At 42.8% G+C, this 288358-nt stretch overlaps 1 protein-coding gene across 3 annotated transcripts; it reads right to left on the reverse strand.

Annotated features, from left to right (window-relative positions):
- Nucleotides 1-23294: 23294 nt before the first annotated feature.
- Nucleotides 23295-180896, reverse strand: SH3BP4 (SH3 domain binding protein 4). Of its 3 annotated transcripts, none has more exons than XM_038748913.1 (6): nucleotides 180763-180896; nucleotides 125365-125452; nucleotides 59438-59670; nucleotides 49029-51388; nucleotides 28149-28337; nucleotides 23295-24291 (listed from the first exon to the last, which is right to left on the reverse strand). In XM_038748913.1, exons 3-6 carry the CDS (start codon nucleotides 59553-59555, stop codon nucleotides 24067-24069), a joined length of 2892 nt encoding a protein of 963 aa, XP_038604841.1. In that variant the 5' UTR covers nucleotides 59556-59670; nucleotides 125365-125452; nucleotides 180763-180896; the 3' UTR covers nucleotides 23295-24066. The 3 variants fall into 3 exon arrangements, with proteins under 3 accessions (XP_038604841.1, XP_038604839.1, XP_038604842.1); XM_038748911.1 differs by having other exon boundaries at nucleotides 59438-59673; XM_038748914.1 differs by lacking the exons at nucleotides 125365-125452; nucleotides 180763-180896 and adding an exon at nucleotides 98832-98855.
- Between the last annotated feature and the right edge of the window lie 107462 nt (nucleotides 180897-288358).

Here is a 288358-nt window from a genome sequence, read left to right on the forward strand (position 1 = left end):
TTAATATTTCCACAATGCTCCACTTCTAACTTGCCTTCAGAACCACTATTCAACTCTTGTTAATTCACTGGTGAAAATCCTTAAACAAATTAGTTCTGGATTTTTTGAAAGCCAAAAGGGCATGGAAATTCCATTCCCAATCCAAATTTGTATGAGTAATAATGTTTTTTTTCCACAATTGGTAAACCTGATTTCTCATTTAGAGCAGGAATGAATCACTTCATTTTTGTTTGGCTATTCAGTCACAGAGACAATGGAACTGTATTTGGGTTAGCGGTGCCTGCTGAAGCCATTTGCCCCATATTATGGTGAGCTTTGTATCGTCTAAGTATGAAGTGTAACTGGCTACAAGCAAAATGAATCAGTCATTCATATCAGACCAAACAATATTCCATTTATTCTCTGACAAAGTTTTCATTTGGCCTCTTTTGAGATCCCTGTTATACAAAACTAATCTCAGAGTGAGATGACCCCGTTAAATAGCCTATTCATCCCTCATTACATCAGGGTGAGAAAATCTTTGCTTGTTGACTATAGATGTGGGTCATTATTATTACATGTTGTCTGTAATAACATTCTTGGGTGGGACAATTTTATTTTGAATTAGAGAGTGGGATTGAACGAAACAACCTGCACACCACTCCTCTAATGACAACGTACTTACTGAAGTTTGAATCTCTTCTACCTTGCCACTGACTCCTCATTCACATACTCACTCTGTCCCAGAACTCTCTTCCCTTCATGCTGACAGACTTCCTCTTTCCTCACCTTCAGAGTTCTACTAAAATCAGTCTTCCAGCAGTCCTTCCAGGACTAAGCCCTCATTTAATCTATTCACCTTTTCTCTTGAGTCGCCTTTGCACTTGGATCAGTCCCCTTTATAAAGTGGATAGTTATCCCAATCCAACAGCACTTATGTACATATCCTTATACTGTTCCATTCCCCCATCAGTAATTGATTTCAAAGTCTGTCTCCACCTCTAGAATGTGAGCTCCTTTTAGGCCAGGAATGTGTCTACCAACTATCCTATATTGTTCTCTTCCAAGTGCCTAGACAGTGCTCAGTGGACAGTAAGCACTCAATAAATACCACTGATTGATTGATTGATAATACAAAGTAGTTTTGTAGCGTGAGACTAGATGCAGTGCAATCACTCTCCCAGCATCTGTATAGGCAGTGGGTGTTTCAAGAAATCCTAAACTAAAACCTCTTTGATTGCTTGGGAGGATATTATTTTGGAGTAAATGCACTAGTGATGAACGAATCAGCTGGGTTAGCCCAGACCAAAGTCTAGTTCTGGAAAGGATTTCTTTGCAGACCTGAATCTGTGTCAGACAAATGCAATTTTAACTGCAGTTACCAAAAATTTGCTAGTTAATAATAACAATAATAATAAGAATCGTGGTATTTTTAAGTGCTTTACTATGTGCCAAACACTTTTCTAAGCATTGGGGTAGACATAATAAAAATAATAATTTTTAAAATGATGGTATTTCTTAAGGGCTTACTGTGTGCCAGGCACTGTAATAAGCACTGGGGTGGATTCAAGAAAATTGGGTTGGGCACAGTCTCTGTCCCATGTGCGGCTCACAGTCTCAAATCCCCATTTTACAGATGAGGTAACTGAGGCCCAGTGAAGTGACTTGTTCATGGTCACACAGCAGTCAAGTGACAGAGCCAGGATTAGAGCCCATGACCTTTTGACTCCCAGGCCCGTGTTCTAGACATCAGGTCTCACATAGGGCTCAAATTCTAAGTAAGAGGAGCACAGGTATTGAAACCCCATTTTGCAGAAGAGGGAACTGAGCCACAGAGAAGTGACTAGCCTAAGGTCACCCATAAGACAAGTATTGGAGTCAGAATTAGAACCCAGGTCCTCTGACTACCAAGCCTGTACTTTTTCCACGAGGCCATGCTGCTTCCCTGAAACAAGACTAATGTTTCTGGAACCATGTCTATAAGTCTTGCTTCAGTGTCCACACTGAGAACCTTGCATTGAACATGGCTGCCTGAATGACAGGTGGTGTTTTAGGATTATGTTCATAATTGTAATTTATTTAATGTCTTTCTCCTCCTCTGGACTGTAAGCTCCTTGAGGGCAGGGCACATAACTGCCAACTCTGTTATATTGTACTGTCCCAGGTGCACAGAGTAAACAATCAATAAATATGATTGATTGATTTTTTTCAATCTTGTTGCCATCCTGAGAGCCTCATGGGAGTGCACTGTGTGCAGGCAGTGGAAGCCTGGATGAGAGGAGTTGGACAGAGCCCCTGTAAGACCAAACAACAGTGGTTGATGGGGCAGATGCCAATGCCAAGCAAGAGAAATTCAAGTACGTGCTCACATGACTAAAAATCGATGTTCATATGGCCCAAAGAAAATGGCTTCCTGAGAGCCACCCCCAACTCCATCCAAAAATATTATGACATTATTTGCTGCTTTCCAATCAACTTCTGATGTCCTGAAAATGCAGTCAAAAATGTTTGCACCATGAAAGAACACAGAGATATGAGATATATTGGGGAAATAAGCTGTATTTGTATCCTAAGAAGACTCAACCAATGGTGAAGGGTCTAGGAGAAATAGGACTCAGGAGCCATAAAAAAAATTTGGGTTCTACGCTCTTAGATCAAATCCTTCCCATTGTGGAAGAAACTAAAGTTCAAGGGAGAGAGTTAGAAGGATGCTTTTTCACAGATTCAGGAACCACTGAGGGATTGCCCATTGCCTAATGGAAAGGGCAAGGGTTTGGAATCTAAGAACTTGAATTCTAACCCTGACTCTGACACTTGCCTGCTGTGTGATCTTGGGTAAGTCGCGAAACTTCTCTATGCCTTCTTCATCTGTAAAATGGGGAACAAATACCTGTTCTTCCTCTGTCTTAGACTACGAGTCCTTTGTAGGACAGGGACTTGGTCTGATCTGTATATATTGTATCTACCCCAGCACTTAGTACAGTGCTTGGCACATAGAAAGCACTTAACAAATACAACAATTATTACTATTATTATTTAATGAAGCCAGCCTCACAAATCATCCCTGTCCACAATCCAGTAACAATCAATACTTGCTGGACAGCCTTGGCTAAATCACAAAATCTCAATGCTTCAATTCCCTGAAGATCAAATCAAGACTATGTAGGTCTTGGATTAAGTTTTCCCATATGACATTTATACTACACACATACACCCTCCCGCCCAATCTCCCAGTTACTCGAGAGCTACATGATCTTTAACGTGAAATAAAATAATTCATTACCTATCTTAATATTCCTTTATGCAGTATAATCTTCTGTGCTTTCCCAGAACCAAAAGGCTACCTACTAGGTTGTCAAATCATATATTGTTTGTTGTGAGGTTTGTGTACCAATATGTTATGGTTGATTGTACTTGACAGACAGCAGAGCTTCTGTATTAAAATTGGGCAAATATGAGGTACAAAAATGATCTTGTGTATGCTTTTGGTAATGTGCCGCTAGTGACTTACTTCTCAGAAAAAAATGATGAGAGAGAGTGAGGAATTAACCCCTTGAGAGCATTGGTGATGGGACATGGCAGAAACAAAATACAGTACTGTGGAAATTAGTGCAAAAATCCAGCAGGGGGCTTCTATGGGGGTGTTATGTCTGGGCTGTGTGTCAATTGGCCCATTCCTTAATCTGGCCATTCTCCCTCTATTCATAAAATTGGGAAAATGATTAATTTAAATTGTATACCTGTGGTAGCTTAGGGACTTTGTACAGCTAATGTATATCATCTAAACTGTCACTTATCGCTATGTTTTCAAGGTGCTTTGAGATCTGTAGCATCATTAGAAAAATATCTGATGAAAACCAATTGCTTCGACCTCACCATTCCTCAATTTGAAATGACTGTCCCTAAAATAACCTTCCACAAGCCAGGAGTATTTTCAGCTTCTTTGTCTTCCCTTTACTGGGGCATTCCTCAGAATATTTTTGACAATTTTCACAAAAGAAAGTATCTTGGTAATCAGCAGACCTGTCAGCTGCTTATGTAAGCCCCCAGGAAAGACTCTATGGGTTTATGGGTTTTTTCACCCAGCATCTCAAGAAACTTTTGTTTAGATAATTTGAATCTCTGAAGCTCCCTCCTATCTCAGGATTAAGCAACCCTGGAAATCCAGTCTGAATTTAGAATGATTCTATTCTGACCAGTAAAACTTAATAGCCCTAGCATAAATGTCAATTAATTAATCGATGATACTGAGTGCTTATTCTGCTCTGCATATGGTAAATGCTCAATAAATACATTCATGACAATAATGATGATGCAGAACACTGAACTAAGTGCTTGGTAGAGTACAATGTAACAAAGTTGGTAGACACAGTCCCTGCCCACAAGGAGCTTACAGTCTCAGCATGGCCTAGTGGAAAGAGAATGGGCCTGGGAGTCAGAAGACCTGAATTCTAATCCCAGTTCTGCCACATGTCTGCTGTGTGATCTTAAGCAAGTCACTTAACCTCTGTACCTCAGATACCACATCTGTAAATTGGAGATTAAATCCTATTCCCTCCTACTTAGACTGTGAGCCCCATGTGGAACAGGGACTATGTCCAATCTGATTAACTTGTATTTCCCCCCAGCACTTGGTCCATAGTAAGTGTTTAACAAATACCATTATTGTTACTGGGGAAGGAGATGTGATTTCAGGAGGAGTATGAAGATGGGGAGAGTGATGGTCTGCTGATGTGAAGGGGGAAGGGCTCCAGACAGATGGTAGGGTGTGAGCATAAGGTTGATGGTAAGAGAGATGAGAATGAAGCACAATGAGTAGATTGTGTTAGAGGAGAGAATTAATGACTTTGGTAGAAATGGAAGTTAAAAAAAGCAGACTCTCCAATGTAAAATTCGTCTTGACTTTCTAAAGAGGCAATACACCAAGATTTAATGCTAAGTGCATTTTAACTAATGTCCTGCAGAGCTTAAGATTCAATGCTGCCAAAAGCCTTAGCCTGTTGTAAATAAAACATATCAAGAGGCTATCCTAGTGGTTATTGACTTTATTATAGAAATTTAGTGCACATTTAGAAAACCTCTTTCCAAAAACAAAGAAAAACTAATCCAACTGTGCCATTTGCCCTAAAAAGGAACTTTGCAGTCTATATTGTTTATCAAAAACAAATCCAGCCTAAAATTTTAAATCCTATTTTCTAGCTGATTTTAATGTAATATCAACACTAAAACATTCATTCAATCCTATTTATTGAGCACTTACTGTGTGCAGAACACTGTGAAGTAATCAAGTAAGAGTCAAACTATTCAAGCAAATACTAAAAACAGTAAGAGCATAGGGGAGTCCATATCAAAATAGTAGTGTTTGTATTCATTGAGTAATTTTTTCCTGAAGAAACCAGTAACTTGCTAATGGCTTCAGGCACCCTATGCAGGGTCACATCCATGGGGATACTCAGGCAATACTGATAGACAGCAGCAGTGTTGTAAAATAGAGGGTATGTGTGCATTTTCTGCCCCAGTTTACAGAGGACAAAGTAGTTTTGCCTTTGAGCTATGCTGTCTTTCTCAAAGAGAAATCAAACTCTTGAGTAAACCTTTAAATAAACTGTCCTCACTATCAGAATTGACTGACCAAAAAAAAAAAGAACCACCATATTCAATCTTCCTTCAGCCACATAGTACAAACCCAACAGTGAATCTACAGGATTTGACCAACAAAATTAATGAATCAAGCAATAGATTTTACTGACTGCCTTCTGTGCACAGAACACTGAACTAAGCATTTGAAACAGTACATTAGAATTAATAGACATGATTCCTGCCCTCAGGAAGCTTACAATTTAGTTGAGGAGAGCCCCTAAAATAAATTTCATACGGGAGGGAGTATTAGAGTCTTAAGATATGGACATAAGTCTTTCAGGGGAGAGGTTGGGAATACGTAAATGATTAGGTGGCATGGAAGTGATTAAATGGTAGGTGGTTTATGGAAACTGGAGAGATAAGAACTCAATCAACTAAGGCTCCTGGAGGTGATATGATTTTAGAAGGCTTTGAAGATGAGAAGAGCAGTGACTTGTTGGATGTGAAAGGGAAGGGGATTTCCATGCAGACAAGAGTGCGTGAGCACGAAGTTGAGAGGGAGAGATGAGAATGAAGCACAATGAATAGGTTAGCTTTTGAGGAATGAAGTGTACTGAGCTGGGGTATAGTGGGTGAAGAGAGTATAGATTGCTTATGGGATGCCTTAAAGTCACTGGCCAATTTCTGCTTCATGGGGAGAGGAATGAGCAACCATTAGAGGTTTTTGATCATGTGCGAGACATGTGTAGATGGCATTCTACAAAAATGATCCTAGCCACAGAGTGAAGGAATGAGCATGGTCAAATTAGTAGTACACGAGCCTGGGAGTCAGAAGGACCTGGGTTCTAATACCAGCCCCTCCACTTGTCTGCTGTGTGACCTTGGGAAAGTTACTTCACCTCTGTGCCTCAGTTACCTCATCTGTAAAATGGAGATGAAGACTGTGAGGCACACTGGGGACATGGACTATGCCCAACCAGATTATGTTGTATCTACCTCAGTGCCTAAAACAGAGCTTGGCACATAGTAACCACTTAACAAATACTATTTTAAAAAAAGAAATGGAGACTGGGCGACCTGTGAGGAAGCCGAAAATGATTACTGGAGAGATAGTTATGATATTGTGCACTTCCTACTGGTAAATGTTGTTGGACCCTGGACTATATGACTAAAGCCAGAGGTAGGATCACCCTTAAGGAAGAGCACTGAAACAGTGGTAGGAGCTGAACTTAGGGTATTGAGCAGCAATGTGCATCAGAGGAGAATTTGGGGAACTGATCCCTGCAGCACCAGAATTGTATGAAATAACATGTATGGGCATTTTAGGGCACCACCAGGCTTCCTGATGATAATTGAGTAGGCAGACACAAAGAGCTGTCTAAGCACATGTTTGACTATACCTTAAGACACTGGAGAAAGGGACAAATTTTCTTTAGATCAAAGTAAGGTCTACACAGGGGAAGGGCTTCCACAAGGTGGCCTATTCATTCACTCACTCACACACATACACACACACAAATACAGGTGGCCTATTCATTCACTTGCTCACAAACACACACACACACACACACACACACAAATACATAATAACAACTCTGGTATTTGTTAATCAGCTACCATGCACCAAACATTGCACTGTGTTAGAAATAATACAGTTGTATCAGACACAGTCCCTGTCCCACCTGGGGCTCACAGTCTAAGGGAGAGAGAGAACAGGTATTTAAACCCCATTTCACTGATGAGGTAACAGGCATGGAGAAGTTAAGTGACTTGCCCAAGGTCAAACTGCAGACAAATGGTAGAGCCGGAATCAGAACCCAAGTCCTTCTGACTCCCAGGCTTGTGCTCTACCCATTAAGCCATGCTGCTTCTCTGTACATAGCAGAATTCCACACTTCACATTATCAGCCTGCAAACTGTAAATCAAGCTAAACTGAAAAGCTTTCCTTGCCAGCCAACAGGACAGTTTATCAGGACTCACTAAATCATTAACTTTCATTGCTGCTGTTGCATTGTGAATAATCATTTGGGTCAATAGGGGTTAGAAGCAAAACAACTTTTATTAAGGGTGGGTGATCAATACAAATAGAATGTCTTCACAAGTACATGACTAATGTCAAGAAACACTCTGTGCTCTGCAAGAAAAGCTGAGTTCTTAGCCATGAAACTAGTGTGTTTGGCAGATATCACATCAAAACCCTCATGAGGGAAAAGTGCTTACTAGTTCTGAGCAAAATACTGAACTTCTTAGTCTAAGGTATAGTTACATCCAAGCAATTACTGTCAGCTTCTTGTATGAGAACCTAACACTACAAGGAATGCCATTAATTGGCTCAATCTACTGTCCATCACCATTCATTCATTCATATTTATTGAGCACTTACTGTGTCAAAGCACTGTACTAAGCATTTGGAAAGTACAATTCGGCAACATGTAGAGTTCTAGACTGTGAGCCCACTGTTGGGTAGGGACTGTCTCTATATGTTGCCAACTTGTACTTCCCAAGCGCTTAGTACAGTGCTCTGCACACAGTAAGCGCTCAATAAATATGATCGATGATGATGTAGAGACAGTCCCTACCCGACAATGGGCTCACAGTCTAGAAGGGGGAGACAGACAGCAAAACAGAACAAGTAGACAGGTGTCAATACCATCCAAATAAATATAATTATAGATATATATACATCATTAATAAAATAAATTGAGTAATAAATATGTACAAATATACACAAGTGCTGTGGGGAGGGGAAGTGGGTAGAGCAGAAGGAGGGAGTAGGGGCGATGGGGAGGGGAGGAAGAACAGAGAAAAAGGGGGGCTCAGTCTGGGAAGGCCTCCTGGAGGAGGTGAGCTCTCAGTAGGGCTTTGAAGGTAGGAAGAGAGCTAGTTTGGTGGATGTGTGGAGGGCGAGCATTCCAGGCCAGAGGTAGGACATGAGTCAGGGGTTGACGGCGGGACAGGTGAGAGCGAGTTACAGTGAGGAGGTTAGTGGCAGAGGAGCGGAGTGTGTGGACTGGGCTGTAGAAGGAGAGAAGAGAGATGAGGTAGGAGGGGCCAAGGTGATGGAGAGCTTTGAAATCAATAGTGAGGAGTTCTTGCTTCATGCAAAGGTTGAGAGGCAACCACTGGAGATTTTTAAGGAGCAGAGTGACATGCCCAGAGCGTTTCTGCAGAAACACCCGTCTCAGGGTTGCACCTGGAAAGATTCTAGTACTCAACCAGTCTCAACTATTATTATTATTATGGCATTTGTTAAGCACTTACTATGTGCCAAGCACTGTTCTAAGCACTGGGGGGATACAAGATGATCAGGTTGTCCCATGTGGGGCTCACAGTCTTCATCCCCATTTTACAGATAAAGTAACTGAGGCACAGAAAAGTTAAGTGACTTGCCCAGAGTCACAGAGCAGACAAGTGGCGGAGGCAGAATTAGAACCCATGACCTCTGACTCCCAAGCCCGCACTCTTTCCACTAAGCCACGCTGCTTTCAGTGCATAAGTGTTTTAGGGCTGTGAGTGAGATGAGTACTAATGTGCTTGAGGGGTGCAGACCTAACTACGTAGGCAATGCAGAAGAGTGGGTGAATAGGAAGGAGAAACGAGGGGCTAGTCAGGGAAAGCTTCTTGGAGAAGATATCATTTTAGTAGGGCTTTGGCTTGATGGAGAGAGTGGTGATCTGTGAGCTGTCAAGAGGGAGGGAGCTCCAGGCAGGAAGAAGAGTGAGAGAGTCATGAGCTGAATTGTAGTAGGAGAGGAGCAAAAATAGATGTGGAGGAGATCTGACTATCTTAAAGCTGATGGGAAGGAGCTCCTGGCTTATGAAGAGAATGATGGGCAACCATTGGAGGGTTTTGAGAAATAGGGAGATATGTGTAGAATGAAATTTTAGAATAATGAGAGGTGATGATGATGATGATGGCATTTCTTAAGTGCTTACTATGTGCAAAACACTGTTCTAAGCGCCGGGGAGGTAACAAGGTGATTAGGTTGTCCCACCGGGGGGCTCACAGTCTTAATCCCCATTTTACAGATGAAATAACTGAGGCACAGAGAAGTTAAGTGACTTGCCCAAAGTCACACAGCTGACAATTGCTGGAGCCAGGATTTGAACCCATGACCTCTGACTCCAAAGCCCGTGCTCTTTCCACTGAGCCACGCTGCTTCTCACAGTAAATGCTCAATAAATACGATGTGCTTTCTGCTTCTGGCCAGACAAGATCAGTCCCAAAGATAATAGGCCTTATGAGGTATGTGTACTAAGGGGGGTGGTCATTTTGAGTCCTTTTGGAGATGAGGGTCTCATCTGATTGTATTTCTTTTAGTGCCCCAATCATCCCCACACTGGTTCAGATTACATGATCTGATTTCTTTTTAATAATGGCATTTTATTAAGCGCTTACTATGTGCAAAGCACTGCACTAAGCACTGGGGAGGTTAGAAGGTGATCAGGTTGTCCCACGGGGGGCTCACAGTCTTAATCCCCATTTTACAGATGAGGTAACTGAGGTGCCATCAAGATAGCCATTCTCCATCAGTGTGCACATTGGACACTAGAGTTAACTGTTGCAATGGACAATGAGGGAGAGGAGGTGTAATACACCAATTGTTCTGGTACCACTTCCCAATAGAAGCCTGTCAATGCCCAGAGCATCAGGGCATACCTTCTGTCACTAACAACGGAGCTTTGGCCCCATTTAGGATAGGCCTTTCCTTTAACTGTTTGATATTTCAGGTTTCCACTCAGGGGCCATTGGAAAACTTGTGAAATGTTTCAGGAGTCTCAGAAGACAAGCAATCCAGTAGGGGGTAGAAATGATTGCTTCAAGATTCTCTAGACTCAAGACCATGATGAATGACATTCTTTATTCTAAAGGACAGGGCTGACCTCTGTAAATGCAGAGGAAATGCAGCTGCTGCTGTAAAAGTATGCATTATGATTTCCACCTCTTTTCTCTGCGGTTGGAAAACATGTAAGAATGATACTTTTAGGAGGTTTAAAATAAGGGGAAGTCTATAACTGCCAACAGAAAGACATGATTTTCTGACAAAGTAGAGTCATCATTCTGGACTGTGGTAGGTACCCCCTCCCTTCCCCTTCTCCACTCCTCCCTCACTTTTCCCCCCACCCCTCCTACAACTGTCACCTCTCTTCCTCTTCCCACTTCTCCCTCTCCTTCATGCTCTCCACATTCCCACATGTTTTCTCTCCCTTCTTCTTTCCCTTCCCTTTCCACAACTGCTCCCTCTCCCCTCCCTCTTCCCACTAAAGAACTCCTTATATTTCCACCCAAACCCTGTCCTCCGCCTGACTTTCCCATCACTTAGACGGCACTACCATCCTTCTTGTCTCACAAAGCATTATCCTCGCCTCATCTCTGTGATTCAACCCACATATTCAATCCATTACTAAATCCTGTTGTTCCCACCTTCACCACATCACTAAAATCTGCCTTTTCCTCTCCATCCCAACTGCTACCATGTTAATACAATCACTCATCCTACGCCGCCTAGATTACGGCATCAGCCTGCTGGCTGATCTCCCAACCTACTGCTTCTCCCCACTCCAGTCCCTACTTCACTTTGCTGCCCAGATCATTTTTCTACAAAAACGTTCAGGACATGTTGCCCCACTCCTCAAAAAACTCCAGTGGTTGCCCATCCACCTCTGCATCAAACAAAAACTCCTCACCATTGGCTTTAAAACACTCCACCACCTTGCCCCCTCCTACTTTACCTTGCTACTCTCTTTCTATAACCAAGCCTGCACACTTTGTTCTTCTAATGCTAACCTTCTCACTGTGCCTTGATCTCTCCTATCTCACCACCGAACCCTAGCCGACATCCTCCCTCTGGCCTGGACACCCTCCCACTTCAAATTCGAGAGACAATTACTCTCCTCCTCTTCAAAGTCTTATTGAAGTCACAGCTCCTCCAAGACATCTTCCCAGACTAAGCCCTCCTTTTCCTCAGCTTCCCCTCCCCATCACCCCTGACTTGCTCCCTTTGCTCTGTTCCCTCTCCCCAACCCGCAGTACTTGTGTATATATGTATATATTTATTTATATTAATTCCTGTTTACATGTTTTGTTGTGTATATAGCTATAATTTTATTTATTTATATTGATGCTATTGATGCTTGTTTACTTGTTTTAATGCCTGCCTTCCCCCCCTCTAGACTGTAAGCCAGTTGTGGGCACAGACTGTCTCTCTTTATTGCTGAATTGTACTTTCCAAGTGCTTAGTTGAGTGCTCTGCACACTAAGTGCTCAATAAATTGATTGAATGAATGAATTTCCCTTACTGAATGAATGAGACCCAAACCATGATCTCAGCTGGAGGTGGAAGTGGAGTATGGGCCACTTTGAGATCTAAATATGCCCCTGTATTGTAAGGAAAATCCCATCTGATGGCTATTCAGTGAGGATTTTAGGGAAAAAAAGATGATATCGATCAATTCCTGCCAAACTCTCCCAAATTGACAAATTGTTTATAGGTAAAATGATTCCAGAAAAGCTATCCACCAGGAGACATTCAAAGAAAGAAGAGAAATTGCTACTGCTGATGGTGTTAGTGATGTTGGAGGAGAATCTATTGAAGAGTGACAAACATTCTAGCCCTGGCTTGGTCTCTGATTTTCTATGACCCTCTGTCTAGGTTGACTTCCCCTTTTTCTCATGTCCAGTTACACAAACTCAAGCTTATTCTTGTGAGGGAAGAGAAGGTGTGGAGGAGAGAGATAGCAGCAGAAGTTGGGGAAGGTTCATTAGAATTACATATTTATATATATATATATATATATATATATATATTTCATGTGTTTGACTAGAAAAAAACCATACATTTCACTGAGCTCTCTGGGCAGACAAAAGAAGGAATCTGCAAGAAAATTCCTAAATGTAAAATAGTGAATAGTTCATCCAAGTCTTGGATTAACTGTATCTAGAACAAGGGGGCAGAGAGCCAGGGGTTAACAATAGATTTGGGAATTAAATCCTGTGATTTCTCGCAAGAGAGGCCCAGGGCCATGGAACTCCCTCTTGCCACCGGGATGTTCTTGACCGAGGGCTTCTTTGAGGCAACAACACTGAGCAGGATGGCCTAGAGGGAAGTACACCAGTCTGGGAATTAGGGGACTTGGGTTCTAGCCTTTACCATAGTAGTGACTTGCTGAGTGACCTCAGGCAAGTCACCAAACATCTCTGTGCTTTAGTTTCCTCAACTGTAAAATGGGGGTAATTTCTGCCCTTTCTAAACTCACAAGAATGTTGTGAGGATAACATGAGAAACAGGGAGTGAAATTTATTTGGAAAAATAGAACCACTCTACACTTCAGTGCATTATTCTCCCATTCTATTGCAAGCTATTTGAGGTCAGGGATCATGTCTTTTATATCAGTTGTATGTTTCTAAGTGCCTAGTATAGTGCTCTTCACACAGTTGATACTCATAACATTATAATGATGACAATTATTAAGTGTTTTTTAAGTGCCAAGTACTATGGTAGATACAAGATAATTAGATCAGCCACAGTTTCCATCCCTCATGCAGCTCAGTCTAAAAGGTATTTTATCCCTATTTCATGGATGAAAAAATTGAGGCACAAAGAAGTAAAATGACTTTCCCAAGGTCATACAGCAGGCCCATAGGAGAGCCAGGTCTGGAACCTTGCCCCTTGAATCCCAGTCAGTGCTCTTTACACTCAACCATGCTGTTGATGATGATAATAATGATGATGACATGTAAGACAATCCCTGCATCCCATGGCACATTAAGTAACTGTGGATTAACAAGCCAGTATAGAACAGATAAGAGGCTTTAGAAGCCTCATGGCAGAATCACTGAATTACAGGCATTACATTCTCCTTTCAACATTTCATTAACAAAATAGTACTGCAGAATAGCTATTGAATAATGGATATTGTGGATTATTTTATTATTTAACTGTCTGTACCATAAAGAAGAATCCAGCAAATTCGATGCAGGAGTATTTACACTTCTCAGGGAAAGACAAACCTGTAAACATAAAAGCCTGGTGGCAGCCAGTGGTAACAGAAAGCAGCATTTGTTGCTAGGCAACCTGCTCCGGTTCATTTATTTCTCAGCTGCGGGCAGAACAAGTCCCACTGTCTTAGTTAGTAACAGATGGCTTCCCAAAACAATTGCCAGGACTTAGAACTACTGTTCTGCAAGAGGTGATTGGAAATGGGGCAAATCCCCAAAACATTATATGTCATAGCCTTGTGGGTAGGGAACATATCTACAAACTCTGTTATACTGTACTTTCCCAAGTGTTTAATAAGTGCTCTGCACATAGCAAACAATTAATGTGATTGATTAACTGGTATCGAGACTCAATCATTAGGAAATAGGTGGTAATTGCTATATTTTAGGCTCACATTAATCAAAGATTTGAAAGCCAGTTTCCTGTTGGACTTGAACAAATGTTTCATTTTTCTAGTTCACCATCCCCATCCAAGACTGAACTCCTTATCTTCCCTCCCAAACCCTGCCCTCTCCCTGACTTTCCCATCACTGTTGATGGCACTACCAACCTTCCCGTCTCACAAGCCCGCAACCTTGGTGTCATCCTCGACTCTGCTCTCTCGTTCACCCCTCACATCCAATCCGTCACCAAAACCTGCTGGTCTCACCTCCGCAACATTGCCAAGATCTGTCCTTTCCTCTCCATCCAAACCGCTACCCTGCTCGCTCAATCTCTCATCCTATCCCAACTGGATTACTGCATCAACCTCCTCTCCAATCTCCCATCCTCCTGTCTCTCCCCATTTCAATCTATACTTCATGCCGCTGCCCGGATCATCTTTGTGCCGAAATGCTCTGGGCATGTTACTCCCCTCCTCAAAAATCTCCAGTGGCTACCAAACAACCTATGCATCAGGCAAAAACTCCTCACCCTCGGCTTCAAGGCTCTCCATCACCTTGCCCCCTCCTACCTCACCTCCCTTCTCTCCTTCTATAGCCCAGCCCACACCCTCCGCTCCTCTGCTGCTAATCTCCTCACTGTGCCTCATTCTCACCTGTCCCGACATCGACCCCCGGCCCACGTCCTCCCCCTGGCCTGGAATCCCCTCCCTCTGCACATCTGGCAAGCTACCTCTCTTCCTCCCTTCAAAGCCCTACTGAGAACTCACCTCCTCCAAGAGGCCTTCCCAGACTGAACCCCCTCCTTCTTCTCCCTCTCCTCTCTCTCCCCATCCCCCCCACCTTACCTCCTTCCCCTCCCCACAGCACCTGTATATATGTATATATGTTTGTACGTATTTATTACTCTATTTAATTTTATTTGTACATATTTATTCTATTTATTTTATTTTGTTAATATGTTTTGTTTTGTTGCCTGTCTCCCCCTTCTAGACTGTGAGCCTGCTGTTGGGTAGGGACTGTCTCTATATGTTGCCAACTTGTACTTCCTAAGTGCTTAGTACAGTGCTCTGCACACAGTAAGCACTCAATAAATACGATTGAATGAATGAATCCCCTCTACCCAGATATTTAAATCTCCTTCCCTATCAATCATTTGCATTAATTGAACATTTACTATGTGCAGAGCACTGATCTAAGAACTTGGGAGCATACAACACAGTTGGTATGTTCACTTATGTACTTATCTGTAATTCATTTATATATCAATGAATATATCAATGAATATATCAGCCTCCCCCTTTAGACTGCGAGCTCATTGTGAGCAGGGAACATGTCTATAAACTCTTTTATATTGTTACATTGTACTCTCCCAAGCTCTTAGTACAGTGCTCTGCATACAGTAAGCGCTCAGAAAATATGATTGATTGATTGAACAACTCCTGGAATAACCTCTTCACCTGCCATTCAAAGATAAACAAAGGGACACAAAATGGCTAATGGATGCCATGTGAACATTTAGATTCCCCTATTTCCATCTACACTTGGACCACTTTTCCATCAATTGCATTCATTGAGAGCATGCCTTGTGCAGTGATTTACCAAACTCGCTAGATTGTAAGCTCCTTGTGGGCAGGGATAGCATCTACCATATCTATTATACTCATTCCAGTGTTTAGAATAATTTCTCTGCACACAGTTAGCACTCAATAGTGCTTATTGATTACACCTGACCAAATCCTTTAAAACCAAAGAACTTTCTATTCACTCCAGTTTAAATATCCTGATGGATGCAAATGTGAATATGAACCAAGAAGGTCCCATCAACAACAATCTTCCCTTTCCTACATCACTATTCATTAATAATAATAATAACTGTGGTGTTTGTTAAGTGCTTACTATGTACCTAGCCCTGTTCCAAGTGCTGGGATAGATACAAAGTCATCAGGTTAGATATAATCCCTCTCAGTCTTGATCCCCATTTTACAGCTGAGGTAACGGGCAGAGAAGTGAAGTGACTTACCCAAGGTCATACAGCAGACATGTTGCAGAGTCAGAATTAGAACCCATGACTACTGACTCCCAGGCCTCTCTTCTTACCACTAGGCCATGCTGCTTCTCTTGGACTGTTCATTCATTCATCTGATACTATACTCCATCAAACACATCCTTTATTCACAGGGATGCTAAAGTAAATACAGGATAAAATGGTCATTGTACTGTTTTATATGACAAATACATTAAAGTTTCTCCTATTTCTTGGGACGTCCTTTGAGTTTTGCTGAATTCTTTTTGTTCAGATGGTGTTCAACTAGTTATGCTCCCTCATCGCAAGTGGTTCAACAGATACTACCCAAAGGATTTTTCATGTGATGTCAGCAACCAAATTGTTTCCACTTAGAGGCATTGATGTGTCAAGGGTAGAAAAAAGGGAATACAGCTGGTTATATTAAATAACAAATGCTGAATGCAAAAACCACACCCAAATGTATTCCTGGGTAGGTAGGCAGCAGCTGCATCAACTATTCAAACGCCTGTCTACAAAATTAATATTTGAAGAGAGATAGCTGTCAATAAGCGAGCATCCAAAAAGAGAATCTGCAACCCAAGGGTTGGTTGATAAAATTCTCTTTTACAGGATCAAAAACCCCAAACACATTATTCATCTCACTACTTGGATTTTTATATTACATAATCATTGCATTCAGAAGCTTTGGCTTCTGAATTGGCCTCACTTAGCTGTGTGACACCAATCTAAGAATGACCACCTTATAATCAGAACTATCCAAGGGAAATACAGAATGAGAAACTCCAGTTAAAATCCAGCTGATGGCTATTTGAAGGTTCCAGTAATCATGGCCATATCACATTTCCAAACATAGCAGTGACCTGAGTTGGGATTTAATTGTTGTTACAAATTGGAAAGAATATCAACAACAGATACAAAGACTTCTCCCATTCTAGACTGTAAGTTCATTATGGGCAGAGAATATGTCTGTTATATTGTTGTACTGTATTTCCCAAGCACTCAGTATAATGCTCTGCACACAGTAAGCGATCAATAAATAAGATTGACTGACTGAGGTTTACAGAGTGATATATCAAGCCACTGAGGTTAAAGCTGAAAAAAGCAAAGCTTAATTGCCTGATTACTGGTTGTCACTCTCCATGTGCTTGGTTTTATGGGCACTCTAAGATTTTTCTTGGGAGCTGTGGATGGAAAAGATTTTAGGCTAAAATAATTCAAATTAACTCGCTAAGCTTCTTTTTCACCCCAGATTTATTTTAAGGGGAGAGAAATCTGCTTAAGTACCATATGGAACTCTTCTTCTGGTGGGTTCCAGAGGAGCAACGATCAGGAACAAGAGTTCTGAACATCACAGCAAACAAACCGAGGTTTTTTGCTCCCAAAATTCCTTCTGATGAAAACTCCATTCCCCCCAGAGATGGGTGGAGTCTTCCACCCTTGGCATAGATGCTCCAAAAGCTTCTAGTGAGTGAAACTAGCCCCTTTGCACCTCGAGTTTTGTAGTTCTTCTGGGACTTTCCTTCCCTGTGATTGTCTAGTCACTTTTTTAACCAAGCCTGTTTGAAAGGTGTTAAAAGACACCCAGTTCATCTGGGACCTCACTGTTTAGCAGTCTTACAGAGAAGTTGAAGAAGTTAAGCTAAACTCTGCCAATCTACTCACTGTACCTCAATCTCATCTATCTTGCCACTGCCCCCCTCACCTGTGTCCTGGAATGCCCTCCCTTATTACATCCAACAGAGGATTACTCTCTCCACCTTCAAAGTCTTAATAAAAGCACATCTCCTCCAAGAGACCTTCTCCGACTAAGCCCTCATTTTTTTTCTCCCAATCTCTTCTGCATCAATCACCCTTCACCTGTATTTTCACCTTTTATTCAACTCCTTCCTCCACCCCCAGCCCCACAGCACTTACGTACATATTTATAATTCATTCAAATTAATGTCCCTTCTAGACTGCAATCTTGCTGTGGGTAGGGAATGTATCTACCAATTCTGCTATATTGTAGTCTCCCAAGTGCTTAGTACAGTGCTTTGTGCACAGTAAACTCTCAATAAATACAATTTTTTGCTTGACTGATGAAGAATTGGTATAAGTGTTTTGCAAAATAGCTCAGTGGAAAGCTACAATCATTTTCTGAAACGCTTTCAACCCACCCAATTATCTCCCCACAAATTCTCTGGTTGTACACTCAGTTCTACCAGCACCCAAGTTTTCACTATGTATCTTGAATAGAATGTAACAGCAGGATTAGGGAACCTCCTTCTGATACATGCTTCTATCTGAAGGCAGGACAACATGATGTCAGAAGAAATGATTGTGAGCATGTGTGAGGCATTAGACATGGAGAGTGCTATGGAGTGATTTTTCTGTATTTGGAGTTCTGTAAGCACATAACCCCCACAATATAGAACTGGGTGTCCCTAGTAACCCCCTTTAACCACCAGAAAACTGAACAAATACAGACCACTCCAATTTCCTATTTTAGGTTAAACTGTTTATGTGGATTTCTTTTTGTACTCATTGTTTCTAAATCCTCTGCTGTACTTGAAATCTCACTGAAAGAGATCTCAACAAAACGGCTTCCTGGGCTCCTTTCCTTTCTGGTTGTCCCTCCTAGATAGAAGTAGCTTGGGCTTCTCAAGGTTACTAGGCAACACTTCACCCTCCCTTCCCCCCATTCAATTTAGTTGGCTCAAGTGACAATAAAAGAGCTTCCTTACAGAGCCTGTAGATATAGCCTCCCACCCAGCTCCCCTGAGACAATGGATAAATATATAATGAAGCCATTAGTTTCTGCCAGCAATGGTAAAGTATTTCCAAAACATCACAGCTTATTCCAGGATGGGTTCTCTCCATTGAGTGCTATCCATATTGAGCATGCACAGCTCAAGGGAGTGGAGGTTACTCGGTGGGGGAATTAATAAGGTTACCAGAAGTCCCACATAAGGTGGTATGGTCAAGCCTTTAGGGATTCTTTCTTTGAAAAACACTCTCATCTGCAGTAGGATAATGGCAGCGGTACGGCAAAGCTGGTGGCCAGCAGAAAAGAGAAAAAAAGTCTCCTTCCTAATCAGTGAAAACTGCTGTTATCTGCATTGCCTTCCCCATGGCTAAACCATCTCTTCGAAGATGGGGATTGGAGGTTGTAGGAAGCTGCAAATGCATTATTTAGCTAACCTGGAAACTCCTATTCCATCCTGAAAGAGCCAGGTTTTGATTGGAAATTGGTCACAGAAGACACTAGAACAGGCCGCTGAAGGAGAACCTTGGATCTCTATCCCTGGAGATCTTTAAGGAATGTCTAGACACCATCTGGCCTGGATGATCTTGACATTCCCCTTCTGTGAGGGAGGGGAACAGATAAGATTATCTTTTGCAGTCTCTCCAGTTCTAGTATTCTATATTCGTTGTCTCTGGTTACCATTCATCTTTGATTCTCAAATGCATTTTCACACCAAGGGAAACCTTTTCAGGCTTGAGAGAACATATGATACCAGTTGAGATATGTATTCCATTCTGAATTTCACTCCCGTCTGAATTTCACTCCCGTCTTGCGGGAGGTAATACATTTCAGGATTCTCAGTATTTCCATATTTAAAATGAAGTGGTAATATATATGGTATTTGTTATGCGTTTACTATGTGCCAAGCATTGTTCTAAGCACTGGGATAGATACAAGGTTACCAGGTTGTCTCATGTGGGGCTCAGTCTTCGACCTCATTTTACAGATGAGGTAACTGAGGCACAGAGAAGTAAAATGATTGCCCAAAGTCACACAGCTGACAAGCAGCGGGGATGGGATTCGAACCCACGACCTCTAACTCCCAAGCCCGTGTGCTTTCCACTAAGCCATGCTGCTTCTGTAGTTATAGCTAACTAACATCTGTAAGAGTACCTAGGGACTCTCACCAGGAAGGAGCTACACAAGATATTAAATTGAACATTCTTGTCACTTTATTTAGGTGAATCCCACCCTGTTTTATTCATGATTCTCCTCATACCAATGCCTCTCCTGAGCACTCATTTGAAATCACAAGGGAGGAACGAATCCTTTACCAAACCAAAAATGAACACCCTTTAGCAAAACAACTAGCATGATATCTATATCTATATATCAGGAGAATTAATAAAATTGCAAATAAAATTGTAAATCATGTATATATATATATATATATATATATATGTGTGTGTGTGTGTGTGTGTGTGTGTGTGTGTGTGTGTGTGTGTGTGTGTGTGTGTGTGTGTGTGTGTTAGTGGTATTTGTTAAGTACTTTTTATTCGCCAGACACTGTACTAAGCACTGGGGTAAATATCAGTTAATCAAGTTGGACAAAGTCTATGTCCCACATGGGGCTCACAGTCAATCCCCATTTTACAAATGAGGGAACTGAGGTATAGAAATTAAGTGACTTGCCCAAGGTCAGGCAGCCAACAAGTGGCAGAGTTGGGATTAGAACCCATGTCCTTCTGACTCCCAGGCCCATGCTGTCTACACTAGGCCACATTGCTTAATTTTAAAATTCACTTTATTTCCTCCAAATGATGCAACCCCACGCAGGGTTATGCGGGCCCCCTATGACTTACCCATGAAACTAAGGGTCTTCATTGTTCCAAACTAACCTGATGTGTTAACTTTCCAAAAAGTAGATCAACTCAAGAACTTCCTGGAGTGTTCAAACAACTTTAATAAGAATGATTCCCCTCACCCTCCCCCCGACCTCAATGGCATTAAAAAAATTTTAATATTAAGTACAATAATAGTCCATAACTGTACATACTACATTACTGTACAGTTCTGACTGTGTTTCTCTAGCTGGGCTTGACACAGTTCTGGGGAGGAAAGTAGAGAAGGAAGAGAAGAAAGGGGAAGGGTATTCATTGGAGAAAGAACATACTAGATATTGAGATTGGAAAACAGCTCAATGCTCAGAGAGGAGAAAGGAACTATATCCCCTAGTAATCACCCATTTCCCACCCTCAAAACCTCCAAGTGGCATCTTAATGTCATTATGACAAAAATTGAAAAATAAGATTGCAAAGAGAAATCTGGCTTTCTAGTATAAAGTATGCCTTCAGTTTTAAAGCCAAGTATATAGTACCTGAGGTAGTTAAGAAAAGGGAACAACAACAACAAAAAAATCAAACACACAAAAATTGATCTTAGTCACCTCAAAGGCAGGGATTATGTTTATGTTCGGTATTTTTTGGAAAAATGAACTCCAATTATTCCCAACGTTCTGATGCCAAAGCTCACATTATCAGTCTAATCTGTGGCAACCAATTTCTCAGTAGAATCCATTATTTAGAACACAAACTATGAAACTGTCATATGAGGCTATATGGCCTATATCTTAAAAGGAACATGACTCTACACTGGAAAGAAGACTTCCCTTACCAAATGCTTCACAGTGGTATCTGGAGGCATTATTTTGGGGGGCAAATCATTTCCCACAAGACTATGGATGTCTTTTGTGTACAGAAAGTTTCAACAGAATTATTCTTTTTCTATTTAGGTTCAATGTAGAAAGAACACACTCTTTGCAGTTTGAAATCCTGAAAAGAAATTCACTGCAACTTTCTTAGAATTTCAATTGTGCTACAACTTAAGTTGCATAGGAAATGACTTTAAGCTCCTGAGGAAAAAACATATCCATATTTAAGGTGCAACTGCTTTTTCTTTGAGGGGGAGGTGAGGGATGAAGTCTGAATTAGAGGAGAATCCTCTTTTCTAGTGGTATGTTCTGCTTGATATATGGAGAGAATGACTTTCACAGACTTAGACATTCAGTTCTCTGCAGGTGGAACCACCACTTTCATTCAGTCACATTTATTAAGCGCTTACTGTGTGCAGAGCACTGTAATAATAATAATAATAATTTTGGTATTTGTTAAGCTCTTACTATGTGCAAAGCACTGTTCAAAGTGCTTGGGAGGATGCAAGATGACCAGGTTGTCCCATGTGGGGCTCACAATCTTAATCCTCATTTTACAGATAATGTAACTAAGGCGCAGAGAAGTTGACTTGTCCAAAGTCACACATATGACAAGTAGCAGAGCTGGGATTTGAACCCATGACCTCTGACTCCCAAGCCCGTGTTCTTTCCACAGAGCCACGAAATAAGCACTTGAGAAAATACAATACCACTTGCATCAGGTGTAGTCTGATTTCTCCCGCTATCTAATCATTTAGGATAAACCTGATGTTCAACCTGACCACAGGTCTTCAAGGAGACCAGCAAGCTAAGAAGAGAACTCAAATGAGTCGTTTGGTTGCCCAAAGGGTAAATATCATCTCGGGCCATCTAAACCATCTGTGCCCATATGTCCTTGATGGTAATTTGACTCAAGATCAGCAGGGTCAATTCTTCACCACTCAAATCATTCCATGTATCGTTCCATGAGCAATAGGGATTTGGCCAACTTCACTCCAGTGGGTTTATGGATGCTTACAAACTTCAGAGTGGAAACCTGTCCCCAGATTCTCATTTCAGGGGCAAATTGTGCAGTTTTCTGATCTCTGGGTCTTGGTTTGTCCTGAATCAGCCAGATAACAGGATGAGACAGCTTTCATCCTAAAGGCCAACCTCCCTCTACAACCCAAACGACAAACATTACAGCTCACATCTTCAAGTTACTCTTTAAATGCAATGTTGCACCAAGTTTCCATTTGATGCAGATCATTTTAATTGTGTTAAAATGCGACATTTCACTCAAAATACTCAGCTTTCTATTGTGCAAGGATAAGTTCCACATGAAGTATTTCAAGGAGACATGGCAGGTGAGGGGAGTGGAATAAAAAGGTGAAATTCCAAATGAAAAAAAGACATGAAACAAATGATGAGAACTCCACAGATGTTATGATTTCAGCTGAATGCACTGCACTGACTGAAGTATTTACATTTTTGATTAGAGGTGAGCAGCCAGTAAAGCTTTAATTTATTTAAAAACTACCTTAAAAGTACTTAGAACATAGTCTCTTCCGCATCTCACCTATGGAGAATTTAACAGACAAACATTGTCAGCCAGGTCCATTTTTCACTGCCTGAATCATACCCCATGCATTGATTAGTAACAAAAGGAATCTGGCGAATTTTACTCCGATAGGTCTATGGGTGCTTACAAAGTCCAGGGAGACAGAGAAGCAGTTCCCTGATTTTACCACTCATGGGTAAAATTGTGCTTTTTACTGAGCAAGTCACCTGCCTGGCCTGGAAAGACATTTTTGACTACTTCATCCTCTGGAGATCCATAAATGCTACTGAGAAATGGTACTTATATTTCTTTCATTACTGGCCTCACACATATAAGACAGAGCTTCCAAGTGGAGAAGATACCCCACTGAGGGACATTATTCTTTATTATTTCATGGGACACCCACAAGAAAACTTACCACATTTGGATTATGCCTGGATGCCAACCAGCCATAACGCAGCCAAATAACTCATACAGGTGCAGTCAAAGGACTCATTTTAAAAACCCATTAAAAGAAGAAAATTTTAACGTAACAAACCAGAAAGGGCATGAGACACGAAAGGTATCTCGCAAAGAATCAGTTGCTTTCTTCAGACCTTCTGTCCAATAATGCTCTGACTTAGGAAAAAATGATCACACCAGAGCTTACTGCTTCCTGCCATATCACACTGTGTTTCGCTATAGACACATATTTATATGACTGAAGGCAGTGAGGGAATGTTTTAGAGAATAATGAAAGAGGGATCTACACAACATAAAAATATCTTTTCTGCCACACACAAGTGGCTTTTTTCCTTTACGGTCCGTAAAAAACTAGATATTACCTCTCTTTTTTTTCCAAACTCCTACAAAATGCAGTTTTTATTTTTATACTTTACAAATAAAAAGCGGCTTGATTGGCAACAACTGTACAGTAGAAAACCTGTTCAGGATTTTCCCTAGATCAAGGGGGAGAAAGGATGTGGGAAGCAGAGAGGAATTGTGGCGTTCTGAGTCCTTGACCCCCAAATACCAGTTTGAGGAGACGAGTGAGTGTGAAAAGCCTCTAACCCCGTCTCCCGCCACAACTCCATCCTGGTCTAAGAATCGGTTCCACAGAGGGAGTAGTGAAATGTATTCTCGGTCAGATGGCAAAGTCTTCATGCACCACAGGACTAAAGGCAGCAGCCCTTAGTATATCCAGGGAGTTTACTAGAATGAGGGTTCCAGTGAGATGCTTCCAGCGCTTTGTGATAGGGTTTTTCATCTTGTCCAGCCCTAAGTGAAGCTCTTGGATGACATCCCGGTAGCTGTCCCCAATCTGACTGCTCCATGTCAGTAAAAAGTCATATGCCGGCTTCCACATTGCCTGGAACACCATATAAAGAGGGAAAAAAAGGAAGATATTAAGGAAAACAGTTCAGTGATTTATTGAGTTGGATTTGGCTGAGTTCTGTTACAATGCGACCAGTGTATACAGGAGGCAAAACGTGTTCACCCTCTAGACTGTAAGCTCACTGTGGGCAGAGAATGTGTCTGTCTATTACTATATTGTACTACTAACAATAATAGTATTTGTAAAGCACTTACTACATGCCAGGTACTCTCCCAAGCACGTAGTACAGTGCTCTGCACAGAGTAAGTGCTCAATAAATACGCTTGACTGATTGATTCCCCCTTCTAGACTGTGAGCTCACTGTTGGGTAGGGACCGTCTCTATATATTGCCGACTTGTACTTCCCAAGCGCTTAGTACAGTGCTCTGCACATAGTAAGTGCTCAATAAATACGATTGATTGATTGATTGATTGATTGATTGATAGGGATGAAGCGAATGCTAAATCTTATCTCCAGGATTGCCTACAGTGGAAAATCACAGAGTCTCGCAGGCCCTGGCATACTTAGGAGCCAACAAGGCTGAGAGCAGATCTTTTCCTGTCTGTACCAACTGTCTTCTAATGTCATCTTTGAGTATGGAATGCTTTTCAGTAGAATAAGGCATACTTCTGCCAACAAGATATCAGTGTAAATTGAAATAATAATACTAATAATAATTGTGGTCCTTGTATGAGTGCTTGATATATTATGGCACAGTGACAAGCACTGGGGTAGATACTAAATAATGAGAGCAGGCACAGTCCCTGTCCCACAGGATGCTCACAGTCTAAGGAAGGAAGAGGGAGAACAGTTATTAAGCCCCATTTTGCAGATGAGGAAATTGAGGCACAAATAAATTGACTGGCTTGTCCAAGATTACAGAGCAGGCAAAGTGGTGGAGGCAACTGAACAGTAGTCATTAGTTCTACATTTAAAGATGCTCTCATCATAGGAAGTCAGTTGGAGTGGTTTGGTGTGGTTCTTGCTAACCTTCACTTATTTCTGTAGCAGATCACCAGGCTCAGGAAACAGTGCTAAAATTTAAATTCAACCAAACAGCTTGGCCAGTGCAAAGTTTAAGATAACAAAGATACAAAAGTCCTCATTAATTTAAAAAGGCACTCAGCACATTAGTTTCTGGGTGGTGCAGAAATGAAAGTCAAATTCCAATGTCAAAGGATCAGGGAAAGGATCAATTTATGACTTGGGTAAACTGCATTTATGTTATCCTTTAGAGAGGACATGGCTTCAATTTCTATCTCTGAAACCGTCATGTGAAACTCTTGAATTTAGATGAGGAGAAAATGCTTCAGCACTGATTTCTGCATCCTTTATCTGAGGAAATAAAGTGGGCCACCCAGCAGGCTGAGGCTGCAGTCTATATACTTCCGCACATTCAACTCCCTTCTCAGGCCGCCGGTTCCTTCCCACCCTCCTTCCCTCACCCGCAACGATCTGGCCTCCTAATTCATTAATAAAATTAAATCCATCAGGTCTGAGCTCCCCAAAATCACTCCCCCCCATTCCGCAACCCGCTGGCTCTCAACGCTCTCTGCTACTCTCCCATCCTTCCCAGCAGTATCCTCAGAGGAGCTCTCCTCCCTCCTCTCAAGTGCTACTCTGGCCACCCGTGCTTCTGACCCCATTCCCTCTCATCTCATGAAATCTCTCACTCCATCCCTTCTCCCCTCCTTAACTTCCATCTTCAACCGCTCACTCTCCACTGGTTCCTTCCCCTCTGCCTTCAAACATGCCCATGTCTCTCCCACTCTAAAAAAACCCTCTCTTGACCACACCTCACCTTCTAGTTATCGCCCTATCTCCCTCCTACCTTTCCTTTCCTAACTCCTTGAACGAGTCGTCTACACGCACTGCCTCAAATTCCTCAATGCTAACTCTCTCCTCGACCCCCTCCAATCTGGCTTCTGTCCCCTACATTCCACGGAAACTGCCCTCTCAAAGGTCACCAATGACCTTCTGCTTGCCAAATCCAACGGCTCATACTCTATCCTAATCCTCCTCGACCTCTCAGCTGCCTTTGAGACTGTGGACCACCCCCTTCTCCTCAACACGCTATCCAACCTTGGCTTCACAGACTCCGTCCTCTCTTGGTTCTCCTCTTATCTCTCCGGTCATTCATTCTCAGTCTGTATTGCAGGCTCCTCCTCCCCCTCCCATCCCCTTACTGTAGGGGTTCCTCAAGGTTCAGTTCTTGGTCCCCTTCTGTTCTCGATCTACACTCACTCCCTTGGTGACCTCATTAGCTCCCACGGCTTCAACTATCATCTTTGCGCTGATGACACCCAAATCTACATCTCTGCCCCGGCTCTCTCTCCCTCCCTCCAGGCTCGCATCTCCTTCTGCCTTCAGGACATCTCCATCTGGATGTCTGCCCGCCACCTAAAACTCAACATGTCCAAGACTGAACCCCTTGTCTTCCCTCCCAAACCTTGCCCTCTCCCAGACTTTCCATCGCCGTTGACGGCACTGCCATCCTTCCCATCTCACAAGCCCACAACCTTGGTGTCATCCTCGACTCCGCTCTCTCGTTCACCCCTCACATCCAAGCCGTCACCAAAACCTGCCGGACTCACCTCCGCAACATTGCCAAGATCCGCCCTTTCCTCTCCATCCAAACCGCTACCCTGCTCATTCAAGCTCTCATCCTATCCCATCTGGATTACTCTATCAGCCTCCTCTCCGATCTCCCACCCTCCTGTCTCTCCCCTCTTCAATCCACACTTCACGCCGCTGTCCAGATTGTCTTTGTCCAGAAACGCTCTGGGCACGTTACTCCCCTCCTCAAAAATCTCCAGTGACTACCAATCAACCTACGCATAAGGCAGAAACTCCTCACCCTCGGCTTCAAGGCTCTCCATCACCTTGTCCCCTCCTACCTCACCTCCCTTCTCTCCTTCTACTGCCCAGCCCGCACCCTCCATTCCTCTGCCACTAATCTCCTCACCGTGCCTCATTCTCGCCTGTCCCATCATCAACCCCCGGCCAACCTCATCCCCCTGGCCTGGAATGCCCTCCCTCTGCCCATCCGCCAAGCTAGCGCTCTTCCTCCCTTCAAGGCCCTACTGAGAGCTCACCTCCTCCAGGAGGCCTTCCCAGACTGAGCCCCCTCCTTCCTCTCCCTCTCCTCCCCCTTCCCATCCCCCTGCCTTACCTCCTTCCCCTCCCCACAGCACCTGTATATATGTATATGTTTGTACATATTTATTACTCTATTTTATTTGTACATATTTATTCTATTTATTTCATTTTGTTAATATGTTTTGTTTTGTTCTCTGTCTCCCCCTTCTAGACTGTGAGCCCACTGTTGGGTAGGGACCGTCTCTATATATTGCCAGCTTGTACTTCCCAAACGCTTAGTACAGTGCTCTGCACACAGTAAGCGCTCAATAAATACGATTGAATGAATGAATGAATGAATACATCAGCAGGAAGCAGCATGGCCTAGTGGTTAAAGCATGGGTCTGGGAGTCAGAGGCTGTGGGTTCTAATCCTGATTTTGCCCCTTGTCTGCTGCATGACCTTAGGCAAGTCCCACCACTTCTCTGTGCCTCAGTTACTTCATCTGTTAAATGGGGATTAAGACTCTGAGCCCCATGTGTCCAACCCGATTTGCTTGTATCCAGGCCAGTGCTTAGTGCAGTGCCTGGCACATAGTAAGCACTTAAATACCACAATTACATTGTTATTAATATTATTTGGTAGAAGGATTGTGTCCAACCTGATTAGCTTGTGTCTACCCCAGCACTTAGAACAGTGCTTGACACATAGTAAATACTTAACATCATTTATTTATTTATTTATTTATTTATTTATTTTAGTCCGATCTCACCTCACTATCCACCATGCCGGTCTTGTCCCGGTGGGGAGACTCATAGGCATCCATCTGTTGTTTGGAGACCTTGGCTAGTTTCTCAGCCAGCTCCCTCCAACGCTGGGCTACCTCCACTGCCGTGGTCAGTAGGACAAAGTCTTGAATGAGTCTAACCACTAGTCCCTGGCAGTCCATTTTCAACAGGGCCTGAGAAAGAGAAAGGGAGAGCTCGTTGAGAAACCCGACTGACAAATGAATGAGCACCTCAGGAAAGGAACCCCTAGAAGCTCCACAGACGACTCATCTACCACAGCCCAGCCTGAACATTTCTCTCCAGCACCAGTTTGCTCACTGTGCTCCAATTTCTCACCGCCGACTACTTTCCCACATCTTCCCTCTAGCTCAGAACAACTTCCTGCTCCATATATGCCAGACCACAACTATCCCCACCTTCAAAACCTAATTTAGGTCACATCTCCTCCAAGAGGCCTTGCCCAATTAAGCCCTCTTTCCTCTGGCTCCTTCTCACTTCAATGTCATCTATGCACTTGGATCTGTGACCTTTGGGCATTTGATATTCACCCCATACTCAGCCGCACAGCTCTAATGTACATATCTATAAATCATAAACTATGTATTCATATTAGTGTCTGTCTTCCCCTCTAGACTGTAGGATCACTGTGGGCAGGGAACATGTCTACCAACTCCGTTGTACTGTACTTTCCCAAGTGCTTAGTTCAGTGCTCTGCACATGGTAAGCACTCAGTAAATGATGATGACTACTGGGCTTCATCAACACAGGGCAACTCAAACACTCCTTTGAAAAGGACAGAGGGATTCTGGAGAGTTCTAAGAATCCCTCATGCTCAAAGCGACCCATAGTATGATGCGATACTAACAAAATTACCAAAATTAGTACAGTGTTTTTCTTTTTCCAAGAGGCTTTCCCTTTTATTTTGTTCCTTACCACAGTTCAGCAAAACCAATCCACTTAACATGATCTATGTTACTATAACCTAAATATTAAATTGCAGCCAGTTATTCAGTTTTCCTCATGCAGATTTAGGCAGAACCCCTAACTTTGTCCAGGAAATTATTTAACTCAATCTGGAATTTTACATCTCTGCCATTGCCAGAGTTCCCCAGGGATGCAGGAGAGGAAGGTATTTCTTGACAAGGCGAGCCAGCCTGAATGAGCAGTGCACACTTAGTTGTTTATTTCATTCATTCACTCAATTCTATTTATTGAGCACTAACTGTATGCAGAGTGCCCTACTAAGTGATTGGGAGAGTACAATATAACAATTTAAAAGACATTCCCTGCCCACAGTGAGCTTACAGTCCAGAGGGGGAGACCGACATTAATAAATTACAGACATATTTCCTCTTCTCTGTAGCTATTAGCTCTCTCTTATAAACTGGGCAAGCACATCACCTGTAACGAACTTGGGTTGGGAGAATACAGGAAAGATGTTAGCACCAAACTCTTGTCTGACAGTTCCCTCTAAAGGAATCCTGTCTCTCTTTTTTGATGGTATTTGTTAAGCATTTACTATGTGTCAGGCACTGTATTAAGCACTGGGATAGATAAAAGTTTATCAGGTTGGACACAGTCACTGTCCCACAAAGGGTGCACAGCCTTAATCACAGTTTTACAGATGAGGTAACTGAAGCCCAGAGAAGTGAAGTGACTTGCCCAATGTCACACAGCAGACAATGGTGGAGCTAGGATTAGAACCCAGGTCTTCTGACTACCAGGCTAGTGCTCTATCCACTAGGCCAGGCTGCTTCTCAGTGAATGAGAGATTTGATTTGGTTTCTTAGCTCTTTATTTACCCATACATCATCACTGGACAGAGTATTCCTTGGGAAATAAATTCATTAGGAACATATGGATGTTCCTTTTGGTCCCTCATCTCCTCTTAAACACTCTCCTGTTCACGACTTTCCACTGCTGTCAACACCACCACCCATAAATTCACAATCACAGTGACATCTTCGACTCTTTTTTTCCATTTGCCTACTCGTTCAGTTTAAGTCCTCCGGGTTTTTACTGTCATGAAACTTCATTAATCTACCCCTTCCCTCTTACAACCATAACAGTCATTATTTCCTGACCAGATTATGGTAAGAGTCTCCTTACCTCTAGATTCTCCTCTCTTCTGCCTATTTCAAATTTGGCTGGATGCATCACCTCCATAAACATCAGAGTACATCATCTTCCAATACCTCCAAGAGCTTCCTGCTGCTAACCACTGGCTTCTAGGGGGCCACTGATGGCCTACCTCTTACTTATCTGCTCTCTTCTTTGGCTTGCTTCTCCCAAGCAAACTTTCTAACCTCCCTTTACTCTCTAATTTCTCATGTCTGCTCAGCTGCTTACATCGCATGGCCTAATGGGAAGAATACAGGCCTGGGAGTCAGAAGACCTGGATTCTAAACCCAGCTCTACTACTTGTCTGTTGTGTGACCTTGGGCAAGTCACTTCATTTCTCTTTGCATCACGTTCTGCAACCATAAAGTGGAGGTTAAATACCTGTTCTCCCTCCCACTCAGACTGCCCTCCCACTCAGACTGTGAGCCCCATGCAGGACAGGTACTGTGTCTGGACTTGATTATCTTAGCTCTACCTCTGTGCTTAATATAGTGTTTGGCACATAGTAAATATTAAACAAATACCACAATAATTATCTTTCCCTCCGTCTGAGATCTCCATCCTATACAATTTCTGCAAAACACATCCCTCCTTATCTATTCCAGCAGGCTTTCTAGGAGTAAACCCTTACCTCCAGTATCTTTGTATCAAATAGAGACTTACATAGCCTGTATTGAACTTGGTTCAAGTCAAGGCAGAGCTATTAAACATAAGGTAACCTCATTTGTCACATCAAAAGCTCTGAATTATCCATTCATCTGAGCTTTGTTGGCATTATATCCAACTTTCCCAGAGCCTGCCACTAAACTCTTGGACTGCACCCTGGTTTTCTCCTTATTCATACTGGCCACCTGAGAACAATACCAACAAGACTGTGAGCCCACTGCTGGGTAGGGACCGTCTCTATATGTTGCCAACTTGTACTTCCCAAGCGCTTAGTACAGTGCTCTGCACACAGTAAGCGCTCAATAAATACGATTGAATGAACAGTAGAAGCAATTTGTATTCCTTATATTTTCTTAACCATTACACAGAAAAAGCAATGTTTTCTGCCCAAAGATGACCTAGAAACTGATCTAAACAGACATATGTGAACAGAAAGTAGAATATTAGTAGAGGCATTTACTTAATGTCCATTTAGTGTGATGCACTGTACTAGTCATTTGGAAAGTACAGCATAATAAGTGACACATTCCCTGCTCACAAGGAGCCTAAATTTATTTAATGTATTTCAATGTCTAGACTTCTAGACTGTGAGCTCACTGTGGACAAGGAGCATGTCTACCAACTCTGTTGTACTGTACTCTCCCAAGAGTTCAATACAGTGCCCTGCATACAATAAGCACTTAAAAAATACCACTGATGATAATGTGGCTGACAAACATAACTAGAGGGGTCAAAAATAAATGAGTTAAGCTGATATAGATCTACATGAGAGCCAAGGCAGGGTATGAATAAGCTCGTAAATGCTCGAGGTGGCTAAATACATGATACAGCTCAGGGTCTTTAGAAATTAATTAGGGAAAGCTTGTTGGATGTGGGACCATGGGAGGGAGAGGATGTGTGATCCTAGGAAATACAGCATACTTTGCAAAAACAGAAATGTGTACATCTAGTCCAGATCCAGAAAGAACCACAGAGAGTCATAATAATAATGATAGTGATGGTATTTGTTAAGTACTTACTATGCGTCAGGCACTGCACTAAGCGCTGGGGTGGATACAAGCAAATCGGATTGGGCACTGTCCCTGTCTCATGTGGGGCTCACAGTCTCAATCAATCAATCGTATTTATTGAGCGCTTAGTGTGTGCAGAGCACTGTACTAAGCACTTGGGAAATACAAGTTGGCAACATATAGAGACAGTCCCTACCCAACAGTGGGCTCACAGTCTAGAAGGGGGAGAATCCCCAATCCCCATTTTGCAGATGAAGTAACTGAGGCCCAGAGAAGTGAAGTGACTTACCCAAGATCTCACAGGAAACAATTGGCAGAGCTGGAATTGGAACCCAAGACCCTCTGACCCCCACGGCCATGCTCTATCCATATTGTCTTTGGTGTTCCAAAGTAAGGCTCCAGACTGAAATTTTAACAGCATGGCTTAGTGGATAAAGCACGGGCCTGGGAGTCAGAATGTAATGGGTTCTAATCCTGGCTCCTCCACTTGTCTGCTGTGTGGCCTTGGGAAAGTCACTTCATTTCTCTCTGCCTCAGTTCCCTCATCTGTAAAATGGGGATTGAGAATGTGAGCCCCATGTGGGACAAGGATTGTGTCCAACCAGATTTGCTTGTATCTACCCCAGCACTTAGTATGGTGCTTGGCACATAGTAAGTGCTTAACAAATACTACAATTATTATGATTATTATTAGGGTTCAAAAGCCCAATTAACATCATGTATGTCTACCAACTGTTATAGTGTACTCTCCCAAGAGCTAAGTACAGCGCTCTGTACACAGTAAGTGGTCAATAAATATGATTGACACGGCAAGTGCTCAATAGTTACAAATAATTGATTGATTGACTATACATGAAGATCACCTTCTGCTGGGCTGCATTCTTTGATACCTGCAGTACCTGGCTATCTATTTTGATTCCTCTGCTTGACAGCCTCTGCACTAGAAAGTTACACTCCATTTCTAACTACTACTCACCATGATCTGTCTCCACTGCAATCTCTCAGCTGCCACAAAAATGCCCCAGTGGACCAGGTTTTGTTTTGTCATGAGAATGTTTCTTCTGCCCTCCAGACATCAGAGACATTTCCTCCCACTAGACCTTTGGGTTCAAACCACACATGGCCCACCAGTAAGGTGGGGTGCAATCTGAGGCTGGCTCTCACCTACCGAGGACTCCCCCTTCTAGACTGTGAGCCTGCTGTTGGATAGGGACCATCTTTATATGATGCCAACTTGTACTTCCCAAGCACTTAGTACAGTGCTCTGCACACAGTAAGTACTCAATAAATACGATTGAATGAATGAATGGATGAACACACAAAGACAGGCAATGCAGTAATGAAAGCAACTGCTGAAATCAGAATTCTATATCAATCTTCTGTGGATGAGTTACACAGTCTACAACCCTATCACACTTATGAGAAATTTCCTTATTCAGATCCCCACTTCCCCTTTTTTCCCTAGTAAGCACTGTTCTGGAAGCAGTCCCAAGCCACAATTTAAATCTTTTTCACTCTGCCTCTATCTCTTAGCCAGCAGAGTGAAGCATACATGGAATCCAATTATATTGTGAAATTGTGTTTACTCCTGACACTAATGTTTACAATGTACTCATGTTCCTGGCTCTCCGGTAATAAGGAACTGCACTAATAAGAAAGCAACAAAGTCTAATACACGCAGTAAACAGGAAGAAAACATGTACATTTATTAAGCAAAGAAGGTAGACAAATTGCACTGTAATCTTTAATCCTTTAAGAAACTAGATAGGCTCTACTGATTTAAACTGGTGTGGGGTCCTAATATTTTTTTAGGTTCAGGTATCATCAACAAAATTAGCTATTCGATTATGTGACAGAGCAACCTAAGAAAAGTTGGACAGATCAGATTAGCTGTAGTGAAATGGCAGAGCTAGTAAACATTCAGCAAAACACTCAACTAAGCTTTAATTTCAGATATTTGATTTATAATAATAATTATAATACTAATGTGGCATTTATTAAGCACTTACTATGTGAAAAGTGCTGTGCTACTTTCTGGGGTAGATACCAGATAATCAGGGTAGACACAATCACTGTCCCACATGGGGCTTAAAGTCTGAGGAGGGAGATTAGGAATTTACTCTGTTTTACAGGTGAGAAAACTGATATCTAGAGGGGCAAATGACTTGTCCAAGGTCACACATTATTGGCAGCAGAACCTGAGTCTCCAGATTCCCAGTCCCATGCTTTTTCAGCAAATCATGCTATGGCTCAAAAGGATGCTATGTTAATAGGGATTGATCCTCGCAGACAATGCTACTGTTTTTGCAAGGACGTCAAGTACATGGCTCCTTCAAGCACCTAGGTTGTTCTAATTGGAGTGAGAATACTGGGCCTGCAGGACCATCAGTTTGACCCAGTGATGGCCCTGCTCTTCCTCTTCACCACACCCAGAACCTCTGGCATCAACACACTTTTTTATTTTAATGGTATTTGTTAAACATTTGCTATGCACCAGGCACTGGGCTAGATACAAGCTAGTCAATTTGGACCCATTCTATGTCCCACAAGGGACCACAGCCTTGATCCCCATTTCACAGATGAGGTAACTGAGGCACAGCAATGGTAAGTGACTTGCCCAAATTATGGAGTAGACAACGGGCAGAGGCAGGATTAGAACCCATGTCCTTTTGACTCCCAGGCCCATGGATCAGCCTGTTGATGTCTGTGGTCCTGCTGGCTTGGGTGGGGTTGGGGGAGCTCTTTGATTCTTGGGTCTTCTGCCTTTTTCTGTTTTCTAAATCCCTCTTCTCTTCTCCAGATGAGATAACTAGAGCTACCTGGAGCTCTGGAGGGTGTGGAGAGGGTACATGAGTATGGAAAGAGAAAACTAGCAGGGACAACCCTCTTCTGCTGATATCACACAGAAAGAGGCCTTTGGGTTAAGCAAATGCCAGTCAAATGACTACCAACCACTAAACTATGGATTAAGCTATTAAATATTAATTTCAAGTGAAGACTCACGACAATGAGCATACAATTTTTTTTAAATGGCATTTGTTAAGCACTTACTATGTAGCAGACACTGCATTAAACGTTGGGGTAGGTACAAGCTAATCAAGTTGGCCACAGTCCATCTCCCATATTGGGCTCACAGTTTTAATCTCCATTTTACAGATGAGGAAACTGAGGCACAGAGAAGTTAGTAGCTTGCCTAAGGTCACACAGCAGATAGAGTGCCAGAGTGAGATTATAACCCAGGTCCTTCTGATTCTTGGGTCCATGCACTTTCCACTAGGCCATGCTGCTTCTCTAAGAAGAGAAGCATTAAGAAGAATGTCATTAAAACAAGAGAAGACAAAGACCATGTCAAATGGAGAATATTCTCCATAGGGGAAGGCAGAATTTGTAGAAAGGACTAAACCCTTTATTTGAAAGGCCCGGGGGCAGCAGAGACCAGTAAGGTGAGGGGGGGGGGGGGGGGGGAGAGGCCACCTGGCCTAAGGTGGAGGGGACAGGACTTGTATATATTTGTACATATTTATTACTCTATTTGTACATATTTATTATTCTACTCATTTTATTCATGATGTGTATATAGCTATAATTCTATTTATTCTGATGGTATTAAGAGAAGCAGCATGGCTCAGTGGAAAGAGCCCAGGCTTGGGAGTCAGAGGTTATGCGTTCAAATCCAGGCTCCACCACATCATCTGTGTGACTTTGGGCAAGTCACTTCACTTCTTTGGGCCTCAGTGACCTCATGTGTCAAATGGGGATGAAGACTGTGAGCCCCATGTGGGATAACCTGATCACCCTGTCTCCTCCCCAGTGCTTAGAACGGTGCTTTGCACATAGGAAGCACTTAACAGATGCTATCATTATCATCATTATTATTATTATTGACACCTGCCTACCTGTTTTGTTGTCTGTCTCCCCTTTCTAGACTGTGAGCCTGTTGTTGGGTAGGGACAGTCTCTATTTGTTGCCGATTTGTACTTCCCAAGCGCTTAGCACAGTGCTCTACACACTCAATAAATATGACTGACTGAATGAATGAAAGAGAACCAGACAACAGTTCAGTAAAATGCAGGAATTAAATGATCACATTGATTGTACAGAGTGGCGATTCTGTTCCCATGGAAGGGCGGGGAAGAACAGCAACAGCAACTTAGCTCTTCCTATTCTCATGTGGACTCTAGCTAAAGAGATCAAAATAATAATAATTATAACAATAATTATAGTATTTGTTAAGCACTTACTATGTGCCAGGCACTGTTCTAAGCAATGCGGTAGATACAAGGTAATTGGGTTGGACACGGTCCCTGTCCCACCCAGGGCTTACAGGGGTTTGCCCAAGGTCACACAGCAGGCAAGTGGTGGAGCCAGGATTAAAACCCATGACTTCTGACTCCTGGGCTTGTGCTCGATCAACCACGCCCGTGCTCTATCCACTATGACATACTGCTTCCATAATAATAATGATTGTGGTATTTGTTAAGTGCTTACTATAATTCCAGGCACTATGCTAACACTGGGGTGGATTCAAGTAAATCAGATTGGACACAGTCCCTGTCCCACACTGGGCTCACAGTCTTAATCCCCATTTTTTTATAGATGAGATAAATGAGGAACAAAGAAGATAAGTGACTTGCCCAAGGCCACAAAACAGACCAGTGGTGGAGCTGGAATTAGAACCCATGACCTTCTGATTCCCAGGCCCATGCTCTATCTACCAGAGAAACAGCGTGGCTTAGTGGAAAGAGCATGGGCTTGGAAGTCAAGAGGTCGTGGGTTCTAATCCCTGCTCTGGCATTTATCAGCTGTGTGACTTTGGGGAAGTCACTTGACTTCTCTGAGCCTCAGGTACCTTATCTGTAAAATGGGGATTAAGACTGTGAACCCCATGTGGGACAACCTGATTAGTGTATTGTCAGCTGTATGACTTTGGGCAAGTCACTTAACTGCTCTGTGCCTAAGTTACCTCATTTGTAATAGGGGGGTTAAGACTGTGAGCCCCATGTGAGACAACCTGATTCCCTTGTATTTCCCCCAGTGCTTAAAACAGTGCTTGGCACATAGTAATCACTTAACAAATAAATCATTATTATTATCCCAGTGCTTAAAACAGTGTTTGGCACATAGTAAGTGCTTAACAAATACCATTATTATTATTATTATTATTATTATTATTATTATTATTATTATTACTCACTGCTGCTTCTATAACAATAAATCCTTAGGAGATAAAGCAGTCAGTCAATCAGCATTTTTTAAGCACCTACTGGGTGCAGAGAACTATTCTAAGACTCAGGAGAAAATAAATGAGTCAGGAGACATGATCACTGCCTTCAAGGAGCTTAAAGGGAAACATTCAACTCCCTGAGCTGCAGTTGTCAGTCAGATTACCCCTGGACAAATCGAGAAGACAATCTCAATGAAAAGAACCCCCAAATCCTAGGACATCTCAATCAAATGTATTTCACCTGATATTTGTGATAGTAAGCTCTCGCTGCAAATGTCCCTTTATTTGAGAACAAGGCTGCAAATGTTTATGCCTTAGGAAAAATGTGGATTCGGCATGTTTCTCAAACTACCCTTGATTTTGCTCCATAGGAATTGGACCATTTATCATTTTTATCTTTCTAATGATTAAAATTTCATTTCCCATCAGAAAGTCACTGAAAAGAAGTTTTGGAGAACAGAAAATCTTTCAAGGTTTAGAAGCCATAACAGATATTCAAGCAAGGTACTCTTTGACTCTACACATAGCTAAACAGTATTACCCTTGGTATTTTCTAAAAACCAACCTCTTACTTGGACTGTGAGCTCTATGTGAGGCAAGGACTCTGTATAAAATCATTATCTTGTATCTAGTCAAACAATCAATCAATGAATCAATCATATTTACTGAGCAGTCACTTTGTACAGAGGACTGTACTAAGCGCTTGGGAGAGAACAATATAACAAGTGCCTAGTGCAGTGCTCTGCACAGAGTAAGCGCTCAATAAATACTATTGAATGAACAATGTAACAGACACATTTCCCACCCACAGCGAGCTTACAGTCTAGAAGGGGAGAGTTTAGAACAAAGCCTGGCACAAACTTAGCAATTAACAAGTACCATAATTGTTATTGGTATTTATTGAGCCCTTAATGTGTGCAGAGAACCATACTAAGCACTTGGGAGAGTACCATACAACAGAGCGGGTAGTCACAATCCCTGCCCACAAGAAGCACTGAAGAGTTATTGAAGTATAAAACACCACATTTCAGTTTCAGGATCCTAGTCAATCAATCAATCAATGGTATTTATTTAGAGCTTACTATGTGCAGAGCACTCTTCTAAGCACTTGGGAGAGTTCAACAGAATTAGCAGACACATTCCCTGCTAGCATAGTCCGGCTCTATGCTTACATAAAGGAATGGTGGATGGCAGTATGGAAAGATAATGTGGGTGGATGAAACTGGTTTCCCAGATAAGGAGCAGAGTTCTTAGCAAGGCAAGTTGACTGCAATCACAGATCACTTTGTAGGTCCAAGCATTTGTCATAGCCCAACTCACTACTGTACTATCCAACTCACAGACCTCCCTGCCTCCATTCTCTTTCCTCTCCAGTCCATGCTTGACTCTGTTCCCTGGATCATTTTTCTAAAACATTGTTTTGCACACATCTCCCCCCTCCTCAAAAATCTGCAGTGTTTGCCCATTCCTCTCTGCACCAATCAATCATTTTTTGAGAACTTATGGTGTGCAGAGTACTATACTAAGAAACTCCTCACTGCCAACTTGTACTTCCCAAGCACTTAGTACAGTGCTCTGCACACAGTAAGCGCTCAATAAATACAATTGAATGAATGAATCAGCTCTCTTCCCCCTACTGTTCCTCATTCTTCTCCCACTATACCACCCCAACTCACGTGCTTCTCTCCACTCAAGTCAACCTACTCTCTATAACTTTTTCTCTTCTCTTTTGATGCCACACTCTGACTCATGACCTCTTTTTCTCCTAGAACTCCCTTACTTTGCACATTTGGCAGACCACTGCTCTCTGCCTCTTCACATGTCTCCAGGAGACCTTCCCTCATTCACCTCCCACCTCCCCACTCCTTTCCCTGACTCTACTGCTCCTTCGGCACTGCTGCATCCCCTAAATCCTTAGGAACTAATTCCACCCCTGCTCTCCTCGTAGCACTTATATAGAGATACTTAACTCTGTTGCTTCCTCCTTCCTGAAACTCCTTGACAAGACTTAAGAACATGGAATCTTTCTGTTGTAACTATAACTGGTTATTGAACGCATACAGTAAGCACTCAATAAATATGATTGAACAATTGAATGAATGTGAATGGAGACCAAAGGGTTAATGATCCAAACTGTCACCCCTTTTTTATTCTCCAAAACCACGAAATTCTGAGGCTTTAAAATCCCCTTTTCCTTCAGAGTTACTCACAGCCACTTTGCAGTTGACATCAACTATAGAAAAGCAAACTTACTTCTGGAGCCAAGACAATAAAACCAAGTGGAGAGATAAAGCTGGGGACAGTGATGGTAGGGAAAGACAGTGGAGTGGAGATGAATGCATACATGAGCAGACAGGAACAGAGGAGAAGCAGGAAAAAAAAATAGGAGAGGAAAGGTAATGGAGACAGAGGCCTAGCCAGAAAGTAAAACTGCATCGCCACATTATGAATCGAGTCTGGGGCAGGAATGGAGGAACTGAGTACCGAATTCCTTCAGATACCAAACACCCAAATAGACCCCAACTGGAAATCACTCTTTGCTGTAAAAAAAAAGTTAGACCCATGAATTGTTACTGGTCTGTTCTCCCATCTCAAAAATTCACTGCTCAGCTCCTGCAAAGAGCCCTTCACATTAACTTCTTGTTTACCTAACCCAGGTCAGGGCTGAGTGGGACAACAGAGTTGATAGGGGGATGGGACAGCATGGCCTAGTAGGTAGAGCAAAGGCCTGAGTGACAGAAGGACCTGGGTTCTAATCCCACTCCACCACTTGTCTGCTGGGTGAACTTGGGCAAGTTACTTCACTTCTCTGTGTCTCAGTTACCTCATCTGTAAAATCAAAATTAGTATTGTTAGTCCCATGTGGGATACGAACCGTATCCAAATTGATTAGCTTGTACCTATCCCAGTGCTTAGTACAGTGACTGGCTCATAGTAAGCACTTAAATACCAAAAAAATAAAATGAGTTAAACCACAGGAAGCATTATCATTCTCATTTAACATACTGGACATGCAGGGATTACCCTCATGACATTAATGCTGACATGGTGGTAGGAATTAGCGTTAATGTGATGACTGGAAATTACGCGAGAAGTCTCAGGGTCTAAGGAGAGGATTGTGGGATCACCTAAGTCAGTGTGCATATAAACAAGCAAAAACGGGGTCTTTGAACACGAGGTGCTTGCTGCCTATAGCATCTGATAAGAGGCCCCTTCGCATAGCAGGCCCACTAATAAAATTTGCAATGGACTCTGCCAAGGGAACAAGTGTAACTGTGCTAGCCCATGAAAGGAAGATCTACCAGCACCTGTAGCTTAGTGAGGCCTCCCTAGGTCACAAAGCACATAGTAAATACTACTGATCGACTGATTCAAGTGTGGCATATACAGAGGTAATGCAGATGTGATAACTCACTGATGTGTTATTGTAAGCTCGCTGTGGGCAACGAATGTGTCTATCAACTCTATTACTCTGATATACCATCAAGCACCTCAGTACAGGGCTCTGCCCATGGTAATAATAATGATGATGGCATTTCTTAAGTGCAAAACACTGTTCTAAGCACTGGGGAGGTAACAAAGTGATCAGGTTGTCCCACCGGGGGGCTCACAGTCTTAATCCCCATTTTACAGATGAAATAACTGAGGCACAGAGAAGTTAAGTGACTTGCCCAAAGTCACACTTAGTACAGTGCTCTGCACACAGTAAGCGCTCAATAAATACAATTGAATGAATGAATGAATGAATCAGCTCTCTTCCCCCTACTGTTCCTCATTCTTCTCCCACTATACCACCCCAACTCACGTGCTTCTCTCCACTCAAGTCAACCTACTCTCTATAACTTTTTCTCTTCTCTTTTGATGCCACACTCTGACTCATGACCTCTTTTTCTCCTAGAACTCCCTTACTTTGCACATTTGGCCTCATATATTCATTCATTCATTCAATCGTATTTATTGAGTGCTTACTGTGTGCAGAGCACTGTACTAAGCGCTTGGGAAGTACAAGCTGGCAACATAGAGACGGTCCCTACCCAACAACGAGCTCACAGTCTAGAGGGGGAACCTTGTGGTACACAATCTAAACGTCAGTGGAGGACAGGTATTAAACCCCCACTTTATAAACGAGAAACGGTGGCACAGAAAGGTTAAGTGACTTGCCCAAGATCACACAATAGGCAAGTGGCAGAGCCAGGATAAGAACCCAGGTCTCCTAACTACCAGTCCTTGTGCTCTATCCACTAGGCCATACTACTTCTCTAAAGCTCCCTGGAGAAATCCAGGGTGACAATCCTCAACTGCAAAGAAAACTCTTCCACTGGGTGATTTCAAAGTGTAGCACTGGTGCCGTGCTACAATTATGTGATCTCAGAAGCAATTGTAATCCTGCACAGGTATTTTCCAGTTATTCCACACCTTTCTTAACACAGAGAGCAACAGACAGACCTCAATAACCTGGTACATAAATCTGAAGTTCCCTTTCTAGCGGTGCTGGAAAACAGGTCATTTCAGCATGGCTATCTCTTGCAGGCCCATTCTTTCTCCGGCTTAAACATTACCCTGGCAAAACTATTCCCAGTTTAATTAACCTCAGCAACTTTGCCATCTCCTCAGTTACAGACCTTCCGGACATCTGCAAAAATGAGCTTTTGATAGCTGAATTGTGTTTCCAAATAGCACCAAAGAGTCACACAAATAAATGTTTTTTGAGGTTCTTCAAAATGGCATTTGGGAAGGCAGAATTCTGGTTCCACATCTCCCTCAATGGAAGCAGCAAGCAAAGGGAAAACCAGAGGTTGTTTGGGAGATGCCACTCAGAGAAAGGAAAGCGGTTAAATTTCTTCATTTCATTATGGGCAGGGAACATGTCTGCTAGTCTGTAGTTTTGTACTCTTCCAAGTGCTTAGTACAGTGATTTGCACATAGTAAGTGCTCAATAAATACTATTGATTGAATCGATTATTCTCTCCAGGCTACCTGCCGATTGAGTGGGACATGCTTTTAGGGAGTGTCTTCCTTAGCACTTCTGTTTAGAAGATGGATAGCACCTACATCCTGACCCCACAGAACATGTCTATAATTCTAATTATTTATATTAATGCCTGTTTTACTTGTTCTGATGTGTATATATATCCCTAATTCTATTTATATTGATAGAATTGATATTGTGCTATTGATGCCTGTTTATTGTTTTGATGTCTGTCTCTCCCCATTCTAGATTTTGAGCCTGTTGTGGGCAGGGATTGTCTCTCTCTGTTGCTGAATTTTACTGTCCAAGTGATTAGTACAATGCTCTGCACACACTAAGTGCTCAATAAACACAACTGAATGAATGAATGAACCTACAACGGGTGACTCCAGCTTCTTCAGTCAGTCAATTATATTTATTGACCACTTAATGTGTACAAAGCACTGTACTTAGTTCTTGGGAGAGTACAATATAATAAACATATATTCGCTGCCCAAATCAAGCTTACAGTCTAAATAAGGAGACTACTTAAGAACTTACTGACAAGGCTCTTCTAGATAGTCATGATGGTATATGTGACGTACATACTATGTGCCGGACACCATGCCTATCCCCGGAAAAGTAGATATATAAGATCATCTGAACTTACTGACAAGGCTCTTCTAGATAGTCATGATGGTATATGTGACGTACATACTATGTGCCGGACACCATGCCTATCCCCGGAAAAGTAGATATATAAGATCATCTGATCGGAGAGAATCTTGCATGGGGTTTATAGAGATCATTTTTCTCTACATCTATTTTAGCACTCTTTTATGTTTCTTCCTATTTCTTGAATATGCATAGAGGAAGTGAAACACTTACTCCAATAGAGAGAACTGGTCTTTTCTTTCCATTTTTATAGACGAGGAAAATAAGACCCAGAGAGGTTAAGTGACTAGCCTAAGGTCACACAGCTGGTGATTGGCAGAGCTGGGACTAGGATCCAGGTCTCCTGCTGCCCAGTCCTGGACTCCTTGCACTTGGCCACGCTGCCTCCTGAAAGGGTCACATGGATCTGATCCTTGACCTGCCAAGATTCCTCTTAGCTTAAACTCCACCTGGGTTTAGGGATATTTTCCAAATGCTCCGAACTCACCTGTTCATTCATTCATTCATTCAATCATATTTATTGAGCACTTACTGTGTGCAGAGCACTGTACTAAGTGCTTGGGAAGTACAAGTTGGCAACATATAGAGATGGTCCCTACCAAACAGCGGGCTCACAGTCTAGAAGGGGGAGACAGACAACAAAACAAAACATATTAACAAAATAAAATAAATAGAATAAATATTTTCAAATAAAATCGAATAATAAATATGTACAAACATATATACATATATACAGGTGCTGTGGGGAGGGGAGGAGGTAAGGCGGGGGGATGGGGAGGGGGAGGGAGAGGAGGAGGAGAGGAAGGAGGGGGCTCAGTCTGGGAAGGCCTCCTGGAGGAGGTGAGCTCTCAGTAGAGCTTTGAAGGGAGGAAGAGAGCTAGCTTGGCAGATGTGCGGAGGGTAGTCATTCCAGGCCAGGGGGAGGACGTGGGCCGGGGGTTGACGGCAGTCCCGCCTGTCCAGGAGAGAACGAGGCACAGTGAGGAGATTAGCGGCAGAGGAGTGGAGGGTGCGGGCTGGGCTGTAGAAGGAGAGAAGGGAGGTGAGGTAGGAGGGGGCGAGGTGATGGAGAGCCTTGAAGCTGAGGGTGAGGAGTTTTTGCCTGATGAATAGGTTGATTGGTAGCCACTGAACATCTCTGAGGAGTGCTTGTTTGTGTTCACTTACTCACTCTCCCCCTAGCCACCGCCCCCCCCCCCCCCCACCTACTTCAGTTGGATATCTCTTTAATACTTCTTTCTGCTTCATCTCAACACATGCTCCACTTGAATCCACTGAAAGATCCGAATGCAGAACACCTACTAACTTGTAAGTACCCAGGAGTCCTTCTTTTAGAGATTCGGGGAAAACACTCTGCATTTCATCCCAACAGTTGAGACAGTTATAAAATTGGGCACCATTTATGCAGGCTCTAGAAAACTCTCTGGGGTACCATGGGGTAGATGTGCCAACATTGTGGATCACCCCCTTCTCCTCAAAACGCTATCCAACCTTGGCTTCACAGACTCCGTCCTCTCCTGGTTCTCCTCTTATCTCTCTGGCCGTTCATACTCAGTCTCCTTTGTGGGCTCCTCCTCCTCCTCCCATCCCCTTACTGTAGGGGTTCCTCAAGGGTCAGTTCTTGGTCCCCTTCTGTTCTCTATCTACACTCACTCCCTCGGTGAACTCATTCACTCCCATGGCTTCAACTATCATCTCTACGTTGATGACACCCTAATCTACATATCTGCCCCTGCTCTCTCTCCCTCCCGCCAGGCTCGTATCTCCTCCTGCCTTCAGGACATCTCCATCTGGATGTCTGCCCACCATCTAAAACTCAATATGTCCAAGACTGAACTCCTTATCTTCCCTCCCAAACCCTGCACCTCCCTGACTTTCCCTTCACTGTAGATGGCACTACCATCCTTCCCATCTCACAAGCCTGCAACCTTGGTGTCATCCTCAACTCCACTCTCGTTCACCCCAAACATCCAATCCGTCACCAAAACCTGCCTGTCTCATCTCCACAAAATTGCCAAGATCCGCCCTTTCCTCTCCATCCAAACCGCTACCTTGCTGATTCAATCTCTCATCCTATCCCAACTAGATTACTGCATCAGCCTCCTCTTTGATCTCCCATCCTCCTGTCTCTCCCCACTTCACTCTGCTGCCCAGATTAACTTTGTGCAGAAACGCTCTGGACATGTTACTCCCCTCCTCAAAAGTCTCCAGTGGCTACCAGTCAACCTATGAATCAAGCAAAAACTTCTCACTCTTGGCTTCAAGGCTCTCCATCACCTCGCCCCCTCCTACCTCACCTCCCTTCTCTCCTTCTACAGCTCAGCCCGTACCCTCCGCTCCTCTGCCACTAACCTCCTCACTGTGCCTCATTCTCGACTGTCCCGCCATCGACTCCCAGCCCACATCCTCCACCTGACCTGGAATGCCCTCCCTCCACACATCCACAAAGCTAGCTCTCTTTCTCCCTTCAAAGCCCTAGTGAGAGCTCACCTCCTCCAGGAGGCCTTCCCAGACTGAGCCCCCTTTTTTCCTCTCCTCCTCCCCATCCCCCCGACCCTACCTCCTTCCCCTCCCCACAGCACTTGTATATATTTGTACAGATTTATTACTCAATTTTACTTGTACATATTTACTATCCTATTTATTTTGTTAATGATGTGAATATAGCTTTAATTCTGTGTTCTGATGATTCTGACACCTGTCTACATGTTTTGTTTTATTGTCTGTCTCCCCCTTCTAGATTGTGAGCCCGTTGTTGGGTAGGGACCATCTCTTTATGTTGCCATCTTGTACTTCCCAAGCACTTAGTACAGTGGTCTGCACATAGTAAGCACTCAAATATGATTGAATGAATGAAAGAAGGCCTGACATTTGGAGAATCACTCCCCAACCACCCAGACCTTAGTGGTTTTCAGTTTAAAATGGTGAAATGGAAGACACCTGTCTAATCCCAGTGACTGAAAAAGTCTTCCTAAAATGCTTTTATTCACTGATGAACAACTGCTTTTAATCCTAATCAGTGGCATTTGTTGAGCACTTACTGTGTGCAGAGCACTCGGGAGAGTACAACAGAATTGGTAGACATGGGCCCTGCCCATAGCTCGCCACATGTTCATTCCTCCATTTTGGCAGATCACATACATATGGTACTGGTTGCCTGAGTCAGTCACAAAACAGGGAAGTCGGCTATACCACATTCTCAATTGTCACTATCACCTCCACATATCTTGATACAAGAGGACCTCAGCTCTATGACTGGCTCAAGAATGAAGCATGTCTGGGCCCCTGAGGCTCCAGGAACTCTTTTTCCGGATTGCAGAGCCCACATCCGTGATCTGGGCACCTCCCAGTCTCTCTGGGCTTCTGTGCACTTTGTGGGCCCAAGAGGCACTGGGAGAAAGCTTTCCTGCTGACCTCACACATACCTCCTGCTGCCCAGAAGGGAACTGCCACCTGCGAGAGGGTGGTAGTGAATGAGACTACATGCAACCTACCCTGACTGTGAAATTGAGTGTAGCAGGGAAAATGGAAAGAGCGAAATATGTTTTCTGCATGAAGAAAACTTTTGACATTCTTTGAAACAAACAGAAAGTTTCTATATTGTACTTAGGTGCTACATTTTAATACCTGTCATATACCTTAAGCAGATAGGTTCTTTAGATTGGGCCTGAAAATACCTTTTTTTAAAAATGGTATTTGTTAAGTGCTTATTATGTGTCAAGAACTATTCTAAGTGCTAGGGTAGATACAAGTTATTCAGGTCTGACACAGACCCTGTCCCACATAGGGCTCACAGTCCAGGAGAGAGAACAAGGATTGAATCTCCATTTTACAGTCGAGGAAACTGTGGCACAGTGAAGTTAAGTGACTTGCCCGAAGGTCACACAGCAGGCAAGTAGCGGATCTGGGATCAGAACTCAGGTCCTCTGACTCCCAGGCCCATGCTCTATCCTCAGGGCCACGCTACTTCCTTAAATGAAGTGATACCTCTTTTTATTTCCATTCCCAGTTGATTCAACAGTAAATTTTTGTCATATTGCCTTCATTTACCTAAGAGGAGAAGCCATGTGATTTCATTCATCCTGGTTGGCTAACCCTATAAAAAAAATAGTCCCTTGAGAAAATGAATGAAGGCTGCAGCTATTCTCTAAAGCTTGACTATTAGTTGACCACTCACCGGGCTGCTTAATGTTGACATCAACTAAACTTAATCTAGTTCCATCTAGCTGGGTAAATGTTTCACTTCCTCTCTGCATACTCAAAGAAAGGGAAAAAGACAAAAAAAGTGCTAAAAGATATTAACAAAAGGAAGAAAAAGAAATCTTATTTTAAATAATAGGTCTATTATGAAAATGTCCAAGAGACACATGGTGGGGGGAGGGAGGAGTCCTCCCATTGTAAAGAGTAAGAAACAGAGATTGAGAGGTCGAATGATTTGCACATAGCCAGAAAGACTCGGACTTGGAACTCTGGTGTAGCAGCTTTGTTCCCAGCGTGCATTTCCAAGGACCTAGATTCTAATCCCGGCTCTGTCAGTTGTCTGCTGTGTGACTTTTGCTTCTCTGTGCCTCAGTTCCCTATATGGTTCCCCCTACTCTGTCCTCAGGAGCTCCTAACATTGTCCTGAATTTACTCCACTGCAGCAGGGCAAATAAACTGCCAGGGGCCCGCCTGTTCCTCCACTTCCAGAGTGCAAACCCCATTACCCGAATGCCCTGCAGCTGCCATTCCCATTCATTCATTCAATTGTATTTATTGAGTGCTTACTGTGTGCAGAGCACTGTACTAGGCACTTGGGAAGTACAAGTCGGCAACATATGGAGACGGTCCCTACCCAACAACGGGCTCGCAGTCTAGAAGGGGGAGACAGACAACAAAACAAAACAAGTAGACAGGTGTCAAAACCATCAGAATCCCATGAACACTGTGTCATGCCTCTGCCCAGATTGTCTTTGTCCAGAAACGCTCTGGGAATGTTACTCCCCTCCTCAAAAATCTCCAGTGGCTACCAATCAACCTACGCATCAGGAAAAAACTCCTCACCCTGGGCTTCAAGGCTGTCCATCACCTCGCCCCATCCTACCTCACCTCCCTTCTCTCCTTCTACAGCCCAGCCCGCACCCTCCGCTCCTCTGCTGCTAAATTCCTCACCGTGCCTCGTTCTCGCCTGTCCTGCCATCAACCCCCAGCCCACGTCCTCCCCCTGGCCTGGAATGCCCTCCCTCCCCACATACGCCAAGCTAGCTCTCTTCTTCCCTTCAAAGCCCTACTGAGAGCTCACATCCTCCAGGAGGCCTTCCCAGACTGAGCCTCCTCCTTCCTCTCCTCCTCCTCCTCCCTCCATCACCCCCGCCTTACCTCCTTCCCCTCCCCACAGCACCTGTATATATTTATATATGTTTATACATATTTATTACTCCATTTATTTATTTTATTTGTACATATTTATTCTATTGATTTTATTTTGTTAATATGTTTTCTTTTGTTGTCTCTCTCCCGCTTCTGGACTGTGAGCCCACTGTTGGGTAGGGACCATCTCTATACTTTCCCAACTTGTACTTTCCAAGCACTTAGTGCAGTGCTCTGCACACAGTAAGCGCTCAATAAATACGATTGAATGAATGAATGAATGAATATGGAATATAGACTGTGCCCTACCTGATCACCTTGTCTATAACCCAGTGCTTCGAACAGTCTGGTACATAGTAAGGGCTTAACCACACAAAAAATTGCCATTTGCTTAGTTTGAAGGCATCAAAATCAAGACATAACCTGCTTATGGAAACCCAGAGGGTTAACAAACACTAACCAAAGGGTCATTGACCAAGTTCTGATGGAGCAATGATGCCTCTTAATCTGAAGTTTATATTATCAGTCACCTGCAATCCAACTCTCAAATTTATCTTCAAAGTTGTCAACTTAAACTTCATCAACACCAATCCAGTGATGTCCACAATACATTTTTCCTTCCCTCTTTCATCACAGCAGTACCCAGTACCTACTCTAGAAGCTGATGAACAAGCAAACACGATTATTTTGATGAGTGCACCTTAACCTCTATCGCAGGACCACGCTATCCCACTGAAAACCCCACACAGTGTAGGCATTTAGGCATCGTGGGTTAGGTCTACTTTCAAGTCCACTGTGAGAGAGATGGATCTGCCACCCCAATCGATCTGAACAACCTCCCCCACCCCCCCCGATTTGACCAAATATTTACCATCATCAGTTCCTTCTGAAAGGACTTTCTGTCTTTATTTTCGGTGTTGTTACAATCCTCCTTGAGCTTTTCCAGGACACAGGCCACCCGTTCTGGTTCACTGTCCAACTCTGCCCGGCAGAAAAAGGTGAGGGGCAGGTTGGCATAGCCCAGAGCATCTGCAAACACCCGCCAGCTGCTGATGTTCTCCATGAGCAAGGTCCGAACTGACGCATAGATGTAGGTCAGAAACTTGCACGGCCTCAGAATCTGCTCCAACAACCCACTGGTGGTGAGATCCGGTCCAGAAAAATAGTTTGGCCGGATTTTGCCCACCACTAGTACGTTTTTGGTGTGGATAAGACCTATTTTACCTTGGTAATAGCCAATGTACCACTCCTTGGTCCAGAGCTGGCCTTTCAACTTGATCTTCTCCTCACTCAGCAGGGCGACGATGTCTCCCTTCTTGTATTCCAGAAGGTAGTGGTTTTTGTTTTGCCTGACCACCGTTTTCAGAAGCTTGCCAAACTTCAGACTAGCTACCGGGCGCTCCTGGAAGGTAGGGTACTTGGTGGTGGCAGCCAAGGGGGAGAGGATGATCTTTCCGACCTCATTCTTTTTGAGAAACCTCCTCTGCCCCGAAGGTTTGACGGCACTCTTCGGCGGGGGCAGTGGGGTCTGGACACAGAATTGGGTCAGGATGGCCTCGCTGTCGTCTTTGACCTGGACCCTCAGGGTGAAGTCCGAGAGCTCGTTGGGATCATGGGACATGATGGGAAAGATCAGGCGGCTCACCCTGCCCAGCTTCATCTGAAATCCTCGGACAATTTTGGCTTGCTCGCTGGCTCTGACCTCGTAATTCGTCATGTTGGAGAACATGCAGATTTTAAGATCCTGTGGCCTGGACAGGACGAACTGGTGCTTGCCCCATAGCTGCAAGGCCACGGGGGCTGGGCTGTGGACCTGCCGGGTGACCTCACTGACCATCAAAGTCTTTGGAGCACACTCGTGTCCAAAAATAGTCACAACCGTTTTAAAAGAAGGATGGATATGCTTGGGGCCGTACACCCCCACGGTGATTTTCTTATGAATGTAGTCCCAAACAGTGGCGGGATACAGAATGTTTTGCCCTTGGGCGACAATGGCAACGTACATACAAGGCTCAAGATTTTCTAGCTGAACCTGTACCGTGTCACCGTAGCTGTACGGCAGGGGAATCGGCGTATAAGGACCTTCCTTGGTGTCACTGCGTAGGCAGTGCAGCCCCACTGTGCTTTTACTAACGAGGTCATTTCTGATCTCAGCAGACACTTTCATCTCCAAAGTGATGAAAGACTTCACTTCCATATTGCTCAATTTGACCTCCAGGACTGGCCCGATGGTACTGGACTTATCGCTGTTGAGTTCCAGAGGAGGGTCTAACAGGGCCTTCATGGAAATCTGCTGGGTTTCTCCTGGAGCTACGTGTCCCTGGGGCACATGGATGCTGATGTGCGTATCTGGAAGCTGAACCGCCCCTCCGGAACTATCTAGCTTGCACACGATGTTGGCCTCCACCGGTTGGGTCTGGCCCCAGCCAGGGTTCTGGCCAAGCAGGTCTAAATCGTGGCAAGACCGGGCTAGCTTCCTGTGGTTCAACCAGGCGGTTCGAAAGTCTTCCCGGCTCTGGAACTGCTCCGGGGTGGGCGATTTCAACCCGCTGAAGAAGCCCGATGACGTTGGTGTCTCTGACCTGGCTTGAAGGACAGACAGCTCGGACAGACTGTACGAGCGCTTGCTTCGGAAGAAGGGATTGTCCCACTTGACGGGCTGCTCGGGATCGCCTCGGTGGGTAGATGGCAGTTCATCAAAAATGTTCCTGGTGCTGTTGGTGGTGGCGGAACTGGAGCCGGTAAAAGAAGGAGCCGCCGGGTCAAAAAGGAGCAAATCGACTGTGGCTTTGGGGGCTAACTCATCCAGGCTGGGCTTACTTGGTAAGTTACCATTCAGAAACGGGTTTGTTTGAAATCCAGTCCAGAAAGGGTTATTATGCGCTTTCCCCGAAACTTTCTTATCATCATCCATCCAGTCGCCAAGTAAATCCAGCTCCTTCACTCCCTCATCCGGGCTGTCCAGCAGATTGTCGATCATTCCACTGTCACTGAGCGTAGAGTTTCGGTAGTTTACAGGCTGCACGTAGGAGGAAGGAATATAACCCATTTCTGTGGTATTGTGTGCGTACCACCATTCGCCTCCTGACGTGTCCAAGACATACAAGTGGTCCCCCTTGGAGAACTTTAAGGTGGTAAAGTTAGTTGGGCAGTAGTCTTTGATTGCTATTACTTCTTTCGCATTCCCAAAAGGTGTGGGATTGTCTACAAGGAAGGCACTTGGAGAAGGCACTGAAAATGACACAGAGAGATATTTTATGAGCGATTAGTATGCATTAATTTATCACTTCATCCTGAGAACAAGGGAGAAATGGCCTGGAAGACAGTCCTGCAGAACGGGGTTCATGTACAGAAGAACTTCCTGATTTTGTTAAGGAGTTGGAGGGTAACAGTTGGTTTCCTAATAAAAGGATTCAAACCAAGAAGGTTTGCTGTAGGCTCCTGACCCTTCTTGGCCCACTCCCAGCCCAGGGGAGGAGAGGAGTGGCTATTGATTGTACTTACTGGATTTGTACAAATGCACTGATCCTCATGGACCAACAGAACTTTGCCCTGGCCTTGCTCAATGGTTTAGTGTTCACACAGCTTTCTGCATGACATTTCCAACAAGTGTCTTGCTTTTCCTGGTGCCACCAGTTATCATAAATGGAGCGTTGATTTTTCAAAGTGAGAACTTTAGCAGGAAATCAGTGAGTAGTCATCATTCATGAACCAACTGTTAATTTTCCAAGCTAGCTTGGATAATTAATGTGCTTGACTAATTTTCTAACCTTCATTTTTACCAACACTGAAATTCCAGCCTCCTCCGTTCCCATCTGGCTCTTTGACTCCTGTACTAACATTGACTGGTTTGGATTTTTTCTTGTTTGACTTAACCTGAGTACTTTTGGATGGAAGCAGGATGACTGAGTAGAAAGACCACAAGGGTGGGAGTCAGAAAATCTAATAAAACAAATATTTATGATATTTGTTATGCACTTACTATGTGCCCAGCACTGTTTTAAGCTCTGGGGTAGATACAAGGTAGTCAAGTTGTCCCACATGGGGCTCACAGTCTTAACCCCCATTTTCCAGATGAGGTAACTGAGGCCCAGAGAAATTACTTACCCAAGGTCACACAGCAGACAAGTGGCAGAGCGGGATTAGAACCCATGACCTTCTGACTCCCAGGCCCATGCTCTATCCACTATGCCATGCTACCTGTTGTCCTTACCCAGTTAGACTGAAGACCCCATGGGGCACAGACTCTGAGTTCCATCTGTGATCCTCTCCTCTTGACCGTAAATGCCTTCTGGGTAGGGAACGTGCCTATTGACTCTATTGGATTGTCCTCTCAAGCACTTAGTACAGTGCTCTGCATACAGTACGCCCTCAATAAATATGACTAACTGATTCTCTCCCAGGCACCCTGCACAGTTCTAGGCACACAATAAGCATTTAATAAATGCCATTAATTTGTTTATCTTGCACCTACCACAGTGCTTAGTACAGTGCTTGGCACATAATAAGCATTTAGTGGAAAGAGCCCAGGCCTGGGAGTCAGAGGTCATGGATTCTAATCCTGGCTCTACCACCTGTCAGCTGTGTGACTTTGGGCAAGTCACTTCATTTCTCTGTGCCTCAGTTCCCTCATCTGTAAAATGGGAATGAAGCCTGTGAGCCCCACATGGGACTACTTAATTATCTTGTATCTATCCCAGTGCTTATCTGTTTGGCACAAAGTAAGTGCAAAGAGCACGGGCTTTGGAGTCAGAGGTCATGGGTTCAGATACCAGTTCCGCCACTTGCCATTTGGGTGACTTTGGGCAAGTCATTTCACTTCTCTGCACCTCAGTTACCTCATCTGTAATATGGGGATTAAGACTGTGAGCCCCCCCGTGGGACAACCTGATAACCTTGTAACCCCCAGTGCTTAGAACAGTGCTTTGCACATAGTAAGCACTTAATAAATGCTATAATTATTAGTAAATACAAGAATTATTAGGTGTAAATGATCTGAGAAATGACCTATTCCAGGAAGTTCCCATATTCAAAAGGAAAAATTGACACCGACCAAATTATTTACCCATTTGCTTACTTCTCATGGAGACTTTCACTCTGCCTCTCTGAGCCCCTGACCCCTCCTCTGGCCCAAGAAACAAGAGTTTCTACTATCAATCAATGACTTTTATTGAGTGCTTACTGTGGGCAGAGCCCTGAACTAAATGCTGGGTGAGTACAGTACAGCAAAGTTGGTAGACTAATTCCTACCCACTTGAGGAACTTACTATTCACCCATTGTGACTGCTTGCTCCAGAGCTATTACTTTAGCTGTTAAATACGCACACACTAGTTCATCATTTCAGCACTTCAGAAATAGCATCAGATTTTAGGCCATGCAGCCTGTTCTCTGTCTGCTCAGTCATTACATCAACTGTCACAGCCAAAAAATGCACTCATCTAAAAACACAGACATTCGATCAGACACTTGTGCTGTTTCAACCTGAACCAAATAGTTATTTTCCTTGAATGAGAAAGTATATTCTGACCTCATAAAAATGGAGCTTTTAATTATATTAAGGATTGATTTTTCTCTCTCTGAAAATGAGTTGTAGCTGGTAAGTTTGTACCATCCCTCCTGCTGGCTTATTCTAACATTGAGGAAAAGCCATTGGTAAAGCCTGGGTTCTTGTATCAAACTTGCATGAGATAAATGCAAGTAGAAAAGGTAAGCATGTCCTCTTGACTGTGACAAATGTTAGAGAGCAAAGCTAAGACAAGGTCCCCTATCTCTTTACTCAAGAGAATCATTGGATGGTGTTTCTTTGAAACTAAACTTGCACTCTTTTCTACAGAAAAAATAAAGCTCTTTTACAATATAATGTAGAGAGATTTGCTGTCACGTTTACATTTCCACCTCTGCTTGGAAGAAATGAACACATTCTTTCAGACCTTTGGCCTGGAGGCCACTGCTCAATTTTGTTATAAGATCTTCATATTGTGGCATGGAAAAGAGATCACTTCTGGGCAGCAGCATGGCCCACTGGAAAAACCATGGGCCTAGGAGTCAGAGGATCTGGGTTCTAATTCATGTTCTGCCACAAGCTTGCTGTGTGACCATGGGCAAGTCACTTCACTTCTCTGTGCCTCCTTTCCCTCATCTTGTAAAAAGGGGATTCAATACCTGTTCTCCCTCCTACTTAGATTGGGAATCCCATGTGGAACCTGATTATATGGTACCTGCCCCAGTGCTTAGTACAGTGTTTGGCACATAGAAGGTATTTAACAAATACCAAAGTTAAACTAATTATTACTGCTACCTCTGGAGGATCGCTGTTGTCTTGATGCTGGATAGACTACTGACTAAGGTACTCCCAGAGTTGAGAAACTCTGGTGGTGATGATGTTAGATCATTATTTCACAAAAATCTGGTTAAAAATATTTCCCTAGTAAAAAACAACCTCATGAGGGTCAGGGACTGGGTCCAGTCTGCTTATACTGTATCTACTCCAGTGCTCAAAATGGCACTTAGCACATAGAAAGCACTTAACACTTACCATGATTACTAAGCACAATGTAACTGCAAAGTGGAGCGGAACAAAGATGGGCAGAGTCCAGTCAAGAGGCAGAAAACGAACATTCAAACATGAGTGACAGTTTCAGCCACTCACCTTTGGGGTGACCAAGGCCTGACCCTCAGTTGAAAGAGCAGGAGGGAAACTGGCATGCTGCCTTTACAACCTCAAGACCAGTGAGGTAAACCTGCTAGATACTGGCTTTGAAGAGGTGGGGTGGCCCATTCATCTGCCCAAGTTTCTGCACTGGGCAGCACATGTTCCTTAGGATCCGTAATTTAAAATAGTGCTTACCAGTGTTAAACTGGATTTTTTAAAATGGTATTTGTTAAGAGCTTACTATGTGCCAGGCACTGTAATAATAATAATGATAATAATTTTTATGGTATTTGTTCAGCGCTTACTATGTGCCAGGCACTGTTAAAGTGCTGGGATAGATACAGGGTAATCAGGTTGTCCCATGTGGGGCTCACACTTGAATCCCCATTTCACAGATGAGGTACCTGAGGCACAGAGAAGTTAAGTGACTTGCCGAAGGTCACACAGCAGACAAGTGGAGGAGCTGGGATTAGAACCCATGTCCTTTGACTCCCAAGCCTGTGCTCTTTCCACTAAGTCTCGCTGCTTCTCTACTAAGTGCTTGAGGGTACATACAAGCCAATCAGGTTGAACACAATCCAGGCCCCACATGGGGCTCACAGTACCAATACCCATTTTACAGATGAGGTAACTGAGCCTCAGAGAAGTTAAGGGATTTGCCCAAGGTCACACAGCAGACAAATAGCAGAGCCGGGATTAGAACCCAAGTCCTTCTGAATCCCAGGCCCATGCTCTATCCACTAGACCATGCTGCTTCTCTGTTTTACGTGCATTTTACTCCTAGGCTGTGAGCATTTTTAGGTCAAGTGCTAAAATTTTTCTTTCACTGTTCTGCCCAATATAGAAATTGAAATGCGGGAATTTGATAATTACTGGGCCCACAGAGTCAATCACTAGCATTTACTAAATACCTACTGTGGAACACTGTCTTAAGAACCTAGGAAAGTACCAAGAGGTATATACATGAGAATAAAATTTTAGCACCACAAAATTTTACTTCCAGTGAAATTATGAATCATCATCATCAATTGTATTTATTGAGCGCTTACTATGTGCAAAGCACTGTACTAAGCGCTTGGGAAGTACAAATTGGCAACATATAGAGACAGTCCCTACCCAACAGTGGGCTCACAGTCAAAAAAGGGGGAGACAGAGAACAAAACCAAACATACTAACAAAATAAAATAAATAGAATAGATATGTACAAATAAAATAAATAAATAAATAAATAAATAAATAGAGTAATAAATATGTACAAACATATATACACATATACAGGTGCTGTGGGGAAGGGAAGGAGGTAAGATGGGGGGGATGGAGAGGGGGATGAGGTGGAGAGGAAGGAAGGGGCTCAGTCTGGGAAGGCCTCCTGGAGGAGGTGAGCTCTCAGCAGGGCCTTGAAGGGAGGAAGAGAGCTAGCTTGGCGGATGGGCAGAGGGAGGGCATTCCAGGCCCGGGGGATGACGTGGGCCGGGGGTCGATGGCGGGACAGGCGAGAGCAAGGTACGGTGAGGAGATTAGCGGTGGAGGAGCGGAGGGTGCGGGCTGGGCTGTAGAAGGAGAGAAGGGAGGTGAGGTAGGAGGGGGCGAGGTGATGGAGAGCCTTGAAGCCCAGGGTGAGGAGTTTCTGCCTGATGCGCAGATTGATTGGTAGCCACTGGAGATTTTTGAGGAGGGGAGTAATATGCCCAGAGCGTTTCTGGACAAAGATAATCCGGGCAGCAGCATGAAGTATGGATTGAAGTGGAGAGAGACACGAGGATGGGAGATCAGAGAGAAGGCTGATGCAGTAGTGAATGTCAAACAATCTAACCTGTACATGTCAGATTACATTTCAAATTATTTGTGCAAGGAGAATTTTACCCCTATTAGGGGTTCTAGGAAAAATAACCAATCAATCAAAGGTATTTATTAAGCACTACGTGCAAAACACTTTACTAAACGCTTGGGAGAGTACAATTCAATAGCATTAGTGGACACTTTGCCTGTGTATAATGAGCAATTCTTTATTTTGGCTCCTCAGTTTAAGAAAGTGCTCCCCATGGGGGGTGAAAAATGGACACAGTTAAACCAAAATATGCCATTTACCCTTGTTAAATGAAGTCCTCACCATCGGTTTTAGGGTCTCTCCCCCTCCTACCTATTCTTGCTCTCTCCCACTACAACTCAGCTACACAATTCACTATTATAACTACCTACCAGAGGCCTTTCCCAACGAGGCCCTTATTTCCTCTTCTTCCATTTCATTCTGCCTTGCCCTTGCACTCTTTATTCACCCTTCCCTCAGCCCCACTGCACTTATGTACATATCAGTGATTTGTGTATTTATATTAAAGTCTATCTCCCCCTCAAGGTTGTAAGCTCACTGTGGACAGAGAATGTGTCTACAAACTGTTCTACAGTGCTCTCTCTAGCAGTTATTACAGTGCTCTGCACACAGAAAGCACTCAGTGAAAATGATTACCTATTTACTGTGCCTCACCCTCATCTCCCTCACCATCAATTCCTTGTTCACACCCTCCTCCTTCATAGCCAGCAGGCCGCTACTCTTCCCACCTGCAATTTTAGTAAGGTACTAACCTCTCTTCTCCCCACCTTTTTCTCTCTCCCTCCTGTAATTCCTAGGAACCATACTCCCTAGGATTTGATACTCATCCCGTCCCCATAACAATTTTTTATATATCCTTATATTCTCCTGCTTCCCCTACCTGCAATTTATCTTTATGTCTGTCACTCCCAGTAGACTGTAAATTTAGTGTGGGCAGGGATCATTTTCACTACTGAATTGTATTCTACCAAGCTCTCAGCATAGTGCACTGCACAATAAGTGCTCAGTAAATATCACTGATAAAGTGAAATCAGTTTCTATCTTGTCCCCTAAATTTATCAAGCAATCAAATAAACCTACCTCGGGTCTGTAACAGGAGTTTCTCTAGAATCCACCAACTTTCTGTCCACCCAACTCCTTGCTGGTTTCCGTTCCTGGCCTGATTCCCACTGCCTTCTCATGACTATGGGAAGGGACTGTGTCTGTCATATGGGGACAGTATACTCCCCCATGTGCTCAGTACAGTGCTCCACACACATTAAGCACTTGATAAATATGATTGACAGGGAGCTGTAATGCTTATTCACCTGGTTTTCTCTGCCTGAAAATGAGTTAATTACTTTTGCCTTGAATCAACTGTAACCTTGGGATTATTTCCTTAGCATAGTGGACATCACTTCATCTACTCCACATTCAGAAAAACATCAAGAAACATGAAGGCACAGTGATGGCAAGGATAAAAACAGCTTGCTAGTGCATATAGCTGAAGTAATATTCAGAACACACAAATTAGTAATCAGTTAATAAACTCACACAGTGCCTTGAAAGGTTGATCAGTACTATCACACATTTATGAGAAGCAGATGAAAACCAAAAGGTAAAGAGACGTGTCAAGCATGCTCGAGTCAAGATGTTCTAGCACCCCTACCGTACTGTAAACTGGAACAATTTTTTCCGTTGGTCTCACCATACACTGCTTTCTTTCTCCTCTCTCATCTTTACATGCAACATAAAAAATTTCTATATCTCTTCAAATGATTTTGCATTTCATTTTAAGTATCATGCAGCAGCTATAATGTTGCTGTTATTCACATATTTACAATATTCACATAAAGCCACAAAGGGGCAGGCATTTTAAACTTTCAAGCAAAAGCTTCTTTGTTAACAAGAACCAATGCTACAATAGGTTACTAGAAAATGCCTTTATTGGAGTTTCAGAGAAATCATTCAGTGGAAGGACTCATTGTTAATTAAACCCCAACAAATAATGTAGAAGCCCAAAATTACAAGCTGAAGATGCAGGTGGATTTCAAAGTCCTCTTTGTTTTGATTGATTGATCAGTGGTATTTATTGAACACTTACTACATGAAGAGCACTGTAGTAAGCACTTGGGAGAGTGCAATACAACAGAATTAGCATATATTTTCCCTGCCCCCAATGAGCTTACAGTCTAAAGGGGAAGACAGACATTAACATGAATAAATCATTTACAAAATAATTTATTCATTAAATCATATTTATGGAGCACTTACTGTGTGCAGAAAACTGTACTAAGTGCTAGGAAAGTACAATTCGGCAACAGAGACAATCCCTACCCAACAATGAGCTAAAGATATGCACACATGTGCCGTGGGTTTAGGGGTGGGCCGAATATCAATATCCAAAGGTCACAGATCCAAGGACATAGACAATGCAGAAGGGAGAGTGAGTTGGGGAAGAGAGGGCTTAATTGGAGAAGGCCTCTTGGAAGAGATGTGAGCTTAATAATGCTTTGAAGATGGAGCGAGCGTAGTGGTTTTGGTGTATATGGAGGAGAAGGTAGTTTCTGGCCAGAGGGAGGGCGTGGGAAAGGGTTCGGTGGCAAGATAGATGAGATTGAGGCAGCTGGAGCTAGAGGAGTGAATTGTGCAGGCTGGGCTGTAGTAGGAGATTAGTGAGGTGAGGTAGGATGGGGCAAGCTGATTGAGTGGTTTAAAGCCGATGGTAAGGAGATTAAGGTAATGGGTAAGGAGAGCTCCTGTTTAAACTCCCACCACTCAGGGAGATCCACAAATTCCAACTGCATAGAACAGGCTCACCTTTGACATCGTTAAAGCTGGTCTCCGAAAACCCATCACTGAGGTCAATCAGGGTTCCCTCGGACTTGCATCTTGGGAGACCATTCAAGTTGGCAGCACGGATCCGCTGAGCTGCCATCTTGTTCTTGTGGAAGAGGCTCTAGTGTTTCATGGCTCTTCTCTGGCTGTTTCCGATCACCTGCCTCCAGAAATCTTAGCTTCCTCAGAGCTGCAGTTTCATCGACTTGAGCGATCTGCTAGAAAGGGCACAGTGTTTTGCACATAGTAAGCGCTTAATAAATGCCATAAAAAAGAGGAAAATGGTATTTTAGGATGTGTTCTTCCAGCATGTCAATTACACCAGATGTCACTTTTCTGCTCCACTTCTCCATTCTCTGTACAGTTCTCATTTCCTACTCAAACCGAGGCACAGGTCTTGTCAGTGGAGTAGCTTTTTAATGTGATTTTCACGTTACGGTATCAAGAGTTTCATGAGAAGCAGTGTGGCTTAATGGAAAGAGCCCGGGATTGATAATCAGAGGTCATGGGTTCTAATCCCGGCTCCGCCACTTGTCAGCTGGGTGATTTTGGGCAAGCCACTTCACTTCTCTGTGCTTCAGTTACCTCATCTGTAAAATGGGGATTAAGACTGTGAGCCCCACGTAGGACAACCTGATTACCTTGTATCTAAGCACTTAGAACAGTGCTTGGCACATAGCGCTTAACAAATACCATCATAGAGAAGCAGCTTGGCTCATTGGAAAGAGCACAGGCTTGGTAGTCAGAGGTCATGGGTTTTAATCCCGGCTCTGCCACATGTCTGCTGTGTGACCTTGGGCAAGTCACTTAACTTCTCTGAGCCTCAGTTACCTCATCTGTAAAATGTAGATTAAGACTGTGAGCTCCACATGGGACAACCTGATCACCTTGTATCCCCCCCCCCCCCAGTGCTTAGAATAGTGCTTTGCACATAGTAAGCGCTTAACAAACGCCATTATTATTATTGTGTTGGTTGGCCTACTTGTTAGCTAATGATTGGCCTGAATTATTTGGTAAGAAAATACAAATGATTTTGCAGTTCAAGGAGAAAAAGTTTGAACTCTGAACACCTCATTCCAGAAAATATTATTTTATAAATGATAACCCTTAGGAGGAGCAGCATGGCCTAGTGGAAAGAGTATGGGGCTGGGAGTTCGGAAACCTGGGTTCCAATCCTGGCCCTGCCACCTACATGCTGTGTGACTTTGGGCAAATCAGATGACTTTTCTGGGCTTCAGTTTCCTCATCTGTGAAATGGGGATTAAATTCCCATTCTTCCTCACTCAAGATAGTAAGCCCCATGTGGGATAGGGACTGTGTCTGATCTGACTGCGTTGCATTTGCTCCTGTTTAATATGGTGCTTGGCACATAGTAGGCACTTAAATTCTACAAGTGCTATTTGCCTTGATTTCTGTTTCCTCTAGATTGTAAAATTGTTGAAGGCAGGGACCATTAATTCCACTGTACTCTCCCCAGAGTTTACAATAGTTCTCAGCTACTTAATAAATCAATGGCATTTGGGCGCTTACTGTGTACAGAGCACTGTACTAAGTGCTTGGGAAAGTACAATACATCAGCATTGGTAGACACAATCCCAAATCATAATGAACATTCAGTCTACATAGAGGGAGGGATTAATATAAACTATAGATAGGGAAAATAATAAGAGTTTAAGGAAATTTACAACAAATATTTACAGTAAATGCAATTGATCGATGCTTCTCATGCAGCCCTTTGATGAAGCCATTATACTGCACAACTTTTGAAGCCCCCTCTTCTCCTCACATCATGTAGTATAACTGCCTGCAGGATACGGTTATTGCCAAGGTAAAGATTCACTCAAAATACGTAAGCTCATGGGCAAGGAATGTGTCTGTTTATTGTTATATTGTACTCTCCCAAGTGCTTATTTCAGTGCTCCGCACACAGTAATCGCTCGATAAACATTATGGCGTTGTGGATAGGTCACAGGCTTGGGGGTCAGAAGGTCATGGGTTCTACTCCCTGCCCCACCACCTGTCTGCTGTGTGACCTTAGACAAGTCACTTCACTTCTCAGTTACCTCATCTGTAAAATGGGGAATAAGACTGTGAGCCCTATGTGGGATAGGGCCTGTGCCCAGCCCTATTTGCTCGTATCCACCCCAGCGCTTAGTACAGTGCCTGGCACTTAGTGCTTAAATACCATAGTTATTATTACTATTATTTCCATACTCAAATTCAAAACACAAACAGCTATCGCCTATTACAATACACCTAGAAATGGCATGCCAGAATTTCTTGTGTCAATTCATTAATTTTTATTGAGCACGTATGTACACAGCACTATAGCATATCCTCGTTCAAAAGGGAAGTGATACACACACACACCCTTTGAGGCAGCCATCTGGTAAATATCTGTTTAACTGATTGGTCCACATTCTTACTGACAAGAAGCACCTAGGCCAAAATGATCCCGTTACAACTGAGATGGAAACTGACACTTATCGAACATTGGTTATGCCAAGTCCTCATATTTCCCAAGAAATATACCATCTTTTACAGAAGCTACCTTGTTTTTTCAGATTCCAGGAGATCTGAATCTTGTTATTTCAGGACTGGGATACTGACTTTTCCAGTCTCTTGGAAGGAGCCCTTTACCAAAGCCCAGAGAGGAGGTCTGGAGAGTATTTTAAGGGATCTTATTTCATGCTGCACTAGGTTCCATAAACTCAAATTATGTTCCGTTAATGGGAATGGATGATAACCAGGTATGAAAAGTTCCCATTGCCCTGAGGAGTAGTACAATCTAGCAAGGAAGCAAGTCTAACTTTTGTTCTTCCCCCTGTGCCCTCCCCTCTCCTCCACTCCGTGGTTACTCTGTTGTCCTTGTGATCTGTGAGCCCGTTGCTGGGTAGGGACCATCTTTATATGTTGCCAACTTGTACTTCCCAAGCGCTTAGTACAGTGCTCCACACACAGTAAGCATTCAATAAATACCATTGAATGAATGAATGAATCTGTGTCCTCTCTGTGACCTGATAGGCTCCCTTGAGAATTTTAGCATTTGCCTAATTAAGGACACCCCAAACAACACTCTTGTTAACTAGTCTGATTAGGTGATTAGGCTCTCAGTCTTAATTGTTAGGAAGAAATCAGGAAAGTCCTCCTTGTCCTCTCCCTCCTGGAGACAGGAAATTCCAGGGCAAATTCCGGGAACTAGTTGGGACAGGTGGGGGAGACCTCATTGGATTTTGCTTCCTCATCAGATGATACTCAGATACACAAAGCAGCAGCTCCAAGCTTCTCCATTTCCCAATGGGGATTTGCAGTCTAAAGGAGTTTGCCTCACTGGGCAAAGAGGGCAAAAAATGGAAAAAAAACAAAATGTGGATGTGGTCATTCTATCTTTCCCCTTTCTGAAGTTAGGGTAAACAACTCTCCTCAAAACAAATCAATTTTGACTAACATGACCCAGTAAACAAGATATTTCTTGTCCTTTTTTTCCCTTCAAAAATCTGGGGTCCTTTCCTCATTTGATATCCAATTGAACCTTCTCAATCACCTGAAATATTACTCCGGTAAACTGAGCCTGAAACAACACGGTTGGCATTTATATTGCCATGAGAATGACTGATGGAAACTAAAAATCCACACCACTTTTATATTCTTTTCAAAAAATATCTGCACAGTTTATTAATGTCAAATTTCATAGATTAGGCAAGGTCTAACATTTACATCAGATCACTGGAAACCGGAACACTGGTTGTTTCGCTGGGCCTTTCCTGATGCCCTGGCCTTTATCCAGACAAGGAAAGCAGTGTGGCCTAATGGATAGAGCACAGGTTTAGGAGACAGGAAGACCTGGGCTCTAATCCTGGCTCTGCCACTTGTTTGCTGTGTGACCTTGGGCAAGTCACTTCACTTCTCCATGCCTCAGTTGTCTTACCTGTAAAATGAGGGTTAAGACTGTGAGCCCTGGGTGGGACAGGGACTGTGTCCAACATAATTACCTTGTATCTGCCCCAGTGTTTAGAACAGTGCCTGGCATATAATAAGCACTTAATAAGTACCACAAAAGAAAGGCTGAACAACATGAACACCATGAACAGAAGAAATGACTGGCAACGGAATTCCGAAGATTAAGCCCCTAATGGATGCCTGGTGACCAACTGCTGTGAGATGTTTATCAAGATTCTGAGACAGCTTCATGCCTGCATGGCTGGTCAGGTCAGATCTGTGTGGGCCTGTGAGGTGACAGAGTGGGACAGTCTAATGCCATTTATTTTATAAGGTTCAGCCCCTGGGCACTGGCACTAGAAAATCCTTCTGATCCTCCAGAAATCTCATTTAAGAGCCCCCATGGAAGACAAAAGTTCAAAATGTGACAGCCCCACAAAGACATACAGATGATTGTCAAATGCTTAACATAGCACAATGGACTAATGGTAAGACTATAAAACCAAAGCAGTGCATAAACTCTCAGAGAAGCAGCTATCAATACAATCAAAGTCTTTCATCAGGGCAATACATGTTCTCACAGAATTTTGTTAACTGGGTTGCACATTGTCCAGTGATGCATAGGTAGGCAAAGGAGAAAATTGAGGGTCAGTATATACTCTGGGAAATTGGCAGTGAGATAGCAGCCTGGTGATCTAAAGAGCTACAGTGCTGTCCTTCCTTCCTTGGTATTATGAGATTTGTCCTTCTTCCTGTTCCTGCCAAGCCAAATGGCACCCAGGATGTTTTGAGTAGCTTGATCAATGTCAATTAAAGGCTATATTCAGTATTCATTGGCAAGGCAGGTTTTTTTTTATGAACACAGTCTATGTCCTTTGTGGGACTCATAACCAGTCAGTCGATCACATTTATTGAACGCTTACTGTGTGCAGAGCACCGTACTAAGCTCTTGGGATGATACAATAAAAAAAGAGAGACATTCCCTACACACAGGCTTACAGTCTAGAAGGGAAGACAGACATTAATATAAATAAATTACAAGTATGTACATAAGTGCTGTGGGGCTGGAAGAGGGGATGAATAAAAGCAATAAGTCTGGACAATGCAGAAGGAAGTGGGAGAAGAGGAAAGAAGGGCTTAGTCAGGAAGGTCTCTTGGAGGAGTTGTGCCTTAAATAAGGCATAGTAAGATACGTTAGCATTAGAGAAGTGAAGTGTGAGGGCTGATTGTAGGAGGAGAGTATGTAGGAAAAGAGTAGCAAGGTGAGGTAAGAGGGGGTAAGGCAATTTAGTGCTTTAAAGCTGATGATAAGTAGTTTTTGTTTGATGTGGAGGTGGATGTTTCTTGAGGAGTGGGGAAACATGGCCTGAAAGTTTCTGTAGAAAAATGATCTTGGCAGCAGAGTGAAATATGGACTGGAGTGGGGAGGGACAGGAGGCAGGGAGGGCAGCCAGGAGACTGATACAGTAATCAAAGTGGGATAGGATTAGTGATTGAATTAACATGGAAATTACAGATGAGGTAAATGAGGCACAGAGAAGATTAGTGATTTGCCCAAGGTCACACAGCAGACAAGTGGTGGAGCCAGGATTTTTTTTTATGGTACTTGTTAAGTGCTTACTATGTGCCAGGTACTGTACTAAGTGCTGGTGTAAATAGAAGATAATCAGGATGGACACAGTCCCTGCTCCACATGGGGCTCACAGTCTTAATCCCCAGTTGACAATGAGGTAACAAGCACAGAAAGTGAATTTACCCAATTCACAGCAGACAAGTGGTGGAGCCTGGATTAGAACCCAGGTCATCTGATTTTCCAGCCCCTGCTCCTTCCATTAAGGCATGTTGCTTCTCAGATTGACAAGATAATTCTGAAAACAATCAATGATATTTATGGAGTGTGTTCTGTGTGCAGAGCAGGTACTAAGCTCTTTGGGAGAGTACAGTGCAGTTGGTACACTGTAGGCTGGTTTTGGGAAGGGAATGTGTCTGTTAATTCCATTGTATTGTACTCCCTCAGATGCTTAGTACAGTGCTCTTATGATATTAAGAGCTTAATGAATACCATGGACTGATTGTTAGATATGAAAATTGCTCTAGCACAGAGCTTTGAATGCAGCAGGGGAGACAGACAATAAAATAAATTATATAGAGGAAAGAACACAGCATCGGCATAAGGACAGGAATATAATGGCTTTGGGGTTGGGAAAGGGATTAGTCTTAGAGCAATGGAGGGTAAGGACCCAACTGAATAGGTGACACAGCAGGTAAGGCAAATAGGTTGGCAACAAATCAAATATAGTGCCCCTGAAGCTATGCTCATCTCAACACAGCTTTGCTGGGTGAAGTGTGAAGGAAGAAAGGACCTTGGGAGAGCCAAGCAGCTTCTTTGAAGTAGCTGGAGAGGGGCGAGTGAGGACAGGAAGGCCAGAAGAAATACTTTAAAGACGTGGCTGGCACACCAGCCAGATGCACAGCAATTCTGAAAAGACCAGCTCTTTTTGAGGATCCTGAGACAAGTAAAAGTGACAAGAACAACTGCAAACACAAACATACAACAAAAAACAATCTCTTTGTGTGTGGTGTAGTGTGGTGAAGAGTCTGATTCCCCACTGGCCTTTTCAGACACACTCCACACACACAAACACATACTGATGATGGAGTTTTCTTTCAAGAATGACAGATGTGCCTCAATCTGAAGGAAGGGATTATAGTGAGAGTTATTTGCCCAGCGCCAAACTCTCTCCACTCCAGCAGTTAATGATAATGGTGGCATTTGTTAAGTGCTTACTGTGCACTAAGCACTGGGGTAGGTACAAGAGAATCAGGTGAGACAGAGTCTCTATCCCACATGGGGCTCACAGTTTAAGTAGGAGGGAGAACAGGCACTGAATTTCCACTTTACAGATAAAGAAATGGAGTCCCCTAAAAGTTGTGACTTGTCCAAGCTTACACAGCAGGCAATTGGAGGAGCAAGGACTAGAAACCAGGTCTTCTGACTCCCAGGCCCTTGCTCTTATTTCTGAAGGACCGTGGCAATTTAGCCTCATTCACATGATAGCAACATGCACTAAAATACATTTTACAATCAGTTCTACATGCTTGGCAAAGGATCAACTTCAAGTTTGAGGGCTGTGAACCAGATTTAAAGTATGTACTTACTATTAAAGGGGAATGCCATTTAGAGAAGCAGCATGGACGAGGGACAGAGCATGGACCTGGAAATAAGTAGAACCTGGGTTTTAAATCTAGCTCTGCCACATCAGCTGTGTGACCATGGGCATTGTGCCTCAGTTACCTCATCTGTGAAATGGGGAGGGGACTAAAAACGTGAGCCCCATGTGGGACAGGGACTGTGTCCAACCTGATTAGCTTGTATCTACCCCAGAGCCTAGTACAGTGACTGGCACATAAGCACAAATTTAAAAAAGTGTTCTATGAACAAGACCACAACAAATTTGGACCACATTTCCAAGACTGAACTCCTTGTCTTCCCTCCCAAACCCTGCCCTCTCCCTGACTTTCCCATCTCTGTTGACGGCACTACCATCCTTCCCATCTCACAAGCCCGCAACCTTGGTGTCATCCTCGACTCCGCTCTCTCATTCACCCCTCACATCCAAGCCGTCACCAAAACCTGCCGGTCTCAGCTCCGCAACATTGCCAAGATCCGCCCTTTCCTCTCCATCCATACCGCTACCCTGCTCGTTCAAGCTCTCATCCTATCCCGTCTGGACTACTGCATCAGCCTTCTCTCTGATCTCCCATCCTCGTGTCTCTCCCCACTACAATCCATACGTCATGCTGCTGCCCGGATTGTCTTTGTCCAGAAACGCTTTGGACATGTTACTCCCCTCCTCAAAAATCTCCAATGGCTACCAATCAATCTGCGCATCAGGCAGAAACTCCTCACCCTAGGCTTCAAGGCTCTCCATCACCTCGCCCCCTCCTACCTCACCTCCCTTCTCTCCTTCTACAGCCCACCCCGCACCCACCGCTCCTCTGCCGCTAGTCTCCTCACCGTACCTCGTTCTTGCCTGTCCCACCATCGACCCCCGGCCCACGTCATCCCCCGGGCCTGGAATGCCCCCCCTTGGCCCATCCACCAAGCTAGCTCTCTTCCTCCCTTCAAGGCCCTACTGAGAGCTCACCTCCTCCAGGAGGCCTTCCCAGACTGAGCCCCTTCCTTCCTCTCCCCCTCGTCCCCCTGTCCATCCCCCCCATCTTACCTCCTTCCCTTCACCACAGCACCTGTATATATGTATATATGTTTGTACATATTTATTACTCTATTTTACTTGTACGTATCTATTCTATTTATTTTATTTTGTTAGTATGTTTGGTTTTGTTCTCTGTCTCCCCCTTTTAGACTGTGAGCCCACTGTTGGGTAGGGACTGTCTCTATATGTTGCCAACTTGTACTTCCCAAGCGCTTAGTACAGTGCTCTGCACACAGTAAGTGCTCAATAAATATGATTGATTGATTGATTGATTGACTGACCAACAATGCAAGCAAATATCTAATACATGATGGTATTTGTTGAGCACTTACAATATGCCAGGCACTGTAGTAAGGGCTGGAGTGGATACAGGCAAATCGAGTTGGACACAGTCCCCGTCCCACGTGGGGCTCACTGTCTCAATCCCCATTTTACAAATGAGGTAACTGAGGCACAGAGAATTGAAGTGACTTGCCCAAGGCCACACAGCAGACAAGTGGCAGAGTCGGAAATAGAACCCAATGACCTCCTGACTCCCAGGCCTGTGCTTCACCCACTACCCCACACTGCTTCTCTAGTGCACTGGAAATATAAACATAAAGACCCTCTTAACTCTAGGAAAGTCAGTTTTTCCATACAGCAAAGACTAAACTATCATTTCTCAAATTCTCTGCTCAGTAAACATATGAGTCAAGACACTAGGAGCGTTTTTTTTTTTTCTTAGAGTTGCAAATAAATGCAAACACATGGACTGGATATGCTACCCAGAACTCCCATTATCTGTACTGATATTACTGGAATCCTATATCCTGTGTGGCTTCCCAGAAGAAGAGGCTTCTTGTGAGTCAATAAAACATATTAAGTGTCTACTATGGGTAAAGCACTATTCAGTGGGCTTCGAGAGTTCAAGATAAGCAAAGGCATGGTATCTCTGACCTCAGGGGAACTGACCCTCTGCAAGAGAGTCTGGGGTGTTCCAATAAAAGCCTCCCCTGAATAAGCCCTCATTTCCTCTTCTCCCACTCCCTTCTGTGTCCCCCATGCACTTGGATTTGTTCACCCCTCCCTCAGATGCACTGCATTTTTGTACCTATCAGTAATTTATTTATATAAATGTCTGTCTCCCCCTCTAGACTGTAAATTTGTTGTGATTAGGGAACACATATACTAACTCTGTTATATTGTAATAATAATAATAATGATGATGATGATGGCATTTCTTAAGCGCTTACTATTTGCAAAGCACTGTTCTAAGCGCTTGAGAGGTTACAAGGTGATCAGGTTGTCCCACAGGGGGCTCACAGTCAATCTCCATTTTACAGATGAGGTAACTGAGGCACAGAGAAGTGAAGTGACTTGCCCAGTCACACAGCTGACAATTGGCGGAGCTGGGATTTGATCCCATGACCTCTGACTCCAAAGCCCAGGATCTTTTCCACTGAGCCACGTTGCTTCTCTACCAAGTGCTTAGTACAGTGCTCTGCACACAGTAAGCACTCAATAAATACGATTACTCAAACTTCAGTACTATTAATCCCTGAAAAAGAGGCTGAGTACTGCACATCAAAAACCAATCCAGTTACTGTTATGTTATTGACAATTCCAATCATTCACCCAACCAATTGCAGATTTAAGAACATAGTGCCGGTTTGTTTCAGATCTTCCTCCTCCAGTAAAGACTTTCTCATCAGGATAGTTTCTGCACCACTTAAGTGGAAAGAGGCTGCTTGGAACAGAGCTGAGGTGGCAGCAATTTATCAGCTCGTTTCTTGTCGTAGCTCTTCCGTATGATGGGCAAGTCACTTAACTTCTCCCTGTCTTATTTTCCTCATCTGTGAACTGGGGATTAAGCACCAGTTCTACCTTAGGCTGTGAGCCCCACATAGGAGCCCACAGGACACAGGGACTGTGTCCTACTTAATTATCCTCCATCTACCCCAGTGCTTAGTACAGTGTCTTTCACATAGTAAGCACTTAAATACCACAGTTGTTATTATTATCAAGAATTAGGTCCAGGGGTTTGGTGACCTGTGTCAACTTGAATTTATTTTGTTAGAGTTGTTTACAGATTGATTTTGTTGGATGGAAAAGCAGTTGATAGACTTTACTGCTACTTTTTCTAGAAATGGAAGAGACAGGTCATGTCTCTCCGTGCTCTGCACAAAGTAGGTGCTCAATAAATACAATTGATTGACTTGCAAAGGAGCCAAGAAAACAGCTGTTGGATCTCATGTTCTCCTAATCTGTTATACTGTACTCTCCCAAGTAGTTAGTGCAGTGATCTGCACCTAGAAAGCACTCAGTAAATTCTGTGGACTACTTGATGTCCTGCTTGCTAATTCTATGAAGCTCACTGAGGAATACTATACAGTAGCGCTTCCACGTCTCTCTCCTATCTAAGTTCTGCCCACCAATCCTTCCATTTGACCACTACCCAGTCCACAATAGACATATTCACAGTCAGTGAAAGATTATGTGGGGAAAAAAACACACTCAATGGTATTTGAGCACTTACTGTGTGCAAAGCGTTGTACTAAGAGCTTGGGAGAATATAACACAACCCAGTTTGTTGACACCTTTCCTACCCACAACAAACTTCCAGTCTAGGGAGGGAGACAGACATTAAGCTGATTTCAGTTCTAACCTCAATTTTGACCACCTGTGTCCACCACAAGAACAACCTATCCTCCTTCAATCTACCTTTATGAACCCAAGCTATCATTCTGGGAGGGTACCTCAGAGAACTCAAGCATATGACGAACATTATGATTTGGGCAGCTGTCTTCAAATAACTCTTCTCGGATAGCCTAATGTATCTATCAACTAACTCATTTTTAACCTAAATTCTGCTTATTTACATTTCTCTAACAGATCACCTCTAAATGGACATTCTCAGAATTTGTCAAGAGTAATTTCAGAGCCTTGTTCTGGCTGGAAAACAATTACCCCCTTTGATCCTCCAACCCCCAGGTTATTTCTGGATTAGAACAATAAAATCATTTTTGTATTTTATTACTAAGAAGTTACTTTGAACTAAGGGCTAGAACAGAAATAAGGTTATGAGATTTGATCCGATCCACATCCCACAGGGACTTGTAATTTTGCCCACCATTTTGCAGATAGGAAAATGGAGGCCCAGAGAAATTGGGGGACTTGTCTGCTGTGTGACTTTGGGCACATCACTTCACTAGGCCTCAGTTACTTCATCTGTAAAATGGGGATTTGACTGAGTCCCAAGTGGGACAGGGACTGTGTCCAACCCAATTTGCTTGTATCCACCACAGCATTTAGTACTTAAATACCACAATTATTATTACTATTATTAGCAGGCCAGTGGAAGAGCTGAGACCTGAACCCAGATCTCCCAACTCCCAGCCCTGTGCTCCTTTCACAAAGCCAAGCTTAAAACTCTCAGGACTCTCCTTCCTCACAACCCAGAGTAGTAACCCATTGTTCCACAAATTTGGAGGCTGGATCTATGGTGGTAGATGAGCTTTGTGATGCTGTGGTGTTTATCACTGTCCTTGTGTTCTTCTGTTGATTTCTTTATGTATTTTGATGCTTCCCCATGTGTGCACCATCAGCGTCCCATCCACTCCCCGTTCTACTAGATTGGGCATCCCCAGGGAGAGGGCATCAGGGACTGTGTCATGTTTTACCTTTATTGTATTTTTCCCTAGGCCACTGTAGACGATCAACGAATACTTTGAATGAAACGAATACACTCCAGCAGCCCCATGACTTCAAGAGAGCACTTGCCTCCAGAGAGTTTCCTGAGGCTCAATAAACACCACTTAGGTTCTGTGGCAATACGGTGGTGTTCCAGGGCTTGACAGGCAAGCCATGTCATCTCAAAGCCAGAGACACTATGGGGCCCATTCCTTCCGCAAGCATAAATGGCCACAGAACAGTTGGCTTTCACTAAGGATGGCTTGTGGGTGCTGTGAAGACACAAAACATTGGCTTCTTCACAGACATCTCCAAGCAAAATTTCTTATCTCCAGAACAGCTGAATCAGAGCAATTTAAAAAATAAACAATTCTCACAAATCTATTTGTGTGGTTTGCCCCAAATTCAACATGTCACATGAAAAGAGGCATGACCCATCAATTTGTTTATCTGCATCATCTAGGAGAAAAAATACAAATGTGCCTGACTTCAGGGAAAACAGTTCAGACAATCTTTTAATAAAACTTCAAACTAAAATTTGGTTTCAAGGAAAGAGTTCCCTCCTCATTTCCTAGCCTGACCTTCACTTATTATCGCCCACCTGGTCGTGTTTCCCTTACCACAGAACTGTGAAAAGACCTCTGAAGCTGAAGAGGAACTTGTTTCAAAAGGCAGTTCTCACTCATTACTCGGAGGAGACTTTCAAATCATATCTAAGTATTTTGACAGCAGATATTTAGTTGGGTTTCTTGTGGGAGATTCCAAAGACAAGTCATTTTGGTGTGATTGCCAAAGTACCCAGAAAAACATTTATCTCTATCTGGCAAAGCAAGTTTATGGTGTGGCCTAGTGGAAATACCAAACATTTAGGAGTCAAAGGGATCAGGTTATAATCCCGGCACTGTCACTTGCCTCTGAGACCTTGAGTAAGTCCATCAGTCAATCAGTGGTATTTACTGATTGTTTACTATGTGCAGAGCACTGTGCTAAGTGCTTGGAAGAGCACAATACAGCAGAATTAGCATACATATTCCTTGCTCAATATGAGCTTACAGTCTAGAGGACTTACTTGATTTATCTGTGCCTCAGCTTCCTCATCTGTAAAATGAGGACTAAATAATTGTTATCCCTCCTATTTAGATTGTTCCATGGTGGCAAGGGTGAAGTCCAACCTGCTTATCTTGTATCTATCCCCTGTGTTTAGTACTATTTTTGGCTCATAGTAAGCCCTTATTTATTTATTATTTATTTATTGCATGCCTACTGTGTGCTGAGTACTGTATTAATCACTTGGGAGAGTACTATATAGCAGAGTTGCTAGACACATTCCCTGCCCACAAGAAGATTACAGTCCAGTGAGATACTTACAGTTGTGGAAGCACAATGATCTAGGCCCTGCATTTGTCCCCTTCTCTCACAGACCTTACCCTCTGAGATGTTTCAGCCCTAGGCCTGCTTGACCACTCTGGGTGTGCTTGATGATTTGACTGACTCAAGGCAACCTTGGTTACTTGATTTACTTAAGTCAATCTTGGTTATTTGATTGATTCAAATAACCTGGGCATTTGATTAACTCAAATCAAGTGGCCAAGCTCGATTTGAGCCAAGCACAATACAATGTATCTTAGACAAGATGAAACTACTCTCTTGAACTAATCAAGACCCCTGGCCCTGCTTATTGGTAGTATCAGATCACCTAGAACCAAGCAGGCCTGGGGCTGGATGGATGTCACCATGACACTTACTGCTTTCTACCTTAACATATTTTTCCTGTATTGTATTCTTCCGATCATTATGAATGCTGTACCAACTGTATATAAAGAAATTCTGTTTTGCTTGAAGTTGAGCTGGCCTTGACTAGCAGAGGAAACTCCATCCATCAACCACCACTCCCTACTAGTGCTAGAAGAAGCGCTAGTAGTAAACTTGTCTCTGACATACCCATTTTAGCCACAGCACAGTCTGTGAACTTTTTCTTCCATACAGTCAAGTCAACCAAGTTAAAAAGGCGATGGGGATGGATGGGGGTACGGTGTCACCTGAATGGAAGTCAAATCAATCTCTCCTCTTTGGGATTCTCAGGGAAAGCAGCCCACACTGGATTCCCCCAGAATGGTTGAATACCCCATAACTAGCTTGCCATGTGCAGAGGCAACCACGGTTATAGTCTGCTTGCCTGACATGTGACCCAAGTTCTTCTCCCCAGTGGCCACCTACATTCTAACAGAATTTTCCCATACACAATTACTTGTATTCTATCAACACCCCCAAGCAGTTCCTTGTGGGTAGGGATCATGTCTTTCTACTCTTTTGTATTGAATGCTCCCAAACACATGATGATGATGATGATGATAATAATAATAATGATGATGATGATGATGCTGAAAGTACTTGTTAAGCACTTACTACGTGCCAAGCACTACTCTAAGCTCTGAGGAAGATACAAGTTAATCAGGTTAGATAGTACACAGTCCCTACCCAACATGGGGCTCCACTCTTAATCCCCATTTTACAGATGAGGTAACTGAGGCTCAAAGAAGTTAAGTGACTTACCCAAGGTCACACAACAGACATGTAGCAGAATGAGGATTAGAACCCAGGTCCTTCTGACTCCTAGGTCCATGCTCTATCCACTAAGCCATGCTGCTTCTCTAGTACAGTGCTCTGCACACAGTAGGCACTCAAATACCATTGATATCTCCTTTCAAGCCTCTCAGGCTGAAAATTAGGACAAAGTGTTGAGTCCTTGCTAGGGCCAATGGTTAGATGAAGACAAATGGAAAGATCATATTCAAGGGAATATAAATAGGAACACATGATCTGGGACTGAAGGCCATCCAAGACTAGAAGCCATCCAAAAGTTTAGTATTAATTTATGCTTTTGTGGTTGCAGAAGCAGGATGTTTTGATTGAATTAAAATGGCACATGTACACTATTAGACTGGCACCAGACAGGATTGAAAAAAGAACAACAAACCACCACAACAATGGCTCATCAATCAGATAAAGTTTGCATTTGGCAAAATTTAAAGTCTGGAAGGGCTATCACTGCATCATACAACCATCATTCCTTGGAACAAAATGTTCAGTGAGTATGTGAGCCACAGAAGAAAAAAAAGCACTGGGTAGGTCATTGTAAGATTCAAAGTTAAATAGACAGGCAGGATGAGAGGTTTAAAGCCTCCAAGAATTTTTGTTTATTATTATTTTCTGTAAAGTTGAATGCCTTTTAGTTCTGCTAGGTGAAAAGAGGTGTTTGGGTGTTTGCATCATCAGTTCAATGCCACTGGTTACTAAAACCTCGCAATGTGGATTGCAGGCCAACCGACATGATCTTTTAGAGAAAGGACACATTATATGTTAAAGCATTTAATGCATGCTTTTTTTCAGATTTCAGATATTCTCTACAGGAAAATAGGCCTGTGTTCTGTCAAGACAGTGCTCAACATTCATTGAGAAATAGAAAGTTAGTCTCATGTGATAGCATGAAATACATCAAAAACAGATATCCCATCAGATTCAAAATGTCAAAACAACAGCAGCATGAAAATTCAAAGGGGCAGAGGTCACTCATCTTCCTCTTGACCTCTTCAAGATGCCACATTCCACTGTCTACAGGTGTGAGGCTGAGTAATCCGCTAAAAGGCACAACATACTCAAAATATTTCAAGAAGCAGCTATGGAATAGCAAGGATTTAAGGTTCACTACAGAGCATTCTAAGGAAAGGAATTTTCATTCTGTTTCTCCTGGGAATGCTAGATTTGATTGCACTTTTCATCAGAAGTTGCATAAACTCCACAGAGTGGAATTTGAAGAGTGGTTTCTGACTTGAGGGATTGACATTAAGGCTTTGGAAATAAGAATTAATAATAATAAATGGGGTATTTGTGAAGTACTTACTATGTTCGGGGCACTGTATAAAGCACTGAGGCAGATACAAAATAATGAGGACAGACTGTGTCAGTCCTACATGGGGTTCACAGTTATAAGTGGGAGCAAGAAACAGAGACACAGAGATGTTAAGTGACTTGCCCAGGGTCACACACTCAACACTTTGTCCCCATTTTCAGCCTGGGAAGCTAGAAAGGAGAAATGTCATATTCAATCAATAATTCCATCAATAACTAAGTGGTAGAGCTGGGATTAGAACCCAGATCCTCTGTTCTTTTCACTGGCCACACTGCTTTTCTGGAGAGCACAATGTATGCAATCAGCCAGTTCTGTGAAAAATACTTAGGTTAGGCCCAGATCCTAGGTAAGATGATGTGTGATTTCTTCCTTGCTGTTATGAAAATTCTACCTGGGCTTTGGGGCCAAGACCATAATGGTTATGACAACATCAAGTTGACTCCCCCCACCCCCACCCGTCCCCTCCAAGAAGGACTCAAATAAAGTCCCTCAATCAAACCTCCCTCCAAGGAGGAGTTGGTCAAAGTTGCTTGGAATCCAAGGGTGTGTTTCCCCATAGCTCCAAGATATGAAGCCTTTGCATGACCCTTCACGCCGTCCAATTTTTCAAGACACACAGTCACTAGCTGTTCTCATATATGCCACAAAAACCAGTGGACCAAGAAGCCTACTTCATTCCCTGATTGAGAACAATGAAAGTCACTAGCCAGAATACAATTTTATGGTGTTTAAGCTCTTATTATGTGCCAGGCAATGTAATAAGTGCTAGGGTAGACACAAGCATATCAGGTTGAACACAGTCCATATCCCACACGGGGCTCACAATCTTAATCCTCAATTTACAGATGCGGTAACTGAAGCATAGAGAAGTTATGTGACTTGCCCAAGGTCACACAGCAGACAAGTGGTGGAATTAGGATTTGAACCCAAGCCCTGCTGACTCAAGGGCCTGTGCTTTATCCCCTAGGCCAAGATGCTACTCATAGCCCCATTCCTCTCTGACTTTCTCCCATCATTCGTGAGTCAGCCCTGGCTGGATATGGAAGAGTCTAAAAATGCCACCCTCTTCACCCTTCCAGTGGTCATAATTGATGTACAATGGTATCCACTCACTGAACAGCAATCTTTAGAGAGAAGTCTAATAATCGGGGATGAAGTTAGTTTAATGGTTATAGGCAAGACAGTCTTTAATTAAAGAAGAATTTTCACAACAGGGAATAGCCCGATTTCATGAGCTTTTCACAGGACCCAGGCAATATGAGCCTGACAAAATTGGTGGTTTTATTATTATTAATAATAACAATAACAATAATAATAATAATAATTGTGGTATTTGTTAAGCACTTACTATGTGCCAAGCACTGTTCTAAGCACTAGGGTATACACAAGGTAATCAGGTCAGACACAGCCCCTGTCCTACATGGGGCTCACAGTCTTAATCCTCATTTTACAGATGAGGTAACTGAGGCACAGAGAAGTGAAGTGGCTTGCCTAAGGCCACACAATAGACAAGTGGCAGAGTAATAATAATGATGGCATTTGTTAAGCGCTTACTATGTGCAGAGCACTGTTCTAAGTGCTGAGAACCCAAGTCCTTCTGTCTCCCCTACCCATTCTCTATCCACTAGGCCACCCAGTTTATTATTTTATCTATTGCTGTGAAGGGGTTTCCTGAATCTTATTTTTTACAAGTAATTTTCATGCCTGAGGGGGATGCTAATTTATATTTTGAAACACAAGTCAACTAAGCAGATGATTTGGTGTTACTGTGAAATAGAACTCTGCATAGTTAGTGTTGACTGTGTGAGAACATTTCACCAGGGGGTGTCAATACTCACGTCTTTTTTTTCCCATTTCTTGGGCTTGCTGAATTCACACACTATCTGCAGGCAACTGCATTTACGCAGAAAAGTCAAAATAGAACAATGGGTGACACCTCTTAAAGCCTAGGGGAACGGATTACTTTTTTGAGAGTTAAGAAAATTGGATTTAAACCCCAGATCTGTCCCCGACTAAGTGACTGGGGAAAGTTACTTTACCCCTATGTATTTCACTCCTTTTAAAGTGAGGAGCATATTATCTGATATTAAAACACCTGCTATAACATGCACAAAGGGTTTAAGGTTCTTGGAACACGAAGCGTTATTATTTTTGATCATCACCTCTTTACCACCTCTCAAGGCTGAACAGTAAGACAAAAGAAAGGAGCATTAACTGGCTCCAAAACATTACCTCAATTTCACTTTTCCTGCTTCTTCTGACTCACATATGAAGGTATGAGAAGCAGCATTGTCTAGTGGAAAGAGCACAGACCTGACTCCCAGGAACTGGTTTCTAATCCTGGCTTTGCCAATTGCTTGCTGTGTGACCTTGGGCAAGTCACTTCTCTATGCCTCAATTTCCTCAACTGTAAAATAGGGATTAAATAACCCGTTCTCTCACTTAGACTGTTAGCCCCATGTGGGACTACTGTGTCCCTCCTGACCAACTTGTACTTACCCCAGCCCTCAGAACAGTGCTTGACACCCAACAAGCGCTTAACAAATATAGTAATAATAGTAGTAGTAATAATATTTCCACTCTGATTTCACAAGCTTTGTGAATCAATAAGACCCTATGAGAGGTGAAAAAAGTTTTTTCATTGGTCACTTCTGGGACTCGTTATAGCACCACAAGTGTCACTGGAAACAATAACATCATGTACTTACTGAGCCAAAAATCACAAAAGAGAAGATCAAGTGAAACTTATGAGGACAAAGGACTGGGCCTTCCTCAAATAGGGAAGACTACTGGAATGATGCAATCTCCATTAACTCCTTTATCTGACTCCTAAGATTTCCTACAATGCGCTGATTGTGTTCTTCCAGAGCCCTGTGATAAGCAAAGTTCCCGTTTCAACCGGATCTGGTTCTGGGCTAAAGCGCACACCCATTTCTTCCAACACCTTGTCAATGTTCTATCCAGATAGGCTCGAGTAATATGGAAGGACATTCCCTAATTCAGTCCTCGGGTTCTAACCAAAACACAGAGTGAAAACATATTAGAGAGACAAATTGTACTGGAAAGTCACTTGATACGTACAATATACATAACCATTTTTACAGTTTGGTAAGCATCTTATTGCCATTTTCAGGAGCCAGGGAGATAGCAGTGTAATCTAATTGAAAGAGGATGGGCCTGGGAGTAATTGGACCTGCTGTGTTACCTTGAGCAAGACACATAACTTTTCTCTGTCTCAGTTTCCCCCTTCCCCACAGCACTTGTATATATTTGTACAGATTTATTACTCTATTTATTTTACTTGTACATTTTACTATTCTATTTAGTTTGTTAATCATGTGCATAGAGCTTTAATTCTATTTGTTCTGATTATTTTGACACCTGTCTACATGTTTTGTTTTGTTGTCTTGTCTCCCCCTTCTAGACTGTGAGCCCGTTGTTGGGTAAGGACTCTATATGTCTCTATATGTTGCCGACTTGTACTTCTCAAGCACTTACTACAGTGCTCTGCACACAATAAGCGCTCAATAAATACAATTGAACGAATGAATACCTATTCTCCCTCCCACTTAGACTGTGAGCCTTATGTGTCCAAACCAATTATCTGTATTTACATCAGCGTTTAGTATAGTGGTTGGCACATAGTAAGTCCTCAACAAATGCCACAGTTATTAATTAATATTATTTGATAATAATGATAATGGTACTTGTTTAGCATTTACTATGTGTCACACACTGTTCTAAGAACTGGGGTGGATGCAAATTTATCAGGTTGGGCACAGTCCCTGTCCCACATGGGGCTCAGACTCTTAATCCCCATTTGAAAGATGAGGTAATTGAGGCCCAGGGAAGTGAAGTGACTTGCCCACAGCAGACAAGAGGAGGAGCCAGGATTACAACCCAGGTCCTTTTGACTACCAGGCCCTTACTCTGTCCACTAAGTCACGCTGCTTCAGTGGGCTATTGGGTCTGACCCAGTCTGGCCCAGTTTGTTATTTTGTGTTTCCCCCTTTACAATCAGGATAATCATTTTGCACCTGATTAAGTTTGTGCTCAACATTCCTGTTTACACTCCTACTTTCACAAATCTTTCTTATGGTATTTGTTAACCACGATATATCAGGCACTGTACTAAGTGCTGGGTAGATACATGATCATTGGTTTGGGTACGAATAATTGGCAGAGTGGCCTCTGTCTTGAGTGATGGGGAGCAGTTTCGTCAATGCCCCCCCAGCTGCCACAATTCACATGGCATATTCAGAAAGGGTTACAAACACTGACCTTGTTGAATGCAGCCAGCTCACCAACACAGACACTGATGTCACTGCCTCACACCCTTCTGCGTCACCCTTGCACTTGGATTTGTTCCCTCTATTCAACCCTCCTTCAGCCTCACAGCATTTATGTCCATATCCGTAATTTACTTATTAATCTTGAAGTCTCTCTCTCCCTCGCTAGACTGCAAGCTTGGTATGGACAGGGAGGGTGCCTACCGACTCTCCCAAGCACTTAGTACAGTGTTCTGCATACAGTAAGCACTCAGCAAATGCTACTGATTGACATGTATGGAGAGCAGACACAGTCCTAGACCCAGAAAGTTACTCTGTGGTGAGCTGAAATGGGGAAATTGTAAATGGGCTAGATCAAGAATATGCTTCGGAGCCCTGTGAAACCAAACTGCCAGCCATGTGGCACAGGCAGCAGGGAGACAGAGCTGGTCTCTGTGCCGTGGCTTCTGGAAAGTCACTAAGGAGAAACTAAAATGATTCCCAGCTCTTTGATGTGGCACATGTGACAGGCCAACAAGGGATGACTTTTACACACGCATAGATGAGGAATGGGTTGTTGGTCATGCATCTGAATCACCAGACATGATCACACAAACTAAGAAAGCCCTGGCATCAGTAATTCCATCTTTAACTGGAAAGTGATAATACATAAAGTACCTGACCAAAGTTTACATTTTTAAGCATGACTTTGATTAATGCTAATCTCTTCAGGGAGCAGTGTGACCTAGCAGAAAGAGCACAGACCTCGGTGTCGGGGACCTGGGCTTTAATCCCGGTTCTGCTACTTTCCTATTGTGTAACACTGGGCAAGTCACTTAACTGTTCTGTGGCTCAGTTTCTTCATCTGTAAAATGGGGATACAATACCTGTTCTCCCTCCCACTAAGACTGCAACTCATTGTGGGCAGGGAACGGTGTCTGTTACTGTTGTTTTGTGCTCTCCCAAGTGCTCTGCACACAGTAAGTGCTCAATAAATAAGACTGAATGAATTCAGGAAATGAACACTGGTATTAAGACTTTTAACCTGGTTTGATGGTCTTTCTATTCTCCCACAAGCTCCTCAGCAGGAAGGAAGAAAAAAAGAGTGCATAAACTGCTGAGTTCATAGTACTTTATCCCTTAAAGCTCAAGACCAACAGTGAGGCAGGCTTTGAGTTTGAGTAAGCTGTAGCTTTTGAAGGCTGTTTTACAGCCCAACCTAATTGAGTTTGGAAATGTTCAGTCCATGCACAACCCATAAGACAAAGTGAATTAGATTTGTTTGCAAAATGTCAGCTTTTAAGTGATTTTAAATTGGTTCAGCAACCACTTGGAGCAGCTCAGCTGGCTCATTAGCAAGTCAACTGCAATAGGGGAAATTAGTTTAGTTGCTCCTTCCCCAGGAGGCACTTCAAGGCACACTGAGTTCTGTAGCTTCTACAGTGGGAAAGATAGAAATTGCCCACTACCATAGCTCTCAGAGTCCAAGGGGGTCCTTTCTGCATTTCAGGAGGGGGCAAACATGTGCTGAGGTTCCCATGGGGACACAGGGGGAAAACAGTTTGAGTAGTAGCAGAGTACTGAGCAACCCAGTGGGCAATGCACAAATCACTGCACTGTACCAAACACTGAGGAATTATACAATTGAGATACACAAACACATAGAAATATGCAGATGCACACAAATGGAAGTGGTATACAGCTACACACAAATAGAAGTGGTGTATAAATAGGCACATGCAGTGTGCAGATGTGGTGTGAAAATACACATACATGGCATACAGATACCCCCCCATGCACACAGTGTGCAAACACATACATACACACATGTGATGTGCAAGTACACAAATGCACATGGCATACAGATTCACAAACGTGGCTTTCAGATACACATACACACACAGGTGGCATGCAGATAAACACAAACATACAGGTGGCATGAGGATACACACACACACTCAGGCCACATGCAGATACACATACACACACAACATGGGTGTACCTTGATGGGGAGCCCATTCTTTGTTGGAGGGCAAGGTTAGGCAGTCCCCATAACTTCTGGTTTAGACTTAGGGCCAGGGCCAGAGGCAGAGCTGCAGCCAGGAGCCCGATTCCCTTCCAACTGCCAGTAAACCTCCTTACTGAGTGTGGATGCCTGATATGTGAGGAGGAAGGGTTTGGGGAAAAAAGAGAAGTGCTGCACAAATTCAATGTATTATTATTATTCTAGTCTGGTCCTCAAAACCAAGCCAAGAAACCCTATCCTATAGTGCTGCTCCATAAACAGAGAAAGCTGAGGTTATGACTTTAAACAGGGAAGAAAAGCAGGTTATTATCCAAGGTTGTGCACAAGCCTTTCTTCTGTAAGCTCATTTTGGGCATGGAACGTGTTCGCCAATTCTATTGCATTGTACTCTCCCAAGTGCTTAGTACAGTGTTCTCCCTATATTCATTCAATCATATTTATTGAGCACTTACTGTGTGCAGAGCACTGTACTAAGAGCTTGGAAATATAAATAGGCAACATTTAGAGACAATCCCTACCCAACAACGAGCTCACAGTCTAGAGTAAGTGCTCAATAAATATCAATGATTGATTGATTGATCATATTTTTTTCTGTTGAAGGCTCCAAAATTTTCTAGTGCAAATGACGCATAGACTCGACCAGTAACTCACAGCCTTACTTCACTGGGTCAAGATGAAAATCTTGTCCATCCAGAAAGTCCAATTTTCTAACGTTCTATTCCCCAGCAGCCCTTTGAACTACCTCAGATGCTTCTCAATATCAAACCAGAGGACAGTCTCATGATAGTTTTTGCTTTTCTCAAAACAGCATTTTTCTGAGTAGTAAAATAATGATGAGACCAAGGACAGCAAAGGCAAAAAAATAAAGCTTGATTCTACTTGGAATTCAAATTGACATGAAGCGGTCTCATTTCAGCAGTTTCGGAGGGCAGCCACCTCAATCACATATATGTTGCCGACTTGTACTTCCTAAGCACTAAGTACAGTGCTCTGCACACAGTAAGCTCTTAATAAATATGACTGAATGAATGAATGAATGAATGAATGGGCTGAAAACTTTTGGTGTGACGTATTTGCCCTGCAGGTGGAGGAGAAATGGGAGAGGTATCTTGTGATCTTCCAGGACTTGACTCTTTGATGAAAGAAAATTCACAAATATTCATCCCAAACCATAGACAATTTAGAAAAACAACACTTTTCCAGCTCTGAAAATACTAAAAACATAAGCTCAGAGAGGTCAAGCAATTTTCCTAAGACTAACTCTGTGAATCAGGGCAAAACAGTGTGCTTAGTACATTGTTCTGCACATACTAAGTGCCCCCAAAATATCATGGATTGATTGCTTAATGATGATGGTATTTGTTAAGCACTATGTGCCAGACACTGTACTAAGCGCTGGGGTGGATACCAGCAGATTGAGTTGGACACAGTCCTTGTCCCATGTAGGGCTCATGGTCTCAATCCCTATTTTAAAGATGAGGTAACAGACACTGAGAAGTGAAATGACTTGCCCAAGGTCACACTGCAGATAAGTGGTGGAGTTGGAGTTAGAGCCCATGACCTTCTGATTCCCAGGCCTGTGCTCTATCCACTACTCCATGATTGCTTGAGAAGGGTCTTGATACTTAATGGGGGAAGGGCATAGGACAAGAGCAGAAAGAGTTGGATGTAATGAGAAATTTGGGAACAAATCATTTGTCTGTGTTGTGGAGATCTAGAAAAAGAAAAACCAGCAAGCAAGAGGGAGCTACATATCATTATCTTCATGGGGCAGAGATGTTCCAAACATGAAGGGCCTGGCTTGGCTCTGTCCCCTGTTTCCCGGCCTTGCGTTAGAGATAGGAATTCAATTGGTTTTCATTATGATATTCATTGAGGCTCTGTAGGTGCTAAGCTCTGGCCTAAGCAAGGGGATAGATACAAGGTAATCATATGATCACAAGAAAGGGCATAGACCGAAAGCCAACGTCATCACAGTGGGTTCAGGGTCTTTAAAATATGTCAGCTGTCAGACCAAGCCACTCTCTATCACTGCCTAACCAGGCCTAATGGCTGGCCTAAATAATGATGTTAACTGTGGTGCTTATTATGTGCCAAGCACTGGAGTAGATATAAGATAAAACAGGTTGGACACAAGTCCCTGTCCCACATAGGGTTCAAAGTCTAAGTAGGAGGGAGAACAGGGATTGAATTTCCATTTTACAGTTGAGGAAACAGAAGCTCAGGGAAGGTCACATAGCAGGCTAGGGGCGGAGCTGGAATTAGAACTCAGGTCTGCTGACGTCCCTGTTGGTGCTCTTTCCACTACACCACGCGGCTTCTCCAGATCTAAGGATTAGCATCTTCTGACAAGGAAGGAGACTGGGTGTAACAGACCACATGTCTCAGGCTTTGAAACCTCTGAGTGTTTTTCTAACTTAGCATTTGGAAAGTACCATCGAAGTATTTTACGTGTGTCCCCATTTCTGAAGAGAGAGAGAGAGAGAGAGAGTGTGTGTGTGTGTGTGTGTGTGTGTGTGTGTGTGTGTGTGTGTGTGTTTGTTTGTTTCTGACTCATCACCTCCCAGATCAAACTCTTGTATGCTGCTGGACTGCACTGGCCCCTTGTTTCGGAGGACAGTGACTAGAAGATTTACGGTAGTTGATCTCCGAATCCCCTCTACTTTGACACTACAAGCTGAAGAAATCACCCCACCTGAAACCTCACAGCCTTGGTTTTACATGAACTTGACCGGTTGAACTAAAACAGAGGTTCCAGGGATGTTAGTGACCGTCTGACCTAATCCTGGAATTCACCCATGAAGTGTTGCTATGGAGATGGCCTTGGAACACAAATGTGTGGCCAGACTTCAAAAGGGAACAATGCCCTTCTCCCCTAGCCAAACTTTTGTTGGAACGTGCAAAATTGCAGACCTAAAACATCTCTCCTCAGGTTTTCATTGACTAATTTTTTTCAAAGATTTACATTAACATTAAAAAAGAAATCACAGATGTCATTCCTTAATTCACAAATATAGGCTGTATTTTTGCTGAAACACATCACCTGACCACTTTAATGTGTTCTTCCAAGCAGTTCAGTGCTCTGCATACAGTAAGCACTGAATAAATACCACTAACTGATTTTTGATTGTGCTACAAAGGTTTCTTTTAGTCTTGACTGTATGTCATCCCTCACCCATATCATTTTTAAGGGAAAGTGACTTCTGTCTGGCTTTCATTCAGAATATTTAAAAGGGGGCTAGGGTTTTAATTGGACATTAAACCTGGGGCATTTGGTGCTAGATTGCCATCTCCTCAACTAGATTGCAAATTTCCCCCTCTAAACTGTAAGCTCCTTGAGAGTAGGGATCAAGTCTACTAATTACTATATTATACTCTCTAAACTCTAGTGCTTAGCATGGTGCTCTGCATATAGTAATTACTCAATAAATACTACTGATTGGAGGCACTGTTTATGAATATGGATAATTCCAAAACCATTACAAGGAAACTCACATATTACTATGGTCGTTCAGTCAATCATATTTATTGAGCACTTATGGTGTGTAGAGCACTGTACTAATCACTTGGGAGAGTACAATATAACAATAAACAGAAACATTCCCTGCCCACAACAAGCTGACAGTCTAGAGGTGAGCATGTTACAAGAAAAATCACCAAAGATTGTCATGGTAGAAAAAGTGAGGAAAGGGATTTGGAGGACTGTCTCCCAGCTCCAGCAGGATAACCAATTCGCTTATAATAATAATGGTAGTGTTTAAGTACTATGTGCCAATCACTGTTCTAAGCACTGGGGTAGATGTAAATTAAGCAGGTTGGACAAGGTCTTTGTCCCACATAGGGCTCACACATTCTTAATCCCCATTTTAGACACAAGATAACTGAGGCCCAGAGACTTGTGACTTGTCCAAGGCCACATAGTGGAAATGTGGCATAGCCGGGATTAGAACCCATGTCTTTCTGACTTCCAGGCCTGTATTCTATCCACTAAATCATGCTGCTTCTCAGGACAGAAGAGCAGAAATACCAGTTCCCACCCTGGCTCTTCTCTCTTCCAACTGTCTAGATGGCTCAAAGGCTACCTTCCTTCCTTCCCAGCAACCTCTTCCCCACTGCTCTTGCCCCTCTCTGGGACAGTCCACTCAGTCAATCAGTATGGCTGACAAGGCAGATGTGAGACTGGCATTGCTGTCTAGACAGCCTGTTCCCCTCTGGGCTGTCAGGCCGGGAAAACAATTTCGGTTTTGAGCACTGAGGCCTAGTGGAAAGAGAGTCAGAGGGCCTGGGGTCTAACCCCAGCTCTGCCACTTGCCTGCCATGTGACTTTGGGCAAGTGACTTAACTTTTCCGTGCCTCAGTTTCCTGTATCTATAAAAGAGAGATTCAATATCTATTCTCCTTCCTCCTCAGATTGTGAGCCCCATGATGGGCAGGAACTCTCTGACCTGATTATCTTGTTTCTATCCCTATAAATACAGGGCTCAACACACAGTAAGTGCTGAACAAACACCACCATCGTTATTATCATTCTTAAATATTCTTCCCAGCCTGGTCCATTGGCCACATTTTTCTTCCAAAACTCAGAAGCAAGCTGGTTTGTCAGCAACAGTGTCTGAGGTCACACTTCACTGTTTCTTCAAGGCCTCTCTTCCGGTCCCCCTACCTTCAACTGTCCACTTTCAGTACACCATATGACAGCTGATTGGGCAACCCGTCCTATACTCATGAAAGGTGGTATATGATGACTGTTGCTGAAATAATGGCAGACTCACTTTTTTCCAGGCCCTCAAAGTGTATGATCACCCTCATATGCATATCTAAAATTATGTATATTAATGTCTGTCTCCCCTTCTAGACTGTAAGCTCATTGCAGGCAGGGGCCGAGTATACCAACCCTGTTGAATTGTGCTCTCCCAAACACTATGGTGCTGTGTAATAATAATAATATTAATGATGATGATGGTATTTGTTGAGCGCTTACTTTGTGCCAAGCACTGTTCTAAGTGCTGGGGAAGATACAAGGTTAACAGGTTGGCCCAGGTGGGGCTCACAGTCTTAATCCCTATTTTACAGATGAGGTATAAATGGCTTGCCTAAAGTCACACAGCTGACAATTAGCGGAGCCAGGATTAGAACCCATGACCTCTGCCTCCCAACTCTGTGCTCTTTCCACTAAGCCACGCTACTTCTCTGTACACAGTAAGCATTCAATAAATATTACTGGTGATGATGAGCCTGACCTCAATCTGAAGTAAAGCTTTGTGCACAGTGAACGTTCAATAAATATGAGTGATTGAATAAATGAATACAGAGGTGTTGGTGATGCAGCAAACAGCCTAAAATCCGAACATAGTACCAGGAATTTGATCAAGACTCTCAACCTCACAGTTTGAGCAGAAATACAGGTAGTCTGCAATCCCTTTGTAGCCTGATGCCATACTCTGGCAGTGCCCTGAAAGCACCCTGGTTATTTTGATTTAATTGCCACTCCTTTGGACAATGTACTTACTATACCTAGACATCAGAACTGCCCAACTGCATTTTGTTCTGCGTGGCCAGCCAACATCTTCTGAAACTTCCAGAATTTTCTTGATGTTAGACCGATCATAATTTTCTGCAGGCCACTCTGCACTGGCCCTTCTCCTAAATGATCAGCTTTTGGTAATGCACTCTATTTTATCAGTTGCAGATGCAGCCGTGGACTTCACGACCAGCTAGCCACAAAACTTCCCCAGGCAGGGAGAGATGGGAAACACTTGAGATTGAGTCCAAAGTTTTCAGCACCGAGAAATTTGACCCAAGAAAGTTCAAAACATTGTGTGCTTTTTAATTTCCCTCACTGTAAAATCCCCAAGGTCAGGGACTATGTGTCTTTTGCTTCTGGCATACTTTTCCAGGTGCTTAGTCTAGTGCTTGGAACACAGTAGGTACTTAATATATAGCCCTGATGGACTAATAATATTTTGCATTTTTAGGGAAAAATATTATAGCCATACTCATGACTAGGTTGAAGGAAAAAATTGACTTAATGTGATAAAAACCCTGAAAAAATTTTCCTGTCTCCTACACTTACCAATTATTTCTACTGAAGTTTTCATGTGTCTGTTTCTTAATTGTGGTGTATGCCCTGGCTTATTTATGGTGCTGCAACTTCAGCCTATTAAAATGTTTTTACCTTTATCATCACTTAACCAGTCTAACCACATTTATTTTACTGGAAAAAAACAAAACCAAACCAAAAAGGCATCCTGCCAGAGATATATACTCTACTAACAAAAATACCAAAAAACTTCCTCTGGATCCAACTGCTTCCTCTTGTTATCACCTCAATTGCCTGTTTCCATTCTATGGGAACTTCTCATACCAGTTGCACACACCTGCTGCCTCTACTTCCTCTACTCTAACTCCTTTTCTGATCCACATAAATCTGCTTTCCAACCACTTTACTCCACCACATTCTTTAAGGTTACTGTTCACCAATAACCCTCCTCATAGCCAAGTCCTATGGGCGCCAATCTTTCCTAACCCTACTATATCCTCCTGAAAACACCATCTCACCTTGGTTTTACTAACATTTCTTTCTTGGTTCTTCTCCTATATCTCTGGCCACTGTATCAGCATGGCCTATTGGATAGAGCACGGGCCTGGGAATCAGAAGGACCTAGGTTCTCATCCTGGCTCTGCCACTTGCCTGCTGTGTGACCTTGGGCAAGTCACTTCACTTGTCTGTGTCTCAGTTACCTCATCTGTAAACTGGGGACTAAGACTGTGAGCCCCATTTGGGACAGGGACTGTACAGCCTGATTACCTTTTATCTACCCCAGAGCCTAGAATGGTGCCTGTCACACAGTAATAACAAATAACTATAACAACAAATACCATTAAAAATTATATCTCATCTGCTGTTTTTTCCTCCGCCACTCATACACCACGGACTTCGAACAAGCCTGTTCTAAGTACCCTGTGCTTCTCACTTTGAGCTCACTTGGTTTAATGGTTTTCATGGCTTCAGCCACTGCCTCTAATTTGGTGACTCCTGCATCATTCTCCTTTTTCATTTATAGTAGTTAAGTGCTTATTAGAAGCTAACCGGGTTGGACAGAGTCCCTGTCCAATCTGGGGCTCAAAGTCTGAATCCTCATTTAACAGATGAGGTAACTGAGGCAAGAGAATTTAACTGATTTGCCCAAGGTCACACAGCAGACAAGTGTTCCCAACATCTCTCCAACTCTGAAATCTTGTATCTACTCTTGCCTCCAGGGCATCTCCCCATGGATGTTCTACTGATAGGAACTCAAATGGCCAAAGTGAACTTGTCATCTCCTGTAAAGCCATTCCTCCTCTTAACTTAGTACAGTGCCTGGAACATAGCAAGTGCTTAACAAACACCATAAAAAAATAAAATAAAAGCCAACTTTGCCTTCATAGGCGGTAACTCCATTCTCCTTATCCAGGAAGACTGTAATCTTGATGTCATCCATGACCTCTCACTATCTTTCAATTTTCATATTTAGTCTGTTCTCCTAAATTCTGCTGTTTTTTCCTCCATACATTTTTTCAAGTCCACCACATCCTCTCCACTCAAATGGATGCCACCCAGATAAAGGCTCCTATCATAAACAATGGTATTTCTTGAGTGCTTACTGTGTGAAGAGCACTATACTAATCAATGGTGTTTACTGAGTGCTTACTAGGTATAGAGTATTGTACTAAGTACTTGAAATCAGTCATATTTATTGAGTGCTTACTGTTTGTAGAACACTAAGTGCTTGGGAGAGTGATACAACAGAATTAGTAGACACATTCTCTTCCCATAATGAGCAGCCTAGAGGAGGAGACAGACATTAATATAAATAATTTAGGATTTAATTTAAAGATATGCACATAGTGTTGTCAGTTTGGCAGTGGGGCAGATCCAAGTGCATAGACAACAAAGAAGGGAGAGGGAGTTGGGGGGAAAAGGGGGCTTAATGGGGGAAGTATCTTGGAGGAGAAGTGACCTTAACGATGCTTTAAAGGTGGAGAAACTGGTGGTCTGGCGTATATGGAAGGGGAGGGAGTTTCAGGCTAGGGGGAAGATGTGGGAAATGGGTCAGCGGTGAGACTGATAAGATCGGGGCACATTGAGAAAGCTGCTGCTAGAGGAGTGGAGACTGTGGGCTCGCTTGTAGTAGATCAGTGAGGTGAGAAAGAATGGGGTGAGCTGACTGGATGCTTTAAAGCTGATGGTAAGGAGTTTGTTTGATGCAGAAAAGTGCAATGGAATTAATAGACATGTTCCCTATCCATAAGGAGCTAAAAGTCTAGATCCCAACTAGACTTCTCTCCTCACTGGTACCTCTCCATCAGTCTCTCTTACACCTAGTGCCTACTACACTCTGTGGCCCAGATCCCCTTTTAAAAAGTCCTCTAGCACATCTTGCCACTCTGATACCTCCAACCCCTGCTTGTTTTTCTCCACTAAGAATTAACTCCGGATCACTGCCTTAAAGGAACATCAACAGCTCTTTCTTTCTTAGGAATTCTGTAAAATGGGGATTAAGACTGGGACATGGACCGTGACCAAACTGATTAGCTTGTATCTACTCCAGTGTTTAGTACAGTGCCAGACACATAGTAAGCACTTAAATACCATAAAACAAGACAAAACCCAAAAAAACCCTTGTTTCATACATTTTGATCTCTCCATTTTTCCTCAACTAATTTTTCACTAGGCTTTACTTGACTCCCTTTGTTTCCGATTCCATTCACCTTCCTGAAACTCTTTTCCAAATCAGAACCTTTTATTAATAATGGAAATAATAAAAGTGGTATTTGTTAAGTGCTTATTATGTGCTAGGCACTGTTTTAAGTGCCGGGGTGGATATGAGATAATTGGGTTGGAAACAGTCCCCATCCCACATGAGGCTCACAGTCTTAATCCTCATTTTAAAGATGAGGAAATTGAGGCACACTGAAGTTAAGTGACTTACCCAAGGCCACACAACAAAGAAGTAGCACAGTTCAGCCTCTCTCTTCAAAGCTCTCTGTACACCCACTTTCTAGGAGATACTTTCTGATTAATCTCTACTTTCAATCATGACATTTATTGAGTACTTACTGTGTGCTAAGCACTGTACCAAGCTCTTGGGAGAGTACAGTATAACAGAGTTGGTAGACACATTCCCTGCCCATAAGGAGTTTACGGCCAGAGGGGATGTCATGGCTAGATAAGTAGCATGGCTCAGTGGAAAGAGCCTGGCCTTGGGAGTCAGAGGTCATGAGTTGTAATCCCAGCTCTGCCACTTGTCAGCTCTGTGACTTTGGGCCAGTCACTTAACTTCTCTGTGCCTCAGTTCCCTCATCTGTGAAATAGGAATGAAGACTGTGAGCCCCATGTGGGACAACCTTCATTACCTTGTATTCCCCCCAATGCTTAGAACTGTGCTTGGCACATAGTTAGCACTTAACAAATACCAACATTATTAATATCAATTCAAAAACTGCACTTAGAACACATTCATGCATTTCTCCTAAACACTGAGCCTGTGAGCCCCATGTAGGGAAGGGCCTGTGTTCAACCTAATTATCCTTTGTTGACCTGAGTGTTTACTACAGTGCATGGCACATAGTAAACACTTAAAAAGCATAGTCATAATAAATGTTTTCCAGATTCTGAGATATTGTATCTACCCCAACACTTAGTACAGTGCATTGCACATGGTACATGCTTAATGTATAGCATAATTATTATTAATAGGCAGTCAGTAAATACTCAATTTATTTACATTAAGAACCATATTTGCTAGCTTGAATTAATAGGCAGTCAGTAAATACTCTTGACTGATTTACAATAAGATTTGCCTGCTTGAATTATTGTTATTAGTAATAGTAGTAGTAGTCTGGAATTACTATGTATAAAGCACTGTTCTAAGCACTGGGGTAGATACTGAGGTACCACTGGGTAGAGAAGCAGTGTGGCTTAATGGAAAGAGCCCGGGCTTGGGAGTCAGAGGATGTGGGTTCTAATCCTGGCTCTGACAGTTGTCTGCTATGTGGCCTTGGGCAAGCCACTTAACTTCTCTGTGCCTCAGTTATCTCATCTGTAAAATGTGGATTAAGACTGTGAGCCCCAAGTGGGACAACCTGATTACCTTGTATTTACACCAGCGCTTAGAACAGTGCTTGGCACATAATAAGCACTTAACAAATACCATACTTATTAATTAGTATTATACTAGTTCTTCAGGTTGGAAACAGTACCTGTCCCACATGAGGCTTACAGTTTAAGTAGGAGGAAGAACAGGTATTGAGGAAACAAACACAGACAAGTAACTTGCCCAAGGTCACACAACAGACAAGTGGCAGAGCTGGGACTAGAACCCAGGTCCTCTGACTCCCAGGCCCATGCTCTTTCCACTAGGCCACACTGCTTCCCTTGAATGTCATTTCACACCAATTCTGGTTGTCGGTTCTACTAAGGAAAAGTAGGTCAGATTTCTCAGAGCAGAATTTATAAGGCAACAGCATCCTGAAGCCAGCATGCCACTGGAAATCAAGTACTGCTTACATCAGGTTAAGAAGACACCCACTCACATTGTGTGATATGAGAAGAAAAAAAACTGATGCAAACTCTTTTAAAAGTGTGACTGCATTATTAATGCACACCCAGTGTAATTGCTTGTGTGAATGCCTTTCCCAGAACAAACTTTCAAGACTCACGCTCAGCACAAAAGAAATAGATGATTATTATTTTCTTTACGTTTCTGATCTCAGTACTGAGAATTGTAAAAACAAACTACAGCGTCTGAATCTTCAGGATCTTCCTTCCCTTGCTCATGACATGATATCAGCTTACTGCCCTGACTAAATGAATAATGAACTTGAGAATCAGGAGGAAAAGCTCATTGTGGGTAGGGAACATGTCTACCAACCCTGCTATATTACACGCCTCCCAAGTACTTGGTAGGTACACTGCTCTGCATACAGTAAGCACTCAATAAATACAATTGATTGATTGATTGATAGATGGGTATGGAGAATGGACACAGTTACTGCAGACCTGTGGAAGGGCTGGGATAAGAACCCAGGTCCTCTGACTCCCTTGGCCATTCTGTTCTGCATGCATCTCTCCACCCTTCAAAACCATCCAATCGCTGAGCACCCATCTCCTTATAAAGCAAAAATTCCTCATCATCTGCTCTAAGGCACTCATTAATGTTCCCCCCTTCTAAATGTCCTCCCTCCTCTCCCTCTACAACCCAGCCCAAGAGTTTTGCTCCTCGAACACCAATTTTATCATTGTGTCTCATTCTCTGTCTCTCTTTCTCTTCTGCACTTTCCATGTGCCAAGCATTGTTCTAAGGGCTGGGGTAGTTACAAGGTAATCAAGTCAGATGAAGTCCATGACTCACATAGGGCTCACAGTCTCAATCCTCAGTTTATAGATGAGGAAACTGAAGTAAAGAAAATTTAAGTGACTTGCACAAAGTCACACAGCAGAGATGTAGCAGAAGATGGATCAGATTCAGGTCCTTCTGACAACTAGACCCATGTGCTCTATCCAGTAAGCCTCTCTCCCCTTTCATATCTGACACTTCCCCCATCAAAGCACTTCTAAAAATCGTATCTTTCTTAAGAAGGCTTCCCTAACTTCTCATCTCTCTATCCTATTTTCCCTCCCAACTACATCACTTATGTATTTGAGCCCTAATAACTTAGGGCTTTAGGGTACCCACAATACTACCTCTTCCCAACAACACTTCTGTATACATCTTTGGGAAGCAGGATGGAGTTGTGAATAGAGCCTGGTCCTGGGAGTCAGAAGGTCATGGGTTCTAATACCGGCCCCTCCACTTTTCTGCTGTGTGATCTCAGGCAAGGCACCTAACTTCTCTGTGCCTCATTTACCTCATCGGTATTGAGACTGGGAGCCCCATGTGGGTCAGGGACTGTATCCAACCTGATTTGTTTGTATCCACCCCAGCACTTAGTAGAGTGCCTGGCACATAGTAAGCCTTAACAAATACTATTATTATTATCCTTATTCGTAGTGGCATCCCCCCTTGCAATTTATTTTAATGCTGTCTTCCCCCCCAAGATTGTAAACTCCTTGAGGACAGAACCATGTCTAATTTACTATTCCAAGTGCTTAGCACATTTCCTCCCCACACAGTAAACACTCAACAGATACCTTAGGTCAGTGAAGGATGAACAATTTAATTATTTCTTTTCTATTCCCAATTCACCAAGTTTTTCATATACCTTTTGTCTGAGAAGTGATATAACAAAAAAAGCCACAAAACAAAAAACTCATCACTCCACATCCTGCTGAAATTACATCCAGCTAGCATTATGCCATCACCACCATTATCAGCATTTTACTAGGTACCAAGTGCTAGTAACATTTGATAAATTAGAAGATATGGGCCCTGCCTGGGAGGCCTTTTACAATGCAATTGGGGAGGAAGGCAAATAGAAATTGTTTGCAAAGAACAATGGAAACATCTAGACAATGGTAACAACTAGGTAATCCAAAACAATGGTGCTTCCACAAAACTGGAAAAAATTGGTGGCTGATATAGTGATTGCTGTAGTTGAAGCACCCTGCTGATTTTTGTTTTGGTTTCATGTGTTCCTTCTTTTCTGTTGCTTAGTGTTTTATTGCTTCATCATTCCTTATTTGTCAGCCTCCCCACACATATTTTTAGACTTGAGGCCCCTGTGTATTTTTCCCATTTGTTAATACAATGCTCTGCACAAGGTAATCAATAAATACTACTGCCGCTGCTACTACTACTTCTAACTTCTAAATACAGATCAAACTTGTCCAGTTTTAGTTTTGCTCCAGAGTCATGGGGTCAAGATCCCAGCCGAGGCCTTCAAGCACTTAGTATGGTGCCAAGCGCTTAGTACAGTGCTCTGCACACAGTAAGTGCTCAATAAATACGATTGAATGAATGAATGAAGTCCATATTCCACAAGGATAACTGGGAGCGGCCTCCAGTTTCCGTTATTTGGATTGTCGTCCCCTCATCTCCTTTGCTGAACACACCTGATTCAGGAGCCCCCATTCTGTTCCTCAGAATTCTGTGGCATGGTATAATGGGAAGCAGCATGGCGTAGTGAATAGAACACAGGCCTGGGAGTTGGAAGGTAATGGGTTCTCATCTGGTGTAGTGGATAGAACATGGGCCTGGCACTTGTCTGCTGTGTGGCCTTGGGCAAGTCACTTAACTTCTTCGTGAGCCCACTGTTGGGTAGGGACTATCTCTATATGTTGCCAACTTGTACTTCCCAAGAGCTTAGTACAGTGCTCTGCACAAAGTAAGCGCTCAATAAATACAATTGATTGACTGATTCAGTTACATCATCTGTAAAATGGGGATTAAGACTGTGAGTCCTATGTGGGACAGGGACTCTGTCTTCCCCGATTTACTTGTATCCACCATAGCTCTTAGTACAGTTCCTGGCACATAGTAAACACTTATCAAATACCACAATTATTATTATTCACTGCTATTTGGATTCTTAGCTGTTCACCTCTAGTCTGTAAGCTTTTTTTATGGTATTTGTTAAGTGCTTACTATGTGCCAGGCATTGAACTAAGCACTGGGGTAGATACAAAGATAATCAGGTTGGACACAGTCCATGTCCCACATGGGGCTCACAGTCTTAATTCCCATTTTACAGATGGGGTAACATCTGTAACATAAGGTAACAGGCATGGAGAAGTTAAGTGATTTGCCCAAGGTCACACAGAAGACAAGTGGCAGAGCCAGGACTAGAACCCAGGTCCTTCTGACTCCCAGGCCTGTGTTCTATCCACTAGGCCACACTGCTTCCTTTGTGGGCAGGGAACAATTCTATCAACCCTGTTTTATTGATCCCTCTCAAGTGCTTAGCACAGTGCACTGCTACAGTAAGTGCTCAAATACCACCAATTTATCACCTGCTTCACCTGCTTTTCCCCTAGTCTAGGGGGAAAGAGCTTGGGCCTAGATGTCAAAGGACCTGGGTTCTAGTTCTGGCTCCACCATCTGTCTGTTGTGTGACCTTGGAAAGTCACAACTTCTATGTGCCTCAGTTCCCTTATCTGCAAAATGGGTATTCAATACCAGTTCTCCCCATAGACTGTGAGACCCTTGTGGGACCTGTATCTACACTAGCACCTAGTACAATTTTTGGCACATAGTAAGGGCTTAAATATGAAAGTAATAATAATAATAATAACTATTATTATTATTATTATTAAAGGGTCTTTTTCAAGGTGGAGAATTAGCAAAAAATTAGCAAAAAAGTGTCATGGTTTACCTGATTTAGCATTTATTACTTAAAAGCAAAACCAACAAACTTCCTTCTTCAAATGCCTACTGGACTTGAATCGCGTCATACTTCTTCTTACCTTCTTCAGCAGTCTCAAATTCAGGTGGTTTGTGACCTGCTTTGAAACAGTCCAGCCGAGTCCTTAGTTAAATACACAAATGTACTTTTCCCCTGACATTTCAAATGAATTCATGCACTGTTGACCTAGACATAAAAGCTCTTAAAAAAAAAATCCTTAAACTTCTCCCACCCAGCTCCACAACTTGCCTGCTTGTGTGAACTTCAGCAAGCCTCTTAGAGTCACTTTACAGATGAGGAAACTGAGGTACAGAGCAGTTGTACTACCTTTGATTTTTTTCAAACTGCCATTCATGGAATAATATAGGGAGTCTTATCTCTCCCCCCTGCCATGATCCAGAAATTCAGGATGGGAGTACTGTGATTATCACCAAAGACCTAACTCAGGTCCCTGTGGGAAAGGGTTATTGTCCACACGAGGAAACAGGAGACACTGCAGAAGCCAGGCCCAGATGGACAGACAACCAACCAGAAATCATCTCCTCAATCTAGTTTCCTTATACCTGCCACTTCTCCCTCTTTCTACCAGATGTAGTTTTAAAGAAATACGATTGTTTGTGTAATGGGTCATTTCTTCACCCTCTGGAAGGTCTGGAATCCCAATTTCATTCATTCAATCATATTTATCAAGCACTTGTTATGTGCAAAGCACTGTACTAAGAGTTTGGAAGAGTACAATATAACAGACACATTCCTGCTCACAACAAGCTCACAGTCTAGAGGGGGAGACAGATAATATTGATTAATTAATTAATTAATTACAGGTGTATATATATGTGCTTGGGGAGGGGAAGGAGGAGGAATGAAGGAACAAGTAAGAGCAGTGCAGAAGGGAGCAGGAGAAGAGAGGAGGGCTAAGTCAGGGATGGCTACTTGGAGGAGATGTGCATCAAAAGGGTTTTGAAGAATGGGGGAGCAATTATCTGTCTGATATGAGGAGGAAGGAATTTAGAAGGCTTATCTCCTGGACTCTGTTGGCACCAATCAGTGGCATTTATTGAGTATTTACTATGTGCACAGCTCAGTACTAAGCACTTTGGAGAGTACAAGAGGTCCAAACTCTTTGGAAGAGGATGCTGTTGCTTGTTAACTTCTGAATTGTTGCCAAAGTGAACTCAAACTCAACAACAGTAGGAATAAAGAATTAATAATCACATATTCTTTGAGGACCCTCTTGGTGCGGTGCACTGTGCTAGGACCTTGGGAAAACCAGTAAGAAAGTGACCTGTCCCATGCCCATGAGGAGCTTACACCCGAACAGAGGAGACCAACATCTGGGCAAGTTAAAGTTGGCCCCAAATATGTAGGCACAGCTGGAATAATCACGGGGAGACTGAAACACAGACACAAGGAGCAGCTGGGTGGCTGTGGCAGTTGGGAGCAAAGGGAACACACTACTGGAAAAGCAGCTTGGCCTAGTGGATGGACCACAGTACTAGGAGCACAGGACACCCCTCACATCCAAGCCGTCACCAAAACCTGCCGGTCTCAGCTCCGCAACATTGCCAAGATCCGCCCTTTCCTCTCCATCCAAACCGCTACCCTGCTCGTTCAAGCTCTCATCTTATCCCGTCTGGACTACTGCACCAGCCTTCTCTCTGATCTCCCTTCCTCGTGTCTCTCCCCACTTCAATCCATAATTCATGCTGCTGCCCGGATTGTCTTTGTCCAGAAATGCTCTGGGCATGTTACTCCCCTCCTCAAAAATCTCCAGTGGCTATCAATCAATCTGCGCATCAGGCAGAAATTCCTCACCCTCGGCTTCAAGGCTCTCCATCACCTCACCCCCTCCTACCTCACCTCCCTTCTCTCCTTCTACAGTCCACCCCGCACCCTCCGCTCCTCTGCTGCTAATCTCCTCACCGTGCCTCATTCTCGCCTGTCCCGCCATCGACCCCCAGCCCACGTCATCCCCCAGGCCTGGAATGCCTTTCCTCGGCCCATCCACCAAGCTAGCTCTCTTCCTCCCTTCAAGGCCCTACTGAGAGCTCACCTCCTCCAGGAGGCCTTCCCAGACTGAGCCCCTTCCTTCCTCTCCCCCTCGTCCCCCTCTCCATCCCCCTCATCTTACCTCCTTCCCTTCCCCACAGCACCTGTATATATGTTTGTACATATTTATTACTCTATTTTACTTGTACATATCTATTCTATTTATTTTACTTTGTTAGTATGTTTGGTTTTGTTCTCTGTCTCCCCCTTTTAGACTGTGAGCCCACTGTTGGGTAGGGACTGTCTCTATATGTTGCCAACTTGTACTTCCCAAGCACTTAGTACAGTGCTCTGCACACAGTAAGCGCTCAATAAATACGACTGATTGATTGATTGATTGAGTCAGAAGGACCTGGGTTCTAATCGCAGCTCTGCCACATGACTTTGGACAAGTCACTTAATTTACTTGGGCTTCAACTGCCTCATCTATAAAATGGGGATGAAGAGTGTAACCCCAATGTGGGACAGAGACTGTGTCCAACATGATTAACTTGTATGTACTCTAGTGTTTAGAACGGTGCTTGGCACATAGTAAGCACTTAAAAGATAACAAAATAATAATAATTATTTATTTTACAGAGCTGGTGCCTGGGAGTCAGAAGGACCTGGGTTCTAATTTCAACTGCTACTTGATGGCTGAGTGACTTTGGGCAAGTCACTTTATTTCTATGGGCCTCAGTCACCTCTTCCGTAAAATGGGAATTAAGACTGTTAGCCCCATGTTGGACTGTGTCCAACCTGATTAGCTTGTTTTTACACCAGCGCTTAGTACACTGCCTGGCAGATAGCATAAGTGCTTAACAAATACCATGTAAAAAATAAAATAAAGACTATCAGGGTTGCAAGGCAAGCCTATCAGGGAACCTCTGCCAATGGGATTTCTCTTCCCTTCCGGTGCAATTGGGGCTGTTTTATGGCCATCAGAGGCCAGGGTGGAAGAGCAGAAAGAGTGTACTGAAGGAAGGGTTGTACGCACTGCAGTGAGAAAGAGCTCCAGCCTAGGTGTGTGTCAGGAGACCTGGGTTTTAATTCTGGCTTTGTCTCTTGCCTGGTGTGTGATCTTGGGCCAGTCACAGAACTTCTTTGTGCCTCAGTTTCCTCATCTGTAAAGACAGGATAAAATTACCAGTTCTCCTTCCCTCAGACTGTGAGCATCATATGGTACAAAAGATGAGTCCCTTATGATTGTACTGTCTACCCCGACATTTAGCCTAGTGCTTAGCATAGTAAGCACTTAATAAATACCACAGTTATTATTACTGTGACCAGAATCATGGGGCGGAGGGGGGGGGGGAGAGGGGACCTGCCCCATCTATTTGGCCTCTCAGGGAAGGCCAGTAACATACTGTTGAAATGAGCCCAAAAGGAACTCTTCCTCTCTGTCACTCCCCTACTCCTTGCTGTGGAAGGCTCTTTGGCAAACACCTTCCTCTGAGCTAGTTCCTCTGAAGAACTCGGCAAGAAAGTCAAATCTAGTGGAAAAAGCATGGGCCTCAGAATCAGAGGAACTGAATTTTAAACCTGGCTCTTTCTTTTGGCTGTCTGTGACTTTGGGGAAGTCACAACTTCTAAGTTTCCTCATCTGTAAAATGTAGATTCAATACCTGTTTTCCATCCCCCTTAGACTGTGGATTCCCTATGGGGCAGAGTCTGTGCCTGATCTGATTACTTATAAGTACCCTGGTGTTTAGTACAGTGCTTGGCACAGAGTAAGCACTTCACAAACACCTCAATTATTAGTAATGGGAGAATTGAACCAAGTGCATGATGCTCAGAATAAAACTCTTTTAGAATTAAACTCCAGAGAACCTTGATTACCAGGGTCTCGTTCCTTTGAAGAACCTGACTGGAAAGGCAAGTCCACGGGGATACATTTGCCCTCAAGCACTGCAGCCTTCTGACAACATAAGGATCAACAGAAGGGACAAAAACAACTCACACACACACACATAAAAACCCAAAAACCCTCCACATAGGCTGATTCTCTTCAGTTTAGCGAAAAAAGATGCTGATTCTCTGCAGTTTGGTGAAAAAAAGGCAGTGATGGGGAGGTGGCAGAGCTGAGACAAATCCAAGTTTCAAACTATTGCTCTGGTTTAACTACCCGATTCGGGTAAAATTGCCACACCTTCTAATCTATTTGTAGACTAGCATGTGGAAGGATAATTTTCCTCATTGGTCTAACACATATTTGATGCTGACACACCAAACTGAACTCATTTATTAAGGAAAAATATGACAAAATGAAAGGGGTAAAAGGGATTGCACATTTCAGAAAGGGGGTGTGGCCATGTTGAGAATGCCAATGTGATGAGGGGTGGGGACTGGGGGGCAGTATGCCCAATTTGAGCAGGGCAATGCAGAACAAATGATTTGTGATGTCTGGACTTACTTTACAGGCCATGTTCCCCATCATGATTTTCCATCATATTCCCAAACCAGATTGAGGGAAATAGGAAAGATAGTCTGAGATTGCCTTAAACGGGGGTTAAATATTTCCTGCTGAAGGAGGCCAGACATTATGTTGAACTATATCTCCCATGGTGCTTTGCATACTATAAGCATACCACTGGATATCATGTGAGCCCATTGTGGGCAGGGATTGTCTCTATATGTTGCTGAATTGTACTCCCAAGCACTTAGTACAGTGCTCTGCACACATTAAGTGCTCAATAAATACAACTGAATGAATGAAATGAATGAGAACCAGCATGGCTAAGTGGAAAGATCACATGTCAAAAGCCTTGAATTCTTTACCAGTTGCCTCCTGTGTGACCTCGGGCAAGTTATCATGCACTGGAGGTTGTACCCCCTAATAATTTTGATGCTCAACCTATCCCCACTGCTCTCCCATACATAGCCTCATACTCTGTTGCATCTCCTTACCTGTAATTTATTTTAATGCCCGTCTCCCCTTCTAGACTGTAAGCTACTTGTGTGCAGAAATCTTGTCTACAAAACTCTATAGTACTGTACTCTCCCTAGCACTTAATACAGTGTTCTGCCCACAGGAAACACTCAAAATATACCATGGATTGTTTGAATTTTTTAGTCTCAGTTTCCTCATCTGTAAAAAAAAAAAAAAGGGGGAGGGGGATTAAATGAATCTGAATACCTATTCTCCCTTCCTCAGACTGCAAATCTAATGTGAGACAGGAACTGAGTCTGATTTTACAGCCAATCCCATTTAGTATGCAATAGGTAGGCATTAGAGGAGCAAAGTGTGTAGGATGAGTTATAGTAGAAGAATAGCGAGGTGAATTAGGAGGTTTAGCCAATGGTAAGACTGACATTGTTACCCCTCTGATTCTGCCTAAACTCCTTTCAGTGAGTGACTTCACCTCCAGGGATTGTTTTCCCTGATCCACTAATTACCTAAAGGATGAGTGAGCCGACTTTTGCCTCTCCAAGTTTCATAATAATGAATTCTGAGCTGTCACATGGCCTAGAACAACATAAATATTACTGTAAAATGGATGAACACATTCAGTCTGAAGATCTGGTTTAGTGATTCGAGGTGGCTCTATTTATTACACTGCAAAAAGAGGAGTGTGTTTAAGCTGGCTCTCGAGCTATATAATATAAAACACAAGGAAAAAAAAAACCAGTTGGGTGAGACAAAGCCATCAGGAGAAAGGTCTGGAGGGAATGTATCAAGTGAAAAATAATTTGTCCACAGGGAATGATAAATAAGCATTTTTCTCTAGTTGTAATGGATAGTCGGTGGGTTGGATGTTTTTCTTCTGAAGAGGGCAATCAGTTGTCTCTCTGCCACTTTTTATGCTCAGTATAGTGTCTGGCACAGTAAGAGCTTAACAAATACCACAATTATTATTATTTTGTTCAGATATCTGGAGCATATTAAACCCTAGGAAGAATACATTTTTGAAACTGGCTAAGCAATTGTGATTTGGCATGATGGGAAGGAGAGAATAGTGAGGAGAGGGAGGGAGTCCAATAATGGAAAGAAAAGGAAAAACATACAGGAAGAGGGTGAGATTATGATCTGGAGAAATTCATCTCTTTTCACTGACAAGAAAAACGAGACGAACTGTGATTAGAACAAATGAATTCTGGGAAATTCTGAAGAATTTTTTGAATACACTCTGGGCTGGTCAGTAAAATCTCTCAGTCCAATAGGGAACATTTTAGCAACAAGACCCCAAGCCACCCTACATGCTCATTAAATTAACAGCAGGAGAGCCTTGCTTTGGGAAACCTGGAACAGTTGAGCCAGAAGCCATTATTACTCTTTCTTTACTAAATGAAATAAACTGGAAATCATTCAAGTCTCAATTAAATCTGAGTTAAGTTCTCCCAACAGCAAAAATCAATGGCATGGGGCATACAATTGCTAGCTTTTACTGGGAGCAAGTGTCATATACACATGAGGCAGTACATACTGGTGTTTATACTTAGCAGCAGCAGTATTTATTTAGCACTTACTATGTGGCATTTAATAATAATAGTGGCATTTGTTAAGCACTATGTGCCAAGCACTGTTCTAAACACTGGGGGAGATATAAGGTAATCAGGTGTCCCACGTGGGGCTAACAGTCTTAATCCCCATTTTACAGATGAGAGAACTGAGGCCCAGAGAAGTTAAGTGACTTGTCCAACGTCACAACACAGCTGATAAGTGGCAGAGCCGGGATTAGAACTCACCACTCCAACTCCCAAGCCTGTGCTCTTTCCACTAAGCCACGCTGATTCTCTGCAGAACACTATACTAAGCACTTGGGAGAGAACAATACAACAGAGTTGGCAGATGCATTCCCTGTCAATGGTAGCTCAAGAAATCATGAGGTTTTGGAGGGTACTGTCACACACCTCATGCCCAAGCTTCTAACCTTAATACAAGAGGTTCTGTCTCCCCTTTCTAGACTATAAGCTCCTTGAAGACTGTAAGGGAAGGGATTGTGTCTATGAATTCCACTGTATTGTACTCTCATATGTACTTAGTACAGGGACGCTGCACACACTAACTGCTCAGTGCGTCCACTGATAAATGAAATATATAAGAACATAAGGTCACCCAAGAGCCCAGTGCATATCACTGGATTGTACTCTCCCAAGCACTTAGTACAGTGCTTTGCACATAATAAGTGCTCAATAAATCAAATGAATGAATGAATGATTTGGGTAAGACTAGAGTGACCCTTACTGATCCTGGGTACTGAGATGCATGTGACACCATGTGTGATAAATTGGGCCCCCATGTAATATCATCATGCACAACATTTTGTGGAAGTTCACTCGAGTCCATCTGAGAGAAGCAGTGAGGCCTAGTGAATGGAGCATGGGCCTGAGAGTCAAATGGACCAGGGTTCTATTCCGGGCTCCCTGTGTTACCCTGGACAAGTCACATAACTTCTCTGTGCCTTTGTTACCTAATCTGTAAAATGGGGATTAAGACTGTGAGCCCCACATGGGACATGGTACATTTAAAAACAAAACAAAAAAAGAGTCCATCCAATTGAGAGTGCTTCTCCTTGGTAACTCCTGACCTATCCACTTGCTTCAGAGATTGTGAGTTGCTTTCTTAGGTCCCTGCTAACCCAGGCTCCACTTCTGAGCCACAGAACTCAATGTTGGGAGACAAAGTAGAGGTGGCCAGGAGCTTAAAATAAAATATCCATAGCGGAGTGGCCCTCTGAAAACGGTGGTCCCCGAGAGTGGAACCAAAGGATATTTGGAGGCATGTATGATGGCTTACCACCTGAATCACCATCCTCAAGGTTAGGGTTGTACCATCTGACATTTCTAATGCCCTGTATGGCCACTCACTGGTCTATAAAGTTATCAGTCAAGTGAAGTGTCTGATAATAATACCTGTGGTGTGTGCCAAGCATTGTATTAAGCACTGGGGGTAGATACAAGGCAGTTAAATATTACATGGGTCTCAAGTAGGAGGGGGAAAAAAATTATGGTATTTGTTAAGTGCTTACCTTGTGCCAAGCACTATACGAAGCACTGAGGTGGATACAAGAAAATCAGATTGGACATAGTCCCTGTCCCATGTGAGGCTCACAGTCTCAATCCCCATTTTACAGACTGCATTCATTCATTCAATCATATTTATTGAGCGCTTACTGTGTGCAGAGCACTGTATTAAGTGCTTGGGAAGTACAAGTCAGCAACATATAGAGACAGCCCCTACTCAACAACAGTCTCACAGTCTAGAAGGGGGAGACAGACAACAAAACAAAACATGTAGACAGGTGTCAAAATCATCAGAATAGAATTAAAGCTATATGCATATCATTAACAAAATAAATAGAATAGTAAATATGTACAAGTAAAATAAATAGAGTAATAAATCTGTACAAATATATATACAAGTGCTGTGGGGAGGGGAAGGAGGTAGGGCAGGGGGGAAGGAGGTACCGTGGTGGGGAAGGAGGTACGGCAGGGGGGATGGGGAGGAGGAGAGGAAAAAGATGAGGTAACTGAGGCATAGAGAAGTGAAGTGATTTCCCCAAGGTCATATAGTAGACAAGTTGCAGAGTCTTAGAAGCCATGATCTTATGGCTCCCAGGCCCGTGCTCTATCCATTACACCATGCTGTTTCCCAGGAAAGGTACTGGATCCCCATCTGGCAGATGAGGGAACTGATTTTCAGAAGTCAAGTGATTTGACAAATGTGACACAGCAGACAAGTAGTGGAGGCAGGATTAGAACTCAGGTACTCTGACTTCTAGACCTGTTCTCCTTTCAATAGGCCACACTGCTTCTCCATTTTTGACTTGTAAACTTCCCAGCATACCAAGTAATTCAAAAATGAGGAAAGTGCATGCAACCCTCAATCACACACACTCTGTCCTGGAAGATTCCATTTCCCAGGGGGCCTTGTCCTCCCACTGTCAAACGACACAAAGATGATGTCAGGAACAGCCCAATAGTCCATCCAGTCCAGGGTTCTGCTTCAGAAGATGTCAACAGGTTGCTTGGAAAAACTGTGTTATAGACGATTCATTGACATCTGTCCTTTGGACGTACCTCTAAATATAGTGTGGCCTAGTTGAAAGAGCACAGGCCTGGGATTCAGAGGTCTCCTGTATGACACTGGGCAAGTCACTTCACTTCTCAGTGCCTCAGTTATCTGTAAAATGGGGATTAAGACTGCAGGCCCCATGTGGGACCGGGACTGTGTCCAACTTGATTACCTTCTATCTACCCCAGCACTCAGTACAGTGTTTGGCACATGGTAAGCACTTAAAAAACACCACAATTATTACTATTATCATTATTAACTCTTGGAAACTTCACATGTCTTTTAACACCTCTAACTTTTCATTCTGGAAAGGAAAATGTTGATAGGGAACTTGATTTTAGTTCACAAAGTCATGAAGGGGGAGAATAGAGCCAAGACAATTCTTATTCTCCAAATTTCATACCACCAGGACAAGAAGAGTGATTCAAAGGGCTAATCAAACCTCAAATCCCAATGGTTCAATTCCAATTTATACAGAGTCCTGCTATACACCTGCCCCTTTCTACAGCAAATATCTTAAAGGTGGGAGACAGACTCTTTACTTAAATACTGCCTGGGTCCATACCCCTGCCCCTTTCTACAGCAAACATCTAAGAGCAGGAGGTAGACTCGACTCAAATACTGCCTGGGTCCCACCATGCTTATTTCTATAAATTAGATAGTAACTATGCTTCAGAGCAATCTAGGCCACTCCTTTAAAGATGGTGATTCAGTTGACTTCGCCAGGAATCTCTTGGTCCTTGGAAACTTTCAAATGAGTTCTGAAGGTTTGGTAAAAGGGATGCACATTTAAATTGAGCATGAACTAAATCAGTTAAGACAGCAAGCTAGAATTCTGACCACTGACCTATTAGTTATGCAAGGTTAAATATTTGGTTGACATAGTTCAACACTACCTCCGTCACAGCACTCCGAAACTATGCAAGACCCACAGAAATTCCCCTTCAGGGCTAACACAAGCTCCATAGTAGTTGAGCAGCAATAAAACCCTCTGTCTGTATGGCACTGAAGAGGTTGTTCTCAAAAAACACTAAATATATTAAAATATCTTTCTCTCCCTAATTGTTAGACAAGGGAGTGCCACAGGACGAGTGAGAAACTACATACTCCTGAGGGTTATTTCCCTGGACCACTTCTGTGAAGAAAATCCATGGGATCTAGCTTTTATCCTCAAAAGACTGTAGACAAATCCACTTGATGAAGAAAATATTTTCAGAGAGAGGTTAGCATTATTCAATTGAGTAAATGAGCAAATCTAAAAGATATGCCAAGGCTTCAATTAGAAAAAAGTGTTTAATGATGGAAACCAACTGGATTATAATCTTCCAAGTCAGTGCTAGAGCTGCCCCTTTCAGGTGGTAGTTAAAGAATATTCCAAGGACCTTTCTGCACCTCTCAGTGAGTCAATTCTCTGATCAATCCATCAGTGGTATTTCTTGAGCATTTACTATGTGAAGAGCACTGTCCTAAGCACTTGGGAGAGTACAAATGAATTAGTAGACCCTTTCTATGACCATAATGATCTCTGTGGAGTTTTCCCACTGACCTCAGTAAGCTTTGAAAATCAGGTCAGATGCAGTCCCTGATTCAGTTCAATAGTGGGGAAAAAACAGGCATTTATATGTTCACTGTAGGTGGTCGTACAGAGGTTAAAGTGACTTATCCAAATACATATAGCATATCAGTGGCAGAGCTGGTACTAGAAGCCAGGTCTTCTGACTTCCAGTCCTATGCTCTTTCCACTGGACCACATTGCCTTCTTGTGTGTTTTCAGAGGGAGCTTCTTTCAACAAGACAAGCCTGTTTGGCTGGGCTGCCACATTATTAAAGAAGTTTATGTGCATGTGTGAGGCATACGCATAAGTTTTCCTTAATGCAAGATTTCACAAAATGCAAGAAGTGAGGAATTTAGCAAGCTAGGCAATAGTAAAGTATCATTTCAGCAGGAAATTCACCTCAAACTCCTTACTGCCCCTATACCTACATACATATACTCATGGGATTGATACAGGTCTTTTGATAACCACAGTGCTTTTTTTTTATTTTCATTCATTCAATCGTATTTATTATTGTGTGCAGAGCACTGTACTAAGCACTTCGGAAAGTACAATACAACACTAAACAGTGATAATCCCTGCCCACAAGGAGCTCAGGTCTAGAGGGGGGAGACAGACATCAATACAGATAAATACAATTTGAGATAAGTGCTGAGGGGCTGGAGTCCGGGACAAGCCAAGAGAGCAAGTCAGGGTGATGCAGAAGGGAGAGGGAGATGAGGAAAAGTGGGGCTTAGCCTGGGAAGGCCTCTTGGAGGAGATGTGTCTTCAGTAGGGTTTGAAGGATATGCTGTACAATGGAAAAAACAACAACAAAACAATTTCTTGGAACAAACCATTTCCAACACCTCAAGTTTACTGATGTGCTTGCAGTTCATTCCCCAAACTTCCATTTTGCTTCCCTACGCAACAGAGACAAGATCAGATGCTACACAAAGAAGTCCCTCTAATGCAGCAGAAACCCGTGAGGATATGGCTACAAGTCAATGCTTTGAACATTTTTTTTTCATTTTTTAATTCTTTTGACTTACAAATGATGTACATGCAACTCCTGAGCCAGTTCCCTTTTTTGCTTCCTTCCCTCCCCGCTTGCTGCAGAAACCTGGCCATCTTAATAATGGTCAACCATATGTTTACTAAAAACATGGATGCTATTACTCAAAAATAATGAAAAACAATGTGATTAAATACTACTACTACTAATAATGATAATTGTGGTATTTGTTTAGGTGCTTATTAAGTGCCAAGCACTGTGATTAGCACAGGGGTAGATACAAGATAGGTCAGGCACAGTCCCTGTCCCACATGGAGCTCACAGACTAAGAAAAAAAAAATTGAATCCCAATTTTACAGATGAGGAAACAAGAGGCACAGAGAAGCTAAGTGACTTTCCCAAGATCTCCCTGCAGGCAAGTGGTAGAGCTGAGGTTAGAACCCAGGTCCCTTCTCTAGCCATGCTTAATCACCCAAGTGCAATATTGAATATCAAGGGACAAGGCAGAAACACAGAGATTGCGGTCCTTCGCGGGATGTTAACAGGTTGGCACCGGAGCCGGAATAATTCTCCAGCCCGGTACTATTGTACAACCAGCGGAACTGGTTGAAGCCAGGCACCTAATGGTCTTGTCTGGGAATGGGCCAAACCCTGAGGGGATGTATGGTTTACTTAGCAGTCCAAACAGAAGATTGCATTGATACGCCATCCCTTTTCAACAAGCAGGTGTTTCACCCAGGATGACAGTTTGAGAAACATTAAGAACTGCCTTCCCTCCTGGACACCCGGGGCACCAGCCCCCAGCATGATGTGTTTGCTCTGGGCCAAGATTAAAAAACTCTAGTGACCCTTCTCAGTCCCTCTCCTCTGTAACTGAGTGAAGTATCCGGTAATTGCAGCCTCGCCTCCCTGCGCGTTCTTGGCCTTCTCCTCCAGAGTGGCTGAGCAAGTTTCCTTTCCCCTCCAACATCTAGGGTCCCTGCCCCTCTGATCCTGGCATGCTCTGTGCACCATGAGAAGAATCATGGCATAGTGGGAGTCAGAAAGACCTGGATTCTATTCCCAGCTCTGCCACTTTTCAGCTGTGTGATCTTGGGCAAGTCACTTCACTTCTCTGTGCCTCAGTTACTTCATCTGTAAAATAATAATAACAATAATGGCATTTATTAAGCGCTTACTATGTGCAAAACACTGTTCTAAGCGCTGGGGAGGTTACAAGGTGATCAGGTTGTCCCACATGGGGCTCACAGTCTTCATCCCCATTTTACAGATGAGGGAACTGAGGCACAGAGAAGTGAAGTGACTTGCCCGAAGTCACACAGCTGACAAGTGGCGGAGCCGGGATTTGAACCCATGACGTCTGACTCCAAAGCCTGGGCTCTTTTCCACTGAGCCACGCTGCTTCTCTGGGGATTGAGACTGTGAGCCCCACATGGGATAGGAAGTTGTGACCAACCTGATTTCCTTGTACAAACCCTGGCACGTAGTATAGTTCCTGGCACATAGGAAGCACTTAAATACCATTATTACTATTATTATTACCAAACCCCTGGGAACTGCCTCCCCTTCAATCCATAGGAGAAAACCCCTCCCATCCCATTTTCCACCATCCTGGTGGGAAAGAGAACAGCACCTGCAGCATGAGGTCTCTCATCTCAGGAAAGCTAGTGGTTGTGACTATGCTGTAGACTCAATCATTAGGAGCCCAAAATTCTGCTCCTCTAGCCCCAGCTCACCATTGACTTTTGGTTTTATTTTGTGTAGTATAGTCGTGCTTATCTAATTCCCACCTGTGTACTTCCTCCCAGTGCTTAGTACAGGGAGTACTCTACCCATAGTAGGCATTTAATGAATACTATTATTATTGCTATAGTAATACCTTTGGCTTCCTGAGCTTTGAGAGGAGAATCTTAAGGGACTTGCCTTCTGTTCTCTGCAGAGATAACACAAGCCAGCTAAGTAATAGGATGGTTGGGATCTCTTAGCCCCACCTAAAGATGGGGAAAGCAAACACAGGCTGGTTGAATTTATGCCCTTTTCAGAGGAAAAAGTGTAGGGAAAGTCCCTATAAAAACTGACCAAGCATTAGCACTCAATCAGCCCATCAATCAATGGTATTTACTGAGCGCTGTGTACAGAGTGCTGTACTTAGCTCTTAAAAGATTATAATACAGTTAGTAGTCACAATCCCCACCTTCAACCCTGAAAACCAGAAAAAGCAATCTTCTATCCGTCAATAGTATTCACTGAGTGCCCAACACACAGAGCTCTGCTTGGGAGAGCAAAATAGGACTTGTAGGGAGAGAAAGACATCAAAATAAATTACAGGCAGGAGGAAGCAGGAGAGTATGGCTAGAAAATCCCCCAAAGCTATAAGTACCTTGAATATGTGAAAAAGCTCCCATGGGATCTAGCCTAAGAATTTCCCCTCCACACACTCTCCACACAAGACCTCCATTCAGTCCTTTCAGGGTGCACAGCACTCTACCAAGACAGGCAAACATTCATGGATGGAGATCTGCTATTATCAACTTTCTTTGAATGTGGACAGTTAGTTCTGGGCTGCGAAGACACCTGAAATATACAAGGCACGATGGAAACATAAACCACAGCTTGTTTCTCGTAACATTTGCTACTAATGTGAAATAAAATGTGTATGTGGAAGACTTAGAATGTAATTAAAATACTGAATGGCCAAATATAACCAACTAGCTAGATACAATCAACAACTTTTAAACAGAATGCAGAAGCGAATCCTGCTTTTCATTCTTTGTCTGAAGAGAGCCTTACTTCGGCACGTGAATGAGTAACGATTCTCTAACAGTAAAGTAACAATAAAAGCCTAGGATTCCAGTCTCAATTTATTCTTTCAAGACATAAATTAGCAACCTTAGTGTGAATCATCTTCTCTTCACCTTTAACTCGTCTCCTGATGCAGGTCTGTGCCAGGATTGAGAATGGAATTCAACCCATCTAACAGGTTTGGAGGAGGAAATTCAACAGAATAGGCTTGCAAGCTAGTCATGTGGCCCTGTTAATTACCTAGACAATTTGTTTTCATTACAGGCCATAACTGACACTGGAAGTAGTGCTTAAAAGAAGGGTTACTGTGGCACAAAGTTTAGGGGCAGGGCTAAATAATTCTTAAAGATCGTCTTCTAGCAAAAGCAGCGTGGCTGATTATCCAATTACTGTTTAATGCTTGGAGAGGCTTACCCTCACAAATTTAATCCACTTACTAATACACTGTGGACACCCAGGAGGTATAATCTTAGTGGGCGGGAGAGGACACTTTTTTGCAATTGAATTGGTCAAGCATATTTTTTCTTTCGCACCTCATGAACTTTATATTCCCTTTTTAAAAATGGTACTTCTTAAATGCTCCACATGCCAAGCACTGTATTAAATTCTGGGACAGATACAAGATTATCTGTTCAGACGTAGTCTCTGTGCTCGATTGGGCTCATAGTCTTCGAGGGAGGGAGAACAGGCACTGAATTCCCATTTTTACAACTTAGGAAAAAAGCCCAGAAAATCAATTTAACTTGCCCAAGGTCACACAACAAACAAATGGTGGAGGTGGGATTAGCTCCTCAGATTCCCAGACAAGTGGCGGATCTGGGATTAGAACCCAGATCCTCTGAATCCCAGGAGCAAATTATTTTCCCTAGGCCATGCCACTTAACCTCAAAGCTGCCCTCTTAGTAGGGTAGGAGCTGGGCATACTAATCCATTTTACAAATGAGAAAATTGAGGAAGGTCTTGTTTGAAAACACTTAGAATATCATCTAGAACATTCCAACTCCCTGGCCAGTGCTCTGTCCCTAGCTGCAACAAAGTTATTAATAGTCCAGGAATAAAAATGGGCTTTTCTGGGAGGAGAGAAGGGCAATAAGCTTCTCCAAGTAACTACAGGGAGATTTTTTAGAGCTAACCCACTTTTTCCAAAGCATAAAATACACAAGCACAACAGACAATTACTCTTCCCCTAATTCAAAGCCTTAATGAAGGCACATCTCTTCCAAGAGGCCTTCCCCAACTAAGCCCTCCATTCCACTTCTCCCACTCCCTTCTGCATCACTTTAACTTGCTCCCTCGATTTATTCCCCCCTCCCAGCCCCTCAGCACTTAGGCACATATCTGTAATTTTATTTATATTAATAAATCTGTCTGTCTCTCCTTCTAGACTGTAAGCTCACTGTGGGCAGGGAATGGCTGTTACATTGTATTCTCTCAAGTGCTTAGTTCAGTGCTCTGCACACAGTAAGTGCTCAATAAATACAATTGACAGACTCACACTTTAGCTTGGAGCACCCCAAGCAAATGACTCCTTCAAATCATGCTGGAGTCTTTATCCTCTATACTATCATCATCAATAGTATTTCTTGAGTTCTTATTGTGTGCAGAGCACTGGACTGAGTGCTTGGGAGAGTACAACAGAATTGGCAGACATGTTCCCTGCCCAAATCGAGTTTACAGTCTAGTGGGGGAGACAGACATTAATACAGAGTAAAAATTTATAATATATTATTTAAAGATATGTACACAATTGTTACAGGGTTGAAGGAAGGGTGAATATCAAATGCCCAAAGGTCATGGAGCCAAGTGCAAGGATGTTGCAGAAGGGAGAGGGAGCCAGGGAAAAGAGGGCTTAATTGGGAAGTCTTCATACCTCTTCCTCACTTCCAGTCAATCAAAAGTCAGAACACTATTCTAAGAGCTTGGGTGGCTGCAACAGAGCTGTGACACAAGAAGCAACATAGCCTAGTGGAAAGAGAATGGGATTGGGACTCAAAAGGACCTGGGTTCTTATCCAGGATCCACCACTTGCTTGCTGTGTGACCTCGGGTAAATCTCTTAACTTTGCTGTGCCACAGTTTGCTCACCTGCAAAATAATCATGGTTGTTGTTAAGGGCTTACATGTGCCCAGCACTGTACTAAGCAATGGGGTAGATGTAAGATAATCAGATCCCACATGGGGCTTACATTCTAAGTAGGTGGTAGAAGAGCTATTGAATCTGCATTTTGCAGATGAGGGAACTGAGGAACAAAGAATTTAAATGACTTGGCCAAGATGACCCAGCAGGTAAATGGCAGAGTGAGGACTAGAACCCAGGTCCCCTGACTTCCAGGCCTAGCTAGGCTCTTTCCACTAGACCATGCTCCTTCTCACACAGCAATAACATACCCATTTTACCTTCCCCTTAGACTGTGAGCTCAATGTGAGACAGGGACTGTGTCTGACCTGTTCTTCTTGTATCTACACCAGTGCTTAGTACAGGGCTTAGCATGTAGTAAGTACTTAAATACCACTATTAAAGGAGCTTGCAATCTAGTGGGGAAAATAGACACTGCAATAAATTATAGATAGGAGGAAGTAAAAAACTATACAGATTATGTACATTAGTGCTACAGGTGAGAGCGCAAGTCTCTTTAAAAAAAATGCTTTTTCTTAAGCATTTACTGTGTACCAAACACTGTTCTATGTGGTGGGATACATAAAAGATAATCAAATTGGACACAATCCCTTTCCCACATAGGGCTCACAGCCTAAAACTGGAGGGAGGAATATTTAATTCCCATTTTACAAATGGGGTGACTGAGTCACAGAGAAATTAAGTGACTTGTGCAAAGTCACACAGCAAAGTATGGGGCTGGAATTAGAATCCAGATCCTCTGACTCCCAGACCCGAATTCAAGCCACTAGACTACGTTGCTTCTCGGTTTCTAAGTGTTTAGGGAAGTACCATCCACAACAATTAATATTAATTTTCAAGAAGCATCCAAGAAATCAAGGTGAGAGAAGCACCTTATTTCTATGATAGCATTATTGAATTTTCACACCACAGTTTCTTATAGAGCTCTCTCATTTCCCGATGACCCTCTGGTTTTGCGAGTCAGGTGCTCTGAGCAATGAATATGTTCTGTGGATTGGGCAAACCGGATCTCACTGCACGTTTGGTGTATAAGAACACACAAACCTGCTATGTTTGCACAGAAATTATCCCTCAAATAGTTACAGTTCAGTACTGCTAGTGAAATCAGGTGAAAATAAGGTCAAATCAACATATGCAAAGCTTTGGGTTTGGCAGCTACAATCTTGGGGACAATTTCCTCTTTCAATATGTTCCTGTTAGCATTTAACTCTTTAAAATCATAACTTATTATTGTACTCTCCCAAGCACTTATTACAGTGCTCAGCACATAGCGCTGAATACCACTAATTGATATATATTTACATTGCTATTTGGTCATGGATATTAATAAAACAATTTTAACTGCATTTTTAGCACCTTTAAATCTTTATGTCTATTGTGTTGGTACATTTTCTGAACCTTAGGAACCTATATTTCAGTTAGCTTTCTTCTGCTCGGCTCTTTTCAAGGAGCCAATTAAGAATGCTACAGGGTTTTCCCCATTCATCTTTATGGGAATAACTCTGTTTAGCACACTTAGCTGTGCAAACTAAATATATACATATGTGTGTCTGTGTGTGTCTATACAAAGGCAGAGGAAGAGTGCAATCCTTTGTATTCATAAAAATGTTGGTAAAGTTCACTTGCAGATTTGTAAATATTTGAAAATGCCAACGTGGGCCTTGCAGTTCTGATCATACCAAACGCATACACAAAGACTGCTCTTTATAGTGCTGTCATGTTTGCCATTTGCAGCACCTGAAAATATCTTCCCTTGTCTCCTGATACACTTGGCGTGCCTGTTCAAACACAGCCGTTCCTTTCTAAATTTCAGTGGGGCCCTCTCGATTATCTACAGCAGTTATCTCCCAGCTTTTGGATGGAACACGGTTTGCAGTTAAGTTTAGTTTAGGGCACCTTTAAAGGGTTTCCTCTAGACCCCTTGTTTTCAGTTGCCCAACTTCATCTCACCATGGGGCAGCTGGTTGGATGGTCAACCAACGTAGTCTATCATCAGTGTAACGAAGCTGATATTGGAGATCGCTTTCTGTGGAAAAAGGGATGTTCTCCAAGAGGCTGATAAGGTGTGGCCCTCTGGGTGTGTGGCCTTCTATGTGGGTGGTTCTGGGCCGTTACTTCATTTATATATGATTCATAGATGATACCAAAGAAATGCCACCTGAGAGTGATCTTAGAGGGAATTTTGGAGATTCCCAGAAATTGTGAAATTGCAGGGGGGCGGAGGGGGGCACTTTAACTTTTACTACAACCCAATAATAATTGTAATATTTATCAAGCACTTACTATGTTCCAGACACTGTACTAAGCACTATGGTGGATACAAGCAAATTGGTTTGGACACAGTTCCTGTCCCACACGGAACAGATTTTGCAGATGAGGGAACTGAGGTACAGAGAAGTAAAGCAACTCGCCCAAGGTCACACAGCAGACAAGTAACAGAGCCGAGTTCCTTCTGACTCCCATACCCATGCTCTATCCACTAGGCCACCAATGCTAACACTCTTTAGGATATGAATGATATTTAGCAAGAGTTTCACTCTTCAAAGAATTTGATTCTACAAAATGGCTGTACAATACTGAAATAGACTGAATACTATTACTATTAATACTATTACAATACTGAAATAGCATCTTACAGTTCAAAATGGCATTTTCTCGGGTGACCATCACAAAGGAGAAAGCATAGGAGTCATATGTTTCCTTTGACTCTTTGTGAGAAACATTACGCTTTCCATGTAAATGGTCTTCTAAAGAACAAGATTTTAAGGCTGTCCAGCTAAAACATTCTCCACTTCTAACAAAACAATCATGTAAAACCTTGTATCCACCCCAACACTTAGCACAGTGCCTGGCACATAGTAAGCACTTAAATACCACAGTCATCATCACTATCAAATTAGTTCTGAACCAGAGCTGCTAACTTCCACATCAAGAAATTTGATTATTAGAGATGAGTGGGCCTCTTCAGTGCTCTTAGCATTCCTCCACCTAAGGAAAAGGAAATTAAACTCCCACACTCATTTACCAAATTATAGGCATGAACATCAACTCACCACTGACTGCCATTTCCAAGAAAAAGGTCCCACGCAATCCCAGCTTTCCAGATGGTCCTGAACGTATGGAGTAGGAAGAACCTGTACCAGACTGACTTGTACGCTCCTGAATCAGAATGGGAGTAGCATTGCAGCTCCTTGGAAAACAGTTTTGAATTTCCCCACTTTCTTGTGATTGAATCATCATATTCCCCTAATACAGTTGCAGCAAGATTCCAGTTTTTAAAACGTACATTTTAAATTACCACCTGAGACATGTAAAGTGAGAGACATAAAGCACATTTTCCACTGAGCTGATAATTCATCATGACTTGCACCTGAAATGGAGTCCTTCCCAGCACTAAACAATTTTTCTGCACATATGCTACCTAGTATTTTCAGCAATTTACAGCCAAAAAATTCTTGACTGTGCATCTTCAGACCTACAGAATGTTTTATGCAACGGCTCATTAATGCAAGAGTGAAGCCTCACAAGCATGAAAACTCTAGAATCTAGTTGGGAAAACAGCACCTACTTAAAGCCAAACAAATGCAAGAACTGAGATTTGACTGACTTTAAATTCGGGATTGAACCTGTTCTCCCTCCTACTCAGACTGTGAGTCCTCTGTAGGACAAGGACCTGACTGTATTGTCTCTAATCCTTCATCAGTGGTATTTATTGAGTAGTTACTGCGTGCAAAGCACTATACTAAGTGCTTGGGAAAGGACAATAAAATTGGCAGGCAGAATGCAGCCCACAATGAGGTTTAAAGTCAAGAGGATCTGTTTACAGCCCTTATTACAGTACTTGGCACATAGTAAGAACAACCATCAACCATCAAGACCTAGGCATCAAGCAAAAACTCCTCACTCCTGGTTTCAGGGCTCTCCTCTCCATTCACTCATTCATTCATTCATTCAACCATATTTATTGAGCACTTACTGTGTGCAGAGCACTGTACTAAGCGCTTGGGAAGTACAAGTTGGCAACACATAGAGACAGTCCGTACCCAACAGTGGGCTCACAGTCTAGAAGGGGAAGACAGAGAACAAAACAAAACATGCTAACAAAATAAGATGAATAGAATAAATATGTACAAATAAAGTGAATAAATAAATGGAGTAATAAATACGTACAAACATATATACATACATACAGGTGCTGTGGGGAGGGGAAGGAGGTAAGGCGGCAGGGATGGAGAGGGGTAGGAGGAGGAGAGGAAGGAGAGGGCTCAGTCTGGGAAGGCCTCCTGGAGGAGGTGAGCTCTCAGTAGGGCCTTGAAGGGAGGAAGAGGTAGCTTGGCGGATGGGCAGAGGGAGGGCATTCCAGGCCAGGGGGAGGACGTGGGCCGGGGGCCGACAGCGGGACAGGTGAGAACGAGGTATGGTGAGGAGATTAGCGGCAGAGGAGTGGAGGGTGCGGGCTGGGCAGTAGAAGGAGAGAAGGGAGGTGAGGTAGGAGGGGGCGAAGTGATGGAGAGCCTTGAAGCCGAGGGTGAGGAGTTTCTGCCTGATGCATAGGTTGATTGGTAGCCACTGGAGATTTTTGAGGAGGGGAGTAACATGCCCAGAGCATTTCTGGACAAAGACAATCAGGGCAGCAGCGTGAAGTACGGATTGAAATGGGGAGAGACGGGAGGATGGGAGATCAGAGAGGAGGCTGATACAGTAATCCAGACGGAATAGGATGAGAGCTTGAACAAGCAGGATAGTGGTTTCAATGGAGAGGAAAGGGAGGATCTTGGCAATGTTGCGGAGCTGAGACCGGCAGGTTTTGGTGACGGCTTGGATGTGAGAGGTGAACGAGAGAGCGGAGTCGAGGATGACACCAAGGTTGCGAGCTTGTGAGACGGGAAGGATGGCGGTGCCATCAACAGTGATGGGAAAGTCAGGGAGAGGGCAGAGTTTGGGAGGGAAGACAAGGATTTCAGTCTTGGACATGCTGAGTTTTAGGTTGCAGGCAGACATCCAGATAGAGATGTCCTGAAGGTAGGAGGAGATGTGAGACTGGAGGGAGGGAGAGAGAGCAGGGGCAGAGATGTAGATTTGGGTGTCATCAGCATAGAGATGATAGTTGAAGCCGGGGGAGCGAATGAGGTCACCAAGGGAGTATCCTCACCATCACCTCGCCCCCTCCTACCTCACGTCCCTTCTCTCCTTCTACAGCCCAGCTCGCACCCTCCAATCCTCTGCTGCTAACCTCCTCGCTGTACCTCATTCTTGCCTGTCCCGCCGCTGACCCCTGGCCCGCATCCTTCCCCTGACCTGGAATGCCCTCCCTCCATACACCCACCAAGCTAGCTCTCTTCCTCCCTTCAAAGCCCTACTGAGAGTTCAACTCCTCCAGGAGGCCTTCCCAGACTGAGTCCCCTTTTTCCTCTCCTTCTCCCCATCTCCCCTACTCTACTCCTTCTCCTCCCCACAGCACCTGTAAATATGTTTGTACAGATGTATTACTCTATTTATTTTACTTGTAAACCTTTACTATTCTATTTATTTTGTTAATGATGTGCATCTAGCTTTCTTTCTATTTTGATGACTTGACACCTGTCCACATGTTTTGTTTTGCTGGCTGTCTCCCCCTTCTAGACTGTGAGCCCATTGTTGGGTAGGGACCATCTCTATACGTTGCTAACCTGTACTTCCCAAGACAGTACAGTGCTCTGCACACAGTAAGCACTCAATAAATACGACTGAATGAATGAACCAGAATTTTTATTATTATAGTTGTTAGTAAAGCTTCATTCCATTGTGGAACTGGAGCTACCTATGGACTTTTGTTCTTATAATGTAAAATTCTAAGACATTTTTTTCCTAGTCATTTAAATACTACAGTGAGGCTGCAAAATTTGGACCTAAAACATTATGGCTGTTCATTTACAAGCAGGCTAGTGAAACCTTTGGTTTCATCAACTGTAGACTGAAAGCTCATTGTGTGTGGGCAGGGAATGTGTCTGCTTACTGTTACATTGTACTAGCCCAAGCACTTAGTAAAGTGCTCTGCACACAGTAAGTGCTCAATACATATGATGGAATTGAATTGAATCACAGCAGTTCAACAGAAATGTGTATCAAAACCACTACAAGGAGGCTTCAATGTGGCTACCAAGCCTACTTGTGACCTCCACAAACAAACAAAAAAACACTGAATTGGCTGTTACATTATCCTTCCTGAAAGGTATTTTGTTCTGCTAAGTGAAAATAATGCATTGATAGAGAAGGTAAATGGAATGATGGCTTTGAGATAACTAGTGGAAGAAGATTTTCTGTTTGGATTTCAATGAAAAACTCTTTAAAGTTGTTAAAAACTCTTTAAAGTTGCTTTGCTAATAAAAACAACAATACTTTGAAATTCTGAAGCACCTTTCCTTTCTTCCTGAGAGCTTCATGACATCCCTGCTCTGAAAACAGTGAAATAGAAGGAAAGTTAAGTGACTGAAATACCAGGTTTCAGCAAGGAGATGTTATGTTTTGCTAAATGAGGAACTAGAGCTGGACTTCAGGTTTCAGGTGTCTATGCGAACTCATTGAGCTTCATTTCTGTGGTTTATGACTTCACCCAAATGAAATCACTACTCTCTAATAAGGCAGGTGCCTATTCATTCTATACTTAATATATATGCATTTAGAAGAACATTAAGCATGATTTTCTGTTAAATTTTGAACTGCTCCAGGGTTCACCTCAACCACAAAATTAGATCCAACAAGGCCAAGCAAGCATTGTTAAAACTTTAACACACAAATTAATCTGGCTGTTGAAGAGAGTTGGTTGTTCACAGCCAGTCCCCACCAAAGCAATAGGGAAGTGTGCTTTAAAAACAACAACAACAACAACAACAAGCATTCTGAGAAAGAAATCTTCCTTACTGGGAAAGGGTTGTAAAATGTAATTTCAAATTTCGAATGGCATCTATATTTCTAGTCACAGTGAATGTGATTAAGAAACAGCATGGCCTAATAGGTGGAGGATGGGCCCACCATTTGCCTGCTGTGTGACCTTGGGCAACTCACTTAACTTCTCTGTGCCTCAGTTACCTCATCTGTAAAATGGGGACTGAAGCTGTGAGTCCCATGTAGGACATGGACTGTTTCCAACCTGATCAACTTGTATCTACACCCCAGCGCTTAGTACAGTTCCTGACACACAACAAGCACTTAGATACCATAAAGAAATTGGTGGTAATAATAATAATAATGGTATTTGTTAAGCACTTATGTGCCAGGCACTGTTCTGAGCTGGGGAAGATACAAGCAAATCAAGTTGAACAGTCTCTGTCCCACGTGGGGCTCACAGTCTCAATCCCCATTTTACAGATGAGGTAACTGAGGCACAGAAAAGTGAAATGACTTGCCTAATCTCACAGAGCAGATAAGTGGCAAAAACAGGATTAGTACCCATGACCTGCTGACTTCCAGGTCCATGCTAAAGAATTTCAGCCAATCATTCATTCATTCATTCATATTTATTGAGCGCTTACTGTGTGCAGAGCACTGCACAAGACACTTGGAAACTACAATATAGCAATAAAGAGAAGCAATCCCTGCCCATATTGGGTTTACAGTCTAGAGGCAGGGAGATTATGGTAATTGGTTAGCACTTACTATGTGTCAAGTGCTGTTCTAAGCTCTGGAGTAGATACAAGGTAATCAGGTTGCTCTGTGTGGTGCTCACAGTCTTAATTTCCATTTTACAGATGAGGTAACTAAGGCACAGAGAAGCTAAGTGGCTTGCCCAAGGTCACACAGTGGGCAAGTGGCAGAGCCGGGAATAGAACCAGGTCCCATGTCTCCCAAACCTGTGGCTCTTGCCACTAAGCCACGCTGCTTCTATTATGGTATTTAAGCGCTTACTATGTGCTAATCACCGTTCTAAGCGCTGGGGTAGATACAAGGGAATTAGGTTATCCCATGGGGCTCGCAGCCTTACTGCCCATTTTACAGATGAGGTAACCGAAGCCCAGAGAAGTGAAGTGACTTGCCCAAGATCACACAGCCCACAAGTGCAGAGCCAGCATTAGAACGCAAGTCCTCTGACTCCCAAGCCCATATGCTCTTGCCAATAGGCCATGCTGCTTCTCCGGGTCGATCCATCATATTTATTGAGCACTTACTGAGCACAAAACACTGTACCAAGTGCTTAGGAGAGTACAGTATAACAATTAACAGAGTTGGTAGACACATTCCCTGTCCACAATGAGCTTATGGTCTAGTTCACACTTTGTCTCCATCTGGATATCGAGCTCTGGAGTAGCCACAACTAGATATGGTCTTTCCTCAGAAAAAATGATCACAAGAGACTGCACTTTCCATATGTGCATGCGTGTACAAAATAAAAAAAAAAAACATACCAAAAGAAATCCATGAGCCTTCAACCTCCAACCCACCACCACATCCATCTAAAATATCCCATTAGAGTTTACAGGCTCCTTAGTGGATCCTCAAGACTGTAAGCTTGTTGAGGGCAGGGAATTTGTCTACCAACTCTGTTGTACTGTCCTCTCTAAAGCACTTAGTACAGTGTTCTCTACAGAGTAAGCACATAGTAATAATAATAATAGCAGTATTTATTAAGTGCTTCTATGTGCCAAACAGTGTACTAAGCGCTGGGCTAGTTACAAGATAATAAAGCCCCACCTGGGGCTTGCAGTCTAAGTGAAGCAGCATGGCTCAATGGAAAGAGCCCGGGCTTTGGAGTCAGAGGTCATGGGTTCAAATCCCAGCTCCGCCAACTGTCAGCTGTGTGACTTTGGGCAAGTCACTTAACTTCTCTGGGCCTCAGTTACCTCATCTGTAAAATGGGGATTAAGACTGTGAGCCCCCCGTGGGACAACCTGATCACCTCGTAACTTCCCCAGCGCTTAGAACAGTGCTTTGCACATAGTAAGCGCTTAACAAATACCATCATCATCATCATCATCATCAAGTGGGAGGGAGAAGAGGTACTGAATCCCCATTTTGCAGATTAGGGAAATTGAGGCACAGATAAATTGAGTTGCCCAAGGTCACACAGCAGGTAAATGGCAGAATTGTATTTAGAAGCCCAGTCCTCTGACTCCCAGGCCTATGCTCTTTCCACTAGGCCAAGCTGTTTCCCTAAATGCTCAATAAATAATAATAATAATAATACTTTTGGTATTTGTTAAGTGCTTACTATGTGCAAAGCACTGTTCTAAGCACTGGGGAGGATACAAAGTGATCAGGTTGTCCCATGTGGGGCTCACAATCTTAACCCCATTTTACAGATGAGGTAACTGAGGCACAGAGAAGTTTAGTGACTTGCCCAAAGTCACACAGCTGACAAGCGGCGGAGTTGGGATTTGTACCCATGACCTCTGACTCCCAAGCCCATGTTCTTTCCCTGAGTGATTACCAGACATGGAAGTCCACAGTCAGTGGAAAGCTCTGCTCACAGGGAGAGAGGACAACATACCACCACTGACCAAATGTATCCTTGGTTCTGAACTCCCTATTATATTCCGGCTCTCATCTTTCAGAGGAGGTTGCCCTGGGCAGAGAATACTGCCCTGGATATTCTATTCATTCATTAAATCATATTTATTGAGCACTTACTGAGTGCAGAGCATCGTACTAAGTGCTTGGAAAGTTTAAATACAGCAGTAGAGAGACAATTCCTGCCCACACCGAGCTTACATAAGCCATAACTAGCAAGGTGACTGACAAACTTGATGAGATCAAGTTTTAGGTCCACATACTGTGGATTCAGACCTGCTCAGTCCCTGTTTACAATGCTTGGGCACACAAACACAAGGAAGCCATTAGAAAGATCTAAAGCTGAAAGACCAAAATGGTTGATTTGTTTCAGTTTGTTTGTTAACACAGAATGTGTGGCCAGACCTGTCAACACTGAAAAATCCCAGACCCTGAAGGAAGGAGAGAAAAACAGGCAAGTTGAAAGCCTAGAACTAAATACTCTTTGAAGAACCAGCAATGACAACTACGTACAAATTGACATTAAGTGTTAAAATGTGTCTGTCTGAAAACCTGTCTTTCTTAAGGGCTCCTGTGATGGCCAATTTTGGATTGTGGGGTTTTTTTTGATGGAATATGTTAAGTGCTTACTATATTATATGTCTTCTTTACTAGTGATGTTTTGCTGGACATTCAGGATCCCCTCCTCAAATTCAGAATCAAAGGAGGGGAAGGGGGAAGACCACCAGCGCACAAAAAGGCAGGAGGATATAAAACATTTCAAAGAGTACACTCGTTTCATTTTCTGCCCTGAGCTACAAAATTAAATTGGTGTTAGAAAACTGTCTGAACATTACATCTGAGAATACCTTAGGCTGTGGGTATGCATAAGCCAAATCCTGGCACACTCTGAGTTGAATGCCAAAGCAACCCAGTCCTAACCAAGAGCTAAGAGTATGCTCCAAGGCACAGCACAAACTCCCTGTCCCACAGCAACCCTTACTTTCCACAGGAAAAGACAGACAAATGCAGTCATCTGTAACAACCCTCAAAATTATTCCTCCCTATAAATTGAGACACAATCCTCTGGCCAAAATCAGGTTGGCATATCTCTCTCCCTGGCTAAAAGACTGGTCATGATGTAAATGGCAACCAGAGAAAGGAGAAACCAGAATTATAAAATGGGGAGCTGAGAGTTTAGAGGTGGATTTTTGTTTAAAGTGCATAAGGGGTATAGGGTGCAAGGGAGCTGTTTGGAACCAGGAAGCAGTGGGGAGAGAGTACGATGGCATGCAAGTTTGCTATTCTAGGGAATTTTGGAGGACACAGACTTTGAAAAGTCAAAAAAGCAGGTATCAAAATAAAATTAAGTTAAAGGTTTAACTTGCCCAACAGGAGGGATTTTGCCTTTAAAAAAAATCAGAGATGAAAATGTATTTTCTAAAGGATCTGTTCCTAAGGACTAGATATTCCGTCCACCCCACAGCACTTACATACATAGCTGTAGTTTATTTACATTAATGCCTGTCTCCCCCTTCTACACTACAAGCTCACTGAGGGCAGAGAACTTGTCTACCAACTCTGTTGCACTGTATACTCTTAAGTGCTTAGTACAGTGCTTTGCATATAGTAAGAGCTTCACAAATACCATCATTATTATTACAGTGTTCTGCACACAAGTAAGCTCTCAAATTCCACTGACTACAAATCAGTAAACACATGTAGTCACCCTAACTAGTACCCCTACATGACAATGTTAGCAAATGAAAGGTACAGAATGCAAATGGCATATTGGCCATATGCTCAGTCAGGAGGAACTTTTTTTGGTTGCTGCTTTTGAGTTGGGGCTGGGGTAAGAACTCCTGGTCCTGGCTGTCTGTTAGCCTTCAAACAGCCCTATCTGACATGGCTGTACAGTAGGAGCCTGGTGGTGGGTGTTATTCCTTGGAGAAGTTGAGGTGGGTGGGGAAAAAAGCAGCTCCTGGAAAAAAGGGTTAAAAGCAGAAGCTGCCATCTTGGGAAAAACAAGGTGCCTTGCTTTGCCAACCCTCAAGTCGTCCTTTTAAACCAGTACCTGCTCAGTCGATTTCTTTAGGCATAAACCAGCAAGTGTTATTAAACTGTCTTAAGTGAAGAGCTGCGGGGAAAGTCATTATTTTCCTCTGCCTGACTAAAAGTTTACTGTGCATTGAAGTTTCTTTGAGGCACTTCTTGGCACCTTGAAAAGAAAGAAATAAAAGCTTACTTGGGTCAAAATAAAAGTAAGCCAATGATCTATTCCACCTCTTTCAGAATGACACTGTTCCCTCCTACCCCTGAAATCAGGAAGGTTAGACAGAAAAAAGTGAAATCCTACACTTAAGTCTTTGTGAATGCCACAAAAACATCATACGCCAAATGTATTCCTAACAATCCTCTGCATCTGAATCCCCTCCCAAAACGTACACACAGAATAGAGCCGACCCCCCTGCCCTCAGGCTTCTTTGAACATCACCTCCCTGCCCTCTTTCATTTTCTGTATCAACTTTTCTGTTTTGGAAACTTCTGAACTTCTGAACTTGCTGCCTTGCATGAATGACTTCTTTGTCTCAGTCAACCAGACTTAGTTGTGACCAACTGCTGTAACAACAAGCAGAAGTTGCCCATCTTGTGCCCTATTGTGAGGGGAAGCAGACCAACAGGGAAGAGGTGACATAATAATGGTAATAATGATATTTGTTATGCGCTTACTGTGCGTCAAGCACTGTTCTAAGTTCTGGGGTAGATACAAGCTAATCGGGTTGGACACAGTCCCTGTCCCATGTCCCAAGCCCATGTTCTTTCCACTGAGTGATTAAACCATTAAAATGGTTTTAATCCCCATTTTACAGATGAGGGAACTGAGGCCCAGAGAAGTTAAGTGACTTGTCCAAGAACCCAGGTCCTTGTGACTTCCAGGCCCTTGCTCTATCCACTAGTGCATACTGCTTCCCCTGCAGTACACCTTCAGTGTACCTAAAAAGGTGGGGGTTATTTATCTGAGACTGTCCAGATCACCTTTTATTTGCTCCAAGGTTAACTCAAACTGTTTGGGTACATAGTGGAGAAGGCTAGGTGATGCGAACAGAGGCTGTTAACAAGTGGCAGACTTGATAGACTTTAGTACTTAGAAGACTCCAGGGACACCAACACTGCTGTATTGTACTCTCCCAAGTGCTTAGTATAGAAGCAGTGAGGCATAATGGATAGAGCAGGGGCCTGGGAGTTAGAAGGTCATGGGTTCTAATCCGGCCTCTGTCACTCGTCTGCTGTGTGAATTTTGGCAAGTCACTTCTCTGTGCCTCAATTAGCTCATCTGTAAAATGGGGATTGAGACTGTGAGCACCATGTAAAACACAGACTGTGCCCAACTCGATTTCCTTATATCCACCCCAGTGCTTAGTACAATGCCTGGCACATAGTAAATGCTTAACAAATATCATAATTACTGTCATTATTAATAATAAAAACCACTTATTATTTATAATAAACACCAATTTAACCCCCCTCCAGCATACCTACTGCCTTGCAAATTCCAATCTCCTACCTGTAAAAGACGGTTGATCTCTATGACGCATCAGAAGATAATTTTCTGGCCTCTGCCCATAATTTCAACCAGGAAGCAGAAACTGGTTCTAAAAACAAAACAAAAACAATGTGGCTATAGTCCCAAAACATCTTTTAAATCATAATGGATGAATCTCATAAGAGATGATTTAACATAAAAGAAGGCGAAAAGTGGACTCAGCTTCGTACAAATGTCAGAATTTCTCTTACTTGGTTACGATAACTTGGTGCTTTCAAAATTCAAAAGAAAAGTGATTCAAATAAGTGTAGTAAAAGTTACTGACTACATTTAAAAAATAATGAAATTTAAACTTACATCCACAGCAAACTAAGGCAACTGGAAAAGAGCATTGTGGGAGGTTAAGAGTAGATTTTTCCTTCCATGCTACTACATTTAAATATCTAGAAACTGTGTTTTTATACTACTAGATCTGATACAGGGAAGCATGTGGCCTAGGGGAAAAGGCACAACCTGGGAGTCAGGGAACCTAGGTTCTAATCCCAGTTCCACCACAAGCCCGCTCTGTGATCTGCTCTGCTCTGTGACTAAGCTCCACTTCTCCTCATGTCCCATTACTTTCTGCATCAGCCTGACTGGCTCCCTTTGCTCTTCCCCCACTCCCAGAGTATGTGGCCTGGGATGGAAAAGGAGAGAAGGGAGGTGAGGTAAGAAGGACCACGGTGTTGGAGAGCTTTGAAGCCAACAGTGAGGATACAAGCAAACCGAGTTGGACACAGTCCCTGCCCCATGTGGGGCTCACAGTCTCAATACCTATTTTACGTATGAGGTAGCTGAGGCACAGAGAAGTCAAGTGACTTACTCAAGGTCACACAGCAGACAAGTGATGGATCAGGGATTAGAACCCATGATCTTCTGATTCCCAGGTCCATGTTCTATTCACCACGCCTCTTAGAATTGGAACAGCTCCAGTAACAACTGCTCTCCAAGGCAATGAAAGTAGTATTTGCAGCCTACAATCTGTTTTCCATATCTGTATATTAATCATTGTGCAGCAGGCCAATAAGGATCAATGCATGAGTGTGAAGGTAAAGATTTCCCCCTTGTTGCAGTGGCCCATTTGTTACACCCAGTGCCAGGAGCTGTTTCTATTACTTCCTCTTGATGTTAAAAATTTTCCTGTCCAGCCCTTTCTTCCAGGCAAACCTGTCCTCTGTTGCTGTCTCCAATCTGCCTCTGCCATGTCCTATCATTAAGGTTTTGCTTCACTGGGAAAGTGTTTCAGTTTGCAATGCTGTTTAACCTCATTTCAGTTGGCTTTCGAGTAGCTGCTTGATTTTACCCGTTCTGCACACATGCCTTAATCATGCAATCCATCAGTAGCATTTGTTGAGCACCAACTCAATGTAGAGCACTTTACTAAGCCTTTGGGAGTACAGAAACATATAGGCTCGTCCCTCAAGAAGTTTACAACCTAATAGGGGAGACAGATTAAATAAATTACATATAGGAGGAAGAGCATATAAGATATGGACAACAATCATATTTACTGAGCTTTTACTGTACACAGAGCACTATACTAAGCACTTTGATGAGTACAATATTCCAGAATTGGTAGACACAACCCCTGACCACAATGAGCTCACAAAAAGTGCTAAGCAATTCTCCAAGTGCTTACTACAGTGCTCTGCATACAATAAGCCCATTGCTGGGTAGGGACCGTCTCTGTATGCTGCTGACTTGTGCTTCCCAAGCGCTTAGTACAGTGCTCTGCACACAGTAAGCACTCAATAAATATGATTGAATGAATGAATAAAATTGAATGAATGAAGTTCCAAGGGATGAAATCAATTAATGGTGTTCACTGAGTGCTTGCAGTGTGCAGAGCACTGTACTAAGCACTTCGGAGAGAACAATAAATGAATTGTAAACATTTCCGGAGGGGGAGTGGTTGAGAGGATTCAAGTGCTTAGATGGCATGTTCTGGAGGCAAAAAGATCAGAAAACAGGCTGATGCAGCAGTCAGTCAGGATGATCAATACCTGTACCACTGTGGTGGTCGTTTGGGAAGGGAGCAAGGGGTAGGCATTGGAAATGTTGTGGAGAAAGAACTGATAAGGTCCACATCTAATTCCCACTTCTCAGTTCAGTGCTCTGAACACAGCAAATGCTAAGTAAATACCGTTGCTATTATTACTATTTGGTGAAAGACTGAATATGAAGGTTAGAAGAGACAGAGGAGTCAAGGATAATGCCACAGATGCAGGTTTCAAAGATGTCTAAGTTATCAACTGTGATGGAGAACTAAGATGGAAGAGAGGACTTTGGAGATAAGATGAAGGGTTCAATTTTGGATCTATTGAGTTTGAGGGGCTGGCGGAGGACTGATGTCAATCAATCATTTATCAAGCACTTACTGTGTGCTGAGCACTATACTAAGTGCTTGGGAGAGTACAGTATAACAATAAACAGACACATTCCCTGCCCACAGTGATCTTACAGTCTAGAGGGGGATATAGATATTAGCATAAATACCTAAATTACAGGTACATAACTGCTGTGACCAACATTTTTTTTTGAACTACAATCTGCATCCTACACACTAACTAGAATGCATTTGAGTACAGTGAGCTAGATGAGAAGTAGTTTTGGTGTACTGAACACTTTTAAAAAAAATCTACCAGGAAACATTAAGCTTAGTACTTTGGGGAGGCAAAAATAGCAAGCAATAATAATAATTCTGGTATTTGTTAAGTGCTCACTGTTTGTCAGGCACTGTACTAAACGCTGGGGGGGATACAAGCAAATCGGGTTGGACACAGTCATTGTTCCACATGGGGCTTGCAGTCTCAATCCCCATTTTACAGATGAGGAAACTGAGGCAAAGAGAAGTGAAATGACTTGCCCAAGGCCACACAGCAGAAAGCGGCAGAGCCGGGATTAGAACGCACAATCTTCTGACTTCCAGGCCCATACTAAATCCACTATGCCAAAGCAAGTCTTGAAGAAGGTTGGATGCTCCAATCTCCCTGTCTCAGTCTGGTCTGAATCTTGTGACCTGCCAACCCCACACTGCTGATGCTGTCCTACAGCACTTTACATACAGACCGGTGATTGATTTATTTATATTCATGCCCGTCTCCCCCTCTGGACTGCAAGCTCACTGTGGACACGGAATGTCTGCTTATTGTTGTATTATATTCTTCCAAGTGCTTAGTATGCTGCTCTGCACACAGTAAGGATCAATAAATTAGATTCAATGAACTGAATGAATAACTGTTTTAAGTAGAACTGGCTGCCTCAAGCTCCCAGCGAAGACTGGGGTTGTCTGTCTCACATATGTTAATGAAAACACATAAAGACAACAATCAAAGAATGGGCTTCACACCACCCCACCCAACCCCTGACTAGAATAATCCAGCTATCGTGTTCACAACTACATTTAAATTATCCTTTTTCTCTTGGGGTACTTCCCCCCACAATAATTATGGTACTTGTTAAGCTCTTAGTATGTGACAAGTAATGTTCTAAACTCTGGAGCAGAGTTTATAATAATAATAATAATAATAATAATAATAATGGCATTCAGTAAGCACTTACTATGTGCAAAGCACTATTCTAAGCACTGGGGAGGTTACAAGGTGATCAGGTTGTTGTTTCTAGATGCAAGCTAGTTAGGTTGGAAAGTCCCTGTACCTACTGATGAGGTAACTGAGGCCCAGAGAAGTGAAGAGACTGCCCAAGGTCACACAGCAGACCTGTGGCAGAGCTGGGATTAGAACTCAGGTCCTTTTGACTCCCAGGCCCATGCTCTATCCACTAAGCCACGTGGCTTCTCTAAATTGAAGCGATTTTCCCAAGACAAAGAGCAGAGCTGGGATTAGAATCCATGAGAAGGAGCCCTTCCAAAACGTTTGCCCAAATATCCCCAGTGGCCGCTAAAGTTCATTAAATTCATTCATTCAATCATATTTATTATTTACTGTGTACAAAACACACACAAAAAAACAAGGGTGCGGAATTCCAGTTGTGAACCACTTGCAAAAGAGCTGTTCCTTAGATGTTATGAGGTGTTAGTCAGACTATCCTGGGTGGATTAAGTACTCAGATCCTTCTCTCCACCTTCTCTCCAGATGCTCCCCATTTGGATTGGGTGTGGGGCTCTCACCAGGGCTAATCCAAGCCCCTTGGTCAGGTCCTCTCCAGCCTGACCCACTCTATGGAAAGGACAGTGACCAACATCTGTGGGGCTTAAAGGGTGTGGGGAATAGGTACATTGGTCTGGCAGCTTGGGGAAAAAATCTCATTTAATGATTTAAACACCGCTTCATCCTTCTCTAGTCTGATTAAACAGCATTAAACATTTATGTATATGTCTTTGCATATATAAATAATGCATTTGACATTTTCACACAATTATCACAGTGTCTGCCTCACTTTTGAATATATTACCGATATGGAGACAGAGGCCAGAATTATTCCTCAATTGTGGCAGAAGAGACACCCCTCAAGGAAGCCCCCTCCTGCCTGGTTATGCCATCCCAACCCCCACCCGTCATATCTGCTTATTTCACTTCATTTTTTCCACACATTTTTGCTAACATTTGTGTTGATCATTTCCACCTATATCAATATCCTTCTTCCCACTTGATGTTTGTGATCTGAACTGTAAGCCTCAGATGATCCATTATCTTTTTTTTCTACTGCATGGTTCCAATCAATTGAACAATAGTACTTATTGAGCACCAACTATGTGTAGAGGACTGCACTAAGAGTTTAGGAGAGTTACCAACTGCCTAGTATAGTGCTCAGCTTACAGTAGGGGCTCAATAAATACCAATGACGATGTCCAATTACTCATTCAATGGTATTTACTGAGGGCTAGCTATAAGCAAAGTGACAATGATAATAGTAATATCTGTCAAGTGCTTAACGTGTCAAGCTCTGTTCTAAACTCTGGGATAGATACACAAGTTAATCAGGCTAGACACAGTCCCTGTCCCACACAGGGCTCAGTCTTAATCCCCATTTTACAGATGAGGTAACTGAAGCACAGGGAAGTGGAAATGACTTACCCAAGGTCACACAGCAGACAAGTGGTGGAGCTAGGATTAGATCCCGGGTCCTTTTCAATCATTCAATCGTATTTATTGATTGCTTACTGTGTGCAGAGCACTGTATTAAGCGTTTGGGAAGTTGGCAACATACAGAGACAGTCCCTACCCAACAATGGGCTCACAGTCTAGAAGGGGGAGACAGACAACAAAACAAAACATGTAGACAGGTGTCAAGTCATCAGAACAAATAGAATTAAAGCTAAATGCATATCTTTAACAAAATAAATAGAATAATAAATATGTACAAGTAAAATAGAGTGATAAATCTGTACAAACATATATACAGGTGCTGTGGGGAGGGGAAGGAGGTAGGGTGGGGGGGATGGGGAGGAGGAGAGGAAAAAGGGGGCTCAGTCTGGGAAGGCCTCCTGAAGGAGGTGAGCTCTCAGTAGGGCTTTGAAGGGAGGAAGAGAGCTAGCTTGGCGGATGTGTGGAGGGAGGGCATTCCAGGCCAGGGGGAGGACATGGGCCGGGGGTCAACGAGGAGACAGGCGAGAACGAGGTACAGTGAGGAGGTTAGCGGCAGAGGAGCGGAGGGTGTGGGCTGGGCTGTAGAAGGAGGGTCCTTCTGACACCCAGGCCCTCGCTCTATCCAGTAAGCCATGCTGCTTCGATACTGTACTGTAAAATAATGTACTAGGCATTCCATAGAGGAAGTACACACAATCCCTGCACAGGAGGAGCTTTACAGACTAGAGGGGGAAATGCTAATGATGGAAGCAAGAGGGAAGAAAACCAGATAGGGGAAAAAGGCAAGGATGAGAGAGAGGGAGGACAGCCGCATCTGGGAAGAGGTTATGTGGAGAGGCTGGGGGGTGGGTGGGGGGTGCTGATCCATCATATTTTCTGAGCACTATACTAACTTCTTAGGAAAGTCCAGTGTAACAGAGTTGGAAGACATACTCCCTGTCCACAAGGAGTTTACAGTCTAGAGGAGGAGAATGCTGAAAGACGCTGTGAGCTACAACACAGCCCTGTCAAACCCCTCTGTCTCACCGTGCCTAAGAGAACAGACATAGAAAAGGAAACTTGGGTGGTACGGGAGGTTCTTGCTTAATTCACAATCCCACCCGTGATGATGTCTTTAAAGATTCCACCTTTGTTTTGACAAAACAAACAATGAGGCCCCTTTCAGCAAATAGTTCTTCCATAGAATCCTACATAACAGAACCCTCTAGGGATTATCAAAGATTCAGTCAAGTGATTAGCTTATTTTAAAAGCTTGTTTAAAAGCTTCACAGTGGTTTTATGCTACTAAATTCCATTATTCAAGGTACTGCTGATTAATTTACCTTCCAGGTGGTTAGATTTTATTTCAGGTACTTTAAGCATGCAATTAGGGAATTTGTTTTTTCTAAACACTCTGTATTTGAGTGGAAAGGCAGTTTTCATTTGGGACTTTGGTTGTTTTTAGGCTGAAGCTAAAAAAAAAACAAAACAAAAAAAACAAAACCCAAAATCACTCAGGCTAATAAGTATTATTACTTATGTTGACAAGGAATTTCTGAGTATTCCTCAGGCCAGAGATTAACTATTTTCACCCCTAATTCTTGCACAGAAAATGAAAAGTATGGCTCCAGAGTGAAAAATGCTAAACTGCTCTTATCTTTTCTGGAGAACAATCCACTCTTTCACTAGCTGACCTCATAGCTCAAGAGTGGGAGTGGAGGGGCCTAGTGGAAAGAGCAGGGGCCTGGGAGTCAGGGAACCTGGGTTCTAATCGCACTCTGCTGTGAGACCTCTGACAAGTCGCTTAGTCTCTCTGTGCCTCAGTTTCCTTATCTGTAAAATGGGGGTTCAATACCTATTCTCCATCCTTCTCATACTGTGAGCCGAATGTGGAACAAGGACTGTGCCAGACCTGATTATCATGTATCTACCCCAGTGCTTACTGGAGTGCTTGGTACATAGTAAGTGCTTCACAGATATCTCAGGCAAAGGATGATCCCACCTTCTGAATCCCCACAGAATACTCCAAAACTTAGCCTCCACTTCTAAATCACTCTTGGACAGGGGAAATGCTTGTTGGAAAATGTTGCCAACTTGTACTTCTCAAGCACTTAGTACAATGCTCTGCACACAGTGAATGCTCAATAAATACGATGAAATCAATGAATAGGAGCACTTGATCTTTCCCTGGGCTGAGAAAAGGGTGGGGGGGGGGGGGGGGGGGGGGGGGGGGGGACAAGGGAAAGGGAAGGAGATGAGGGTAGAGACAGTTGTTTCGGTAATATTTTTAAATCCTTACGAGGTATCAAACCCTCTAAGCTTGAGTAGATACAAAATAAGCCATTCAGATACTGTGTCCCACACAGGCTCACAGTCTAAGCGGTAAGGAGAGTGGGTCTCATCCACATTTTAGATGAGGAAACTGAGGCACAGAGAGATTAAGTGATCTTCCCAAGATCACACCTATGGCCAAGGGCAGAGAAGGGGTTAGAACCCAGGTCTTCTGACTCTCAGAAACATGCCTCAGGAGCAAACTGACCTCTCCTTAATGAGGGGCCTACAGCCATCTGGATGCCTTGATGCCATCTGGATGTCAACTGCTACACCAATCTGGATGCCACCTCAAAGACCGATATGTTGGAATGCGTGAGCCATTTTCATCTCTGGTGCCACAAATTCCAGAGGGAAAAGGATACATAAAACTAAGGGGAAGTGCATTCTGGAATGGAGTACACTAGTCAGCAGGGTAACAAAGTAGGGGGGCTACAGTAGAAGAAAAAAAAAATAATGGTATTTGTTAAGTGCTCACTATTTGCCAGGCACTGTACTAAGTGCTAGGGTGGATACAAGCAAATTGGGTTAGACACAGTCCCTGTCCCACGTGGAGCTCTCAATCACACAGCCCACCAATGTTTTAAGAACACAGTATAAGCAATGCCGTCCTAAGCCAAACCATGGTCCAGCCTGTCTCCTGCACAGTTAACAGCCTTCTTGGAGGAACATCAACCAACCACATTTATTGAGTGGGAAGGAGATGAGGGTAGAGACAGTTGTTTTGGTAATATTTTTAAATCCTTACAAGGTATCAAACCCTGCTCTAAACTTGAGTAGATACAAAATAATCCATTCAGATACTGTGTCCCCCACAGGCTCACAGTCTAAGCGGTAAGGAGATTGGGTCTCTCATCCACATTTTAGATGAGGAAACTGAGGCACAGAGAGATTAAGTGATCTCCCCAAGGTCACACCTATGGCCAAGGGCAGAGAAGGGGTTAGAACCCAGGTGTATAGAGCACTGTGCTGGGCACTTGGGATATTTGGTAGACATATTCCCTGCCCACAAGGATCTTGCAGTCTAGGGTGATGCTCACCCTTCTTGACTTCCATCTTCATGAGTACAGTTAACATATAATATTCCCAAATTTTCCCTCTCAAGTTCAAAATACAAAGAAAACAGTCAGTGCCTCAAGAAAACAAACTAGTCTGATGAACACTGATCATACACAGAAAAATAAACTTATTGTGAATTTGCACATAACTACAAATGCAAACTACCAATTACACATGGCATATTGGTGAAAGATATTTGGCTACAATTCATGACATTCACCCCCTCCCTCATTTCAGTAGTCTTAATTATATGTACTGGCACTAATCACCCCCCCCCAAAAATGTTCATGCATATTTATTTCAGCCTTTAAATTTAACCAACCATAAATTATGCATGAAAGGTTAAAAGAACTGTATAAGCAGTTTACACTGTTCGAAGCTGGTTTTCATGATTGCTATAAAAGTGCAAGAATGATTAGATTGTCATAAATCATAAATAGAAAGCCTATTCTCTTCCTTCACCTCTCATCTAAGGTTTACACATCCTGGTGGTTATGGAAATATTTGACCACAGACAACTGATTTTTCTAGTAAACATCCATTAGTCATCAAGAATCATGCAAACACGTTAACGCAGCATTTATAACTAAACAACTTGGCTTTTTTGTTGTTAAAGCTCACACTACATCCCTGCCATAGTAAAATGAGCATATATAGCATATATAGTCCTTTTTAAAAATTCCATATTAAAAGACTAGTTTATGCTGTCATGTAGGCTGCAAAATTAGATTTGTCTTGGCTCTGAACAAGCATGAGAAAAACTCTGGTTGAGTATGTGTTAATTGGTTTAATCTCAAATGCAGGTGTAAATGCACAACACCTCTGATCAACAGGGAGGAGTTCTCAAGATCTTGCACCTCAATTTCCAAGTGCTGCTGTTGTTGCTTATATTATTGCTAAACTATCTCATGAAACTCTACTACATCTACGACACATTGGCCATAAAGCAAATTCACTGCTGGCATTACCTTTAAATGAAATGTTTCGCTTGAAGGAAAGCTTTCAGTTCACTTTGGAAAATCCAAGCAAAGCTGTTTTTCTTGATAATCACCAAAAGTGTGTGCATTTAAAACAAGTCATTTTCCCTAAGGTGCTCAAACCCACAGTAAGATCACTGCCCTCAAAGTAGCACCAGGAATTTTCACAACAGATCATATCTGCTTAAAGATCTTGACTTCATCTAAAATTTAAGAAAAAAATCCCTACATGAATCAGGAGCACTTCGTTCCAATTTTGGTGCAGAAAAATTGAAGAGCTCTCTACCTTTGGGTTGGCTCAGAGCATACAGTCCAAGCTGAGCTGATTTCTTCCCCTCTCCTTCACCACTCCATATCACACAAGATCACCGACACACCTTTTTTTGGTCTGATGATTATTTTCTACGAGCCCAAATTACCATCCGCATGCCCTGTAAACCCTAACGCTATAGAATTCCTGGGCTGTTTATAATTATACATGTAGCCACCCAGTTCGGGATTGCATACAGCTTCTCTGCCTAGCCTTCTTAGCACAAAGGACTAGTTGAATAAACTATATAAATGGCAGCAGTGTTCCAGGTCATTGGATTGCTTAGAACACTCAAAGACATTTAAGCAATGCCGCTATCTAGTCCAGATGTCTTCGCTCTTCAGACTGGATCCATCTCTCTTTAAAAGTTGACTTTTACTCAGAGAGAATCTTAGTGTGGACCTACATAGCTAAGATGATTGGTCCTTTGCTTCAGCCAAACAGGATGCTATTTCACAGTGGGCAGCTCCCAAATAACAACCATCAATTGTTCCTGCTTTCAATTGAAACTAAAAGTAGAAACTGAAAAACAAGGAACTCAGGAACATTGTTGGGGAGTCTTGAAAAGTGAAGAAAAACTGGCAGGATATTGAATTTGCAAACCAGATTTCAATAACAGTTGGGCGTGGACTATAGCAACTGCATTTATGGGCCTACCTTAAGTCCCTGGGTCACTCAGAAAACCTGGAAAGAAGGGTGCATTCTACTTGTGCCTTCCTCCCAAGCCCCATCCCTCTTCAAAATCCACACTGTGTTTTCTGGACAGGTCCGGAGAGGCTACTTTTATAGAAGAAACTGGACAAAGAGCTGATCTATGGTAATCAATAAAACGAGCTCCACTAAAAACAATAACAATTCCAAAGAACCAAATGATTGAGACACAGAGCCTTCTAAAGCTACTTCAGTCAACTGTTGAGTATGACATTGTATTAAGCAAAAAAACCATTCAAAATACATAGTCCCCTCTTTCAAGGAGTTTACAATCTCACATGTGAGATAGACAAGTTACTTACAGATAAGTTGGGGTAAAAGAAGCAATGCTACAGCTCCATATAGTGGGAATAGGGGAGGATATACAGATTAATGAATGCAATAAATAAGTGCATGTTAATGTAAATCAAGAATATGCTGTATAAACACAAGTTTATTGATCCAGAACTTGTATTTCTGGTTGTTGGATTCAGAATGGTTTAAATTCATTAAATGAACAATAAAGTAAATATATACAGAGCATTCTCTTATGCCAATAGTTTCAATGAACACTTGTGAGTGGTGAATTACTGTTGCAACAGGGATAATGATGATTATGATAATTACCATTATGGTGATATTTGTTAAGTGTTTAATATGTACCAAGCACCATATTAAGTGCCTGGGTTGATACAAGGTAATCAGGTCCCACCTGGGGCTCACATTCTAAGCAGGAGGGAGAATGGGTATTGAATTCAAATTTTGCAGATGAGGTGAATGAAGCACAGAGAAGTCAAGTGCATTGCCTAAGGTCACATAGCAGACAAGTGGTGGAGCCAAGATTAGAACTCATGACTTTGACTCCCAGGTCAGTGCTCTATCAGGTCAGTCAATCTGCTCTATTCACTACAACATGCTGCTTCTCTATTGTATTATGGTTATTTTAATTCTGTTTATTATAATTGCAAATACTTCTATGCTTGTCTCCCCAGTTACAGTGTAAGTCCTTCGTGGATACAGAACATGTTTCACGCTTTTGTTGTATATTCCCAAGCTCTTACTACAGTGCATTACAGTAGGTGGATGCTCAGGAAGAATGCCGTTGTTGTTGCAGCTGCAATACTAAATAATCTGAAATACTGAAGAAGATTTGACGTGGATCATTTAGGGGTGGGGAAAGAAACTGAAGCCTGAAAAAGTATAAAATAAGATGCAAATAATTTTTTTTAAAAAAATCTGAAATCATTGTATTATTCAGCTGGGTTGGGTTTTCATTTCCTTTATGGTTTCCCCCATGGTTTCCCCCAGGTCCTTCCAAGCCTGTTTGCACTTAATACCATGAAGACTATACAATCCATGGCAGACACTGATAGTAATAGTGTACTAATAGTAATAGCATTTATTAAGTGCTTACTGTATGCAGAGCACTTTTAGTGGTGATGGGAGGAAAAAATACACGGTGGGAATTAAACACAATCCCTGTCCCTCATGGGGCTCTATTTTATTCCTAGAAGTCTCCAGTAACAAAGCTTTCCCAAGTGGTCAGGGGGACCTGAAAAAATGAGCAGGGAAGGAATTAAGAGGGGTAGAGAGGCAAGAGAAACGAAGATGAGAGGGAACTGCAGAGACAGGTGCACATGCATGCACAAACACACACACACACACACACACACACACACACACATTATATATATCCTCCCCCCTAGACAGGTGGGAAGAAGCAGGTTGGTTTCCTTCAAAGTAGGAGGCCACTACCACTGCCCTGTCTCCAGGGAAATGTTGGCTGGGTGAGGACAATGTCTAGAAGCCTGTTGTTAAAGGCTCGTGGCTACTGCAGGTCTAGAGACATGCTGGATTTGGCTGGGCTGCAATTGTAAATGACCTAACAGAGGAAACCCACTGAACTCTAACTATGATATGGCACCTTTTTCTTATTATAGTGTTTAATATTATTGTATTTGTTAAGCACTTAATATGTGTTAAGTACTGTTCAAAGAACTGCAGTCGATTCAAGTCTATCAGGCTAGACCCAGTCCCTGTCTCACATGCGATTCACAGTTTAAGTAGGAGGGAAAAATCAATCAATCAATCATATTTATTGAGCGCTTACTGTGTGCAGAGCACACAGAGCACTGTACTAAGCGCTTGGGAAGTACAAGTTGGCAGCATATAGAGACAGTCCCTACCCAACAGTGGGCTCACACTCTAGAAGGGGGAGACAGAGATCAAGACCAAACATACTAACAAAGTAAAATAAATAGAATAGATATGTACAAGTAAAATAAATAGAGTAATAAATATGTACAAACATATATACATATATACAGGTGATGTGGGGAAGGGAAGGAGGTAGGATGGTGGGGATGGAGAGGGGGCGAGGGGGACAGGAAGGTGGGGCTCAGTCTGGGAAGGCCTCCTGGAAATATATCCCCATTTTACAGATGGGGAAACTGAGGTACAGAGCACTTAAGTGACTTGTCCTAGGTCATATAGGAGGCAACTGGCATTTAATACATTATCAATATTATCCCAACTAGAGTGAGGAAAAAGTCCTAAGCAGCAAAAAGAACAGCTGTGATTATGTGCTTCATACTGTTGACCTAGTAATGTCAAGCGGCTCTAGGATGCTCTCTCAGGAACAACTGTTTGTTTACTACATTTGAAAATGGCAAACGATCTTGAAAATCCCTAAAGCTACAGGAAGATGAAGCCCAACTCTTGCTGAGTCAGCTCATCTTAGAGGCAAGAACCTTATCCAGATCTCGCCAACAATTCCACTGTGGTGTATTCTCAATTTCAGCAGAAACACCTGTCACAGTTTAGACATCTGTCCCAACAATGATGTCCCGGTGCTCCCAGGACTGCTCCTGAAACACTTTTGACTAAAGTTCACAAAGAGAATAATTTCATTCACTTAACTGGGATTTCCTCAACTTTATCAATCAAGAGCATTTATTGATATACAATCAAAGAAGAAGTAATTATAGTATTTATTAAACATTTACTGTGTGCACAGCACTGTACTAAGCCCTGGGAGAGACAAAACAAGTGGGCATTAGACATGGTTCCTGTCCCTTGGGATGTTCACAATCTAAGAGAGTATAAAATCTCATACTAGGCACTTAAGACAGTGCAGTTCATTTAGTAGACACAATCTCTGTTCACAAGGGGCTTACAATCTAAGAAAGAGATGGATGCCAAATAAATCACTGACTTCCATCCCTTCCACTCCACTGAAACTGCCCTCTCAAAGGTCACCAGTGACCTCCTTCTGACCAAATCCAATGGCTCCTACTCTATCCTAATCCTCCTCAACCTCTCATCTGCCTTTGACACTGTCGACCATCCCCTTCTCCTCAACACATTATCCAACCTTGGCTTCACGGACTCTGTCCTTTCCTGGTTCTCCTCATCTCTTCGGGTGTTCATTCATTCTCAGTCTCCTTCGCGGGCTCCTCCCCCTCACCCATCCCCTAACTGTAGGGGTTCCTCAAGGATCAGTTCTTGGTCCCCTTCTGTTCTCCATCTATACTCACTCCCTTGGTGAACGCATTCATTCCCATGGCTTTAACTATCATCTCTATGCAGATGACACCCAAATCTACATCTCCTCTCCTGTTCTCCCTCCCTTCAGGCTCGTATCTCCTCTTGCCTTCAGGACATCTCCACCTGGATGTCCACCCACCACCTAAAACTCAACATGTCCAAGACTGAGCTCCTTATCTTCCCTCCCAAACCCTGTCCTCTCCCAGACTTTCCCATCACTGTGGACGGCACTACCATCCTTCCCATCTCACAAGCCCGCAACCTTGGTGTCATCCTTAATCTGTCACCAAAACCTGCCAGTCTCACCTTCACAACATCGCCAAGATCTGCCCTTTCCTTGCCATCCAAACCGCTACCTTGTTGGTCTAATCTCTCATCCTATCCCTACTGGATTACTGCGTCAGCCTCCTTTCTGATCTCCCATCCTCCTGTCTCTTCCCACTTCAGTCTATACTTCACTCTGCTGTCCGGATTATCATTCTACAGAAACACTCTGGGCATGTCACTGCCCTCCTCAAAAATCTCTAGTGGTTGTCTATCAGCCTTCTCATGAAACAAAAACTCCTCACTATAGACTTCAAAGCTCTCCATCACCTTGCCCCCTCATTCCTCACCTCCCTTCTCTCCTTCTACAGCTCAGCCCGCAACCTCTGCTCCTCTGCTGCTAACCTCCTCACTGTGCCTCTTTCTCGCCTGTCCCACTGTTGACCCCTGGCCCATGTCCTACCTCTGGTCTGGAATGCCCTCCCTCCTTACATCTGCCAAACTAGCTCTCTTTCCCTGTTCAAAGCCATACTGGGACCTCACCTCCTCCAAGAGGCCTTCCCAGACTTAGCCCCCCCTTTTCCTTTGCTCCTCCTCCCCTCATCGCCTCTACTCCTTCCCTCTGCTCTACCCCCTTCCCTAAGCACTTATGTATATTTGTACATATTTATTACCCTATTTACTTTATTAATGTGCATATATCTATAATTCTATTTATCTATTTTAATGCTATTGATGCCTGTCTATTTGTTTTGTTGTCTATCTCCCCCTTCTAGACTGTGAGCCCGTTGCTGGGTAGGGATTGTCTCAGTGACAATCTATGTGTTGCCAAATTGTACTTTCCAAATGCTTCATACAGTGCTCTGCACACAGTAAGCGCTCAATAAATACGATTGAATGAGTGAATGAAAAATCACCAATAGGAGGAGGTGTAGAATGTGTAGATCTGTACATAAATGCTATGCAGTTGGTGGGGAGGGCTGGATACCCAAGTGCTTAGGTGACACAGAGTGCTGAAGTGGCATTCCCAGGGAGGAGATATTGGAAGGGGAGATGAAATATTAACCATGGAAGACCTCCTGGACAAGATGGGCTTTCATGAAGACTTTGAATATGGGGTGAGCACTGGTCTGTGGGATGTGCAGAGGGCACGAGTGTTCTAGGAAGGAAAGAAGACATAAAGAAAGAGGCCAACAGCTGGAGTGATGAGACTAAGGCTCAGAGAATAGGCTGCCTTGAGAGGAACAAAGAGTGCAAGGGGGGAGAAAAATGTGGATAAGTGGTATGAAAGGGCTGGCTGAGAACATTTATAGCCCATGGTCGGGAGTTTTTACTTCAGGATGAGAGCCAATAGATAGCTAGTTGAGGGCTTCAAGGAGAGGGAGAGATGTCGGCAGATGTTTAAGAAAAGCGTTCAGGACTGCAGAGTGAAGTACGGATTGGAGAGGGGAAAGACAGGAAGCAGCAAGATCAGAGAGAAGGCTGACGCAGTGTCCAAGCCAGGATATAACAAGACCTTGGAAAAGCATGGAGTGGTAGGAGTGGATTCTGGAAATGTTGTGGAGAGAGCAAAAGCAGCATTGCCTAGTAGATTGAACACAGCCTCAGGAATCACAGGACCTGGGTTCTAATCCTGGCCTCACCACTTGTCTGCTGTGTGGCCTTGGGCAAGTCACTTAACTCCTCTGTGCCTCAGTCACCTCACCTGTAAAATGAGGATTAAAACTGTGAGCCCTATGTGGGATACAGGAACTGTGTCCAACCTGATTAACTTATATCTACCCCAGCACTTAGTACAGTGCCAGGCACATAATAAGCATTTAACATATACCTACCCCTCCATCCCCTCTCCCCTCCAAAAATGGAAGAACTGGCAGGATTTGTTGAAAGACTGAATATGGAGATGAGGGAAAAGTCAAGGAAAACTACCCAAAATTATGGGCTTGATAGATGGGAAGAAAAATGGGGTTATCTACTGCAATGGGCAAGTTAGGTAGGGGAGATTCAGAAGGGATGGTGAAGAGTTCAGTTTGGGGCATATTGTCCTTGAGAAGGTTGGCTGTTAAGGGACTTCAAACATTGAGGTGATTGCAGTGCAATACTGTTTGTCCACCCTCTACTACAGTCACATGGATGATCATGCTTAGTAGAGTATTCAGCACACAATAAGAGCAAAATAAATTCCATGGATAGAGTAATCAATCAGCAAAATCCTGGGAAGACTGGGTAAGGAAAGATGAGCCAGACACAGAAAATTCCAAATGAGTGGAGAGAAGGGAAAAGGCAGGAAATAAGTCTCCACGAGGCTAAGTCACAGCCTGCAAGTCAAATTAGGTCCCCACCATGCTCCCTTGACTATACTGGAAGCTTTGTGGGTGGGGGGAATATATCTACCACTTCTGTAATATTGTATTCTCCCAAGCACTTAGGAACATGTTCTGCATACAGTAAGCACTCAAATACCACTGACTGATTTAGTTCTACCCAGTGTTGGATGGCAAGATGGCAGCAAGGTAACTTCCCTCACTATACCTTGACAGAAGGCTTATTTGGGCATGTGTTAACTTTGCCCTGATTTTTCTCATTCATGCTTCCTACTTGGCCAAGGATTACAGAGTTAACTGTACACTTCCTGTGGCAGGGAACGTGTCTATCAGCTTTGTTACACAGCACACATTAAGCACTTAGTAAATCATGGCCTAGTGGACAGAGCATAGGCCTAGAAGTCAGAAGGACCTGGGTTCTAATTCCAACTCTACCACTTGTCTGCTGCCTGACCTTAGTCAAGTCACTTCACTTCTCTAAGTCTCAGTTACCTCATCTGTCACATGGGAATTAAGACTATGAGCCCCATATAGGAACTGAGTCCAACCAACCCAATTTTCTTGTATCCATCCCAGCACATAGTAATTGTGGCGTTAAGTGCTTACTAGGTGCCAGGCACTGCACTAAACACTGGGGTAGATACAAGGTAATGAGGTTGGACACAGTCCCTGTTCCACATAGTACCCACAATATTATTCCCCCTTTTACAGATGAGGTAATTGAGAAACAAAGAAGTGAAGTGACTTTCAGAAATTCACAAAACAGACAAATGGCGAAGTCGGCATTAGAACCCAGAACCTTCTGATTCCCAGGCCTGTGCTCTATTCACCAGGCCACAGTGCTTTTCCTGGCACATAGTAACTACTTAAGTACCACACCCTCACAGGCCTGGGAGTCAGAAGACCTGGGTTCTAATCCCGCCTCTGCCACTTCATTCAATTATATTTATTGAGAACTTACTGTGTGCAGAGCACTCCACTAAGCGCTTGGGAAGTACAAGTTGGCAACATATAGAGATGGTCCCTACCCAACAACAGGCTCACAGTCTAGAAGGGGGTGACAGACAACAAAACAAAACATGTGGACAGGTGTCAAGTCATCAGAATAAATAGAAGTAAAGCTAGATGGACATCATTAACAAAATAAATAGAATAGTAAATATGTACAAGTAAAATAGAGTAATAAATCTGTACAAACATATATACAGGTGCTGTGGGGAGGGGAAGGAGGTAGGGTGGGGGGGGATGGAGAGGAGGAGAGGAAAAAGGGGGCTCAGTCTGGGAAGGTCTCCTGGAGGAGGTGGGCTCTCAGCAGGGCTTTGAAGGAAGGAAGTGAGCTAGCTTGGCGGATGTGCAGAGGGAGGGCATTCCAGGCCAGGGGGAGGACATGGGCTGGGGGTCGACGGTGGAACAGGCAAGAATGAGGTACAGTGAGGAGAACGAGGTACAGTGAGTACACTTGCCTGCTGGGTGACCTTGGGCAAGTCACTTGACTTCCCTGTGCCTCAGATCTCATCTGTAAAGTGGGGGTTAAGAGTATGACCCCAATGTAGGCAAGAGATTATGTCCAACCAGATTAACTTGTATTTATTCCAGCACTTAGAACAGTGCTTGGCACATAGTAAGTGCTTAACAAGTAACACAACAATTATTATTAATCCGCTCTTTCCACACAGACTCTCTTCCACACTCTTCCACACACGGAGAGGGCAAGACGAAAGTAAATTCTGCAACAACATTCTTGTCCGGTGTTGACATGACAGCAGGGCTAATTACAGCTCTGCCCAAGGACTCGAGCTCACTGTTGGGTAGGGACCATCTCTATATGTTGCCAACTTGTACTTCCCAAGCGCTTAGTACAGTACTCTGCACACAGTAAGTGCTCAATAAATACGATTGATTGATTGACTTCTTAGGTAACCATGTGGGCAGCCAATTAAACTCTATCCTGGTTTCCTACCTATTTGGGGAGACAGGAATAACAGTAATCACGAGAAAGGTGGATGAAATCATGAAGCCCACCAAACACAAAATAGGCCGATTCCAAAGATGAGCAGCTCTGCCCCTATTCTTTTGTTTTTGTTTTGTAAATGATAATCCGCTAAGAACTTATTATGTGCCAGGCACTGCATTAAGCACTGGGGTAGATACAAGTTAATTGGGGTGGACACAGTTCATGTCCTACATGGGGCTCATGGTCTTTAGTGGCTCCAGTGGCTACCAATCAATCTGCGCATCAGGCAGAAACTCCTCACCCTCGGCTTCAAGGCTCTTCATCACCTCGCCCCCTCCTACCTCACCTCCCTTCTCTCTGTCTACAGCCCACCCCGCACCCTCCGCTCCTCTGCCGCTAATCTCCTCACCATGCCTCGTTCTCGCCTGTCACGCCATCGACCCCTGGCCCACGTCATCCCCCGGGCCTGGAATGCCCTCCCTCTGCCCATCCGCCAAGCTAGCTCTCTTCCTCCCTTCAAGGCCCTGCTGAGAGCTCACCTCCTCCAGGAGGCCTTCCCAGTCTGAGCCCCTTCCTTCCTCTCCCCTTCGTCCCCCTCTCCTTCCCCCCCATCTTACCTCCTTCCCTTCCCCACAGCACCTGTATATATGTTTGTACACATTTATTACTCTATTTATCTTACATGTACATATCTATTCTATTTATTTTATTTTGTTAGTATGTTTGGTTTTGTTCTCCGTCTCCCCCTTCTAGACTGTAAGCCCACTGTTGGGTAGGGACTGTCTCTATGTGTTGCCGACTTGTACTTCCCAAGCGCTTAGTACAGTGCTCTGCACACAGTAAGCGCTCAATAAATATGATTGATTGACTGATTGATTGATTTATCCCCCTTTTAGACTGTGAGCCCACTGTTGGGTAGGGACTGTCTCTATATGTTGCCAACTTGGACTTCCCAAGCACTTAGTACAGTGCTCTGCAAACAGTAAGTGCTCAATAAATACGATTGATTGATTGATTGATTTATCCCCATTTTTCAGATGAAGTACCTGAGGCACAGAGAAGTTAAGTGACTTGCCCATGGTCACACGGCAGACAAGTAAAAGAGATAGGATTAGAACCCAGGTCCTTCTAATTTCCAGGCCCATGCTCTATCCACTAGACCACACTGCTACTCATTCCCTTACTCCGCTTACCAGCCACTTTCAGATCCTGGCTCAATTCCAGGGAGAGATTTAGGCATCAGAAAACTCTGGCCCATGAACTCAAATTCCTGACCCCTTAAATTGGAAGCAATGTCTCATGCAACCACTGGAGACTAATCAGTTTTTGCTTTAAGCATCCAAGTTTATCCTAGAAAATAATGAAGCTTATGAAGACTTCTTAGTAAGTACACTATGAAGGTATTTTGTCCAAAGAAAAATGCTACTTCAAAATTAAGTGTTTTGCATAAGTAATGAAACTGCTCTCTGATTATCAAAATTACTATTCTGTACAGCCTGCAAGATAAGAATCCCAGATAAAGAAAAGATGGCTTGACCATCATAGCTAGACACTTCTGTGCAAAATGACTATTGTCCATGTGTATAGTCAAAGTTTTATCTGTCAATCAGCAGTATTTATTAAGTGCTTACTATATGCAGAGCACTGTACTAAACACTTGGGAGAGCTATAAGCTATGGGGCTCTCATCTGGTCAATGAGAAGGAGTGTACCCTAATGGAAAGATACAGATCTGTGAGTCAGAGGACTTGGGTTGTAAATCAGCTTCTGCCATTTGCCTGCTGTGACCTTGGGCACGTCACTTACCTTCTCTGTGCTTCAGTTTCCTCATCTGCAAAATGGAGATTAAATAACTGTTCTCTCTTCCTTTTATACGAAGCAACGCCGTACCATGGCAGGGGAGTTTGCATATGCCAGTGAAGCTTACAGCTATGCCATTGAAAGATACACTCTCTAGGGTTACCCATAACGGAAAGGTCTAAACAGAAGCGTCAAAGTTCATTCACCTGTGCTGGGCAGCAGCGGCATGGGAAGGAGTCAAAGGTTGTTGATCAAATGATCAAAATTTTGATCAAAGACAACACCGGAGACTCAAGTTTCACTGCGTGGAAGGAGGCAATGGTAAACCACTTCCGTATTTTTACCAAGAAAACTCTAAGGATACGCAAGCCAGAATGATCCTAGCAAAGGACAGGACTTTCTGGAGAAAGGCTATCCATGGAGTCGCTATGAATCGGAAACAGCTCGATAGCACTTAATAATAACAATAATAATAATAATAACTCCCTCAAGATTATGAGCCCTGTATGGGAAAGAAACTGTGTCCAAGTTGATTATCTTACATCTCCCGCAGTACAGTGCTTTACACATAAGCTCCTTAATGTACCACGGTTATCATCCAAAATGAAGCCCCTTCAGTCATCTTTCATTCTATGTACCACGATCAATCAGACTATTCAGCAACAAATGGGACCATAACACCATCAATGCAATCCCACAGGATTTATGGGCAGGGAATGTGTCTGCTTATTTTTGTATTGTCCTCTCAGCACTTTCTACAGAGTTCTGAACACAGAAAGTGCTCAATAATTACAAATGAATGAATAAATAAGTTATTTTCCACTCCCTTAATGCGAAGAGCCCTAAATGGGATGGGGACTTCAATTCAAGTGTGAACCATTTTCCTTCATTCACTTGTACTTATTGACACTTTGTGGAGCACTGTACTAAGTGCTTAAGAGAGTGGACAAGACTCTAGCTCACATAAAATATACTTAAAGAAAACCTGACCATTTTGCTCCACTCATTAGCAGGTTCACGTCAGGCTTTTTTGCAGACGGTTTAAGGTTAGTGTGCATGGAAAAAATGAAAAGGTTCAGAATCAGAAGATGCTTCCGGTGAGCCAAGGGGAGCAAAGGAGCAGCGAGAAACTCACTGAGGCAGAAAAATAATGATAATGGTACTGGTTAAGTGTTTACTATGCACAAAACACTGTTCTAAGCACTGGGGTAGATACACGGTAATCAGGTTGGACATAGTCCCTGACTCATATTGAGCTCACACTTTTAATCCCCATTTTATAGATGAGGTAACTGAGGCCCAGAGAAGTTAAGTGACTTTCCCAAGGTCACACAGCAGACAAGTGGCAGAGCTAGGATTAGAACCCAGGTTCTTTTTACTCCCAGGCCATGTTCTATCCACTTGGGTCACACAAACTCATCACTTAGGGCAGGAATTTAATAGCCCCCAAGTCAGTAGTTGCCCTCTTCTGGAAGAGCCTGGCTTCCTTCATCCATTCAAAAAGGAAGACACACAACTGGGGAAAAATGGATACAGTTAAAATGTGATCTGCTATAATGGATAGAGCATGGTCCTGGGAGTCGGAATGTCATGCATTCTAATCCCAACTCTGTTGCTTGTCTGCTGTGTGGCCTTGGGCAAGTCACTTAACTCCTCTGTGCCTCAGTAACCTCATCTGTAAAATGGGGATTGAGATGGCGTGCTCCACATGGGACAGGGACTGAGTCCAACCCGATTTTCTTGCATCCACCCCAGTGCTTAGTACTGTACCTGGCACATAGTAAGCACTTAACAAATGCCATGATTATTATATTATTGTTGTTATCTTTGGGTTGAGTTAGGGAGCAGCTATTCCACTGAAGTTCAGCAATCTCATCCTGGGACACAAAGCAAAAAAGAGATCCAGCCAGACTTAACTACAGAACTTTAGCTAATTCTCCAAGTGGGACCCATTTTAAAGTTTGCTGACTTTCTGCCCCCAGAATCAGATTGATGACTTAATTAGCCAGGAGACCTCATGGAAATCACAACCCCCCCATTCTTCTTTCACTCACTCATTCATTCAATCCTATTTATTGAGAGCTTACTGTGTGCACAGCAGTCTATTGAGCACTTGGGAGAGTAAGATACAACAACAGTAAGCACATAACAAATGCCATGATTATTATATTATTGTTGTTATCTTTGGGTTGAGTTAGGGAGCAGCTATTCCACTGCAGTTCAGCAATCTCATCCTGGGACACGAAGCAAAAAAGAGATCCAGCCAGACTTAACCACAAAACTTTAGCTAATTCTCCAAGTGGGACCCATTTTAAAACACTGCTCACATTCCAGGAGGCTAATTGATCCAAAAGGGGAAAAAAATCATCATTAGGCAGGAACTGGTCCCTTGGTAAGTTAATGCTGCTCATTGTTTGGACAGAATCCTAAAGAGGAGTTTAGTTGAACTTTCCAAACCATACCAAAATATAATGAGCTCTACGAACAATCTCTCTGTTCTCTCCGCAATGTGCTCATTTCATACGATCAGTTCTGCAGATTTTACACCCTGCAGTACCTTAAAATCCATTTTTGTGTTTTTTAAATGGGAAAGGTGAGACTTGAATATCAACATTAACTACAAAAACAGCATGTAAATGTGCTTATGCCTTTATAATAATGATGCCTAAACTCCTAATGTGCTTTTCTTCATGGGAATTCTGAATGTTTTAAATCCTTTTCAGAATTTACTGGTTCTCTCTTCAGGTCAGGCTTTGATATGAGTACCCATCGTGATTTTAAAAGAGATACTTGCATAGATAGGGGTTTAAGAGTTTAGCATTTAGGGAGGTCAGTTTTTTTAAAAAAAAATACAAAGCCCACCCTAAGAGATCTCCAGTAAACTATTCTGGCTATTTAAGGCTGGGATATGAGCTTTCTACACCAACCAAATTGGAGACAGTAGCTAAAGTATGTGGGAAGTTTGCGGACTCTCTGCCCCCAGAATCAGATTGTTGACTTAATTAGCCAGGAGACCTCATAGAAATCACAACCTCCACCTATTCTTCTTTCACTCATTCATTCATTCATTCAATCCTATTTATTGAGAGCTTATTGTGTGCAGAGCATTGTATTGAGCACTTGGAAGAGTAAGATACAACAACAGACACATTCCCTGCCCACAATGAGCTGACCCTTCTGTAAGAACGCCTCTGCCATTAACCTCAAACTCAACCAACCACTCTGTACCATAATCCTGGGATCTAAGTGGAACCCAGCTCTGCAATCTCTGTAGGATAAGTATCTTCCCCAACTAAGGCCTGCTTCACCCACTATAGAAAATGAAGCTAATTTTGCCATGACACAATAAGCCATCAAAGGAGAGGTGTTTCCATAACATTGGACTTACTGGCACCTGAGCATACATGAAATCATTCTGAAAATGTGACAATTTTCTTGAAAGGAACAACATGAGAAAAATTGGAATAAGATGGGTTAGGTCATCCCATTGATCGAAGCAACTGTGCCTCAAGAACAATAATAATTATTATAGTGTTTGTTAAGTGCTTACTATGTGCCAGACACTATTCTAAGCACTGGGGTAGTACAAAATAATTGGATAAGTGTTCACATTCTTAATTCCCATTTCACAGATGAGGGCCAAGATCACCCAGCAGACAAATGGCTGAGCCAGGATTAAAACCCAGGTTCTTCTGACTCCCAGGTCTGTGTTCTATCCAAAGCTACGCTGTTTCTCTGCCCCATGCTTACCAAGGAATGACACTTGAATGAGCTGCAGCCCTGCAGGAGCCCAAAAGGAGAGAGGGTAGAATGGGCCAGAAACCCTAGTTCCTGGGCTCCATTAACCAGGTCTCCCCTCCCTCCTCTCTCAGACCAATAGTGGGTGACAAAAACTCTTCCCAAGTACCTACCCCACAACCACTGAGGCTCTCAAAATTCCCAGAATGTTCCAGTCAGTCATCACAATTTATTGAGGCCTACTGTGTGCAGAGCACTGTTCTAGCTGCTTGAGAGTACTTAGTGGTCCCAGCCCTTGAAGAGCTAAGCATCTAATGTTACTATCTCAATGGAGGCCTGGACTAAGAGAAGTCCCTTATTCCCTCCTCTTCTTCTCACATGCTCCATAGGTACTGAAACCCTCAGCTGCCTTTTTTTTTTGTATTTGTTAAGTGCTTACTATGTGTCAGGCATTGTTCTAAGCACTGGGGCAGATACAAGATAATCAGGATGGACACGGTCCCTGTCCCACATGGGACCCACAATCTTAATCCCCAATTTAAAGATGAGGGAACTGAGGCACAGAGAAATGAAGGGACTTATCCAAGGTCAAACAGCAGACAAGTTGCAGAGCCAGAATTAGAACCCAGGCCTGTGCTCTATCCACTAGATAATGCTGCTTTTTAATGATGTCTCTTCAAGAACCTGAGGGGGAAATGTGAAAACAGGGCTTTTGACTGGGAGGAGCAGTTGTTTGGCCATAAGTGGACTCTCCCACCCCCAGTATGACATCCGCACAGATTATTTTTGATAATAATAATAATAATAGTGATGGTATTAGTTAAGTGCTTACCATGTATCAGGCACTGTACTAAGTGCCGGGGTGGATACAAACAAATCACGTTGGACACAGTCCCTGTCCTACAAAATGGCAAAATGGTCTATGATAATTGATGTTCTCGGTCACTACGGGGAGGGAATGTGTCTGTTATAGTGTACTCTCCCAAATGCTTAGTACAGTACTCTGCACACAGTAAATGCTCAATAAATATGCCTGACTGAAAATTACATTCTTCTCCAAGTATTACCTGGTCATTCCCACTCTCCCTGGATTGTAAATCCCTGTGGACATGGTAGAATACCTTCTTCACAACTTTTATATAGTTTTCTTAATGAAGAATTGTTGATGATGAGAGCTTTCTAAAATATTTAAGACATACAGATCTGACATGTCAGCTAGCATGCATTCAGGTGACTTGAGGCCAAAACCCAGGCCATTTTCTTAGCATCACTACTCTGGCCTCTAGACTATAAGCTCATTGTGGGCACGGAATGTATCTGTTTATTGTTATATTGTACTCTCCCAAGCCCTTCATACAGTACTTTGCACACAGCAAGCACTCAATAAATAGGATTGAATGAATGAATGAATACTCCAGTTGCCTCTTCTACGTGGACTGTGGGATTAGCCAGGATGCTGATCATGGGATTACTCTCTATCACTTTTACTTGTTTTTCTCCTCATATTAAGTGTACTTCACACCTTCCAACTGGAACGAGCTGTTGGTGTCCAATGGATGAGGTTTCTCGGGTTTGACAACTCTGTAGCTAGTTTTCTGCAAAACCAAGAGATGATAAGGGGTGTGTTTAATGACACAGAGTTCCTAGATATTTGTTGCAGTTTACCTTGGGAAATTCAACAAATTGGTTTCTGCAAGTGGCATTTTTAAAAGGGGAATAGAAACTAGTGTCTTTGGTCATTGGCTAAAAACAGGGATTAGCATCCTATAGCTTATGAGGCTAGGTAACAACTTTTCATTAAGTGTGTGGAAGCAAAAAGAGGAATTGTGCTTTTAGTTGGGGGTTGGGAGAGAAGAGGGAGATGAGGAAAGGGAAGGGGATAGGCTTCAAAGAGCTAATAGGCCAGAAAGCTCATTATGGTCAGGGAATGTGTCCACTAATTCTGTTGTATTGTACTCTCCAAAACACTTAGTACAATGCTTTGCACATAGTAAGCATTCAAAAACTTAGGGGGAAGAATAGGAGGAAGAGCAGAAGGAAGAAGAAGAGGGGGAGGAGGAGGAAGGGGGGAGGAGGAGGGGAGGAGGAAGGGAGGAGGAGGAGGAAGGGGGAGAGGAGGAAGGGGGAGAGGAGGAAGGGGGAGAGGAGGAAGGGGGAGGAGGAGGAAGAGGGGGAAGAGGAAGAGGGGGAAGAGGAAGAGGGGGAAGAGGAAGAGGGGGGAAGAGGAAGAGGGGGAAGAGGAAGAGGGGGAAGAGGAAGAGGGGGAAGAGGAAGAGGGGGAAGAGGAAGAGGGGGAGGAGGAGGAAGAGGAGGGGGGAGGAGGAAGGGGGAGGAGGAAGGGGGAGGAGTAGGACGGGGGGAGGAGGAGGAAGGGGGAGAGGAGGAGGGGAGGAGGAAGGGAGGAGGAGGAAGAGGGGGAGGAGGAGAAGGAGAAGGGGGAGGAGGAAGAGGAAGGGGGGAGGAGGAGGAAGAGGAAGGTGGAGGAGGAGGAAGAGGAGGGGGAGGAAGAGAAAGAGGGGGGGAAGAGGTGGAAGAAGAAGGGGTGGAGGAAGAAGGGGGAGGAGGAGGAAGGGGGAGGAGGAGGAAGGGGGAGAGGAGGAAGGGGGGGAGAGGAGAAAGAAGGGGGAGAGGAAGAAGAAAGGGGGGAGAAGAGGAAGAGAGGGGAGGAAGAGGGGGAGGAGGAGGAAGGGGGGAGGAGGAGGGGAGGAGGAAGGGGAGGAGGAGGAAGGGGGAGGAGGAGGAAGGGGGAGGAGGAGGAAGTGGGAGGAGGAGGAAGGGGGGAGGAGGAGGAAGGGGGAGGAGGAGGAAGGGGGAGGAGGAGGAAGGGGAGGAGGAGGAAGGGGAGGAGGAGGAGGAGGGGGGAGGAGGAGGAGGGGGGAGGAGGGGGGAGGAGGAGGGGGAGGAAGAAGGGGGAGGAAGAGGGGGAGGAGGAAGAGGGGGAGGAAGAGGGGGGAGGAGGAGGGGGGAGGAGGAGGGGGGAGGAGGGAGGGGGGGGGCGGACGGGGGAGGAGGCGGAGGGGAGGAGGAAGGGGGGAGGAGGAAGGGGGAGGAGGAAGGGGGGAGGAAGAAGGGGGGAGGAAGAAGGGGGGAGGAAGAAGGGGGAGGAGGAAGGGGGGAGGAAGAAGGGGGGAGGAAGAAGGGGGGAGGAAGAAGGGGGGAGGAAGAAGGGGGGAGGAAGAGGAAGAAGAAGAGAGGGGAAGGGGGAGGAAGAGAAAGAGGGGGAGGAGGAAGAGGAAGAAGAGGGGGGGAAGAGGTGGAAGAAGAAGGGGGAGGTGGAGGAAGGGAGGGAAAGGAGGAGAAGGGGAGGGGGAGGGAGAACAGGAAGGGGAGTAAACCCCAACCATTACAGGGCTGGCCCAAGCTACAGGCAAGTGGGATGGGAGTTCAGACCACTATTTTCCAAAGGGTGCTTTGCTAACGGAGTACAGCTGGATGACACTGACACCCTGCAGTTAGGGTCCCTCTGCCCCCTGCGTGATTGTTCTCTCCTCAGCACCAGCTTCTCAAAGAGGCGGACTCTTCTGAACAACAAGGTGGCCGATCCCTGACCAACAGACTGGATTCATAGGGGTTAATCAATCAATTAGTCAACAGGAATCAACAAGAGAGACTGGAGGGCTTGCCCCAAATCAATCAATCAGTCAACAGAAATAATAGAGACGTAAGGGCTAGGCCCCAGGTCTCTCCTCCAAACTCATGCTCTTTCCACTAGTCTGGAGTTTACAGCCTAGGTTTGGTTTTTTTTTATGATATTTGTTAAGTGCTTACTTTATGTCAGGCACTGTACTACTGCTGGGGTAGATACAAGTTAATCAGGTTGGACCCAATCTATGTCACACATGGGACTCACAGTTTTAATCCCCACCTTACAAATGAGGTAATTTAGGCACAGAGAAATGAAGTGACTTGCCCCAACATCACACACCATGCCAAGTGGCAGAGCCGGAATTAGAACCCAGGTCCTCAGATGCTCAGGCCTGTGCTCTATCCACTAGGCCACCAGAAATCCTGATTCTCAGGATTTGTCGGAGCAGGGGGGCGGAAAGCACATTAAACATTTCTTACCTCTCTCGCTCAGAAAAACAGCAGGACCACCTTCAAATATTCGAAAGGCTTTGTTTAGAGAAGCATCCCCTGTACTGTGATGGACTTGTTCAGGCTGATTACTTTCCCCAATCCCACCAATAACAAATTAGAAGGTACACAGTTCCTTTGGAAATAAGTTCCCAGTTCCCTAGAGAGGGAGCATTTGCCTAGGGGGCCGGGGAACAACACTTGAATGTCTCTTGAGCCACTGGAAGAAAGCTGAGTCCTGCTCCAAGTGAACCCCACGCCCAACACATTAACTATTCTGATTTTGGTTTTGCTACAAGCTGCAGCCAGGATGTGACAGACAGAAGGGAGTGGGAGAAAGGAAATGCCACGGGTCTGAGGAAACTTTTTGGCAAGAGCACGGTTCATTTATTTTCTTTCTCTTTGGTTACATTTGCCACATTCTGAGGAGAATCATCATCGGTGGGGGAAATAAAGTTTGCTCTTGTCGGTTGCAAAATGTTATCACTCCAGTGCTCATCTGCTCAGTTTTCGGCTTCCAGACTTTTGAGGATTTCAGTTTGAATTGTGTGTGGTCCTTAGTCACCCTTCCTGCAGGCAGACTGTAAACTCCAGCACAATTAAGACAGTATTCAAGGGGTCAGGATGTCTCCTGGAAATGGCCTCAGTGTTAGAAAAACTAGAAGGGTCTTTCCCTTCCATATACAGTGATTACCTTGCTTGTTGGATAGAGAATGGGCCTGGGAGTCAGAAGGGCCTGGGCTCTGATTGCGGCTCTGCCACTTTGCTGCTAAGTGACCTTGGGCAAGTGTCACTTCACTTCTCTGTGCCTCAGTTCCCTCATCTAGAAAATGGGGATTAAGACTGTGAGCCCCTTGTGGGACAAGGGACTGTGTCCAACCCAATCACCTTGTACCAATCACCAACCACACTGTTCTTAGTGTTCAGTACAGTTCCTGGCACATAGTAAGCACTTGAAAAATCCCACAATTTATTATTATCATTGTGCCCGGACAGCTTTCCCTTGCAAGAAGTCCTAAGACATTGGCTTCCTTCCTCCCAGACCAGGGTGGGCAATTAAGGGCAAATTTCCACTCTCAGATTTCCAAGCGTTTCCTCTACATATTTTCTGACTTGTCGCTCAAAGAACAAAATACATCTGTAGCCAGAACCCTGACAGACTTGAAAGAGAGGCAGCCAGCTGACATTAATTGTGGGATAGCATAGAATCTGTTGCAATATTAAAGCTTCAGAATAGCAGATGATTGCCCAGCAAGTATTTAGTTAGAAAATCATTCTACCTCCTATGGGCTGCAGACGAATAAAGCTTCACACTAAGGGTTTCAAAACCTTTAATCAGCATGTTAGCCAAGTTCCTTTGTTACACAAGGCTTTCTTGAAGGAAAGTTGCATTTGTTGCAGCTGTGGTTTTTTTTGCAAAAATTCTTGGGATTTGCGACTCCAGAGGGATTACTCTACAAAATGAAAGGAAGAGTGTAATTCCCTATGGCTCTCATTTGGATTCCCTCCCTGTATTTCCTCATTTTGAAGAGGACACACTTCAAAGGAATATTTTTTTCCATGATTAAAGATGATCTGGTATTGTAAAACAGAGCAATAATGATTTGCTGATATGACTGAATGCTGAGAATTGCATTTTTCCTTGAAACTGTCCAAAACATTGCCACATGGGGCCTTTCTCTAAACTAAGCCCATCCCTCCCTCTTAGGCTATGAGCCCCATATGGGACCAGGGCTATGTCCAATTTACTTATCTCATATCAACCACAGTGCTCAGAACAGTGTTTAGCACCTAGAAAGTACTTAACAAATACTACAATTATTACTACTGTCATTCCATGCACCTGAATCTCAGAAAGGAAACACAAGAAAATAGATGGTCAATCTGCATTAAATGGCTCAGGCCCCGGTGATGGTGCTGGGCTAGTATCACCATAGTGCTTAGCTGGGGGGGTGAGAAGGACTGGGAAGGGAGCCCTCTGGTTTCAGCTGTGATGAGTAGCAATCTTGACCAGTCTTGGCTTAGTACATACAACACAGCCTGGAAGCTTCTCATTCTGGCTCCACCTCAAAGTTCTTGTGCAACTCCATGGCTCAATTTCCTTCTCTACATGGGGAATAATGTTAGCTTGCTCTCTCAAGGGAGGTTATAAGGATAATGAGAATGAATATGTGATAGGCTTTGAGCTCCTTAGAACTCCCTACCACTTATGTATTAATTTATTACCACCTTTAGCATTGTGCATATGATTATTCAGCTGAGCATTCTACTATTTCTTCTGATTACTCTATTAGTATTTCAATGCCTGTCTTCAGTTAGAGTATAAGCTCCTTGTGGGCGGGGAATGTGTCATCTGTTGTACTGAGAACACTAACAGTGCTCTGCACAAAGCATTCAATAAATATCATTGATTTTCCATTGGCTTAATGCAATAATGTTGCATTATTGGTTATAATGTTATTGGTATTTATTGAGTGCTCTCTGTGTGCAGAGCACTGTAGTAAGCACTTGGGAGAGTACAATATCCCTAATGTTACTTCTACTGGTATATTATTAACAATCCTACATAAGTGGGTTTGCTACTAGTTCATGCCAAGGAATGACTGAGAATGGGAATTAGAGAAAATGAGGATTAAGACTGTGAGAACCATGTGGGACAGGGACTGTGTACAACCTGATTACCTTGTATCTATCCCCGACCTTAGAACAGTCCTTGACATATAGTAAGCACTTAATACCATCATTATTATTATTAGACATATTACCTGCCCACAACAAGCTTATAGCTAGAGGGGGAAGCAGACATTAACATAAATAATTTATGGATATGTAATGTATTCTCCTAAGTGCTTTGTAGAGTTTTACATACAAAGATTGATTAATTTCTCATATCATGGACACATCATGATAGTTTATGAGCCTAGAATTTCAAGAGAATCAGTGCCTTAAATATGCTGCATAAATCAATGTACCCCAGCGCTTAGTAGGACCAGGTACATAAAAAGTGTTTAACAAATACCATTATGAAAGAACAAAATAAACACAAGCAAACAAAAAATACTTTGTCCCATCATTGGTCAGTCTTCTGCTAAATTGATGACAGACACTGGTCAAGCCACACACTCGAATTCTGAGCTCCTTAGAATATAAAAAGGAGACCTCTTTTGACCCAATTTATGGGGCTATTACAGAAGATTTACCACCAAAGTCTCAGAACATTCTGCAAGTATATTTAATATCACACAAATGCTTGGAATCGTTTATGACACATAATAAAGATCAACTGAGTGTGATGATTGCTTTGGTAAACTTCCCAGATTTAAATCATAAGTTAACGAAATCTAGGGCAGTTTTCCATTGTAGTATATTGAGTAACCAGTAACAGCACGAGAGCTTATATAATACATTTATTTGTACCTCAGCTGAATAAGCCACAGCACTGATATTGTGTACATATAACTACAAGGGGAACAGCAAAAATAAAAAAAAAAACTGTTTTCTGGGTTCATTTTTTTTTTCCTCCATTTGTTATCAGTGATAAGATTCATTTTGGGGAAGTTTCTCCCATCCCTCCAAACCATTTAGCTTGTGTTAAATTTGTACGGTTAAACAAATGATCCTAATCATTAAAACTGGCTGTCTTCCCACCTCAAATGCACTCCTTTACACTCAATCAATCGTATTTATTGAGCGCTTACTGTGTGCAGAGCACTGTACTAAGCGCTTGGGAAGTACAAGTCGGCAACACATAGAGACAGTCCCTACCCAACAGCGGGCTCACAGTCTAGAAGTTCACTCTTATAGTGAACTAAGTTAAACGTGACCTAAAGCTTTGGACATGTGATGCTTCCCAAGGGATAAAGACTAATATGAATCAGAGCCATCACAATATTTTTAAAATTCCAAATTCTCACTGTATTGTTATTGAGCTTTCTCAGTGAAGTGCTAGGACTCAGAGAACACTACAGAAAGAAAACATATAGGGAGTGTCTTTCAGTCAACAGTATTTATTGAGCATTTTGGGCAGAGCAATATATTTAGCACTTTGAAGAATACGATAAAGTTAGTAGAGCCAATCCCCGCCTTCAAGGAGCTTACCATCTACCAAAGGGAGACAGATATGAAAATAAATTAATAAGGAGAAGCAACCAAAAATAAAGATATGTGCTGTGGGGAGTGGAGGTGGTTTGAGTATTTAAGTGAGGACTCAAGAGGATGTGTGATTCAGTAGTTTAGGAAATAGGATGGGGTGATAAGCGATTAGATGGGGAAGGCTTCCTGGAGGAAGAGATTTGAAACGGAGAGAGTTGCGGTCTATTTGATATGAAGGGGAAGGAAGTTTCCAGCAGGAAGGAAAGCGTAAGGTCAGTGGGGAGAGAACATAAGTTCGCATTTTGAGTTAGGCGGTTTACTAACTGGGGTCAACAACTATTGGCTTAGTGCATCAGACAAAAACCCCATTGGTCAGGTGCCTGTATGTGCTATCTTTGGCTTATTTATTGTCAATGTTTTATCACAATTCTTCTCTACCCAAAAAGTGCCTATTAGTGCTCTCCATGGATGTTTTAGACAGGCAGTGTGCCTAGTGGAAAGAGCACAAAGCTGGAAGACGGAGGACATAAAGTTCTAACTCCAACTCTTATGCTTGCCTGCCTTGTGACCTTGGGCAACTCACTTATAACTCTTTGTCACAGTTTCCTCATCTGTAAATGGAGGAAAAAAAAATTACTCCTCCTCTCCTTCAGACTGAAAGCCTTATGTGGGACGAGGACTGTGATCAACATTATTATCCTTTATCTATCCCAGGGCTTAGGACAGTGCTTGACAAATATTAGAAGGCTGAGATTCATTCAGTCATTAATAAGTATTTTTATAGAGAATAGGAAGGAACTGTGCTTAAACCTGTTTGGATAACAGAGGTTCAATGAAGTTTAATCCCTGCTCAAAATTATTTGTTTTTTAATCTAACGATTTGCCAAAGGTATTCATTCAATCGTATTTACTGAGCGCTTACTGTGTGCAGAGCACTATACTAAGCGCTTGGGAAAATACAGTCCAATGGAGTTGGTAGATCTTTTCCCTGCCCACAATGAGATTATAGTCTGCCATCTCAGAAGAATGCAAAACAGATCAAGAGACATAATTGATGGTGGAAGCAGAGGAAAGGGAAATGAAGCTGGAGTAAATTTGAACACAAAAACCCAAAGATGCTACATCCCTCAATCACTTGTCAGCAGAGACTATGTCTAAGAAAATGAATGTGATGGACTCTGAGAAGCAGCATGGCCTAGTGGAAAGAGTGCTGGCCTGGGAGTGCAAAGACCTGAGTTCTAATCCCCAGTCTGCCACTTGTCTGTGTAACCTCGGACAAATCACTTAGCTTCTCTGTGCCTTTAGCTCATCTGTAAAGTGGAGATTTAAACTGGGAGCCCCATATGGAACAGGGACTGTGTCCAACTAATTAGCTTGACTCTACCCCAGTGCTTAGTACAGTGTTTGGTGCATATAAGCGCTTCACAGATGCCATTAAATTGAATTAAATTCTGCTCACTGAGCTTGCCAGACCTGGAGTGGCTTTAGGACTCAAGATGAATCAGAGATCTCAGCATCTGTATACCCATTTATACTGAATTGCTTCAACATGATTGGCAGTTCTTTCCACTATCAAATCTGGAGTGTTCTATACGTACCCTAAGAATCATATCCCATTTGTTTTTACCAGCTTTAGCACAGCTCAAGCAGGATAACAGTGTCCTTCGCAAACACGATTTCAGGTTTTCTAGTTACAGTTACAGTTGGTAAAACAGCTGTATTTAAAAATGAGAAGCTACCAGCATTCCCAGAACACCTCTGGAAATCAAGATGATAAATTTCAACTGTGTTGTCATTCTAATTTTTAAAGCTTTTCTTCTTTGAGTGGACCAAACATTTGCTAGAAAAATCATTAAGCTCCTTGTGGATAGGGAACAACTCTGTTATATTGTAATTTCCCAAGTGCTTAGTAGTTCTTTTCCCCTTTTTTATGGTACTTGTTCAGCACTTACTATGTGCCAAGTGCTGTTCTAAGCACTAGGGTAGATTACAAGCTAATAAGGTTGGACACAGTCCCTATCCCACATGGGGCTCCCAGCTTTAATACCCATTTTACAAATGAGGTAACTGAGGGTCAGAGAAGTTAAGGGACTTGTCCAAGGTCACACAGCAGACAAATGCCAGAGTCTGGATTTGAACCAATGTCCTTCTGTCTCCCATTTCTGTGTGCTCAATAAGTACCATTGATTGATTGATTTCAAAACTATTTTTATCTCTAAAACTAGTACTGTGACCCATCTGATGAAGGGGGTGCTGAAGCGTGCAACTTTCTGTGTCTACGAACAATTGCTAATGACTATTATAATGACTCTATTCTGACTTCCTTAACATCAGAACCACTCTAAAACCATTTCCTACAAAACAAAAAAACAAAAAGTGACTTACGTTTACAAGATCAATGACCCAAATTCAAGAAAATCTGAGTTCTAACCAACTCCATCCCTGGCCTGCTCTGTGATTTCATACAATTAACCTCGCTGCACCTCAGTTTCCTCACTTGTAAAATGGGGCTAAAATACCTGATCCACATTTGGAAGAGGAATTGTGCCTGATCAAATCATCTTGCAATCAATCCAATGAATTTATTGAGCACTTTGTGCCAACCACTGTGTTAAGCGCTAAGGTGTGCACAATATAATATACAGAATTGGTAGACACATTCCCTGCCTACAACGAGCTTACAGTCTAGAGGAGGCTTACGTAAATCTTCAATTCAGGACATTTCAAATTAAGACAAATGGCCCCTTCAGCATCTCTAAATTTACATCCTAGACTCCTTTCTAGCAGCAGCTCTGCAGCATGGCAGTGGGGAACAGGAGCATATGGAAGTCACAGGGAAAAAGACCCATGACGGCGTTGGGGTAGGGGAACAGGTGGAATCTAACATGATTTCTCTGACTCAATATAAATACGTTAATGCAGATAACATTATTCAATTATAATTGACTGAGTATACAGTTCTGGATCAGTTTAGTAAAAATAGGAATGAATCTGTAATCTACCATTTCTACTACTGTTCTTTTGAGAAAACTAGTCCTGCCTTCCAGGTTTTTCAGAAACCAACTGTGTCATAAGGCTGAATATCACCTATTTCTGCTCCAGTCTTGACAATGTTTTGAACATAATAAATTCTTGATACTGTGACTAAAGAGTGAGGCAAAGCTACCCAAGCACTTAATACAGTGCTCTGCACGCAGTAAATTTAGTTCACAGTAATTGTGATGTTATTTGTGTTTTTACTATATGTCAAGCACCTTTCTAAGCTCTGAGATAGATTCAGGATAATCAGATTCCACACTGGGCTCACAGCATGAGGAGGGAGAGAGAGAGCAGGTGTTGAACCCCTGTTTTGCAGATGAGGGAACTGAGGTCCGGAGAAGTTTAAAGTTGCTTGCCCAAGGTCACTGCAGACAAGTGAGAGAGCCAGGATTAGAAGCCAGGGTCTCTGACTCTTAAGCCCATGCTATTTAAACTAGGCCATGCTGCCTCCCTATGTTTCCATACTCTTCAAGAACCTCAAGTGGTCTTACTTCCCTCCTAGATTGTAAGCCCCTTGTGGGTAGGAAGAAATGCCTACCAACTCTGTTGTATTGTACTCTCCCAAGTACTTAATACAGTGCTCTGCATCCAGTGAGTGCTCAATAAATATGAAAAAAAGGGAAGCCCTCAGCCCATTGTTGGGTAGGGACTGTCTCTGTTGCCAAATTGTACTTTCCAAGCGCTTAGTACAGTGTTCTGCACATAGTAAGTGCTAAATAAATACAACTGAATGAATGAATAAGTACTATTTATTGATAGGCATGGGAATAGAGATCTCCAAGAAACTGTTCCTGATTGTCCTCCTTTCCTCTTATCCCACTTCCTTCTGCATCACCCGGACTTCCTCCCTTTATTCATTCCCACCCCTAAGTCCCACAGCACTTATAATAATAATGATAATGATAGTTTTTGTTAAGCGCTTACTATGTGCCGAGCACTGTTCTAAGCGCTGGGGTAGATACAAGGTTAACAGTTTGCCCCATATGGGGATCACATTCAACCCCCATTTTACAGATGAAGGAACTGAGGCCCAGAGACATTAAGTGACTTGCCCAAAGTCACAAAGCTGACAAGTGGTGGAGCCGGGATTCGAACCCATGACCTCTGACTCCCAAGCCCAGGGTCTTTCCACTAAGCCATGCTGCTTAAGCCACTTATGTACATATCTGTAATTTATTTATATTAATGTCTGCTTATGTTGTACTGCACTCAAGCATTCAGTACAGTGCTCTGCACACAGTAAGTGCTCAATAAATACGATTGAATGAATGCAGTAAGTGCTCAATAAGTGATTGAATGAATGAATCCAAATAAAAATCAATCATGTTACTGAGTTTTATGGAGGGAAATTCATTTTTGATATGTTGAATAGAGAAGTATAGTCAAGGTATATTCAGCAACGAAGCGGTGGGCAAACATGGGGTTAAGAGCCACACAATAATGAAAATAACAAATTGTGATATTTCTTAAGCATTTACTATATACCAAGCACTGGGGTAGACCCAATATTATCAGGTTGGATATAGTTCCTGTTGGGTTTACGTCTATGGAGAAGGGAGAGCATGTTTTCAATCCTCATCTCACAGATGAAGAAACTGAGGCACAGAAGCAGAAGTTAAGTGACTTGCCCATGATCACACAGCATGCCAGTGGCAGAGTTTGGACTAGAACCCAGATCTTCTGACTCCCAGACCAATGATCTTTCCACAGCTTCCCACATCTGGGAATGGGAACAGGACTATTTCCCCTATTCCATAATCTATGTTAATGTCTGTCTCCCCCTATGGAAGTAAGCTCCTTGAGGCCAGGCATTGTATTTACCAACTGTTACACTGTACTTTCCCCAAGTGCTCAGTACTGCCCTGCACACAATAAGTGCTCAATAAATATCATTGATTTTATCTTAGAGCCTATAACATTAGCAGACCAGTGTGTCTCCTTCACCCATCTGTGCTGCGGTGGTTGGTACAGAGGTGGGGAGGGTTGCCAGGACGGGGGTCCCCAGCAGCCTGGCTCTGGAAGCCACCTTCTCCCAACCCCAGATTCCTGCTTTGTCAGATTCAAAGCAGGAAAGTCACAAGTGGTCACTGGGCCTGTTGTCACCACTCTACCCCTACGGAAAGTGAGCAGGGGGAGATAAATTCCATATCTTGTAATTTATTTATATTAATGTTTGTCTTCCCCTCTTGACTGTCAGATCATTGTGGGCAAGGAATGTGTCTGTTTATTGTTGTATTGTACTCTCCCGAGCGCTTAGTACAGTGTTCTGCACACAGTAAGTGCTCAATAAATATGACAATAAATAGAAAATTCTCCTTCAGTAGAAGGCAAAATTAAATGTAATCGTTACCCAAAAGACGGATCAAATCAAGGTGTAAGTTCATTACGGACAGGGAACATGTCTGTTAATTCTTGTATTGTACTCTCTAAAGCGGTTAGTACAGTGCTCTGCACACAGTAAGCACTCAAATACGACAATGAATGAATGCTCTCTGCATAGTAGAAGCTCAATAAATACCATTGATTGATTGAGTGAGGTCATGTCCCCCTCCCTCTACAAGGGAAGGACTTGGCTATCTCAAAACCTCACTGGAGACTTCATTCATTCAATCATATTTATTGACCACTTACTGTGTGCAAAGCACACAGCGCTTGGGAAGTACAAATCGGCAACACAGAGATGGTCCCTACCCAACAACGGGCTCAAAGTCTAGAAGAGGGAGACAGACAGACTTGAGAGGAGGAAGGCAATTGTGTGATCAAAAGCTTTGAGGGCACTGGACCAAGGGGGTTCATGTTAGCCTGAAAAAAAAATGGATTCTCAGACTTATTTGGCTCCAATAATTTAAAAATTAGTCAAGTAACTTAAAAATATCAAGGAAAAGTCATTACTATTACTCATTTCTGGCCAATATAAATGCTTTAAGTCTGTGTGAGGTCCCCAAACACAGCTAATCTCTCTATAGGCAGGGTTTTACAACTCATGGCCAGGGCAGGAAACTTCCAATTTCTCCCTAACTGGCAAATTCAGAAGTTTCCCACTTACACTGTGTGTCCCATGTGGGAAAGGGGCAGGGTTCAACCTGATAAACTTGTATCTACCCCAGGGCTTAGAACAGTGCTTGATGCATAGTAAATGCATAAATGCCATTAAAAAGGCACAAAAGTGTAAATGCATTGCATACAGATTTTTAGGCTTTTATTGTGTTTTAACATAACTTTTCTCTCTTCCCCAAACCCCACTTTTTTTCATTGGGGTTAAACTTAAAAAAAATAATTTTGCTAAATTTTAAGTAACACTGTCATTGCCAGAATGAACTTGATTTGCAAATCTGCTCTATATTCTGCCATAATCAAGTTAAGCAAATTTAGTGCATTTGAGTGATGAATGATCCAAAACCCTAGTGTCATCGTGGATTGAGTTTATTGATATCTGGAAGATTTGGTCAATTTTAAGTTCATCAAAAATAGTTTTTTCTCTTCTCCCCACTCTAATCGTCTGGCATCTCCTTGGGTAATTTAGCCTCTATAACCGGTTTTGGTTTATCTCTTACATTAATGGCATTGCTTTCAAAACCTCAATTTGGATAGGATGGGGTTTTAGATTAACACTGGAATGTGATAGCCTACATTATACAAGGTTCTTAGATGTTGTAATGGATCCTTAGAGGTAGCAAGGATACTTCCTGACTTAGCAGAAAGCACCAATTCTAACCAATCAGAATAGAATATGACCAAAAACCTAACAGCCATAAAGGCATTTCTATATATGTCAAATATAAAATCAAAAAGCAAATCCCAATTTTTTGGAAATTTAAATCTGATTTTTATCTAACCCCTTTTTTTAAAAAAAAAACTGCACAACCCCAAGATGACCCCCATGATATATTTTCTGTAAACAAGAAAAAGTCTGTATCTTTTGAGCATTTTAAAAATCAGATGGGAAATCACCATGCAAGATAAACATAGTCTACCTAAAATACAAGTGGCAAAAGAAGTCAGGCAGTTCTTTATTTTTTTAATGGTATTTGTTATGTGCATACTGCGTGCCAGGCACTGAATTGAGCACTGAGGTAGGTTCAAGCTAATTAGGTTGGGCACAGTCCATGTCCCACGTGGGGCTCACCTTCTTAATCCCCATTTTGCAGATGAGGCAACAGACACAGAAGTTAAGTGACTTGCCCAAGGTCACAAAGAAGGCAAGTGGCAGATCCAGAAGTAGAACCCATGTCCTTTGGACTCCCAGGCGTGAGCTCTATCCACCAGGCCACGCTGCTTCTCTGGTTCTTCAATCAATCAATCAATCAATCGTATTTATTGAGCGCTTACTATGTGCAGAGCACTGTACTAAGCGCTTGGGAAGTACAAATTGGCATCACAAAGAGACAGTCCCTACCCAACAGTGGGCTCACAGTCTAAAAGGGGGAGACAGAGAACAGAACCAAACATACCAACAAAATAAAATAAGTAGGATAGAAATGTACAAGTAAAATAAATAAATGAATAAATAGAGTAATAAACATGTACAACCATATATACATATATACAGGTGCTGTGGGGAAGGGAAGGAGGTAAGACGGGGGGATGGAGAGGGGGACGAGGGGGAGAGGAAAGAAGGGGCTCAGTCTGGGAAGGCCTCCTGGAGGAGGTGAGCTCTCAGCAGGGCCTTGAAGGGAGGAAGAGAGCTAGCTTGGCGGATGGGCAGAGGGAGGGCATTCCAGGCCCGGGGGATGACATGGGCCGGGGGTCGATGGCGGGACAGGCGAGAGCGAGGTACAGTGAGGAGATTAGTGGTGGAGGAGCGGAGGGTGCGGGCTGGGCAGTAGAAGGAGAGAAGGGAGGTGAGGTAGGAGGGGGCGAGGTGATGGAGAGCCTTGAAGCCCAGGGTGAGGAGTTTCTGCCTGATGCGCAGATTCTTCAAGGGAACCCTTACAAGATCAATATTATTTCAGTGACTTTTTATGAATATTTAGTTCATGCTGATGTGTTTACTGTGGTTTTGTTGATTGGTTCCTGGTCCGAGGGGAGAAATATATATAAAATATGGCTAAAGGAACATAATCAATGACCATGCAACTGAAATCTCAGATAAGACATAGCAGTAGCTACAATGGCTTCATCAGTTGTTGCATAGTGCATATTATCATGTGCAAACCACTCCTCTAGAAACTTAAGCTCCTTGTGAACAAGGGACATTTCTTCCAACTCAGTTTTAATGTGTACTCTCCCAAGCAGTTAGTACAGTGCTCCGCACACAGTAAGTGCTCAATAAATCTGGCCTCATGGCCTAGCTGAAAGAGCACGAGAGAATGTGGAAGTTAGAAGGCCTAGGTTAAAGTTCCACTTCCCCCAGTGGCTGAATGGGAAACCTTGGGGCAGACACTCAACCTGAGCCTTTTTTTACCTCATCCATTAAAAAAAAAAAAAAGGGAATAAGAGAAATTGTGAGCCTTGTGTGGGACAGGGACTATGTCCGATCTGATAATCTGTTACCTAACTCAGTGCTTAAATACATAGTAATTGCTTAATCTTGAGGGCAGGGATAGTGTCTGCTTATTCTCACAGGTACTCTTTCAAGTGCCTAGTACAGTGTTCTGGCAATCAGTGGATGATCAGAAAACATCATTGATTAATAATACCAGTTGCCCCCAAGCTTCTGTTTCTATTTTCCAAACACCTTAATTAAAAAAAAAAAATCTGTGGTAGATGGAACAGCTGACAAAATATGGTATTCTACAAAAATATTGCACTATTTCCGAAAAAATAAGCTACTGTGGGTACATTTAAATGTCATTTATTCTCATTCTGGTAACACATAACATTCACATTTCTTAGAATCAATTATTAATCCAGCAACTTGATATTTAAAGACAAGGCAGGTCATTGTTTCACTTAATTAACCCTCTGGATTTTTGTTGGCAAGTACCTACCATTTCCTTCACTGTTGGCAAGCACTCTGAGAAAAGCAATCTTAATCTCTAGACAGCTAACTATCATCATAACCTGAGTGAACCCACATAGTAGCATTCTTCTTCAGATCACCAGACAGTGGCTTCCCACAAACATTTTTGCTGAAGAATTACTACCAAAAAATCAGTGCTTTTCTCCACGGCTTACAAGTGTCTATGATCGACTAAACTATTTTTATTATCTTAGCTTCAATCTAACAGAGGTGAGCAAGCAAGCAGGAAAATCCTTTTCCTGCTCAGACTCAGTGCCTTAAAGAACTCTCTGTTGGTTGAGACAACGGGTGGCAAACACTCTGAATTCACTATCCAGGAAGTGGTGCAAATCAAAGCTTCTAGTAGATCCAAGAGGGGTGGATGATTCACTGAGAAGACTAACTGATTTTCCAGGAAAGTTAGGGGTGTAGAGGAGAAGAGCTGGGGATGTTAGAAGGCCAATCCTAACCAGTGAAGGTCCAGGAGGGCAATCACCACAGGGATTTCCTTCCCCTCTAGACTGTAAGCTCATTGTACCATTTAGTGGTATTTGTTATGTGCTTACTATGTGCCAGGCACTGAATTAAGCACTGGGGTAGGTACAAGCTACTTAGGTTGGACACAGTCCATGCACTACATGGGGCTCACAGTCTTAATTCTCATTTTACAGATGAAGCAACTGAGGCCCAGAAGTTAAGTGACTCACCCAAGGTTCCACAGCAGACAAGAGCTGTTGTGCTGTCCTCTCCCAAGCGCTTCCTAAGTGCTCTGCACACAGTCAATCAGTCAATCATATTTATTGCTTACTGTGTGCAGAGCACTATACTTAGCTCTTGGAAGAGTACAGTATAACAAACAGATACATTCCCTACCCACAATAAGCCTACAGTTTGGGGTGGGTAGACAGACAAATGTTCAAGCATTCAATAAATGTAACTGACTTTCAAGCCACCTGATGGACAGGCTCCATCCATGCTCCACATTGTTCTAACCTGAGAATGCCATAGTTCAGAGGTTTATGTCCTCGTTAGCAAAGCAGCTCTGACAAAAAGATCAGCATGCCTGGGTTAGGTTCTATTCTAGGCTCTGCCAAGAAGCCCATCAGATGCCCAGTCCATCAAAGAAGCAGAACCTGTAGATTTTGGGAGGTTTGGCTGTCCATGTTAACAATCCAACTGTCACCATCACCTTCTCCAATCTCTCTGTAAAAGGATGGGGTCAGGCCAGGTGCCATTCCACTTGGTGGTTGGTCAGCTTGGACTCTCTAAGAATGAGTCAAGTTAAAGCCCTTAAGATTTCTGGAATCAGTGGCAGCCATCCAGTTCACACCACATTCCCCAGTCAGCTCCCCAGTGAGGAGGGAAGTGGCATCTTTCAGGGGACCGGAGGATACCCCCTTGCTCCCCATTGTGGAATACTTAGTGATCTGGGACCCGATGTAAGTGTGGTACAGCTGGGTAGAAGCAGCTGGATCTTGATATGTGGCCAACAGTTGCTGCACTGGTTAGTGAAAAAGGATTTCTCTACTATGAAACCTGTCTTACAAGCCAGTGCCCAGCATTTAGAGTTCTTTAGATCCATGTCTAGATATTGGTAAGAGAATATGCTGTAAATCTTACAGAGTCCTATTGCCGGCTGTGAAAAACAGTGCCTTATCAGAAACAGATAACCTAGAGAAACAGGAAGCAAGATGAGGCTCACCATGCAAGATCCTATGGACAAGTTTCTCTTCCCCACTTCCTCAAGCCATTTCTGGAGGTGGAAGATAGGCAAGAACTTCATCATGTCTCCAGAAGATCCACTCACTTGTTAGAGAGACAGCTTACACAGCCTAAGATATGTATTACTCAAGTATCTCAACGAAGCATTCTCTAAAGCCTCCCCTCTGCATGGTTTAAGGCTCCATGTATCAACGCTATCAATCATGAGCCCTTCTTCTTTGCTATATGTATAATAATTATGACCTATATTAAGCCTCTACTTTTAGCAGAGTCCTGGGGTAGATACAAGATTATGAGGTGGGGCACAGTCCCTATCCCACATGGAATTCACAATATATCTTACCTATTTCATGGATGACGAAAATCAAGTTCAGAGAAATTAAGTAATTTACTCAGTCACACAGCATGCTAGTGGCAGAGTTGGGACTAGAAGCCAGGTCTCCTGTCTCCCTGTCCTTGCTTTTTTTTACAGGGCCATGAGACATGAAGTGCTTCACCCCTAACAGATCCAACTGGCACACAGTTTTAAACTAGGTAAATAAAGGAGCAAATAGAAATCCAGTCAAATAAAAACAAACCTACCAGCTGTATTCTTAGACCAAAATTTCAATAGATTGAGGAAAATTTATAGCTATTTAAAATAAATAAAATGTCATCTAGTGGAGATTACTACATGTGCTTTATGTATAAATTATATCCTAAAATTTCCTTGCACTTTGCAACATCCTACCTAATTTGCTAACCACATGATTCATAACCAGCCCACTAGAACAGTTTTTCTGTTTCAACATTCTCAACAGTATTATAACATGTTAATCAATTAGTCACAAAACATCTATTAAGACCAAACTTCAGTCACTCAAATTAGTCGTATTTACTGGGAACCTACTGTGTGCAGACTTTGTACTAAGCGCTTGAGAGAGTACAATACAGCAAAGTCGATTCCCTGACCACTACAGTCTTACAGTCTAGAGGGCTTAGTTACCAGCAGTTCCTGTGTATCAATCCCTGGCTCTGTTCAATGCCAGACTCTTCAATACACCCCTCCTACATGTTCCATTAGACTGTATGTTGCTCCAGGGCAGGGCTTAGTTCTTGTATTCTCCCAGAGAAGCAGCGTGGCTCAGTAGAGAGACCACGGGCTTGGGAGTCAGAGGCCGTGGGTTCTAATCCCGGCTCAGCCACTTATCGGCTGTATGACTTTGGGCAAATCACTTCACTTCTCTGGGCCTCAGTTATCTCATCTGGAAAATGGGGATTAAGACTGTGAGCCCCACGTGGGACAACCTTGATTACCTTGTATCCCCCCAGTGCTTAGAACAGTGCTTGGCACATAGTAAGTGCTTAACAAATGCCAACATTATTATTATTATTACCTAATCTGTAAAATGGGGATTAAGATTGTGAGCTCCATGTGGGACAACCTGATCGCCTTGTATATCCCTAGCACTTAGACCAGTGCTTTGCACACAGTAAGCACTTAAATACCATTATCATTATTATTACTGACCCTGAACATGTTCCATTAGACTGTAAACTGCTCCAAGGCAGGCCCCATTTCTTGTATTCTTCTCAAGAGAAGCAGTGTGGCTCAGTGGAAAGAGCATGGACTTGGGAGTCAGAGGTCATGGGTTCTAGTGCCAGCCCCGCCACTTGTCAAATGTGTGACTTTCGTCAAGTCACAACCAAATTTCTCTGTGCCTCAGTTACCTAATCTGTAAAATGGGGATTAAGACTGTGAGCCCCACATGGGACAACCTGATCACCTTGTATCTACCCCAGTGCTTAGAACAGTGCTTCACACATAGTAAGTGCTTAACAAAGGCCATTATTATTATTATTACTCTGATGTGTTGCCCACAGCAGGTGCTCAGTCAAAACAATCAAACAGAACTTGGGCTCAGAACGCTTTCATTCATTTGATCATAATTATTGAGCGCTTACTGTGTGCAGAGCACTGTACTAAGTGCTTTGGGAGAGTACAACAACAGACACATTCCTTGTTGACAACACACTTATACCTTCTAGATGCCAAGTCTCAAGTTCAATGAAGAAGCAGCATGACCTAATAGATAGTGCAAGGGTCTGGGAGTCAGAAGGATCAGGGTTCTAATCTCAGCTCTGTCATGAAGCAGACAAGTGGCCTTGGGCCAATGACTTAACTTCTCTGCGCCTCGGTTCCCTCATCTGTAAAATGGGGATTAAGACTGTGAGCCCCATGTGGGACAGTGTCCAACCTAATTACCTTGTATCTACTCCAGCCCTTACTACAGTGCTTAAATACCATAAAAAAGAAAAAGACTGGGCCTCAAATGAGAATCAAGAACTCAAGAATGACCATCATCTTCTGCTTAATTGTCTGGTGATGCAATCACTTGAGGTGGCATGTTTCATGTCCACAACAGGTCTGTGGATATTTTTTTCCCCCCAACTACTAGCGTCACCAAACCCACCAGACTTAAAACACCTCCCTCACCCCATACACTAAGCACCCCTTACATTACCTTGCACCATTATCCATTCCTCTTTACATCAGGCTGAAACTCCTGATATAAGACACTATCAGCTCTCTCCCTCTTATTCACTCTTCTCTCACTACATCCCAGTTAGCATGCTTCATTCCTCTTGAGCCAACCTACTCACTGTGCCTGGTTATTGTCTCTCCTACCACCTCTTTCTCACCCATTTTGTGGAACTCCCTAACCTTCCAAACCATTTCTCTCCCCAACTTTAAAGCCCTCTGGAAATCACAGAAGCCAGAAACATGTCTACAGACTCCGTTATATTCAAGCGCTTACTGAGTGCTGTCCAGAGAAAGCACTCAATAAATACAATTGAATTGTAAGCCCCTGAGGGATAGGGACCAGACCTAATTCCCACCTATGCATTCTCCCCCCTATACCCTCCATACTGGTGACTGTGCTTTGGACACAATAAGAGCTTAATAAATACTATTACATGCATCCACATCTTTGAACTTCTGTGCTGCTAACTCACTTATGCGCTGCCATCCACTCAAAGCACTTCTGTAACTATTGATTTGCTTACCTTTATTTAAAAGCACTTAACTACATATCCATTTTTCCTTTTTCCTTTTCTATCAGTAAATTATTTTGTATCTGCCTTCCCTGCTGGGCTACAAACTTGAGATAGAAGATTATGACTTTTAACCCTAAAGAACTTATGTACATATCTTTCAATTACATACTATAAATTATTTATATTGAAATCTGTCTCCTCGTCTTGAAACCGTTGTGGGCAGGGAATGTGTCTGCAAACTCTGTTGTACTGTACTCTTCCAAATGCTTAGTACAGTGTTCTGCACATAGTAAGTACTCAATAAATACCATTAATTAATACCATTGACTGAACTCCACTGTACTCTCCTAAGGCCTTAATACAGTGTTCTGCACACCATAGAGTCTCAATAAATACTATAAATTGATCTGATCATTAATAGCATTTTTATGGCATTTGTTAAGTGCTTACTATGTGCAAAGCACTGTTCTAAGTGCTGGGTCATGACCCTGGCAAAAGTTTCCATGGAAAATTATCAAAGGTATTTATTGAGCACTTATGTGCAGAACACTGTACTCTGCACTTGGGAGAGTACAGTATGGTAGATTCTGCCTTCAAGGAACAAGGGCACATTTTAAATACATTTTTCCTTCAAAGCCACAGGAACATGGTAAAATCCTACTCCCAGCATGCAAAGTTTCATTGACAGCAGCCCCTCTTTAATGAGTTTACCAGCCTCCTCATCTAGCCAGTTATTTAGAAGCCCACTATTAAAAAAAAACAAAACAAAAACTGAATGTACATATGGATTCCAAAATCTATATCCAAATAATTTTTCCTCTAGTATTCTATTCTGGGCAGCAGTAATTTTAGTAGCAAATCCCCCTCACCCAACTATAGCCCAGCACACCCATGGTATTTCTGGAAAACATTTTGGGCAGGGAACAAGCATACCTATTTTGTTATATTGTGCTCTTCTGAGCACTTAGTACAGTGCTCTGCACCCAATAAGTGTTCAATATGATTGAAAATGGTTTTAGACTGTAAGGTCGTTGTAGGCAGGAAATGTGTCTGTTTATTGTTATACTGTATTCTCCCAAGTGTTTAGTACAGGGTTCTGCACACACTAAGAGCTCAATAAGACAATGAATGAATGAATGAATGGCTTCCTTTAGCTAATCAGACGGGCAGTAAGCACTCCCCGTGATGAGCCATTCTTAAAAGAAATGAGCTGTCCTGGTGAAAAGAGGCTTCCCACTCTCTTGACCTGGTGGCTATTTCTGAGTCTCTGGGAAAGAAGCTGTACCCATGACAGCTTCACACTATTCCTGATTCCTGCCCCAAGGGAAGAAATAGCTCACTGCTGGCCTCAGAAAGGCAGTGTCAAGAATGCCTACTGTCCTGCATCATCTTCCCTCACAACAAATGTGTTTGAAATTGTGTTGGAGGTGATGCCCCTGCAAAATAATCTAATCCTTTCCAAAATCCTCAGAAAGCATTTACCTCCTGTCAATCAACACTTCCTATTTTTACATATCAGTGGGATTACAAGGTGCTTTTCTGCCATTCTCTCTGTCTTCCAAAAGGAAGGCCTTTGGCTTTTCCTTAACAAAGCTTTGTTCTTTCAATGAACAGGAACAAAAAGTAGTGTGACCAGTTCTTGGTCCATCCTCATTACTTTAAATTCCTTTGGTGGATTCAATAAGATACTGTTCCTCTCTTCTGTATCCTGGCAGAAAATTCAGTAGTGCAGCACACCACCTACATTGCACAACATCCCCATTGTGGACTTATGCAGATGTGCTTCTATGGTGTAAACTGGTTGCCCTTTATATCGTGCCAAAAATTTTAAAATCCAAGACTAATGGGGATCCAAGATTCCCTTTAACACCTTCAGTTTAAGAGGAAGCAACTCTCTTCAAATCATCTTGTGTATCTCCTGCTGAACTTTAATCATGTTCTGGGCTCTTTTATTTTCCCTTTCTGGAGACAAATACTAGGTATGACGTTACTACTAACTTCAAACATATTTTAAAAGCTCTCTTTGTGTGTGGTTCTGAGAAGAATTACAGAGTTTGAAGAAGTTAGAGTCCTGGCCTCAGTGACCAAACAAGACACTCCTTGTAGGCAGGTAATGTATCTACCGATTCTGTTATACTGTACTCTCCCAAGTACTTAGCTCAGTGTTCTGCACTCAGTAAGCACTCAAAAATGACTGACACACTCTAAACAATAAGTTGTGTTTCCCAAGTGTCTAGAAGAGTGACCTCCATTTAGCAGGCATTCAATATGCATAATACATAAGTGCTAGGGCACTTTTAAAAGAAAAAAAGGTATTTGTTAAGCATTTACAATGTGCCAGGTACTGTACTAAGAGCTGGAGTAGATAAGATAATCAGTTCGGAAACAGTCCATGTCCCACTTGGGGCTCACAGTCTTAAGCCCCATTTTACATATGAGATAACTGAAGCACAGAGAAGTTAAGTGATTTGTCCAAGGTCACACAGCAGACAAGTGGCAGTGTCAGGATTAGAACCCACGTCCTACTGACTCTTGGGTCCGGGGCTCTATCCACTAAGCTATGCTGCTTCTACTGCTCCTAGGACTACAAAAATAAACGGATAAGTGCTATAAGGGCCAGAGTGGCATATATGTATGTAGGGTTAATAGTGTGGCAGGTGGTGAATGCTCTGAGCTGGCTAACAATGCATTACAAAGTGAAGAAAATTTAAAGATTCCATACATTCATTCATTCAATCGTATTTATTGAGCACTTACTGTGTGCAGAGCACTGTACTAAGCGCTTGGGAAGTACAAGTTGGCAACGTATAGAGATGGTCCCTACCCAACAACGGGCTCACAGTCTAGAAGGGGGAGACATACAAAACAAAACATATTAACAAAATGGTAGTCAGGTTACAGAGTCCTTTAACATTCATTTAAATGTTAATTCATTTACTAACAGAACTGTATTTGTGTTTTTCTAGTTGGAAACTATATTACTTTGTCAATATACTACCCCCTGCAGATAAAATATTCCAGAGCTACCAGACTACAGAGGATAAAGAGGATAAGTTTGCTCTGTTTCTGCTCCACCCCCAACTTACCTTAATGGAAGATCAGGTGTAAAAGGAACTATGCCTATGTGAAGTTTTGGAATTCACGTAGTTTTAATAGGACAAATTTGTTCCCTTTTCTAAATCAACATGCTTACCCAATTCTTATGGCCAGAAACAACTGCAGTTGCACCCAAGAACTATCATAGCCCACTGTTGGGTAGGGACTGTCTCTATATGTTGCCAACTTGTACTTCCCAAGTGCTTAGTACAGTGCTCTGCACATAGTAAGCGCTCAATAAATACAATTGATGATGATTTGCCCTTTAGCTATTGTAAATAAGCCATTTCAAGATCCCCAAAGGGGCTTCAACAAAATTATCTGTGTGCTTCCCTTCAAGTCTCCTGTCCCCGAAGGTTCTCCAAAGAACAAGGAAATCATTCCAAAAGGCTTCCTATATGACCTGGCTTTGTTGACTAAAACTACCTCAGATGTGCACTATCTCAACTGCATTTGATTACACTTTTAGGATCCATGGTTTGGCTACATGGATGCGGACCTGAGCTTGCTTTTTCTACCATCCTGTCATATTTAAGCTCCTAGAATTTTTTTTGCTCATAAGGATCACTTTTCAATGCTTTTCTTTTTCTGATATCTGCAGTGCACATTGAACCTGATGATGCTGCTTTTGAGGAGGCAAGTTTCACGATCTTGATTCTCTCAATGCCTGCTATGTCAAACAGCAAATTGGATGCGATCTATGCTCTTCTAGGACACCCCCAGATTGCCTTAAATTACACCAGTAGCCTCAGAACATTAGTAGGAGCCCCCATAGTTCCTGGATATTAAGGAATATACTGGATATTGGAACAATCTGGTTTACTATGTCAGGCATTATGGAAAAAGCACAAGCTTGAGAGCCTGGAGATGAGGGTTCTAGTCCTGGTTAAACCACTTACCTGCTGGGTGATCTAGGGCAATTCACTTAAACCTCTCAGCCTCATTTTCTTCAGCTGAAAAATGGCGAGAAGATAGATCACCTCCTGAGTGAGGGACTAAGTCTGATCTCATAACCTTCTATCTATCCCAGCACTGGGTACCCTTAATAAATGCCATGGCTATTATTATAAATGCAGGAAAACGATCTCTTTCCTGCCTTAAATTCTTCATAATATTGGGAAACATTTTACATCATTTAAATGTTCATTATTATGCACATATACACTTTATTCTCTTAAATCACCTTGTAATAGTCCAATTTCAATTCACCACTACAGTAAACAGTAGCGTATGTTAAAATTGGGTCAAATTTCTTCAAGTTAAAGGGGAAAATCAGCATTCCGACAAAACAAATGACCAAGTAGGTGTAAACTCCAAAAAAGAAACCAAAGCTGCATGTTCATTATAAGCAGGGAACATTTCTGCTAATTCTATCATATTGTACTCTCCCAACAGCTTAGTACAGTGCTCTCTACATAGGTGGTCAGTGAATACAATTGGCTGACCAGCTGTAGGACAATGTTTTGGTTCAGCAGGGATCACGATCCAGCTTTGTGGAGCACAGGGAATCCTAGAACTTGGTCATCTTGAACAGCAATGAATAAGCCTGAAATCTGTTCCCTGGTTTCCTGGGAGGAGAGAGAGAGAGAGAGAGAGAGAGAGAGAAAGGTAGCTGTTTATACCCTGGTGGATTTCAACTCCATCCCACTTGTTTGAAGTGCTTAATCAGCTTAAATCCACAGGAGAAAAAAATATATTTGTTCTATACAGCTTCCAAAAAGGAAACATTCATTTAAATACAACATGGTTGAAGTTAACACCAAACAATAACAAAAACAAAAAGGATGATTTTCCTTGAGATGGTCTGCCATGAAAAGGTGTTACAGCACATAGTTTTAACATTTTTATGTAAGACCGGTTCCATCTTTTAAATTTGCATGCAACATACGCGACTATCTTTAAAAGTTGGGAGAGGGAGTTGAAGTTAAAATTTACTTTTCCACATTTTTCAACCACTCCTGAGAGTCACCAGAGGCTAATTTGGTTTACAGAAGCTGTGGTCAGCTATTTCAGGCCCTGGCTGGGTCTCCTTCATTGATGGTGGCATGCTAAAACTGTAAATGCCAAACTAAGAATTAAAGAGCTGAAATCCCACTACCCAGGGAGTTGACATTCATAGTTGGTGTGTTGGGAAATTAGACTCCACCTGGAAAGCCCAGTTGCTTCCATCTCTTATTGCCTCTCAAAAATGACCTTAGGTAGATGGTATGTCCTCTTTACCACTAACAAAAATCTTATTTATTTACTGATTCTGCCCTCTGGGCAGACTGTGCCAGGGGATCCAAAGTCCAGTCCAAAGTGTACCAAAGGGCATCATTTGTTTAGACAATGGCTCCATCGGTGGCCAGGGAGCTGAGAAAAAGCTTTGTTCCTTTTGTAGCCAATCAGTCCTAAGACAAATCCACAGGAAACCAGGCATTATCAGAATGGGCTCTTTCTGATAATGGACCCTCTCTCAGGGAACTAACTGTTCTCTTCTAGACCAAACGCAGCCCAGCATTCCACAGATCAGGAGGTGTCAACTATTACTCAAGGGCATGCATTTGATGCATACTGATTCACACTACTTTCTAAACTCTTCTTCCCCTCCTACCTAACTAACCTCACTCCTCTCCCACTACAACCCAGCCCACACAATTTGGTTCTATAAACCCCTTCTCCCTCCTACTGTAACCCTGATGTGGGACAGGGATTGTGTGCAATCTGATTAACTTGTATCTACCCCACATTCTGAACAGTGCTTGAAACACAGCAGGACTTAAAACAATAATAATTTTTCAAAATCCTATCTCCTCCCAGATGCCTTTCCTAACCTCCTCCTCCACTCACTCAGGTCCATGTGTCTGCCAACCCTACTGTACCCTCCCAAGTGCTCAGTACAGTGCTTAGCACAGTGTTGATTGATTCTTCCCAAATACATAATTTAAATATAAGCCACAAACAGAAGATAAGCTTGTAGTTTTTGTGGGCTATTCCCACTCCCCAGCACTCCGTTTCTCACCACAGAATGTTAAGCAATGACTTGGAACCCAAAGAGGAAACAGCATTTTGCCCCTGGCACCTGGGAAGCGTTATGCATAAAGCCCAAGCTTTATGCAGCTGTGGAATGTGCTTCCGGTCCCAAAATGCAAGCTGGGGGTGGGGATGTTGCTATTGCTTTACAATGACACCTATATACAATGAAAACAATACTTTGCATTTAAGAAGTAGCACCTGTCATTGGGGAAAATCTCAAGATGTTTTTACCAACCAAGCACTAATCCTCCAAAGCAGGTGAACATCATTAGCCTCACTGTCCACAGGAGAAGCACTGAGCTCCACAGAACCACGCTCAGGTGACTGGTGTCAGAGTTTGTGATTTCTGCTTTGCTGGCTTTAGGCTTATTTTCCCATTCAGCCCACGTGGTTTGTTTCTGCCCTGAGCCAAACATTCAGACTGTCTGGGGAGGAGTTTAATGTTTCTGATCCACGCTTTACAAAGACTAGCCACGAGTAACGTGGTCTAAGGGATAGAACATAGGCCCGGGAGTCAGAAAGACTGAGCTTTAAGCCCCACTCTACCACTTGTCTGCTGTGTGACCTTGGAAAAATCACTTAACTTCTCTGGTCCTCACTTCCCTCATCTGTAAAATGGGGATTAGAACTGTGAGCCTCATGCGGGACATGGACTGTGTCCAACCTGATTACCTTCTAACCACCCCAGCACTTAGTACTGTGCCTGGCACATTCATTCATTCAATCGTATTCATTGAGCGCTTACTGTGTGCAGAGCACTGTACTAAGCGCTTGGGAAGTATCCTTGGGAATTACCGTAAATAATAACAATAATGATGTCATTTATTAAGCACTTACTATGTGCAAAGCACTGTTCTAAGCGCTGGGGAGGTTACAAGGTGATCAGGTTGTCCCACGGGGGGCTCACAGTTTTAATCCCCATTTTACAGATGAAGTAACAGGCACAGAGGCATTATGTGACTTGCCCAAAGTCAAACAGATGACAATTGGCAGAGCTGGGATTTGAACCCATGACCTCTGACTCCAAAGCCCTGGCTCTTTCCACTGACCCACGCTGCTTCTCTCAAAAGAATCATTGGTCAGAAAGAAAATTGGGAGATTGCTTTCCAGCATCACGATCCCAACAATAATACTATTTATTAAAGCACTTACTATGTGCCGATGATTGTGTTTAGTGCCGGGGGCAGGTGCAAGATAATCAGAACAGACATACTCCCTGACACACATGGGCTCACAGTGTTTGTTAGAGGAAGGGAGAACAGAAATTTTATCCCCATTTTATGAGAAACTAGGATAGAGAAATTAGGTGACTTGTCCAAGGTCACACAGCAAGCAAAAGGATGGATTCAAAGGACTAGAACCCAGGTCCCCTAACACCCAACCCTGTGTTGCTTCCACTAAATTACACGATCAGTAGTTCACTAAACTAGTTACTCCAATACCTACACTTTACACTGCATGGGATCCAGCTTTTCCCCCTAACACACAGAAAAGCTCTGCTGTACGGAAACATCGGGAAAGGTTTTGTTGCCTAAGGTACCCGACTATGGACAAACTGACTGCATTGTCCTCATAAGAGTTGCTAATCGATTTCCACATCCCCTTCCAGTTCCGCCTTCAAATGGCCAGTCTAATAGGCAGTGAAATGGATCAAAGAATGGGCCCGGGTAAGCCATAAACGGCTCCAAACTCTAGGTAAGAACACGGCATTATAAAACGATTGACGATTCAAAGACCTGCCACCCATATATTTTTTCCGGGAAATATTTTTAAAAAGAGTAGCTCCAAAAAACATCCAGTATTTTAATCCCGAAAAAATTTCCGTCGTCTTTTAACACCGACCCTCGCCCTAACAAATCTTAAAGTTGTTGAGAACTTTGCCAATTTACCCTGGTTCTTTAAAGACTTTTCCAATAAACCTGACCCGAGTACAACATCAGTGGCCACGAGACAATTTTGGTGACAGTGTCTTACGCGTGTGTGCCTTGAAGTCCCATTCATTCCAACTCTTCCCAAACTCCGGAAAAGCTGGAGATTTCTCTTTCTGAGGAAGCTCGTTATGGGACGAGAACGTGTCTACCGACTGTTTTAGCGTATTGTCCCAAGCGCCTAGTGCGATGCTCTGCGCACGGTAGGCACTCAATTAAATTGTTAGGTAGGGAGTGCCCCTTCTCCGGGCACTGCCCCTCCAGACGCTGCACTGCCCCCCGGGTTACCGTCAGCCCGGCAGAGGGGCGTCCTCCTAGTAATAGCAATAATGACGTTGGTATTTGTTAAGAGCTTACTATGTGCTAAGCGCTGGGGGAGCTACAAGGTCATCAGGTTGTCCCACATGGGGCTCACAGTCTTCATCCCCCTTTTCCAGATGAGGGGCCTGAGGCTCAGAGAAGTGAAGTGACTTACCCAAAGTCACACAGCTGAAAAGTGGCGGAGGCGGGATTAGAACCCACGACCTCTGACTCCCAAACCCGTGCTCTCACTAAGCCACGCTGCTTAGTAGCCCTCGAGGCGGGCCCGGTAGCCCCCTTCTCCGGCCCTCCGGGCGGGCGGACGGGCCGGGATGCTATTTTCCCTCCCCGCCCCTGGCTCTGATCGGGAGGTGTTGGGGCTACTGTCTGAACGCTCTAAACCCAGAGGAAGGAGCGACTGAAACGGCTGCTCAGAGAGGGCGTCTTCGTGCCCTCCGATACGCACGTGAAAGGCAGCCCTGCCTTGGACGACCAAATCAATCAAATCGTACTCATTCATATCGAGCGCTTACTGTGTGCAGAGCACTGTAGTAAGCGCTCAGAAGGTACAATTCGGCAACAGATGGAGGCAGTCCCGCCCCCATCTTCCTCCCCAGGGGTCATTCATTCAGTCAGACGTATTTATTGAGCGCTTACTGTGTACAGAGCACTGTACTAAGCGCTTGGGAAATACAATTCGGCAACATATAGAGACAGTCCCTACCCATCAACGGGCTCACAGGGCCGGGGGCGACCTCTCATCCCTCCCGGGCCCCACACCCTCTGCCCGCGCTCCCCCCCACTGAGGCCGCCGCTCCAAAGGGGGAGAAGCAGCGTGGCTCACTGGACAGAGGTCGGGTTTGGGAGCCAGAGGTCGTGGGTTCAAATCCCGACTCTTCCGCTTGTCAGCTGTGTGACTTTGGACAAGTCACTTCACTTCTCTGGGCCTCTCCCCCGCCGGTCCGGCCGAGGGGACCCCGCGGGGATAGACCCTCTCCCGGCCGGACCCTCCGGCCCCGGGCAACCGTTTTCCCGCCTCTGGGGAGGGGATTTAGAAGGCAAGGGGGCGGGCAGGGGGTCCCCCCAGAAACGAGGGGAGCCGGGGTCGGTCCTACCTCCGGGCCATGGTGGGCGGGGCGGGACGTGGCGGGCGTCCGGCCTGCGGGAGCGGACCGAGGGGCAGCAGGGGGAACCCCGGCTTCCCCGGCCCCGGAGCGGGGCGATCCGGACCGCCTGTCCGTCCGTCCGTCTGCCTGTCCGTCGGGCGGGCGGGCGGGGGCTCTGTCCGTTTGCCCGTCCGTTCGTCCGTCCGTCTCCCCGGCGGTCCGCACCATCCGCACATACACATACACACACCCCCCGGCGGGGGCGGAGCTGCGGGATTCGAAACCACCGCACGTCACACCGCCCCACGGCCCTCCCCCTTCTCGCCCTCCTCCTCCTCCCCCACCCCCACCCCCACCCCCGCCACTCTGCCTCACTCTCCCTTTCCCGGCCCTCCCGCCACTGCTCTCTCTCTCCTCCCACTCTTACACGCTCTCCCCTCCCCCCTTTCTCTCACTCTCTCTCCCTTTCTTTCTCTCACTTTCTACTCTCTCTTCTTCTCTCTCTCTCTCTCTCCCTCGCCCTCTTTTTCTCGCCCTCTTTCTCCATTATTCCCTTCCCTTCTCTCCCCCTTTCTCTTTCTCTACCTCTTTCTCTCTCCGTCCCTCTCTCTCCCTCTCTTGCTCCCCATCTCCCTCTCTCTTTCTCCCTCTCTTTCTCTCTCCCTCTTTGTCTCTCCCTCTCACTCCCTTTCTCTCCCCCCTTCTGCTCTTTGTCTCTTTTTCTCTCTCTCTCTTTCTCTCCTCTCTCTCCCTCTTTCTCCCCTCTCTCTCCCTCTCTCCTCTCTTTCTCCCCCTCCCTCCTTCCCTCCCTCCCTCCCTCCCTCCCTCATTCCCTTCTTCCCTCCCTCCCTCCCTCCCTCCTTCCTTCCCCCTCCCAACCTCCCCTCCTTCCCCTCCCCTCCCTCCCCTCCTCCCCTCCCGCCCTCCCTCCTTCCTTCCACTCCCTCCCTCCACCTTCCCTTCCTCCTTCCTTTTTGCCCTCCTCCTTCTCTCCTTCCCTCCCTCCTCTCTTCCTCCCTCTCTGTCTCTCTCTCTCTCTTCCTCCCTCCCTCTCTGTCTCTCCCTCTGTCTTCCTCTCTCCCACTTGCCTTCCCCTCCTCTCTCTCTTTCCCTTCCCCACCCACCCTTTTCCCCCTCTCTCCCACTTAGAGAAGCAGCGTGGCTCAGTGGAAAGAGCCCGGGCTTTGGAGTCAGACGTCATGGGTTCAAATCCCGGCTCCGCCAATTGTCAGCTGTGTGACTTTTGGGAAGTCACTTAACTTCTCTGTGCCTCAGTTCCCTCATCTGTAAAATGGGGATTAAGACTGTGAGCCCCACGTGGGACAAACTGATCACCTTGTATCCCCCCAGCGCTTAGAACAGTGCTTTGCAAATAGTAAAGCGCTTAACGAATACCATTATTAGTATTATTACTTCCCACTCCGCTCCTGCTCCTTGTGCTTCTCTAGGGACAGGACGGGGTCAGGTCGGGTCACACAGCCCACCTTCTACGCCCTCTTTCAGCTTCCAAGTTAGGTGCTTCAGGGCTTGCAGTGAGAGGGCAAAAACGCTTAGGGGTAAATCTGGGTGGGCTGCACCTGTTTAGAACTACCAGCAGCATTATCCCAGGGGCGGGGGCGGGGTGGTTGTCAATAATTTACCTCTCCTTAGAGGCCTGTTTGGAGGGACCCGAGTTTTTCTCACCTCTCTTCTTTTCCCCATTTTCCCCCTCCCTACACTTCCCTTTCCCATTTACTCATCTCCTCCCCCCACTCTGACTGCATTTTGATTGGAATCATACATTAGCATTCTGGCAACTGTTGACCAAAATGGACAAAAAGGCTTACTGAGGATTTTTATGCAACAGGCAGGTACACTGCCTGTTTCTTCAGAAATCCAATGCTCTTGTAATGTGTGTACTCTCCTCAGAGGTGGGTTCAGGTGGACCAAAAAATGTATATTTTTTTGCTTCCTCCCTACTGCTTATTTGGGTCTAACGCCTTTTAAGACTGAAAATTGGTTTACAGCTTTAAAAGGCAGTTGTTCATTTGCTACTTTCACTGGGTTCAAATATAGTACATTAGTACAGTGCTCTGCACACAGTAAGCACTCAATAAATATGATTGAATGAATTTAACAGCTTGATAAAGTTCAGGCGAAATGCCAAAGAAAAATACAAAAGCCCTACTGGTGTTTTGTTCAGTTGTTTATTTTGGGGGTTTTTTGGTCAAGTTTAGTTTCAAGGCTTTTCATTATACTAGAAGGGAATAAAGTGGAAAAAGTTGTCTGGGAGTAAGCTCCTTGAGGGCAGGGATCACATCTACCAAATCTCTTGCCTTACACTCTCCCTAGTGCTTAGTAGAGTACGCTGCACACAGTAAGTGCTCAATGAACACCAGGGATTGATTGATTGATTGGCCAGGAGGCACAAAATGGGTGTGGGCTCCACAGAAAGGACATTTAGATGACAAAAAAGATCCCACCACATAAATGTCTCAAGGCTGAACCCTTCATCATCATCATCAAATGCCATAAAGTCATTTCCAATCCAAAGAGACTCTATGGACATATTTTCTCCAGAATTTCGTATCTTCTGCCATACCTGTAGTCATTCTGGTGGCTATATCCATAGTTTTCTTGGTTAAAAAAAAACCCCACAAAAATGGTTTACCATTGTCTTCTTCTATGCAGTAAGAAACTTCAGTCTCTGCCATTGTTTTTGATCAAAGTTTTGTTCAGTTTGGAGAAGCAGCTTGGCTCAGTGGAAAGAGCACAGGCTTTGGAGTCAGAGGTCATGGGTTCAAATTCTGGCTCTGCTGATTGTCAGCTGTGTGACTTTGTGCAAGTCACTTAACTTCTCTGTGCCTCAGTTACCTCATCTGTAAAATGGGGATGAAGACTGTGAGCCCTCCAGGGGACAACCTGATCACCTTGTAACCTCCCAATGCTTAGAACACTGCTTAGCACATAGTAAGCGCTTAATAAATGCCATTATTATTATCACTTGATCATCCACCTGTGACTCTTTCCCATGCGCAGCTGCCCAGCATAGGTGAATCAACTTTGACTTTTCGGCTTAGAACTTTCAATTATGGATGTCACTGATGAGAGAATATCCCTAGTGGCATAGGTCTAGGTTTCATTAGTGTACACAAACTCTCCTGCCACCATAAGGCATTGATTCATACGAGAGAGGGTTCAGCCTTACCCTGATGTAAAATAATAATAATAGTAACAATAATAATAATGATAATATTCGGCATGATCTTTCTAAAATCTCCCATGCTCCTCTCCAGTCCTTCCCTCCTCTTGTTCCTTGTTCAACTCTCCCATCTTTTCCAGAAATGCCTCAAGAAAATTTCTTGCCTTCTCTCAAAATCCATCCACTTATTTGCTCCCATGGCTTCAAGTACCATCTCTATGAGGATGATTCCCAAATCTAGATCTTCTGCTCTGATCTCTCTCCTTCTCTGCAGTCTCAAATTTCCTCCTGCCTTCAGGACCAACTGACACCTCAAATTTAACATGTCCAAAACAGAACTCCTCATATTCCCACCCAAACCCTGCCCTCCCCCTGCCTTTTCCATCACTGTAGACAGCACCATTATCCTTCCTGTCTCACATCCTGGTGTTGTTCCTTGATTCATCTCTTTCATTCAAAACACATATTCAATCTATCACCAAATCCTGTAGGTTCAGCCTTCACAATATCTCTAAAATCCTCTCCATCCAAACTGCTACCATGTTAATACAAGCCCTGAGCCTATCCCACCTTTCATTCATCCACTCATTCATTCATTCATTCAATCATGTTTATTGAGCACTTACTGTGTGCAAAGCTATGTACTAAGCACTTGGAAAGTACAATTCAGCAACAGGTAGAGACAATCCCTACCCAACAACGGGCTCACAGTCTAGAAGGGGGAGACAGACAACAAAACAAGTAGGTAGACATCAGTAGCATCAGTGCTTAGAACAGTGCTTTGCACACAGTAAGTGCTTAATAAATGCCATTATTATTATCAAAAATAGAATTGTAGATATATACATATCATTAATAAAATAAATAGAATACATATACACCAGTGCTGTGAGGCGGGGAAGAGGGTAGAGCAGAGGGAGGGAGTAGGGGCGATAGGGAGGGGAGGAGCAGCAGAGGAAAAGGAGGGCTCAGTCTGGGAAGGCCTCCTGGAGGAAATGAGCTCTCAGTAGGGCTTTGAAGGGGGGAAGAGAGTTAGTTTGGCGGATGTGAGGAGGGAGGGCATTCCAGGCCAGAGGTAGGACGTGAGCCAGGGGTCGATGGCAAGAACGAGGCACAGTGAGGAGGTTAGCGGCAGAGGAGCAGAGTGTGTGGGCTGGGCTGTAGAAGGAGAAAAGGGAGGTGAGGTAGGAGGGGGCAAGGTGATGAAGAGCTTTGAAGCCAATAGTGAGGAGTTTTTGTTTCATGCAAAGGCTGATAAACAACCACTAGAGATTTTTGAGGAGGGGAGTGACATTACCAGAGTGTTTCTGTAGTAAGATAATCCAGGCAGCACAGTGAAGTATAGACTGAAGTGGGGAGAGACAGGAGGATGGGAGAACAGAAAGGAGGCTGATGCAGTAATCCAGTAGGGATAGGATGAGAGATTGCGCCAACAAAGTAGCTGTTTGGTTGGAGAGGAAAGGGTGGATCTTGGCAATGTTGTGAAGGTGAGACCAGCAGGTTTTGGTGACGATTGGATGTGTGGGGTGAATGAGAGAGTGGAGTCAAGGATGATACCAAGGTTGCAGGCTTGTGAGATGGGAAGGATGGTAGTGCCATTCACATTGACTGGAAAGCCAGGGAGAGGACAGTGTTTGGGAGGGAAGATAAGGAGCTCAGTCTTAGACATGTTGAGTTTTAGGTGGCGAGCAGACATCCAGGTGGTGATGTCCTGAAGGCAAGAGGAGATTCAAGCCTAGAGGGAGGACGAGAGAACAGGGGTGGAGATCTAGATTTGGGTGTCATCTGCGTAGAGATGATAGTTAAAGCCATGGGAGCAAATGAGTTCACCAAGGGAGTGAGTATAGGTGGAGAACAGAAAAGGAGCAAGAACTGACCCTTGAGGAACCCCTACAGTTAGGGGATGGGTGGTGGAGGAGGAGCCCATGAAGGAGATTGAGAATGAACAGAGAAATAAAAAGGAGAACCAGGAGAGGATGGAGTCCGTGAAGCGAAGGTTGGATAACATTTTGGGGAGAAGGGGATGGTCGACAGTGTCAAAGGCAGCTGAGAGGTCAAGGAGGATTAGGATAGAGTAGGAGCCATTGGATTTGGCAAGAAGGAGGTCACTGGTGACCTTTGAGAGGGCAACTTTGGTGGAGTGGAGAGGACGGACGCCAGATTGGAGGGGGTCCAGGAGACAGTTGGAGTTGAGGAATTTGAGGCTGCAAGTGTAGATGACTCACTCCAGGAATTTGGAAAGGAAGGGTAGGAGAGAGTTGGGGTGATCATCATCATCATCAGTCGTATTTATTGAGCGCTTACTATGTGCAGAACACTGTACTAAGTGCTTGGGAAGTACAAATTGGCAACATATAGAGACAGTCCCTACCCAACATTGGGCTCACAGTCTAAAAGGGGGAGACAGAGAACAAAACCAAACATACTAACAAAATAAAATAAATAGAATAGATATGTACAAGTAAAATAAATAAATAACTGAGTGATAACTGGAGGGGGCAGTGGGGTCTAGAGAGGGTTTTTTTAGGATGGGGGAGACGTGGGCATGTTTGAAGGCAGAGGGGAAGAAGCCTCCTTGCTGACCTCTCTGCCTCCTGTCTCTCCCCAGTTAAGTCCATACCGCACTCTAATGCCTTTATCATTTTTCTACAATGCCATCCAGCCCATGTTCCCCCTTTCCCTAGGAATCTCCAATAGTTGCCCATTCATGACATCAAACAAAAACTCCTCACCATCAGTTTTAAAACACTCAATCACCCTACTCACTCCTACCTCAACTTGCTGCTCTCCTACTACAAGGAAGCCCATGCACTTCACTCGTCTAAAGCCAACCTACTCACGTAAGTCAATTTCATCTCTCTTGCCGCTGACCTCTCACCTACATCTTGCCTCTTCCCTGGAACACCCTCCCTCTTTATATCCAACAGACAATCACTCTCTCCACCTTCAAGCCCTATTGAAGGAACATCTTCTCCAAGAAGTCTTCCTTGATTAAGCCCTCATTTCCTCTTTTCCCACTCCCTTCTGTGTCACTCTGATTTGCCCCCTTTATTCACCCCTCCCTCAGCCCTACCCCACTTATGTACATATCGGTAATTTATTTATTTATATTAATGCCTGTCTCCCCTTTTAGACTGTAAGCTGTTTGTGAGTAGGGAATGTGTCTAGCAACTCTGTTATTTTGTACTCTCCCAAGCACTTTACAGTGCTCTGCACACAGTAAGCGCTAAATAAGTATGATTGATAATAATATGAAAGAAAAGAGATTTGTCAAAGTTAAAGAGCACCTGGAACTTAAAAACTGATCCTTTTCTCCCCTTCTTGACAGTTGCAAAAGAGGCACCATAGTCATGTTCTCCCTAGGACACTGTTCACCACAGAAAGAAAAGAAGAAGAGACAAAATTCGAGAGCTGAATCTCATCTTTTAGTGGGTGCAGTTACCCTGGGGATCCTGGAGTTGGCAGCCAACCTATTGTTCTTGGAGGACTGCCATCTGTCGCGGCAGGATATGAAGCTAGTCTCTGGAGATTGTTCCAAAGACCCCATGTTCCATGTCTGGTTTGGAGCATGCTCAATATCCCAGGGTGGGTGTATTGACGTCAAGCTGTCCAAATATTTGAGTAGGGATTGAAACCTTCCCCCTCACACTTTGCTCTTGCTGAATTTTTGGCCTGGAAGCAACACCCTGTTAGAATTTTTGAACCTTAAGGTTGGTAATGCTCAAAGAATACTTTTGTCCTCATTTTGTAAACTAGGTAAGCTCACTATGGCCAGGGAATGTATCTGCTAATTCTGTTGTATTTTACTCCCCCAAGTGCTTAGTATATGAGGGATCTGAATAGCTCTCAATAAATACCATTGATTGATTGATTGATAGGTAAAATATTAGACAGAAAAATGAAGCAACCAGACTTCTTTTTTTCAAATGCCATCAAATTGTTTCAGATCCATGGTGACTCCATGGATATATCCTCTCCAGAACATCCCATCTTCTGTCATAAAGTCATTCTGGTACGCGTATCCATAGAGTTATCTTGGTAAAGATATGGAAGTGGTTTACCGTTGCCTTCTTCAATGCAGTAAAAAAACTTGAGTCTCTGCTGTTGTCTTTGATCAACACTTTGGTCACTTGCTCATCTGCCTTTTACTCTTTCCCATGCTGCTGCTGCCCAGCACAGGTGAATCAGCTTTGTCTGGCACTTCAGCTTAGACCTTTCCATCATGGGTGATCCTATATGGCCTAGCTCCAAGCTTCATCAGCATACGCAAACTCTCCTGCCACGATATCAGACTAAAGATACAGAATTATTGTTAAGACATGGGTTCTACCATGAACTGATCTCTAACCCCGGACTGCACCTCCTCATCTTCTTTATGGTATTCCCAATCAAAAATTTGATAATCGATTTCAAAAGATCTTAACGGGCTCCATTCCCCTACAAAACTGTGAAATATGAAAAGAAATCCCTTATTTTAGAAAACTATAGGCACACCCCAGGTTCCAAGCATCCAACAATACATGTCACCCAGAGATAACTACTGAATCTTTTGCTGAGGTATCCAAGAATACTTAAGCTCCAACTGCGACGTTCTGTCCAATCATGGCAGGTAAGTTCAGTATTTTCCCTTCTTCTCCTCCTCCCCTTACCCTCCTTTCCTCCCTGCTCTTCCCCATTCCCAACTGTTTTTCTGCCTCCCCCACCCTCCGCTGTTTCTACCCACTCACCAGTATTTCCTCAACTGTAAAATGGGGATGAAGACTGTGAGCCCCCCGTGGGACAACCTGATCACCTTGTAACCTCCCCAGTGCTTAGAGCAGTGCTTTGCCCATGGTAAGCACTTAATAAAATCCATTATTATTATTATTATTGTTTGGTGTCCTTGTGAGAAATTCTGATTGGCACCATATCACTACACTTCCAGCGGCCTGAGTGGCACCCCTCCCCTTGCCAATTTGTAGCCCCTCTTCCAGCTCTGGGAATAGGATCAGGGATAGGTGGTGGCTTTCCCTCCTTCTCCTCCTCTCCTTACCTTCCTTTCCTCCCTGCTCTCCCCCATTCCCAACTGCTTTTCTGCCTCCCCCACTCTCCACTGTTTATACCCACTCACCAGTATTTAGTGTCCTTGTTAGAAATCATGATTGGCACCACATCACTACACTTCCAGCGGCCTGAGTGGCACCTTGCCAAACTGTAACCCCTCCTCCAGCTCTGGGAATAGAGTCAGGGATAGGTGGTGGCAGGGTGGACATAAGAACTGTGGTGATAGACATGACTGCCAGCACCATTACTCCGCTCCTCTGTTTCCCTTTGTGTTTCCTGCTTGTGATCCACAGCTGGGGCAGGGGCTGAGAGGGAAGGAGGAAGGGGAGGGACAAGGTGACAGCACTGGAGAATCAGAAAGCTCAAAAAAATACCCTAGCATGGAGGGGCTTGAGGTGATTATATGCCTATACGTTCATAATATTTATTACTGTTAATAAGTATCTTGAATTTCGTAATAAAAAGACTCGATTGAACCTAGGTTATTAAAGATTCTATTTTTACAAGATGATATGCCCATTACTTTTTTTACCTTCCTTAACTACATGCATTTTATCTTTATATTTTCCCTTTGAAAAAGGTATTTTGATTGTTATTGATTTCACTCCAATAAAGAAAAATTTGCTGATTTTTATTTTATTACAATGTGATCCTCTTGAATAGACATACTGTCATAATGAGACCGCACGAGAGTTCAGGGGTCTCATTTTATTTTCCTTTTCTATGTGCGGTGTATTTTATGGATAAATATAATGGTATTATACCATATTATAGAGATTTTATAAAGCTTTATAACTTTACACCATTTAAAACTTACTTATGGAGCTGCAATTCGGCAAATTTGAGCTGCCATTCTTTGGCTGTACAAGTCTTTCGTGATGCATCTGAATATTTCAATGAGATTGAAATACAGCACTTTGAGCCATCAATCATTCATTCATTCAATTGTATATTTTGAGCGCTTATTGTGTGCAAAGCACTGTACTAAGCTTGGCAAAGTACAATATAGCAATAAACAGACACATTCCCTGCCCACAGCGAGCTTCAGTTTAGATGGGGACACAGACATTAATATAAATAAATAAATTACAGATATGTCCATAAGTGCTGTGGGGCTAGGAAGGGGGTGATGAATAAAAGGAGCAAGTCAGAGTGACTCAGAAGGGAGTGGGAGAAGAGGAAAGGAGGGTTTAGTCAGGGAAGTCCTCAATCTACCAATCAATGGTATTTTTTGAGCACTTAATGTGTACAGAGCACTGTATTAAATGCTGGGGAGAGCACAATACAATAGAATTGGAAGACACAAACCCTAACTTCAAGGAGCTTAGTCTAGTCAGCAGACAGACATTAAGATAAATTATAGATAGGGAAAAGGGCAGGGTATATGGGGGTGGGTGTGCATAAAAGCTACACTAGCACAGTACAGCAAGAGTACTAGAAAAAAACAACCGTGCTTCCTGCAGACACAACCAAAACAGATATAGATATGGAGACAAAGAGATGGAGACAGAAAAATGTACAGAAATAGGGACTGAGCCCTACCTAAATGGGAAAACAGAGGGGTGGAAGAGCCAAATTTACGGAGGGAGGGAGGGAGGGAGGGAGGGAGGGAGGGAGTGAGAGAGAGAGAGAGAGAGAGAGAGAGAGAGAGAGAGAGAGAGAGAGACATCTTCTCCCTTTGAAGCAGTCAGCTCAGCCTGGACCACCCACCACTGCCTCCACTGCAACCTCCAGCAGTATGGGGAAGCAACATGTTGTAGAGGGTAGAGCAAGGTCCTGGAAGTCAGAAGGTGCTGGGTTCTAATTCCGGCTCTGCCACTTGTCTGCTGTGGTGCCTTGAGCAAGTCACTTTACTTCTCAGTGCCTCAATTATCTCATCTGTAAAATGGAGATTAAGACTGTGAATCCCATGCGGGACGGGACGGTGTCCAACCCCATTTGCTTGAATCCACCCCAGCATTTAGTGCAGTGCCTGACACATAGTAAGCATTTAACAAATGCCACATTTATTGTTACTACCTCCATCATGACTGCCATAGACAAAAGCAGTTTGGTTTGATTCCAGTCTTGCTCCTGAAATGGCAGCTAGTGGACAGAGGGGATGGAGAAGGCAGCAATAGCCCCGAATTCAGGGCCATTTCGGTTGCATTTCTATTCCCTTAGGAAAGCAGAAGGAGATGATGCTGGGGCTGGTGGAGAGGGGTTCACTGGAAACTCCAGCTTCCAAGTCAGACACTCCCTGGGCACTATCTCTCCTGGGGAAAGAGCACTGTGCTAAAAAGTTACAATCCTACAATAGGAGCAGAAGACATGACCCCCTATCTTATTCCACTCATTTCTAGTGACCCAGCTACCTTAATGTCTTGGCTGACATTCAGCAGTGAGAGGAAGCCAGGATGATCCAGAGCACACATTGTACCAGTAAGGCAGTGAACTCAACATAGCATTCCACAGGGAATTATTTAGAAGCAGATATTTGTATAGTTTTATTTTTGGCACTGGGCCTTCTTCAGCTCCAGCTCCAGCCAACAGGTGGGGGATTTTAAGGAGAGGGTGGGAAGCTGGGGTGAGGCATCTGAACTGCTTGGAATTGTGGGATTGGGAGTGTGGACAGATGACACCATGGCTGTGGAGGAGCCGGGCGGCCCCTTGCTGGATTGGGAGCTTGTAGTTGTCGGGGTAAAGGAGCATTCATTCATTCAATTGTATTTATTGAGCACTTACTGTGTGCAAAACACTGTACTAAGCACATGGGAGGGTACAATATTACAATATAACAGACACATTCCCACATCCACAGTGAGTTTACAGCCTATAGGGGGAGACAGACATTAATCAGCGGGAGGACAGGGTTTGGGTGGGAAGATGAGGAGTTCTGTTTTGGACATGTTAAGTTTGCGGTGACAGCAGGACATCCAAATAGGGATGTCTTGAAGGCCGGAGGAAATGCGAGACTGCAGAGAGGAAGAGATGTAGATTTGGGAATCATCCACATAGAGGTGGTAGTTGAAGCTGTAGGAGACAATGAGTTCTCCAAGGGAGTGGTTGTAAATGGAGAATAGAAGGGGACCCAGAGAAGAACCTTTTTTTCTTATTATTTTCTTCCACCTTCCCTTAGTGGGGAGGGAGGGAAGGAGGGATTGAGGGGGGCACTACAAAACGGTAGATTTGTCGCTATCGAGATGGGGTTTCCTTTTGCTCCAATATTCCTGGCATAGTGGGATATGGGGAAAAGGAGTTGCCCCTACTTTCTATAGCTCAGGGTCGTGGGCAGGAACAGAGGGCTCTACTATAAGGGAACACTTTTTTCCTTGCAAATATAATTTTTCCCCCTTTTTGAATGTGAAAATTCCAGAGCAATATAGACAGGACAGACCATGCTAGTACTGGATTTGAACCCAGGTCTGAGTTGCTTGCTGGCACAAAGGATTTTAGGCTTTCACAGACCCTTACCCATTTTCCGGCCCAAAGCTGTTCCGAGAGGGACTCAGAGCAATCCCCAGAGCCTGGACAGACTGGTAGTAGAGATGAAGAAACACAGAGGGGCATCAGAACACTCAGGTGGCATCTGTCAATCATGAGTCTCCAGGGTCTTCCAGGAAGATGTAATTCTGCCACACCACTGCCTGGCTTTCAAAGGCTCAAGCCTGCAATGGCTGGGGAACCCTGCTAAATTGGTAGACATACCTTCTCAAATCAGACCAAGCCCCTTTATTTTTATTAGCCTGAAAATAAAGCTGCTAATGTTTGCACGACTAAGAAACTTCTTTTCCATTTTTCAAATGGTTATGCCATTTGTCTTGTATAGGCTTGTTTCGCTGATACTGCCTAAAATCTTCTCTCCCTCCTGAGTATATTTCATTCCCAATTCCTGACTCCTGGTGCTTGGGAATGTGATGATGCAATTCTAACAGAACTTATGCCAAAATGCCTCTGGGAACATTTAAGCTATAGAATCTGAGGAAGAAGTTGAAGATTGCATTGCCCACCACAGTTTGCTAAAGTTCATCACAATTTTTTTAAATATTTTGCCAAAATCCGGAAACTCTAAATCATGTTGACTGCAATGCAGATTCTGATAGAATATTGATCTAAAACTCTTTCTCTTTTAAGGATTACATAATAATTGTGGAATTTGTTAAGTGCTTACTATGTGCAAGGCACTGTACTAAGACTTGGGGTGGATATAAGGAAATTGGGTTGGACATAGTCCCTGTCCCACATCTGACTCACTGTCTTAATCCCAATTTTACAGAAGAAGTAAGTGAAGCACAGAGAAGTTAAGTGACTTGCCCATAGTCATACTGCAGACAAGTGGTGGAGATGGGATTAAAACCCAGGTCCTTCTGACTCCCAGGCCCATGCTCTATCTACTAGATCAAACTTTTTCCCTTGCCAGAGGATGTAGAAGAGATTTACCATAGTGAGAATGGAAGCTCTTTTTGTCCCTATCCATCTCTCTGTCTCTGTCTCTCTCATTCACCCTTTGACCCGTGCGAACAGAAACAACTAGACAGTCCCAGGCAAGTCTACATTCCACAGCCAGGGTTGGATATGAAAAGCTGAACTCTCTTTACTCCTGTAGTTCCATTTGGTAAATCAGTTCTTTTTGAGTCCAGTAAAGTCCTGGTATCAGTCCTGTAGGTGACAAAGTAAAGAACAGAAGGCAGTAGAGAGTTTTCTCTTCAAACTCCTTTTTCCCAACCTGGACCTGCAAAATATCCACTAACTCAGGGCATCAAATAGGATCAAGCTACTGATAGTATTTATTTAGCACCTATTGTATGTAGAACGCTGTTGAAATACTTTGGAGAACACAGTAGAATTTGTGATCCCTGCTCTCAAGGAGCTTAGAGTCTAGCAGGGAAGATAAACACTAAAACTAATTATCAATAAGAGGAACCAGTAGAGTATAAAGATATGTTTATAGTGCTATTGTGGGGGTGAGGAGAACTGGGGAGTGAGTACCCAAGTGCTAAAGTGACATGGAAGTTGGGGAGATGAGAACTTGATTAGGGAAGGCCTTCTAGGAAGACCTTCTATTTTGCAAGAGCTTTGAAGAGTGGGAGAGCTGAGGCATGTTGGCTATGAAGGGGGAGAGATTTCCTCCAGGCCGGGGGTAGAAAATAGGAAAGAGCTCAGCATGAGAATGAGGCACAGTGAATAATTTAGCTTGAGAGGAATGGAGACTGAGCTAAAGTGAAATGGGAAAAGAGAGTGGATTAGTAATACAGCGTTTTCTAAAGTGCCTGGAACATAGTAATCACTTAACAAGTACTATTAACAAGTAGAATGAAGTGAGCAGATTGAGCCAATAAATTTCACCTGGTTATGGAGAGAGATGAGCAATCATTTGAGGGTTTTGAGCAGTGGGGAGATATTCATTCATTCAATCAATCATATTTATTGAGCCCTCACTGCGTGCAGAGCACAGTACTAAGCGCTTGGGAAGTACAAATCGGCAACATATAGAGACGGTCCCTACCCAACAATGGGCTCACAGTCTAGAAGGGGGAGACAGACAGCAAAACAAAACAAGTAGACAGGTATCAATACCATCAGAATAAAAGGAGGTGAGCTCTCAGTAGGGCTTTGAAGGGAGGAAGACAGCTAGTTTGGCGGGTGTGGAGGGAGGGCATTTCAGGCCAGAGGTAGGACATGGGGCCAGGGATCGATGGTGGGACAGGCGAGAACAAGGCACAGTGAGGAGGTTAGTGGCAGAGGAGCAGAATTTGTGGGCTGGACTGTAGAAGGAGAGAAGGGAGGTGATGTAGGAGGGGTCGAGGTGATGGAGAGCTCTGAAGTCGAAAGTGAGGAGTTTTTGCTTCATTCGAAGGTTCATTTTAAAAAAAATGTTTCCCTTCGCTGCTCTCGTACCACTAACCCACAGCCCTGGATCACTGCCACTGTCTGCCTCCTTCGCTCTTATGCTCGAGCTGCCGAACGCTGCTGGCGAAAGTCTAAACACCATACCAACCTCGTTCACTTCAAGTTTATCCTTTCCTGCCTTAACTCAGCCCTCTCCTCTGCCAGACAAAACTATTTCTCCTCCCTTATTGACACCCATGCCCATCATCCCCGTCAGCTCTTCCATACATTCAACTCCCTTCTCAGGCCCCTGGTTCCTCCTCCTCCTCTTTCCCTCACCCCCAACTATCTGGCCTCCTACTTCATTAATCAAATTAAATCCATCAGGTCTGACCTCCCCAAAATCACTCCCCCCCTTCTCCAAACCCCCGGCTCTCAACACTCTCTGCTACTCTCCCATCCTTCCCAGCAGTATCCTCAGAGGAGCTCTCCTCCCTCCTCTCAAGTGCTACTCCGGCCACCTGTTCTTCTGACCCCATTCCCTCTCATCTCATGAAATCTCTCACTCCATCCCTTCTCCCCTCTTTAACTTCCATCTTCAACCACTCACTCTCCACTGGTTCCTTCCCCTCTGCCTTCAAACATGCCCATGTCTCTCCCAACCTAAAAAACCCTCTCTTGACCCCACCTCACCTTCTAGTTATTGCCCCATCTCCCTCCTACCATTCCTTTCCAAACTCCTTGAACGAGTCGTCTACACGTGCTGCCTCAAATTCCTCAACACCAACTCTTTCCTTGACCTCCTCCAGTCTGGCTTCCGTCCCCTACCTTCCACGGAACCTGCCCTCTCAAAGGTCACCAATGACCTCCTGCTTGCCAAATCCAACGGCTCATACTCTATCCTAATCCTCCTTGACCTCTCAGCTGTCTTCGACACTGTGGACCACCCCCATCTCCCCAACACACTATCCAACCTTGGCTTCACTGACTCCGTCCTCTCCTGGTTCTCTTATCTCTTCGGTCATTCATTCTCAGTCTCTTTTGCAGGCTCCTCCTCCCCCTCCCATCCCCTTACAGTGGGGGTTCCCCAAGGTTCAGTGCTTGGTCCCCTTCTGTTCTCGATCTACACTCACTCCCTTGGTGACCTCATTCACTCCCACGGCTTCAACTATCATCTCTACGCTGATGACACTCAAATCTACATCTCTGCCCCTGCTCTCTCTCCCTCCCTCCAGGCTCGCATCTCCTCCTGCCTTCAGGACATCTCCATCTGAATGTCTGCCCACCACCTAAAACTCAACATGTCCAAGACTGAATTCCTTGTCTTTCCTCCCAAACCCTGCCCTCTCCCTGACTTTCCCATCACTGTTGACGGCACTACCATCCTTCCCGTCTCACAAGCCCGCAACCTTGGTGTCATCTTCGACTCTGCTCTCTCATTCACCCCTCACATCCAAGCCATCACCAAAATCTGCTGGTCTCACCTACGCAACATTGCCAAGATCCGCCCTTTCCTCTCCACCCAAACCGCTACCCTGCTCGTTCAAGCTCTTATCCTATCCCGTCTGGACTACTGTATCAGCCTCCTCTCCGATCTCCCATCCTCTTGTCTCTCCCCACTTCAATCCATACTTCACGCTGCTGCCCAGATTGTCTTTGTCCAGAAATGCTCTGGGCATGTTACTCCCCTCCTCAAAAATCTCCAGTGGCTACCAATCAACCTACGCATCAGGCAGAAACTCCTCACCCTTGGCTTCAAGGCTCTCCATCACCTCGCCCCCTCCTACCTCATCTCCCTTCTCTCCTTCTACTGCCCAGCCCGCACCCTCCGCTCCTCTGCCACTAATCTCCTCACCGTGCCTCATTCTCGCCTGTCCCGCCGTCGACCCCTGGCCCCCGTCATCCCAATGGCCTGGAATGCCCTCCCTCCCCACATCCGCCAAGCTAGCTCTCTTCCTCCCTTCAAGGCCCTACTGAGAGCTCACCTCCTCCAGGAGGCCTTCCCAGACTGAGCCCCCTCCTTCCTCTCCCCCTCCTCACCCTCTCCTTCCCCCCGCCCTACCTCCTTCCCTTCCCCACAGCACCTTTATATATGTATATATGTTTGTACGTATTTATTACTCTCTCTATATATTTATTTTACTTGTACATATCTATTCTATTTATTTTAATTTTGTTAATATGTTTTGTTTTGTTTTCTGTCTCCCCTTTCTAGACTGTGAGCCCATTGTTGGGTAGGAACCGTCTCTATATGTTGCCAACTTGTACTTCCCAAGCGCTTCGTACAGTGCTCTGCACACAGTAAGCGCTCAATAAATACGATTGATAATGATGATGATGATATGTATATATGTATATATCCTGTATATATGTATATATGTTTGTACATATTTATTACTCTATTTATTTATTTATCTTGCTTGTACATATCTGTTCTATTTATTTTATTTTGTTAGTATGTTTGGTTTTGTTCTCTGTCTCCCCCTTTTAGACTGTGAGCCCCCTTTTGGGTAGAGACTGTCTCCGTATGTTGCCAATTTCTACTTCCCAAGCGCTTAGTACAGTGCTCTGCACATAGAAAGCGCTCAATAAATACGATTGATGATGATGATGATGATATGTATATATATATGTATGTATACATATATATGTGTAGATATATGTATATATATGTATGTATGTATGTATATATCCTGTATATATGTATATATGTTTGTACATATTTATTACTGTATTTATTTATTTATTTATTTTCCTTGTACCTATCTATTCTATTTATTTTATTTTGTTCGTATGTTTGGTTTTGTTCTCCGTCACCCCCTTTTAGACTGTGAGCCCACTGTTGGGTAGGGACCATCTCTAGATGTTGCCAATTTGTACTTCCCAAGCGCTTAGTACAGTGCTCTGCACACAGTAAGCGCTCAATAAATACGATTGATGATGATGATGACTTAGCTTCTCTGTGCCTCAGTTCCCTCAACTGTAAAATGGGGATTAAGACTGTGAGCCCCATGTGGGACAACCTGATTACCTTGTAACTACCCCAGCACTTAGAACAGTGCTTGGCATATAGTAAGTGCTTAACAAATACCATTATTATTATTATTATTATTAGTAGTAGTAGTAGTAGTAGTAGTAGTAGTAGTAGTAGTAGTAGTAGTAGTAGTATTCCAGTGCTCTATGTGCAGGATGTGCTCAGTAAATACCATTGACTGATGACTGACTGATTACTGGTTCCCTGAGGGGCATCATGGCTGTTATTCATTAGCAGCTTCATTCATTCATTCATTCAATCATATTTATTGAGCGCTTACTGTGTGCAGAGCACTGTACTAAGTGCTTGGGAAGTATAAGTTGGCAACATATAGAGGCGGTCCCTACCCAACAGCTGGCTCACAGTCTAGAAGCGGGAGACAAACAGCTTCCTTCTCCCTCACCCAGGGGCCTCGGGTGGCAAGGGGGAGGGTGGTACTTCCTGAGTTTGGTAATTCCTGAGGGTGGTAATTTGCTGCTTTGCTTTGATCTAGCAAAGACATCAAAACGCAGGCTTGATAACAGAGCCAGGTCCTGTTTAGGGCAAACCTATTAGTGCATTAGGACCTCTCCTTAAGCTCAGACAGTGCAACACTATGTGTATTTCACACATTGTGCTTTTCTCCCTCAGACACACACATAGATAGAATCTTATTATTAGTAGCATCATCTTAAAAAATGGACACACACACAAACACACACATAGCTCTTCTAGCTATCCTTACTATAACTATATAGAATGGTAAACAAATGTGCCATCTGTCAGTCAGTCAGTAGTATTTATTGAGCACTTGTGTGCAAAACACTGAGCTAAGCACTGGGAAAGTAGAGGCAATCTCCGCTCTCAAGGAGCTTGCAGTGTACAGGGGGAGACAGACATTAAAATAAAGGACAGATAGGGGAAATACAGTGTAAGGATATTAACATAAGCGCTATGGGACTGGGATGAATATCAAAGTGCTTAAGAGCTACACAACCAAGAGTATAGTCAAACTAGAGGGGAAATAGGGGCTTAGGCAGGGAAGACATGCTGGAGAAGATGTGTTTGGAAGTTAGAAGAGTCATGGACTGTGGGATATGAAAAAAGGGAAAGTTTAAGGCCCGAGGGTAGATGTGGGCAATAAAATAATCCAGGTTGCAAATGTCCATAGCAAATTGTTTAATAAGGTAAAGGAAATAGGCAGTAAGTAAAGGTTAATAATGATTTGTTTAACCAATCATTTTCTTTAGTTAGTAACATTGATTGAATTATGGGATCTAGCTTTCAGAAGTGAGTTACAGACTGGATGAATGTTCAATACCTGTTCTCCCTCCCCACTAATCTGTGAGTCCCAAGTGATAATAATAATCATGATAATAATTATGGCATTTGATAAGGATTTACTATGTGGCAAGGACTGTTCTAAGTGCTGGGGATGATACAAGTTAAGCAGATTAGACACAGTCCCTGCCCCACAGGGGGCTCACAACTTAAGTATGTGGGAGTAAGATTTAATTCCCCTTTTCAGATTAGGTAACTGAGGCACAGAGAAGTTAAGTGACTTGCCCAAGTTCACACAGCTGACAAGTGGTGGAGCCGGGATTAGAACCCAGGTCCTTTGACCCCCCCCCCCCCCCCCGCCCCCCAGGCCCATTCTCTTTCTATTAGGCCATGCTGCCTCTCAACCTGACTATCTTGTACCTACCCCAGTGCTTAGAAAACTACTTGGCACATAGTAAACACTTCAGAAATAGCATAAAAAAGGCCAGGAAGGATGGGGGAAAGAGATATTGGATGGATTGATCTCTCTCATATGGCTTTTTAAAGAGGTTCCAGACTAACTTGGTAGCAAGGCACTTGGAATGGACATGTGGAGGAGAGAATGCTTAGTTCTCAGAGGACAAAGATGAAAAGGACTAAGGATAGGGAGGTTGCAATTGAGGGAGCTGTGGAACTAGTATGGCTATGGCCAGAGTTGAAGCAATGAAAGGAGAGAAGCAGAAGGGGACGAGCTCTTTTGGGAAAGGTGGTCAAAGCTTTCCAGACAAAGAAACCCTTTCGATCATGTTTCCAGTATGGCTTTCCCAAAGATCACAATTGAGAAGCAGCATGGCCTAGTTGGTTAAACATGGACCTGGGAGCCTGAAGGACCTGGCATTGAATCCCGGCTCTGCCACTTGTCTGCTGTGTGACCTTGGATACGTCAGTTAACTTCTCTGTGACTCAGTTACCTCATCTACAAAATGGAGATTAAAACTGCAAGCCCTACGTGGTACAAGGGCCATTTCCAACCTGATTAGCTTGCATTTACCCTAGTACAGTACCTGGCACATAGTAAATACTTAACAAGTACCATTTTTTAAAAAACTATGAAACAGGGATCCACAACTATACCTGAATTCAATTGCTGTGTATGCCTACACAACCTATCTTTATAGACCATGCCATCTATTCTCAAGGAATTTTCAAGTTGAAATTTCATCTGTTGCTACTTTTATGTTGATCTTTTCCAGATTTTTGTATTTTGTCCCTCTCCCCCAACCAGTCTTTCACAGAAGTGAATGACTGCCAGCCAGAGGAAGAAAGCAGAAAAACTCTAGTACCACAAAAACTTTTGCTGTTATAATGGATATAATCATTCTCCAACGTCTTTATTGAACATCAGCATTGGACAGAAAGAATTACAAGCGTATTTATTGAGCATTTACACTTGGCAGAGCACTATGCTAAGCACTTGGAAGAGTACCATGGAGTGAGTAAACATGATTCCTGTTCTCGAGAAGCTTATGATCTTATGGTCATAGGTTCTTATCCTGACTCCACCACTTGTCTACTGTGTGATCTTGGGCAAGTCACTTCACTTCTCTATGCCTCAGTTACCTCATCTGTCAAATGGGGATTAAGACTGTGAGCACCACTTGAGACAGGGATGTCCAACCCGATTTGCTTGTATCAAGCCCAGGACTTAGTACAATGCCTGGAACATAGTAAGTGTTTAACAAATACCACCATTATTATTATTAATGCCCCAGCTATCAAATGGGGATTGAAACTGTGAGCCCTATGTGAGACCATGTGAGACTATCCAACTTGATTTGCTTGTATTCACCCCAAGGCGTAGTACAGTGCCTGGTACATAGTAAGTGCTTAACAAAACCACAATTATTATAATTTATTATTACTATTATTTTTATTATAATCATCTAGGGGAATAAAACCCAGTTCCTGCCTGCATGGGATTTGCAATCTAATGTTGTCTTAGATTCAGAGGGTGACATGCTTTGCTTAAGCTTCTCTTTAATATTGAGATAATTTTGCATAAAAATCCTGGAAAAAGGATATTGATATCCTAAGCACTTGGGAAAGTATAATACATCTGAGCTAGTAGAGGCAGTCCCTGCCCTCATGGAACTTACAGTGTACAGAGGGAGATAGCCATTAAAATAAAGTATGGACTGGGGGAATAGTAGCGTATAAGGACATTTACATAAGTTCTGTGTTACTCCGATACCCACCCCAGACCCACAGCACATGATATCCTTGCATACTGATATTCTAATTGGGAAACACTTGTTGAGCACCTCTAGACCCACACATACCAATATGGCTACTTGGGAGACAGAAGGGGAAATTTTGATGCTGTTCAATAAAGGGATTATACCAGGTCAGCATGCCCAAGCTATTAGCATCAGCAACAGGCACAGCACTGAACTTGATTTGAATAACTTGGGTTGGAATTCAAGCTTTTTTTAAAATGATATTTCTTAAGCACTCTGTGTTGAGTGCTATTCGAAGTGAAGGGGTGGATACAAATTAATCATGCCAGACATAGTCCCTGTCACATATGGGACTACTAATCTAAACACCTTCAATAGGAGTAGGTCTGACTAGTCACTTGGTTACAGCAGTGCTAATTTCAAAAGGGCAGCATGCAGACATTCAATTCCTGACCCAGCTAACTAGTGTTTTTTTCTGGAAAATCCCTCTCTTTCTTTGGGATGTGTGGGGGGTCATTAGAGGAACTTCCCTTATTGACAATGATGGAGTCTCCCTTTGGAGAATTATAGGCAAGGCTTAATCTGGACACCTCAATCAATTAATTGATCAATCATATTTATTGACACTTATACCCCCTCCAATCTGGCTTCCATCCCCTACATTCCACAGAAACTGCCCTCTCAAAGTTCACCAATGACCTCCTGCTTGCCAAATCCAGCGGCTCCTATTCTATCCTAATCCTCCTCAACCTCTCAGCTGCCTCTGACACTGTGGACCACCCCCTTCTCCTCAACACAGTATCCAATCTTGGCTTCACAGACTCTGTCCTCTCCTGGTTCTCCTCTTGTCTCTCCGGCCATTCATTCTCAGTCTCTTTTGTGGGCTCCTCCTCCCCCTCCCATCCCCTTACTGTAGGGGTTCCTCAAGGGTCAGTTCTTGGTCACCTTCTATTCTCTATCTACACTCACTCCCTTGCTGACCTCATTCGCTCTCACGGCTTCAACTATCATCTCTATGCTGATGACACCCAAATCTACATCTCTGCCCCCGCTCTCTCTCCCTCCCTCCAGGCTGGTATCTCCTCCTGCCTTCAGGACATCTCCATCTGGATGTCTGCCCGCCATCTAAAACTCAACATGTCCAAGACTGAACTCCTTATTTTCCCTCCCAAACCCTGCCCTCTCCCTGGCTTTCCCATCACTGTTGATGGCACTACCATCCTTCCCGTCTCACAAGCCCGCAAACTTGGTGTCATCCTCGACTCCACTCTCTCGTTCACCCCTCACATCCAATCCGTCACCAAAACCTGCCGGTCTCACCTCCACAACATTGCTAAGGTCTGCCCTTTCCCCTCCATCCAAACTGCTACCCTGCTCATTCAAGCTCTCATCCTATCCTGACTGGATTACTGCATCAGCCTCCTCTCAGATCTCCCATCCTCCCGTCTCTCCCCACTTCAATCCATACTTCACGCCACTGCCTGGATCGTCTTTGGGCAGAAATGCTCTGGGCATGTTACTCCCTTCCTCAAAAATCTCCAGTGTCTACCAATCAACCTACACATCAGGCAAAAACTCCTCACTCTCGGCTTCAAGGCTCTCCATCACCTCGCCCCCTCCTACCTCACCTCCCTTCTCTCCTTCTACAGCCCAGCTCACACCTCTACTCCTCTGCCTCCAATCTCCTCACTGTGCCTCATTCTCGCCTATCCCGCCATCGACCCCTGGCCCAAGTCCTCCCCCTGGCCTGGAATGCCCTCCCTCCCCACATCCGCCAAGCTAGCTCTCTTCCTCCCTTCAAGGCCCTACTGAGAGCTCACCTCCTCCAGGAGGCCTTCCCAGACTGAGCCTCCTCCTTCCTCCCCCCTTCCTCCCCCTCCCCATCCCCCCACCTTACCTCCTTCCCTTTCCCACAGCACCTGTATATATGTATATATGTTTGTACATATTTATTACTCTATTTATTTTACTTGTACATATTTATTCTATTTATTTTATTTTGTTAATATGTTTTGTTTTGTTGTCTGTCTCCCCCTTCTAGACTGTAAGCCTGCTGTTGGGTAGGTACCATCTCTATATGTTGCCAACTTGTACTTCCCAAGCACTTAGTACAGTGCTCTGCACACAGTAAGCACTCAATAAATACAATTGAATGAATTGAATGAATGAATATTGTGTTCAGAGTGCTGTACCAAGCCCTTGGGAGAGTATGGTGTAACAGAGTTGGTAGATACGTTCGTTGCCCACAACAAGTTTACAATCTAGATGGGGATACAGACATTAATAGCAATGAATTATAGATATGTATGTAAGTGATATGGGGCTGAGGGAAGAGTAAGTAAGGGGTGCAAATCCAAGTGCACAGTAAGTGCTCAATAAATACGATTGAATGAATGAATGAAAGTGCAAGAGCGACACAGAAGGGAGTGGGAGAAGAGGAAATTAGGGCTTAGTCAGAGAAGGTCTCTTGGAGATGTGCTTTTAATAATTTTAAAGAGGTTCCAGGCTAACTTGGAAGCAAGGCACTTTAAATGAACATGTGGAAGAAAGAACACTGTGTTCTCAGAGGACGAACATACAAAGAAGTAATAATAATAATAATGATAATAATAATGGCATTTATTAAGTGCCTACTATGTGCAAAGCACTGGGGAGGTTACAAGGTGATCAGGTTGTCCCACAGGGGGCTCCCAGTCTGAATCCCCATTTTACAGATGGGGTAACTGAGGCACAGAGAAGTTAAGTGGTTTGCCCAAAGTCACACAGCTGACAATTGGTGAGCTGGGATAACAGGGAGCTAGCAATTAAGGGAGGGGAGAGGAACTAAAACCTGTACAAAGGAGTTGATTCTAGTGCTAGTGGTTCTAGCAGCATGAGTTGTACTTTCTCATCCATGTTAGTTGTGTTCCCACTGGGGCACAGAGTGAAATGAGGAAACAGATGGGAAGGGGTGCAGCACATTGGGAAGTACACACCAAGGTTTAGTTATGGCTGGGTCAACGCAGACCAGAATTCAGTGGGGTTGACCCCAAAGGTCCAATTGCTACCTTCATTGGGACCAGATGTGTGATTGGGTTCTCTTTTAATAATAATAAATAATAACTATGGCATATGTTAAGTGCTTACTATGTGCCAAGCACTGTTATAAGCACTGGCATAGATACAAGGTAATCAGGTTGTCCCACATGGGGCTCACAATCTTAATCCCCATTTTACAGATGAGGTAACTGAGGCACAGAGAAGTTAAGTGGCTTGCCCAAGGTCATATAGCAGACAAGTGGCAGAGCTGGGATTAGAACCCTCACCCTCTGGCTCCCAAGCTCATGCTCTTTCCACTAAGCCATGCTGCCTCTTTTGATGTTGTCACCCACAGGTACTTTAATCTGTTTCACATCACATCATAAATTCTCTCAATTCCATTCAGCCTCCCTGCTTAAAGCTTAAAAAATTTCCCATGTGGTATCTGCCATTTTAATAGAACAACTTAACTCACAGGTCTTCGAATAGTATAGCTTCATGTGAACCACTTTGTATTCAAGGCAGACTCTTAGGTCAACCGAGGCAATGGTCGTTGTCTCCAACGGGCCACAAAAAACAGCCATTGTGAGCTTTCATAAGTTAATGCCAATTCCAAGCACTGAGAGAAAAAAAAGATGGAAAGAACAGTAGAAAGAAAGACCAACACTAAGCTGTAGACCAGATGGTGAAAAAAGAATAAGGAGAGAAAAATGAAAGAGAGCTTAAGTGAAGAGAAGGCAGGGTGAATTGGAGGAAGTAGAGGATGGGGTGAACAAGTAGAGGAATCAGGATTGCTATAGGAAAGCCAGCAGTAGAAGCAGAAAAAAGACAAAATACTAAGCTGTCAATATGTAATTTTTATGGGCAGAGGTTTTGGGAGTAACCAGAGAATACCAAAGTTGATTCGCCATTAGAGGTTTATTAAATAGCAACTTTAAAAGAGAGTTGTAACTCCTGTATCAAACTCAATGTATGTATTAGTGGTACCTAATCTTATTTGTCATGCTATTACTGGGTAAACATTTTCCTTTATTGTGTAATTTGGGGGAATCACAGCTAACCTATTTCTATTTTATGGGAATATTAGATGAGGTTAGATTTAGCCACATGGAAAATTATAAAAGCTTATTGGAAGAAAAATACCAGGTACATGCAACTAGTCTCACGTACATACATACAGTGCTGAAAGTGAAAATTTAAAAATCCCAATTTTGAACGCTGCAGTATTTAAAGCCTTCTCCTTAACCAGAAGCCATGGACTACCCGGCATACCTTTTGTCCCTGGGTTCCTTTTTCCAATCCAGGGACAGAATACAAGCTTGCCTCTTCAGCTTACTTCAGGGTCAAAATGATACCCAGGTTGTGAGGGTCGGGATTGTTAGACTAGGTACAGCCTTACTGGATCAGTGAAGGAGCCTGAAAACTTCCTTTAATAGTAATGCACTCTCAGCTCTTCTTTCATTTGTTATGGTCTTTGTTTTAATTTATTGTTTTTTTCTGTATTTATAATAATGGTATTTGTTAAGCACTTACTATGTGCCAGACACTGTACTAAGCACTGAGATAGATACAAGCACATCAGGTTGGATACAGTCCCTATCCCACGTGAGGCTCACAGTCTTAATCCCCATTTTACAGATGAGGTAACTGAGGCTCAGAGAAGGGAAGTGACTTGCCTAAGGTCACACAACAGACCAGTGGCAGAGCCAGGATTAAAACCCAGGTCTATCTGACTCTCAGGCCTATGCTCTATTCATGTTCTTTCCCATTACCAGTCTTTTCCCCCTTTTTACAACATGAGCCATACGTCAGGTCAAGGATAAGATATGAAATTTTATCCTTATACCTTTCCCCAGTGCTTTAAACAGCGAGTGCCATCAAGAAAGTACTCAATGAATGCAATAAATAATGACACTACACATACACTATATATGTATATATACATATGCTCATATATACATGTTCATATTTATCATTTCTATGACTTCTCTTCTCTCCTGTGAATCCAAAGACAGACACATATTTCACCTTTATGTGGTACTTCCAGTTAGTTATTCTCTTACTTGCTGTATCCTTCCAAATGTGTCAGTATGGACTACAGCTAAACCAAACCCCTGAAACTACCCTCTGCCATCCTCTTTTATAGGTAACATTTTTAACTTTTAGCAAAGGAAACCAGCAAATCCCTAATGAAGCAGAACATAAACTAGAAAATTCCATTATTAGTGTCATTAACAATGCTTATTAAGCCCCTATTTTTAAGCATTTTTATTGCCCATCTGTTTTACTTCAAATCTACAATTTGAGACTACTTTTCCCTTAACTCAGACATGAACCAGTGCTGCTCTATCATAACTTTTACATGATTTCTCAGTTCCTCTCCTAAGGCGTCATGACCCCAGACAGCAAAGTTTACCCTTTTCAGGCTTTGCTCTATAAATAACCTTATATCATTTCCTCTGGCACTAGGCCACCCAAGTGCCTTGCCTCTGATTGGCCCTTGCTTTCCAAATCTTTTCAAAGGTCAAAATAATTCTCTGCATGTGCATTTTGTAGCCTTTCTGTTGTTACCACAAACCCCTCGTCTCTGTTCTTGCTCCCATAGCCTCATACACTGGGATTCCCCCTTCTCAAAGTTCGGATCAGAATTCCCTGACATCAAAGGGATGTTTTTGTCATCAGAAGGTTCACATGTACGTTGAGGAGATGTGGAAGTGGTAAACTGGAGTGATTGTGAATTGTAGAAGGCACCAAGCCTGTGCTGGTTATCTCCTCACTAAGAATGGGTCTTGATTTTTCTGGAGGCCCTAAATTGTATTCTTTACTCAAACGGCTAAGGCTCTAAAATCTAAAATGAAAAAGGTACAGTATATTATCTGGTTGAACTAGGCAAATCCATCCAATCCATGATCTTTCATATGTTTCGTGGTGCATCTTCATTCTGCATTAAGGCAATTAATCAATTCTCCCCTTACTTATCTTTGTTCTTCTCCCACTACATCTGTGCTCCTCTAATGCCAACCCAACTCCTGTACTCCATTCACCTCTCTCCCACTATCCACCTCTTGCTCACACTTCTCCCTTCAGCCTGGAACTCCTATCTCTTCACATCTGACAGATTCTGCTCTCTTCATCTTCAAAGCCCCTCTGAAATCATAACACCTCCAAAAGGTCTTCCCTGATTTAATCTATCACCCTACCTTATTTCACACTCCACTACCATGTCACCTATGCATTTGAGACCTCGCCCCCTAAACACTTCGGTACTCACTCCCCTATACCCTGAAACATGTATGTATTGTATTTTTAAACTCTAGTTTTTCTCCCTAGCTGTAGTTTACTTTAGTCTGCCTTCCCCACTAGATTGTAAATTCCTTGAGGTCAGGGATTGTGTTTACTAACTACATTGCATTGTGCTCCCCTAAGCGCTGAGTACAGTGCCCTTCACAGAGTAAGAGTTCATTACATGGTAAACTCATTATGGGCAGGGAACATGCCCACTAATTCCATTGTATCGTACTCTCCCAAGCATAGTGCTCTGCATATACTAGGCATTCAGTGAATACCACTGATTGATTAAATACTATTTATTGATTTATTTTGAGTATCTCCTTTCAAGGGTCAGACTTCACCTATTTGTCTATGTTAGTGTCCATCTTTGCCATCGTTTTGCACTTGGCTAGGACCCTTTTTTGCTTACCCATCACCAGGTGTCTGAGGGACAGTTGCTCTAACAATTTAACCCCTTGTTGACCCCCCAAATGATGATTACATGGGCTGATTTTCATCCCCAACAGCCCTTCATAGTCAGGCATATCCCCAATGCCCTCCATCTACAAAACCTTCAGCCTTACATCACCTGGTCCTTATGTCAGTGTGGTGCCCCAGTTTCCTCATCTGTAGAATGGGGTTTGAGTGTGAGGTTCATGTGGGACAGGGACTGTTTCCAACCTGATCAACTTTTATCTACCTCAGGGCTCAGAACAGTGCTTGGAAATAGTAAGCTCTTAACAAGTACCATGATTATTATTATAATTATTATTTTGTCAGTGACCTGCTTCCCTGCCCCATTATCTTTGCTCTTTAATGCTTGTTGTCTTCTTCTTCAATAATCAACTCCTAGAAATCTTACAAACTACAGCTTCTTGACTTTCTGCAGATACACAATGATTTGTGCAGGTGCCCAGCTGAATTTGATGTTTAGGAATAACTGTTACTTGAAAGCCTTTTGAGTTTGCGCTTTATCATTTTTGAACTTTGGAAAAAGCCATGGTGGTTTTCTAACCCAGGGAGAGCTAATCTCCTATGATATTGGTTCACAATTAAGAGACACCCAGTGTTACATGAAGGCCAGATCGTCACCAAATATACTCTTTCATGGCTTGGGTGCCTTGAAGACTATTATATGACCTAAGGGTCACAACATTTTTCTACTACTTAAACTGACTAAAATAGAGATTCCTTCTTACTGAAAGCAGTGCTCATTTTAACAGTTTATATGAATATATTTTCTTTGTCAAATATTTATTAATAACAGGAACCCTTTACCAGCAAACATCCATGCTAAATATTTATTTCTAAGTGATCCCCTGGCAAAGATCACTTTATGAAAACACCAAGAAGACAGGACTTTAGTAGCAGCTTTAGGCAAAGATGTTAACATACTCTTTGGGGAGTTGGTTTTGAAGTGTTTTATGGATAAAATTTGTTTATAGGCTTTTTGTGATTCTGATGTCTGGAAAATTAATCATAACAAATAAAAGTTACAAGCTGAGTCTAAAGGGAAACGCAAACATTAAATTACTGAGCTGAATTTACACAGAATTTGTATTTTGGTCTATGCCTGCCAGCTGCCTAATTCTATGTTTAAGAATTTTATATATGTATAACAATTTTCCTTACCTGAGAAACACAGTGAAGCAAGGGCAGTGTAGGAATTAGAGCTTAGAACTCTCTCAGTGAGATGTCCCATGAGTTCATGGGTTCTGTTTGACATGGAGCTGGATGGACAACCACTGGAGGTTCTTGAAGAGTGGGAAAATATGGACTAAATGTTTTTGTAGAAAAATGATCGAGGCAGCAGAGTGAAGTATGGACTGGAGTGGGGAGGGACAGGAGGCTGGGAGGTCAGCAAGGAGGATCGATATAGTAATCAAGGCAGGATAGGATATGTGCTTGGATTAACAAGGTAGCAGTTTGGATGTAGAGGAAAGAGTGGATTTTAGCGGTGCCGTGAAAGTTCAACCGACAGGATGTAGAGATAGATTGACTCTGGGGGTTGAATGACAGAGGGTAGTCAAGGCTAACACCAAGGTTATGAGCTTGTGAGACAGGAAGGATGGTGGAGTTGTCTACAGTGATGGGAAAGTCAGGGGGAGGACAAGGTTTGGGTGGGAGGATAAGGAGTTCTGTCATGTACATTAGTGCTGTGGGGCTGAGGTAGGGGTGAATAAAGGGTGCAAACCCAAATGCAGAAGGGACTTGGAGAAGAGGAAATAGGGTCTAGTTAGGAAAGGTCTCTTGGAAGAGATATGAGTTTAATAAGGTGGGGAGCATGATCGTGTGTTGGATAAGAAGAGAGGAGGCATTCAAATCCAGAAGCAAGATGGGGGGGAGAGGACAGTGGAGAGATCAACAAGATCAAGGTACAGTGAGTACGTTGTCCTTAGAGGAGTGAAGTGTGCAGGCTGGGTTGTAGTAGAAAAGCAGTGATAAAGGTAGGAGGAGGCAAGGTGATTGAGTGCTTGAAAGCCAATGGTAAGGAGTTTTTGTTTGGTGAGGAGGTGGATGGGCAACCACTGGAAGTCCTTGAGAAGTAGGGAAACATGAACTGACTGGTTGTGTAGAAAAGAAATCTGGGCAGCAGAGTATCTGGCAACTCATCCAGTCCCTTGGAGATGTGATTTCAGAAGTGCTTTGAATATGTGCAGAGTGGGGGTTTGCCAGATGTAAAGGGGTAGGGAGTTCCAGACAAAAGGGAGAGTATGGCAACAAGTTGGCATCTGGAGAGAAAAGAACAAGGCACAGTGAGTAGCTGTCCTTAGAGGAATGAAGTTTATGAGCTGGGCCTAGTGAGAGAGGAGAGTGGATAGTATGAAGTGTAATAGTAATAATAATAATGGTGTTATTTGTTAAACACTTACTATGTGCCAGGCACTGTACTAAGTCCTGGGTTCGATACAAGCAAATCAAATTGGACACAGTCCCTGTCCTACATGGGGCTCACAGTCTAAATCTCATTTGACAGATTGAGGCACACAGAACTGAAGTGACTTGCCCAAGGTCAAACAGCAGGCAAATGGCAGAGCTGGAATTAGAACCTACAACCTTCTGACTCCCAGGCCTGTGCTCTATCCACTAGGCATAGGTGAAGAGTGAAGAGGCTGGATACAGGGGAGTCGGCAAGGCAACTGATGCAGTAGTCAAGCTGGGATTTGACAAATGTCTGGACTAGGAAGCATAGTGGCCCAGTGGAAAGAGCTTGGGCCTTGGAGTCAGAGGACCTGGGCTCTGCCACTTGCCTGCTCTGTGATCTTATGCAAGTTGCTTAACTTCCCTTTACCTCAGTTACCACATCTGTAAAATTGGGATTAAATCCTCCTCTCTCCAACTGCAGCTGTGAGCCCCATGTGGAACGAGGACCATGTCCAACGTGATTACTTTGTATCCACCCCAGCATTTAGTACATTGACTGGCACATAGTAAATGCTTAAAATAATAACAAAACACTAGCTTGGTGGTCATTTGGGTTCAGAGGAAGGGATGGATTCTGGAAATCTTGTGGAGGAAGATGGGATTTTGTGATAGAATATGGGAGTTAAAAGAGAGGAAGAGGCTAAAGATAATGCGTGTCTGAGGTCTTGAGAAATGAGAAGAATGGTGGTATTATCAAGTGTGATAGGAAATTTAGGTGGAGGAGAACATATGGGAGGGAAGTTAAGAAGTTCCACCCAGTGACTGGGAATGATGAAAATTTTCCTGTTCTGATGGGAAGAGCTACTTTGACCAATTACCTTTCTCGGCTTTTATTTATCCTTCCAGTGTGCTCAGGCAAAGTGAACCAGTGTGGACAAAAATGGCCATCCCAAGTATATTTGGGCAGCAGGGTGGTTCCCTGTTTGTGTCATGCTGAAATATGTTAGAATTTGACAGTTGTGCAATTGACTGTACTTGCTACCTAACAATTTCACACTCCTATGGGGTTTTTGCAGACAGGTTTAGAATGTGGTTGGTTCATTCATTCATTCATTCAATCGTATTTATTGAACACTTACTGTGTGCAGAGCACTGTACTAAGCGCTTGGGAAGTACAAGTTGGCAACATATAGAGATGGTCCCTACCCAACAGCGGTCTCACAGTCTAGAAGGGGGAGACAGACAACAAAACAAAACATATTAACAAAGTAAAATAGATAGAATAAATATGTACAAATAAAATTAATAAACAGAGTAATAAATATGTACAAACATATATACATATATATAGGTGCTGTGGGGAGGGGAAGGAGGTAAGGCGGGGGAGATGGGGGGAGGAGGGGTAGAGGAAGGAGGGGGCTCAGTCTGGGAAGGCCTCCTGGAGGAGGTGAGCTCTCAGTTCTGAAAAAGGAGAATGGGGAGGCTCTTATGTAACAGATATCACTGTATCATTTTTCCCCTCAAACTCTTCCTATATTTGAGTATAAACCTAATAGGGGATTAAATACATGTGCCCTTATTTCTCTCCAACAGTAAAAGCACATTAGGGTAACCAGTAAGACCATGAAATAAAAACAATGGGACAGAATGGAGAACAGGGAATTGTGCTGCTCCAAAAATTCATAAGAATGAGTTCTGCTAATGGCTAAGAACAGTCTAAGGAAATGAGAAATTATAAGGCCATTAAGGACAGTGGAAAATGTGATCAGACTTGATTAAGCCTGAAGATCAAACAGTACCACCTGTACCGTAGTTAACATTTTCAAATTGGCTCATTTGTTGGGGTTATAGAAAAGGATAGAAATAAACAGACTGCCTTCTGTCTATTAACCTGCAGTGCAACATCTTAGGAACAAGCACAAGCAGGGTCTCTCTATATGTCACGGGCTTGTCCCATCACATGGAATTTTTCAGTCAGCAGAGATTTTTGCCAGCAGTCATTAATGGTGGATGCCCATCTCTATTATTCAGCAGTTGAGACTCACTGCCCTCTCTAGTCTCACTGCCAAGCCCTCCCAGAATCCTCGTCACCATGCCTGATAACAATGCTCTTTGTATTTGGTTCCTTCTTTCCCTCCTACAGGATGCAGACTCTTGCCATGGTACCGTAGCACAGCAGACCCCGGCAGTTCCCCTTTGATGCTTCAAGCTATCCCGTTTCAAAATAGTTGTGCTTGTTTTTCACAATCATCCAGCTTGAACTCCATGTCCACTCAAAACAACAGACATGAGTTTGACATACATTTCCTCCTGTTTATGCTCTGTCAGAGTAAACTAAGCGTAGCTTGGCTTGCCTGGGCTTAAGAGCTAGGAAAATAATCTGTCCATTTAGGTGGAGTCCATGGAATCTTGGGCCAACCTTGGAGAATAGTGGTCTGCTGGTCTTTTAGAGTTTGTCCTTCTCTTCTTTTTGGTCCTTTTGGTCTGGACTCCTTCCAGAACCATTTATCTTCTCTCCTACTTTTGGCCCTACTTCCTGATTCATTCAATTGTATTTATTGAGCGCTTACTGTGTGCAGAGCACCGTACTAAGCACTTGGGAAGTACAAATCAGCAACATATAATATATGATTCCCTTCTTTCAGAGAGACATTCCTCTCTGGAATAAGTAAATGAGTGAATGAATGAATCAATGGTATTTATTGAGTGCTTACTGTGTGCAGAGCTCTGTACTAAGTGCATGGGAGAGTACAATACAACAGAGTTGGTTGGTCATGTTTTCTCCTGTCTGTCTCCCACTCTAAACTGCAAACTCATTGTGGGCAGGGAATCTGTCTACCAACTCTGTTATACTGAACTCTCCCAAGTGCTTAGTACAGTGCACCACACACAGTAAGCGCTCAATAAATACAATTGATTAATTGCTGCTTTTCAAATCACAGAATTAACCAAGTTCTGAATCCAGGTTCCATTGACTTGGCTGGCTCTGAGACTTGGTCCCAAAATTGCTAGAAAAAAAAAAAGACCTCAGGCAAGTCACTTAACCGCTCTGTGCTTTAGTTTCCTAAATGCCTGTTCTCCTTTATACTTGGATTGTGAGCCACATGAGAGACAGGGACTTTGTCTGGCATAATTAACTTGTACTTACCCAAGCACTTAGGATAGTGTTTGACACTTAACGAATACCATAAAAAAGTGTCTATAAATTGTTACATTGTATTCTCATTCATTCATTCATTATTTTTTATTTATTGACCGCTTACTGTGTGCAGAGCACAGTACTAAGCACTTGGGAAGTACAAGTCAGCAACATATAGAGACAGTCCTACCCAACAATGGGCTCACAGTTTAGAAGAGGGAGACAGACAACAAAACAAAACATGTAGACAGGTGTCAAAATTGTCAGAACAAATAGAATTATAGCTATATGCACATCATTAACAAAATAAATAGAATAGTAAATATGTACAAGCAAAATAAAAAGAGTGATAAATCTGTACAAATATATACAAGTGCTGTCGGGAGGGGAAGGAGGTAGAGTGGGGGGATGGGGGGCAGGGAGGAGGAGAGGAAAAAGGGAACCCAATCTGGGAAGTCCTCCTGGAGGAGGTGAGCTCTCAGTAGGGCTTTGAAGGGAGGAAGAGAGCTAGCTTGGTGGATGTATGGAGGGAGGGCATTCCAGGCCAGGGGAAGGACGTGGGCCTGCGGTCGACGGCGGGACAGGTGAGAATGAGGCACAGTGAGGAGGTTAGCGACAGAGGAGCCCAAGTGCTTGGTGCACACAGTAAGCGCTCAATAAATATAATTGACAGATGTTACCAGAAGAGCCATGTTTATGGGCTGGGTTATAGTTGGAAATAAGCAGGAAAATATTTTCATGAGAAGCAGCATGGTCTAGAGGGATGGAGCAAGGGCTTGGGAGTCAGAAGGACTCTAGTTCTAATCCCACTCCACTATGTGTTGGCTGTGTGACCTTGGGCAGGTTACTTCACTTCTCTGTGCCTCACCTCATCCATAAAGTGAGGATTAAGACTGTGAGTCCTATGTGAGATGGGGACTGTGTCCAACCCGATAAGCTTGTAGTATCTACCCAGTGCTTAGTAGAGTGCCAGGCACATAGTAAGGGCTTAACAAATGCCATTAAAAAAATCACTGAGGTGAGGTAGGAAAGGGAGAATTGACTGAATACTTTGAAGCTGATAATGAGTGAATTCAAGAGTTCACCCATCCCCACTGGTGTCTCTGGATAGGCTCAAAGGTGCCCTTCCAAGAGGGCTGTAAAATGAGGATTAAGACTGTGAGCCCCATGTGGGACATGTCCAACCCAATTTGCTTGTTTCTCAGTGCTTAATACAGAGCCTGGCACCTAGTAAACACTTAACAAATACCACTATTATCATTATTATTATTATTCTTAGGTCAACTCCTCAGAGCCTATGTGCTTGTCCAGCAGAAGGAATCTGAGTTTACCAGAAGCTGGTCTCCAGGGAGACATCTAGGGAAGCAGCATGGCTTAGTGGAAAGAGCCCGGGCTTGGGAGTCAGAGGTCATGGGTTCTAATCCCGGCTCCTCCACTTGTCAATTGTGTGATTTTGGGCAAGTCACTTAACTTCTCTGGACCTCAGTTTCCTCATCTGTAAAATGGGGATGAAGACTGTGAGCCGCACATGGGACAACCTTGATTACCTTGTATCCCTTCCAGTGCTTAGAACAGTGCTTGGCACATAGTAAGCACTTAACAAATACCAACATTATTAACATTATTATTATCTAATATTTCTGACTGGTGCTTTTTCACCTGGCAAAAAGCTAGTGGCTGTTAGGGACTCTTAAAGCTGGAATATGTTTGCCTCTGTTTCAACTGCTACTCAGCCCTAAATATGTCTCATCTATATCATCTTTCTGTTTAGAAAGCATGTTTCTGGAGGGCAGGACTTGTGACTTTAAGTGCTTAGAGCACTTTCTATTTTTACAATATTTGTTAAGTGCTTACTAAGTGCCAGGCACTATACTAAGTGCTGGGGTAAATATGAATTAATCAGGTTGAAGACAGTCCACGTCCCACCTGGGACTCACATTCTTAATCCTCATTTTATGGATGAGGTAACTGAGGCACAGTGACTCTCAGGGTCACACAGCAGACAAGTGGCAGAGCTGGGATTAGGACTCAGGTACTTCAGACTCCTAGGCCCATGTGCCCTAGCCAGTATGCCATGCTGCTTCTCAAACCCTCAAGTCCCCTTAAGATAGAGATGAGTAGATTCTATTCTGATTGTGATAGCAAAGGCATAAGAATATGCCAAAAAGCTACCAGATACTCATTTTTCTAGGAGCTGGTTAGTAGTCATTGGGCTGAAGAGTCATGTCACCTAAAAATAGAAAAAGGAAGAATGTTACTGAAGGAAAGGAAGGAAATCAGAAATGTAAGTAGAAGCCTTGAACTGAATGGAGTTATGACGATGCCAAACATAACTTGGAAAGATAGTCCCTGAATTATAAAAGAACAACACATCAGTCAAAGGGGAAATATAAACCTCGTCAGATGAAACAAAATGTGATAAACTGCGTTGTTAATGTAACCTCATTACGTGGCTACAGTACTTCCTTATTGAAGAGGAACAGCTATTATTAGCTTAGTAATACCACATCTTAGTAAGCTATGTCATTCCTTAAGTATTTTCTCTATGCAGAGATTGTTCTAAGTGTAAAGTAGATACAGGAGAATCCAATCAAACCCAGACTCTGTTCCACATGGAGCTCACATTGATCTTATTCACCCCATTCTTCCACAAGGGGATTAGGTTCCTAGGGAACTCTGTGTTAAAGAAAACTTGCAGGGCAGTGCTCACCTATTCCAATGCTATGCACACAACTGTTTCTTCTGACACAGTCCTGTCCTATCCAGACAAGTTCACAGCGTCAGAAGAATAGCCCCTAATTCTGCCTTCACATCTGTCCAAAATGCAGAATAAAAACTCACATTCTAAGAATGACTGTGGTAGTTTTTAAGCACTTACTATGTGGCGAGAACTATACTAAGCAGTCATTGTATTTATTGAGTGCTTTGTGTGAACACTGTACTAGGTGCTTGGGAGAGTACAGTAGATAAGCAGCGTGACTCAGTGGAAAGAGCACGGGCTTTGGAGTCAGAGGTCATGGGTTCGAATCCCAACCCTGTCACATGTCTGCTATGTGACCTTGGGCAAGTCACTTCACTTCTCTGAGCCTCAGTGACCTCATCTGTAAAATGGGGATTAAGACTGTGAGCCCCACGTGGGACAACCTGATCACCTTGTATCCCCCCAGCGCTTAGAGCAGTGCTCTGCTCACAGTAAGCACTTAACAAATGCCATCATTATTATTACAATAATAAACAGATACGTTCCCGGCCCACAAAGAGTTTATAGTCTAGAAACTGTACTAGGGCAGTTACCAATACAAGGGCAGAATGTACTAAGCTCTAAGACCATACTTAGCACTAGGATAGAAACAGAACAATCAAATTATTATAAACCCTGATAAGTAGGAAACAGATCAGCCTAGAGAAACACATGGTAATTTTGATTAACCTAGCTAATATGTTAAATGACATTTCTGGTCTTAAGCTTGACTAAGTTTGCTTCTTGAAGACCTCATCTCTTTCCCCATTTTGACCAAATTAAAGATTTCACTATTTCACTCTGCACATGGCAGTGCTGCTTAGTTAATGATCCAAATACTTTTTTATCCCTGGAAATTGGAGAAAGTTTGGACATCTTTGGCGTGATAGATGCCTAAATTTTTTGAGTGACTATATAATGTGACCAATCTGGAGTTTGCTTCAGTGTATGTGAATGAAGGCAAGCTGACTGTGGTAACTAAATACAATTAATTATAGGCTATTCAGTGGAATGCTTAAGGGAGTCATGAATCATCACCATAGGTTCTGACAGTGCACAATGAATGGAAATTGAAAGAGGTGTGCAAGCTGAAAGAGTCATTTGAAGTTAATTTGAAACTTTTAAAAAAGATTATTATCACCTACTTCTCCACAGAGCAAACTAGGGGGCAGACTATAACAGACTGCTGTGAAAGCAAAAGACTTTGTCTCAATCCTGAAATTGTCTTTCACTTCCTTATAGTTTCAAATTGGTTCCTCTTCATACAGATTTATTTCCTCCTTTGAGTGACGGGGCATAAAATATCATCTTTCCTCCTTCCAAAGGGAAATAATAATGATGGTATTTGTTAAGTGCTTACTATGTGCCAAGCACTGTTCTAAGCACTGATGGATATAATCAGTGTTACCTATATCCAATGTTACATATATGATTTAAGTTTTTACTCACTATTTTGGATTATGAAACACTTCTTAATTTGCTGAGAATTTTGTGATGTGGTAACATCGCCAGTGAGGTGAATGATATTATAACCTACATGATTCTCTGCTTTTCCATTACATAACATAAACTAGTTTTATAATTGAATTTAGGTGACAGTCTTCTTTCAGCGAAATTGGGTTACCTTTGCTAATGTGACTGAAAAAAATGTTAACAGGATTCGTTAACAAATTGCTGAAAAATGTATGTTGAGATTAAAATTTTGGTTAGCTGCCATTTCCTTAAGGTTAACATAAAAAAGACTTCTTTCTCTACCCTGTCCTCTGCCAGTTATTCTGGGGAGTCTCTGGGCTTTCTTTTTAAAAATATTCAGAATCCTGTGGGAAGGTGGGAGACTTTCTGAAGGCAGAAGGAAATGTGAGACTGCAGAGAAGGAGAAAAGACAGGGTTGGAGAAGTAGATTTAGGAATCATCTGATGGTAGTTGAGGCTATTGGAGTGGTTGAGGACTATAAGGGAGTGGGTGTAGATGGAGAATAGAAGGGGACTTAGAACTGAGCCTGGAGGAGCTCCCCAAATTTTGGGGTGGAAAATAGAGGAGCAACCAGAAGAAATCACTGGTCAAGCACCATTCAACTTGCATCTTGACTGGGTAATTGTGTTCTCTTAGTGTTTTGGGTTTTTTGTAGGCTACTTGTTAAATATTTACTATGTGCCAAGGCACTGTACTAACTGCTGGAATAGATACAAGTGAATCAGGTTGGACACAGTCCATGTCCCACGTGGGATTCACAGTCTTAATCTCCATTTTACAATTGAGGACTGAGACAGAGAGAAGTTAAGTGACTTGCCCAGAGTCACGGAGTAGACAAGTGGCAGAGCTGGGATTAGAATCCAGGTCCTTCTGGCTCCAAGGTCTGTGTTCTAGCCAGTTGGCCACACTGCTTCTAATGATCATAATAATTGTGGTATTTGTCAAGTCATTACTATGTACCAGGCACTATACTAAGTGCTGGGGTGGGTACCTGAAAATTGTGTTGGACACAGCCCTGTCCCACCTGAGGCTCACAGTCTCAATCCCCATTTTGCAGGTGAGATACCTGAGACACAGAGAAGTGAAGTGACTTGTCCATGTTCACAAAGCAGGCAAGTGGTAGTGTTGCCAGGCTTCATACCACTACCTCCAGTCCAGTCTACAATGTCTTTACAATGTCATCATTAAAATGTTTTAGCTGCAACAAGTCCTGTTGGCTGTGGGTAGCAGCATGGGAGTAATAGAAAAATGTATTCATTTTTCAGTTTTTCACAGGAAAATCCCCTATTCTCAATTCATGGACCCAATTTTTCCTGGGCTGCTGGCGTTTGTTGAAGGACAGAATGATAATAATCAAGTACTCTTTTTCCCTAGCCAAATCTGTACTTTAATGATATTCACCAGAGTCAATGATACATCACAATCTAAACTATGCCTGCTCATAATGAACCAATTCATCAATCAGTTGTATTTATTGAGTGCTTACTGTGTGCAAAGCACTGTATTAAAAGCTTGGGAGAGCACAGAATAACAATATAACAGAGTTGTTAGACACTTTTCTTGCCTACAGTGAGTTTATGGTCTAAAAGGAGGAGACAGATATTAATGTAAATAAATAAATTATGGAAATTTATGTACATCCATACTGCAAATCCAAGAGCAAGGGCGACACACAAGAGAGTGGGAGAAGAGGAAATGAGGGCTTAGTCAGGGAAGACCTCTTGGAGGAGATATGCCTTCAGTAAGTCTTTGAAGATGGGGAGATTGTCTGTAGGATATGAAGAAGGAGGGGGTTGCAAGCCAGAGGCAGGACATGGGCCAGAAGTTGATGGCAAGATGGATGAGATCGAGGTAAGGTGAGGAGGTTGGCATGAGAGGATCAAAGTGTGCAGATTGGATTGTATTAGGAGAGCAGTGAGGTAAGGTAGGAGTGATTGATTGCTTTAAAGAAAATGAGTGCTCATAAAAAAACCACCCTGGAGGAGTAGTCAACCTAATTCAGGCTAAGGAAGGTCCACTTTTTTATTCAGAGAATAGAGTCAGATTTCTGTTACAGTATATGGAGAGTTCTCCTGAAAAATGAGAAACTCTTAATGGGCCGAGACATTCTCCACTCAATTGCCAATTAGGTGCACCTAGAGTACTAACTGGGATTCAGGTTGGTGAAGTGACAAGAAAAGAAGGCAGAGCGGGAAGAATAATAGGACATCATCACACTCTTGGGAAGGGCCAATTAATGTTGATTGAAAACCTTCCTCTCTGAAAGGGAATCTGACATGGTGGGGAATTAGTCTAGTCATCTTCCAGAGTGATAGAAGTGTAATTTTCTCCTGGATCAATGGGGCAGACTGATCTATAAATCAGAGTTTAATTATTTCAATTTAGTTAAGTCTAGGTGAGGATAATTGAATGTGATTTTATTTCAGTTTAATGCAGTCCACGGGGGCCATGGCAGAGCTGCCGAGTGAGTATAGCCTGTTAAAAATATGAGTTTGGTTATTTAATTTATGAAAATATACTATGGAAAAACTTCAGAGATAATACTGATTCTAAAGTACCATTTTCAGCAGGAAGTATTATGTTAATAGCTGTACAATATATAATGTTAAGCAATTCTTTAAAGAACATGTGTTCTGTGTCCCAAAGCTGTAATTGAGCGTGTTATTGCTAGTTTGCAGCAACATAGTAATTGTATGTTTTATTACAAAAATGTCTCAAATGTGATATTTAAATGGCCTCATAATACTGGCTATATTGAGGAGAAATTTGATGAATCAGAGCTGGAATTCAAAGTATTAAAGAAACTGAGAAGCAGCATGGAGAAAGCACATGCCTGGGAGTCAGAGAACCTGGGTTCTAATCCTAGCTCTGCAACCTGCCTTCTGTGACCTTGGGCAAGTCATTGCATTTCTCTATGCCTCAGTTTCTTCATCTATAAAATGGTGATTAAGACTTTGAGCCTTATATGGAATAAGGACTGTGTCCAAACTGATTATCTTGTATTTACCCCAGTGCTTACTATAGTGCCTGGCAAATAGTAAGCGCTTAATAAACGTCATAAAAACAAAACAAAACAAAAAAACTGTATCCCTGTGCTCTAAAGATTTTACCTGAAGTGTCCCCCCTCTTTCACTCACACCCCTCCCATACCCACCTCCCTTCACACACATATTCCTCCAAATATTTACCAGGGTGTAATTGCTCTCTAATAGAGAGAGAGGCAGCAAAACTAGGGGAGGTGCCAAGAGTAAATAACTCTCCTCTGCCTCATAGCCTTAGACTCAGAGCAGAACACTCTTCTCACCTGTTCCTTGGAAACATTTGACTTCCTTTGGGGGAATAACTTTTGTTTTGGGAGAAAACAACACCCTCATTCACACTTGTTTACACAACTTTCCTTTCTATTCCTGGATGTACATGTCTTTCATTGTAACTAAACCCAGTTGTAAGTCTCTGGGGTTCTTTTGATATTTCAAGTTGTTATTCTTATAACCAATAAACTTAAAATTTAGCTGTACCTCAACAATGCCATTCTTATTGGCTTATATCCAAGAAGATAGGGGAGAGAGGTGGAGAGAGTGAGGCAGTTGCTACTGGGGAATTAAAATGGTTGTTCATGTCAGCATCCTCTTTCCATCCAATTAAAGGTGTTGGAATGGGGAAATGGGAGAAGGAATATGTCTACCAACTCTGTCATATTGTATTATCGCAAGAGCTTAGTACAGTGGTCTGTACACAGTAAAGCGCTCAATAAATTGTACTTTCCAAGTGCTTAGTACAGTGCTCTGCACACAGTAAGCACTCAATAAATATGTTCAATCCCCATTTTACAGATGAGGTAACTGAGGCCCAGAGAAATGAAGTGACTTGGCCAAGGTCACCCGGTAGACAAGTGGTAGAGCCAGGATTAGAACCCATGACCTTCTGACTCCCAGGCCCGTGCTTTATCCACTACTTCATGTGTTGTCTGCCCACGGTCCCCACGGTGCCCGTGAATAGAGGCTCCTTGTTTGGAAGCACCAGGTGCACTCCTTTCTTGCTTTTAGAAGACAGCTGTGAGATTTCCAAGGAGTCTCATATTAGCTGTTGTTCAAGCCTCTCTCTACCATTAATGATAACTTAAAAATATACTTTTTAATTCACCCTACTATCATCTCTGCAAGAGCACCAGTGTGTAGTATGTGAAGATTGCTGTGGCTATTATGAATTCTGAATAGGGTATCTTTCCTGCCATGGAAGAAATTGGCTTTGGAGACATTAAATTGAACTCGTCTCCTCAAAGGTACATTGAATAGAGCCTAATTAGTTCACAGAATCTTGGGAACTATCTAAAGGGATCTATCCAACTAGGCATAACTCTTTTGTAGCAACTAATGAGACTTGTCCAAGATGATTTATCATTCCCCTGGTAAATGAGGAGAAGCACTTTGAAATTTTCTACTTTGCATTTTTATCTATGAGGCTGGATTTTTCTAACCTGCCATTTTAGAGGTACAAGAGAGTTGGGCTACAATCTCGTGCTCGGAGCTTGGAAATTCCTGAATCTTTTCAGGATCAACTGCTGGAAGAGTAGCTCTTCTGGACTGAGGATGATGCTAGAGCTTACGCACCAAAAATTCACAATGATCAGGGATGGACCTTTGATTCCTTAACTTCTGAAAAGAAAATTTTCTTTCTGACCTCTTCAACAGGCACCAAAGAACAGTAATCCAGTAAAGTCACAGAAAGACACAATCTCCCCACCGCACCACTGCAACCTTCACACCCCCACATATACTCAGTCTGATACACGCTATCAGTCAATATTCGGACACAAATATCTAAAATCATACCCTGTCTTACATACATACAAATGGGCATCATCAGATTTATATAGTCAGCCATACACACATACTTATTTAGCAGCAGAAGCAGTGTAGTTTAGTGGAGAGAGCATGGACCTGGTAATCAGATGACCTAGGTTCCAATCCCAGCTCTGCCATTTGTCTGCTGTGTGTCCTTGGGCAATTCACTTATTTTCTCTGCACCTCAGTTACCTCATCTGTAAAACAGGAATTAAGATTTTGAGCCCCATGTGGGACAAGAACTGTGGCCAGTCTGATTGTCTTCTATCTACACCAGAACTCAGTACAGCACCTGACACGTAGTAAGCATTACAAAAGAATCACACTTCCCTTTCTGACCTCCATCTTGAACCATTCACTCTCTGATGGTTCTTTTTATTCTGCTTTCAAACATTTCCTTTTCTTCCTATCCTTAAAAAACCCCTCTCCTGACCCCACAGCTCCAGCCAGCTATTTCCCCATCTCCGTTCTATAATTTGTATCCAAACTCTTTGAACAGGTTGTTTATTCCACTGGCTCCACTTTCTCCTGTCACTTTCCTCCTTTATCATTTACAATCAGCCTTTTGATCCCTTCACTCCACTGAAACCACTCTCTCCAAGTTTACTTCTCCCCAAATCTAATTGACTCTATTCTGCCCTAATCCTCCTTAACTCCTAGTTTGCCTTTGAAACTGTGGACTACCCCCTTCTCTTGGAAACACTATTTCACATTGGTTTCTCTGACATAGCCTTCTCCTGGTTTCCCCGCTACCTCTTTGGCTTTTCCATATTGGTCTTTTTCACTTTTCTACTAACTTACATTTCCTAACAGTAGGCATCCTTCAAGGCTCAGCTCTGGGTCTTCTGTTTTCAATTTGCACTTGGTCCCTTGGGGAGCTCATCTGCTTTCATGGCTTCAATTGCCCCTTCAACATGGATGACTCCAAATTTACCTCACAAGCCCTGACTTCTCTCCTTCTTTGCAATCTTTAATCTCATCCTGTCTCCAGGTCACCTCTCCATGGATATTTAGCCAGCACCTCAAGCTCAGTGTGTCCCAAACTGAGCTCCTCATCTTCTCTCCTTGATCCCTCAATCAATCAATCAATGATATTTGTTGAATGCTTACTGTGTGCAGAGCACCACACTAAGAGCTTGGGAGAGTACAATACTACGGAGTTTGTAGAAATGTTCCCTGCCCACGGGGCATTTACAGTCTAGAAGGAGAGGCAGACATTGGTATAAATAAATAAATACAGGCTTTAACATAAATGCTTTGTGGCTGAGGGTGGAGTGAATAAGAAGTACTTTAAGGGCACAGATCAAAGTGGATAGGCAATGCAGAAGGGAGGCAGAGTAGAAAAATAGAGGGCTTAGCTGAGGAAGACTTCTTGGAGATGTGATTTTAATAAGGCTTTGAAGATGGGGAGAGTGGTGGTCTGTTGTATAGGGAAGGAACCTCTCCTTCCCCTAGGTTTCCCATCACAACTAACATCATTATCATCTTATTTTTTCTGAACCCTGGAACCTTGGCATTTTGAATTCTCATTTTTTTCAACCTCGTGTCAGGTGCAGGTATCTGAAGGTATCTCTAGCCCAGTCTTCCTTCATAGTGTTGTTCATGCTGTGCTGTGAACAAATGTCTCCCAAGAACTTGTTAGTCACTGTTCATTTCCTAGTTGAATGAGCCTCTGTTTGCCCCCAGGACACTATATCAGAGAGACAGAGATCTTCATTGACATGGTGGTTAAGGTTGTTTGTTGGCCACGTATTTCTTCTTTGAGATTTTTCAGAACAAAGACCATGGAGGACAATATTACAGTATTTTCTCATGCACTATGACCCTCTTGAAATATACATCAATAGGACTTCTCACCAAAGCCATCAAAAGGATTAGTTTCCCACTATAGTATCTCTTTGGACAAATCATTGTTTCAAAATCAATTCTCTGCTAAAAATGAGTGAATACTGATCCAAAATTCTGCAAAAGGACAAACTCAGAGCTTTTTCTATCCTGTTCTTGGGATTTTTCTGAATTGTACTAGGAAGGTTTGGAGGCATTGATCATCCCCTTCAAAGTACACATGACATAGCCTGACCTACCCTCCTCCCCTCACACAGAGATGTGACAGAGCCCACAATTACCTCAGTGCTTCGTACCATACTTGGCCTAGAGTAAGCACTTAACAAATGCCATAATGATAATAATAATTATATTTATCATTTTACTTCTTAAGTGCTTTTACCATGTGCCAAGCACCATTCTAAGCACTGGGGTAGATATAAGATATTCAGGTTGGATACAGTCCCTGTTCTGCATGGGACTCACACTCTTAATCCTCATTTTACAGATGAGGTAACTGAGGCCCAGAACAGTTAAGCGATTTAACTAAGGGCACACAACAGACATGTGACAGAGGTAGGATTAGAACCTAGGTCCTTCTGTCTCCTAGGCCTGTGCTCTATCCACTTAAGCCATGCTGGATCAGGCTGAGTCACCTTCCTGGATGTTTTATCATTACATTCAGGAGTGTGACCCAGAGGAGAGCATGATCAATCAATTATATTTATTGAACACTTACTGTGTGCAGAACACTGTTCTAAGTGCTTGGGAGAATTCAATATAACAGAGTTGATAGTCACCTTCCCTGCCCACAAGGAGCTTACAGTCTAGAGGGATGTCAGTATAGGTTCTTGTCTTGTCTTATGCTGTCGAGTTGTCTCCGACCCCAAGTGACACCATGGACACATCTCTCCCAGAACACTCCACCTCCATCTGCAATCATTCTGGTAGTGTATCCATAGGGTTTTCTTGGTAAAAATGCAAGTGGTTTACCATTGCCTCCTTCCACACAGTAAACTGGAGTCTCCACCTTTGACTCTCTCCCATGCCGCTGCTGCCCACTCGCTTGGTACTGCACAAGCTAGGAATGGGATGGAATGGACAGGCCTCTGCTTGACTCTTCTTCCTGTAGTCGAGACAGGTAGAGTACTGGAAACTCTCCAGGTGCAACCTTGAGAGGGGCAGTATAGGTTATGTTGGTTCAAAAACTGGCCTTAGAACTTGCACTTCATATACTTCTTCTGAGCACTGAGATTGAGTAACAAAGTTGGAAAGGGTTCTCTCGTCCAATTTATCAAGGAGTGCTGGCTTGATCAGTTGGTCTCAGTGGGTGGAACTGATGGGCTGGAAAGGGAGTTAAGAGAAGTAGTGGGAAGGATGGAGACAAGTAGGCATAACTACACGTACTACTGGTGACTGCCTAGTTGGAAATCTAGTCAGACTAGATTCCTGACCAGCTGGGCCAAGCCAGGCTGCATCAGAAAATGTGGGCAGAGGGCAGAGGCTTCATTGGATCCCTCCTTAAAAGCAGTGAGGCTTAGTGGATAAAGCATAGGACTGGGTGTCAGAAGGACCTAGGTTCTAATCCCAACTCCACCACTTATCTGCTGTGTGACCTTGGGCAAGTAACTTCACTTATCTGTGCCTCAGTTCCCTCATCTGCACAATGGAGATTATCACTGTGAACCTCATGTGGGACAGGGACTGTGTCCAACTGTATTTGCTGGCATAGTGCTTAACAAATACCATTATTACTATTATTCATTTGTGTTGACTGATATTTGATGTTCATTTCCCCCTTCATATGGTCCCAAATTTTATAATCTTCCCCAATTTTGACTGGATATTATACAGCATTTTAATCCACTGAGGTGTCTAGAGAGAAATTTATGGTATGCACATGATGAATGCCTTTAAAAATTGCTAGACTAATAAGTCTGCAAAACATTTACTTGAATTACCATTGTGCTGAACAGTATACTCTGGGCATCAATCTGTCATAATAAATGGGAGAAAGTGTTAGCTGACAAAAAGAAAATAGAATATGTACCCAAAGCATTTCTTAAAAATTTTTCTTTTGGAAATGTCTAAAAACAGATTCTAGTTCCTATTCAGACGTACAATACAATTAAGACTGTTGCAGACATTCATTCATGCATTCAATTGTATTTAATTTAATTGAGAAGCAGCGTGGCTCAGTGGAAAGAGCACGGGCTTTGGAGTCAGAGGTCATGGGTTCGAATTCTGGCTCCACCACATGTCTGCTGTGTGACCTTGGGCAAGTCACTTAACTTCTCAGAGCCTCAGTTACCTCATCTGTAAAAACTGGGGATGACGACTGTGAGCCCCACGTGGGACAACCTGATCACCTTGTATCCCCCCCAGCGCTTAGAACAGTGTTTTGCACATAGTAAGCGCTTAACAAATGCCATCATTATTATCATTATTATTATTATTTAATGAGCGCTTACTGTGTGCAGAGCACTGTACTCTAAAACATCTCCCTTCTCCTCAAAAACCCCTCTATATCAAACAGAAACTCCTGACCATTTTCCTTTAGGGACTCAGTCAGCTTTCCCCACCCTATCTATCCACTCTCTTCTCCCACTACATCCCATTAGCTCACATTCTTCATTCCTGGAGAACTAATCTTTGGTGTCTTGTTGCCATCTCTGCTGCCTCTGAGCTCTTGTTCATGCCCTTTCCAAAGCTCAGAACTCCCTCGACCTTCAAACCCACCAAATCCATCTTCAGAATCCTTCTGAAATCACATCTCCTCTGGAAAGCCTTCCCTGAATAATTTCTTTCTGCCCCATTTTTGACCCCTTAACTACTACTTCAGCATTTCAGCACTAAGTGAAGTACTTTTATGTGTACTGCCTCACATATCCTACTATTTAAGCACTAACTTATAAGCATCTATTTATTCTTCTTCTTCCTATCTGTAAAGTTTTTAGTGTCTGTCTTCCTCTCAAGATTGTAAACTCCTAGAGGGCAGGGTGTCTACTAGCTCTATTGTACTATCCCATTACTCAGTTCAATGCTCTCCTCACAGTAGGTGCTCAATAAATGCTTTTGAATGATTGTAAACTTCTCTACTAGATCATAAGTACTTTGAGGTTGGGAATTATGTTTACCCACTCTATTGAATTGTAATATAATGCAATATAGTGAAACACTGTGACTTAGTGGAAAGAGCATGGCCTGGGAGTCACAGGTTGTGGGTTCTAATCCTGGCTTCACCACTTTTCAGCTGTGTGACTTTGGGCAAGTCAATTAACTTCTCTGTTCCTCAGTTATCTCAATTGTAAAATGGGGATTAAAACTGTGAGGCCTTCAGGGGACAACCTGATTACCTTGCATCTACCCCTGTGCCTAGATCAGTGCTTTGCATATAGTAAGTGCTTAACAAATACCATCATTATTATTATTATTATTATAAATACCATTGATTAATTAACTGAGGAAAAAGTCCTTTGCTAGTTTATTTTACCTTCTTGGTGCTCAATCTCCATTTCATAAAAACTCAGATGAGGCTTTGCCAGTGTCTGGCTTCCTTTGTTAATAAAATTTAGTAAATTCCAGGTTTATCATAATCTGAAGGAACTCTATAATCTCAAACTAAAGACATCAGGAAAACAAAGAAAAGCGAATTTAGGACAACAAAAAACACAAAGCAGAGAGAGTTTCTTGTACCCACTGTGAAAGAAGAGTTGTTAGGGCAGTCTTGTAAACTTCTGGGTGTTTTTTGTGGCAGAGATAAACTGAGACTGATGAATGTAAATCATTTTTTTTTACTTTGATATTCCTTAATGATTCAAAGCTGGGTCTCAGATCCTACAGATAGAAAACCTGCCAAAGGACTTAACTTTGAATCTCTTTCCAAATCTAAATTCCCATTGAAATTAGCATGCATGGAAGATTGCAAATGGCTAGCTCCCAACAATCCACTGCTATCTTGCATCAGTTTGAGACCATGCTTCACTATGTTTTTAAATTGTTTATTCTGGCCCCTTTTGGTTCTCCATACAGCAACCTCCTGTGTGTTTTGTTGCCATCCATTCTCCTCTCAGGTCAAACTATGCAGCTGTGAACATTGCTTCAGTGCTGGTGAGTTAATTGACATTTGATGCTGAGTGAAGTTCAATAATTGTGGTAGTTGTTAAGAGCTTACTATATGCCAGGTACTGTACTAATTGCTGTAATACAAGGTAATCAGGTTGGACACAGTCCCTGTCCCACATAGGGCTCACAGTCTTAATCCCAATTTTACAGATGAGGTAATTGAGGCATAGAGAAGTTAAGTGACTTATTCTAGGTCACACAGCAGAGAAGTGATGGAGCTGGAATTAGACTGACTCCCAGTCCTGTGCTCTATCCACTAGGACATGCCACATCCATTTTCACAGGATGCTAATGAAAATTCCTCAGGAGCTGGATATTTTCTAAGGAAATTATGGTATTTATTAAGTGCTTACTAGGTGGTGAACACTACTAAACACTGGAGTAGATGTAATGACATTGGTCACAAACCCTGTGTCACACGGGGTTGATAGGTTGGTTTTACCTTCATTTTACAGATGAGAATACTAAGGTACAGATCATTTGTTCTAGGACACACAGCAGACCAGTGGTAGAGATGGAATTAGAACCAGGGACTCCGACCTTTCAGGCTCATGTCCCTTCGATTAGTTCATGTTTCCTCCTGGAAAGAGGATTTGGAAAAGGAAGGGCAAAGCTTATTACGGCAAGGAAATGTGTCTGATAGTTCTGTTGTATTGTATTCTCTCAAGCGCTTAGTTTGGGGCTCTGCACATAGTAAGCACTCAGTAAAAACCATTGACTGATTGACTGATTGATTCTAGATACTTGTGGGTGAGTCCAGTCCTCGTTGTCATAGAGATGGCTGTTCACCCTGTCAGCCTTTCAACTTTGTATGGACCTTGATACCTGTTGTCATCAACACACTGTGTTTTGTAGCGGGTTGAAGGCTATTTCAACGTGACCTAAAAAAAAAGCTAGGAAACAGAATCCAGTAGAACAGCCCCTCCACAACTGAACAGCCTGTCTGATATAATAATATTTTCTCTATTTTTCATCCTTTTCTATCCTTCCTTGTTTATGTTATGAGAACTTAGTTGCCTCCTCTATTATGTCTTTAAATTTATTATGTCTCCAGTATCCTAAAAAAAACCCCTTCTCTTGACCCCATGGCTCCCTCCAAATAATCACCCCATCTCCCTCCTACCATTCTTCTCCAAACCACTTACGCGAGTTGTCTACACCCACTGTCTCAAGTTCCTTTGCTCCAATTCTCTCCTTGACCCCTTCCAATATGGATTCCATCCCCTTCACACCCCAGAAACCACCCTCTCAAACATCACTAATGATCTCCTTCTTGCCAAATCCAATGGCCTCTACTCCTTCCTAATCCTCTTGGACCTCTCAGCTGCCATCAACGCTGTCAACCACCCCCTTCTCCTGGAAACATTATCCAACCTCGGCTACACTGACAGTATCATCTCCTGGTTCTCCTCCTATCTCTCTGGCTGCTCAGTCTCAGTCCCTTTCACAGACTCTTCCTCTGCATTTCACCCCCTAACTTTGGGTGTCCCTCAAGGTTCAGGAGACCCATGTCTCCTTTTACTCTCCATCCACCCCCACTGCCTTGGAGAACTCTTTGACTCAAATGGCTTCAACTCACCTCTATGTGGATGATTCCCATATCTACATCACTAGCCCTGCTCTCTCTCCACCTCTGCAGTCTCACATTTCCTCCAGCTTTCAAGACATCTCTACTTGGATGTTCCACCATCACCTTAAACTTAGCATGTCTAAAATAGAACTACTTATCTTCCCATTCATTCATTCAATCATATTTATTGAGCACTTACTGTGTGCACATCCAAACCCTAGCCTTTGCCCTACTTTCCCATCACTTTAGATGGCACCACCATCTTTCCTTTCTCACAAGCCCGTAACCTTGGCATTATCCTTGAGTACTGACTCACATTCAACACATATATTCAATCCATTACTAAGTCCTGTTGGTTCAACCTTCACAACATCACTAAATTCCATCCTTTCCTCTCCATCCAAACTGCTACCACATTAGTTCAAGTGCTTATCCTATCCTGCTTTGATCATTGTATCAGCCTCCTTGCTGATCTCCCAGCCCTCTATCTCTCCCCACTTTAGTCCATACTTAACTCTGTTACCTGGATCGTTTTTCTACAGAAACATTCAAGCCACGTTTTCCCACTCCTCCAGGATCGCCAGTGGTTGCCCAACCACCTCTGCATCAAACAGAAACTCCTGACCATCTGCTTTAAAGCACTCAGTCAAATTGCCCCCTCCTACCTCACCTCGCTACTCTCTTGCTACAACCCAGCCTGCACACTTCACTCCTCTTATGCCAACCTTCTCACTATACCTCGATCTTTTCTATCTTGCTGCTAACCTCTCGCCCACATCTTGCCTCTGGCCTGGAACTCCCTCCCTCATCATATTCATTAGAAAATTACTCTCCTGTCCTCAAAATCTTATTGAAGGCACATCTCCTCGAAGATTCCTTCCCTGATTAAGCCCTCCTTTCCTCTTCTCCCACTCCCTTCTGTGCCGCCCTGACTTGCTCGCTTTATTCATCCCCCCTTCCAGCCCTACAGTTTTTAGTTACATATCGTAAATTTTATTTATTTATATAAATGTCTGTCTCACCCTCTAGACTATAAGGCTGTTATGGGCACTCTCCCAAGGGCTTAGTATAGTGCTCTGCACACAGTAAATGCTCAATAAATGCAATTGACTGACTGAAAAAATTGTTTGAGATTATTTGCTTTAAATGTAAAGGATTAATTCATAACACTTGGAAAAAATAAAGTGTACATTTTTCTGTCCTCAGATATTCCCAGTATTCTGTTCCTCTATCCAACCTGCTTATCTCAATAATTTGATCCTTTGTTCTGGTGCCAGATTCTCTCTGTAAAGAGAAACTCTTTTGGAATGGCCTTGTCAGATCTACCATTTAGACTTCCTAGTCCTTTTATCTGTATTTTTTTAATCTGTTCATTGGCTTACCTCAGATTATCTCCCAGTGCAGTTAATTTTTGTCATGTTTTATTTATTTTCTTTCAACAAAGCATCTCTTTGAAACTTAAGGCTATTAGATTCCCAAACTTCCTGAAACCTTTGTTATGAACATAAGAGAAAACCAGTGAGACATCACGTACATGAAAATTGTTAATATTTGATATTAACCAAGAATATTTTTCCAAGAAGTTCAAAGAATGCTGTAGTCACCCAATTAGCACTTTCTACATTACTGTGGGATATGAAAGGAGAAATATTTCTGACCCATTTTAAAGTTATGGGAAACTGAGTCATGTAGGTTTTTTTAAGGAAACATATTTCTACATTTAAAATCTAATTCTAATTTTAAATATAGGCATTAGTAAGCACAGAATGAACCCCATGATCACTTGAAAAAAATCACAAATTTATGATTTGTGAAGCACTGTGGCCTAGTGGAAGGAGCACACACCTGGTAGTCAAAGGACCTGGGTTCTAATCGCTGCTCTGTCACTTGTCTTCTGTGTGACCTTGACAAGTCAGTTCACTTCTTTAGACCTCAGTTTCCATATCTGTAAAGTGGGGAATCAATCCTATTTCCTCCTATTTAGAATGTGAGCCCTGTGTGGAACAGAGATGCCTTATAACCTGATTACCTTGTATCTACCCTAATGCTTTGAACAGTGCAGGGTACATAGTAAGTGCTTATCAAGGATGATTTTTTTTTTGAATTTGTTAATATCAAACGAGTCCTGCTCTCTTATTCTTCAACTAAAATTGGATTGGCCCACTATTTCAGGATTGATTAAAAATTTGTTTGGCTCAGTCTGTGCAGTCGGAGATTTGTGGCTGTGTGATTGCAGGCAACGCAGTCTAGGGAAAGCCATCATAGCCTATTGGGAGAGAAAGGCACTGTGGCTTACTGGGAGAGAGAGTTGCCATAGCCTATTGGGAGAGAAAGTCATCATGGCCTATTGGGGAAGGAATTCATTGTAGCCTACTGGAAGAGAGTCTAAGTGTTCCACTGGGTTGAAAGAGTCTATGAGGTCTACTGGCAGAAAGAGTCAATGCGGCCTATTGGGAGAGAGGCAATGTGACCTACTGCGAGAGAGGCAATGTGGCCTATTGGAGAGGTCATGGGGCAAAGGAGCCAGGAGACGAGGTTCGTGTTCCACTTCTGTCTCTGACCTGCTGTGTGGCCTTGGACAAATCCCTTCTCTCTCAGACAGAGCTGTATAAAATGGTGGAGGTGCTGGGCTGGGAATGCATTATGTCATTCAGGCAGAGGTGCCAAAAGCCATACACTCAGCGGGAGCTGGGCCAGGACTAGTCATCGGGTCAAAAGATGCATCCCCATTTCCATGACCCCTGAGTAAGATTGGCTCCAGGACAATTTGGGTCACATGGAGAATCTTCCATGGAGAAGAATCCACTTCCCAAATCATCTTACCCTATGCACCTCAGGCTCCAATTAAGACTTTAAGGAATAACCTGACAAAAAACATGACTGAAAAGTCTTAAAATAGAGTGGTTTCTCATTGTGTTTTGCAGGGTTAGTTTTCAAATGGCTTTCACCTCTGTAATTTTACTGGACATTTTGGTACTGGTTTCTAACAAGCTCTTAAATTACGCCAAAGTGAAAATAGGAGACTGATGGAAACATGTGTTAGACATTCTGGAAAAACAAATGGTACTTTCATTTTACCTGTCTTACGGTACCAGAAACTATTTTAGATGTCATACATGGAATTCTGGAGATAAAGAGCTGATCTTGGATTCCTAGAACAGGCTGCTAACAATGAGTAAGCAATGAGTGTCTTGTGGAATCTCCAGCCCACTTGCACACTATGTCAGTGAAATTTCTGCAGTGTTTCTTTCCTGACTCCTTGCCTTTCAGGTGAGGGTTGAACAAATGGCAAGAATAAAGAAGGGGAAATATATGTCCTACCATCAGTCACTAGGCACCTGAGTTGTTTTTGCAATAGTGGTGATTCCCTGAGCATAGGCACCGCCTTTCCTCTTCTGATTCGCATACACTTACATTGCAAAATGGCTGGTAGGAGAATGAGGGTAATGTGTGGTCGTGAAATAAGCTATCTCTAAAACCATTACAGGAGCCGACACCACTGTGCCCTTAATCCTGGCTCTGCCACTTGTCTTTTGTGTGACCTTGGGCAAGTCACTTCACTTCTCAATGCCTTAGTTATGCCACCAGTAAAGTGGGTAGGGATTGTCTCTGTTGCCGAATTGTACCTTCCAAGTGCTTAGTGCAGTGCTCTGCATATAGTGAGTGCTCAATAAATACAATTAAATGAATAAATGAATGAATGGGGATTAAACCAGAAGTGGGACAGGGACTGTGTCCAACCCAATTTGCTTGTATCCATTCCAGTGCTTAGTACAATGCCTGGCACATAGTAAGCACTTAAATGCCACAATTTCTAAAATTATTACTCATTCTGCAAAGCAAGTTTGAAGTTGTTTGATCACTCAGCTTGGCTTATCAAGGCTTTCCTGAAGGAAGAGAGAGTCTATTCTACTCCTGTGGACAACCAGGGAAGGTTCAAAAACAAGAAAAGAAAAACAAAGAACAACAACAACAAAAAGGTCCAGTAATCATTTACGCAGCAGAACAGAAACATAAGGCTTTGCTAAAGCCTAGATGAAATTCAAAGCCTTTCTGCATTCCATCAAGACATCTTCTAACAATTTAAATCACTGGAATGTGTTTGCTGATTCTGGCATATGACCACATTCTGAGGGTGGAGAAATTGTAAGAAAAAGAATTACCTGAAGTGAATTGGGTGTGTCTTTGCATAGCTGGGTGTGTGTTTATTACATAGTGTCTGTGTGTACAGCCCTGTAAGATATGAAATCTGTACAGCTGCCTCGGGTGAGCAATTATCCCATTCAAACTTAGCAACCTGAGTGCAATTCAAGAGGTTATGATTAACCAGCTTAACTGAGCAAGGCTGATGGTGCCTCAGAAATCATTGCATTTTCTTACCACTGTTGGCCAGGAGCAACCAGTCCAGCTGTTAGATCTTACTCTGGCAGGAGTGGGGCATGCCACTTTCTTCAGAGGGTTTAGAGGCTGTCAGCAATTATCAGCCAAATTGGGGTGGGGTGATCCACAGAACCTCAGATCTGGGGCTTATACTATTGGCCACACTCAGGCAATGCCTGTTGAAAAGCCTGTGGAATGGAAACCATTCACAGTCGTCTCTGCTCCCCAGTTCATCCCTCAAATCAAGGGAACAATAAGTGGTCCCTCAGGAGGGTTACTGGAGCATAAGCAGCTTGGCAGAGCTATAGAGACACAGTCTAGTGAAGCAGCATGGCTTAGGGGATAGAGTACAGGCCTGGAAGTAAGAAGGACCTGGGTTCTAATTCTGACCCTGCCACCTGTCTGCTGTGTGGCCTTGGGCAAGTTACTTAACTTCTCTAGGCCTCAATTACCTAATCTGTAAAATGGGGATTAAGAGTGTGAGTCCCATGTGGGACAGGGACTGTTTGCAACCCAATTTGTTTGCTAATTCTCTTGGTAATTAGGCCAGGCTGTTGGGTGGGTTCTTTCCTTTTTGGGAAGGGATTCTCTTACAGGATCCTTGGTATGTTATTCATGAGAGGTGGTTGTCAGCAAGTTTGCTGTGGGCAGGGAATGTGTCTATTGTTAGACTATACTCTCCCAAGCGGTTAGTACAGTGTTCTGCACATGGTAAGTGCTCAATAATAATGATGGCATTTGTTAAGCACTTACTATAAGTGAATCACTGTTCTAAGTGCTGGGGGGGATACAAGGTGATCAGGTTGTCCCATGTGGGGTTTACAGTTTTTATCCCCATTTTACAGATGAGGTAACTGAGGCCCAGAGAAGTTAAGTGACTTGCCCAAAGTCACACATCTGACAAGTGGCAGAGCCTGGATTAGAACCCATGACCTCTGGCTCCCAAGCCCGTGCTCTTTCCACTGAGCCATGCTGCTTCAAGTAAATACCATTGGTTGATTGATTGATTAGGTGATTACTGGCTTACATCTCTGCATACACAATTTCCAGGGACAGGGGACTGAAGAAGAGAAACAGCATTTCACCCCCTACAATCAGTATTTTTTCATCGTATTTGTTAAGTTCTTGCTATGTGCCAAGCACTTTACTAAACACTGGAGTAGATGCTAACTAATCGGGTTGGACACAGTCTATAGTCTACATGGGGCTCACAGTCTTAATCTCCATTTTACAGATGAAGCATCTGAGGCACAGAGAAGTGAAGTGACTTGCCCAAGTTCACATAGCAGAACAGTGGCAGAGCTCAGATTAGAACCTAGGTCCTTGATGCCCAGGCTCATGTTGCTTCTCGTAGTTATTACATAGTTGTCAGGAGCAGAATGGGAGACTGCTGTTGTGGCATATTTGTAAATCCCTTTGGCATGTTTTTGTCCCACTTTAAGGATGAATAATGTAGGCAGGTTGAGGGCAAGGAAATCTGTACATGAGCCATTAGGGACAATGTGCACAATTGAGTTTCAGGTATACTCACTTCCTGGCTACTGTTAATGACTGTTGATAATATGATAATGTGCAAATCCTTTGTGGTTAGCCTCCATAGATTTATTCAAAGTTTGGAATTTATTTAATGCACATATTTTTTGCAGGTGACTAATTATTGGTTTCAGATGGGCATTCCCATGAGCTAATGTATCAAATTGGGAAACCCCAATATTAAAGTGCTATCTTCCTTTGTCTTGAGGTGTGAATTTGCATTTTTTAAGTTGAACAAAATGACATGCTTTGAATTTTAATTTTTAAGATCAACAAAACTTTCTATATAAAATATTTATCCTGATCAATCCCAGGGAGAGGGAAAGGCAGTCTGAGGATGCCCTAAATGAATCAAGCAACATCCAAAATCCTAGAAACAGTTTTTCAAGAATTGTTATATGAAGCAGTTACACACTAGCAGCTCACAACCCAGAAGACATGCAGATGATCGTAAATAGATTCACCCAATCATCCAGGTGCTTATTGGCTGACAATAAACCTAGAGAAATCTGGGGTGCTGTATCAGTCTATCACAGGGCAGAGCAAAAGGGAAACTGATCCCAGTCTACAGGGAATGATAATCACTAGCCAAAATTTGAGAGGGGGAATCTCCTCCAGTTGGATTTTGTTTAAGTGTTTGTTACCTAAAGCCATTCTGTTCTAACACACATCTATGATTCAAGGCAATACCAGATTACAGCTCTTATATCAAAGCTTTCAAATGGGGTTTATTCGATCTTGGGAACCCCCAGATGGAATGACATCACTGTGGATTAAACTTATGCTTCCATTTTCACTGCAGTATCTGAGTTCACCTGTAAAATAATATTCTGATGGATTGTGGTGCTAAATATAGTTATCTATTAAATATATCCTCTACTCTGGTGTGTAATAAGATGCCTGATCATAAATCTCTATAAATCTTCACTGAGCTGGCTACATTTGAGCTCTGTTGGATGTAAAATGGCTGTCTGAGGAAACTAATGGTTTTGCTTTCCATACAAACTTTATTTTCTACCTGGAGCCAAGGAGGCAGGAAGAAAATTGATTTTGCTTATGATGGATATTCATCTGGAAGCCTGAAAAAGCCTTGGCAGTTCCTCTTCAAACCTCCTGCCTAAAATAAGTCAATTTTATCCTTGGTACCAAAGCTAAAAGGAGGAAAATTAAAGAGGGATCCTACCCCTAACACTGTATTTTTTGTTGGCATAGTATATTATTTATTTTCATGGTATCTATTCAGTGCTTACTATATGCCAAGCAATTTACTAAGCACTGGGGTAGATACAAGATGGTCAAATTGGACACAATCCATGTCTCACTTGGGACTCGTGGCTTTAATTTTCATTTTAGAGCATGGGCTTTGGAGTCAGAGGTTATGGGTTCAAATCCCAGCTCTGCCACTTGTCAGCTGTGTGACTTTGGGCAAGTCACAACTTCTCTGGGCCTCAGTTACCTCATCTGTAAAATGGGGATTAAGACTGTGAGCTCCCTGTGGGACAACCTGATCATCTTGTAACCTCCTCAGTGCTTAGAACAGTGCTTTGCACATAGTAAGCACTTAATAAATGCCATTATTATTATTATTATTATTTTACAGATGAGGTAGCTGAGGCAAAAAGAAGTGACTTGCCCAAGGTCACCCAGCACACAAGTGATGAAGCTGGAATTAGAACCCATGTCCTCTGACACCCAGGCCCGGGCTCTTTCCACGGGGCCATGCTGGTCATCAGGTTGTCCCATGTGGGGCTCACAGTCTTCATCCCCATTTTACAGATGAGGTAACTGAGGCTCAGAGAAGTGAAGTGACTTGCCCAAAGTCACACAGCTGACAGTTGGCAGAGCCAGGATTTGAACCCATGACCTCTGACTCCAAAGCCGGGCTCTTTCCACCGAGCCACGCTGCTTCTCTCTTGTACTTCCCAAGCGCTTAGTACAGTGCTCTGCACACAATAAGTGCTCAATAAATACGATTGAATGAATGAATGAATGAATGAATGGGGCTAATTTTTGCCAGAGTAAATTCAACTTCCTGGTTGAATTCTGGCTGTGATTCATTAATAATTATGGCATTTATTAAGCACTTACTAGGTGTTGGATATTTTGTTTAGTGGCGGGGTATATACAAAACAACTAAATTAAGTAGAGTCCTGTCCCATATAGGATTTACAGTATAAGAGTCATTCCTTCTATGTTCTAATCATTCAAACCATTTTCTAGTTCATCCTTTGAATTGTACAGTTATCTTTGAATAAAGCGACTTAGTTTCCTCCTTCCTTCCCTAGTCCAGTAAATCAGTCAGTCAATTGTATTGATTGATTGCTTATTCTGAGCAGGGTACCAGCTGGAGGAGGTGAAATAGAAATAGAAGACACAGTCTTTTGGAGAAGCAGAATGGCCATATGGGTAGCGCACAGGCCTGGGATTCACAAAGATATGTGTTTTAATCCCAACTCTGCCACTTGTCTGCTGTGTGACCTCGGGCAAATCACGTAACTTCTCTGTGGCTCAGTTACCTCATCTGGAAAATGGGGATTAAGACTGTGAGACCCAAATGGGACAGGGACTGTGTCCAACCCAATTTGCTTGTATCTACCCAGTGCTTAGTTCAGTGCCTGGCACATAATAAGTGCTTAACAAATACCTCAATTATTAATTATTATTATTATTACAGGAGCTCAAAGTCCTTATCAACATTAGACTACTAATTCCCATATGGTGACAGCAATTAGTATGAGGGAGGTATCATTACTGGGACATTACAGATGGAGCAGTGGTGACTCGGACAATACGTCTGCCTCTATCAGGACTGAAGACAGTTGCTCCCATGAGCAGATGAGTGTTCAGTGAAGGAAGAAGACATAGTTAGCTGACTTGACCAGTATAGGACTAACTGCAGGTTACAAGCAGGACTAAAGATGGCTTTGCTTCCAAAGATCTGCCTGGCCTCGTATTTTTCCACCTTGGAACTTTGTATGTACATTCCAGTTTCTGCTGTCTTGGAGCCTTATTCTTAGTATTCATCTGTTGTTCTTGTGCACATAACCCTGGGGTTATACTGAAATTGGACCTCCACATCAGGCTTTCTATCAAATGTTGACTTCAGCCTGAACCTGGAAAGAGCACGGGCTTTGGAGTCAGAGGTCATGGGTTCAAATCCTGGCTCTGCCACTTGTCAGCTGTGTGACTTTGGGCAAGTCACTTAACTTCTCTGGGCCTCAGTTACCTCATCTGTAAAATGGGGATTAAGACTGTGAGCCCCCTGTGGGACAACCTGATCGCCTGGTAACCTCCCCAGTACTTAGAACAGTGCTTTGCACATAGTAAGTGCTTAATAAATGCAATTATAAAAAAACTCTCTCTCTGATACTTACCTCATGAGAGACCTACACTGGACTTTGATAATGGGAAGCAGTGTTTCCTAGTGGATTAATCTCGTGCCTGGGAGTCAGAGGACCTAGGTTCTAATGTCAGCTCCACCACTTGTCTGCTGTATGACGTTGGGTAAGTCACTTAACTACTCAGTGCCTCAGTTACTTCATCTGTAAAATGGGGGTTAAGACTGTGAACCCCAAGTGGGACATGGATTGTGTCCAACCTGATTAGTTTGTAACTACCCTAGGACCAAGTACAGTACCTTGCACATAGTTTAACAAATACTAATTAAAAAAAGAAAGACCAAAATGTCTTTGTGAGAAGTGGCTTCTACCACCCTCCTCTGGTCTCCTGTAGGGGCAAAAGATAAACTCTTGAAAGCGTATAGAGGCCATGTGAGGAGAAATACAGTGCTCAGCACAGAGTAACACTACTAGTTCTAGAACTGGATCTAGGCAAAAGAGACCATGGAGAAGTATGAGACCTTTCTTGAGAACACTTCTCTGGTCTTCTGGGTCTTGGCTGAAATTTGGACAAAATACTCTTGGCTGAAATATGGACAAAATTCTCTTGGCTGAAATATGGACAAAATTCTGATTATGCCAACAGCTGCCTTAAATTAAATTTGCTTTTTTCCATAAAAATGGCTAGACATCCTCCTAGTTAAAATACCATATACACTAGTGTAATTAGTGTTGCTTAATTATTAGCCAAGACATTAATATCCCATAATGGTAAGAGCTGATGGCACTCTGAGCCCTCTAAAACATTTAAATCAAACTTTCCAAGTGCTTAATACCGTGCTTTGTACACAGTAAGTGCTCAATAAATACGACTGCATGAATTTAGTCAGCAGCATGGTCAGAGCGGAAGGTTGTTTATTAAATGTATGCCTCTAAGTGGGTAAGGTAAAGGAAGCTGCGTTGTCTTATGACTTCAGGTGGCCGGCAATGTTTAGTTAAGATCAGGTCAGTTTGGAGACGGTTGGTCTGGGCAAAAAGATTTCTCCTGACTGGACAAACTACAAGGAAGAGGTTGAAAGAGGAAATGTTGAGTCGTTCTCCAAAATGTTTGGTGGCTCAAAGATGCGATAAGAAAATATATTAAAGTCCTTTCAAAGTATCCCTGCTAACTGTAACTTCAAACAATTTCCAGACCAACTACAACAATCACTTTATATACTTTCTAATATCTCTTTCTTGGAACTGTTCCTTTGCTTAGGGAAGCAGAGTGGCCTAAGTGGATAGGGCATGGGCCTGGGAGTGAAAGGACCCAGATTCTAATGTCTACTCTGCCATTTGTCCATGGTAGTACATTAGACAAATCCCTTAATTTTTCTTGGCTTCAGTTTTATCATCCATAATATGAGGATTAAAACCTACTGTGAGGCCCAAATAGGATAGGGACTGTGTCCAACCTGATTACCTGATATTTACCAATGCTCAGTACAGAGCTTGGCACATAGTAAGCACAGAAGCATCACAGCTCAGTGGAAAGAGTACAGGCTTTGGAGTCAGAGGTCATGGGTTCAAATACCAGCTTTGCCAACTGTCAGCTGTGTGACTTTGGGCAAGTCACTTAACTTCTCTGTGCCTCAGTTACCTCATCTGTAAAATGGGGATTAAAACTGTGAGCCCCCCATGGGACAACCTCTCCAGGACTTAGAACAGTGTTTTGCACATAGTAAGTGCTTAACAAATACCAACATTAGTATTATTATTAAGTATAATAACATTAATAAAAAACAGTAAGCATCTGGAATCTTAACTGCAAGAGAGCCATTTTTGTGGTGAGTTGAAAAACCCTTTCCATGACCAAATGCAGCTCAATTTTGGTTCCTCTTTTCTCCACCCTACTAAGAGGCCAAGAAAATCTTTCTGCTGTCATCTAAGCCCATTTCTGCATACTTGCTCTCCCATGGACACGGGGAGAAGTTGGTCATCAATCCACTAAAAACCTTCATGAATTTAAAGAGCTAATTTTTCTCTCTACCAGCCCTCACCACCTCTCCCCTTTTCCCCTGGGCAGATAAACACAATTCTTTAACTTTACCTCTTTGCTTGTAACTTTTATCACCGTTTCCTCTTTATTAGTCCCTCTCCAATTTCTCTATCTCCTTTTTCAGTATGGCTATCATGTTCAGTCACAAAATTGTATTGAAAACTATAGCCAGTCTGACTACTTATTTGTCTCTAGATTCGTCCCAGGTTATATTTATGCAGTGCATATAGAGACAGAAATATATGAAGTGGCAGATGTATATCTAGGTGAATAGATATATAGATATAGATAATAGAACAACTTCTATTTCACTTAAGGTTTCTAGGGCATGAGTCATTTTGTTATCCCAAAGTAAATAATAATGATAGTAATTATAATAATAACTGTGGTATTTAAGTGCTTACTATGTGCCAAGCACTGTATTAAGCACTGGGGTAGATACAAGTTAATTAAGCTGGACACAGTTCCTGTACCACAGAAGGCTCACAGCCTTAATTCCCATTTTACAGGTGAGGTGACTGAGGCACAGAGAAGTAAAGTGATTTGCCCAAGTTCAAACAGCAGACAAGTGGCAGATTCGGGATTAGAACCTAGGCCTTTCAGATTCCCAGGCCCATGCTTTATCTACTAGACCATGCTGCTTCTCTAAGCAGCATGAACTTCTATAAGCTCAATCAACAGCAATTTTTTAAGCACCTATTTTGGGCAGAGTATTGTACTAAGTGCTTGGGAGAGTTACTAGGTAAGTGATTGACATCCCTCCCAAAGCAGCTGTCCCTTTGGGAGGGTTCTTGAGGAGTGAGTAATTTCTCTGCTCTAGAGCTTTCTCCCATTATCTCTGGGTATGACTGTCTTATTAGATTATCAAAGTTTGACCACACTGTGATCCTGGGAGGACATGGTAAACAATACGCCCCAGAAATTTGGACAGAAAGTCTCTAATTAGTATTTTGCTGGGCAAGGGTGGCAGTGACAGTACCTGTGATCAGGACTCTTACCTCTCTTCTTGAAGATGTATTTGAAATCTTGAGGCGACTCCTTAGTAGACTACATATTGAAGGAAAGACTTTGCAGATACCTAAACCACAAGAATTCCTCCCCACTTGTTGATTGTTGAAGTGTTTGACCATTTGTTCTGGTCTTGACTAGTAGTGCCTCCCCCCCAAATTAGTGTGAATCAATGTATTGTTTGCCCTCTCTTGCTCCATTCGGCTTCAAGCAATGGTGGAAGGAATGTTCAGATAAAATGTTGTTGCCATTCACTTAGATTTCCCTGGTTGTCTGGAATAAAGGTGGCACTATTTAAGCTCTTCAGCAATGCAGGGGTAATGTCTTCGACCAGTGGTTTCTTCAGTATAAAAGAAAATCCCTAGTTTGATGACCTAGACTTGTTTGCTCCAGCAGTAATATTCCTTTTCCTTTTTTAAAAAACAGCATTTGTTAAGCACTTACAATGTGCCAGCCATTGTTCTAAGTGCTGGGATAGATACAAGCTAAACAGGTTGGACACAATTCCTGTCCCACATAGGACTCCCTGTCTTAATAGACATTTTAAAAATGAGGTAACTGAAGCATAGAGAAGTTAAATAGCTTGTGCAAGGTCTGACAGAAGAGAAATGGCAGAGTCAGGATTAGAACCCAGGTCCTTTTGACTCCCAGGCCCTTGCTCTATCCATTAAGCCACATTGCTTCTCATTAGGCCATCCTACTTCTCTTGGTTACTTGATTTGAATACAAATTCACAGGTTTCTATAGTCCTCGTTTCTGACATGAGCCATGAGGAGTAACAAGGTGTTGATTATTGCCTGCACTCATTTAGTCACGTGAAATTTATGCTTGTTAGATCAGGGGCACCAGGCTAAACTACCTAGAGAAACATTAGTGGCCTAGGGGACAGACCAGTATAGAGAGGCATGAAACATTGGTTCTAATCCTTGTACCACCACTCATTGGGTATGTGATATTAGGGGAGTCCTTTAACTTCTCTGAGTCTCAGTTTCCTTATCTGTAAGATACATTAATTCAGTCACATTTACTGAGCGCTTAAACATGGGGATAAGATTTCTGGTCTCTTTCCCCTTAATCTGTGACTTGCCTGTGGGACAGGGACTGTGTCTCATCGGACTGTGTCTCATCTGCTTATATTATATCTATGCCAGTGTTTGGCACATTGTGAGCTCTTAACAAATAGTACTTTAAACTTTAACATGTTCCATCTCCAGGTAAGGCCTTCAAAGGGAATAAAGGGATGGAGAATCAGGCTAGAATCTGAAAGGGGAATCTGCCTGGATACTTGGAAGAACTATAATAATAAAAATAATAATAACTGTGGTATTTGTTAAGTGCTTACTAGATGCCAAGCACTCTTACCAACCACATCAGCTAACAAATGGTATTTTAATCAGAGATATAATTGAAAATCAGTTGTATTTATTGAGCACTTACTGTGTGCAGAGCACTGTACTAAGTGCTTGGGAGAGTACAACATAACAGAGCTGGTAGATACATTCCCTGCCCACAATGAACTTACAGTCTTGAAGATACAAGGAGATAAACTCAAACAAAGGTTTAAAACCACAAACTAAGATTTTCAGCAGATAGATAATCTATTCATCCACCCATCAATCAATGATATATATTGAGCACCTACTATGTGCAGAGCACTGTACTAAGTGCTGGGGAGAGTACAATACAACAGTTTGTAGACACGTTACCTGCCCACAAGAAAGAGTCTACAGTCCACTCATTCAATCAATTGTACTGAATGCTTACTGTGTGCAGAGCAATGTATTAAGTGCATTTTCCCCAAATGCCAAAAACTACATGTATGTTCCTTCTCATTCTTCATACAGGAGAGTGCCGTAACTTCCTGATGAGAAAAAAGTGCCTCAAAGTATTATATTTGTATCAGTGACAGCTACTTTTGAGAAAATTTTCTAACTCATCAAACTCTCCCTGCCTCCATTCTTTCATTTATTTAAAACATAAATATATATGCACATGATTCTGTGAATTTTTTTAAATGGTATTTGCTAAGCACTAGCTGAGTACCATGCACTGTACTAAATGCTGTGTTCCTAGGGAAAAGTTCTTATGGAGAGTACAATATAACAATAAACAGACACATTCCTCACCCACAACGAGATTATCAACCACTTCTCCCCTGGGCTACCTTCCCATCAGCCAAATTAAGGGGATAGCGGCTTACCCCATGGAGCTCAGCTCTGAAGAGGTTCTTCACTGATCTGGGATCAGAAGGACTAGAGAAAGGGGGAAGTTCTTCCTCACTTTTATTAAGGGCTACTCAGGATGAGGCTTCTCCCAGGACCATCCCCTACTGTTGCAAAGAGGTCAGGGGTCAAGTCCCTTTGCTTCCTGAAGATGTGATTCTCTTTTTCCCCATGGAACTCCAGCAGATTTACAACAGGATCTCTTGGATGAACCTTTGGATGACCAAAGACTGACCATAGTGCTTTGCCATTTACCAACTACATACTTGTGTAACTATTCTAACCACCCATCTCTGCTTTTCCAGACCCATTCCTCTTCTCCAAACTGAAGCATTCTATCAAAAGAATCCACTGTCTATATTCACCATGTCAATCATATTTATTGAGTGCTTACTGTGTGCAGAGCACAGTACAAAGCGTTTAGGAGAGTACAATACAACAATCAACTGATACATTCCCTGCCCACAACGAGCTTACAGTCTAGAGGGGACTGTATTCGGATAGTCACAGCCTGAAAATTTCAAACATTTTAGCAACTGGATTACAAATATCTCCAAAGACGAAAAGCCAGTAACATAGCACCTTATCTCACTTTAAAAGCTAGACCCATTCTAATCACTTCACATTCCAGATTCTGGTTTGAGGGAAGATAAAGAGAAATAAGCCTTACCAGCATTATAAATTGAGAGAAGAGTGAGTACAGCAATTCAGCAGGATCACTGGGAATTTATAGAATGGTATTAAACATCATGTAAGAATGAAGCTTAAAACAAGCAAAATACTGCTCCGTAATGTCACAATAACAATCAGGTAATGTATCATGGTGCAATTACCTTCCCACAATGAACAATGCATGAAGTTAAATTTTCCACACAGTCTGTCTCATTCCGGGAAAACAGCTGTTCTACTAAATGTGATTGGACTAGTTTTAGAACTTAATAGTGTGCTAGTAGATGTATGTTCTCTGTTCTTCCTGAGAAACAGTTTGGCCTAGTGGATAAAGCATGCGCCTGGGAGTCAGAAGGACCTGGGTTCTAATCCCTGCTCTGCCACTTGTCTGCTGTGGGACCTTGGGCAAGCCAGTTAAGTTATCTATGCCTCAGTTCCCTCATCTGTAAAATGGGGATTAAGACCGTGAGCCACATCTGGGACAGGGACTGTGTCCAACCCCATTTGCTGTTATATACTCCAGCACTTAGTCTGACACATAGTAGGTGCTTAAAAAATACCATTTTATTATTATTATTATTTCTACAAGGATTCTACCTAGTGATGGCCAAAAACTACTTGTAAGTATGTTCCCTCTCATTCTTCATACAGGAGAGTGCCGTAACTTCCTGATGAGAATCAATCAATCAATCATATTTATTGAGCGCTTACTGTGTGCAGAGCACTGTACTAAGTGCTTGGGAAGTACAAGTTGGCAACATATAGAGACAGTCCCTCCCCAACAGTGGGCTCACAGTCTAGAAGGGGGAGACAGAGAACAAAATCAAACATATTAACAAAATAAAATAAATAGAATAGATATGTACATGTAAAATAAATAAATAAATAAATAGAGTAATAAATATGTACAAACATATATACATATATACAGGTGCTGTGGGGAAGGGAAGGAGGTAAGAAGGGGGGAATGGAGAGGGGAACGAGGGGGAGAGGAAGGAAGGGGCTCAGTCTGGGAAGGCCTCTTGGAGGAGGTGAACTCTCAGTAGTGCCTTGAAGGGAGGAAGAGAGCTAGCTTGGCGGATGGGCAGAGGGAGGGCATTCCAGGCCCGGGGGATGACGTGGGCCGCGGGTCGACGGCGGGACAGGCGAGAACGAGGCACGGTGAGGAGATTAGCGGCAGAGCAGCGGAGGGTGCAGGCTGGGCTGTAGAAGGAGAGAAGGGAGGTGAGGTAGGAGGGGGCGAGGCGATGGAAAGCCTTGAAGCCGAGGGTGAGGAGTTTCTGCCTGATGCGCAGATTGATTGGTAGCCACTGGAGATTTTTGAGGAGGGGAGTAACATGCCCAGAGCGTTTCTGGACAAACACAATCCGGGCAACAGCATGAAGTATGGATTGAAGTGGGGAGAGACATGAGGATGGGAGATCAGAGAGAAGGCTGATGCAGTAGTCCAGACGGGATAGGATGAGAGCTTGAACGAGCAGGGTAGCGGTTTGGATGGAGAGGAAAGGGCAGATCTTGGCAATGTTGCGGAGCTGAGACTGGCAGGTTTTGGTGACGGCTTGGATGTGAGGGTTGAATGAGAGAGCGGAGTCGAGGATGACACCAAGTTTGCAGGCTTGTGAGATGGGAAGGATGGCAGTGCCGTCAACAGTGATGGGAAAGTCAGGGAGTTGGCAGGGTTTGGGAGGGAAGACAAGGAGTTCAGTCTTGGACATGTTGAGTTTTAGGTGGCGGGCAGACATCCAGATGGAGATGTCCTGAAGGCAGGAGGAGATGCGAGCCTGGAGGGAGGGGGAGAGAGCAGGGGCAGAGATGTAGATCTGGGTGTCATCAGCATAGAGATGATAGAAAAGAGAAAAGAGTGCCTCTTGAAGCATTATATTTGTATCAGTGACAGCTACTTTTGGGAAAATTTTCTAACTCATCTAACTCTCCCTGCCTCCATCCTTTTATTTATTTAAAACATAAATATATATACATGATTCCGTGAATTTTTTTTAAAATGGTATTGGTTAAGCACTAACTGGGTACCATGCATTGTACTAAATGCTGTGTTCTTAGGAAATGCTCCCAATAATGTCTGTTTTTCTGTTTTGTTTTGTTTTTTTACTTTGGTAAAAGACTCCAGGCTTATGTTCATGAGTAACTGCCTCTGGTGGCCCTCAGGACAAAAGAGCGAGAATGAGACATGGACTTTCAAACAAAGGCAAAAAAAAAAACCCTTTGCTGTCACATCGGATTTGCCAGTGTAAATTATACACAAAATTAGCAATCAACTGTTGTTTGGGTAAGTATCTTTTTGAAAAGGAAAGAGAATTCTTGCCATGTGGTTTCATGATGACATTAAAAAGTCCCAGATGCCTGACTATAAATTTAGTAAAATTAGTTTAAGGGTTCCTGAGTGGAAGTTGTGCTTGCTTTTATGTCTTCTGCAACTCATCTAGTGGGCTTGATAACAAGCCCTGGTATAGGATTGCTGGGGAATCATGGGGGATTTGTCAATGTATCATTGCCTAGGCAATCAACCAATGACAATTATTGAGTACCTGCTGTGTGCTGAGCACTGACTTAAGTGTTTGGGAAAACACAATGAATGTAAAAGATATGGTCTTAGCCCTCAGTGAATTTATAATCTAAAAGGATTAATAATAATAGTTTGAGCACTATGATAAGTACTGGGGTTCATACAGTACAATCACATCAGATAACAGTCCATGTACATGTTGGTCTAAGGGAAAGGGAGGACAGGCATTTAATCCCCCTTTTACAGATGAGAAAACTGAAGTACAAAGAAGTTCAGTGACTCACTCAAGGTCACACAGTAAGCAAGTGGCAGAGGCAGGATTAGAACCCAGATCTTCTGACTCCCAGGCCTGTGTGTTTTACACTAGGTCACACTGACTCTCCTGATGGAGAAGAGAGGGGGACACCAATAACTCACAGGCAGTGGGAACAGGAGGAAAAACAAAGACAACAGGACATAGCTAGAGAAGGGAAAGATGGGTAGGTGAATTAACAAGAGAATCAATCAATCGATCATATTTATTCAATGTTTACTGTGTGCTTGGGAGAGTACAATATAACAGAGTTTTAAGTCATGTTCCCTGCCCACAGTGAGTGAAAATGTAGATTATTGTATACACTAGACAATAGGGGATGTGTTTTATTCTATTTTCATCAGGGAATGTTTCCTAGAGGAGGCGGGGGTTCAGCAGGGCTTTGAAGCTAGGGGGAGTGGGCATCTGGCAGATTTAAACAGTTCTTTAATAGGCGTCTGACATGAGGAAGTTAAACTGATCGATAAAAGTGACTCACAGCCCACTCCCTGAAAATGATTGTGTGGGAAAGACAACTTGGTTGCCATGCATTCTTAATAGCACCAATCCCAGGAAAATAAATCCTGCAAAGTCTTTGCCACATTCTACTCTTTCAGCGTCTTCCCTCTCAATGCCTCTGTGCCTCAGTTTCCTCAACTGAAAACTCAGGATTACATCCTACTCCCTTCTACTTAGACTGTAAGGTACAAGTGGGACATGGACTGTGTCCAACTTAAATATCTATCCCAGTGCTTAGTACAGTGCTTGGCACAAAATAAACACCTAACAGGTACCATAGAAACAAAACAAAACTCTCTTGTGCTCTATCTGCCAAAGCACTTAATACTGTGCTCTGCACATAGGAAACATTCAATAAATACCATTGATTGTTTGATGTTGGCCATACACAAAGTCACCAGACTATCCTCTTTCTCCATCAGATGGTGGCCTGACTCCCATGGAAATTTATCACTCCCCCATAACAGATTCAGGGAACCCTGTGCCCAGCATGTCCTTTTGTAGCACCAGTTGCAAGGACTTAGACCACTGCAGATCTTGCACTCCACCCTATGGCCATGCCAATCCACCTTGCCCGCTGTCACTGTGACATTCAGGGCCCTTGGCATCCTCAATCAATCAATCTATCTATACTATTTACTCAATATGAGTACATGACTGTACATTTATTGTTTACTATGTGCAGAGCACTGTACTAAGCACTTGAGAGAGTACAACAGAGTTGGCAGACATGATCCCTGCTCACAACGAGCTTACAGTCAGGAGGGGGAGACAGACAGTAATAGAAATAAACAAATTATGGATCTCTACATAAGTACTGTGGGCCTGAGGGATGGGTGAATAAAGGGAGCAAATCCAAGGGTGAAGGTGACACAGAAGGGAGTGGGAGAAGAGGAAATGAGGGGATAGTCAGGGAAGGCCCCTTGGAATAACAATAATAATAAAAATGATGGTATTTGTTAAGCACTTACTGTGTGCCAAGCACTGTTCTAAGCGCTGGGATAGGTACAAGGTAATCAGTTGTCCCACTTGGGGCTTAAAGTCTTAATCCCCATTTTACAGATGAGGTAATTGAAACACAGAAAAGTTAAGTGACTTGCCCAAGGTCACACAATAAGGCTTTGGAAAGGGAGAGATTGTCTGTAGGATATGAAGAGTGAGGGCATTCCAGGTCAGGGGCAGTATGTGGGTAAGAGGTTGGCATCCAGATAGATGAAGTTGAGGTACAATGAGTAGTTTGGGATTAGAGGAGACAAGTGTGCAGGCTAGATTGTAGTAGGAGAGTAGCGAGGTGAATTAGGAGGGGGCAAGGTTGCTGAGTGCTTTAAAACTGGTGGTAAGGAGTTTGATGAGGAGGTGAATGGGCAACCACCAGAGGTTCTTGAAGAGTGGAGAAACATGGACTGAAAGTTTTCGCAGAAAAATGACCTGGGCAGCAGACGGAAGTATGGACTGGAGTAGGGAGAGAAAGGAGGCAAGGAGGTCAGCAAAGAGACTGATACAGTCCTCCTTTATTGGACTGCTGCCATGCTGCCTTCCTGGAAACCCACACAACTATCCTCATGTCACTGAGGAAACTCAATCTCAACCTGTTTTATATCACCCTGGAGGGACAGAGAAAAAAGCCTGGCAGGCTGGCTCAGTCTCCACAAAACTTCAGTGGCTGTTGCATTGCTCACTGTGGCTGTGACTGTACTCTGCATTACAAGGAGCTTGAAATTCTGCTCTTCTAGCCACAACACCCTACTGATCTTTCCTTTTGTCTCTCTGCTGTCTCTCATGGCCTAGTGAAAAAAGCATGGCCTTGGAAGTCAGAGAACAGGGGTTGTTGTTGCTATTCATGATATTTGTTAAGCGCTTAATTACTATGTGCCAGGCACTGTCCTAAGCTCTGGGGAAGATACAGGCTAATCAAGTGGGACACAATCATTGTCCTACATAGGGCTCACAGTCTTAATCACTATTTTAAAGATGAGATAACTGAGGCATAGAGAGTGAAGTGACTTGCCCAAGGTCACAAAGCAGACAAGTGGTGTACCTGGGGTTAGAACCCAAGTCCTCTGACTCCCAGGCGTGTGTTCTATCCACTAGGCCACATTGCTTCTAATCCCAGCTCTGCTGCTTGCTTGCTGCGTGATCCTGGCCAAGTCACTTAACTTTTCCTCAACTGTAAAATGTGGATTCGATACCTGTTTTTCTTCCTACTTAGACTGTGAGCCCCAAGCAGAACAGGGACTATATCTGACCTGATTTACTTGTATCTACCCCAGCACTTAGAATAGTGTGTGACACATAGTAAGCACTGAACCAATACCATAATGACTAGTATTAATTATTATCTCTACTTAGGTCCTCTCTTCCCCTTCCTTTCACATTGTGAGCCTCCCAAGGGATGGGAACTATACCCAATTCTTTTTCAGCACTTAGTTTAGTGCTGTGCACACAGTAAGCACCTGATAAATACAATTACTATTGATAAAACATGATACTAATATTGATAATATTGATACTTGAGAAGTTAAGTTACTACTAATGCCATTCATGGGTCAGAGCAAAGACTATCAAGGCCTGGGTTCAAATTCCAGGAGTGGCAGCAGGCTACTTTGAGGAACTGTTGCCATAATTTCCTTCCTCAACATCCTCTTTGTGGTTACAAATGGATCGGAGATAAAGTCAGAGCATGCAATTAATACAGCCTAACTTGCTAGCTCTGACTCCTCATCTCCTCTGAAATCTCCTCAGGCAATCAATTGATCAGTCATATTTACTGAGTGCTTGGGTGAGTACTAAACAATTATATACGGAGTAGATTGTGAGCCCGTTGTTGGGTAGGGACCGTCTCTATATGTTTCCGACTTTTACTTCCCAAGCGCTTAGTACAGTGCTCTGCACACAGTAAATGCTCAATAAATATGATTGAATGAATGAATCAATATAACAGGGTTGGTAGACAAATTCCCTGCCCACGACAAGCTTACAGTCTAGAGGGGGAGACAATACATTACAGATAGGTAATTAATTCACCTGCCATTGCATTTTAGACTGTGAGGTAGTGACTGTCTCTAAATGTTGCCAATTTGTATTTCCCAAGTGCTTAGTACAGTGCTCTGCACACCGTAAGCGCTCAATAAATACAATTGAATGAATGAATGAATTTCAAGCTTTCACCAGTCAGTATTATTTATTGAGCACTTACTGTGTGCAGAGCATTGTACTAAGCAATTGGGAGAGTACAATATAATAACAGACACATTCCCTGCCCACAGTCTAGAGGAGGAGACAGACATTAATATAAACAAATAAATTACAGATATGTAACTTTCCCCTCTATATCCTTCTCTACAGTTTCACATTTCCTCCTGCCTTCAGGACATCTCTGCATGGACATCCCACCAACACCTCAAAATTAACGTCCAAAACAGAATTCCTCATCTTCACACCTGTCCAAACCCTATCCTCTTCCTGTCTTTCTCAAAACTGTAGACAACACCACTCCCTTCCCTGTCTTACCTTGGAATTATCCTCAAAAAATCACTTGGTTGATAAGCACCTAGACCATCTTAAATGGAGAGAAAAGGGTGGTAACTAGCAATCTGAAGGGAAAAGAATTGCATCTTTCAGCTAGCCCCGAAGCCTCTTGGAATCAGTGATGCAACAGTGGCTTTAATATAGGAAGTAGACAGCCCATGTTCCTAAATTGGCATCAGTGTATTTCAGTGAGCCATTGAGCTAAGCTCTTTTTCTGATTAGTAATTTAAGGGTCCTGCACTAAGCAGATCCTGGGAGATCAGCTTTGTGTTGGGAGATCCCAGCTAGATGGGCTCTGCTCCCTCAGCATCTGGCCCCTATTGTTTTTCAAGCTTTCGATCTCTCATCTTAAAATTCATCAACTTCAAAGGTACTTGATTTGTCTCTGCCTTTATTATTGTTTGACCTAAAAAATGAGTATAAATATATTGCTTCCCTGATGTCCTTAAGAAAAGGGTTTAGATGAAGGCTAGTCTCATGCTTTGAGGGCTAATGCAAATTAAAATGCCAGATTTTCCCCTAAATATAGTCCAGCTTTCTGAACTATTATATGGATTACAGCATCAAAAAGAGTAATGGTAGAATCAACAGGAATCAGAGCACTGTTCTTTATTTTATTTTATTTTTTCACTCAGAGGGTTTGTGCTCCACTTCAATACTGCCTCCATAATGAGATCTCATTTTCCTGGACAATGAAGAATAATTAACTTAATAGGGCACACTTACTGAAGCCAGGCAGATGTGATAATCTGGCTTCTAATACTGTAGATACTGGGGCTTTGTGATAAGGTTTGTTTTGTTAGGTGAAATACTTCCCTTAGCTGATTTGGAACGGTCATTCATGAGTGGGTGTTGCACGTATCTTCAAGTTTATGCAGGTGGGTCAGTCATAAATGCCTTTTTATATGCACATTGCATTTCCAAAGACTAACATATGCACATAACTGTCTCCCTCTCCCTCTCTCTCTCTCTCTCTCTCTCTTCCCCCCTCCTCTCTCTCTCTCTTTCTCTCAACTACAGATCGCTTTTGTGCCATCATTTTAGTAATACTGCCTGGTCAGTTAATGCTGTGTCTGTGTAATAGGAGCATAATCTCCATGGAATGTTTAACCCTTAATATTGGGTTCCACAATGTAAGCCTGTCCCTTTTTAAAAAAAATTGCAACACGACCGGAGCGTGGTGTTTCTTGATTAATCATTCAATCCATCAATAGTATTTATTGAGCACTTACTGTGTTCAAAGCAGTGTACTAAGCACTTAGGAGTATACAACAGAGTTCACAGTCACATTCTCTGCCCACAACAACCTTACAATCTAGAGGGGGAAACAGACATTAATATGAATAAATACTTTATAACATATCATTTGTAGATGTGTTCATAAGTGCTGAGGGGCTGAGGATGGGTTGAATACCAAATGCTCAAAGGTCACAGATCCAAGTGTATAGACAATGCGGAAGGGAGTGGGAGCCAGGGAAAAGAGGGCTTAATCGGGGAAGACCTCTTGGAGATGTGATCTTTATAAGGCTTTAAAGGTGGGGAGAGCGGTGGTCTAGTTTCTATGGAGGAGGACGGAGTTTCAGGCCAGATGAAGGATGTAGGAAAGGGGTTGGTAGTGAGATAGATGAGATTATCTAGACTGTAAGTTCATTGTGGGCAGGGAAAATGTCTACAATGTCTACAAACTCTGTAATTTTGTACTCTCCCAAGTCACTCTGCACACAGTAAGCACTCAATAAAAATGATTGATTGACTGACTGACTGACTGGAGAACAGTGAGCAAGCTGATGCTAGAGAGTTGCAGTAGGAGATTGGTGAGGCAAGGTGGTAGGGACAAGGTGATTGAGCACTTTAAAGCTAATGGTAAGGAGTTTCTGTTGAATGTAGCAGTGGATGGGCAACCACTGGTGGTTCTTGAGGAGTGGGAAAACAACGGCCTGAAGAGTTTTGTAGAAAAATGATCCAGGCAATCAGTTAATCAATCAATCATATTTATTGAGCACTTACTGTGTGCAGAGCATTATACTAAGCGCTTGGGAGAGTACAATATAACCAAATTGATAGTCATGTTCCCTTCCCCACAAAGAGCTTACGGTCTGGAGGATGATCTTACCATCAGCAGCAGAGTGAAGTATGGACTGGAGTGGGGAGAGCTAGGAGGCAGGGAGGTCAGCGAAGAGGTTGCTGCTGTAATCAAGGTGGAATAGGATATGTGCTCAGATCAGCTTAGTAGCAGTTTAGATGGAGAAGAAAGGGTGGATTTTAGCGACGTTGTGAAGGTTGAACTGACAGGATTTGTAACATTGAATGTGTGGGTTGAATGGGATTAATTGGGTTGAGGACAACACCAAGGTTATGGGGTTGTAAGAGAGAGCATAGTGCTGTTGTCTACAGTGATAGGAAAGACAGAGGAAGGACCGGGTTTGGGTGGGAAGATAAGGAGTTTCTGTTTTGGACACGTTTAGTTTGAGGTGTCATTGGGTCATCCAGGTAGAGATGTCCTGGAGGCAGGAGGAAATCTGAAACTGTAGAGGAGGAGACAAATCAGGGCATTCTTTATGGGGCAAGAATGAGATCTGGTGAGCGGAGATGTGCCTCTATTTTCACAGAAATCTCACTGAGCCCTAAGAGCTTAGATAAGGCAGAAGATCTGCAATTCAGGGCCCTTAGTTTAGTTTCTCCACACTCTTTTAGTAATAGAGAGTAAATGGATATTGGCATTACTTACCCTTTCACCTTCATTACGTAAATCTCAAGGGGTAATGTGGGGACCAGTTATGCTCTCACTTTAAGAGAAACTATTGTGATAAAGGCACGAGACATTTCATGTGTTTGAATAACTCTAAGAGGCCAAGAGAAAATTATTTTGTAATTAGTGGGTAAGCAAAGAAGTCCCACTCCCCTAGGAGTGCCTCCAATTCAGTGAAACACACCATCAATAATTGAAGAAAGCCATTCTGGGCTTTCATAAACGCATTGTTCACATTTAATATTTATTTTCACATCTTCAATAATGCATCTCAAAAATTTCTTTTGCAGAAACCATCAGAGTAATGAATTTGTCTTCCATTAAACATCTTAGAAGTAAATACCTAAAGTAATGAAAATACACCAAAAATAAGTAAATAGATTGCTAGCTACTTTTCTTGATTTAAGATTTCTCTGGCACCTGTTATAAGTTAATACATAATTCATTGCTAATTAACCCATATACACTCTCCAAGAGGAAAGGGACATGCCAATAGCCACAACCCTGCTATCCTTTGGTGCCTTAAAAATTAATATTCATAACAACAGTTCTTCAGAAACCAAGCAGCATGACATTTTCATGCCAGGGAGGAAATAAAAGTTTTTATACATTGTATAATCCAGAGAGCCAAGGCCTAACATCTAAAGGGTGGCTTCCCAAATGATGTGTTGGAGATAAACACATCTTGGATTTTTATTTCCTTTATTGGTATTTGTTAAGTGCTTACTGTTTGCCAGACACTGTACTAGGCACTAGGATAGATACAAGCTAATCAGGTTGGACACGGTCCATGTCCCACTTGGGGCTCACAGTCCTAATCCCCATTTTACAGATAAGGTAAATCAGGCCCAAAGAAGTGAAGTGACTTGCCCAAGGTTATACAGCAGAGAAGCGGCTGATCCAGGATTAGAATCCAGGTCCTCTGGCTCCCTGGCCCTTGATCTTTCTAGATATTGACTACATTTGGATCCAAATATTACAAAATATGTTTGATTTGTATTTTATATTTTTCTAGTTCTATCTACTTTTTTTGGTGCTTTGCTAAAGCCAAACCAGTTGTTCCTCTTTCTCATTCAACCTCCATATTCAATCTGTCACCAAATCCTGTTAGTTCTTCATCCTATTCATTATCAATGCCTTCCTGTCCATCCAACTGCCACCATGCTAGTCCAAGAATCTACCGTATACTGACTCAGCTACTGCAATAGGCTTCTTGGTCCAGCTGAGCCAGAGAGTTTGCTCCTTGGCTGATGGCAGCAGGGGCAGGCGGTGGTGCCAGGCTGGGGCAGAGGGCATGGCTTGTCCTAATTGGCTTTGAGCTGGGAGCCAGAAACCACTGTCAGGTTTCTGAGGTCCAGTCTCAGAGCCTGGTGAAGATGGCAGAAGTGGTAGAAGAGGAGGAGACAGCAGGGCAGGGAGGGCAAATATGATCATTCATTGGCATTCTTTGACTGCCTACTCTCTGCAGAGTGCTGAACTAGCTGCTGTGTGGCCTGGTGGCAAGAACATGCACCTGAAAGTCAGAGGACCTGGGTTCTAATCCTGATTCCACCATTTACCTGCTGTGTGACCTCGGGCAAGTCACTTTACATATCTGAGTCTCTGTTCCCTCCTCTGCAAAATGGAGATTTAATACCTGTTCTCCCTTCTGCTTAGACTGTGAGCCCCTTGTGGGACCTGATTATTTTGTATCTGCCCCAGGGCTTAGGATAGTACTTGACACATAATAAGTGCTTAACAAACACTATTGCTATTATTATTATTATTATTACTACTATTATAGGTCTGCCACTTGTCTGCTGTGTGACCTTGGGCAAGTCAATTAACTTCTCTGTGCCTCAGTTACCCCATCTGTAAAACGGGGATTGAGACTGTGAGCCCCATGTGGGACAGGGACAGTGTCCAACCCAATTTGCTTGTATCCACCCCAGAGCTTAGTACAGTAGCTGGCACATAATAAAGGCTTAACAAATACTGTAATTATTAGTTATTTATTTATGAGCTCTAGGAGTCCCTCTCCCTGCCCAATCCCCCTTCCCCAACTATTTTTCCTTTTCTCCCACAATGAATTTCATTTACTTATATTTTGTTAATTTAGAAAGTACTACCTTCAGGTTTCTGTAGGTGCCTTCATTGGTAGATTTGGGGGAATAAGAATTTCTTATTTGCCCTGTCCTCTCCCTTTAGTATATATTAAACCTCAAGCCTATCTACACTCAGTCTACATCTTTCAGATCAAAGACGTCTTAATCCTTTTTGTCAATCCACCTAAAGAAACTCTATCTTCCCAAGGAAAGATCACTGGCTTGGGAGTTAAAGGATTCGGTTCTAATCCCACCTCTGCCACTTGTCTGCTGTGTGACCTTGGTCAAGTCACTCAACTTCACTGGGCCTCAGTTACCTCAACTATAAAATGGGGATTAAGACTATGAGCCCCATGAAGGACATGGACTCTGTCCCACCTGATCATCTTTTATCTACCCCAGCATATATATAGTACAGGACGTGGCACATAGCAAGTGCTTAATAAACATCATTAAATAACAAAACAAAAAACTTCCTCATCGTCCTGATCACCTTATTTGTCCTCTCTGTTCTTAGTCCAATGGCAACTCACCCACTCTGCTACCTAGAAGGAATCTGTACACATTACCTAATGAGACAAAATGTCCCTAATCATTTTTTTAATGCTCAGGAATGGAGTCTTTATACCTTTTTAATGGACCAGGTTAGAAACTTAGAAAACATTCAAATTTTCAATCCTGAAGAGAAGGTCTCAGGAGAGCATACGCCTATATTAAGACAACATATTTGGGAGAGGTGGTGTTTTAATAGTCTCCTTACCGCTGCCTCCATGTCTCTTGGACCAACATTAATGAAGAATTTTACACCTTTCTCCTACCTTTCTGTCATCTCAGACTCTGGATCTGGGGCATTTTTGTGTAGATAAAAAAATGCACTGATTATATCAGAGGACCTCTGAGTATTATTTTATTCATATTAATTCACATACTTTGTACACATTTATTCAGCTGCCCGAAGACAATTAGGAATTGGAATTATTGTTAGAAATGAAATGCTTTGATTTGAATATTAATAAAGCCCTCTGGGACTACATGAGTGATAAATGGAGAAGTAGGAGTGTTATTCAAAAGTCAAATTAAGCATAAATATTTAAGTCTAAAACTCAAAATAATGGAAATGAATCTAATCCTACTTATATGAATCACTTGAATGTTAAGCAATTTCAGAAATATGACATTTTATTCATGAAGTTATTCTGTGCATATATGCCCTATATCAGAATAACAAAAAGGCTAATTAATCTTTAATGTTGCCAATTTGGAACTTTCCCCTTTTTGCTTATTCCTTAGAAATGCATTACCAATACAATCTCTCCACCTATTTGACCTAACCTGGATCTAAATATGGCTTGGCTTAATATCAAATGGAACACCTAAATCAAAATTAATGTTTCCTGCTAGAGAAGTATTTTTAGAGACTTAAAATGTCACCCATTTTAGTTTTAACTTCACACTGTTATTAGCTATACCTATTCCTTGCTGCTAGCCATTCTTATTTTAAAATAAATTTTTAAACACTTTGATACTAATAATTGCAGTTGACTTCTTTGACCCTACCAAAAGACCCAAGATATATGTTCAATTTAGAGCAGCAGAGTTTCTTTAATTTTTAAGCTGTTGCTGAAGAAACTATATACTGTAATTCACTCCATTGATATTACAAATCTATTTGCTCTTTGGGGCATTCTAAGTAAATTATTTATGATCCCTTCTTCATCACCAGTGGTGTAAAGCAGAACTATGTATTCATCTAATCCTATTCTGCCTATGTCTTGTAGCCATGCTTGAAGAGATAACACGGAGTCGTTTGGCTGGTGTTGGAATACCATTCTTATTTGCTGTGAAACTCTTATGAGTCTACAGTATGCTCCGCCAACTGTCAGCTGTGTGACTTTGGGCAAGTCACTTAACTTCTCTGTGCCTCAGTGACCTCATCTGTAAAATGGGGATTAAGACTGTGAGCCCCCCGTGGTACAACCTGATCACCTTGTAACCTCCTCAGCTTTTAGAACAGTCCTTTGCACATAGTAAGTGCTTAATAAATGCCATCATCATCATCGTCATCATCATCATCATCATTACAGGCTGTGAGAATCATTCCATGTCCTTGAATCATTCATGCACAGGCCCTATATGCTGATGATTGTGTCTTTTTACCTGGCTGGTTTAACTTCAAATATTAGACTTTACTCTGTTGGCTGGATCATGTTTCTACAAACACGTTCAGAACACGTTTCCCCACACCTCAGAAAACTCCAGTGGTTGCCCATCCACCTCTGCATCAAAGAAAAACTCCTCACCATTGGCTTTAAAGCAGTCAATCACCTTGTCCCCTCCTACCTCACCTTGCTACTCTCCTACTACAACCAAGCCCACACCCTTCGCTACTCTAATGCTTTCCTTCCCAAAGTGCCTTTATCTCATCTATCTGGTTGCCGACCCCTCACGCACATCCTGCCTCTGGCCTGGAACACCCTTCCTCCTCAAATCCAACAGACAATCAGTCTCTCCACTTCCAAAGCCTTTTTGAAGGCATATCTCCTCCAAGAGGCTTTCCCTAACTAAGCCCCTCTTTCCTCTTCTCCCACTCCCTTCTGTGTCACCCTGACTTGCTCCCTTTGTTCATCCCCTGTCCCAGCCCCACAGGGCTTATTTACATGTCTGTAATTTATTTATTTATATTAATGTCTGTCTCTCCCCACCACCTTTAGATTGTAAGTTCACTGTGGGCAGGGACTGTGTCTGTTTATTGTTGTATTGTATTCTCCCAAGCACTTAGTATGGTACTCTGCACACAGTAAGCACACAAAAAATATGATTGAAATAATGAATGAATAGACACTATACCAAACAAGCCCACCCAACTCATCTCCGATGGGTGGGACACAAGAACAGAATCATCAAGAATAGGCTACTCTGTGGAAAACTGAAATGATGATGACAGATATGGAAGAACAGTTAAGTAGTTGAACTTTGGTCTTGTGACTTCAGGACCGACAATCTGCCTGGAAGAATTGACTCCAGTGTCCTCTTATTACTGCCAGGCTCATTTCCAGTAGTATAAGGAATGCATCAAGTGAGCAAGTGGGCAGTATGTAGAGATTTTAGGCATAAATGGAGTAATTCAAAATTTTAATTTTATAGTGAGAAAGCGAAGGACAGCAATAGACAGTGCCATTGAATCAATCAATCATTCTATCAGTGGTATTTATTGCACACTTACTATGTACAGAGCACTGGTCTGAATGTTTGGGAGAGTACAGTACAAAAAAGTTGGTAGATATGTTCCCTGACCAAAATGAGCTTACAGTCTGGTCACTGAATGACAAGTCTATCCCTGGTTTTTTGTGAAAGAGTGGGACAACTACATAAGTTTTGGGCCCCTGAAAAAATTAAATGGACTGTCCAATTAATCAATCATGGGCAGAGCACTGTACTAAGTGCTCATTTCCTCTGCTCTCATTCTCTTCTGAGTCACCCTTGCATTTGGATTTGCTCCCCTTAGTCACCCTTCCCTCAGCTGCACAACATTTATGTTCATATCCATAATTTATTTCATTCATCCAATCATATTTTTTGAGTGCTTACTATGTACAGAGCACTGTACTAATTGCTTGGAAAGTACAATTCAGCAACAGATAGAGACAATCCCTACCCAACAATGGGCATTTATTTCTATTTATGTCTGTCTCCCCAACTAGACTGTAAATTCATTATAATCAGGAAACATGTCTGCTAATTTTGTTGTATTATACTCTCCCAAGCATTTAGTAGAGTGGTCTGCACAGAGTAAGTGCTCAATAAATATGATTGATTGATTGATTGACAAGTACACATTTACCTATGGCATAAAGGTGGTATGTGAACTTAGTAAGAAAGCAGTAGGTATGCCATTTGGACCACATAATTAGCGTATTGTTTTCAGATGCTCACAATTAAGTTATTTTGAAAAATCAAAAATAACTTCAGAACTATAGGAAAAAAAGGCATTCTGTTCTCAGTGGCATACACTTCCATCTCACAGATCGTGGACGGGGAACAGAATAGCCTATTGGAATGAGAAGAGGCCTGGGAGTTGGGGGACCTGAGTTCTAATCCCAGCTCAGCCACTTGCCTGCTGGACAACCTTAGACAAGTCATTTCATTTATCTAGGCCTCAGTTTCCCCATCAGTAAAATGGGGATTAAATACCTGTTCTCCCTCCCCCTTAGATTGTGAGCCTCATGAGGGACAATAACTGTGTCTAACCTGATTGTTTTGTATCTACCCCAGCACTTAGTACAGTCTTTGGCACATAGTAAGCACCTAACAAATACCACTGCTATCATTGCTCAGGATTGGGGGCACACAGGAATACCTTGAATAATCAGAACTGGGCAGTTTCAGGAGAGAAAGTTGAATGGCCTACTGTTTAGAGCCTGGGCCTGGGAGTCAGAAGGACCTGGGTTCTAATCCCGACTCCACCATTTGTCTGCTGTGTGACCTTGGGCACATCACTTCACTTCTCTGTGCCTCAGTTACCTCATATGTAAAATGGGGATAAAGACTTTGAATCCCATGTGTCTAACCTGATTATCTTGTATCTACCTCCACACTTATAAGTTCATTCTGTCGTATTTATTGAGTGCTTACTATGGGCAAAGCATTATACTAAGAGTTAGGGACAGCACACTGTAACAATAAACAGGCACATTCCCTGCCCACAGTGAGCTTTAAACAGTGCTTGACACATAAGTGCATAACAAATATAATCATTATTTTGATTACAACTATATTACATTACCTTACAATTGTACAATGTGACAGACCCATTTTTTATAACTTAGAAGTACTTAATTCTAATTAAAGAATGCTGGCCTGGAGCAGTAATTCAAGACTCTGACTCGGCAAGGTGAACTTGAATAAATCCCTTCCTCATTTTCCCCACCTATAAAATAGAGGCATACCTAACCAAGTTTCTCTTAACCTCTGGGAATGTTAGAAAAATGAAATAAGATCATATATGTTCTTCAAAGTAAAAATTTTATATAAAGCTATAGTGTTATTCTGATTTGGAGATGAAGTGGTTTATGTGTGAGTCCCTCAGTGACTGGCAGGTAGAGTAGAGGGTCCTGTCTTTATTCTAAGAGGGTAGGATGAACTTAATGGGAATAATGATAAGGGCACAAGGGTGGGAAGACCAATTTTCCCTTGAGAACTTGTGATAACATGGCTTCAAATATCACTCTTTAGCTGCTCTAATAACAGTGGAGAATTTAATCCTTAAATGGGTTGTGCCCTTTTCACTGAAGTCATTGACACCCATTAACAATAAAAACTAGAATGGGAAAAAGAGCAATGAAAAAATCCCTCCCAATCAATCAATCAATTCTATTTATTGAGCACTTACTGTGTGCAGAGCACTGTACTAAGTGCTTGGGAGAATACAGTATAGCAGAGTTGGTAGACACATTCCCTGGTCACAGTGAGCTTATAATCTAGACAGGGAGACAGACATTAATAGAAATAAATGTCACCACACATTTCTCAAAAAGAGCTTCAAAATTAATAGTTATAGAATTGATTAAGCATTTACTACAGAATACAAGTTTGTTTTGGGCAGGGACTATGTCTACCAAATATGTTGTATTCTTCCAAGTGCTTAGAACAGTGCTCTTCACATGATAAGTGCTCAATAAATACAATTTACTGTGGCCTAGCTAAGCACTGAGGTAGATTCAGTTTTCTGTTCCACATGGTGATCACCGTTAAAGAGGTAGGAAGAGCCAGTTACCTTATCCCCCATTTTAGAAAAGAGGATAATAAACAATATGTGATAAGGTTGAAAAAACAAGATTGCTTAGTCTAGATGCTAGTAGGCTTAGGGGTGCCTTAATGATCTCAGTCTGTATAAGGGGTTTTTATGGGGCTCATCGGTTGTGTTCCCCATCCACTGATGATCCACAAGAAGAAGAAAGAAACAAGAAAAGTTGGGTTTTGATGAAGGGTGCCTTTCTTTCCTGTCAAGGTTATGTCACTTTCAAGGGAGTCTGTACTGTTTATCTACCTGGAGAATTCTAGGACAATGATGCTGTTTTGTACTTTCCCAAGCACTTAGTACAGTGCTCTGCACACAGTAAGCACTCAATAAATTTGATTGAATGAATGAATACATGTAGGATGGAGAAAGATAGAGAAACAGTGTAGTCTAGTGGATAGAGCAAGGGCTGGGAGTCAGAAGGATCTGGATTCTAATCTTAACTCTGTCATTTTGCTGTGTAACCCTGAGCAAGTCACTTCACTTCTCTGGGCTTCAGTTCCTTCATCTGTAAAATGGGGATTAAGACTGTGAGCCCCCTGATTAGCTTGTATTCACTGCTGCACTTTGTACAGTGCCTGGCACATAGTAAGCGCTGAACAGATACAACAATTATTATTATTAGTATTATTATTAGATGCTTGTCTTTTCTGGACACTGGACTGGTTGTGTCTCTGAGTTCCCTTCAAATCTACCATTATATCTTTTAATTCCAAGAGCACTGACTTACTGCATTTTAATGTCAGCCAATCCCAGGATTATTATATTTTGTCAGAGTTAATTCTTAATTTGACACTCATAGATGTGTCAATATTAATATGGGAAGCTGTGTGCTTGGTGCATGTCTGGGAGCAGAAGGATTGATTTTTTTTTTCTTTGGTAGAGGGAGTGGGCATAAAGTCTTGGATCATTTAGACCAGAATTTCATGGTCAAAGCAGAGTTAATACTTGGATAACACAGACAATGTCATTTTCACCTAATGGAACTAGAATCTTAGAAAACTAATGAAGCTGAATTTCCAATTAGGAGGATAAGAATGGAAACATATTTCTTCAAGAAAATATTTTAAAAAGTGTATAAGGTTGTTTTTTAAAATATCCCCAAATTACCCCAAAATATAGCAGAACATCTTGGTTAAAAGGGAACATGGGAGGGTGGGCATGAGTGTAATACAAGCATGGGGGAATGCTGGCCAAAGTATCAGCTTGTGTTGTATCAGAAGCATAAGATTGCATTGGAGGGAGTGGATGGAAGCCCAGACAAGTTTGCTTCTGTCGTGTGTGGTCAAGGATTTAGAATGCAGCCAAATAAAATGTTTGTCACCTGGAATACCTACTACATTTAGGAAAGGGAAAGAGCAATGGCCTAGGAGTCAGGAGATCTGATTCTATTCCTGGCTCTGCCACTTGCCTCCTATGTGACCCTGGGCAAGTCATTTAACTTCTCTCGGGCCTTGGTCCCTTCAACTGTAAAATGGGGATTCAATCTTTTTCTCTCTTCTGCTTAGCCGTGAGCTCTTTGTGGGTGAGGGACTGTGACTGAGCTGATTATCTTGTATCTACTCCAGTGCTTAGAACAGTGTTTGACACACAAAAAAACACACTTAACAAATACCTCTATTATGATTATCATTGGTACCATTACTATTATTGATGACAATATTGTGCATTTCCTTATTTTCAACATGGCCGGACTAGATTGTAATCCCCTAGTGACTATTTAGTGTGTACTCTCCAAAGTGCTCTATACAGCACTTTGCCCTCAGAAGGCTCTCAACAAATGGCATTGATTAATAAAGGTACAATGAAAACAAGTCATAGATAATCAATCAATGGTATTTGTTGAGCAATAATTGTGCAGAGCACTGTACTAGGCATTTGGGAGAGTACACCACAACAGGATTGGTAGACATGTTCCCTGCTCACAAGGAGAACTAGAGAGGCCTAGTGGATGGAAAACAGGCCCAAGATTCAGAGGACCTAGGTTGTAATCCTGTCTCTGCCACTTGTCAGCTGTATGACCTTGGGCAAGTCACTTCACTTCTCTGTGCCTCAGTTGCCTCATCTGTGAAATGGGGATTTTTACAGATGAGAACAGTGCTTTGCACATAGTAAGCGCTTAATAAATGCCATTTTTTTATTTTTTTTCTCTGTACCTCAGTTACTTCATCCGTAAAATAGGGATTAAAGCTATGAACTCCATGTGGGACATGGACTTTGTTCAGCCCGATGATCTTATATCTACACCAGACTTAGAACAGTACCTGACACACATAGTAAGCATTTAATAAATACCAAAAAACCCCCAAACTAAAAGCCAAAAACAAAAACCATAAAAAGGAACTTATAGCCTGGAGGGAGAGACAGCAACATTATGAGGCCGGACCATGGAAAGTTGGGATGTGGTAGCAGATGGGCCAACCTGGTATATAGCAATCAGAAATAGGATGACTGTCTTGGAGTGAAGCCTCAGAATGAATGTGATGCATAGAAGGTGAAATGAACACTGCAAAGTAATGTGACCTACTGGATAGAGGATGGGTCAGAGAGTCAGAGGACCTGAGTTCTAACCTCAGCTCCACCACTTGTCTGCTCTGTGGCTTTGGGCAAGTTACTGATCTTCTCTGTGGCTCAGTTTCTTCATCTGTAAAACGGGGTTTTAATCCTACTCCCTCTCACCTAGATGGTGAGTCCCATGCAAGACATGGACTATGTCTGACCTGATAACCTTATATCTATCCCAAGCTTAGAACAGTGCTTGGCACATATTTAGCCCTTAACATATACAACAACAACAACAACAACAACAACAATAAAAATATACTGCAGAAAATGCAAGCAGTATAAAGAGCAATCTCTTTACAATTTTGATGCAGAAGGAATTGCCAGTTATTTATCAATCTCATCAATTCCTCTTGAGCTCATGGATAAAAAATCTCACTAACACAGCAGTGTGGATCAGTGGAAACAGCCCAGGCTTGGGAGTCAGAGGTCATGGGTGCTAATTCTAGCTCTGCCACTTATCAGCTGTGTGACTTTGGGAAAGTCACTCAACGTCTCTGTGCCTCAGTTACCTCATCTGTAAAATGGGGATTAAGACTGTGAGCCCCACGTGGGACAACCTGATTACCTTGTATCCCCCCCCCCAGTACTCAGAACTGTGCTTTGCACATACTAAGCGCTTAACAAGAACCATTATTATTACTATTATTACCTTTGAACCTGAAAGACAGTGCTCTCTCTCTCTCTCTCTCTCTCTGCCACTCCCTCCCTCTCTCTCATAATAATGCTGTGACCTATCAGAAAATTGTGCAGACCTGTCTTTCCAAGTCTTGTGGTCCTCTAAGTCTAAATTTACAACTTTAAAAATGGTCACAATATCCTTAAAAAGTAGGTTTTTTTTCTGTTAAAGCCAACTCCTTAGGAGTAGTATCATCTGTGATCTGTAAGTGGGATGGAAATGTATGTCACTGGGAGTGGAACAAATTTTTTCTGCAGTTCTAAACTTATTTTTGATTTTTCAAAACAGCTTAATTATTAGCATCTGAAGACAATATGTTAATTATGAAATCCAAATAGCATACCTACTCCAAGGGTAGAACAGTAATTAAACACTTTGTTTTCTGGAAATGAATCTCAGTCTTCTACTAAGATTTTTTTTTAAATATCACTAAAGTGGTATATGGAAATATAGTGGAAATAGTGGAAATATAGACCAAGATGGGATGGGAAGGATCTTGTTTCTTGTTTCTCAGTGGACCTTAATTGTGAGTCTACATGGCCAAATGGAGTGGAAGTCTGAGAAATCATCTACATGATTGGTCCATGTTTAGATGCACACTGATACTTCAGGCTTCAAAGCTTTTCATTCATTTATTCAGTTGCATTTATTGGGCGCTTACTTTGTGCAGAGCACTGTACTAAGCGCTTGGGAAGTACAAGTCGGCAACATATAGAGATGGTCCCTACCCAACAACGGGCTCACAGTCTAGAAGGGGGGAGACAGACAACAAAACAAAACATGTGGACAGGTGTCAAAATCGACAGAATAAAAAGAATTATAGCTATATCATCATCATCATCAATCATATTTATTGAGCGCTTACTATGTGCAGAGCACTGTACTAAGCGCTTGGGAAGTACAAATTGGCAACATGTAGAGACAGTCCCTACCCAACAGTGGGCTCAAAGTCTAAAAGGGGAAGACAGAGAACAAAACCAAACATACTAACAAAATAAAATAAATAGAATAGATATGTACAAGTAAAATAAATAAATAAATAATATGTACAAACATATATACATATATACAGGTGCTGTGGGGAAGGGAAGGAGGTAAGAAGGAGAGGATGAAGAGGGGCACGAGGGGGAGAGGAAGGAAGGGGCTCAGTCTGGGAAGGCCTTCTGGAGGAGGTGAGCTCTCAATAGGGCCTTGAAGGGAGGAAGAGAGCTAGCTTGGTGGATGGGCAGAGGGAGGGCATTCCAGGCCCGGGGGATGACGTGGGCCGGGGGTCGATGGCAGGACAGGCGAGAACGAGGTACGGTGAGGAGATTAGCGGCGGAGGAGCAGAGGGTGCGGGCTGGGCTGTAGAAGGAGAGAAGGGAGGTGAGGTAGGAGGGGGCGAGGTGATGGAGAGCCTTGAAGCCCAGGGTGAGGAGTTTCTGCCTGATGCGCAGATTGATTGGTAGCCACTGGAGATTTCTGAGGAGGGGAGTGATATGCCCAGAGCGTTTCTGGACAAAGATAATCCGGGCAGCAGCATGAAGTATGGATTGAAGTGGAGAGAGACATGAGGATGGGAGATCAGAGAGAAGGCTGATGCAGTAGTCCAGACGGGATAGGATGAGAGCTTGAATGAGCAGGGTAGCGGTTGGGATGGAGAGGAAAGGGCGGATCTTGGCAATGTTGCGGCCCAGAGAAGTGAAGTGACTTATTCAAGGCCACACAACAGACAAGTGGAGGAGCCAGAATTAGAACCCCTGATCTTCTGACTCCCAAACCCATGCTCTATCCACTAGGCCATATATATTTTGCTCTGTAAACTGAGAAGGGGTTAAGGATGTTTTAAAAATGATTTTCAATTCCCAGTAACAGCTACATAATTATTTCCTCCATGCAAGCTTAATATATTATTACCAAGAGAAATGAAGAATAAGAAAAGTGATTACTGCAGCCCTGTCTCTCTCTCAATTTCATGGCATGGCTCAGTAGAGATTCTATTATGTGATTCTTATTAGCATCCTACCTCCTAGCAAATCAATTAAAGAGGAAATACATTTCACCCAGTTCTGCCATAACACCTGTCTTCATAACATGATTTAGCTATAACACAATGGAAGAGTTAGGGGAGGTTTATCCCAAAATGCAAATCTGTTCTGGTGGAACACAATTCATAAGTTGGCACAAGGAGATTCCATGTACGAAGTAAGGGTTGTTTACTTACACATGGAGTTTAGATGCTGCTAAACTATCCAGCCTCTGTCTCAGACTTACTATAATTTGCATTCTTTTGTGTTTTTGCAACTTTTCAGTATTTTGTACATAAAGTGACAATGTGGCAAAAGCATAAAGAAGTGATGAACCTCCAAATATTACAGGAATTTGTACTAAAAGATGTCATTTCTAGTGGTTTCTTTGAATCATCTAATTCTGAACCCTAATTCCCACTGAATCAATGGCTACTGCAGCTATAATTTTCCCATAACAAAGTTCTTTAAGAGTGTAACTCTTGTATTATAGAAGTCCTTGTAGTCAATTAATGAAGGGTAAAACAAGAAATAGAAAAGTGAATATGTTTTACATTGTTTCTCTTTTATTTTGACAGTGACGTAGTCATTTTGGTTAGTCATTTGAAGGGTCTTAATAAGACAGCAGTATGAATAGTATATCTTTAATGATAATTGGTGTCCCAAAGTGCTGTATAATCCCCCTCACTTCTGCCCTGTTTTCTTTATCATCAGCCATGTTTGAAAACCAACTGTGTGTGCAGACCCTATATTAGGCACCCAGGCAATTAGGAGAAGCCACAAGGCCTAGTGAAAATAACTCAAGCCTGGGAGTTAGGAGACCTGGGCTCTTCCACTTGACTGCCGTGTGCCCTTGGGCAAGTCACTTAACTTCTCAGTGTCTCTTTCCTTGAGTGCAAAATAAGAAGCAGCATGGTCTAGTGGATAGAACACAGGCCTGGGAATTGGGAAGGACCTGGGTTCTACTCCTGGCTCCTCCACTTGTCTGCTGTGTGACTTTAGGCAAGACACATAACTTCTCTGTGCCTCAGTTACCACATCTGTAAAATGGTGATTAAGACTGTGAGCCCCATGTGAGACTTATACTGTGTCCAACCTGATTAGCTTGTATCTACCCTGGACCTTTGAATAGTGCCTGGCACATTATAAGAGCTGAACAAATGTCATAAAAAAAAGGAATCAAATACCCGTTCTCCCTCTCCTTAGACTGTGAACCTCAAGTATGATAGTACCTCTGTCAGGTCTGTCCATAATTTAATTACCCTAGCTTAATATGGTGCTTGACGCATTATAAGCACTTAACAAATACTACATTTGTCCCCCAGGGACCAAACAGAAGACATATAAAACAAGAGCCTTGTGCTACAATGAGTTATTATTTGAAAAGCTATATGAAACTGACTTGACGAACTTATAGTTTGCCAGTACTGTGTGGTGTAAACTTACCTATTGAAACAGTTGACAAATCACATTGTATCTTTTTCTCAGTCAATTCCTTGGGTAAGGGTGAATACAAACTCTGGAGCAACATGCCACTGTCAGGATCTTCATTTGACCTATGAATCCTCATGACTAATGCTACCGTGGAGTTGCCAAAAAGATGATTCTAAGGCTCTTGGCCTGCTTCTTCCTTGAGCTGAAGGGCCAATGGCATGCTCAGGTATTTATGACTCCTGACACTGATGCAGCTCTCATAGCTTTAGGTAATTTCTTAGTTTGCCTAGCTTCTCTCTGGTATCTCCAATCCATATTGTCCCTGAAACATTTCCAGTCATATCAATCATCATATTTATCATATCAGACAAATAACTGCTCTCCCCCACTTCAAAACCTTATTGAAGGCGCATCTCCTCCAGGAAGCCTTCCCTGATTGATCCCTCCTTTCCTCTTTTCCCAATCCCTTCTGCACCACTCATACTTGCTCCTTCATTTATCCTCTCTCTCTTCCCCATGGCACATATCTGTATATATCTGTAAAATATTTATTTATTTGTAGTAATGTCTGTCTCCCCCTCTAGACTGTGAGCTCATTGTGGGCAGAGAATGCATTTGATGTTATATTGTACTCTCCCAAGTGCTTAGTAGAATGCTTTGTACAGAGTAAGTGCTCAGTGAATAGTTAATAATAATAAAATAATAATATTAATAATAATATTGAACAACTTACTGCGTGCAGAGCACTGTACTAAGCACTTGGGAGAGTACAGTGTAACAGAATTGCTAGACACATTCTCTGCCCACAATCATTCGATCAATCAGTGGTATTAATTGAATGCTAATTGTGTGCAGAGCATTGTACTAAGTACGTGGGAAAGTAAAATATAGCGCCTGGCAGCCTACCTGTCTCCATGTGGTGCAGCTCGGCAGAGTAACTTGGCCTAGTCAAAAATCCCTGGCCTGGGAATCAGGAGACCTGGGTTCTAATCCTACTTCCATTTGCCTGCTATGTGACTTGGGGGGTGTCACATAACTTCTCTTTGCCCCTGTTTCCTCAAAGGGAAAGGGGAATTGAATATTTGTTCTCCCTCCCTATTAGACTGTGAATCCCATGAGGGACAGGATGTGTGCAAGCACTGTATAAAGTGCTAGGGAAAATTCAACCAGATCATGCACACACAGTGCACTTTACAAAGAGCACTATCATTATGACAGTTAGAAAGAATCCAACTTTTTGCGGTCCTTGTTAATGTCTCAGCCCTTACAGCCCCCAGGACAGTGAACATTTGACTTCTCTGTCCTTTCCGTGCCAGGATTATCCTTCCCCCAAGTCTGAGCCATGCCTCACCTTTGGGGTGGATGAAAAAAACAAATAGGCTGGCTGGGACCACACCACCATTTTTGAAGGGTTCAGCCACACCTCAGGCATTATGTATGGTAGACTGACTCAACAAGAGTCCTGAAAACAACAATTAAGGTATTTGCTGAGTGCTTACTCTGTGCTAAGCACTGTACTAAACCCTGGGGTGGATATGAAATAATCAGGTCAGACATTCCCTGATTATCACAGTCTAAACTGGAGGGAGAACCAGTATTGAATCTCCACTTTATAGATGAGGAAACTGAGGCAAAAAGAAGTTGTGACTTGCCCAACATTACATAGATTAGAGCCCAGGTTGCCTGATTTCCAGACTGTTGATGTTTCCATCAGGCCTGCAGAGGATCCATTATTCATAATGGGAGACTCCATCACTTTGCTGTGGCTCAAGTTCTGGTGCCAGGTAACCCCACTTCCAATTAGCCTCTTGTCTTGCCCCACTCCAGTCCATACTTCATTCTGCTGCCCGGATCATTTCTCTATGGAAACAATCAAGACATGTCACTCTGCTCCTCAAAAAACTCCAGTGGTTGCCCTTCCACTGCCGCATCAAACCAAAACTCCTCACCATTGGCTTTAAAGCACTCCATCATCTTGCCTTCTTGTAATTCACCTCACTTATCTCCTTCTACAACCCAGCCTGCATACTTCTCTCCTCTAGTGCTAACCTTCTCACTATGCCTCGATCTCACCTGTCTCGCCATCTACCCCTAGCCGATGTCCTGCCTCTGGCCTGGAGAGCTCTCACTCCTCAAATCTGACAATTACTCTCCCCACTTTCAAAGCCTTATTGAAGGCATATTTCCTCCAAAGGCCTTTCCAGACTAAACCCCACTTTTCCTCATCTCCCACTCCCTTCTGCATCACCCTGACTTGCTCTGTTTGCTCTTCCCCCTTTCCAGCCCCAAGGCACTCGTGTACATATTTGTAATTTAATTTATTTGTCCTGATGTCTGTATCCTCACCTCTGGACTTTAAGCTCATTGTGAGCAGGGAATGTGACTGTTTATTGTTGTATTGTACTCTCCCAAGGGTTTAGTACAGTGCTCTGCACACAGTAAGCGCTCACTAAATACAATTGAATGAATGAACTGGATCAGAAATAAACTATAACTGGTGTTTTTACTAATTTCTATTACATGCCCAGGATATTCTCAAAGTCTCCTCAATCACAAACCAAATTCTTTTTTTTTTAATAGTCAAGTTTCCCATCTGGGTTTAATTCAGATTTGCACTTGATTGAATAGCTGTGGAATTAATTTGGACAATGTTGAAGAATACTGGATTGCAGGAAAGAAGAGACACATCAGCTAATCATTAAGTTAGAGTGTGGGTGTAACAGAGCTGGACTATCCAGCTGGGAGAAGGAGGAGGAGGAGGAGAATTGACACAGCCAAGATGAGAAAGAGAAGGCACAGCTGCACATCTAACCCAGACTGAAACCCACGGGTTCAAGTCTTTCCCCTCCTTCTCCTTCTAACCTTTACTACTTTAACATTCTTGGATTTAAGAGAATACTTTGTCAAGTCAAGAGCCCAATAAAACTTAGTTAGTGCTAAATTTAGATCTCTCTTTTGGCATTAAATTCTCTCTGTCAAAATGGGACTTCCTGGCTTAAATACTGGAAGACTTTTTGGACATCATTTAATTCCTATAAATATTTGGGTAGATGAAGCCTAAATGAATACTGCAGTTCTGTTGAAACATCCTTCATAGATATCAAAATTATGGAGAACTATGTTCAGCCAATTGAAGTGTCATCTTTTTAAATAACTAATTGTTTGAAGAAAAATTCCAGTTGAATTATGAAAGAGGAGAGGATATATGAAGAGCAGCATGACCTAGTGGTTAGAGCATGGGCCTGAGTATCAGAAGGACTTGGGTTCTAATTCAGACCCTGCGACGTATTAGCCTTGTGACCTTGGGCATGTCATTTAACTTTTCTGCACTTCAGTTACCTCATCTGTAAAATGGGGATTAAGACTGTGAGCCCCATGTGGAATGTGGATGGTATCCAGTTTGATTAATTTGTATCTACCCCAGGGCTTAATAGAGTGCCTGACTCATAGTAAGTGTTTAACAAATACCATATATATTTTAAAAAGAGGAGGCCTTTTGAGCAAAGATTAGAACCCTGGAAAGGTTATCCTTTATTCAGGCGGAAGTTCCTTTCCAAAAGCCTGGTCAATTTTAAATTACCAAGCATAGAATAACTGACATTTAAGGATGGGAGAAATGTGGCTGATAGATATAAAGTATGGGGCAGTCAATCAATCAATGGTATTTATTGAGCCCTTACTACATTCAGAGCACTGTACTAAGTGCTGGGGAGAATATAATAAAACAGGGTTAGAAGTCACATACCCTGCCCATAATGAGTTTACCTTCTAGAGTGGGGAGACAGACATGAATATAAATAAGTGGTCAAATTGTATGTGTATGGGGTTGAATACAAGACGGAACAGGAAGATGAGGAGTAGGGTTATGTGCAATGGTGAATGTGGACAAGGCAGGATGATGGGATCAGAACAGTTTTTTTACAGTATTTGTTAAGCATTTACTATGTGTCAAGCACTGCTGTAAGTACAGAGGTAGATACAAGTTAATTAAGTTGGACACTGTCCCTGTCCCACATGGGGCTCACAGACTATGTAGGAGAGAGAACAGGAAAATTAAGTCACAGAAAAGTTAAGTGACTTGCCCAAAGACACACAGTAAGCAATTGGCAGAGACAGGATTAGAGCCCAGGTCCTCTGATTCCCAGGCTTGAGCTCTTTCCACTAGGCCTGGCTGCTTCTCAGCATAGTAGGGCTTAATACTTTTTATAATTAATAATGATGATTTCTATTTAAAATTTACTAATCCCAGCTTCACCTACTTATCTGCTGTGTGACCTTGGGCAAGTCACTTCACTTCTCTGGGCCTCAGTTCCCTCATCTGTAAAAAGATGATTAAGAATGTGAGCCCCATGTGGGACAAGGACTGCGTCCAACTGTATCTTCCCCAGTGCTTAGTACAGCACCTTGCACATAGCAAGCGCTTAACAAATACCACTATTTTTAATATTATTGTTATCATTATTATTTCACATCCCATGACCTTTCTGCTCCTTCTTTGAAGTAACTATGCTGGATGCTGGAACAAGGGTAGTGGTGTCACAGCTTTTGGAGATCCTGGTATCTTGTTAATGGAGAGCAGTTCATTCATTCATTCAATCATATTTATTGAGTGCTTACTGTGTGCAGAGCACTGTACTAAGCACTTGGGAAGTACAAGTTTGCAACATATAGAGATGGTCCCTACCCAACAGCGGGTTGTCAAAAACATCACACAATCAATCAATCAATGATATTTATTGAGTGCTTACTATGCGCATAACACTGTACTAAGCATTTGGGGAATACATATTTGGTAGATTCATTCACTGCCCACTGTGAGCTTACAGTTTAGAAGGGGAGACAGACATCAGTTTAAATAAATAAAGGATGCTGTGGGGCTGAGGGACAGGTGAATAAAGGGTACAACTCTAAGTGGAAGGGCATGCTCTGTGCTAAGTGCTGGGATACATACAGTATAATCAGATTGGACCCTCTTCCTGATCCATATGGAACTCACAGCCTAAGAGGGATGAAGAACCAGTATTTTATCTCCATTATACAGATGCTGAGACTGATGCACAGAGAGGTGAAGTGTCTTGTCCAAGGTCACACAGTGGTGGAACTTTGGAGAAAACCTGGGTCTCCTGACTCTCAGGCCTATGATCCTTTCACTAAGCCACACTGTCTTCCCAAGCACCGGTGTTGGAACTTTATTTAGAGCTTTTTGAGAAAATCCTTTACATCGCCTGAAGCCTTGTAGTGGTCCTCAAAGCAACATATCTAAAGGTACATACCTCTGGTCTTGCCTTGTTTTTGTGCTTAGCTGACTTATCTGCTGGTCCAGTACTTAGAACAGTGCTTTGTACATAGTAAGTGCTTCACAAATGCCATCATTATTATTATTATGTAACAGATTACCTGGTGACATTTTTCAATACTGTATCCCTCTCCTTTCCTATATCCCTAATCTGTAAGACTGCCCCTTACTATTTCTGGGTTCTGAACAGAATTGGTAGTATAGGCTAATCTGCCTGATTCCAACAAAAACCTGCATTTTACACCTTAATCATTTCATTTCTGGGCTCCCCTCAAACATGAAAATAAAATATTTTTAAAGCGTGTCCCACTCTCAGCCTTTACCAAATGCCTCCTCTCTTACCCTGACACTTCCTCTCAAAAGCCAAACCATAGTTGCAGTGGAGAGGTTGGTAAATCCAAGGACTAGGGTCACCTATAAAGCCAACTGGCTCTAACCAGTTCTGAAATCCACCACATTGAGGAACAGGGAGAATCTGGCCCTGCCGAAGAGGAAATAGCATTAATGAGAAAGCCACAACAATGTAGCACAGAGAATATTTTGCCACCCTTCTCTAAACCAGGCAAGATGTATACTTCACTCTGCTGCCTGGATTACTTTTCTAAAAAAATGTTCAGGACACGTCATCCCACTCCTCAAACAACTCCAATGGTTGCCCATCCACCTCCTTATCAAACAAAAACTCCTCAACATTGGCTTTAAAGCACTCCTACCTCACCTCACTACTCTCCTTCTACAACCTAGCCTGCACACTTCACTCATCTAGTTCTAACCTTCTCACTGTGCTTCAATCTCAGCTATCTCACCTCCGACCCCTTGTCCACATCCTGCCTCCGGCCTGAAATACTCTGTCTCCTCAAGTCCAACAGACAATTACTCTCCCTCCCTTCAAAGCCTTACTGAAGGCACATCTCCTCCAAGAGGCCTTCCCAAACTAATCCCCACTTTTCCTCATCTCCCACTCCTTTCTGTATCACCCTAATTTGTTCCCTTTGCTCTTCCCCACTTCCAGCCCCACAATACTTATAATAATAATAATAATAATGATGGTATTTGTTAAACTCTTACTATATGCAAAGCACTGTTCTAAGTGCTGGGGGGATACAGGGTGATCAGGTTGTCCCACGTGGGGCTCACAATCTTAATCCCCATTTTACAGATGAGGTAACTGAGGCACAGTCACAGAGCAAATAAGTGGCGGAGTCGGGATTAGAACCCATGACTTCTGACTCCCAAGCCCATGCTCTTTCCACTGAGCCTTGCTGCTTCTCTATGTACATATATGTAATTTATTTATTTGTACTGATGTTTTTCTCCCTGTCTCTAGACTGTAAGGTCACTGTGGGCAGAGAATGTGTCTGTTTATGGTTGTATTGTACTCTCCCAAGTGCTTAGTACAGTGTTCCGCATACAGTAAGTGCTCAATAAATACAATTGAATTGAAACTGAAAAAATCACTTTTCCTCCAATCACTATAGGTAGTTTGACTGGCTTTGCTTCTGTGGGAATTTATGGCCTGGGAGAAGACTGCTTTCTGCTCCCATTCTCAGTATTCCCACAATTACATCCATTTCCTTTCAAGTTTTTGAGGCTCCCAAGAACCACATTATCATCCAAAAACAATTTCCCTTAAATTCCCATAGGACAAATTCTTGGTTTGCTCCCTTCCACGTGAAGGAGTGCTCTAGCTTCCTAATCCTTCCCTCCCCCTTCTGATTTAATTCTAGACGTTAAGAAAACCACATTCTACAAGAAGACAGTTAAAAGTGGATTTATCCACATTCCCTTTCTCCCATGGGCTTACCCTCTATCCTGGTTTGACAAGCCATGCCCTTCCTTCTAAAAGCCCTCAGCACCTTGCTCCCTCCTACCTCATCTTGCTACTCTCCTACAACAACCCAGACTGCACATTTCGCTCCTTTAATGTCAACCTATTCACTGTACCCCCATCTTATCTATCTTGCCACTGTCCTCTCTCATCCTGCTTCTGGCCTGGAATTCCCTCCTTCTTCGTATCTGAAAAACAATTACTCTCTCCACATTTATAGCCAATTTACTGGAGGCACATATCCTCCAAGATGCCTTCCCTGACTAAGCCTTCAATTTATCTTCTCCCACTCCCTGATGCATTACTGTGATCTTCTCCCTTTATTTACCCCCCTCGCCCCAAAACACTTATATACATATCCATAATTTATTCATTTATATTAATGTCTGTCTTCCCCTCTAGGCCGTAAGCTCACTGTGGACAGGGAAAGTGCCTGTTTATTGTTCTATTGTACTCTCCTGAGAGCTTAATATAGCACCCTGAACATAGTAAGACTGATTGATTGATTGATTGATAGCCACACTGCTTTTGGAGCACTCAAGGAACTTATGGTACTCCCTTTACTCAGACATTGAGCCCCATGTGGGACAGTGACTGTGTCCAACCTGATTATCTTGTATGGAGCCCAGCACTTAGTACAGTGCTTGGCACATAATAGGTGCCTAATAAAACAACAACAATAGTCATGGTAATGATAATAATTTACAGATTTGGGGGGCTTACAGATAAGAAAACTGAGGTCCAAAGAGGTTAATTGACTTCCAGATGGCCAGTGGCAGAATTGGGCCTAGAAACATGTTTCTGACTCTTCAGTCCTATGTTTTTTCCCCAATGCCAGGAAGTCTTGATCCCCAATGTCTATATGTGTTTCAAATATCTCAGGTCACTTAAGAAAAACTTAGTGCTTCTATCATGGCACCAAGCCATAGGACTATCTTGATGCCAGTTCTCCAATAAACAATTCCTGACAGTGATATCTGAAAAGGCAAAATCCAGGCCTGTGCGCTTTCCACAATACCATGAAGACCATGTCGGAGATCCTGAAGTTGAGCTATTACCAGATAGAGTTGTCTCACAGCCTCTTTCTTTATCTGGGGAGATGATACCTTCGGGTCTTACCTGATTCCTGGCACTGACCGTCAGCTTCCCTTTTCTTCATCCGGTGAGTTTACATTTCCTGGGGATCCTCTAGGCAAATAGGAATTTGAAATTGGGCTGGAATATCCACCCATTTGCTGTTTTCCAATGACTATCAGCATTTTCAATCTTGTCTATCTTGCCACCGACCCCCTTCCCTCACCATTTCTCTTTCTTGGAGCTCCCTCCACCTCCATATACACGAGACACCACTCTCCCCATCTTCATGGCCTTATTAAGGTCATATCTCCTCCAGGAGGCTTTCCCCAATTAAGCCCTCTTTTCCCCAGCTCCTTCTGCCTTTTGTGTTGTCTATTCAGTTGGATCCATGACCTCTGGGCATTTGATATTTGTCCCACCCTCAACCCTACAGAACTTATATACATTTCTTTAAATTGTATATTTTAAATTATTTATATTAATACCAGTCTCCCCTTCTAGACTGTAAGCCTGTTGTGGACAAAAAAATGTGTCTACTGACTCATAAACTGTACTCTCCTAAGTGCTTAGTATAGTGCTCTGCACACAGTAAGTGCTCAGTAAATACCATTATTGATTATGATGAGGATTTCCTCCTTTGAATCTTAGATTGCCTAGAGTCCTAACCAGCCCCAGGCAAGATAGAATTCTCCCTTTGGGACCTTATGCTCTGTGGCGCATAATACTTGATATTCATATGACACATATGTCAAGTATATTAAATTTGAATTTCTCACATAACATTGCATACATCATAAATACTCCGCAAACACATTTTGATCACTCTTTCAGGTTTCATATTACTTGTTTCGGTTACATATATATTCTTTTAATTTGATAGCCTGAGTCAAACGGCATTTGGCTAAAGCCTCAGGAGATGTTCATTCATTTAATCATATTTATTGCACCCTTACTGTGTGCAAAGCACTGTATTAAGCACTTGGGACAGTACAATATGACAATAAATAGACACATTCCCTTTGTCATCTGGATTTCCTGGTTTGATTCCCAGATCATTGTTTGCACAAGTTTCTATGGCAGCAGGGCTTGGAAGGGGTCTTCTGTGGTTTGGGATCTTTCTATTCTAGCTCTCTGGAGTGATACGGAAACAGAATTGTTTGGCCACCCAAGACAAGGGCAAAGCAGTAAGACAGAAGGGAAAGCTCTCTTTAAATGAATGAGTCAGACAGACAACATTTTCTGCCAAAAACACGCAATATATTAGGAAACAAATGACTCCACTGAGATGGCGTCTCTGGGAATTATGAAAATCAAAAATTGAATTATTTAGAATTCAGAAAGTACAAGGCTCCATGAACAGCTTGAGAAGCTGAAGTGGCATTATTGCAAATTAATTGATGAGCCTGCACTAGGGGTTCTGCTTAGCTGTCCAGCCAAACATGGTATTTCCAAGAAGTGCTAGGCGTGGGCCAGTGGTTACTAAGTATGTCTGCAGACTAGTGATTGGGCTATTTCTAGTGGCTAGTTTAGGGCCAGAGAACAGCCTGTTCCACCATTTGATCCTCCTCAATTGAGAAAATTTGCCATATACTACTATATCACGGAATATCAACTCTTGGAGTTCTCAACCGAGGCAGGATTTTAGGATTCAGGATTCAGGATTTAGGATTAAGTGCCAGGGTAGATGTAATATTGGACGCAATCTATGTCCCACACAGGGCTCACAGTCTTAATCCCCATTTTAGAGATGAGGTAACTGAGGCCCAGAGCAGTGAATAATAGTAACAATAATGATGGCATTTATTAAGCGCTTGCTATGTGCAAAGCACTGTTCTAAGCACTGGTGGGGGGGTACAAGGTAATCAGGTTGTCCCACAGGGGCTCACAGGGTTCATCCCCATTTTACAGATAAGGGAACTGAGGCCCGGAGAAGTAAAGTGACTTGCCTAAAGTCACACCGCTGACAATTGGTGGGGCCAGGATTTGAACCCATGATCTCTGACTCCAAAGCCCGGGCTCTTTCCATTGAGCCACACTGCTTCTCCAGTGGAGTGACTTGCTCTAGGTCACACAGCAGACAAGAGGTGGGCCAGGATTAGAATCCAGTCCTTCTGACTCCCAGGCCCATGCGCTAATGCTGCTTCTCAAGGATTCACTTTCAGATTTCCTAATAGAAGGACACTGTTTTTCAATTCCCCAGATCATACCCTTACTATAGTAATCCCATGCCAGCAAGAATACCCTAAAAGAAACTTTGCTGACTCATTTGCCCACTAGCATGGTTGAATCTTAAATCTTTTACCTTGATAAACAAACCAATAGAATTCAGCCCTATTAATAATCAGTTGAAAAAGTCTCATAGAGGATTTGGAAGACTTATTTGCTTGTTTTTCACATTTTTCTCTAGAGTGTTGGGCAATTAATTCGGTCTTTTAATAATTATGGTATTTGTTATGTGCTTACCATGTGTCAAGTACTGTTCTAAGCATGGGGTAGATGCGAGTTAACAGGGCAGATGCAGTCCCTGCCCACATGGAGCTCAAAGTCTAAATAGGAGGATGAACAGATATTCACTCCCTATTTTGCAGCTGAGGAATCTGAAGCACTGGTAAATTAAGTGACTTGCCCAAGATCACACAGTATGAAAGCAGCAAAGCCAGAATTAGAACACTGGTTCCCCGATCCAGGGCCATACTCTTTCTATTAGGCTTAGACGATTTTGTTTTAGGTGCTTTCTTTTTTATTTGAAACGTCTTCATATATTTATATTTACATTTCTTTATATTTATGAAATTGGCACCTCAACACCACGTTTATTACATATGAGTTCTAATCCTGGCTCTGTCAAGTACCTGCTGTATGACCTTAGGCAAATGACTTAACTTCTTGTCCCTCAGTTTAACATTTGCAAAATGAGAATTAAATATCTGTTTTCCCTCCACCTTAGAATGTGAGCACCATAGAGAAGCAGCATGGCTCAGGGGAAAGAGCATGGGCTTTGGAGTCAGAGGTCATGGGTTAAAATCCCGACTCTGCCACTTGTCAGCTGTGTGACTTTGGGCAAGTCATTTAACTTCCCTGAGCCTCAGTTACCTCATCTGTAAAATGGGGATTAAGACTGTGAGCCGCCCCCAGTGCTTAAAAAGTGCTTTGCACATAGTAGGTGCTTAACAAATACCATTATTATTATTATTATTATTATTGTTACATGGACAGGACTGTGACCAAGCTGTTTATCTTGTCTTTACCCCAAGGCTTAGTACAGTGCTTGGCATATAGTAAGTGCTTAAGCATATTATTCTAATCTTGCACTCTCTCTAGTTATGGCAAGTGTAAAGAAAGGAGGGAGTTGAATAGAGCTCAATTATTCTATATGACCTTGGGCATGGCATTTAACTTCTCTGTACCTCAGTTTTCTCATCTGTAAAATGAGTATTAAATATCTGTTCTCTATCCCCCTTAAACTGCAAAGTCCCATGTACAACAGGTATAGTGTCTAACCTGATTATTTTTATCTATCCCATGCTTAGTGCAGTATTTGGCATGTAGTAAATGCTTAGAAAATATAATAATAATAATACTTACTATTATTGTATTAAAGTTGTTTTTCTCTTAATCTCACTCATACCAGTCTGCTTTTTCAGAAGTAACTTGAACTACTTAATGAAATAAACATAATTCCTTTCTGCTTAGCCACTATTAATTGCCTCTAACCCGAGGCACTTGGGCATGTAGCTATTTGGAGGAATGCATTAAAATAATAAGAGTTTAAATAGAGTTCCTCAAGTGGTTATACAGGCAACATAGCTAATGAGCCAAGTAAATGAAAAGAGTAATTAAATATGGTTTTTTTCTATTAAAACACAATTCCTAAGTTACTTTATTTGACTCATTCACAGACTGCAACAGTTGAGCCGGTCATTATTTGCACAATTGGTAAGTGATTGCATTTTTAGAGATCCAAAACTTTATAAAATGTACTAACATCCAATTTTTTTTATCTCTTGAGAAGTCTGGCTCTCCATGAAGTGTCAAAGGTCTGACACTGGATCTTCCTTATATAGGCATGAGAGGGAGGGAGAATGGATGGGGAGAGATGAGTGGGTCAAAGATAAGTGCCATTCATTCTACTATTTATTTGGACCACAGAGAGAGGCCAAAAAAAATTGTGATTTTCCAGATTACTTTCAGAACCTGGTATGATATTGGGTATGTTTAAGAAGCATGAGCCTAGGAGTCAAAAGACCTGGGTTCCAATTCAGCTCTGCCACTTGCAAGCTATGTGACCTTAGGAAGTCACTGAATTTCCTCACCTTAAATATGGGGATTAAATACCTGTTTTTCCTCCTGCTTAGCTGTGAACCCCATGGAGGACAAAAGATTGTGTCTAATCTGGTTAGCTTGTATCTACCCCAGCTCTTAGTACAATGCTTGGAACACAGAAAGCACTTAACAAATGTCACAATTATTACTATTATTCATGGATGACAATGGCAGGGTCAGCATAGCCAGGGTGAAGGGATCTATTGGCTATCATCTGATTAGTTCGTTCCTGGTAGACAGCTCAATTGGATCATTCTTGCCCAAAAAACTTCTTTGAAGACTACATTATCTGTGGGTTATCTGTCTAGAACAAATCAAACAGATAGCAATTTCTGCCTTTTGGTGCTATACAGACCCAGCTCTTGAGATAATTCTTGGGCAATGTTTTCTGTAGCCTCATTCTTTCAGAGTGAGTAGCAAATATTATTAATATATTAAGTAGAAATATGTGGGGGCAGAGAGGAAATAGGAGGTGATTGTTTGTGTTCGAATGTATTCTGCCATCACCAGTAATGTCAATAATGTCCTTTGTCTGGAGCTCAGTACTAGAGCCATGGGGAATTCCAAAGAGAATTATTAAGAGGAGCAGTATGGCTTACTGGACAGAGCATGGGCCTAGGAGTCAGAAGGACCTGGGTTCCATTCCTTGCTCCACCATTTGTCTGCTGAATGACTTTCGGCATGCCACTTCACTTTTCTGTGCCTCAGTTAACTTTTCTGTAAAACTGGGATTAAGACTGAGCCTCTTGTGGGACATGAACCTTGTCCAACCTAATTATCTTGTAAATACCACGGTGCTTAATACAATACCTTACATAGTAAGCACTTAACAAGGACTGTAAACAGCAATGAGATGTCTCATTATTCTCAAGGAATTATAAACTAATAGATGTTCATACATGAATAAAGTTGGACACAAAGTGCAGTATCTAGGAATTTAAAAATGCACATATTTTACAATAATATATGTAGTTGGGTAATGAGTCAATCAGTCAATCAATCAATCGTATTTATTGAGCGCTTACTGTGTGCAGAGCACTGTACTAAGCACTTGTGAAGTGATTTGCCCAAGGCCATACAAGTTGGCAACATATAGAGACAGTCCCTACCCAGCAGTGGCCTCACAGTCTAAAAGGGGGAGACAGAGAACAAAACCAAACATACTAACAAAATAAAATAAATAGAATAGATATGTCCAAGTAAAATAAATAAATAAATAGAGTAATAAATATGTACAAACATATATACATATATACAGGTGCTGTGGGGAAGGGAAGGAGATAAGATGAGGGGGATGGAGAGGGGGACGAGGGGGAGAGGAAGGAAGGGGCTCAGTCTGGGAAGACGTGATTAGGATTGGGTGAAGGTAATCTGAGAAGGCTTCCTGCAGGAAATGGGATTTCTGAAGGAGGGGAGGAAGAGGTTTAGGCAGAGAGAATGGGGCTACAGTGAATCAGAAAGGAGGGTGGGAACCAGGAGCAGTAAACAGGTGGGCTTGGACAGAGTAAAGAGGATGAGAAGAGGTGGCTCCAAAGATGGGGATATTAAGGAATTTGTAAGTTTAAAGCATGTGGTCAAGTGATTGAACTGGACCCGTCATGCGGAGCCACTGTAATAGTAGTAGTGGCATTGTATTTTTTTAAGCGCTTACTGTATGCAGAGCAGTGTAGTAAACACTGGGAAAGAATATACAGGTGGGAATTAGACACAGTTCTTGCTGTTTGGTGGGCTTTTGAGATGCATGCATGACATCATGATGTGGCCTCTGAGGGAGACAATCTGGCTGCTTGTGTGTAGTAGAGGTTGGAGGAGGAAGAGAAGCAGTGTGGTCTAGTGGCTAGAGCACAGATCTGGAAGTTAGAAGGACCTGGGCTTTAATCCCGGTTCCACCATTTGTCTGCTGTGTGATCTTGGGCAAGTCACTTTGCTCATCTGGGTCTCAGTTACCTGATCTGTAAAATGGAGATTAAGACTGTGATCTCCAAGCGGGCCATGGATTGTTTCCATCCTGATTAGCTTGTATCGACCCCAGTGCTTAGTATAGTACTTGGCACACAGTCAGCACATAAAAAATATCATTTTTTTTTTTTTAAAAGAGATGAGCAAGAAAGCTGTGGTTGCAAACCACGTGAGAGCAAGTTTGGCTTGTACTAGAGCTGCATTGACCAAGTGAAGAGGATAGTATGGATCTGTGAAAAAGACTGAATCAGAGCGTCAGAACTCAGTGATGGGTTGCATGCAGGTGGAGAACAAAAGAGGGGAGTTTCAGATGGTCATAGGAGTATGAGTATGGAGGAAAGGGAGAAGTGTGGTGTTGTGGTGCCGTTGACAGTTAAGGGAAAAGTTAGCAGGAAGTGAAGATTCATATCTCTGCCTAATAATGACCAAATAGACAAATGTGGAAACCACATTATATTGTATTGTGTGAATTACTAGTCACCTCAGAGAGGAGCTGGGAGAATTATTTAGTACATGATAGACTCTATGATGAAGTCTCCTGTCAGGAATGACAGAGGATCCCTGGCCTGGACACTTGAGAACAAAGAACCTGATTCATTCATTCATTTAATTGTATTTATTGAGTGCTTACTGTGTGCAGAGCACTGTACTAAGCACTTGGGAAGTACAAGTTGGCAACATATAGACATGGTCCCTACCCAACAATGGACTCACAGTCTAGAAGGGGGAGACAGACAACAAAACAAAACATGTGGACAGGTGTTAAGTCATCAGAATAAATAGAAGTAAAGCAAGATGCACATCATAGTAAAGCTAGATGCACATATCATATCACTGATTATAGTGATGGTATTATTTTATTTTTTAATGGTATTTGTTAAGCACTTACTATGTGCCAGACACTGTACTAAGCTCTGGGGTAGCTAGAAGCTAATTAGGTTGGACAGAGTCCATGTCCCGCCTGGGGCTCACATTAATCCACACTGTACAGATGAGGTAACTGAGGCCCAAAGAAGTGAAGTGATTTGCCCAAGGCCATACACAGACAGGTAGTGGAGCCAGGAATAGAATCCAGGTCCTTCTGACTCTCAGGCCCATGCCCTATCCACTAGGCCACAGAGCCTCACAAACTCTCGTTGCCAGTTGTGTTCTCCCTCTGGTCCCGGGAGGTGTGGAGCAAATCAGAGGGCAAGGGTGCGGCACATTGCAAAGTACACATGCCATCTTCCTCCAGGTAAGCCAGGTCCAGACAGGGCTGAAGCTAGAACGCTGATCTCCTGAGACCCAGAGCCATTTCCACTGGATCAACAACATAGCTATTTAATGAACAAAGTACCTTGAGTCTCTCAGAACAAAGGCACTACTAGCATTATAGGTTAGACTTCTTGGAGTAGAGTTTTTTTAATGTCATTTCCAAAATGACTAATTTAAATATAACTGGTAGCTAATTTAGATTTGCTCTAGCAGCTACTCTGAGGCAGAAATGCCAGCTCAATCACCTGAAATGTATTTTTGGCCCCCAAAAAATCACACCATTAAATGCCTGCATAGAAAATCCAATTCTCATTATCTTCAAGAGATTCTGAGCCTATATATTTTTAAGAGGTAAAGAAGCAGTTTCTTTTTCATTATTTGTTTTTCTTCTCATATCTGCTCAAACAGTCTAGATAATTAGGCCTTGAAGAACAACATGAACCATCCTTCATTGTTTTTTAATCTACCAGTGAAGTCACAGATTAATCCCTGGGAAGGATCTCCCAGTCCAATGGGCATCATTCATCAGATCATGCATTGGGTAAGCAAAGTTTTATCTATCAATCAATCATATTAATTGAGCATTTATTGTATGCAGAGCACTCTACTAAGGTCTTGGGAGAGTACAATGTAACAGACTTATTCCCTGCCCCACAAGAGTTTACAGTCTAGACAGTAAACAGACAGTTAGTTTACAATGGGGTAAATAAAGGGTGCAAATCCAAGTACAAAGTGATGGATTAGGGGAAATGAGGGTTTAGTTGGGGAAGGCCTCTAGAAGGAGATGCAATTTTAAAAAGGCTTTGTACATAGGGAGTGTAATTTTCTGTCAGATATGAAGGGTCTGGGATTCCAGAACAGAGGGAGGATGTGGGCAAGGGGTCAGTGGTGAGATAGACTAAATTGAGATACAGTGAGTAGGATGGCATTAGTGGAGCAAAGTGTGTGGGCTGAGTTTTAGGAAATCAGAGAAGTAATGTAGAATGGGGCAAGGTGATTGAGTGCTTTAGAGCCAAAGGTAAGGAGTTTCTGTTTGATGTAGAAGTGTTAGGAGTTTTCCTAAGAACATGAAGTTGTCCAGCAACCCAGTTCTTATGATCCTCTGTTCAGTCTAAATCAGGGTGAGTTAACTAGTGACCAAGGCACTATCTGTCTCCCCCTCTAGACTGTAAACTCATTATGGTCAGGGATGTGTCTGATATTTCAATCAATCAATCAATTGTATTTATTGAGTGCTGTGTGCAGAGCACTGTACTAAACACTTGGGAAGTACAAGTTGGCAACATGTAGAGACGGTCCCTACCCAACAGTGGGCTCACAGTCTAGAAGGGGGAGACAGAGAACAAAACCAAACATATTAACAAAATAAAATAAATAGAATAGATATGTACAAGTAAAATAAATAAATAAATAGAGTAATAAATATGCACAAACATATATACATATATACAGGATATACATATATATATGATATTTCTGTTATATTCTCCCAAGCACTTAGTACAGCGCTCTACACGTAGTAAGCACTCAATAAATACAATTGCTTGAAAAGCCCAACTCCTTGTTTTAATTTTTTAAATAAGCAGAAACAACTTAATACTTCCTGTAAACTATTATTATTATCATGTGTCGTAGAGTCGTACCTGATTCATAGCTACTCTAAGGATATATTTAGCAAGCAGGAAAATAGTTTGAATCTGATACTGTTTAATTAATGCATATGTTAGTCTGAACCCTGTTTTAACAATTTAGGAATAGGGGATGGTTGAGTTCCTAAGACACTGCTCCACAGAAACAGTGGTAGCATGTGACCGCCTCAACTTTTAATTGTCGGGAAGGCTGTGATTGTGACAGTTGGATTCTGACCAGTGAGGAGTCTGAAACTGCTCCTTTAACTGTAATCCTCTGCTGTTCCTATTTTATTTACCAATGTCCTTGTCTACTAAAGGTCTTCGGTTTTTATACTTTAATCTCCTTATTGTCGTTATCAGCTCCTCCTCCCCCACTTATTCTTATAGCAGGAGCCTCCTGAGGATCGAAGATTGTGCTTCATTCTTACCTGTGTTTATCTTGCTTTTCAGGCAGAAGTGCTTAATAAATCCTTCTGAATGAATGAATGAATGAATGAATGTAGTATGGCCTAATAGGAAGAGCACAGGCCTGGGAGTCAGAGGACCTGGATTTTAATTCTGGCTCTCCCACTTGCCTGCTGTGTGGCCTTAGGCAAGTCATTTAATTTACTTATACCTCAGTTTCCTCAACTGCAAAATGGGAATTGAATACCTCTTCTCCATCCTAATTAGACTGTGAGCCTCATATGGGACAGTGACTGTGTCCAACCTGATTATCTTGTATCTACCACCAGCGCTTACTACAGTGCTTGGCACATAGTAAATGCCTAACAAATACCACCATTAATATTATTAGAAAACTTGATTACATTGCTTCCATGTTCTCTCTTATGAAGATAAATACCTTCAAGAAATGAATGATTTCATTTGATTGTTCACTGGATTGTAAGATCCTTGTAGGCAGGGATCATATCTTCTACTTTTGCTGTATTTTTCCAGGTGCTTAGTACAGTGCTCTTGATGTGACAGTATTAAGTGAAGAACTGAAGGTAAGATCCCCAACTACAAATAGACGGTGATTTTGTCAACAGATATGAGAAAGTTAGGAGGGAAGAATTTAGGAAGAGAGATGAGAGCAGGTTAGGAAGGAAGCACTTGGTACAGAGCTCTGCACATTGTATGTGCTCAAGGAGTACCATTGATTGAATGACATGAGAAAGTCAATTTGGTTATGTTGAGTTGAGCAGAGCACTGTCTGGAAACAGTGAGTGGAAAGAATCAATCAATCAATTGTATTTATTGAGCACTAAGTGTAGAGCACTGTACTAAGTGCTGAGAGACTACAATACAACAGAATTAGTAGACGCATTCCCTGTCTGTAAGGAGCTTACAAGTCTAGAGGCTTCTAAAAGAAACCCTGACTATGGCCATTAAGCAAGAAAAAAGTCAGATTGGGGATAAAATCCTCATCTGTAGTATGTCAGTGTGAAATTTAGAGGCTCTAATAAAACAGGCAGCTCCTACA

The sequence above is a fragment of the Tachyglossus aculeatus genome, chromosome 7 (genome assembly GCF_015852505.1).
Source record: "Tachyglossus aculeatus isolate mTacAcu1 chromosome 7, mTacAcu1.pri, whole genome shotgun sequence".
Taxonomy (NCBI): Eukaryota; Metazoa; Chordata; class Mammalia; order Monotremata; family Tachyglossidae; genus Tachyglossus; species Tachyglossus aculeatus.

What these genes read in the sequence shown, in the direction of transcription:
- SH3BP4 (XM_038748913.1), bottom strand. Translation starts at nt 59,555, where the DNA reads ATGGCAGCTCAGCGGATCCGTGCTGCCAACTTGAATGGTCTCCCAAGA. An exon ending in CAGCTTTAACGATGTCAAAG is followed by an intron (nt 51,389 to 59,437) that starts GTGAGCCTGTTC and finishes TGTCATTTTCAG; the next exon opens with TGCCTTCTCCAAGTGCCTTC. An exon ending in TTCAGAAGGAACTGATGATG is followed by an intron (nt 28,338 to 49,028) that starts GTAAATATTTGG and finishes TCTCTTTCTCAG; the next exon opens with GCCCTGTTGAAAATGGACTG.